Source organism: Rhinopithecus roxellana, chromosome 15 (genome assembly GCF_007565055.1).
Source record: "Rhinopithecus roxellana isolate Shanxi Qingling chromosome 15, ASM756505v1, whole genome shotgun sequence".
Taxonomy (NCBI): Eukaryota; Metazoa; Chordata; class Mammalia; order Primates; family Cercopithecidae; genus Rhinopithecus; species Rhinopithecus roxellana.
This window is the reverse complement of record NC_044563.1, coordinates 60,165,803-60,446,685: the sequence shown is the minus strand read 5'-3', so window position 1 is coordinate 60,446,685 and position 280,883 is coordinate 60,165,803. Positions and strand designations below refer to the sequence as shown.

General features: G+C 46.7%; 12 protein-coding genes, 1 long non-coding RNA gene and 2 pseudogenes across 41 annotated transcripts in view; 9 read left to right on the top strand and 6 right to left on the bottom strand.

The window, feature by feature from the left end:
* The window catches only part of NUP98 (nucleoporin 98), a 131,670-nt gene extending 130,355 nt beyond the window's left edge, over window positions 1-1,315 (top strand). For 3 of the 5 annotated variants that reach the window (XM_010366936.2, XM_030917492.1, XM_030917491.1), the window contains one exon: window positions 1-1,315. This exon is cut by the window's left edge and continues 42 nt beyond it. In XM_010366936.2, coding sequence (XP_010365238.1) covers window positions 1-176 — 176 coding nt within the window. In that variant the 3' untranslated portion in view covers window positions 177-1,315. The other 2 variants (XM_010366935.2, XM_010366934.2) reach the window with 1 other exon arrangement.
* A 10,814-nt stretch (window positions 1,316-12,129) lies between these two features.
* CHRNA10 (cholinergic receptor nicotinic alpha 10 subunit) lies at window positions 12,130-17,946 on the top strand. The gene is made up of 5 exons (XM_010366932.2): window positions 12,130-12,310; window positions 13,581-13,726; window positions 14,158-14,312; window positions 15,772-16,304; window positions 16,974-17,946. Exons 1-5 carry the CDS (start codon window positions 12,250-12,252, stop codon window positions 17,429-17,431), a joined length of 1,353 nt encoding a protein of 450 aa, XP_010365234.1. The 5' UTR covers window positions 12,130-12,249; the 3' UTR covers window positions 17,432-17,946.
* Window positions 17,947-18,062: 116 nt separating this feature from the next.
* Window positions 18,063-31,820, bottom strand: ART1 (ADP-ribosyltransferase 1). 2 transcript variants are annotated; one of them, XM_030917490.1, is made up of 5 exons: window positions 31,725-31,781; window positions 24,010-24,145; window positions 22,931-23,711; window positions 21,891-21,932; window positions 18,063-19,453 (listed from the first exon to the last, which is right to left on the bottom strand). In XM_030917490.1, the coding sequence occupies exons 2-5, from the start codon at window positions 24,070-24,072 to the stop codon at window positions 19,356-19,358; spliced, it is 984 nt and encodes a 327-aa protein (XP_030773350.1). In that variant the 5' UTR covers window positions 24,073-24,145; window positions 31,725-31,781; the 3' UTR covers window positions 18,063-19,355. The 2 variants fall into 2 exon arrangements, with proteins under 2 accessions (XP_030773350.1, XP_010365233.1); XM_010366931.2 differs by having other exon boundaries at window positions 19,129-19,453; window positions 24,010-24,124; window positions 31,725-31,820.
* Window positions 31,821-33,246: 1,426 nt separating this feature from the next.
* ART5 (ADP-ribosyltransferase 5) lies at window positions 33,247-37,974 on the top strand. 7 transcript variants are annotated; one of them, XM_030917487.1, is made up of 6 exons: window positions 33,247-33,312; window positions 34,040-34,279; window positions 34,518-34,669; window positions 36,113-36,842; window positions 37,447-37,479; window positions 37,687-37,974. In XM_030917487.1, exons 3-6 carry the CDS (start codon window positions 34,613-34,615, stop codon window positions 37,740-37,742), a joined length of 876 nt encoding a protein of 291 aa, XP_030773347.1. In that variant the 5' UTR covers window positions 33,247-33,312; window positions 34,040-34,279; window positions 34,518-34,612; the 3' UTR covers window positions 37,743-37,974. The 7 variants fall into 7 exon arrangements, with proteins under 7 accessions (XP_030773347.1, XP_030773345.1, XP_010365228.1 ...); XM_030917485.1 differs by lacking the exon at window positions 33,247-33,312 and adding an exon at window positions 33,677-33,802; XM_030917486.1 differs by lacking the exon at window positions 33,247-33,312 and adding an exon at window positions 33,841-33,870.
* Window positions 37,975-38,927: 953 nt separating this feature from the next.
* Window positions 38,928-89,279, bottom strand: LOC104665163 (short transient receptor potential channel 2-like). The gene is given in 25 exon segments (XM_030917484.1): window positions 38,928-39,319; window positions 40,546-40,675; window positions 41,438-41,516; window positions 41,613-41,741; window positions 42,300-42,417; window positions 42,420-42,484; window positions 46,978-47,070; window positions 48,933-49,095; window positions 49,187-49,226; window positions 49,228-49,388; window positions 53,956-54,130; window positions 55,610-55,774; window positions 56,714-56,926; window positions 59,713-60,453; window positions 61,424-61,469; window positions 62,380-62,485; window positions 63,050-63,165; window positions 66,493-66,565; window positions 67,363-67,535; window positions 67,779-67,861; window positions 76,861-77,039; window positions 78,742-78,897; window positions 80,005-80,146; window positions 84,178-84,343; window positions 89,074-89,279. Coding segments are annotated over 24 exon segments (3,783 nt in total). The 5' UTR covers window positions 84,223-84,343; window positions 89,074-89,279.
* A 327-nt stretch (window positions 89,280-89,606) lies between these two features.
* Window positions 89,607-157,220, top strand: RNF121 (ring finger protein 121). Its single transcript, XM_010366923.2, has 9 exons — window positions 89,607-89,751; window positions 119,473-119,510; window positions 123,293-123,434; window positions 142,341-142,495; window positions 146,854-146,961; window positions 150,557-150,677; window positions 154,403-154,536; window positions 155,137-155,238; window positions 155,788-157,220. Exons 1-9 carry the CDS (start codon window positions 89,689-89,691, stop codon window positions 155,906-155,908), a joined length of 984 nt encoding a protein of 327 aa, XP_010365225.1. The 5' UTR covers window positions 89,607-89,688; the 3' UTR covers window positions 155,909-157,220.
* Window positions 155,936-167,805, top strand: IL18BP (interleukin 18 binding protein). 4 transcript variants are annotated; one of them, XR_004053528.1, is made up of 8 exons: window positions 155,936-158,630; window positions 159,517-159,601; window positions 159,984-160,190; window positions 160,834-160,957; window positions 161,035-161,182; window positions 161,413-162,045; window positions 162,207-162,442; window positions 165,144-167,805. XR_004053528.1 is itself a non-coding variant. In XM_030917477.1 (6 exons), exons 2-6 carry the CDS (start codon window positions 159,574-159,576, stop codon window positions 161,536-161,538), a joined length of 633 nt encoding a protein of 210 aa, XP_030773337.1. In that variant the 5' UTR covers window positions 156,163-156,795; window positions 159,517-159,573; the 3' UTR covers window positions 161,539-162,182. The 4 variants fall into 4 exon arrangements, 2 of the variants coding, with proteins under 2 accessions (XP_030773337.1, XP_030773336.1); XR_004053527.1 differs by having other exon boundaries at window positions 161,413-162,442; window positions 165,144-167,799; XM_030917477.1 differs by lacking the exons at window positions 162,207-162,442; window positions 165,144-167,805 and having other exon boundaries at window positions 156,163-156,795; window positions 161,413-162,182.
* NUMA1 (nuclear mitotic apparatus protein 1) lies at window positions 162,505-244,256 on the bottom strand. Of its 6 annotated transcripts, XM_010366907.2 has the most exons (27): window positions 244,103-244,256; window positions 233,428-233,491; window positions 197,524-197,597; window positions 189,898-189,983; window positions 184,672-184,751; window positions 183,467-183,549; window positions 182,742-182,822; window positions 180,964-181,051; window positions 179,275-179,398; window positions 178,604-178,761; window positions 178,187-178,304; window positions 177,970-178,087; window positions 177,474-177,614; window positions 176,025-176,147; window positions 172,512-175,877; window positions 172,013-172,054; window positions 170,421-170,489; window positions 168,900-169,019; window positions 168,598-168,816; window positions 168,319-168,476; window positions 166,786-167,032; window positions 165,629-165,857; window positions 164,832-164,968; window positions 164,250-164,426; window positions 163,851-163,967; window positions 163,527-163,748; window positions 162,505-163,176 (listed from the first exon to the last, which is right to left on the bottom strand). In XM_010366907.2, exons 3-27 carry the CDS (start codon window positions 197,563-197,565, stop codon window positions 163,165-163,167), a joined length of 6,357 nt encoding a protein of 2,118 aa, XP_010365209.1. In that variant the 5' UTR covers window positions 197,566-197,597; window positions 233,428-233,491; window positions 244,103-244,256; the 3' UTR covers window positions 162,505-163,164. The 6 variants fall into 6 exon arrangements, with proteins under 6 accessions (XP_010365209.1, XP_030773333.1, XP_010365212.1 ...); XM_030917473.1 differs by lacking the exons at window positions 172,013-172,054; window positions 244,103-244,256 and adding an exon at window positions 226,548-226,645 and having other exon boundaries at window positions 233,428-233,641; XM_010366910.2 differs by lacking the exons at window positions 233,428-233,491; window positions 244,103-244,256 and adding an exon at window positions 203,768-204,082.
* On the top strand, window positions 175,867-180,433 carry LOC115893509. Its single transcript, XR_004053529.1, has 3 exons — window positions 175,867-175,966; window positions 177,349-178,790; window positions 180,050-180,433. It is a non-coding gene; the product is annotated as an uncharacterized LOC115893509 (long non-coding RNA).
* On the bottom strand, window positions 210,198-210,294 carry LOC115893713 (annotated as a pseudogene).
* LOC104665158 (leucine-rich repeat-containing protein 51) lies at window positions 244,224-260,341 on the top strand. Of its 3 annotated transcripts, none has more exons than XM_010366915.2 (6): window positions 244,224-244,680; window positions 252,730-252,813; window positions 253,763-253,900; window positions 258,311-258,516; window positions 259,447-259,595; window positions 259,879-260,341. In XM_010366915.2, exons 3-6 carry the CDS (start codon window positions 253,819-253,821, stop codon window positions 260,018-260,020), a joined length of 579 nt encoding a protein of 192 aa, XP_010365217.1. In that variant the 5' UTR covers window positions 244,224-244,680; window positions 252,730-252,813; window positions 253,763-253,818; the 3' UTR covers window positions 260,021-260,341. The 3 variants fall into 3 exon arrangements, with proteins under 3 accessions (XP_010365217.1, XP_010365218.1, XP_030773338.1); XM_030917478.1 differs by lacking the exon at window positions 244,224-244,680 and adding an exon at window positions 247,883-247,955; XM_010366916.2 differs by lacking the exon at window positions 253,763-253,900 and having other exon boundaries at window positions 244,553-244,680.
* LAMTOR1 (late endosomal/lysosomal adaptor, MAPK and MTOR activator 1) lies at window positions 258,502-267,627 on the bottom strand. Of its 2 annotated transcripts, none has more exons than XM_030917480.1 (5): window positions 267,419-267,617; window positions 263,360-263,505; window positions 263,030-263,107; window positions 262,539-262,665; window positions 258,502-259,172 (listed from the first exon to the last, which is right to left on the bottom strand). In XM_030917480.1, the coding sequence occupies exons 1-5, from the start codon at window positions 267,458-267,460 to the stop codon at window positions 259,167-259,169; spliced, it is 399 nt and encodes a 132-aa protein (XP_030773340.1). In that variant the 5' UTR covers window positions 267,461-267,617; the 3' UTR covers window positions 258,502-259,166. The 2 variants fall into 2 exon arrangements, with proteins under 2 accessions (XP_030773340.1, XP_010365220.1); XM_010366918.1 differs by lacking the exon at window positions 258,502-259,172 and adding an exon at window positions 261,541-262,164 and having other exon boundaries at window positions 267,419-267,627.
* Window positions 267,628-268,319: 692 nt separating this feature from the next.
* LOC115893797 lies at window positions 268,320-268,415 on the top strand (annotated as a pseudogene).
* A 1,634-nt stretch (window positions 268,416-270,049) lies between these two features.
* Window positions 270,050-273,255, top strand: LOC104665160 (transmembrane O-methyltransferase). Its single transcript, XM_030917475.1, has 3 exons — window positions 270,050-270,454; window positions 272,207-272,403; window positions 272,898-273,255. The coding sequence occupies exons 1-3, from the start codon at window positions 270,196-270,198 to the stop codon at window positions 273,216-273,218; spliced, it is 777 nt and encodes a 258-aa protein (XP_030773335.1). The 5' UTR covers window positions 270,050-270,195; the 3' UTR covers window positions 273,219-273,255.
* A 630-nt stretch (window positions 273,256-273,885) lies between these two features.
* On the bottom strand, window positions 273,886-277,076 carry ANAPC15 (anaphase promoting complex subunit 15). Of its 7 annotated transcripts, none has more exons than XM_010366899.2 (6): window positions 276,947-277,076; window positions 275,709-275,793; window positions 275,465-275,594; window positions 274,853-274,912; window positions 274,397-274,534; window positions 273,886-274,249 (listed from the first exon to the last, which is right to left on the bottom strand). In XM_010366899.2, the coding sequence occupies exons 3-6, from the start codon at window positions 275,582-275,584 to the stop codon at window positions 274,190-274,192; spliced, it is 378 nt and encodes a 125-aa protein (XP_010365201.1). In that variant the 5' UTR covers window positions 275,585-275,594; window positions 275,709-275,793; window positions 276,947-277,076; the 3' UTR covers window positions 273,886-274,189. The 7 variants fall into 7 exon arrangements, with proteins under 7 accessions (XP_010365201.1, XP_010365204.1, XP_010365203.1 ...); XM_010366902.1 differs by having other exon boundaries at window positions 273,886-274,237; XM_010366901.1 differs by having other exon boundaries at window positions 275,465-275,589.
* Between the last annotated feature and the right edge of the window lie 3,807 nt (window positions 277,077-280,883).

Below are 280,883 nucleotides of genomic sequence, written 5' to 3'. Positions count from 1 at the left end.
GTCTGCATCATGCTCCTGATAGAACCTCCGACTCAACACCAGACCCTCAGCGAGTCCCTTTGCGCCTCTTGGCTCCCCACATAGGCCGGCTCCCCATGCCTGAGGACTATGCCATGGACGAACTGCGCAGCCTTACCCAGTCCTACCTGCGAGAACTCGCTGTTGGGAGCCTGTGAGCCCCAGACTCTTTGCATCACACTCACATGCCCGTTCACACTCACCACACAGAGGTTCCCTGCCTTGTTTGGATTGGCACTGTTTGCGATTCTCTGGGTTGGCTATGGCATCTACCCTCCCTCCCTGCTGCCACAAGCAGCATTCTCCAGTTGTTCAGGGCTTTTCTTAATACTGAACATAGCATAAGGGCTTCTGGAACCCAGAAGAGGAGACAATTCTCCTTTTACCATCCTCAAGACCAGTGTTTTTCCTTTTAATAAATGGTCAATAAAGCTCCTTTGGCAGAATCCCCCAAAGAACCAGGGAATCCTTTTTCACCCCTAGCCATTCTGACCCTCTATGCCAACCAGCTACCCTACTCCTACCCTGGCCCTTTTATACTAGGACTCCTTAGGAGGAGTGAGACAGGTGATAATGGAGCCTTAACAGGTGAACTATCCGCAGAAGGAAGAGGGATCCGTCTCAAAAGTAATTGGTTAGTTAACACTGAATTTTGGAGGCAAAGGAGGGTTGGCCTGAGTTAGGAAACAGAATGGGATCTTTCTGACACAGGGCAGAAGTGAATGCCTGCCATGGAGAGATTGATCTTCAGAGCTTCTTTTGTTCCTGCCTTTAGTGTTCCATGAACACCATACCCTTGCTACTACTATGTGCAGGAGCCCTTGGTCATATGTGACATGTCTATGGGAAGCTCCCAGAATTTGGTTTGGTCCCTGGTTTTCAGTCATCTTACTGAGACTGTCTGGATTTGCCTGAAGAGTTTGGATAAAAAATGGCAGGTTGGGTAACCCTCCCTGTTCATCCCATGTTAGCTCTAAAGCATTTCCCACCCTCCACCATCCCTTCCAGAAGCAAACCATGACTGAGGCAGGCATGGAGTTGGGCGTTAGGGGCAGGCAGAGGGCCTTTGCTACACTGCTGACAGCTATAGGGAGCCCCAGGTCATGGCATGAGATAGCTGGTGTTAGGGCTGTCTCAGGCAATATGGCCACACCTGGGTCTTTATGCATGAAGATTATGTAAAGGTTTTTATTAAAAAATATATATATGTATAAATAAATGATCTAGATATTTTCCTCTTTTTCTGACATTCTTTCTTAAAAAATAAATAAATAAAATGTTTATAGCATTCCTGGTATTGGCTTTCTGTTTGTATTTTTGAGCCTTCTTGCCCTGAGGATCTTTATGGTGGCCTTGTTTGATTTAGCCTGTTTTTGAATTTGCCTTCTAAATGGAGACAGGCCATGGGTTAAAGAGAGAACAATTTGGTGCTAAACTGAGAGATAGATTAGCCCAAAGGCTAGATTTATAAGGGGAGATTTAGGGGAAAGGGAGTTGATTATTGATTAATACTGATTGCTATACATATATTTATACACATAGATTTCCAGGTCTCAAATTGCCCAATAGAATATACCATTCAAAGCCTCCTCGCTCTTCTACTGTAGTGGTTTTGTTTTTAAACCTTGAGTGACGCTTCACCTTTCTAAGTCAGATTCCCTTTTGTAAAGGGGATAATGATCCCTGATGTTACTTCACATAGGGCTGTTTTCAAGAGGAATCAATTGAGTAGCATGAGTACTATTCCAGATCTTATTTTGATTTGTCAAGCTGAAGATAAATGAGCAAATTCCCGTTAAGATTAGACCAAAGACTTCTGAGACTTTGAGGAATTCAGAGATGAGAAAGCAGAGTGGGTCAGCTCTGTGGCTGGAACTTCCATTTAACTTAAACACCTCAGAAGAAGGGTTACTCAGCTGGAATCCCCTCCACTACTGACTCAATATGTGATCCTGAGTGAGTCACAGAACTTAGTTGGACTTCCCGACCTGGTTTCCTTACCAGAGGAATGTTTCAAAAAGTGAGTATGCTGTAGAAATGGTCACCTCTTAGCAGTGTTAGGAATTGTGGGCCAGGAGTGTTCGCTGACACCTGTAATCCCAGCACTTTGGGAGACCAAGGTGGGAGGATTGCTTGAGGCCAGGAGTTCAAGACCATACCAGGTAATATGACAAGACTCTCTCTAAAATAGTTGGGCATGGTGGTGTGTGTGCATAGTCCCAGCTACTCAAGAGGCTATGGCAAGAGGATCGCATGAGCCCAGGAGTTGAAGGCTGCAGCGAGCCATGATTGTGCCAATGCACTCCAGCCTGGGCAACAGAGCAAGAAAAAAAGGTTCTAAATCAAAGGTTTATCATAGAAGCCATATTGCATAAAAGAGAATATCAACTTCCAGTTCAAGATAAGGGTGATGAACAATCTCCTTTTTTTCGTTGAGACGGAGTCTCGATCTGTCCTCCAGGCTGGAGTGCAGTGGCGCAATCTCGGCTCACTGCAAGCTCCACCTCCCGGGTTCACGCCATTCTCCTGCCTCAGCCTCCCGAGTAGCGAGTACCACAGGTGCCAGCCACCATGCCCGGCTAATTTTTTTTTTTTTTTAGTAGAGACGGGGTTTCACTATGTTAGCCAGGATGATCTCGGTCTCCTGACCTCGTGATCCGCCCACCTCGGCCTCCCAAAGTGCTGGGATTACAGACATGAGCCACTGCACCCGGCCTGAACAATCTTAATCTTCTACATCCCAAAATCCCGTTGAAACAGTAAAAACAAGTTCTAATTTCAAAAAAAAGTTCTCAAAAACATAAAACAGGAACCAGTTACCTCAACATTCGATAGATCTGTGGAGTCTACAACATTCAAATAACTTATTTTCTCAACAGAACCCTGAAATAATTCCAAAATCAAAGTTAACAGAGGTCTGGAGAATTAAATGTTGGAATAGTTGAGCAGAGTATCTGCTCTTTTTAGATGTTTCATCTTTAGCTCAGTTTTGTTAATTTGTAATTCCAGAAAATTGTTCCAGATTTTTTGTTATTCAAATAACCAGTCCTTAGACTTACTGATCAATTTTACTGGAGTTCTGTATGGTAATCTATTAATTTCTGCTTTAAATGTTCATTTCTTAGACTTTCCTAAGGATTTGTTTAAACCTTGTATTGGTTGGGCACGATGGCTCACGCCTGTAATCCCAGCACCTCGGGAGGGTGAGGAGGGAGAATCCCTTGAGCCCAGGAGTTTAAGACCAGCCTGGGCAACATAGGGAGACCTCGTCTCCTAAAAAATGAACAAAAATTCCCTGGGTGGTGTGCACCTTTAGTTCCAGCTACTCAGGAGGCTGAGGTGGGAGGATGGCTTGAGCTCTGCAGGCAGAGGTTGCAGTGAGCTGTGATTGCATCACTGCACTCCAACCTGGGCAGCAGAGCCACACCGTGTCTTTTTAACCTCTCTATGCCTAGTGTTTCATTATTGGAATGCTAAGCTAGTGGGAGTTACCTATATCCTACTACTCAAGATCATTGCCAAGGTCTGATTTTTCACACACAAAAAATTTGCAACCTCTGGCACAAATGGGTTTAAACAATGGTTTATTATAGTTGAGTTTTGTGAGGATTCTTTATAGATTCTGTATTTGAGTCCTTTGTTGAATATGATTTTGAAATATTTTCTCCCAATCTCTAGCTTGTCTTTTCATTCTGTTAATAGTGCCTTTGCAAGGCCGGGCGCGGTGGCTCAAGCCTGTAATCCCAGCACTTTGGGAGGCCGAGACGGGCGGATCACGAGGTCAGGAGATCGAGACCATCCTGGCTAACACGGTGAAACCCCGTCTCTACTAAAAAATACAAAAAAAAAAAAAAAAAAAAAAAAAACTAGCCGGGCGAGGTGGCGGGCGCCTGTAGTCCCAGCTACTCCGGAGGCTGAGGCAGGAGAATAGCGTGAACCCAGGAGGCGGAGCTTGCAGTGAGCTGAGATCCGGCCACTGCACTCCAGCCTGGGTGACAGAGCAAGACTCCGTCTCAAAAAAAAAAAAAAAAAAATAGTGCCTTTGCAGTCTGGGTCTCGCTCTGTCACCTAAGATGGGCTGTAATAGCACAATGATCATAGCTCACTGAAGCTTCAAACTCCTGGGCTCAAGGGATCCTCCTGCCTCAGCCTACCAAATAGCTACAGATGTACACCACCATGCCTGGCTCACTTTTTATGTTTTTGTAGAGACAGGGTGTCCCTATGTTCTGTGTTGCCCTGCCCAGGCTGGTCTCCAACTCCTAGGCTCAAGCAATTCTCCCTCCTTGGCCTCCCAAAGTACTGGAATTACAGATCTGAGCCACTGCGTCTGGCCTGTTTCCTAATCTCTTACTTTCTTTATTTTTGTCTCCTTAGGTTATGTTCTAGGTAATTTCTTCAGATCTATCTTGGAATTCATTGGTTATCTCTCTTCAGCTATGTCTAATCTGGTGTTTTAATTTTTATATTATTAATTTTATAGTAAGGTAGTATTAAATCATATTACACATACACTTTTTTTTTTTTTTTTTTTTTGAGACAAGGTCTCACTCTGTCACCCAGGCTACAGTGCAGTCTCACAATCACTATTTTGTTTTTAAAAGAGGCAGTGTAGTTTAGAAAGGAATGGTCTCCTTACCCCAGCTATATGTTCAAATGCCAGGTCCACTGTTCTATGCTATGGGATCTTAGGTAACTTATTCCTGTGTCTCAGTTACCTCATTTGTAAAATAGAAACAATAATATCTTCCTTGGCCAGGTGCGGTGGCTCAATGCCTGTAATCCCAGCACTTTGGGAGGCCGAGGCGAGCTTATCATGAGGTCAGGAGATCGAGATGATCCTGGCTAACACGGTGAAACCCCATCTCTACCAAAAATGCAAAAACAAAATTAGCCAGGCATGGTGGCGGGCACCTGTAGTCCCAGCTCCTCGGGAGGCTGAGGCAGGAGAATGGCGTGAACCCGGAAAGTGGAGCTTGCAGTGAGCCGAGATCGTGCCACTGCACTCCAGCCTGGGTGACAGAGCGAGACTCCGTCTCAAAATAATAATAATAATAATAATAATAATAATAATAATAATAATAGGCCGGGCGCGGTGGCTCAAGCCTGTAATCCCAGCACTTTGGGAGGCCGAGACGGGCGGATCACGAGGTCAGGAGATCGAGACCATCCTGGTCTACATGGTGAAACCCCGTCTCTACTAAAAAATACAAAAAACTAGCCGGGCGAGATGGCGGGCGCCTGTAGTCCCAGCTACTCGGGAGGCTGAGGCAGGAGAATGGTGTAAACCCGGGAGGCGGAGCTTGCAGTGAGCAAAGATCGCGCCACTGCACTCCAGCCTGGGCGACAGAGCGAGACTCCGTCTCAAAAAATAATAATAATATAATAATAATAATAATAATAATAATCCTTAAAGGGTGTCGTGAAAATCATGAATTAACTATTCAAATTATCATTATCTAACATTCCAGTGCCTGTGATCTCTTTCTTATTTCTGCAGTTGTTTTCTTTTTTCCGCCAACTCTAACTCATGATGGATTATGAACTTTTGTTAACAGGTTTATTGAGATATAACTCACATATCATACATTTACCCATTTAATGTATGCAATTATTTTTGCTATATTCTCAGAGTTGTGCAATAATCACAGTTGCTTTTAGAACATTTTCATCACTGTCCCAGAAAAACCCTGAAGGCTTTAGCCGTCATCCGTCAACCTTCCTAGCCCTAGATAACCACTAATCTACTTCCTGTTTCTATAGATTTGACAATTCTGGACATTTCATATAAAGGGAATCATACAATATGTGGTCTTGTGACTGACTTCTTTAACTTAGCATAATATTTCAAGGTTCTTTCATGTTGTAGCATGTGTCAGTACTGTGTTACTTTAAATGGCCATAAATTCCATTTTATTGATATATGACTTACGACTTTTTTTTCTTTTAGAAATGGGATATTTCCATGTTGCCCAGGATGGAGTACAGTGGCTATTTCTCAGGCATGATCATAGTGCACTATAGCCTGAAACTCTTGGGCTCAAGCAGTCCTCCTCTCTCAGCCTCCTGAGTAGCTGAGACTACAGGTATACACCACTGCACCTGGCTTAACATGTTTTTTTATACATTCATCAGTTGAATGACATTTTTATTGTTTCCATTTCGTGTCTACTATGAATAATGCTGGTATGAACATTCATATACAAGTTTTTGCATAGACACATGTTTTTATTTGTCTGGGGTATACACCTAGAAGTGAAACTGCTGGAACATATGGTAACTCTAAGCAAAACTTTTCCAAAGTGGTTGCACAATATTACATTCTCACCATCAATGTATGAGGATTCTGATTTCTCCAAATCTTCACCAACACTTATTATGTACTATTTTGATTACAGCCATCCTAGTGGATCTGAAGAAGTATCTAATTGTTTTAATTTGCATTTCTCTGATGCTATGGTCTGAATGTTTGTACCCCACACCGTGCCTCCAAATTCATATATTGAAACCAAATTACAAATGTGATGGTGTTAGGAGGTGGGACCTTTGGGAGATGATTAGTCATGAGGGTGGACTTCATGAATGAGATTTTTTCCTTATGAAAGAGACTCCAGAGAGCTGCCTTGCCCCTCCCACCACGAGAGGACACAGCAAGAAGGTGCCATCTATGAATCGGGAAACCAGCTCTCACTGGAAACTGAATCTGCTGGTGTCGATCTTGGACTTTTCAGCCTTCAAAAAAACAGTATTTTGGGCCGGGCGCGGTGGCTCAAGCCTGTAATCCCAGCACTTTGGGAGGCCGAGACGGGCGGATCACGAGGTCAGGAGATCGAGACCATCCTGGCTAATATGGTGAAACCCCGTCTCTACTAAAAATACAAAAAACTAGCCGGGCGAGGTGGCGGCGCCTGTAGTCCCAGCTACTCGGGAGGCTGAGGCAGGAGAATGGCGTGAACCCGGGAGGCGGAGCTTGCAGTGAGCTGAGATCCGGCCACTGCACTCCAGCCTGGGTGACAGAGCGAGACTCCGTCTCAATAAAAAAAAAAAAAAAAAAAAAAAAAAAAAAAAAAATAGTATTTTGTTATAGCCAACAGAATGGACTAAGACACCTGATGACGAATGATGTTAAACATCTCTTTTTGTACTCCTTGGCTACTTATATATCTTCTTTTGAGGAACACGTATTCAAATTATTTACCAATTTAAAACATTTGTAGCATTTTAAAAATGGAGATATAGGCTGGGTGTGGTGGCTCATGCTTGTAATCCCAGCACTTTTGGGAGGCCAAAGTGGGCAGATCACTTGAGGTCAGGAGTTCAAAACCAGCCTGGCCAACAAGGTAAATCCCTGTGTCTACTAAAAATACAAAAACTAGCCGGATGTGGTGGCACATGCCTGTAATCCCAGCTACACAGGAGGCTGAAGCAGGAGAATCACTTGAACCTGGGAGGCAGAGGTTGCAGTAAGCTGAGACCATGCCTTTGTACTCCAGCCTGGGAGACACAGTGGGGCTCTGTATCCAAAAAAAAAAAAGATATTTCACATAACATAAAGTTCACCGTTTTACAGTGTACTTACACTACCATGGTTTTTAGTATATTCATTATTGTGCAACCAACACCAGTAATTTCAAGAGATTTTTGGCCAGGTGTGGTGGCTCACACCTGTAATCCCAACACCTTCGGAGGCTGAGGCAGGTAGATTGCTTGAGGCAGGTAGATTGCTTGAGCCCAGGAGTTCGAGAGCTGCCTAAGTGAAACCCCATCCCTACAAAAAATAAAATAAAATAATAAAAGAAAATTAGCCGGGCATGGCGGTGTGTGCCTGTAGTACCAGCTACTCAGGAGGCTGAGGAGGAAGAGGATTGCTTGAGCTTGGGAGGCGGAAGTTACAGTGAGCTGAGATTGCACCACTGCACTCCAGCCTGGGTGACAGAGTGAGATCCTGTCTCGAAAAAAAAAAAAAAGACATTTTCATTCCCACCCAAACTCCATATCGGCAATTATTCCCAATTCCCCTCCACCCCCATTCCCTGGGAACCAATAACCTATGTGCTTTCTCTATGAATTTGCCTATTCTGGACATTTCATATAAGTGAAATCACAGTATGTGGACTTCTGTATGTGGCTTATTCACTTAGTATGTTTTCAAGATTCATCCATGTTGTATCATGTCAAAGTACTTTAATAGATTTTTTATGGCTAAAGAATACTCCATTGTAGCAGTAATCTACATTTTGTTTATCCATTAATCAGCTGATGCTATCTTCTTGCTGTGTATCTTTTCTCCATATTTTTAGTCGGATTATTTCGTATTGTTGAGGTTTGCTTTGTTTTTTTAGAGACAGGGTCTCACTATGTTGCCCAAGCTGGACTCAAACTCCTGGGCTCAAGCGATCCTCCTGCCTCACCCTCTTGAGTAGCTGGGACTAAAGGGGACACCACTGCATCTGGCTTATTGTTGAATTTTAAGGGTTCTTTAATATTTTGGATACAAGATGTTTTATTGCGTATGTGTTGTGTAAATATTTTATTACAATGTGTGGCTTGTCTTTTCATCATCTTAACAGTGTCTTTTGCAGAGCAGAAGTTTTAAATTTTAATAAAGTCCAACTTACCAATTTTTTCTTTCATGGATTGTGCTTTTACTGTTGTATCTAAAACGTCATTGCCAAAGCCAATGTCACGTAGATTTTCTCCTATATCATCTTCTAGAAATTTTGTAGTTTTGCATTTTATGTTTATATCTATGATTCATTTTGAGTCAATTTTCGTGAAAATGTAAAATCTATGTCTAGTTCCAATTTCTTTCTTTTTTTTTTTTTTTTTTTTTTTTGGCTTATGGATATCTAGTTGTCCAACACCATTTGTTGAAAAGACCATCCTTGGGCCGGGCGCGGTGGCTCAAGCCTGTAATCCCAGCACGTTGGGAGGCCGAGACGGGCGGATCACAAGGTCAGGAGATCGAGACCATCCTGGCGAACACAGTGAAACCCCGTCTCTACTAAAAATACAAAAAACTAGCCGGGCGAGGTGGCGGGCGCCTGTAGTCCCAGCTACTTGGGAGGCTGAGGCAGGAGAATGGCGGGAACCCGGGAGGCGGAGCTTGCAGTGAGCTGAGATCCGGCCACTGCACTCCAGCCTGGGCGACAGAGCAAGACTCCGCCTCAAAAAAAAAAAAAAAAAAAAAAAAAAAAAGACCATCCTTTCTCCATTGAATTGCCTTTGGTCCTTCGTCAAAGATCAGTTGAGATCTGTTTCCAAGCTCTCTATTCTGTTCCATTGATCCGTGTGTTAATTCTTTTGCCAATACCACACTGTCTTGATTACTGTAGCTTTGTAGTAATTTTGAAGTTGGGTAGTGTAGTGTCAGTTCTCCAATTTTCCTCCTCTTCAGTGTTACTATTCCAGGTCTTTTCATTTTCCTTGTAAACTTTAGAATTAGTTTGTTGATAACCACAAAATAATTTGCTGTGATTTTGATTAAGATTGCATTGAGGCCGGGTGCAGTGGCTCATGCCTGTAATCCCAGCACTTTGGGAGGCCAAGGTGGGCGGATCACCTGAGGTCGGGAGTTGGAGACCAGCCTGACCAACATGGAGAAACCCCGTCTCTACTAAAAATGCAAAAAAAATTAGCTAGGCATGGTAGCAGATGCCTATAATCCCAACTACTTCGGAAGCTGAGGCAGGAGAATCGCTTGAACCCATGAGGCGGAGGTTACTGTGAGCCAAGATCGTGCCGTTGCACTCCAGCCTGGGCAGTAAGAGCAAAAAAAAAAAAAAAAAAAAAAAAATTGCATTGAATGTATATATCTACTTGGAAAGAATTGGCATCTTACAATATTGAGTCTTCCTACCCTTGAACATTGCATCTCTCTACTCACATAGCTGTTTTTAAAAATTATCTTTCAGCCAGGCGCAGTGGCTCAGGCCTGTAATCCCAGCACTTTGGGAGGCTGAGGCGGTTGGATCAGGAGGTCAAGAGATAGAGACCATCCTGGCCAACATGGTGAAACCTCATCTCTACTAAAAATACAAAAATTAGTTGGGCGTGGTGGTGTGTGCCTCTAGTCTCAGCTACTCGGGAGGCTGAGGCAGGAGAATCACTTGAACCCGGGAGGCGGAGGTTGCAATGAGCCGAGATCGCACCACTGCACTCCAGCCTGGTGACACAGCGAGACTCCATATTTTTGGTAGAGACGGGGTTTCACCATGTTGCCCAGGCTGGTCTTGAACTCCTGACCTCAGGTGATCCACCCACCTCAGCCTCCCAAAGTGTTGGGATTATAGGAGTGAGCCACTGCGCCTGGCCAGCAATGTGTTTTTAATGTTGAATTATAATTGTTCGTTGCTGGTATATAAGAAAACAGTTGACAAAGATAGTTTTATTTCTTCCTTCCCAACCTTTTATTTCCTTGTCTTGTCTTATTGGACTAGCTAGGGCTTCAATATGATGTTGAATAGGAGTGGCGAGAGGGGGACATCTTTACCTTATTCTAATCTTAGGGAGAAAACTTGTAGTTTCTCACCATTAAGTATACCCTAGCTGTAGGGTTTTTTTGGTAGTTGTTCTTTAACAAGTTAAGGACAGTTCCCCTCTACTAGCTTGAGTAAATGAAGGTTGAATTTCTGAGGCTTCAGTGTGAAATGATGTGAAATGCTGTGTGACATCCAGAGGGGGATGTTGGAGTTAAGCGGAGTACCTAGGAGAGGGGACTGGGGTGGAGAAAGAGCAGGGAATCACTGGCATATCCATGATGCCCGAAGTCATGGCTATGGATGTGATTGCCAGGGAAGTACATGCTGCTGTTGGTCAGGCAACTGGTCACCTTGAACAAAAATAATCACAACTCTGTGCATGATAAATACCTGTGACTCTAAATGTGTGTTCCTGAGGATAGCCTGGCTACCTCACTAGGACCACAGTGTAAATATTGTTGATGGCCTGCTGTACCTTAGGCACCGTGCTAGATAGTGCCTTGCATTATCAGGTTATCTCATTTAATCCTTGCAGTTTTCAAGATGAGTACTATTAATCCTATTACCAGATTGAGAAAACAGAAACCCAGAGAGTTTCAATATCCTACCCAGGTGAGAGCGCTCATAAGACAGGGCCGAAAGTGACTCTGAAGCCTATGCTTGTCCCTGCTCTCCCACACTGCCCACAGTGTTTGGGCAAGAAAAAAACCTGAGGCTCAGATGGGAATGACTGCAGGGAGTCTGAGGAGAGGACCCACATCCATTGGGTCATCTGGAGTGGCCTGAGGCTCAGCCAGGAGGGAAGGGCTTGCCTGACCCAAAGTGCCTAGCCTGGAGTGTCTAGTCCCACACTGCAAGGAGAGCTGCAGGTCTAAGGGGAACCTCCACCTCCAGAATTCAGGCAATGGTGGCTAAGATGAGAGGACAGTTATCCATCCACTGACCCTGGCGCCTCACACTCTTAAGCCCTGGTCTTCCACATACCCTGACCCAGCATATCTGTACTCTCCAACCCCCGAGGATGGGCCTGCGCTGAGTCTGTGTGCTGCTTTACAGAGTTTGAATAATTCAAGCCCCAGAGGCCTGAGGTATCAGTTTCCGTTGCTCTGTTGTCAAGGGGACAGGTGTCTTAACACCTGTGTAATGCACAGGTATAATTAAGCTAATGAAAGGGCAAAGAGGGAAGGACTGCTGTCCTGTGCCTCAGATGACTCTGGGCTGATCAGGGGAGTCCCTGGTCCCTGTTCTGCTGAGAGAGCAGCAGGCCCATCTAGAGTCCAGGTGTGGGGAAAGGAAGAAGGAAGGAAGGAATGAGGGATGAAACAGAAGTAGGAGAAAGGGAGAGAGTGGAAAGAGGCGGGCAGGGGACGATCAGAGTCAGGGAGGCAGAGAGACCAAGAAAGTTACAGAAGGAAAGAGAAGGAAGCAGAAACAGAGTGAAAGGCAAAGTGGGTGGGGAGCATAGGAAAGGGCAGAGGCAGAGGCAGAGGCCAGAAGAGGCAAGGACCAGCAGATAAGAAGAAAGACCAAGTACTAAACTCCAGGGGCAGGCACAAATTGGAGGGTCAGAAGACTGGAGGGGCTGCAGGGCCCGCTGGAGGGTGGTTGGACCCGCCAGAGATCTCAGTCTTAAACTTCTGACTTCTAGGTACTGTCCATACCATCCTTGCCAGCTGGGCCTAATTTTGCCCTAGATCTGGCAAGGAGGCGACACCCAGAGACCTGCCCCACCTCTTGCAGTGCCAGGACCATGGGGCTCCGGAGCCACCACCTCAGCCTGGGCCTTCTGCTTCTGTTTCTACTCCCTGCAGGTATGAAGCTCAGTACACCAGCCCTGGCCTCTCCTGGTGGTGCCAAAATCCCTTTCCATGTAGTCTCTCTTGTGTTTCTCCTCAGTACCTGTTTTGAGAACAAGCTCTCTATTTGTGGAGTGTGGAGAAGAGGGTGCTGAAGTGGGTGAGAGGAGACTTGCCTGGCTAAGGTGGAAACAATGAGTGGGGAGCTTCCAGAGACAGGGTTGGGAAAATCAGAGGGGCCAGATGCTGAAGGGCCTGCCGGCCAGGCCAGATCTTTCTCCTGCAGACGATGGGGGCAGCACTGAAAGGTTTCTGCAACTTACTAACCTGGTCAGATGTACATGCTTAAAAGTATGGTCTATGGGCATGGGAGGAGTAGGAGGTAAGCCTCGGGGGAGGGGGTGACAGTGAAGGGAAGGGCCTGGCCTGGAGGGGAGAGGGCAGACTCAAGATGATGTTTAGCAAAATCTGGAGGATTTGAATGATCTGACAGGATCTGGAGATTAACTGGATTCCAAGAGGAGGAGGCAGGAGAGGGAGAAGGGAGGGATAATTCCCAAATTTCCAGCTGAGGTCACTATTGCAGTTGAGGGCATGCTATTTGCTGAGATAGGAAACATGGGATAGGAAGTAGGTTTCAAAGCATGGAGGGAGGAAGCGAGTTCAGTTGAAAGTACCTGTGGGAAACTCAGGAGTGGACTGTACTCTATTTGGGTCTGGAGCTCAGGAGAAAAATCTGGGATGAAGAAAAAGAAGGGAGCCAAGGACAGTATTCATGGGAACAATATTTAGGTCAGGGATTGAGGAAAATGTATGTCAGAAAAGTCTGGGGAAGAGTGTGTTTTCAGAAGGAAGGAATGTTCCATCAGAAGTTTTGAAGAAACCAGCTTGAGATGGAGAAGTGGAAACAGGTTTGAGAGAGACTGGAGGGGGCAGAGCAGTGGGGTTCAGAATCCCTAGGTGAAAGTCTGGACTCTTGTGGCTTATTTGGATCCCTCTAGCATTTGTGGAGAGGCAGGCAGACTCCAGGTCCTTGAAAAGGGAAGGGTGGAGGAGAAATTTGTCAGCCTGGTGCCAAAAGATAGTAACAATTCACTCCATAGCCTTTATCTCATGTGTCCCTGCAGGCAGGCCAGGGAGGAACTAGAGCCACAGCTAGAGCAAGAAAGGGCAGACACAGGAGGACACTCATAAGGACAGGGCCTCAGCCCTGGGAGTGGAGGGTATGAGCAAAGGCCCTGAGACTAGGGCCTGGGATGGACAACCCTCCTTACTGACCCTCCAGAGTGCCTGGGAGCTGAGGGCCGGCTGGCTCTAAAGCTGTTCCGTGACCTCTTCGCCAACTACACAAGTGCCCTGAGACCTGTGGCAGACACAGACCAGACTCTGAATGTGACCCTGGAAGTGACACTGTCCCAGATCATCGACATGGTGCGTTGTGGTAGTGGTACAGCTGTGGAGTCTTACCTGTCACAGTGTCAAGAAATGAAGGGGTGAGAGACTGGGATTTTTCTCCACGGAATTCCTTTTCTGTAAATGTTAATACTAACAAAGATAGCAGTTACCAGCTGTTGGATACTGACTGTTGGGTGCCTACCTTGTGCCCAACATTTTGCACTCCTGAACTTATTGAATCCCTGCTAAGCGGGGATTCTCACCTCATATAACTGCTGAGGAAATGGGCCCAGAAAAGAGAAGAGCCCACTAAGGTCACATGGCAAGGTCAGGTCTGAGTGGGAACTGGACAGTATGGACAAGTCAGGTTTGTGGGTGCTGACCAGAGCCCTGCAGGGGAGTGTGCACAGACGGGGCAGGATATGCATATACATGTCCACATCTCTGCCATCCCCTGCCCCCACTAGGATGAACGGAACCAGGTGCTGACCCTGTATCTGTGGATACGGCAGGAGTGGACAGATGCCTACCTACGATGGGACCCCAATGCCTATGGCGGCCTGGATGCCATCCGCATCCCCAGCAGTCTTGTGTGGCGGCCAGACATCGTACTCTATAACAAGTACTGCCTATCTGGGCTCTTCCCCTCTCCTACCCTTCTCTAGACTTGCCCTTAGCCATGGGTGTGCACTGATCCCCTCTCCCTACCACATAAGCCGGTTGCCATGCTGCCCTGGAAACTTTTCCCCAGGACCCTTCTAAGCTGCCAGGCATTCACAGCCCCTCCATGGCACCCCCACTTTAGGCTATCCCAGGCCAGCCCAGGCTGAATGTCTCCTGGGAACCTACTGTGTGGTCCAGGGCAGATGCCTGGATCACAAGGGCCTCTCTAGGGCACACTTTTAGCTCTAAGTCTCTCGGGGCTCCCCCAAGAGCCTGTCTAAGGTTCTTTTTCCTCCAGGACATAGCCCTCTGGAACACTGCTTTATGTCTCCTTGACCAGTTCTGTATCTCCCAGCCCACACATAGCTCTGCATATTTTCTCTGGGGCCCCTCTACAAGTTTTGCAGATGTCCCCCAAGGGAAGTCATTGTGTGTCCCGGAGTTGCCTCTGGGTTCTGCAGAGGCCTGTTTATACGTCCTCTGGCTACGTCTGTGTCCCTTCTGGGCCCTTCAGGCGCCACCCCTTCCAGGCAGCGGGTCTCTCTAGGTGCACTCCACCCTCTGTGTTGCTTTGTTCTGAAAACGAGAGTCAAATTAACGAAAGAAAAACAAGCAGAAGTTTATTTATTTATTTATTTATTTATTTATTTATTTATTTATATTTATTTGAGACGCAGTCTCCCAGGCTGGAGTGCAGTGGCGCCATCTCCGCTCACTATAAGCTCCGCATCCCGGGTTCACGCCATTCTCCTGCCTCAGCCTCCCAAGTAACTGGGACTATAGGCGCCCACCTCCACGCCTGGCTAATTTTTTTGTATTTTCAGTGGAGACGGGGTTTCACCGTGTTAGCCAGGTTGGTCTCAATCTCCTGACCTCGTGATCCACCCGCCTTGGCCTCCCAAAGTGCTGGGATTACAGGCGTGAGCCACTGCGCCCGGCCACAAGCAGAAGTTTATTAAACTGCTGTACCTATCACGGGAGAGGCCTTAGTTCAAAAGTATTTCTCTCTGAAGGCAGTGGCTTAGAGGCCTTGCTTAAATAGAAATTCAAGAAAGAGCCAGTAAGTTGTAAATAGTGGCAAGACAAAGGAGAGCAGTTCCAGCCTTTAAAAGGCAGGAAAACGTGGGAAGAGGGTAAAATCTGTTCCCAGATTCCTCTGGCACCTACTGGTGCCCTTTGGATAAGCAAGTGCTGTCTCCAGCAAGGAAGGGCTGGTGTCCTGCCATCAGGCCAGCAGATGTTGGGGCCAGGTGCTTCCCTGCGTCGTGAGTGTCTCGAACTTAATAAGCCTCAATATTCTGGGGAGAAGTTTTGATTTCTTTCAGACCCTGGGGGTCTGCCCTGGGCTCCCGGCCTCCGGGGCTGCTTCTCGGGCTGGACAGCCTGGGTGAGCCAAGCCCCGCCCCGCCTGCCCGCAGGGCGGACGCGCAGCAGCCAGGCTCGGCCAGCACCAACGTGGTCCTGCGCCACGATGGCGCCGTGCGCTGGGACGCACCGGCCATCACGCGCAGCTCGTGCCGCGTGGACGTGGCGGCCTTCCCGTTCGACGCCCAGCGCTGTGGCCTGACGTTCGGCTCCTGGACTCACGGCGGGCACCAACTGGATGTGCGGCCGCGCGGCGCTGCCGCCAGCCTGGCGGACTTCGTGGAGAACGTGGAGTGGCGCGTGCTGGGTATGCCGGCGCGGCGGCGCGTGCTCACCTACGGCTGCTGCTCAGAGCCCTACCCCGACGTCACCTTCACGCTGCTGCTGCACCGCCGCGCCGCCGCCTACGTGTGCAACCTGCTGCTGCCCTGCGTGCTCATCTCGCTGCTTGCGCCGCTCGCCTTCCACCTGCCCGCCGACTCGGGCGAGAAGGTGTCGTTGGGCATCACCGTGCTGCTGGCGCTCACCGTCTTCCAGCTGCTGCTGGCTGAGAGCATGCCGCCGGCCGAGAGCGTGCCGCTCATCGGTGAGCAGCGGAGGTGCGGGGGGGACCTGATGATGCGCCGGGCCCCCCCAGGGCGGGGCCGCCACAGGGCCTGGGTCGGCCGAACGGCCCGCTTCAGAGAGTGAGGCGGGGGAGTCCTGGGAACGTCCCCTAATTTTGAGACTGAGGGGAAAGGGTTAGCTCCTTCCAGGGAGAACACCCCTCACGACTGGGTCTTGATGGTGGAACATCAGTATCCCCAGATCCTAATAATAGGCAAAATCTGTCGACTGCTCGCTGTGTGCCAGACACTCCCCTAAGCACTTGACCTTTATTAACTCAGGTAAACATCACCACAAACCTAGGAAGTAGGTCCTCTGGTTATCCCGTTTGTACAAAAAGGATTCGTTATCTTGCCCCAGCTCATGCCCATCGTTATTTGAGAGTGGAACTGTCCTGGATTGTGTATGAGTGCAGCTTCCAGCAGTGAGGGGAGCAATTAGAGAGCAGTAGCTTCTGATGACCCACGTGTAGGAATGAAGGATGGGGAGAACTCGGCCCTTACCTCCTTCCTGCTTCCATCCATGGGGCTTGGAGGGTCTGGAGAGCCTCATGGTGGGCTTATTTCCATTTGTGTAGAGGTGACTGGGAAGCTCAGGATCCACAGGCTTTTTGTTTTGAGTCCCAATTGGCTTTCTCTCTCTCTTGCAGGGAAGTACTACATGGCCACTATGACCATGGTCACATTCTCAACAGCACTCACTATCCTTATCATGAACCTGCATTACTGTGGTCCCAGTGCCCGCCCAGTGCCAGCCTGGGCTAGGGCCCTCCTGCTGGGACACCTGGCACAGAGCCTGTGCGTGCAGGAAAGAGGGGAGCCCTGTGGGCAGTCCAGGCCACCTGAGTTATCCCCTAGCCCCCAGTCTCCCGAAGGAGAGGCTGGCCCCCCAGCGGGCCCTTGCCACGAGCCACGATGTCTGTGCCGCCAGGAAGCCCTACTGCACCATGTAGCCACCATTGCCAATACCTTCCGCAGCCACCGAGCTGCGCAGCGCTGCCATGAGGACTGGAAGCGCCTGGCCCGTGTGATGGACCGCTTCTTCCTGGGCATCTTCTTCTCCATGGCCCTGGTCATGAGCCTCCTGGTGCTGGTGCAGGCCCTGTGAGGGGTAGGACTAAGTCACAGGGATCTGCTGCAGCCACAGCTCCTCCAGAAAAGGACAGCCATGGCCAAGTAGTTGCTGGTCTTTAAGCCAGCCAGTCTCTCCCCACTGCTCCTAAGACCCTGGGACACTTGACTTCACAATCCACAAGGAAGCACTCATTGTCTACACACCCTAACTAACGGAAATCCAGAGCCTGCACTCCCCTAATTCCAAAAAAAAAGGAACTCTACAAAGGCCAAGATCACAGAGTACAGTCTTGGAGGGACAGAATTGTTTGTGCTGGGTACTAGAGCTTTCACTGGGGAGTGTGCAGGTTATTATGAGAAACTGAACTGAACTGCTGCGTTTCCTGTCTTCCTTCCTAGGTGGCTTCTTTGCAGGGCCTTGGCTCTTACCTTTCCCTTCCGAGGGGCTCAGGGAAAAGGATCGGGGATTCTCAGTTGAGTTTCCAGAGCAGGAGGCCCTACAGACATTTGGCCCCAAATCCCCGACTCAATAAAGTAAGCGTGTACCTAGCACCTCCTCGATGCCCTGTATTACCCTTGAGGTCTGTGGTAGTGGAAACTGGGGGTCCAGGTCTGTCTGTACTTCAGGTCTGTCTCATGGCCGCTGGTGCAAGTCCAAGTCCAAGTGCAAAGCCTGAGAACCTGAAGTTCTAATGTCCAATGGTAAGAGAAGGATGTCCCAGCTCCAGGAAAGAGCATGAATTTGCCTTTCTCCTACTTTTTTGTCTTCTCCATGCCCTCCCACATTGAGAGTGGAACTTGCCACTCAGTCCATCAACTCACACGCCAGTCTCCTGCTGAAAACCCTCACAGACACATCCAGAAATAATGCTTTCCCAGCTGTCCATGTATCGCTGGTGTCCATGGTGGTGGGTTATCAGAACTTATTAATGTCACTGTCACTAAAGTTGGTATATAACCCCCCACTGCTAAATATGACGCACTTAAAAAAAAAAAGAACTTAGGCAACCTAGGGAGACCCTGTCGCTACAAAAAACACAAAAATTAGTCAGGTGTGGTGGCACAGATCTGTAGTCCCAGCTACTTGGGAGGCTGAGGTGGGAGGATCTCTTGAGCCCAGGAGTTTGAGGCTACAGTGAGCCATGATGAGAGGAGCCTCAGGACTCATGGATTAGAGCAGAAGTTACATCTGTGCTGACAAAAGAATGGGATTTGACTGAGGTGCTGATGGAGGACTAGAGCTCTCTCTTCCATCTCTCCTTCTCTCTGTGTGCTGGAGTTAGGCACCGTCCACCCCATTCTCACACTCGGACACTGAGAGCTTGACAGTGTCCAAGGCAGGGGCAGTGCAGGGACCAGCCATTCACAGGTATTTGTTCCTTTCTGAGTTTCACACATTTCCTGGCACTACCTCTGTGCCTCTGACCCAGTCCCTTCCCTCAGGAAGCTCGCCGTCTGACATGGCAGACAGACATGGACATGTGGTATATGGAAGCATTCAGGGCTCTGTGGAAGCATAGAGGCAGGGTCACTACCCCAGTTGGGTGGGAGAGGTCACAGAAGGCTTCCTGGAGGAGTGAACAGGAGCTTTCCAGATGGACATGTGAGGCATCTGAGTAACACCAACAGGTATCACTGCGAAGTGCTTTCCTCTCCAGTCACCCCCCAAATCAGCTGAAGTCTTTCTATCTCCAAGTGAGTTGCTGCCTGTCTTGAAGTACCCCCCACATCGCCGGCCCAACTCTTTATTCAGAGTCTCACTCCTAGAGCCCTGGGTAAGGTTCAGTCCCCAAATTGTCTCCTGTTTCTCCACCAGCAGGTCTGGCAGCTACCAGAGAAGGTCCCAGAGTTCCCTGCAGATGGGGTTGCCAGGAATCTTGGTTACACTGAAAGCACACATTGCCAACATCCTCAGGATGGGCAGAGGCAGCAAGTGAGGCTGTCCCGTGTCTCATGCATCAAAGGAGGCCTGGACTGTCTGGAAAGGCCCTCACCACGAGGAACCAGAGCAGCAGCAGCAGAGACCAAACTGCAGAGAGGGGGCTCTCACCCATGGCTGCAGGGGAAACAGGCAGAGAGGTTTTGGGAGAGAGAGAGAAAAAGAGGTATTTAGGAGCACAGGAGCAAAGTGGGGACACACAGATACAAGGTGGAGAGATTGGCAGAGTGAGCTGGACAGACTGATATACAAAATTGCCGCAGGCAACAGAGATAAAGATCAAGTTTAGGGAGGAGCTGGTCCAATGGTAATGGGTTATCAGAACTTACTAACACTAGTGTCACTAAAGTTGATGTACAATGCCTCCACTGCTAAATTTGACTGCTTTAAAAAATTTTAGGCAGCCTGGGCAACATAGGGAGACCCCTTCTCTACAAAAAATACAAAAAGTAGCCAGGCGTGGTGGCATATATCTGTAGTCCAAGCTACTTGGGAGACTGAGGTGGGGGGATCACTTGAGCCCAAGAGTTTGAGGCTACAGTGAGCCGTAGTGGTGCCACTGCACTCCAACCTGGGTGACAGAGTGAAAAAAAATTTTTTTTAATAAAGAATTTAGGAAGGTAGACAGACGAGGAGACCAATTAGAGTCCCAGTATCTCTTCCAGAGGTCATTGTGTCTAACTTAACTGCTTTCTATTGCCACAAATAAGGTACTTCAGAGTGGGATGTAACATGGATTTAAGATCAGAGTGGGATCTACTGTGGCTGAACTTGGCTCCTTTGCCCAAACCCTGGTAGGAGAGGGGCAGGGTGGACTAGGAGGAGAAATCCTAAACTTTTCCAGTTACTGGAATTATATCATCAAAACTCAAAGATACCTGGGAGGCTGGAAACTTGGCTTCTGGTCCTGGCTCTGCCATGAACTCACTGTCACCTTGAGCAAATAATTTCTCTCTGGGTCTCACTTGACCATATAAAGTGGGTAATGCCTCCTGTTCTGCCTCCTTCCCATGGATTACTGTGCAGTAAAGATGAGATGGGATGGGATGGGATGGGATGAGATGGGATGGGATGGGATGGGATGGGATGGGATGGGATGGGATGGGATGGGATGATGTCTGGGGAGGGATGGAAACCATCCTGGTGTGGTGGTTCAAAGTTTGGCTCTAGAGCCAGGCTCTCTGGACTCCACTTCTTAGTAGCTGGGTGGCACAGGGCTGGTTGCTTCTCCTCTTAGCACCTTTGATGTTTTTGTTTTTGTTTTTGTTTTTGTTTTGTTTTGTTTTGGGACAGAGTTTCACTCTTGTTGCCCAGGCTGGAGTGCAGTGGCACAATCTTGGCTCACAGCAACCTCCGCCTCCTAGGTTCAAGAGATTCTCCTGCCTCAGCCTCCCAAGTAGCTGAGATTACAGGCATGCAGAACAGAGGTGATGACCGTACCATTGGGGTGTGGTGAGAATGAATGGCATGATTTTGTGCTGGAGTGGATCAGAGGAAGCTGGGGGGTCCTTCCTGCCCACTCACAGAGTTCTGAAGGACAGAGGAGTTCTAAAGGCTTGGGGAGGAGCTGCTGTTTCTTCCCTGGAAATGGCCCATTCCCACCTAGAGACATGGTGGCTTGGGTAGGCCTTGGCACACCAAGTGTCTGAGGGAAGAGAAGAGTCACAGCTGGAGATCATCTGGTCCAATTTGCTTATTATACACACTGAGAAACTGAGGCACAGAGAAAGAATGGGTTGGTCATAGAGAAAGAGCAGAGCCTGGACTAGAGCCCAGGCCTCCAGCACCCAAAGCTTGACCTCATGGCCTTCAAAGGTGGGTTTGAGGGAGCCCTGAGGGCAGTAACAGAGACAGTGGGTTCTGCACTGGGAGGCAGAGAAGGACCAAAGGAGGACTTTGTGGAGAGCAGCCCTTCTGTCCCTCACTTCACTGCAGCCTGAATCTCTCAGGGGCCTGATCAGTGGCCTTTTCCTGCAAAGCACAGGTAGACCCAGGCTGGAGAGCAGGTGTCTCTGCTCCCCCAACCATCTGCTCTCCCACACACTCATCTCCTGGCTAAGGCTGGCAACCCCCAAGGTGCCACTTCAGTGAGTGCACTTTTTTAATGATTATTATTAATGAGGTTGTTTCCTTATAAAAGATCCAGGTGGGCCGGGCACAGTGGCTCACGTCTGTAATCCCAGCACTTTGGGAGGCCAAGGTGGATGGATCCCCTGAGGTCAGGAGTTCGAGGCCAGCCTGGCCAACATGGTGGGCAGGGAGACAGCAGTTGGGTGCTGTGCCCCTAAGGTCCAGCTCAGGCTGTGGTCTCTACTAAAAATACAAAAAATTAGCCAGGCATGGTGGCATGCGCCTGTAATCCCAACTGTAATCAAGAGGCTGAGGCAGGAGAATGGCTTGAACCTGGGAAGTGGAGGCTGCAGTGAGCTGAGATCGTGCCATTGCACTCCAGCCTGGGCAACAAGAGTGAAAACTCCGTCTCAAAAAAAAAAAAAAAGATCCAGGTGATGGGGCCAGGGATGAACTGAGTCCCACAGGTGCCTGCAGCCCTTACCTGAATTATCCAGATGGCAAGGCCCAGACTTGCACTTCTTGTCTATAGAAAAGAAACAGTAAAGAATGAAAGGCTCAGGAGCTCTCAGGACAGAAAGGGACCTCAGAGCCCTGGTGGTCCATCCCTGACTTGTTCTGGGAGAAGTTGGTACATTTCCCCCTAATTCTGCTCTTTCATGGTGGAACATCCTTGACTAGGTTTGTCTCGACCCATGAGAAACAGGGCCAGAAGGGAGTGGGCCATCAAAGCCAGGGTCTACTCTGGGGCACTCCTGCTCCCTGGGCCTGTAACTTTGCCTTCCTGCCACGCTCACCTCTCCCTCTTCCATGCCTCGCCCCAGACTGGTCTGTGTTCTTTGCATGCCCTCCTCACCTTATGTCAACTCACGCACGCTCCTGTTGCTGTCCAAGATAGGAAGTGACGTCCTTAGCCCTTCAGAAATTAAGAACCTGGGCCCATCCCGGTGGTTCTTCTTCTGGCCTGTGCTGGGGACATGGACAGGAGGAGCATCCACCACTTCCCGACCACAGCATGAGTGTGACCTTAGGGGCACAGCACCCAGCTGCTGTCTCCCTGCCCCCACCACCCCACCCAGCACAGAATTCCTCTTCCAGCTCATAAATGCACTCTTCTCAGAAACTGAGGTTGGGGCTCCTACTCATTTCTGGCAACAGCTATCTAGGTGTCAATAATCTGGCTGGAAAATAATTCCCTTCCAGCCTCTGACCAGGAGAAAAGCCCGACCAGGCCTGCTTGCCTGCCCAAATGGCCAGAGACCCTTCCCTTGGCCAGGAAACCTTTCCAGCCACCCACCAGGCAAGTGGCCAACTATGGCTTAGATCCCTTCAAGGGCAGTAAGTGCACCCCTCCAAAGGTTATGTCTCCCCTTAGATGGAAGGGGTTGGGAGCTGGTGGATATGACTGGTTGTATTTATGTATCCCTAGGACACAGGAGATAGGGGCTTGGGTTTGCCAAAGTCCCTGGTGGATGTGGAAGGCCCACCTTCTGCACAGGTGCTGACTGGCGCTTGCCATCCTACCTTTGATGTACTCGCAGTTGTAGGTGCTGTGCTTGCCCAGGGCCTGGAGGTAGATGCGGGCAGGGCCCTGGGCTGGTCTGCTGGCATTGATCACTTGGAAGGTCTCGAAGGGGGGGATCAGCACCTCTTCCTCTCCAGGGAAGAAGGAGTAGCCCTTGATAGGGGCCCCGAGGCAGGTCCAGATGCCAAAGAAGGTGTCCTCACCAAACTGCTGGGCTGCAGCATTCTTCAGGGAGGCGGAAGCAAAGCCCCCCAGCCTCACAGTGGCCCCAGGCCCTGCTGGCCGGAAGTGCAGGCCATGCACACCTCGGAACACCTGGTGGCACCGGGGTGGACGCTGGCCCCTGCCCAGGAGCTGCAGGGCCTCGGTCAGCAGGAAATGGAGTGTCTTGAAGGAGAAGTGATAGAGGTAGTGGGCCCGGGAGCGACCTGCCTCACGCACGGCTGCATTGAACTCCTTGTGCAGGGGGCTGTTGGCTGTGTAGGCCAGGAGGGCCACCCCATGCTCATCGCGGAAGCCCAGGGGTGGCGGAGGTGGACGAGTAGGGCTGAGACTCCACTCCGGCCCCCAGGCCTGGCGCTCCTGCCATTGGCTGCTTGCCAGTGTCCAGCCGTCTGCATACACCTTGTTGGCCTGGAACTCCGTGTGGTTGAGATCTGGAAGAGCAGCTGTCATGGCAGCAGCACAGCCAGCGTACTGGTCATCAAAGGAAGCCAGGGCCATGTCCAGCGGCATCTCTTGAGAGAAGAGGTCTCGTCGTGTGATGGGGTGGCTCTGGGCCTGAGGGGGCAGGAGCAGCAGGGACTGAGAGGATAGGCCCCTGGGAGAATGAGTCCCCTGCCATCCAGCTCTCCCCTCCACTGAGAAAGGCAGGAAGGGCCCCAAACACATCTGGTGGGGAAGGGGATTGGGAACCTTTGGCTGTAATTTCCCTAAGACTAGCATCTGGGGCTGTCCCCTTGGGCTGAGTGATCCCCAAGGGAAGCATCAGGCACTCTTTCCTCTCTCCTTCCAGGGTTCAGAAGAAGCTGATGGCTCAGTTCCCTGCTGGAGTGGGAACAGTGGGGGATGCCCATACCTGAAGTGCTTCCATGAGGCCCACAGACACAAGAAGCAGAGACATCATAGCAGGCATCTGCATGCTGGTGACCCTGGGCCAGTTGCTGTCTCTCTTTGAGTCTCAGTTTCTTCATCTGGAAAATTGCAGTGTTAATCTGTATAGTTTAATAAACATGAATTGACACTTAGTCTGTGCCATTCCTAGTGCTTGGCACTGAGAGTCACAAGACAGACATGGAGGCTCAGAAGAGAGAGGACCTTCTCAGAAGAGAGAGGACCTTTCTTGCTGGAAGGAACATGCAGGAGTGACGTGAACAGGGTCTTGCAGGATGAACAAGAGACTAAAATGTCAGCAAGTGGAGACTAGGAGATAAAAGACTGGTGTTTGGGGTGGGAAAGGACTTTTGTGCAGCAGGAATGGAAAAAGCAAATGTATTGGAGGTGGGAACTGAGGATGTAAAGAGGGAAAGACATGTCATCTAGGCTGGCAGAGCTCGCAGGGTAGGAACGTTGGGAAGATGGGCCAGTCATGAAGGGACTTGACAGCCATGGTGAGAGAGCTGGGCTTCACCTCACAGGGGTTGTGGGGTTGGGACAGGGGCAGATCCAGGAGTGTTCGGCTGGTGGGGCCTTAGCAGGACTCCAGGGACAGACTTAGAGCAGGGCTTGGTCCACTGGTTGCCCCCACTCCCTGCAGTCCTCTTGTGGAATGAGCCTTCCATGCTTCCAGGTGGGGACAGATATAAACCCCGGGTGCTGGGGAAAGAGGGGATCAGAAAAGCAGGAGAGGACAGAGGATAATGGTTTCCCCAAAGCAAGCAGCATGAACCACAAGCCTTCCACACCCTCCCTGTTGGGGGACAGGTGGAGTGCCTGAAGTGGCTCCAAGAAGAGGGTGTCCAGGCATTGGGTCTGGATTGAAACTGGCAGTTTCCTTTTTTTTTCTTTTCTTTTCTTTTTTCTTTTTTTCTGAGACCAAGTCTCACTCTGTTGCCCAGGCTGGAGTGCAGTGGCGTGATGTTGGCTCACTGCAACCTCCACCTCCCGAGTCCAAGTGATTCTTTTGCCTCAGCCTCTGGAGTAGCTGGGACTACAAGTGCCTGCCTCCATGCCCAGCTAATTTTGGTATTCTTAGTAGAGACAGGGTTTCACCATGCTGGCCAGGATGGTCTCAAACTCCTGACCTCAGGTGATCCGCCCACCTTGGCCTCCCAAAGTGTTGGGATCACAGGCATGAGCCACCGCGCTGGCCCTATTGTCATTTTTTTAAGAACTAAAAGGAAACATGCTTACACATACACACTTTATTACCTTTTTTCCTCAGGAAAAAAATATCATGAACTTCCTTCCATGTCAGTACATACATATCTCCCTTGCTCACATAATGGCAGCTTGGTTTATCTCACGGTATAAACCATAATTAACCATTTCATACTTATGAACACTTAGGTTTTTTTCCTAATTTTAAAATATTATACATAATACTACAGTGAATATTTAGGTATATAAATCCTTGTCTACTTGTGTGCATGTTTTTATAGGAAAGATTTTGAGAAGTAAAATGAGATTTAAAGAATATGAGTATTTTTTATTTTGATAGAAACTGCCACCCCACCAACAATGGATGAGAGTGCCCTTTATTCCACATCTTTGCCAGTGCTGAATATGATTGATCTCTTTTTAATTTCCATTTAACTGGTAGGCAAAATGGTATCTACTTTTTTTGTTTGTTTGAGGCAGGGTCTTGCTCTGTTGTCCAGGCTGGAGTGCAGTGGCATGATCATAGCTCACTTCAGCCTTGACCTTCTGAGCTCAATCGATCCTCCTGCCTCAGCCTCCTGAGTAGCTGGGTCTACAGGCACACAACACGATGCCTGGCTTATTTTTATATTTTTTGTAGAGATGGGGTTTTGCCATGATGCCCAGGCTGATCTCGAATTTCTGGGCTCAAGCAATCCACCCACCTTGGCCTCCCAGCATGCTGGGATTACAGGCATGAGTCAAAGCTTCCAGCCTCTGTTTTCTTTCTGTACACAAATGGTAATATAGTCAATGGGCCTTTATCTTTTGGAATCTGATAAAAGCTGAAACTTCCCTTTAGAAAATGAATATATGCGCCTTCAAACAAATGTTACATAAATATCAGGGTGGTTATGCTTCTGCCCCCAATCTCATTTAGGTTAAGTGTCGCTGCTTTATCATCTCTGGCTCTGGGGAGACCTAAGTTTGGATAGTTCAGTGACTCTAAGACACTGGGATTCTATGTGTCTATAATCTTCAAATCTAAGATCCTGTAATTGCCAATACACAATTTAAACGTGAAGTATGAGCTTCTCTGGGCAATGGAGTTAGGAGTAGTTTTTACCAAATTCCACATGTCCAAAATGGAGCTCATTATCTTCTCCCCCTCAAAAGCTGCTTACTCATTTATTCAACAATTTTTTTTTTTTTTTTGGTCTAGCATCTGTAGCACGTCAGGTACTAAGGATAAAATTATGAACAACAGCCAAGCGTGGCGGCTCCAGCCTGTAATCCCAGCACTTTGGGAGACTGAGGCGGGAGGATTACTTGAGCCCAGGAGTTTGAAACCAGCCTGGGCAACATAGTGAGACACCATCGCTACTAAAAATAAAAAAATACGTCCGGGCATGGGAGGCCAAGGTAGGCGTATCACCTGGGGTCAGGAGTTCAAGACCAGCCTGGCCAACGTGGTGAAACCCCATCTCTACAAAAATACAAAAATTAACTGGGCATGATGGCAGGTGCCTGTAATCCCAGCTACTCAGGAGGCTGAGGCAGGAGAATAGCTTGAACCCAGGAGGCAAAGGTTGCAGTGAGCCAAGATCGCGCCATTGCACTCCAGCCTGGGCGACACAGTGAGACTCCGTCTCAAAAATTAAAATACATACATACATACATACATACATACATACATACGCCAGGCTACAGGTGTGGTGGTGCATATCTGTAGTCCCAACAACTTGGCAGGCTGAAGGTAGGAGGATTGCTTGAGTCCAGGAGGTTAAGGCTGCAGTGAGCTATGAAAACCCACTTCCCTGGGCCGGGCGCGGTGGCTCACCCCTCTAATTCCAGCACTTTGGGAGGCCAAGGCGGGTGGATCACCTGAGGTCAGGAGTTTGAAACCAGACTGGCCAACATAGTGAAACCTTGTCTCTACTAAAAATGCAAAAAATTAGCTGGGCATGGTGTTGTGCGGAAGCTGAGGCCGGAGAATCTCTTGAACTTGGGAGGCGGAGATTGCAGTGCGCGGAGATCGCACCATTGCTCTCCAGCCTGGGCGACAAGAGTGAAACTCTGTCTCAAAAAAAAAAAAAGACTTGAGTTCTTGTCTGTGGTCTCTTGAAGTTCACCAAGGAGGCTAGAGCTGCTGTTACTAGTTGCTCACTTTCCTGTGTGTAGAATCCAGTCATGGGCTCAGGTGGGGCTTTTTCTCACTCTATGCACCCCAAGAGAGGAACACATGCCCCAGGACTGGTGCCCTAAGGCCTTGACCATTGTGATTGGCTCATGGATGGACACATGACCCAAGAAGGCCAATCAGAGGCCTTCCTGCGAGTTGATCTAAGGATTCAGGGTAAAAGAGAGTGTACCTGACCCTGTGGTTTCCTCAGCCCATCTTCGGGAAGAAGCCCATCTTCCCGGACACCGTCTTCGAGTCCACATGCAGGTGCAGTGGATAGTTCTCACGCAGGCTGTCAGCCTCCCACTTCTAGGGCTCACATTTTTCTGTGTCACATTTTCTTCATCACCCTGGGAGCCTGTTTTTTTTTTTGCAAGCACAGGGCAGGCCAAAAGTATAGGGGATTTAATGTTCCCAAGGGCAGCCTTCAACCAATGAGGTCTGGAAGTCAGACTTCCTGTCCCATAGAGGGTCCCCGGTGGGACTAGTTGATCACAGTGGTAATAGGCTTTTAATTGGCTGCTTTTCTCTTCTCTATCTGACTTTGCCACTCCCTGACTTGTATTTCTTGGGATCACTTTATAAAGAAGCTCACTGCACCCATGTACTTGTCTATGGGTCTGCTTTTGGGGGAAGGAAATTGAGAGTCTTTTCTTTGGAAGATTCTTTTTTAGTCTGGACCCCCAGAATGAACACATGAGGAACAGGCCTGAGCCCGGCCCAGAGCGAGGAAGACCCCAGCTGAGCCAGACCAGCGGCCTGAGCAGAGCTGCCCAACCAAGTCCAGTTTAGATAAGCCACTTGCCGTCAACCCGAAGACCATGAGCCTGGGAGTAAATGTTTTTTTTTGTTGTTGTTTTGTTTTTTTTGAGACGGAGTCTCGCTCTGTCACCCAGGCTGGAGGGCAGTGGCCCGATCTCAGCTCACTGCAAGTTCCCCCTCCCGGGTTTACACCATTCTCCTGCCTCAGCCTCCCGAGTAGCTGGGACTACAGGCGCCCACCACCATGCCCAGCTAATTTTTTGTATTTTTAGTAGAGATGGGGTTTCACTGTGTTAGCCAGGATGGTCTCGATCTCCTGACCTCGTGATCTGCCCGTCTCGGCCTCCCAAAGTGCTGGGATTATAGGCTTGAGCCACCGCGCCCGGCCAGGAGTAAATGTTTGTTTGCCACTGAGATTTTGTGGCACACGGCAAAATGGTTATGCAACAAAAGCCCACTGGGCCAGCTGTATCTCTCATTGCGTCTCTGCAACTCGGTTTCTGTCTGCATCTGCTCTACAGTAAACAAGATAGATCAGAGGCTTGCGGGGAGGAGAGGCTTGAAGGCAGACTGAGGACATGGAATCAGAGGACCTAAGAGAATGGCAGTGAGGACAGACAGAGTTAGGAGATAGACTTTACAAGACTTGATGTTCTGTGAGAGAGGGAAAAATCAAGGATGACACCCAGGTTTCCATTCTTTAAACTAGAAACACAGAGGAGAAGTGGAGTAGACTTAAAAAAAAAAATGAACCCCCCTTTTATTGCCCATCTTCTTCCACCATTCTTACATGACTAGAGTGTCCTGCTCCAACACAGCCCTGTGAAACTTTACTTTTTTTTGTTTCAGCCTCATTGAAGTATAATTGGTATACAAAAAACTGCACATAATTAATATATACAATTTGGTGAGTTTGGAACTAAGTATACACTCATGTTACCATTACCACAATCAAGGGAATAAACATGTTCATCACCTCCAAGTTTCTGTGTATCCCTTTATTTTCATTTTATTTATTTTATATATATATATATATATTTATTTATTTATTTATTTATTTATTTATTTATTTTGAGACAGGGTCTCACTCTGTCGCCCAGGCTGGAGTGCAGTGGCACGATCTCATCTCACTTCAACCTCTGCCTCCTGAGAATCAAGCGATTCTCCCACCTCAGCTTGCCGAGTAGCTGGTACTACAGGTGCCCACAACCACGCCAGCTGATTTTTGTATTTAGTTGAGAAGGGATTTCGCCATGTTGACTAGGCCAGGCTGGTCTTGAACTCCTGACCTCAGGTGATCCATCCACCTAGGCCTTTCAAAGTGCTGGGATTACAAGTGTGAGCCACCGCACCCAGCCTTGTGTTTTTTGTTTGTTTGTTTGTTTGTTTTGCTTTGTTTTGTTTTGTTTTGTTTTGTTTTTTGAGACAGAATTTTGCTCTTGTTGCCCAGGCTGGAGTGCAATGGCATGATCTCAGCTCACTGCAAACTTTGCCTCCCGGGTTCAAGCAATTCTCCTGTCTCAGTCTCCCAAGTAGTTGGCGATTACAGGCACGCGCCATCACGCCTGGCTAATTTTACATTTTTAGTAGAAATGGGGTTTCTCCATGTTGGTCAGGCTGGTCTTGAACGCCCAACCTCAGGTGATCTACCCACCTCAGCCTCCCAAAGTGCTGGGATTACAGGCATGAGCCACCGCACCTGGCCTGTTTTTAGTTTTATTTACTTTTGTTTTGGTTTTGGTTTTCATGTAGCAAGAACATTTAATGTGAGATGTGCCCTCTTCACACATGTTTAAGTTCACAATGCCTTATTGTTACTGTAGGCACAATGTTATACCAGAGGAGACTTGAAAAGCTCATTTTGCTCATTATTGTAGTCCCATTACAAAGCAGATGCTCAATAAAAATGTATTGAATTAATGATCAGGTTTGGAGGGGAAATGGTGAGTTCACTTTGGGAAATGTGAACTCCCTGAAGCAGATGTCCAAGAGGTAGCAGAATGGACAATCAAGGAGACATGAGAGTCACAGGTGATTGAAATCAGGGAAGAGATGAGATCCCCAGAGCAAGGGAAAGAGTAAGGCTGAAAGGCAGAGGGCGAGCTGCTTGATGGTTGAAGCCAGAGGTCAGGTGGAGCCGCACTCCTCCTTGGCTTTCTAGAGTCTCTTTGCATCTGGTCCTTGGGTTCCATGAGATACCATGGTATCCTTGTGATAAAATCCTCTTTAGGCTTAATCTAGCTCAGGGTGGCTCCTGTTAATTTGCCATGGCAAGTCTCACATGATAAACCATCCCCATTATTCACCCAGTCATCCATGATGGTCCCCTGGGTGTCCATTCAGTCAATCATTCGTCAAACATTCAAATAGTTGCAAACTAACGCTGGGTGAGATAGGGGTCCATCCTAGATTCTCCTTCCCTTCAACATCCGCACTCCCTGCCCTGGCTCAGGCTTGCCTGTGCCTCCCTGCTGATCTCCCCTCCACAGTCAGCCCCACTAACGTGCCTGCCCAGGGAGAGCGATGTTTCTAAACTGCTCATGTTCCTTATGTGCTTAAAAGCCCTCTGTGCCAAAACTGACTGGAAGAAATATCTCAAAATATAGAGGAAAAATGCAGAGACAAAAATTATGAGGGAAGAGATAAGAACACATCTAGAAAAAAAAAGCAAACAGACAAACAAACAAAACATCCCTCCATACCCTCAAAACAGAGGCCACCATCCTTATCCTGGCCCTCTACGCCCTCTGCAGCTCGCACCTGCCACTCCTGCTTGGCTTCTGTAGTGCAGAACAAAGTCGCAGGTGGGACTCCATGGTTACCCTCCCTGTGGTTCTGCACACATTGTCCCCTCTCCTTGGGACACCCTTCTCCTGGCTACCCACTCTTCAAGGCTTAACCCGGGGAGTCACCTCCTCCAGGAAGCCCTCTGACTCCTCTGGGCTCCCATATCACCCAGTGCTGTCCTCTGTCACTGTCCTTATCACACTGTGCTGCCCTTATATGTGCCTGGCTCCTCTCCTGGCCAGTAAATTCCTTGAGGGAGCATGTATGCCAAGACCAGGCACTGGGTAGGCCTCAGCATGTTTGCTGAGAGTCTGAGGAACTTTCTCAGCTCAGCTAACAGCGTAGACCACTGCAAAGCAGGTGGGTGGCTGGCCTTGGTGACCAGTGTCAGGGGAGATGTAGTGGGAGCCGGAGGGACGGGGTGGGCATGGGCCCAAAGAGCTGGGGATGCTGAGTAATTCCTTTTCTAGCCCAAGGGAGTTGCCATTCTGTCCTCCCTCTCATCCCTCTTGGGGCCATTCTTTCATCAGTTCGTCATCCAGGCCCTTGCTGAACATACCCTCCTGGGAATGTGACCCCAAATCTCCTCACAGGAATCTCAAACTTCCCATGGCCTCCAACCTTCCTAGGTATCCCAAACTTCATCAAAGTTTCCTGGAAACTTGTTCTCATGACTCCCAAAATTCCACCATTCATCTCCCAAACTTCACCTCAAAACCACTTTTCCTGCCCAGCACCCAGGAAGAAAGTGGTGCACTCCTTACCTAGGCCTTGTCCTGGGTGGGGAAGCTGCTGCTGGTCTCCACCATGGCCACCAGGAGAGGGGAGGACAAGTTTCTTTTTGATATTGTCAATCCCCACCCCTTGCACCTCCCCCACACAGCTGCTCAGAAACACGACACTCCCCCATCTATTTCTGGATGTCTCCTCAGGGCTCAGGAACACCAGCCTCTGCTCAGTCTGACCTGCCCAGTGTTCGTCCTACAAAAAAGAGAATCCCTGAAGCCAGATAGGAGGTGGACTGAAGCACTAGGGATCCAGGTTGAGACAACTGCCTCCTCACTGGCTATGGTCCTGTACTCTGGTCAGTCAAGGAGGAGGAAGAGAGGAGGAAGCTTCAGCACCTCAGCTTCAGAGAGCATCTCCTTAGATTTTGTACCTTTCACGTGAACACTGAGACTTAGCTAAGGTGCCAGGAGAGATTCAAACTAAGGAGGCTGGATTCTGGGTCCCAGTTCCAGCTCTGACTCGCCAGGTGATCTTGGAAGACTTCTTTCTGCTACACTTAGGATCCCTGCCAATGACTGGATTTTTTTTGTTGTTTTTTTGTTTTTTATTTTTTGAGATGGAGTCTCGCTCTGTCGCCAGGCTGGAGTGCAGTGGTGCAATCTCGGCTCACTGCAACCTCTGCCTCCCAGGTTCAAGCAATTCTCCTGCCTCAGCCTCCTGAGTAGCTGGCACTACAGGCGCCCGCCACCATGCCAGGCTAATTTTTGTATTTTTAATAGAGATGGGGTTTCACCATGTTGGCCAGGATGGTCTCAAACTCTTGACCTCGGGATCTGCCCGCCTCAGCCTCCCAAAGTGCTGGGATTACAGGTGTGAGCCACCGTGCCTGGCCCCCAGTGACTAGATTTGAGTCCATCTCTTGGGGCCTTATTTTGGGTTCTAGGTCCTGGGATGGGAGAAGCAATCCCCCAAAGCCAGAGAGTGGAGAGCGACAAAGCAGTGATCCCAGTAGATCTGGTCTCAGGGGCTGTCCCAGCAGGCCAAGCTGTCCCCAGGTAGTATCTTCTCTTCAAGCAACTGCAAACGCTCAGCTTCCTCCAGAGAGCAGGGCAGGCAGGATATGTAGGCAACTTCTCTTTCTTTCTCTTTCTCTCTCTCTCTCTTTCTTGTTTTGCCTCTAGCCCAGGCAACTTCTTTCTCTTTCTTTCTCTCTATCTCTCTCTTTCTTTTTGGCATTTCGCCCAGGCTGGAGTGCAGTGGCTCCATCTCAGCTCACTGCCATCTCCACCTTCTGGTTTTAAGCGATTCTCCTGACTCAGCCTCCGGAGTAGCTGGGATTACAGGTACCCGCCACCCATGCCCGGCTAATTTTTGTATTTTTAGTAGAGACGGGGTTTCACCATGTTGGCCAGGCAGGTCTCGAACTCCTAACCTCGTGATCCTCCCGCCTCAGCCTCCCAAAGTGCTAGGATTACAGGAGTGAGTAACCGCGCCCTGCCTGGAGCTGTTTTTCTAACAAGCACTTAGAAGCACCTCCCTCCCCACCCTCCTCCACGACTGGACCCACAGTATGTCTTCCCGTTTGGTCTACAGAAAGGATTCTGGGAGACAGCAGGATTCTAGGTGGAGGAAACTTTTTATTTGACAGTCTGAGGGGATGAGGGGACAGGGATGGGGGAAATTAATGAGCCAGACCATGATGGAGTCCTTTGGGTAGCTCTAACCTTTCGTGCCTACCTCAGCTCCAGCAGGCAGCATTTCCAAATCCTAGCTTTCGGAACCCTCAGAAATCCTAGCTTTCAGCGACCCTCCGGCCGCTGGGGGAAGGAGGGGTGACATCCCCCCTCCTCCTGGCTCAGGCTGCTGGGGAGCTCTTCCCTGAGCTACGAATTCCTCCACTGGCCCCTTCCCCCATGGCCTCTGACGCGGCATCCAAAACTCAGAGTCAGGTTATTTATAGATAAGCCCAGAGGAGGTGGGGGAAAGGCCAGTGTCTACAAACATGGGTCACCTGAGTCTGAGCGGCCCCGAAAGCGGTCTGGGGGAGGGGCGAGCCTGGATCCTGTGGATTTGCGACCAAGGGCTCTGTCTCTGGCCCAACCCCACTGAAGGGGTATGGGGAGAGGGCCCAGAGCAGGGAGGGAGTGGGCGCTGCTCAGATGCTGGAGCACGTGGCCCAAGGTGTGGGCCAAATGCAAACTCTGCAATTGAGAGTGCTCCAGGGGCGACCTTTTGGCTGGCGGGACCTCCGCGGGGCCCCCTGGCCTGGTCGTCTGGGGGCCAGGGGCCGACCGGGTCAGGGCCCGCCTGAGGGAGAGGCCAAGTCTCACAAGCTTCTTCCCCCTCACAGCCAAAGAGGGTCCCGCAGAAAGACCCCGCAGTCCTGGAGGAGGGGAGTTGCCTCTCAGGCCCTGCCCTGCCGCGGCCGCTCCCGGCCCCGCATGCGGCGCTGGGAAAGGGGTGTCGGGTTACCAGCGCGGGGGCTCTAGCTAGCCTCGGGAACCTTGCTTTCAGCCGGACTCTGGGGACAGCGCAGCCCCCGCCCGAGCCCTCGGCTCTACCTCCCGCTCGCGGCCTCAGCAACCTTCAGGTGGGTCCTCCGCCCCCGGCCCTCTCCTCTCTGGCGGAGCCAAACTGCGGCCCCGCTTTTACTGTCTCAGAAAAGTCCCGGGACTGGGGACTCTGAGGAAGGGGCGTCGGGAGTCTGGAGTGGAGACTCGGAGCGGGGGCCGGACAATAAACTCCAGGCCCCGCCCACGCTCCCGGCCCCGCCCACGCCCCGCCAGGGCCCTAATCCTGGACTCCCGATCCCGTGCGCCTGGAGACAGGGTCCAGATCTCCCTCGAGCCCCCTCGAAACCAGGACTCCAGCGCCACTGGTCCCGCCCTCACCCGGACCCCTGGCCCTCACGTCTCCTCCAGGGATGGCACTGGCGTCATTGATGATGGCCCTCGGCTGCTTCGGCCTCCACACCTGGCAGGTAACTCCAGGAACCATCTCCTGTCCCCAAGGGGGACACTGGGGGGCAGACCCTGAGGAAGTGGACTGGGGGCTGACTCCTCACAGCCCTCTCCCAGGGACTCTTCCCTAGGATTCCACTCTTAACTCTCTTCCTCTCAGGAACCTCCATCTCTGCAGGGAGCCCCAGGTTCCCATTCTGTCTCCTAGAACCCCCACCTCCATTCCTCTCTGGATGCCTCCAACATTCTCCTCCCCACCTCTCATCTCCCAGCGCAGGCACAGTCCGGCAAAGCCTCCTTGGGTTACCTGCGTGCTGCAGTCCTGGCAGCCTCTCCCAACCAAGGCTTGGCCTCCCCACCACCCCTACGCCAAATGTGGGTACAGAGCAGGGGAGGACGCAGGCGTCTCAGAGCTGACAGTGATTTGGTGTGGTGGCTGAGCACCTACCTGCAAGGGCTTCCTGCTAGATGAGAGGGAAAGAGAGCCTGAGGAGAATGGGGCTGGGGGTCAGGTAGCTGGACACTTGCTGTGTGTAGTATTTACACATCACCTGCTTGCTAGATCTTACAGCCAGAAAAGTGCTTGGTAGTCATCTAGTCCCACCTCCCACCGACCGCAGGAACCTTTCTAATGACAGGATGACCCTTTTTAGGTTGTACAGAAGTAATGCTCTTTATGCTGTCTTCATAATAACTGTGAGGTTGGAAGTATCCTCAAGTCCAGAAAAGTTATGACACTTGCCCAAGATCTCACAGCTAACAGGTGGTAAAGTCAAGATTTCAGGCTGGGCGCAGTGGCTCACGCCTGTAATCCCAGCACTTTGGGAGGCTGAGGCTGGTGGATTACTTGAGGTCAGGAGTTCGAGACCAGCCTGACCTACATGGTGAAACCCCGTCTCTACCAAAAATACAAAAAATTAGCTGGGTGTGGTATTGCACACCTGTAATCCTAGCTACTCAGGAGGCTGAGACAGGAGAATTGCTTGAACCCAAGGCAGGGTTGCAGTGAGCCAAGATCGTGCCATTGTACTCCAGCCTAGGCAACAGAGTGAGACTTCGTCTCAAAAAAACAAAAACAAAAACAAATTAGCCAACCATGGTGGCATGCACAGGTAATCCCAGTTACTTGGGAGGCTGAGGTGGGAGAATCACTCCAACCTGGGAGGCGGAGCTTGCAGTGAGCCGAGATCTCACCACTGAACTCCAGCCTGGGCGACAGAGCAAGACTCTGTCTCAAAAAAAAAAAAAAAAAAAAAAAAAAAAGATTTCAGCCCATGTCTGTCTGACTCCAGTGCCTGTGCTATTTAAGCCTCTTATTGGGTCCTTGCCAAATTGCATATACCTGATATTTGGGGATAAAAATGAGATTCTGTGTTTCTGGATGGGTTTGCCCCCAGGACCCGTGTCCAGTGCTCTCAACTTATGCTCTTTTCGGTGTGGCACCTCTCTTCCTTCCTCCACAGGCCCAGGCTGTTCCCATCCTGCCCCTGGGCCTGGCTCCAGACACCTTTGACGATGCCTATGTGGGTTGTGCAGAGGAGATGGAGGAGAAGGCAGACCCCCTGCTAAAGGCGGAAATGGCCCACCATGCCCTGCTGCAGGAATCCTGGGAGGCAGCCCAGGAGGCCTGGGAGGACAGGCATCGAGGGCTCACCTTACCCCCCGGCTTCAAAGCCCAGAATGGAATAGCCATTATGGTCTACACCAACTCATCTAACACCTTGTACTGGGAGTTGAATCAGGCTGTGCGGACAGGCGGAGGCTCCCGGGAGCTCTACATGAGGCACTTTCCCTTCAAGGCCCTGCATTTCTACCTGATCCGGGCCCTGCAGCTGCTGCGAGGCAGTGGGGGCTGCAGCACGGGGCCTGGGGAGGTGGTGTTCCGAGGTGTGGGCAGCCTTCGCTTTGAACCCAAAAGGCTGTGGGACTCTGTCCGCTTAGGCCAGTTTGCCTCCAGCTCCCTGGAGAAGGCAGTGGCCCGCAGATTTGGTAATGCCACCCTCTTCTCTCTAATGACTTGCTTTGGGGCCCCTATCCAGGCCTTCTCTGTCTTTCCCAAGGAGCACGAGGTGCTGATTCCCCCCCATGAAGTCTTCTTGGTCACCAGATTCTCTCAGGATGGAGCCCAGAGCCTGGTGACTCTCTGGAGCTATAATCAGACCTGCAGCCACTTTAACTGCGCCTATCTGGGTGGTGAGCTGTGCATGGAGGAAGCAGGACTGGCAGTGTGGGTGAAATAAGCCAGAATGTCCCTACACAATAATCCCCAGGGCCTTCGGGAGACCTACTTGGTTAAAGGCGAATTGAGGGCTGGAAGTCAGCTGGAGTTAATGTCATCTGTGACTCGGGTTTTTTTGGGTCCTATAAGTGTTTTCCAGATTTGTGAACATTCTCAGATGATTCTATATGTCCTCAAAAGGGTCCATCTGCTACACAGTCTAATAGACCAAAATAACCTGGTTAAGGAGATCAGCAAGCAGCAGAAAGAGCCAGGGGGACTGCTTCAGGTCTCAGAGGGCCCTGGGCTTGATGAGGCTGATAGGGCATGTATGTGCCACTCCCAAGTGCTGAGGCAGGGACAGATGGAAGAGTGACTGGGTCTTGGGTGGGAAGAGGGATGGAAACGCAATCTGGAAAAACTTCCTGGAGGACAGAGGAGGAAGGGAAGTCAGAAGTTTCCCTTTAGGTGACGGGAAAGATAGATTGAGAGGGGAAATGGCCCTGCCAGGGCCTGATGGGCAGGCAGTTTGGGTGTGAGTCTGTCGACATGGAGGCCTCACTCTGCTGTCTGTTGCAGGGGAGAAGAGGCGGGGCTGTGTGTCTGCACCAGGTGAGTCGCTCTTCCATCCTCCCTCAGCTGCTTTGACTCCCACTCACCCTGCTGACCCCTTCCTTTTCTTCTCCCTCCAGCAGGGGTGCAGCCAGTCACAATCTGAGGGGGCCTCCTCTCTGCCCCCCTGGAAGACCCTGCTCTCGGCCCCTGGGGAGTTCCAGCTCTCAGGGGTTGGGCCCTGAAAGTCCAACATCTGCCACTTAGGAGCCCTGGGAACGCGTGACCTTCATATGAAGAAGAGGCGCCTCCAACAGCCTTGAGAAGCAAGAACGTGGTTCCAGACCCAGCCCTAGCAGCCTTCTCCCCAACCAGGATGTGGGGCTGGGGAGGCCATGGCAGGGCTGAGGGAACTCTGCTATGTGGTGGGGACTTCCCGGGACAAGCAAGGGAAGTACTGAGGCAGCCACTTGATTGAACGGTGTTGCAGTGTGGAGACATGGAATTTTATTGAGGTAGCCACTTGATTAAAAGGTATTGCAGTGTGGAGACATGGAATTTTATGATTGGTTTATTCCATGAGACTAGACCATCTGCCCCACTCTGGCCTTGCTAGGCTGAGGGACTGACTGAGGGACTAAAAAAATAACTTCCTGGGGCCAGGCATGGTGGCTCACACTTGTAATCCCAGCACTTTGGGAGGCCGAGGTGGGCGGATCAGGAGGTCAGGAGATTGAGACCAGTCTGGTTAATACGGTGAAACCGTGTCTCTACTAAAAGTACAAAAAAATTAGCTGGGTGAGGTGGCGGACACCTGTAGTCCCAGCTCCTCCAGAGGCTGAGGCAGGAGAATGGAGTGAACCCATGAGACGGAGCTTGCAGCAAGCCAAGATCACACCACTGCACTCCAGCCTGGGTGACAGAGTGAGACTCTGTCTCAAAAATAATAATAATAGTAACTTCTTGGTCACTCCTAGACACAGTCTCCTGTGCAGACTCGTGTCACACTCTAACTTGCAAATCCAGAAGGTAGAACAGCTAGAGGGTCCTCACGACAAACATGAAGGCAGGAAAGCAGGCAGGTGATTCCTCAGCCCCACTTGTGAGGTGAGGAGTGCAAAGACAAGGAAGGAAGCAACTGGTCAGAGGGTTCCCATTGAACCCCGACCTCCCATCTCCCCAGCCTCCTGCCTCCTGGTCCAGAACTCTGTCCATGAAAGATCTGAGGAAACTCAAAGTAGGATCCTAAGCCCAAGACACTTGGGACCACAGAGCAAGTCATTTCTCTCTGTCCTGCTCCCACAAGGGTCCATTTCAGGGGAAAGAAGGGCGAGGACCTCAAAACATCGGGAGACAGAGATTCTCACACAGCCCGGAGGACTCTCACATCCAGAACAGAAACTTTACTGAAGCAAGAAAAGCAGCGCAGGCTCCTCCCAAGGGGCCCCCCACTCTTACCCTCCTAGGCTATCACCCTCAGCAGCAGAAGAAGGGAGCCTTCCACTGTATCAGGACCTCCCCTCAGTCCCCGAATCCTCCCCCTGGGGCAGGTCCCCAGCCCCCTCTGCTTCCTGCTCCCTATGCACTAGCACATGAGCTGGGGAGCGGGGGCCAGACTCTCCAGAAGCCAGAGTCCTCACCCCTCCACTGTCCTGAAGCCCGGTTCCTGATGACTCCTGGGTCCCCACAATCCCAGGCCCTGTCAGCTCTAGGGTCTCAGGGATGGGAGGCCCCAGGTTCTGGAAGCTGTTGTGCACTCAGGTGATGCAGTGACTGAGGATGCTGGCACTGTCAGGAGGCCGGGGTGTGCCTCCCTCCACCAGAGTTCACTGCACACAGGCTACTTCGCTTTGCAGTCGAGATATCGTCTTGGTCAGCTCTGTGAGTCTGTTGCCCAGGTCTAGAGGAGGTGGAGTACCGGGGGGCCTTTCAGAGGATGAGCCTGCCCTGTACTCCTTTTACCCTTTACAGAATCCCAGGGGTTGCCCTATCCGGAGTTCCTGAGGGAGAACTGGAAGAAGTGAGGAACGGGTGTGTGGGTTAGGGGTCAGGTGGATGGGTGAAACTGGGACAGGTGAATCCAATCGGGTGGGGAGGGAGGCGCTGAGGAGCTGGAAAGAAGGGAAGTCTGGGGGTCAGAGAAGGATGACAAGCCATGGGGACAGCTGTTACTGGGTAGACATTCATGCGTCCACCCGCCTGCCCTCTCCCCAGTCTATGGCCAGCCAACTCACCCCATCCTTCAGGGCCCAGTTCAGATCCCTCCCCGCTTTGTCCATTCTGCTACTCTATCCTTCTGCCTTCTTTTTTTTTTTTTTTTTTTTTTTGAGACGGAGTCTTGCTCTGTCACCCAGGCTGGAGTGCTGTGGCCGGATCTCAGCTCACTGCAAGCTCCGCCTCCTGGGTTCAGGCCATTCTCCTGCCTCAGCCTCCTGAGTAGCTGGGACTACAGGCGCTGCCACCTCGCCCGGCTAGTTTTTTTGTAGTTTTTAGTAGAGACGGGGTTTCACCATGTTAGCCAGAATGGTCTTGATCTCCTGACCTCGTGATCCGCCCGTCTCGGCCTCCCAAAGTGCTAGGATTACAGGGGTGAGCCACTGCGCCCGGCCCCTTCTGCCTTCTTATGAGCCTCTGAAAATGACGGGCTCCTTCTCCCTTCAGGCACCGATAGCAATTTGCGTCTCTCTTAGCTGCACTTAATGCCCAGTGTGATGGTTTCTCTTCCTCACCAGACTGAAAGCTTCCCATGTGTCCCTGCCCCGTCCCTCCCTCCAAGACAGGGCCTGGAACGAAAGAGGCCATAGTGATGAATGTTGGTGGAATGAGTCAGTAAGTGAGTGAATGAAAGAGGTGAATGAGTGACTGGGTAAGGGAGTAAATGGGAGAATAACTGAATGCACCTGAAGGCAGGAATGAGCAGTTACATGAAATGAGTGGGATAAATGCCCGGATGGGTCAGAGGGTGATGGAGTGCAAGGGGCCATGCTGTGCAGGTTGCCCTTCCAAGGGCAGGGCAGGATGGGGCCACATATTATGCAGGAATGAGGATGTGACTCTGGGTATGGGTCCTTTATCCCAGCTGAGCAAGGAAGAGGAATGGGGAGGGCTTGGAGGTGGGCAACGAACCTTTCTGCTGGGTCTCCTCGAATTCACGCCGGGTGGTCTCTATGTAGCGCTGTACCAGGGCCTTGATGATGCGAAGGCAGTAGGATCCATGCTGTTCCTTCCCAGGCACAGCCCCTGCCCCAGGATTGGCCTGGAATGGGAAGACAAGAGGGTGGGGGAGATTCTCTACCTCCAACCTTCCTCTGATCACTGCCCATGCCCCCGCACCCCCAGGCAAAAAAGGCCCAAGCAAAGTCTGTGTAGACTTTTCTGTCCCTGACCCACCTAGCCCCTGGCCTCCACCCCACAGTGTGGACCTGAAAGGTAGGACAGGGGCCAGAAGCTAGGGAAGGGCTGACGGTGAGAGGACCAGGAAGGGGTGGGTGAGGGCTGGGAGGCTGATGGTGAGGAGGGGAGAGCACCCTACAGACCTGGCAGTACCTGAATTAGGAAGGCACCTTCATGCCAGGCCAGACTGGGCTGGGGAGCTCCTTGGATAGCTGGTCTCTTGGCCTCCTCTCTCAGGCCACTGTCAGCCATCTAACTGCCCTGTTTGTGGGACATTTATTTGACTTCTTAAAATGTTTTTTTAAAAAATGTTCAACTATGTCTCGGACCAGTTTAAGACAAAAAGGTCTGTCTGGAGCTTAGTGAGTATTTCTAGCTTGGGAAGAGGGTGGCAAGGACTTCTGTTTAGGCTGCATGACACAGGGTTGGAAATTCAGGAAATGGCTAGAGCCAGGAAGAGGGAAAGGGAAGCCACGTGAGAGAGTAGAAATTGAGACAGGCTTTCTGGGGAACATAGCCTAGAAAGATAGATAAGCCCGGAGTATGCAGACAAATGGATGGTATAGACAATACAGGTGAAGGCCTGACACCAGAGTGACCAGCAACAAGCTAAGGAGGTACTCACAAAAGTAGGGATGAGGGGATAGTCTGGCTTCTTGGTTTTGCAGCAGGAACAGCAACAGCAAATGAACTGGCAAATTATCCTGAGAGATTTCAATGGTGGGAAGAAGTCAGTTAGAGGACAGGGAAATGGGGGCAGGGGCTGGGGATCTGGGGAGTGGGAGCTCTGAGGTCATCACCTGAGAAGGTAGAAGACAGCCTTCGGGGAGGGCAGGCTGTTGAAGGGCACAGGCAGTGTCAGGCCCTCTCGGAAGCAGGACAGATAGATCTTGGAGCGAGCAAACTTCCACTCCACGTCAGCATCATCCCGGGAGCCAGGCAGCAGGGGGTGGTGCAAGGACCACGTTAGCATATGGCCCTCCTGCCCACTCAGACTTTCTTTTCCCCACTCCTCACATCTTTGGTTCTCCAGTGTGCCTATAATCCTAGCCAGCCTCTTTCTTCTTCCCATACTTATCTCTGACCTCCCCTGTCCCCTGCATTTCTCCTGCCTGTCCCCCATTTCCTCTCTCCCCACCATTATCTTTCATCTTTCTGACATCCAGTTCCTGCCCAGCCTATTCTCCAGCCTGCAGACCCTAACACATCCGTTTCCTTCCCTCTCCCTCTCATGTTCCCATTTTCTTCTCTACAACACACTCCTCTGCCCAACCCTAAAGGGGAATCAGCACTAGACTTGGTGTCTGGAGATACTAATAGCATCACTAAGACCCTCATTTTACAGAGGAAAACTTGTCCAAAGCCACAAGCAAGACAACAGTAGAGGCAGAGCACAACGCCACATGTCTTGCCTCTTTGCACCCTATTCCTCTCCATTCCTTTTTCCCTTCTGCTCCCTGGCCTAAACTGGCCTCCGTTTACACACCTCAGTCTTCTGGAAGGAGTTGATGATCATAGCAATGAGCATGTTGAGCAGCACAATGACCATGACGATGGTAAAGATGCCATAGAGGGCCCGGCCCACAAACTCAGGCACCAGAAACTGTCTACCACGCTGTGCTCTTCCATGCCGAACATGGTCCAGAACAGAAACTGGAACGTCTCATTGAAACTGGCATGCCAGGCCAAGTAAGGAACAAAAAATGAGGGGTGAGAGAAGAGCCTGAGCTCACCCACACATACTCCTTCCCACCCCCAGGATGCAGCCAAGAGTGCCCACTTCCATGCAGCCCTTTGGACCACCTTGGCCAGTACAGACACTTGCTGTTTCTGAGCTCCAAATCTTTCTTTCAGTCAACCAGTATTTACTGAGCACACGGTAGTGTCACAGGTGCTGAGGATACATCAGTGGACAAGACAAGCACGTTCCTGTCTTCATGGCCTTATGTTCTGGGGTGCAGGGGGTAAGATGGATATTACTTATACCAACAATTTAAATTTGTGGCTGGGTGTGGTGGCTCACGCCTATAATCCTAGCACTTTGGGAGGCCGAGGTGGAAGGAGAGCATGAGCCCAGGAGTTCAAGGCTGCAGTGAGTTGTGACTGTGCCACTGCACTCTGGCCTGGGTGGCACAGTGTGACCCTGTCTCAAAAAACAACAGCAAAAAACTTTTGACTTATGTAGCAGTCACTCATGAATGAATAGCCCAGGAGGGCTTGGCCTTCCCTTGCCACTCTGAAGTGATGTCACCAGGAGCCACAAAGCAGGCTGGTATGAGTAGTTCCTGTCCCTGGCACTAAGAGTCACAGTAAGCTCAGTTCCTTTAAGCTAACAGCCTGAAGCCAGGCTATGGACAAGAATTCTTTGTAAGAGCATAGGTCTGAATACAGCTTCCATATACACTGGAACCATGAGAGAGCCTTGACCAAGTGTGGGTCCTTTAGCATCATCAATAAAACTATCAGGCAGTTGCACTCACAAAGAATTTATGATTGGGCAGCTGCTTAGGAGGCCACCTAGAGCTCCCTGGCCTCCTGGAGAAAGCCCAAGCTTCTCACCAAGACCTCCCTGAGCTTCTGATGTGGGCCCAGCTACCCTCTGTCACTTCCTTTCACAAAGTTCTCTCCATGTGCCAACCATGGGAGGCATCTTGCTATTCTCCAAACATACCTCCCTGCTTTGGCCCATGTCCCCTCTCTGCTCAGAATGCCCTATGTCTTCTCTGAAGTCCGTAACCTTTCTAGATGAAGTCCAGATTCTCTCTTCCTGCCTTCCCTGGTCATCTAAGACAGGGGAAGGTGCTTCCTCTGCTGGGCACCCTCAGTATACACTCTCCTTTCTCACAGCATTTGTTGTCGCAAATCGAGCTCATTTGTGCACATGGCTATCTTCTCTATGACAAAGGGTCTGGTTCATTTCTCCTGCCTGTGCTTCCAGTACCAGGAAACAGAACCTACTAAAAGAAAGTGTCAGTAAATAGGTATGAACTCAGCGACAGCAAAAAACCTACCACAACTGAATTGACTAAGAAAGTGAATGAATTTTAAAAGTGAGTGAGACTGGGTGTTGTGGCTCACAATGACATCGTGAAATGCTGTCATCTCAGCATTTTGGGAGGTTGAGGCCAGAGGATCGCTTAAGGCCAGGAGTTCGAGAACAGCCTGGGCAACATGGCAAGACCCTATCTCAACAAAAAGATAAAAAATTAGCTGAGTGTGGTGGTGCATGCCTATAGTCCTAGCTAATAGGAAGGCTGAGGTGGGAGGATGGCTTGAGGCTAGGAAGTCGAGGCTTCAATGAGCCATGATCATACCATTGCACTCTAGCCTGGGTGACAGAGCAAGACCTTGTCTCTAAAAAAAAGAAAAAAAAAATTTTTAAAGTGAATGAGTGGGCAGGGCACGGTGGCTCACGCCTATAATCCCAGCACTCTGGGAGGCCGAGGAGGGTGGATGACCTGAGGTCAGGAGTTCAGGACCAGCCCGGCCAACATGGTGAAACACTGTCTCTACTAAAAATACAAAAATTAGCCAGGTGTGGTGGTGTGCCTGTAATCCCAGCTACTCAGGAGGCTGAGGTGGGAGAATTGCTTGAACCTGGAAGGCAGAGACTACAATGAACAGAGATCACGCCGCTGCACTCTAGCCTAGGCAACAGAGCAAGACCCCATCTCAAATAAATAAATAAATAAATAAATAAATAAATAAATAAAGGGAGTGAATGAACAATAAATGAATACACAAATATATCAATTAATTATTAGCCATATTTAGGAAGAATTGAACACCCAAAAGAATAATGACTGTAATGGATTATCATATTGAGTCCATACTGATATTCAAAAAAAGAGGAAAGGCTGGACACAGTGGCTCACGCCTGTAATCCCAGCACTTTGGGAGGCCAAGGAAGGGAGATCACCTGAGGTCAGTAGTTCAAGACCATCCTGGCTAACATGGTGAAACACCGTCTCCACTAAAAATACAAAAATTAGCCGGGCATGGCAGCACAGGCCTGTAATCCCAGCTACTCAAGAGGTTGAGGCAGGAGAATTGCTTGAACCTAGCAGGAGGTGGAGGTTGCAGTGAACCAAGATCACAACACTGCATTCCAGCCAGGGTGACAGAGTGAGACTCTGACTCAAAAAAAAAAAAAAAGAAAAAGAAAGTAGGTGAAAGCACTTCTTTACAGAAGAATGCCAGTGAATAAATGTAGAAGAAATGACAGAGGCAGAAAATCACGATCTTGAAACCACTGTTATAATAGCCAGTTCAGGTAAAAATCATCTATGGATGCTAAATCCACTGGGTGAAAGCTTTTGAGGGAGCAGTGTTGTCACACCATCTCAACATAGCTTCCTGTTACTAAAAGGGCTTCCCTGGTACCATTACAATGAAGACTTTGCTAGAGCAATGGGCCTCACCAATGGGCCACACTGACATCATGCACCTTCTGCTGTGATGCAGTGGAAAGTACACACAATCAGCTAGGTCATGTTCTTGCCAAAACTGCTTAAACTTGAATCTAATTATGATCAATAATTTTTTTTTTTTGAGACGGAGTCTCACTCTGTGGCCCAGGCTGGAGTGCAGTGGCACAATCTCTGCTCACTGCAAGCTCCGCCTCCCGGGTTCACGCCATTCTCCTGCCTCAACCTCCTGAGTAGCTGGGACTACAGGTGCCCGCCACCACGCCCGGCTAATTTTTTTGTATTTTTAGTAGAGACAGGGTTTCACCGTGTTAGCCAGGGTGGCCTTGATCTCCTGACCTCATGATCCGCCCACCTCGGCCTCCCAAAGTGCTGGGATTACAGGCGTGAGCCACTGTGCCCGGCCATAATCAATAATTAATAGATAAATCCAATTTGGTCTACACTTTTCATGCAAGACAAAGAGAAGGTTGGGATGTGTTCGAGATTAAAGGAGGCTAAAAGGATATCACAACAAAATGTAACGTGTGATCCTAGATTGGATATCAGATTTTTAAAACTAGAGAGACTTTTTTCCAGGCAACTGGGGAAATATCAATAATGACTGTATAGTAAATAATATTAGGGCATGAAGCCGGGCGCGGTGGCTCACGCCTATAATCCTAGCACTTTGGGAGGCCGAGGCGTGTGGATCATGAAGTCAGGAGTTCAAGACTAGCCTGGCCAACATGGTGAAACTCCGTCTCTACTAAAAATACAAAAGTTAGCCAGGCATGGTGTTGTGTGCCTGTAATCCCAGCTACTCAAGAGGGTGAGGCAGGAGAATCACTTGAACCTGGGAGGCAGAGTTTGCAATGAGCTGAGATTGAGCCACTGCACTCCAGCTGGGCAACAGAGTGAGACTCTGTCTCAAAAAATATATATATTTATAGATTTAATATATATATATATAAATATATACATATATAATGGTATGGATGTTAAATTTTTTTAGTGTGATAATGCTTTTGTGGTTATGTTCTTAAAACACATCCTGAACTGTTTAGGGATGAAGTGTCATTGTATTTACAATTTCCTTTCAAGTGTTTCAGGAAAAAAAAAGAATAAAGGGAGCAACAGATCAAGCAAGTGTGGTAAAACATTAACAATTAGTGGCCGGGCGCGGTGGCTCAAGCCTGTAATCCCAGCACTTTGGGAGGCCGAGACGGGCGGATCATGAGGTCAGGAGATCGAGACCATTCTGGCTAACACGGTGAAACCCCGTCTCTACTAAAAAATACAAAAAACTAGCCGGGCGAGGTGGCGGGCGCCTGTAGCCCCAGCTATTCGGGAGGCTGAGGCAGGAGAATGGCGTAAACCCGGGAGGTGGAGCTTGCAGTGAGCTGAGATCTGGCCACTGCATTCCAGCCTGGGCGACAGAGCGAGACTCCGTCTCAAAAAAAAAAAAAAAAAAAAAATTAACAATTAGTGAAGCTGGGTGAAAGGTTTAGGGGTATCCACTGTAGTTTTCACAGGATTGACATTTTTCAAAATAAAAAGTTTGAGGAGAAAATGAGTAAAGTAATGAATGTATAAATGAACAAAAGAATGAGTGACAGAATGAAAGAGGGAGTGAGCAAACAAGAGAATTAGTTGAGTGAATAAATGAGGGAGGGAGGGAAAAAGGAGAGATCACTAGGGCTCCAAGCTGCAAGGTCCCAGGCTCTCCACCTCCCATCCTGCCTCTGCCCCTGCATACTTGCCCAGCTGCTCCATCTCCTGGTAGGGCATGTAGATGTTGTTGAGGCCACAGAGGAAGGCGGTCAGGATGATCATGAGGATGAACATAAACCTGGCAGGGGGTGGGACACAGGAGGGTCAGAGCAGGTCTCTGCCTTGAGAGAAGTCAGGCTCCGGGAAGAGGGATGAAGTCCTCCCTGGCTCTTTGCTCAACAAGTATTCAATTTGGTTATTTATTTATTTATTGAGACAGAGTCTTGCTCTGTCGGCCAGGCTGGAGTGCAGTGGCACGATTTCGGCTCACTGCAACCTCCGACTCCCGGGCTCAAGCAATTCTCCTGCCTTAGCCTCCTGAATATCTGGGATTACAGGTGTGTGCCACCATGCCCGGCTAATTTTTTTATATTTTTAGTAGAGACAAGGTCTCACCATGTTGGCCAGGCTGGTCTTGAACTCCTAACCTTAGGTAATCTGTCTGCCTTGGCTTCTCAAAGTGCTGGGATTACAGGCGTGAGGCACTGCGTCCAGCAGGTTATTTATTTATTTATTTATTTTTGAGACGGAGTCTCACTCTGTCACCCAGGCTGTAGTGCAGTGGTGCCATCTTGGCTCACTGCAACCTCTCAATCTCGGGTTCAAGTGATTCTCCTGCCTCAGCCTCCCAAGTAGCTGGTACTACACGCATGTGCCACTACACCCAGCTAATTTTTGTACTTTTAGTAGAGACTGGGTTTCACCATGTTGGCCGGGCTTGTTTTGAACTCCTGACCTCAAGTGATACACCCACCTCAGCCTCCCAAAGTGCTAGGATTACAGGTGTGAGCCATTGTGCCTGGCCAAATTTGGTTATTATTAACAATAGAGGCTGGGCGTAGTGGCTCACTTTGAGAGGCTGAGGTGGGCGGATCATGAGGTTAGGAGATCGAGACCATCCTAGCTAACATGGTGAAACCCCATTTCTACTAAAAATACAAAAAATTAGCCAGGCATGGTGGCTGGGGCCTGTAGTCCCAGCTACTCGGGAGGTTGAGGCAGGAGAATGGCGTGAACCTGGGAGGCGGAGCGTGCAGTGAGCTGAGATTGCGCCACTGCACTCCAGCCTGGGTGACAGAGTAAGACTCCATCTCAGGAAAAAAAAAAAAAAGAAAAAAAGAATAAAGGGTACTAAGTCCAAGTAGTCAAAGCTGAGGATGGAGCAGTCTCTCAGGGAGGGAATGAGATGCTGAGATTCTAAAGGAATGACACAGGGACAGCTGGGAGTCAGAATCCCACTGAACAGGAGTTATCATCAGAAGAGTCAGAGCCACGTGTGAGAATGAGTTGGCCTGCCACGGGGAGGCCAGAAGAATCCTGGGTGGGGTGGGAGGTTCTACCCCAAGCTAAGCTGAGCTAAAGTTGTTAATATTAATAGATGCAGCTAAGGTTTTTCCCACCAAGGACACTCACTGTAGTCCTACTTCAGGCTGGGGATTCCCAGGGAGGCAGGCATTAACTATAGGCTCTGATTAGGTGAGAGGCCAGGTTTTGCTGGACATGATTAGGTGATAAGGACCAAGAAGGCCAGATAAGGTCAGGGGTTCAAAGAGCAGCTGCCGAGTGGAAAGGACCCAAAGGGATACCTAAGTCCAGTGCCATTGCTTTTTCCTTAATGATGTGAAAACTGAGGCCCACAGAGGGGTCATGGAGACTGACAGAACTGGGACTGGAACTCCCAACCAAGGGCTCTTTCTGCTATCTATGGTTCGTAATCTTTTCTGGGGTCATGGGCCTCTTTGAGAATTAGATGTAAGTTGTAGACCCTCTCTGCAGAAAAATATACATTTACCCTTTGCCTGTAGTTTCAGGGGTCTTTGGTGCACATGCCTCTGGAGGAACGCAGGTCAAGGATTTCTGTGTTACCCAAGAGCTGGGGAGGTTTGGAAGGAAGTCAAGTGGAGTCTACAGAGCAGAGCTCAGAGCAGGGCCGGTACGCACCAGATCATGTCATCGATCATCTTGCCGATGGAAATCTGCAGAGTGCCCAGCGACTCATGGGCCGGCAGAATGTAGGCTAGGTGGGTAAAGCTGAGCATGCTGGTGACAGCGAAGAGCACCTCAGCCAAGAACTGAGGATCCTCAGTGTGCCACTTGCTTCGTTCTGTGCCGGGTGGAATGGGGGCTGTGGCTGGAAGCCAAGAGCCAAGAAAGAAGAACTGGGGGATTCAGGGCTGAGTTGAAGGGACACTCACCAGCCGTGGTGAAATGGTAGCAGGCAGTTGCTTGGGAGGCAGTCCTGGCAGTGCATGTGGGCAAGCCCAGGCAGGAGGAGGCGCAGTGTGAAGGCTGCCAGGTACAGGGACAGGATGACCATATCCAGGAAGTTTCACCAGTCCAGGAGGTAACTGCGCAGGCCCTCAATCCACACTTCCTTGCACTCAAACCTCAGGAAGCCTGAAGCGGGGTGGCAGGGAGCCAGGACAGGATCGGACCAAACGTCTCCTTCTATGTCAGAGCTAGATTACGAGGCGGGGGAGCCTATGAATGGCCGTGGGGTACTAAAACATTATGGGGTGGTCAATGACATGTAAACATGTAATCTACTCAGGAACAAGTGATCTTATGTGAACATAAAAAAGACTCCTTGCTGATGCAGACACTGCTGGCGTGACTGCACCAATGATCTCAGTCAGTAGACACTCAGAAAGTATCACCTGGGACAGGCTGTTTATTAGGAGGGAATGACTGAAATTTGTTTCTCCGTGCCCTCCACCAAGTAAATACTGGACAAATAATTGAAGAATATTGATTTGAGGCTGGGTGCGGTGGCTCACGCCTGTAATCCCAGCACTTTGGAAGGCCGAGGCAGGAGGATTGCTTGAGGCCAGGAGTTCGAGACCAGCCTGGGCAACATGGTGAAACCCCATCTCTATTAAACTATTTTTATTTTTATTTCTATTTTTTATTTTTTTATTTTTTTATTTTTATTTTTTGAGACGGAGTCTCGCTCTGTCGCCCAGGCTGGAGTGCAGTGGCCGGATCTCAGCTCACTGCAAGCTCCGCCTCCTGGGTTTACGCCATTCTCCTGCCTCAGCCTCCCGAGGAGCTGGGACTACAGGCGCCCGCCACCTCGCCCGGCTAGTTTTTTGTATTTTTTAGTAGAGACGGGGTTTCACCATGTTAGCCAGAATGGTCTCGATCTCCTGACCTCGTGATCCGCCCGTCTCGGCCTCCCAAAGTGCTGGGATTACAGGCTTGAGCCACCGCGCCCGGCCTAAACTATTTTTAAAAAGTTAAAAAAAAAAAAAAAAAAAAAAAAACAGAGTATCAACTTGAAGAGGCTCCAAATTCTCAGGTTGCTCAGGGTACCTGCGTTCCAGTGAGGCCCAGTACCAGACCTGGGGCTGGGGGTCTTGGGAGCTGGACCCCATTAGCTAGGCAGCCCTGCCCACGTGGCACCCTTCTCATTCCCTGGATACAATCACGTGCTTTTCCACTCACTGTTTGTTCCCTCTGCCTAGAATGTCCTTCCACATCCTCTGGAAGCCCAACCCACCTTCGTGGCCTAGGTCACATGTTATCTCCTCCAAGTAGCCTTCCCTAAGCAGGTGGAGTGAATTTCTCAGGGTTTTGTGTTCTCACAGCTCATATCTCTGTGATCCCATCACTACGGGGCACTGCAGGATATCTCTCCCCAGGTCTGTCTCTACCCTGCCTCCCCCTGAACTTGGAGCCCCTCAAGGGCAGGGACTATGTCCACTCATCTCTGTCCCTGGTGCCCAGAACAAATTAAACAAATACGTCAAAAAAAAAAAATATATATATATATATGTATATATATATATATTTTGAGACAGAGTCTTGCTCTCTGTCCCCCAGGCTGGAGTGCAGTGGCATGATCTTGGCTCATTGCAACCTCCACCTCCTGGGTTCAAGCAGTTCTCCTGCCTCAGCCTCCCGAGTAGCTGGGATTGCAGGCACAAGCCACCACACCTGACTAATTTTTGTATTTTTTTTTTTTTTTTTTTGAGACGGAGTCCCGCTCTGTCGCCCGGGCTGGAGTGCAGTGGCCGGATCTCAGCTCACTGCAAGCTCCGCCTCCCGGGTTTATGCCATTCTCCTGCCTCAGCCTCCTGAGTAGCTGGGACCACAGGCGCCCGCCACCTCGCCCGGCTAGTTTTTTGTACTTTGTAGTAGAGACGGGGTTTCACCGTGTTAGCCAGGATGGTCTCGATCTCCTGACCTCGCAATCCGCCTGTCTCAGCCTCCCAAAGTGCTGGGATTACAGGCTTGAGCCACTGCGCCTGGCCAAATTTTTGTATTTTTTAGTAAAGACAGGGTTTCACCATGTTGGCCAGGTTGGTCTCGAACTCCTGACCTCAGGAGATACACCCGCCTCGGCCTCCCCACGTCTTGGGATTACAGGCGTGAGCCACTGCACCCGACCTAAACAAACATTTAGTAAGCTCCTACCATGTGCCAGTGGGAACCTCTGGTGAATAAGACAGTCCCTGCCCTCCCAGGGCTTACAGTCAGTGAGGAACACAGTGGGTAACCCAAGTGGGTCTCATACAGTGTGGTAAATGCTAAGACTAAGGAGCAGGGGGACAGAGGGACTGTTATAGGTGTTTAGGAATGGACCCTCACCCTGATTTAGGGGCCAGGGAAACCTTCTCCAAAAGTGGCATTTAAGCTGAGACCTGAAGGAGGAGTGGGAGCCAGCCAGGTGAAGGGGCAGTGCAGGAAGGGGCGAGTGCTCTAGAAAACGTGAATGAGCAAAGGCCTAGACAAATGTGAATATCATGTGATTGGGAACTGAAATCAGTTCTGCAGAGCAGGAATGCCCTGTGAGGGTGGGGTGCACGCTCAGTGAATATGTGTTGGATGGATGGGGCCATGTCGAACTTGTCTCTTAGGGTTTCACTCATGATAGGGCATCAAGAAACATTTATTACTTGAATAAATGGGTTTGTTTCATACGTTTCTAAGACTTTTCTTCTCCCATGGGTAGGAATTCTATTGGTTTCCTCTCCACTCAGCACAGGTCAATCCATGTTTAGTAAATAGGATGAGAAACTTTCCCTCTTGGGCTGCTCTTATTTTCTTTCCCTAAAGTTTCTGCACCAGATTTCCTTTCTGGCATCACTGATTGGCCTGGTACAGGGTGGAGCAGTGGACTTGGTATACTGGTGGCTCTGGAGTTCACTAACCAAGCCAGAGCTAAATGAGAGGAGGACAGCCAAGGAAGGCGCCACCAATTTGGCCTGCTGAGCTGACAGGCCAGAGGCTGGCTGAAGCTCTGGGGATTCTGGTAAACTGCATTTGCTAAATTGTTTGTGAATACTCAGTTCTGCTATAGAAGAAAAGAAAACCAATGGAATGGATGAAACTTATGTGTTAAGTATAGGCTAGTTACTTTGGTGACATGTTGAACAAATAAAGTTAGTAGAGTATGTGTGTGTGAACATACATAGAAAGAGATGGACAGACTCTAAATATTCATGATACACTGAATATGCTTGAAGCATATGAGGCCCTCAGTATTCATGAGATCTTAAATCAGCTACCCACTAGCACCAGCCGTTCTCTTTCCACATGTCCTCTGCCCAAATAATGCATATAAAAGTAATAGCAGCTCATCAGGATAATTGGCAAGCTACAGCTGTGGCCAAACATACCTGTCACTGTGTTTCTCCCATAGATCAAGTCTTGGGCCAAGGTATCTTCTTTTATTACTTTTTTTTTTTTTTTTTTTTTTTGTTGAGACGGAGTCTAGATCTGTCGCCCAGGCTGGAGTGCAGTGGCGCGATCTCCGCTCACTGCAAGCTCTGCCTCCCGGGTTTACACCATTCTCCTGCCTCAGCCTCCCGAGTAGCTGGGACTACAGGCGCCCGCCATCTCGCCCAGCTAGTTTTTTGTATTTTTTAGTAGAGACAGGGTTTCACCGTGTAGACCAGGATGGTCTCGATCTCCTGACCTCGTGATCCGCCCGTCTCGGCCTCCCAAAGTGCTGGGATTACAGGCTTGAGCCACCGCGCCCGGCCTACTATTTTATTTTATTTTATTTTATTTTATTTTAGTTTGGAGACAGAGTCTCGCTCTGTCACCCAGGTTGGAGTGCAGTGGCGCAATCTCGGCTCACTGCAATCTCCGCCTCCCGGGTTCAAGCAGTTTTCCTGCCTCAACCTCCTGAGTAGCTGGGATTACAGATGCACGCTGCCATGCCTGGCTAATTTTTTGTATTTTAGTACAGACGGGGTTTCACCATGTTCCCTGGGCTGGTCTCGAACTCCTGAGGTCAGGCAATCTGATCGCCTCGGCCTCCCAAACTGCTAGGATTACAGGCGTGAGCCACTGCACCTGGCCAATCTTCTTTTATTTTTAAGGGATAGAGTCTCTCTACGTTGCCCAGGCTGGTCTTGAATTTCTGGCCTCAAGCAATCCTCCCACCTCAACCTCTTGAGTAGCTGAGATTACAGGCATGAGCCACCATGCCTGGCTCCAGGTACCTTCTGTCCATTGCACCATCCCCCTAACCCCAGCCACTCAAACCTCAACTCTGATCCTCATTACAACACCATCATAATTACACCACTTACCGATTTAACTTGCTGTATGATTTGAATCCTTTCACTTGGTCTGTGAGACTTTCTGCTCCATGACCTCCAGGAGAGCCTGTCTTGCAGTACCTGGGGGCTGCCATGACACCAATGTATGTTCCCACCTCGCACTGTGGACCAGGGTCTTATTTGTGAGAGGACAGAAACCTCCAGGGTAGGTAGTGACTGATGCCAGGGAAGGGGAAGAAGGGGTCCTTGCTCAGGGAGTCTACCACAGGGCTAGGTCCCCGAGTAGGCGTGAGGGAAAGGGCCCTGTACTGTGTTACAGCCCAGAGGGGTCTGGTTATATGTTCAGGGGTCATCTACAAAGCAGGATCCCCCTGTTGGGGTGCTTATTGTGAAGGACAGGAAGGGGGGCCCCTAAGGGACACTGCCACAAATAAAGGGTCCTACACGTATACCTGTGACCCAAATCATGTGTAGTGAAGTCTCCCAGACACTCTGGCTGCGGCCACAGAAGGTGCTCAGCTGTGTCTCCACGACCAGGGACTCTCCCAGCAGGAAGATGAGGAACCACAGACAGGAGGCGGAGTGCAGCAGGAACTTCAGTACTGGGATCTTTAGCAGGCGGCCCAGCTTCCAAGGGAAGGAGGGGGAGTAGGGTTCTCAGTCCTGGGTGTCTCTCGCTCCTGCAAGCCCTTCTAGACTGCTCCACCCACGTGACTCCCCTTTCTCAGATTCAGTCACGCACTATTCAGACATACATTGAGAATGTGTTACATATCAGGCCGTAGACTCATATCTGTCATCTCCTTTCCAACCATATGAGGTAGACATTAATATTCCCATTTTTTTTTTTTTTTTTTTTCCAAGAACTGAAGATCACAGAGGTAAAGTAACTTTCCCTGGGAGGCCCCACAGGCTCTTCAAACTCAACCATGTTAAAAAATAAATTCATGGGCCGGGTGCGGTGGCTTATGCCTGTAATCCCAGCACTTGGGGAGGCCGAGGTGGGTGGATCACGAGGTCAGGAGTTCAAGACCAGCCTGACCAACATAGTGAAACCCCCATCTCTACCAAAAATACAAAAAATTAGCTGGGCGTGGTGGTAGGCACCTGTAATCTCAGCTACTCAGGAGGCTGAGGCAGGAGAATTGCTTGAACCCGGGAGGCAGAGGTTGCAGTGAGAGGAGATCCTGCCACTGCACTCCAGCCTGGGTGACAATGCAAGACTCCATCTCAAAAATAAATAAATAAATAAATAAAAAATAAACAAATAAAGAAATTCATCATCTTCTATCCTATCTTGCTCTTCCATCTTCTTCTATGTCCCCACTTCATAAAATGACCCGGTCACCCAGGCCGGGAATATGAGACATCTCTATGTGCTTGTCCTCTCACACCAGTCTCTCTAACTCCTGCCCTGAACCCCCAGCCCACCTTTCACACCCCTAGTAGAAGGCACTTTCTGAAACACAAGACTGATGGGGGACTCGCTTCATTAATCCTACAATGGCTCCTATCCTCTGTGGCTTATAAGGCTCTGTGAGATCTGGCCCCTGCGTGCTTCTCCACCACTCTTGATCTAACTCCTTTCAGTTTCTCTAACACTTTGGGTTCTCCCTCTCCCAGGCCTTCACACATACTGCTCCTGCTTCCTGGAACATCCCTCTCCCTATTCCTCACCTGCTCAGCAGGAACAGGGCTCTTCTTCATAACCCCAGTGCCAGGCACCATGCTTGGCTCACAGTTGGGTCTCAAGGACATATTGGTTGGATGAAGGGCTCCCATGGAATTTGTAGTCGGGGTAGGCCTCTCTTTAGGAGAGTATAGGGCTGTTAATAGGATTAAGGTTTTGGAGGCAGAGAGACTTCGGTTTAAATCCTGACTCCACTATTTCCTGTGTACTTTTGACAAAAAGAGCATTGCCCTTCCCTGTGCCTCAGGTTGCTTCCCTATACCACTGAAGCAGAATGTCTGCCTTCCTCGGGGCTGCACTTCCAGCTACTTAATGGAAACATTCACACAAAGTTATATTCACCAGGTGTCTAGCCCAGGGCCTCATAAAACAAGTGCTCAATAAGTGACAGTTATCATTAATCTTATTCTTAGTACCCGGGACTTTGGTGCCAGCCAGCAGCCAAGGCAAAGGAAGGGCATGGTGAGGAAGATGAGGAAGGAAACAAAGAGCTTCCAGATGGTGGTGTTTCCACGCCAGCCAGCCAGGTTCCCACACCAGATGGAGGACAGGACTTGCTGGCAGATGGGGTGTGCTACAAACTAAGCAGAGATGGGGCATAAGCAGACGGGGAGGCCACCAGGCAAGGAGGAGGATGGGGGAGCCAGTTGGGTACACAGCCCTTCCTTCCTTGCCACAGAGTTCGAACAATCCTTCATTTCTCCCCACATCAGCCAACTTGCTAGTCATGTGACCATGGGCAGACCCATCCCTCTCTAGGCCTTGGTTTATGGAGGGAAAACTAAACTCAAAGATTTTCCTGAACTCTCTGGACCCTACATTCTTGAGTCTAAGTTAGACAGTGGTGGGTAAAACTGGGGACCCAAGACCCAGAATCCCCAGGGTCCCTGGCCTTCTTAGAGATATGGGACATTAGCCTAGATGGTCTTGAGGAAGGCAGAAGAGGGAAACCAGGGTTTGCTGTATTGGGAGACAGGGCCAGGGGAGCCATTATGAAGGAAGGTTTTTGGTTAAGTTTCTGGTGGATGTTGAGGGTGGATGACAGTGAGGAGCAATGGGTTGGGGGAGGCTAAACAAGGAGCCTATCTTTAGCTTAGAGGGGAGGATGTCTGAGGAGACAGGAAATAATGGAATCTTTTGGGGGATATTTAAGGCCTGAGAGACCTAGTCTTATCTTGCTTTATAGAGTGATGTACTGGAATTGAACAGAAAGACTGGATTCAAGTAACTCAGCAGGTCAGAGATAAAGCTGTCTAAGACCAGATGTCCTGGTCTGAAGGTGAGGTCTTGGTGGGTAATGGGTCTTTCAAGGGCTGGGGAGAGGTTACAGGCTTAGATTGAAGGTAAGAAGGGAGGGGACCCACAGGGCCAAGGGTCTAGACAGAAGGGCGCTCAGGACCAAGGCCTGGGAGGGTCTTGAGGGCAGGAAAAGGAGTTGCTTAGGGCTGGGTCAGGGAGACCTATAGGTGGCAGGGCAAGAGAAAAGGACAGGGAGGGGATATAGCTATGGCCCAGCTGACCCGCTTCTGGTTGTAGTTGACGGCCAGTTGCAGCCTCGCCAGGTTGGGGATGCTCCCCTCAAAGGCTAGGCCCAGGCCCTCAGCCTCGGGCTCAGTCTCGCTGTCCTCGGCCAGGTCGTTGAACACTGCAGTGACCTCGCTCTGGTTCTGGCACATGCCCAGCAGCTCAAAGCCATAGTCCTGGCTCAGTGACTCCAGGGGAATGTACTCAGGCTTAGGGAAGCAGGTCCGTGTGTGCCTACCACCCTGTGGACCCAACCCCATTAAATCAGCCCACTCCTCCCTACCCCCCACGCCCACCAATAGTGGGCCTGGGCCACCTCTGTCCTGCCCTTGCACCATCATTTCCTACGTCTGGTGTCACTAGGGCATTGATTTCTTTCTTCTTTGCCACCTCACCCATCCTTCTTGCTCTAATGAGGTACCTCCTGGGTCACTTTGCTTATCTAGTGCTATTGCTACCTCATCACTAAGTCACTTCAACCCAAACCCCTCCGTCATTTTTTCTGTCTCTTTTCCTTCCTCTTCTAATCTGTTTCTTGTCCCATTTTTACACCTACTCCTTACACCCTTCATATGCTCATTTAATTTATTGGAACACTTACCTTATAAGAGAACTTGCGTTGGCAATTTTAGGAGATGCAGAAATGAATAAGGCAGTTCTTATTTATTATTATTATTATTATTATTATTATTATTATTATTTTTGAGACAGAGTTTCACTCTTGTCACCCAGGCTGGAGTGCAATGGCACGATCTTGAGTGCAATGGCATGATCTCGGCTCACTGCAATCTCTGCCTCCCGGGTTCAAGTGATTCTCCTGCCTCAGCCTCCCGAGTAGTTGAGACTACAGGCATGCGCCACCACGCTAGCTGATTTTTTTTTTTTTTCCTTTGAGACAGAGTCTCGGTCTATTGCCCAGGCTGGAGTGCAGTGGTGCGATCTCGGCTCACTGCAAGCTCTGTGCCTCCTGAGTTCATGCCATTCTCCTGCCTCAGCCTCCCGAGTAGCTGGGACTACAGGCGCCACCACCACGCCCAGCTAATTTTTTGTATTTTTAGTAGAGATGGGGTTTCACCGTGTTAGCCAGGATAGTCTCCATCTTCTGACCTCGTGATCCACCCCCCTCGGCCTCCCAAAGTGCTGGGATTACAGGCGTGAGCCACCATGCCCGGCCTACTCAGCTGATTTTTTTGTGTTATTAGTAGAGATGGGGTTTCACCATGTTGGCCAGGCTAGTCTCGAACTCCTGACCTCAGGTGATCCACCTGCCTTGGCCTCCCAAAGTGCTGAGATTATAGGCATGAGCCACCACGCCTGGCCAGTTATTATTTTTAAAAAATAGGTGGGCGTGGTGGCTCACACCTGAAATCCCAACACTTTGGGAGGCTGAGGCGGGCAGATCACCTGAGGTCAGGAGTTCAAGACCAGCCTGGCCAACATGGTGAAACCTCATCTTTACTAATAACACAAAAATTAGCTGGGCGTGGTGGCGGGCACATAATCCCAGCTACTCGGGAGGCTGAGACAGGAGAATCGTTTGAACCCCGGAGGTAGAGGTTGCAGTGAGCTGAGATCGCGCCACTACACTCCAGCCTGGGCGACAAGAGTGAAACTATCTCCAAAAAAATAAAAAAAATAAAAAAAAAAAAATAGAGATGAGATCTTGCTGTTGCCCAGGCTGGTCTCGAACTCCTGTCCTCCTCATCCTCCTGTCTCAGCCTCCCAAAGTGCTGGGGTTAGAGGCGTGAGTCACTGTGCCTGGCCTAAGGCGGTCCTTGGCTCCAATTTATCCATTATATCCTGGGGTTTACTTGAGGCCCTCACCCTAGAGAGCATCCAGGGATGGCTTTCAGGAGGTGAGGTCTGAGTCCCGCACTGTCCTCAGGTGGTATCACATTTGGGCAAGGTACTTCCCCTTCCCAGGCCTCAGTTTCTCTGCTATAAAGTGGGGATGATACTTCCTGCTATGCCTGTCTCTTAGGCTGCTATGAGAATGGAGGGAAAGTCCTTTGGAAAGGACTGCCCTTTCCTGCTAGCTGTGCAGTGGGGGCTTTTCATTCTCCTATCCTTCCACCACCCTGGGTCACAACCTCCTTAGCCCTGTATTTTAACATTCTTGTTGGTTTCCCCACCTAATGGTCATCTTGGGGATGGGGCTAGTCTAGCTTGACACACAGGAGCCATCAGGGGATGAGGGATGGACATACTGGACTGGCGGCATTCCAGGACCCTTACTAGTCCCTGCCTCCAGGCTCCTCTTTATGCATTCTCAGTCCTTCCTGCAGTGTCTCCCCCTCACTCATCACCATGTATATTTTCACTACCTGAGAGCCTTTGCGTGGACTGCAGCCCTATCTCAAATACCCTCCCTGCTCCTCTTCACTTGTATGTAACCACCCACTTGCGTAGCTCAGCTTAATGTTACTTCTTCCAAGGAGTCCTCCCTGAACACGACAGCTGTGGCTTTCCTGACCTGTTTTCTGGGCTTTGGAAGCCCTGTTAGCACCATTCACAGCAGCACTGAATGAAGACAAGCGTACTGGGAGCACCTTGTCCCCTGTCTCTGACTTTTCCCTGCTGTGATCATATGCTTGAGATCCGCAACACACCATGCTCCGGGTGGGAACACCTAGCAGGTATTCAAACGTGATGTATTCTACTGAACGTCATCTCCAAGTCTGTCCAGCTGTTTTTCTAGTTGTTTCTGTTCTCTCTCCTCCCTCAGACAGACCCAGGGCTCCCCTGGAGTGGGGCTGTGCCTCCCCCATAAGACTAGGCCCCTCTGGAGTGGCTGTTCTCTGCCATTAGAATGAAATTCTCTTGGGGAAATTCTTGACTCCCCATCAAACTAGAGGTTTCCTGAGAACAGAGGCCAGGCCTCGTCCTCTTTTTGTGACTTCCAAGCTTCCCAGAACACCCACCACAGGCCCAACCATGCTCCGGTGGAAGAACAGACATGGGGCACCAGGGGAAGAGGGAAGTATGAGAAACCAACCTTAAATTCAGGCTCCTTGTGTGCAAGGCGCCTGAGCTCACGGCTAAGCCGGAAGGCAGCCAGCATGGCATCCTCACTGGCCAGTGAGAGGTGGGCCTTGCTGGCAATGCCACGGTAGGTGTTGATGCGGGACAGAGAGAATTTAAGCAGGTCATAGCGGCGGGGGTTGCTGCACTCGAGGCAGGCACAGGAGACCAGGTGGGGCCAGGCAATGGTGTGGCCCTGGTCCATAAGCAGCTGTGCTATCTCGTACAGGTCCTTCTGGCAGGCCAGGGTGAGGGGAGTCACACCAGGTGCAAAGCGGGAGCCATCAATTAATGAGTCAAAGAAAGCCAGTGAGAAAGACCTGGTGTCTACTTTGTGACCCTTCTCCTGTTCCAGGTGGGCCAGCAGGCGATACACCACTGCTGGCTGGTTTGTGTCCACTGCCACTAGCAGGGCCTCATGGATCTGGCGGAAATCAAATTTGACACCGGCCAACAGCACATCGGTGATGGCCTCATGGCCCAGGTGGATGTCCAGGTTGAGTGCTTCCTTCCAGGAGCGCTCCTCGGCCTCTTCCACATTGTGCAGGGGCCTACTTGGCCCACTGCTTGTGGCCTTAACCTCTGACTCCAGCAGCTGCTGCACAAGGCCCAGCTGGCCCTCCTGGATGGCAGCCAGGAGTGGAGGTGGGAACCTGAGCTTCCTGTTCATGATCTCAGTCCAGTTAGGCTGTTGGTGGATGAAGGAGTGGAGAGGCTAGGACCCTGAGTTTCAACCCCCTTTGTGATGGGGCCTCTTCCACCCTTCCATGTTCTAGCACTTAACCCTCTATATCCAGCCACCATTATATTCTTCCTTGTCCCAAACACACACTGGCAAATATTGTCTTATTCATCATTTTATTGTGTAGATTCTCAGGTTAGGAAAATCAAGACTGTACAGTGGGGGCTTTCTTTTCTTCCCCCACTGGGGAGAGAATGGGGGCCCCTTCCTCAGCTGAGTTTGACTGGGGGCCCCTTCCTCAGCTTGACTTCCACCCTCACAGGAGCCCCCCAACAGCAGGGCTACCTATGGGTACCTTGAGCAAGGGTAGATTAAAGCAGGGGTGGGCTGCCCTGGCAGCCCTCTCAAAGTCCCAGAGCCTCTCCCAAGGGCAGGCCCGGACATGTCCACACAGGAGGGTTTTGTGTGAGTTTTGAACTGGGTTTTTGTCAAGCCCCTCAGTTCTGACCAGGGCCCCAGCAGAATCCCAATATCCTCTTTCTTCACCAATCCTCTCGCTTTGCCCTCCCCTGCTTTGGGGGACCTTTCTCCCCCTTGGCACTGCCTTGTCCCTCTCTTCTACTAGGCCTGGCCCCATCCACACTGCTCTTCTCTTCTGGGTCCAAGCTCAGGGTTCCAGGGCCTCTTCTCCCACCTACATAGTGACGTCTGCCACCTGCTTGGCAGCTAGGATGCCCCTGCAGTGCCTCTGGGCCAATCTTTTGTTTTATTCATGGGTGGAAATGGGAGCAGAATGGGAGAAGGTAGGGGAGCAGGCTTCTTACCGTGATGGGGTCTGTGGTTGTGCCCACCTATGCAGGCACCTGTGCTGGCAGGGACCGAAGGACTGAACTCCTGCTCAGTCTTTTCCCTGACTGTGCCTAGCATCCTCTTTCCTATCTATTCAAAACCCCGCCCTGGGCCCTCTCTTTGCAGGACCAGCTGCTCCCCCTCTGCTCTATACCCTGGGGACCAGGGGAACCGGTGTTAGTACCACAGAGTGAAATCTTCTGGGAAAGGGGAGAGAAGACATATTTGCTCAAAGGAGGTGGGAACAGAATTTGGAATATCACAGCTTGAGGGAACCTTTGACATCCTCTGGTCCAACCACCTCCTTGTGTAGATGAGGAATGGGATCTGCCCAAGGTTCCACAGCCAAGCCTAGAACTACTCCTTACTCATTAACCAATCTGGTCCCTATCACAGTTCTGTGAGCGGGAGGTTGGGAGATTTTTTTCTCTCAGTTAATTCTGGATGCTAAAATAAATAACTTGCTTAGTGTCACATAGCATCACCATTACCTGATTATACCCAGGACAGGAGCCCACAAAGGAGACTGAGAGCTCAGTTCATGGGATGCTGGATGTCAGCCTCATGCTCAAAACCCATACGCACATTCCCAGCACACCACAGGATTTTATCTGTCAGGCAGCATTTGCTCTTCACTGGGCCTCGGTTTTCCTTTCAGGAAAATGGGCATGAGAATGTGCACCACTCACAGAGGGAAAGACATTTTGGATGGTGTCCCAAGGCCCAAAAGTGCCAAGGAGACTTCCAAGGGGGAAAAGGACAGAGCTGGCCTTAGGAGAATCAGATGCCATGGTCACAGAAGCCTTGACAACTGGGAATGGGGATCAGGCTAGGCATAGAGGTGCCCTCAGGCAGAGTCCTGAGGGAATGAGTGGAGAGGAGGAGAGAGGGAGCTTCGGCCTCATCAGTCTTTCTCAGCTCTCAAGCGATTCAGTCCCCATCTCAGTCACAGAGGGTGAGGCAAAACCACAGGACCTCATGGCTCATGCTTGAGGGAAGTCCCCACATATACTGGCATGCTCTTCTATTTCTCTTGCTGAGAACTGCAACTGGCAGATAGGGCACTGAACCCAGGAGACAGGGGGTGAACTTTCTGGGGAGGACACCCACAGTACAGACTGGGACGAAGATGATGAGGAGGGAGAAGCCGGGTGAGGTGGGGAGGTCTCTCCACAAGTGGCAGCATGCTGGGGAAGAATCTCAATCCTGAAGGAGCCTATTTAGGGAGAGAAGGAGGTAAACAAAATGGCCTGCTCCCAGGCAGGATGTCACCCTAAGAAGTCTGGATAAGCTATGAAGACAAATAACATTGATACACAGCAGAGAGTGAGAAGTGCTAAGTCCAAGGGAATCAGAGAATCCTGCAGAAGCTTAGTTGGGAAAGATGATCTGGGCAGATAAGAGAACACTTGGCAAAGAAGAACCATTTGAACAGAGACTGAAACAGCAACCAGCATTTGGACATATAGGAAAAAGTTACAAAGGAAATTCTATGCCCTCTCTGATTGTGTTTTACATTGTTTGGTTTCATGCTTCTCCAGAGGGCAGGGCCCATGTCCCTTCCTCAGCTTAGCCGGCACAGTGTGAACAGGTGCTCAGTACACACTTGTCTTGAATTACACTTGACTAAAAATACAGTTCTACACCTGAGAGCTGCAGAGATGACAGAAGCCAGCACTCCAAATTCAAATGTTTCTTGGCAGTACTCTCAGATCTCCTATTCCTCCCTCAAGGAATGCCCAGTTGTCATACAACAACTCCCTGTGCACAAGCATCTTACCTGCACAAATTGGGCACAGTCCACTATCCTGGTCACCACTCCTTTGGGCCTGTTTTTTTTGCCTTGCTCTTGCTGTCTCCCTCCTGTTTGGCCGAGAATTAGAGTTGGATAAAGGCCTGTGAGAAAGAACAGTTAAAGACCAGCTATTAGTAAGAGGCCATAAGGGCTGAAGGAGCCTGGAGTCAGAGCAAAAATAATGCAGAAGAGTTAATGTAGACCTAGAAAGTCTGGGTTGGGGTCCTGGTTTTCCCACCTGATGTACCAGACGTGAGGGAAGACATTTAACCTTTGAACATCTGAGAACAGAGATTCCATTATTGCCCTTGGGTTATTATTTTTTAATTGAAATATAGTACACATACCATAAAACTCACTCTTTAAAAATATAAATTCAAGGCCAGGTGTGGTGGCTCATGCCTGTAATCCCAGCACTCTGGGAGGCGAAGGCAGGCGGATCACCTGAGGTCAGGAGTTTGAGACCAGCCTGGCCAACATTTGCCTGTCTCTACTAAAAATACAAAAATTAGGCCGGACGCAGTGGCTTACGCCTGTAATCCCACCATTTTGGGAGGCCGAGGTGGGGGGATCACCTGAGGTTGGGAGTTTGAGACCAGCCTGACCAACACGGAGAAACCCTGTCTCTACTAAAAATACAAAAATTAGCTGGGCGTGGTGGTGGGCGCCTGTAATCCCAGCTACTCAAGAGGCTGAGGCAGGAGAATTGCTTGAACCCGGGAGGCAGAGGATGAGGTGAGCTGAGATTGCCCCATTGCACTCCAGTCTGGGCAACAAGAGCAAAATTCCATCTCAAACAAACAAACAAACAAACAAAAAACAAAAATTAGCTGGGTGTGGTGACGTGCACCTGTAGACCCAGCTTGGGAGGCTGCGGCAGGAGAACAGCTTGAACCTGGGAGGCTGAGGTTGCAGTGAGCCGAGATCATGCCATTGCACTCCAGACTGGGTGAGAAAGCACAACTCCGTCAATTTTCAGTTGTTTATATATATATATACATTCAGTTCAAAACCCTGTATTGACAGAGTTCTGTAACCACAACCATGTAATTCCAGAACATTTTCACTACCCCCAAAAGAAACCCAGAACCCAGGCTGGGCGCAGTGGCTCATGCCTGTAATCCCAGAATTTTGGGAGGCCGAGGCAGATGGATCACCTGAGGTCAGGAGTTCAAGATCACCCTGGCCAACATGGCAAAACCCCATCTCTACTGAAAACACAAAAATTACCTGGGTGTGGTGGTGTACACCTATAGTCCCTGCTTCTTGGGTGGCTGAGGCAGGAGAATGGCTTGAACTAGGAGGTGGAGGTTGCAGTGAGCCAAGATTGTGCCACTGCACTCCAGCCTGGGTTACAGAACAACACTTTGTCTCAAAAAAAAAAAAAAAAAAAAAAAAAAAAAAAGGAAAGAAAAGAAAGCCTGAACCAGACTCTGGCAACTGCTAATCTACTTTAGTGGTTTAGAATTGCCTATTCTGGACATGAAATCATATACTATATGGTTTTTTGTGACTGACTTCTTACACTTAGTATGGTTTCAAGGTTCATCCATGTTAGAGCAGGTATCAGTACTATATTCCTTTTTTATGGCAGAGTAATATTCCACAGCATAGATATACCACATTTTATTTATCAGCTGATAGACACTTGGGTTGTTTCAATTTCTGGGCTATTATTTTATTTTTTTTTTTTTGAGACGGAGTCTCGCTCTGTCGCCCAGACTGGAGTGCAGTGGCCGGATCTCAGCTCACTGCAAGCTCTGCCTCCCGGGTTTACGCCATTCTCCTGCCTCAGCCTCCCGAGTAGCTGGGACTACAGGCGCCCACCACCTCACCCGGCTAATTTTTTGTATTTTTTAGTAGAGACGGGGTTTCACCGGGTTAGCCCGAATGGTCTCGATCTCCTGACCTCATGATCCGCCTGTCTCGGCTTCTCAAAATGCTGGGATTACAGGCTTGAGCCACCGCGTTCTGGGCTATTATTAATAATGTTGCTCTGAACATTTGCCTGTAAGTTTCTGTGTGAACACCTGTTATCAATTCTTTGGAAGTATACACCTAGGAGCTGAACTGCTAGGTCATATGGTAACTCCATATAAACATTTTGAAAAACTGCCAAACTGTTTTCCAATCAGCTGCACTAATTTACATTCCCACTGGCAATATGTATGAGAGTTTCAATTTCTCCATATCTTTGCCAACACTTGTTATTGTCCATCTTTTTTATTACATCCATCCTAGCAGGTATGAAATAATCATTGTGGGGTTTTGATTGGCATTTCTCTGATGGCTAATGATGTTGAGCATCTTCTATGTGCTTAATAGCCATTTATATATCTTCTTTGGAGAAAATTCTATTCAGATTCTTTGTCAAACATTCTAAAAATTAGGGTATCTTTCTATTGCTGACTTGTAAAGGATCTTTATATATTTTAGATAAAAGAGCCTTACTGGGCTGGGCGCGGTGGCTCAAGCCTGTAATCCCAGCACTTTGGGAGGCCGAGACGGGAGGATCACAGGTCAGGAGATCGAGACCATCCTGGCTAACCCGGAGAAACCCTGTCTCTACTAAAAAAAAAAAAAATACAAAAAACTAGCCGGGCGAGGTGGCGGTCGCTTGTAGTCCCAGCTACTGGGGAGGCTGAGGCAGGAGAATGGCGTAAACCCGGGAGGCGGAGCTTGCAGTGAGCTGAGATCTGGCCACTGTACTCCAGCCTGGGCAACAGAGCGAGACTCCGTCTCAAAAAAAAAAAACAAAAAAAAAAAAACAGCCTTACTGAACATGTGATATGCAAATACTTTCCTCCATATTCTATGGGTTGTCTTTTAGTTTCTTGACAGTGTCCTTTGAAGATTCAGATTTTTTTTTTTTTTTTTGAGACAGAGTTTCACTCTTGTTGCCCAGGCTGGAGTGCAATGGCGTGATCTCAGCTCACTGCAACCTCCGCCTCCTGGGTTCAAGCGATTCTCCTGCCTCAGCCTCCCGAGTAGCTGGGACTACAGGAACGTACCGCCAAACTCGACTAATTTTTGTATTTTTAGTAGAAACAGGGTTTCGCCGTGTTGGCCAGGCTGGTCTTGAACTCCTGACCTCAGGTGATCCACCCACTTTGGCCTCCCAAAGTATTGGGATTACAGGCGTGAGCCACCGCGCCCAGTCAAAGATTTAGATTTTGATGAAGCTCATGAAATACAGCATACTCATCTTCAGATTCTGGTTCACTACAGGACTGCCTCTTTGCCTAGTTCCAAACCTGACAACATGTGGACAAGGATATCTTTTCTTCAATGCCCTTAGGTCTAGACCCACAGGTTAAACCCAGACACAAGGATACTCTCTGTCCTTAATGAAACAAGACTTGGGGGGAAGGATAGCTGCAAAAGGGCAATAAGGTTTGGGGAGGTGATCTACTTGATGATCTACTTACCTTTGGTGCTGCACTTTCCTTCTTTTCATTCTGCCCACATCATTCTCAGAGTTTTGCTCCTCTGCTCCGGGCTCTGTATTAGAAATGCTCATTAAACAAAACAGTCTTAACTCTTAAACAATACAGTCTTCACATATGATGTTACTTCTTCTAAGAATATTCTTTCTATCCTCTTTGCCTGGAGGCAAAGAGTGTGCCTTTCTCACTCTTCCAAGTCTTAGATGAAATGCTAATTCCTATGTGGCACTTTCCCTGGATTCTCTAATCTGAATCCAGTCATCCATTTATGCTTTTCCTTGACAGTACTCATCACAGTTTGAAGATTTAAATTTATTTGTGTGACACTGACATGTGTTTCTCCACTAGAGAAGGAGCATTGCTATTTTATTTACTGTGGTATCCCTGATGCCTAGCACAGAGCCTGGCACAAACGATGCTTAATAAATATCTGTCAAATGAGTGACAATAAAAACTATCAACCTCCATTCGTCTGGTTATCCTGAATTTATGAAACACTTTGTATAGCATTTAATATATTTTAAAGTGCTTTCATAGCTCCAGGGCCCAGCCTATAGTAGGTGCCCAAAAATTATAAGTTCCCTTCTAGTCTCTTTCTCTTAAAATAATAAACTACATCTTTCCTTCTGTGGTAGACAGCTGAGGCCCAAAGAGATAAGGATTGCTGATTCCTAGGCCAGTGCTCTTTCAATTAGTATACACTATTTGATTTGTCTTCTGGTAACAAGACACCAACAATTATCTTTTCTATCACATGAAGTCCCACTAGTGAGCCATCCCTGTAGAGCAATGGTAGATTCAGGGAGGAAAGACATTGCTAGGGACAGGAAGGAACAGGTCATGTGGACTCACCTGCCCTGTCTGGAGGACTGGAACCTGGTTCTGCATGGTTGTTCTTTGGGCTTGCCACACTGACTGGAGGCACCCTGCGGGCAGCAGAAAGCACCATGTGGGCTGAACGCCCCAGAGTCCCTGGCTGCATCTGTGTTAGGATATTCCTGAGCTCTGAAATTTCCTTGGTATCCCTGCAGGGAAAGAGAGAGTACTTGGTTCCACTTGAAATATAGGTCTTATTCTGCTCACTCATGTCAATGGCATTTAAGCAAGAAAGCTAGTTTAATACACAGATACGGTTAGGCCTAGAGTATGTGATTAATTTGGTGAACCCAGGCTGGTCTTGTGTGCTTGTCAGTGACTTGATAGCATTTCTTTTCCAGGAGAAAGATCTGAGAGGTGGCTGGGAGACTTCTACTCCGTCAGGTACATACGTATGGGGATGTGGGAAGAACGTCCTCCGGATGGAAGGATTAGCTAGCCAGGGGCTAGGACCAGACTCCTGAGCATCAGAACCCTGAGGAAAAAAAATTGAGAGATATGAAATACCAAGATTCACCACCAGGGGACACTGCTACCTAGTGCCAGGGCCCACTCAAACTGTCAAACTACTCAAATGACTGAACTTTTTGGGGACATTTCATTATTTCCTTCTAAATATTATCAAATAATATTGTTTCATTTTTAGTATGATTTATTTTGTGAACAATTTTGTTAACTTGCAACTAAAAACCTACCAATTTTAGCCACAATTTCTAGCCATCTATAAAGAGATGTGTGTGTATGTATGCATATAGATATCATGTCTCTAGCATTAGCCACCATACCTATCACCAGCATTTTATAACCTCCTTGCTCCAGAAATGTCTATGTGCAATAATCTCCCAAATAATTTCTGCATAGAGATTTTATTTATACTGTAGTATGCTGGTTTCTTAATTCTTTGTCAAAATTCAATTTATCTGTGATTATACCCCTACTTTTTAAAAAAGAGGTGGGATCTCAGCCTGGGTACAGCGATTCGTGGCTGTAATCTCAGCACTTTAGGAGGCCAAGGTGGGAGGACTGCTAGAGCCCAGGAGTTTCAGACCAGCCTGAGCAACATAGTGAGACCCTGTCTATAAAAAAATAAAAAAATTAGCCAGGCATGGTGGTACATGTACTGTGGTCCTAGCTACTTGGGAGGCTGAGGTGCTGAGGTGGGAGGACTGCTTGGGCTTCAGAAGCCAAGGCTGCAGTGAGCTGTGACTGCACCACTGCACTCCAGCAAGGTGACAAGAGTGAGACCCTGTCTCAAATAAAAAGAAGAAAAAAAAATTGGGTCTTGCTCTACCCAGGCTGGGATGCAGTGGCAGGATCACGGCTCACTGTAGCCTTGAACTCTGGGGCTTAAGCAATCCTCTCACCTCAGCCTCTCGAGCAGCTGGGACCACAGGCTCATGCCACCATGCCCAGCTAATTAAAAAATTTTTTTTGTAGAGACAAGGTCTCATTATGTTGCACAGGCTGGTCTCAAACTCTTGGGCTCAAGCGATCGTCCCTCCTCGGCCTCCCAAACCACTGAGATTACAGGCATGTGCCATTGCACCTGGTCCCTAATTATTTTTTCTTTCTTGAGACACAGTCACACTCTGCCATCTAGGATGGCGTGCAGTGGCATGATCTCAGCTCACTACAACCTCCGCCTCTCAGGTTCAAGCGATTCTTGTGCCTCAGCCTCCTGAGTAGCTAGGATTACAGGCGTGTACCACCACAGCCAGCTAATTTTTGTATTTTTAGTAGAAACAGGGTTTTGCCATGCTGGCCATGATGATCTTGAACTCCTGGCCTCAAGTCATCTGCCTGCCTCAGCCTCCAAAAGTGCTGGGATTACAGGCGTGAGCCACTGCTCCCGGCCTCCTAATTCCTTTTTCCTTTTTTATTTATTGAAATTTCCTTTTTCCCTTACTTTAAAAAATTTTTGTCTTTAATTTTCAACTCTGATTCTTCTATCACAGGTTATTTTAAAGGTAAATGTCTTTCTTGTAAAGCATGACTTTGGCTTCATTCTACAAGCTTGAGTAGTATTTTCATTCTCATTAACTCTTTAATATTTTCTAATTACCATTACAATCCTTTCTTGGACCTAGCAACAATCCTGAAATTTTTTCTTTAATTTTCCAGGTTTTTCATTTTTTCTTTACCTTGTCTCATGAATGTTATAGTGAATGCTACTAGAAAGGGTAACTAGATAGGTGTGTAGAGATAGTTTATTTTAACCTTAACTCTAAGTGAGATTATCAGGAAATTAATTATTACAAAATGATTAGTTATTAGCTTCTGAGCAAAGATTAGTTGGAATCAAGTGGCCCAGGTTCAAATCCACTCCAAGACTTATTTGGCAGTGTGACCTGGGTCACGCCACTAAATTTCTCTGTGCTTTTCTTACGAGAAAACTGGTGATCATAATAACCCCATTTCACAGAGTTAAAAGCCCTATGTTTTGCTTTCACTATAACATACCAATTAAAATGATTCATTAGAAAAAAAGTCTATGACGTTTTAGGCATCCTAAATTATAGAACTGAGTGCCATCAATCTGTAATCCCAGCTTACATGTACCATCTGTCTCTTGCTGAAATGTTTCAGGTCATTCCTTCGCTACAGTTTCACGAAGTACCTGCATGTATGTTTCACCCTGCTGCTGATGTTCAATACCCTTCTGACAAGGCTCTGCAGTTGTTGACTCCCTTTGACCTCCATCCTACCATGGTCCTAGAAGTGCAGGGTATTGTAGATGGCCAAAATGGAAAAGAACCCTGAGTAACTTTTGTTTATCCTAAAACTGGGGTGAACATAGGTACTGGTTTGCCTGGAACAGTACTACTTTGTATCTGTTGTCTCCGTATAAAAATAATAATAATAATTATTATGTTTTGAGACAGGGCCTCACTCTGTCACTCAGGCTGGAATGTAGTGGTATGATTATGGCTCACTGCAACCTCGATCACCTGGGCTCAAGTGATCCTCCTACCTCAGCCTCCTAAGTATCTAGGACGACAGGCACGGGCCACCATGCCTGGCTAATTTTTATTTATTTTTTTCTTCAGACAGGGTCTAGCTCTGTTGCCTAGGCTGGAGTGCAATGGCACAATCCCAGCTCACTGAAGCCTTGAACTCCCAGGCTCAAGTGATCCTACCACCTCAGCCTCCTGAGTAGCTGGGACTACAGGCGTACACCACTATGCCTAATTTGTTATTTTTTGTAGAGATGGGGTTTTGCTATGTTGCACAGTCTGGTCTCAAACTCCGGGGCTCAAGCGATCCATTCGCCTTGGCCTCCCAAAGTGCTGGGATTACAGGCATGAGTCACTGCACCTAAGTTTTAAATTTTTTGTAGAGGCTGGGTGTGGTGGTACACGCCAGTAATCCCAGCACAGTGGGAGGCTGAGACAAGAGGACTGCTTGAGCCCAGGAGTTTGAGACCAGCCTTGGCAACATAGTGAGACCTTGGTCTCTGTAACAAATAGAGGTGGGAGGTTGCAGTGAGCCGAGATCATGCCACTGTGCTCCAGCCCGGGCAATAGAGTGAGACTTTGCCTTTTTTTTTTTTTTTTTTTTCTGAGACGGAGTCTCGCTCTGTGCCGGGCCCGGGCTGGAGTGCAGTGGCGCAATCTCGGCTCACTGCAAGCTCCACCTCCTGGGTTCACGCCATTCTCCTGCCTCAGCCTCCCGTGTAGCTGGGACTACAGGCGCCCACCACCGCACCCGGCTAATTTTTTGTATTTTTAGTAGAGACGGGGTTTCACCATGTTAGCCAGGATGGTCTCGGCCTCCCAAAGTGCTGGGATTACAGGCTTGAGCCACCGCGCCCGCCCCAACTTTGTCTTTAAAAAAAAAAAAAAATTATTTAGGCCTGGTAGTATGCACTTGTAGTTCCAGCTACTGGGAGGTTGAGGCGGGAGGATCGTTTGAACCCAGGAGGTGGAGGTCGTAGTGAGTGATCACGCCACTGCACTCCAGCCTGGATGACAGAGCAAGCCCCTGCCTCATAAATAAATAAATAAATAATAAATAATAAATTTTTTGGCCGGGCGTGGTAGCTCACACCTGTAATCCCAGCACTTTGGGAGGCCAAAGTGGGCAGATCACAAGGTCAGGAGATGGAGACCATCTTGGCTAATACGGTGAAACCCCGTCTCTACTAAAAGTACAAAAAATTATCTGGGCGTGGTGGCGTGCACCTGTAGTCCCAGCTGCTGGGGAGGGTGAGGCAGGAGAATGGCATGAACCTGGGAGAAGGAGCTTGCAGTGAGCCAAGATCGATCGCACCACTGCACTCCAGCCTGGGTGAAAGAGTGAGACTCTGTCTCAAAAAAATAAATAAATAAATAAATAAATGAATAAATACATAAATATTTTGTGGAGACAGCATCTCGCTATGTTGCCCAGGCTGGTCCTGAATTTCTGGGCTCAAATGATCCTCCCACTTTGGTCTCCGCCAAGTGCTAGAATTAAAGGCATGAGCCACTGTGCCTGGACTTAGTGTAATTATTAATAGCATTCTCCTTTGCCCTTAAAGTGTCCTGGTTTGGATGATAAGTTTTATGGTAACTCTATCTACAACTCCCCTTTAAAAGGTCACTTACATAATGAACATTTAAACTAAAAGGCTACTTTGCTCTGGGCAATGTTCTAGGTGCCAGGAATGCATTACAGAACGAGACAGACAGGTTCCTAATCTCATGGAGCTTTATTTTATTGGCTAGACAGGATCACAGAGATCGAGCTCCACTCATGTCAGCTCTTAGCACTGCAGCAGTGGAACCTGGTAGGGCACACCGAACTGCCACCGTCGGTCCTTTTACATTTTTTAGCCCTTTCCACAGTGGAAGAGTAGTCTCAGAACAAACTTGACTTTGTCTTATCTCTCTGGATCTCTCCTAAAACTGCACGACAAAAGGATCTACTCTTGTTCTTTCTGCTCTAACTTCATTTTCTCTTCCCTGTGCTGCCTCTTCTTTTTCTCAGGAACCTCAAAAGGATTGACTCTTGTGAAGTTCGCTCATGTGAACTGGGATTCTTTTGGTTGTGAAAGGTTTGAAACTTCTAAGAAAGTTTCTTGTGTGCACAAGAGGCAAAGTGTGTAGTGTAGGCAGAGTGTAGGGACAGGAGACCTAGTCCTTATGCTGTTCTGACTCACTGCAGGACTCTGAACATATAAAAGTTTTCCTATCTGGGGTGGAAAATGAGATGGTGGGGGCTGGATGATCTCTAAAATTCCATGACTCTAGCTTTGTATGATAAAACACTCATTTTTTTATGAATGAAATATGATGGAGGGTACTGGCTTAGAAAGATAAATAAGTGTAACAACAAAGCAAGAGGAGTCAGAATAGGCTTAAGAAAAAAACTAGAAGCCTGGTTGAGCAAATCGAAGTAAATTGATATAATCTCAGGGCTAGAAATCCATATATCTTATCTAAGGAGTACAGGCGTACTTCATTTTATTGTGCTTCATAGATACTGTGTGCTTAAAAAAAAAGGAAGATTTGTGACAACGCTGCAAGTCTATCAGCACCGTTTTGCCAACAGTATGTGCTCACTTCCTGTTGCTGCGTCACATTTTGGTAATTCTCACATTTCGGTAATTCTCACATTTCAAACCTTCTCATTATTACTACATCTGTTACAGTGATCTGTGATCAGTGATCTTTAATGTTACTATTGTAACTGTTTTGGGGTGCCACGAATTGTGCTCACATAAGATGGTAAACTTTTTTTTGGTTTTGAGACAGGGAATCGCTCTGTCACCCAGGGAGGAATGCAGCTGCACTAATCATAGCTCACTGCAGCCTCAAACTCCTGGTCTCAGGTGATCTTCCTGCCTCAGTCCCAAGTAGCTGGGACTACAGATGTGTGCCACCATGCCTGTTCCTTTTTTTTTTTTTTTTTAAAGATGAGGAAATCTGAGGCTCTGAGGCTCAGGAATTAGGTGACTTACATGATTTTAGTCATGTAAATAGTAAGTTGTCTACCTTGTCCTTATATTATCCTTTTTTTTTTTTTTTTTGAGACGGAGTCTCGCTCTGTCGCCCAAGCTGGAGTGCAGCAGCACAATCTCGGCTCACTGCAACCTCCGCCTCCCGGGTTCAAGCAATTCTCCTGCCTCAGCCTCCCAAGTAGCCGGGACAACAGGTGCACGCCGCCACACTCGGCTAATTTTTTGTATTTTAGTAGAGACGGGATTTCACCGTATTGCCCAGACTGGTCTTGAACTCCAGAGCTCAGGCAATCCACCTGCCTCGGCTTCCCAAAGTGCAAGGATTATAGGCATGAGCCACTGGGCCCGGCCAATTTTTGTATTTTATGTAGAGACGGGGTTTTGCCATGTTGCCCAGGCTGGTCTTGAACTCCTGAGCTCAAGGGCTCTGTCTTACACAGTGCTAGGATACAGGCGTGAGCCACCACATCCAGCTGAAAAAATTCTTGAAGAAAATTAAAAGTGCTACTCTAGTGAAAACATGTATGATAAGAAAGCAAAACAGCCTTATTGCTGACATGGATAAAGTTTTAACAGTATGGATAGATCAAATCAGCCATGATACACACTTATCCAAAGCCTGGATACACACTTATCCAGAGCAAGGCCCTAACCCTCTTCAATTCTATGAAGGCTGAAAGAGGTGAAGAAGCTGCAGAAGAGAAGTCTGAAGCTAGCACAGATTGGTTCATGAAGTTTAAGGAAGAAAATCCATCTCCTTAACATTAAAGTGCAAGACGAAGCAGCAAGTGCTGATGGAGAAGCTATAGCAAGTTACCCAGAAGATCTAGCTAAGATCATGGATGAAGGTGGCTACACTAAACAACAGATTTTCAATGTAGATGAAACTGCCTTCTATTGAAAGAAGATGCCGGGCAGGCGTGGTGGCTCATGCCTGTAATTCCAGCACTTTGGAAGGCTGAGGCGGGTGGATTACAAGGTCAGGAGTTCGAGACCAGTCTGGCCAATATGGTGAAACTGCATCTCTACTACTAATACAAAAATTAGCCGGGTGTGGTAGTGTGTGCCTATAGTCCCAGCTACTCGTGAGGCTGAGGCAGGAGAATTGCTTGAACCTGGGAGGTGGAGGTTGTGGTGAGCCGAGACTGTGCCACTGCACTCCAGCCTGTGCCACAGAGCAAGACTCAGTCTCAAAAGAAAAAAAAAAAAAAAAAGATGTCACCGAGGACTTTCATAGCCAGAGAAGAGAAGTCAATGCCTGGCTTCAAAGGACAAGCTAACTCTCTCTTTAGGGCTAATGCAGCTGGTGACTTTAAGTTGAAGCCAATGCTCATTTACCATTCTAAAAATCCTAGGGCCCTTAAGAATTATGCTGAATCTACTCTGCCTGTGCTCTATAAATGGAAAAACAAAGCCTGGATGACAGCACATCGGTTTACAGCATGGTTTCCTGAATATTTTAAAACCACAGTTGAAACCTAGTACTCAGAACAAAAGATTCCTTTTCAAAACATTTCTGCTCACTGGTACTGCATCTAAGCCAAGAGCTCTGATGGAGATGAACAAGGAGCTTAATGTTGTTTTCATGCCTACTAACATAATATCCATTTTGCAGCCCACAGATCAAGGAGTAATTCAACTTTCAAGCATTGCTATTTAAGAAATATATTCTGTAAGGCTATAGCTGTCATATAGATAGTGATTCCTCTGATGGATCTAGGAAAGCAAATGAAAACCTCCTGGAAATAATTGGATGCCATTAAGAATACTGGTTATTCATGGGAGGAGGTCAAAATATCAACATTAACATGAGTTTGGAAGAAGTTGATTCCAGCCCTCTTGTGGGCTTTCAAGACTTCAAGGGAGGAAGTAACTGCAAATGTGACACAAAATAGTATGAGACGCAGGCCGGGCACGGTGGCTCACGCGTGTAATCCCAGAACTTTGGGTGGCTGAGGCAGGTAGATCACTTGAGGCCAGGAGTTTGAGACTAGCCTGGTCAACATGGTGAAACCCATCTCTACTAAAATACAAAAAATTAGCCAGGCGTGGTGCTGTGTGTCTGTAATCCCAGCTACTCTGGAGGCTGAGGTGGGAGAATTGCTTGAATCCGGGAGGCAGAGGTTGCAGTGAGCCAAGATCATGCCATTGCACTCCAGCCCTGGGTGACAGAGCGAGACTTTGTCTCAGAAAAAAAAAAAAAAAAGAAATAGTAAGAGAACTAGAAATAGAAATGGAACATGAGGATGCGACAGAATTACTGCAATCTCAAGATAAAACCTGAACAGATGAGGAGTTGCTTCTTACAGATGAGCAAAGTGGTTTCTTGAGATGAAATCTACTCCTGATGAAGATGCTGTGAACATTATTGAAATGATAAAAAAAGATTTAGACTATGACATAAACTTAGTTGATAAAGCAGTGGCTGGATTCAGGAGAATTGATTCAAATTTTGAAAGAAGTTGTACTGTGGTTAAAATGCTATCAAACAGCATCACATGCTACAGAGAACTCTTTCATGAAAGGAAGAGTAGATCGATGTGGCAAACTTAACAGTCTTATTTTACAAAATTGCCATGGCCAGCCCAACCTTCAGCAATAACCACCCTGATCTGTCAGCAGCTATCAACACTGAGGCAAGATTCTCCACTAGCAAAAAGACTATGACTTGCTGGCCGGGCGCGGTGGCTCACGCGTATAATCCCAGCACTTTGGGAGGCCGAGGCAGGTGGATCACGAGGTCAGGAGATCGAAACCATCCTGGCTAACACGGTGAAACCCTGTCTCTATTAAAAATGCAAAAAATTAGCTGGGTGTGGTGGCAGGCACCTGTAGTCCCAGCCATTCGGGAGGCTGAGGCAGGAGAATAACGTGAACCCAGGAGGCGGAGCTTGCAGTGAGCCAAGATCGCGCCACTGCACTCCAGCCTGGGCAACAGTGCGAGACTTGCTGAAGGTTCAGATAATTGTTGGCTTATATACACTGAAAAACCAACAAATGTGTGTGACTTGCTTTATTGTCATGATCTGGAACCAAATCTGGAACATCTCCAAGGTATGCCTATATTGTGTTGTACAGGGAGAAAAGCAGGGGAACAAATGAAACTGCAGAACACACATGTAAAGATATAACTTTGTTTAAGGGAATAATGACAGAGAAACTACATGGGAACTTTGGGACTTACAGTGCTCAGAGGAAAAGTCTGATAAAAGCTACAGTCACCCAGTAACTTAGAAATAAAGTACGAAGTTAAGTTTGGATCCAAGAATAATGTATTTATGGCTAAAGAGCAAATGGTCCAAAAGTTTTGTGTATACTGTATCCAAGGCTCACTCATTTGCTTATTCCTCGTGTGAGAGAGAGGAGTTCACTCTTACCTGTAAGAAAGGGTATCAAGCCCTCTGATACTTGTATTTGTGTGTGTGTGTGTGTATGTGTGTGTGTGTCTATGCCTCAAACAAGCACCAGCTTCTTAACCAGAAACCTGCAAAGGAAGGGCAAACATTAAATCCTCACCCCACCATCATATATACCTTGTTCAGCACAGAGCTCACAAGGGCTGAGGGACCCACCGCAGAGTCATCTAAGGAGTCCAGAGAAGAACGCACCCGTAGAAAGGCCAGGCCAAAGGACTGATGACGCGTGAAGGGTTGGGAGCAGGTCAGGCGAAGTCGATCCCATAACTCTCCTGAGGCTGGAGCCAGGAAATCAACTCAAGGGAAAAAGAGAAAGAAAATAAGGGGGGAATGAAAATGCATAAATGGGAGAGAAAGAGGACGAAAAGGTCAATACTAAGGAAAGGAGCTATAGAGAGTAACCTCCAACAAAAGGAAGAAGGAGGTCATCAGTAAATGTCCCCTTAGGCTTGGGTGCTCAGGGTATGGTAATGCCAAGCAGGCCAGTCAGGGCATTCTCATATCCAGTCCCTTGCCTTCTCGTCATCATTCCTCTGTCACAGTTCCACACCATTCTCAGCATGAATTCTATTCCTTCTCCAGGGACCTCATCAATATCTCATTTTAAGAAGTTACCTGCCGGCCGGGCGCGGTGGCTCAAGCCTGTAATCCCAGCACTTTGGGAGGCCGAGGCGGGCGGATCACGAGGTCAGGAGATCGAGACTATCCTGGCTAACACGGTGAAACCCCGTCTCTACTAAAAAAATACAAAAAACTAGCCGGGCGAGGTGGCGGGCGCCTGTAGTCCCAGCTACTCGGGAGGCTGAGGCAGGAGAATGGCGTAAACCCGGGAGGCGGAGTTTGCAGTGAGCTGAGATCTGGCCACTGCACTCCAGCCTGGGTGACAGAGTGAGACTCCTTCTCAAAAAAAAAAAAAAAAAAAAAAAAAAAAAAAAAAAAAAAAGAAGTTACCTGCAGAGTAAGGGCCCAGTGGATTACCTGAGACATATATCAACCCTTCCTGGATCATAAGACTTCAACCTCCCTCACACCACCACGTGCTCTACATGCTCACAGTATCATATTCCGATATCACAAACCCTCCACATCTTTAGTTCCTAACACTGTCTAGTCAGTACCTCACTTCCTCCAAATCATATGCCCCTCCAACGTCACTCTTCCTTTACAACATTACAAATACTTCCAACTTAAAAACAGACAAATCCTTATGAGACTGTACATTCCTAGAGGCTAGGAATCAGATCTTATGTTTTTTCTGTAGTGCCTAGTGAACAGAGATTTGTATAAACAGAATTCAGTAAACATTATGTACTATATAACTATAACCACTATGTAGCCTTCCATCACTTACATAAACATCTATCCTACATCCACACTTATACCCACAAAAACTTATTATTGTTATTATTTTTTGAGACAGAGTTTCATTCTTGTCGCCCAGGCTGGAGTGCAATGGCACAATCTCGGCTCACTGCAACCTTTGCCTCCCAGGTTCAAGCAATTCTTCTGCCTCAGCGTCCTCAATAGCTGGGATTACAGGCGCTTACCACCATGCCCGGCTAATTTTTGTACTTTTAGTAGAGATGGGATTTCACCATGTTGGCCAGGCTGGTCTCGAACTCCTGACCTCAGATGATCCACCTGCCCCGATCTCCCAAAGTGCTGGGATTACAGGCGTGAGCCACCGCATCCGGCCACAGAAATAATCAACAAGTGTGTGTGTTCTATATATTGGGCCCTACCGAACCACAAGTTATGTATAAATATAAATAGTTCATAAATCTCCATCTCTCCAGCTAGCATGCATCCTCAGCACACAGATCTCACACACAAGCACACCATTCCTTAACCACCCTTTGCCCCCAACAGATATAACTAAGCCCCTGCACAGGCTCCCTCTCACAGTCTACACCTAATAGCACTCACAGCCCTCTTTAGTACTGCAACTCTGTTTCTCATAAAGAACATCCCCATCTTTTCTGCTTTTGCCCTCTTTACCATCTTTAAACATGCGGACCCCGGAGTGGTTCTTCCCCTGCTTTGAATCAGTTAGAGACATTAGCATGGTTGCAGGGAGCAGGGTGACGAAAGCTCTGTCCACGGGCCAGGAAGAACGGCCCACATCAATTTGCAGGAATGCACAGCCACAGTTACCTGGCGACAAAAGGTTGAGAGAAGGTTAAGAGGGATGAGACAACTGAAGACAAAGGAATAGGGTGGAAGGAGGACACTCCTCTACTTCACAGCTAGTTGAAAGCCAGAAAGGTTTATCGATATGCGGAGTCCCACAGGGAGCCAGTAACTGGAGTGGAATGAGACTCCAGTCCACTAAACACCAATGTCACACATTCACCATGTTCCTTCCAGCCAGAACCCTTCCCCTGATTAAAGAGACTTGTTGCTTCTCTGTCCTCTGGCCCTGGTGGAGAGCGCTAAATTCTGTCTCTTTTAATTCCTTGCTAGGGAGCCTGACATCTCTCTGTCCTGACGAAACAGACCAGTGGACTTGACAGTTCTAGATTCCAGAGAATTCTAAGGTCAATCTTCTCAATCCATAAACTCCTATTCAGCCTTCTTGGATGATCCTTGCACAGTTAATCTCTCCAGCATCCTCCTGACACTGATATTTACAGGTGTATGCAGGTTCTATTTGTTGGGATTTATTTTTATTTTTTGTGAGACAGGGTCTCATTGTTGCCCAGGCTGGTGTGCAGTGGCATTATCACAGCTCACTGCAGCCTCAACCTCCTGGGCTCAGGTGATCCTCCCACCTCAGCTTCTCATGTAACTGGGACTACAGGTGTGCACGATCACACCTGGCTAATTTTTGAACTTTTGGTAGAGACGGGATTTTGCCATGTTGCCCAGGCTGATCTCAAACTCCTGGGTTCAAGGGATCCTCCTGCCTTGGCCTCCCAAAGTGTTGCGATTACAGGCATGAGCCATTGTGCCTGGCTGGGATTTATAATTACCTCAGTGTCCTAAGGTTTTACCCAAACCACTAAGATCAAAGCATGGTAGTTATGTTGCATAATTTGAGGAGCACCATTCACATTGTATTCTACGTGAATAGAGCCCTTGGAGTTCTCCACACAGATCTGCTCCAAGGGCAAGGGCCACACTTCCCTTTGACACCCAGGTAAAACTTATTCCATAAAGACTGCTCAGCCAGAATGAACTGAGACACACTAGTGGAGTAGTTAGAGGGGACTATCATTCCTGTGTTCTTCCTCAGAGGTTCCTAGGCCACAGAGAACTCACCCACATCAATGTAGCCAATGGGCACTGCCCTCTCCAGCTGTAATTCTACTTTCAGTTGCCCACTCTTGTCCTGAGGGCAGCTGAGCCAAGGTCTCCTTGGATTATCTGGGTTTAGCAAGTTCTGTACAGGATACCTGGGATCCTAAGTAAGAGAGGAGGAGAAAATCAGGAATCTCACTGAGCCCAAGGGAAAAAGGATGCCCACAAATGAGGGGTCCCTAAAACTCCAAACCGTCCCAGTCATCCTAACATGATAGAAAAGACACTAGATGGGAGGCCATAGGAATTCTGTTATCATGTGCCAAGTGGTTTACAGATATCATTTTTCTCTATCTCATTTACCAGATGACCTCCTTTAATCTTCATAACAATTCTTAGGTGGTTACTATTATTACTTCCAAGTTAACAGATCAGTACTGAAGCTGAGAGGTTCAGAAACTTACTGAAGGCCATAGGCTCAATAACCAAGCAAAGCAGAATTCCCAGGTTTCTGAAAGCAGAGCTCTTTTTTTTTTTTGAGACAAGAGTCTCACTCTGTCACCCAGGCTGGAGTGCAGTGACACAATCTCGGCTCAATGCAACCTCCGCCTCCCGAATTTAAGCAATTCTCTGCCTCAGCCTCCTGAGTAGCCGGGATTACAGGTGCTCACCACCATGACTGGCTAATTTTTTTGTATTTTTAGTAGAGATGGGGTTTCACCATTTTGGCCAGGCTGTTCTTGAACTCCTGGGCTCAAGCAATCTGCTCACCTCAGCCTCCCAAAGTGCTGGGATTATAGGCGTGAGCCACCATGCCCTGCCAAAAGCAGAGCTTTTATTTTTTTATTTTATTTTTTTTGTGACACAGTCTCACTCTGTTGCCCAGGCTGGAGTGCAGCGGCGTGATCTCAGCTCACTGCAAGCTCCACCTCCCAGGTTCATGCCATTCTCCTGCCTCAGTGTCCCCAGTAGCTGGGACTACAGGTGCCCACCACCACACCTGGCTAATTTTTTTGGTACTTTTAGTAGAGATGGGGTTTCACATGTTAGCCAGGATGGTCTCAATCTCCTGACCTTGTGATCTGCCCGCCTCAGCCTCCCAAAGTGCTGGGATTACGGGCGTGAGACACTGCGCCTGGCCCAAAAGCAGAGCTCTTAACCACCATGATATGCTATTTCATTTATAAGACTTTTTTTTTTTTTTGAGCTGGAGTCTCGCTCTTGTTTCCTAGGCTGGAGTGCAATGGCGTGATCTCCACTCACTGCAACCTCCGCCTCCCGGGTTCAAGCAATTCTCCTGCTTCAGCCTCCCGAGTAGCTACGATTACAGGCATGTACCACCACCCCTGGCTAATTTTGTATTTTTAGTAGAGATGGGGTTTCTCCATGTTGGTCAGGCTGGTCTCGAACTCCCGACTTCAGGTGATCTGCCCACCTCGGCCTCCCAAAGTGCTGGGATTACAGGCGTGAGCCACTGAGCCCAGCCAAGATGTTTTCAAGGACATTTATTTATCTTTATAGTTATTCTGTGGGATAAGAAAGTCAAAGATTTTTATTCTAAGTTTATAACTGATGCTTAAAGTGATTAATCAAAATCAATAATAATGATACTGAGATATAAATTGAGTTCTAACCTAAAGTCAGATATTTTTTGGTTGACAGATCTTGAGTAAACTACTTTCTCTCTGGGTCTAAATTTCTTTCCTTCTGTAATCCCAGCTACTTGGGGGCCAAGGCAGGAGAATCGCTTGAGCCTGGGAGGCGGAAGTTGCAGTCAGCCGAGACTGGGCCACTGTACTCCAGCCTGGGCGACAGAGTGAGACCCTATCTCAAATAAACAAACAAACAAATAAACAAACAAATTTCTTCTTCTTCTTCTTTTTTTTCAGAGACAGGGGCTTGCCCTGGATGGAGTGCAGTGATACAATCATGGCTCACTGCAGCCTCAAATCCCTGCGAGGATCACTTGAGTGATCCCCCTTCCTCTGCCTCCTGAGTGAGTAGCTGGGACTACAGGTGTATGCCACTGCACCTAGTTAATTTGTATTTTTAATTGAGACAGGGTCTTGCTCATTGCCCAGGGTACAGTGCAGTAGCACAATCGCAGCTCACTGTAGCCTTAACTTCCCAGGCTCAGGAACCTCCCACCTCAGTCTCCTGAGGAGGTGGGACTACAGGTGCATGCCACCACACCCGACTAACTTTTGTATTTTTTGTAGAGATGGGGCTTCACCATGTTTCCCAGGCTGGTCTTGAACTCCCGGGCTCAAGCAATCTGCTCGCCTCAGCCTCCCAAAGTGCTGGGATTATAGCTGTGAGCCACCGCACCTGGCTATTTAAAATTTTTTTGTAGAGATGGGATCTTGTTACATTGCTCAGGTTGGTCTCCAACCCCGGCCTCAAGGTATCCTTCCACCTCAACCTCCCAAAGTGTTGGGATTACAGGTATGAGCCCTGTAATCTAAATGTCTTCATCCATAAGTGAAAGAGAAAGACCAGACTCATGGTTTTCAACCTTTTTTGTTTTAGCAATAAAACCCTTTTAACTGAAATCTTACACTGGTGTGTGTGTGTGTGCGCACGCGCACATGTGCATTTTTTTTGATAAATAAAAGGAGAGCTCTGGTTAGAGCACAGGTAGGGAGGACTAGAGACATACTTGTCCCCCTCTCCCTTTCAACTTCCAGAAGTGGGTCTCTCTACAGAGTATAGCTGAAAACACGAAGTTTGAAACTAGCTAATGTTCTCTAGCATTTTATAAGGCTAAAAGTCTATGAAGCAGTCGGGCGTGGTGGCTCACACCTGTAATCTCAACACTCTGGGAGGCCAAGGCAGGAAGATCATGAGGTCAGGAGTTTGAGACCAGCCTGGCCAATGTAGTGAAACCCTATCTCTACTAAAAATACAAAAATTAGCTGGGCATGGTGGCATGTGCCTATAGTCCCAGCTACTCAGGAGACTGAGGCAGGAGAATCACTTGAACTCAGGAGGCGGAGGTTGTGGAGAGCCAAGATCACACCACTGCACTCCAGCCTGGGCAACAGAGCGAGATTCCGTCTAAAAAAAATAAAAAGTCTATGAAGCAAATTGTTTAGCCTGACCATGCAGGTAAGGAGGATAAGTGTAATACTATTTTTCTTACAATAGGGGTTAATATATTAGTTCCTAAAGATCCTCTAAGGGTCTTTTCTTTTTCTTTTTTTTGATACAAGGTCTTGCTCTGTCACCCAGGCAGGAGTGCAGTGGCACGATCATGGCTCACTGTTAGCCTCAACCTCCTGGGCTCAAGTAATTCTCCCACCATGGCTTCCTGAGTAGCCGGGTCCACAGGCACATGCTCTCACACAGGGCTAATTTTTAATTTTTTGTGGAAATGGGATCTCCCTGTGTTGTTCAGGCTGGTCTGGAAGTCTTGGGCTCAAGAGATCCTCCTGCCTTAGGCTCCCAAAGTGCTGGAATTACAGGCATGAGTCCCATGCCTGGTCTAAGGATCTCCCTGAAATGTGTGGGGATGTTTTTGACTGTCACAACGACTAAGACACCTGGGGGCCAGGGATGCTAAATATCTCATCATGCAAATGATATTGCTACAAAATACAGACTTATGGCCCCAAATGCCAATGGCACCCCTTGAGAAAGACCAGGATAACAGAAGAGGAAGAGGGGGAGTAGGAGTAAATAGAGCAGTGACAGGAGAGGAAAGGGTGGGAAGTCCCTAAGAATCACCACATCAGATCAGGCCTGGTCTCATGGCCTAGAATCTAGCTCTAATTGTGATATTGTAGAAATTTCAGGAAGGAGGCTGAGATCACACTTGATGGTGGTGGTGATATCCTCACAAGTCTGGGATTACCTCAAGTGCCCTGCCCTGTTCTCAATGATAGAATGATCAAACTCCCCTTCTGAGGATCCTGGTGCAGTTTCTGGTCTTACAGCTTTGCCAGTGCCCTTCAAACTGGGTGGAATCCTGAGGGTGCTGTTTTGTGTACTTTCACCTTCTGAGAACACTTCCTTTGCGCTTCCTGCACTTCTGTGGGAACAACCTGAGGGCAACAGCTGTTTCTTCTCTTAGACTCTGAACTCACAATGTCTCTTCTGTTAGATTGGGAGTTTCCTGAAAGTGGAGCCAAGACTCCTGTTTTTTCATTCCTTTCAGTTATCAAGAAAACAAATCATGCCTGCTGATTAATATACCTGAGAAGAAAATGATACCACATGGCTGATCTTCACAGGAGCCATGGTGGCTGAGCAGCTGTTTCAAGTACAAGGCAAAAATGCTTCCTCCCAAGATTTCTTCTGTCACTACTTTGGCACTGACTATGTGCTAGCTTCCAGAAAAGCAAGAATCCTCATATCACTCCTGAAAAAGAGAACAGAAGAAAAACAAACTAGCCGTGCCTATGATAACAGGAGTTATTTGTAGCAGTCAGTTCATTTCTCTCTTTTTTTTTTCTGGGACAGAGTCTCGCTCTGTCACCCAGGCTGGAGTGCAGTCGTGTGATCTTGGCTCACTGCAAGCTTTGCCTCCCAGGTTTATGCCATTCTCCTGCCTCAGCCTCTCAAGTAGCCAGGATTACAGGCACATGCCACCAAGCCCGGCTAATTTTTTATATTTTAAGTAGAGATGGAGTTTCACTGTGTTAGCCAGGACGGTCTCGATTTCCTGACCTTGTGATCCACCAGCCTCAGCCTCCCAGTGTTGGGATTACAGGTGTGAGCCACTGCACCCGGCCGAGTTAGTCCATGACCAACATGGGCCTGGTGGGAGTGGTGGCAGGGAGTAGGTTTGGATCAGCTGATGAGGCTCCAAAAAACACAAAATAACTTGAATGCAACCAGAAGGCAACACAGCAGCAAGTGCAAAATAATATATTAAGATGTTAGGCCGGGCGCGGTGGCTCAAGCCTGTAATCCCAGCACTTTGGGAGGCTGAGACGGGTGGATCACGAGGTCAGGAGATCGAGACCATCCTGGCTAATACGGTGAAACCCCGTCTCTACTAAAAATGCAAAAAACTAGCCGGGCGAGGTGGCGGGCGCCTGTAGTCCCAGCTACTTGGGAGGCTGAGGCAGGAGAATGGCGTGAACCCGGGAGGTGGAGCTTGCAGTGAGCTGAGATCTGGCCACTGCACTCCAGCCTGGGTGACAGAGTGAGACTCTGTCTCAAAAAAAAAAAAAAAAAAAAAAAAAAGATGTTAATGTTGGATTTGTATATACGTGAGCTCTCAAGGGCATGAATTGTGCCTTAAATTGTACACCTTTATATCACTAGAGCCTAGTACATGGTAAGGATAGGCAACAAATGTTCAACAAAATATATGACACAACTTTTTTCTTCTTCTCCTAAAATGAATCTTCCTACATTTAGCTTTTCATGAAGTTATTCCTCTACTAGACATCTTCAATGACGTGCTGATTTATGCAAAACGCTTGGTAAGCTGGGTGTGGTGGCATGTGCTTGTAGTCCTAACTACTCAGGAGACTGAGGCAGGAAGATCACTCGGGCCCAGGAGTTGGAGGCTGCAGTGAGCCATGATGGTGCCACTGTATTCCAGCCTGGGTGACAGAGTGAGACCCTAACTCTAAAAAAAAAAGTTCACATGGGTATTTCTACTTCGTGTTTTGCTAAACATTTTAGGTAAAATTTTAAATATATGCAAAAACACACATATTAGTATAATGAACTCATGCATCCATCACCTTGCTTCAACAATTCCTTGCTGAGAGTAGTTTTAAAGTTGTCTGAATGTCTTTAGGTGGAATATCTTCAAATATTTATCCCTGTCTATTTTATTCATGTTTGTTACCCATCTGGCTCCTGAAAATACGAGTCCATGACTCTTGATATACTCCTGGCCATAGTGGTCTTTTTGCTTACCCTCCCCACCAAAAGTTTTTTTCCCTTTTCTCCAAGATTTTGCTGCTGCCATTGCCTATGCTTGGAATGTTCTTTCTCTTTCCCATTTACCAAATCTAACGCATCTTTGGTGCTCAAATGTCACCTCTCCTCTGCTGAAACAGCTTAAGGTGACAGCTCCATCCTGTCAATCCTCACTTAGCCTTTAACAGAGTGCCTCATATTATAATTATATGGGTATGTCTTCTTTGTCCCTTGACAAATTGTAAGCTCCTGGGGGACAGGTTTCATGTCTGATTCATTTCTGTGTACCCAATGTAAAAGGGAGAATATAGTTCCTGATTTGCAAATGTCTGTTGAATGAATGACCATAAAAATTGTGCTCCAAAGGGCTCACAGTCACAAAGCATTCAAAGTGGGGTAGACTGTAGCAATAGCAGTAACAAACTCTTAGTGAATGCCATCTAAACATCAAGCACTCCTCACAGGCCACAGCCAATATGGGGCTAAGGCTTCAAAGACAGAAGAATGAAGAATGAGTCCTGAGTCTCCTCTCTAGGGCTCAGATTAATTAAAGCTCACTATTCCCATTACGGGAACTCACTGGGCACACAAATATCTTTCCTTCTTTCTGCTAGATTTTGGAGATATAAAAATAATAAAAATAAGTAAGACATAGCCTCTGTTTTGAAGAAACTCACAGTATATTTTTGTGATTTGATGCGAAAAATTCCACCATCTCTTATCATCAATGAACACTCAGGCTAGGCATGGTGGCTCACGCCTGCAATCCCAGCACATTGGGAAGCTGAGGACAGTGGATATCTTAAGCCCAGGAGTTCAAGATCAGCCTGGACAACATGGCGAAATCCCTCTACAAAAAAAAAAAAAAAAAAAAAAAATTTGCCAGATGTGGTGGCGTGTGCCTGGAGCCCAAGCTACTCAGGAGGCCGAGGCAGGAGGATTGCTTGAGCTTGGGAGGCAGAGGTTGCAGTGAGCTGAGATCGCACCATCACACTCCAGCCTAGGAGACAGTGAAACCCTATCTCAAAAATAAATAAATACATAAATAAATAAACACTCTTGGTTTGGCAATTCCGACAATCAAACTGCTTGTAGTTCTCACAAGATTAAGTTCTTTGAGAACTCCTTCCCTTACAAAAACTGTTGCTGCCATTTCTTGGTAATTACTTGTTTACCCTGTGTGCCTCCTCACTAAGTAGTAAGCTCTTTGAGGATATGGATTTTTGTCATGTTCATGATCTCCTACACTTCAGAGCAGCATCATGATTCTGTCAGAAGCAATAAAGTAATAAATGATGTTCAGGAAATTGGTTGACAATGAGAAGAAAAATAAAAGTAGATCCCTACCTCACAACATATTTAAAAAATTATACCTAGGCTGGGCATGGTGGCTCATACCTGTAATACCAGCATTTTGGGAGGTCGAGGTGGGTGGATCACTTGACGTCAGGAGTTTGACACCAGCCTGGCCAACACGGTGAAACCCGATTTCTACTCAAAATACAAAAATTAGCTGGGTGTGGTGACACATGCCTGTAATCCCAGCTACTAGGGAGGCTGAAGCAGGAGAATTGCTTGAACCTGGGAGGCAAAGGTTGCAGTGAGCCAAGATCACCCCTCTGCACTCCAGCGTGGGTAACAAAGTGAGATTCTGTCTCAAAAAATGAAATAAAATAAAACAAAATAAAATAAAGACAAATAATTATACCTAAAAGGCTGGGTACAGTGGCTCACACCTGTAATCTCATCACTTTGGGAGGCAGAGGCTCAGGAGGATTGCTTGAACCCAGGAGTTCAAGACCAGCAACATAGTGGGACCTGATCTCTACAAAATATTTTAAAATATCAGCCAGGTGTGGTGGCACATGCCTATAGTCCCAGGTACTCAGAAGGCTGAGGTGGGAGAATTGCTTGAGCCTGGGAGATGGAGACTACAGTGAGCAGTTATCATGCCACTGCAGTCCACCTGGGTGACAAAGCCAGACCCTGTATCACTCAGGTTGGGCACAGTGGTTCACACCTGTAATCCCAGCACTTTGGGAGGCCGAGGCAGGTGGATCACTTGAGGTCAGGAGTTCGAGACCATGGCCAATATGGCGAAACCCCGTCTCTACTAAAAATACAAAAATTATCCGGGCGTGGTGGCGCGTCCATAGTCCCAGTTACTCAGGAGACTGAGACACAAGAATCGTCTGAACCCAGGAGGCGGGGGCTGCAGGGAGCCCAGATTGAACCACTGCATTCCAGCCTTGGTAACAGAGCAAGACACCGTCTCAAAGAAAAAAAAAATGCACTTGGATTAAAAAACAAAATGAAACACAATACAATACTGTATAGTCACAGCTACATATAATTTTTAAAAATGGATTGGGAGAACACAAGCTAATTCTAATCCATAATAGTTGCTTCTGGAGAAGATGAGAGGGTAATGGGCTTGAGAGTAGAAAAAACAGGTAAGTTTAACTTTTATTGTATTACCTAGCTTTTAAGAAATGAGTAAGCAAATAAATCATAAGGCCAATAGTCAATTTAGGGTGATGGGTGTACAGTGTTTATAACATTCTCCGTATTAAGTTTCACAAAATAAAAATAATTACTTTTATTTTAAGTACATGAGATGCCTGTAGATGATGTAAATAATTCCCTCTAATTTTCTGTTAGTCCCAGTATAAAGCTGACTTTTCTAGACGTTCTGTGGACTCACAGGCCATCCTAGTTCCGTTCACCAGACAGATCCAGGCGGACGCCCAGAGGCGTGTGAACTGGGGCTACAGGTTTGCAAGGTATCGAGTTCACATGCTGCTGAAAAATCAGTTACGAAGGCATACGTAGGGGTGGGGCAGTATGGTGTACCAAAAGGAGGGTATGGCAGGAGCGGGGGCCGCAGGAACTGGGTTAGAAAAGTGTGCAGAGATGTATGAATTGGCATGACAGCCTAACTAAGACGCGGAATGTGGGGGCCGTGGAGGTCCCGCAAGGCTCTTCAGCTCTCAGTTTCTGGAGCTCAAGCCGTACCTCTGCTTTCACTGTTCATCGGGAACAGGCTGCTCTGTTCATTTCCTTTATGGCCACCCCTCCTCCCTCTCGGTCACTCCCCTCCCCATCAACAAATCCCAAAGCCCCTCACCCGGGACCGTGGACCTCGCGGAGCCACCGTTGCCTCAGATCGTGGACCACCAACCTATTCTCCCGCCAATTCGGCCCTCTAACCTTCGCCTTCTGACCCCGAGAGCTACTCTTCCGCCTTCCGTAGCACAGGAATGCGTTCTGGGCCTCAAGAAGCTGCTGTTTTTGAAAATGACTCCTACCGAGGCAAGACGGCAGGTGCTGCAGCCAGGAAAATACGTTTGCGTGTGTTTTAATGTTTATTTTCACTCACTACAACTCTTTCTCGTGGAGGGAGCGGAATTTAAACTTCCGTGTCAGCCTCAGTGCAGTTTGGGAAACGTAGTTCCTAGTACCCACGTCTCGCTCCTTGGTGGCCAGACTGAGGGAGCGTCGCGAAAGTTGCCCGTTTAGGAACTCTCCTATTTCGCTCTCCACAGGGAAGAATTGGTTAAATAGTTCCACTGAAAATAATGCGATTCAAGTTTCTCATTTTCCAAGAACGCTCCCTTGCTGAAGCTTGCAAGGGCACGGGACTCCTCTCTCCTTGATCCTGAAACGTGCAGCAGGTAGATAACCTCCTGATCCCTGACAGTCTCCGCCTGTTTTTGATGCCCCGCCCCCTCTACTGGAGTCCGAGCCGCCGATTGGCTAGGAGCACTTGAACGGCGGAAGCAGCTGGCTCGCGCGGGGACTGCGGTGAGGGGGCGAGCCGTGAAGATGGCGGCAGTGGTGGAGGTGGAGGTTGGAGGTGGTGCTGCTGGGGAACGGGAGCTGGATGAGGTAAGCGGAGTTGAGAGACGAGGAGAGACTCAGCCTGAGACTGAGGGGAGTGGCAGTGAGGTATCGGGAGGTGGGGGTCTTAGGAGAGACGGGAAAGATCCTGAGAGGGAAGGAGCTGACTAGGGGGCGGGTGCGTGGAGAGGGAAGTCAGAGGCACTACTGACTTGTGGACTCCGAGGCGGCCTTGGGAGTAGAAGACTTGCATTAGCTTCAAGGTTGGAGATGGAGGACAGAGAGAGAGGTCGGAGGGGTAGGGGTGTTAAGATTTTGTGATTACTAGCTGGGAGTCTTAGGGTAGGACCGAAGGGCTAAGAGGTAGTTTGAGTTAGAGGGGCGTGAATTTCTTCAGGGGCTTCCTCTGTGGGAGAGGACTCTGTCTAAGCCCAGGATGGGGGTTGGGGACACAGACCTGGAAAGAGTGCTAATCCACTAGTAGTATAGCTTTGAGTTATCTTAAAGTTGGAAATGTTTTGTTTATCCTTACATTCTAAGATTTTGTATCTAATGTACGCTCAGTAAAGTTTTCGTCAACGAATGAAGGAACAAGTGGATGAATAAATGATTGTATGCCGGAATTCATGCATTTATTCACTTAATACACATTATGACTTTTGCTCTGGATCCTGGGCCAGGTGCTAGGGAGACAAGGGGCCCCTCCGTTGAAGAGCCCACAATCTAGTGGTGGGAGACAGACAATAGTCATTGCATTAAAGATATAATGGTGGCACTGAGAAGTGTGTAACAGTTCAGCTTGGGATAGGGAAGGCTTCCCGGAGTTGCTGAGTTTTAAACGATAAATAAGTGTCTCTCTCTCTCCCTCTAGACTTATGAGTTCCTTGAAGGTGAGCTCCTTGAGATTGTATGTTCCCTTTACCTATCTAATAGGCATTTAAAGACTGGGATATTAAATTACCAGTGGCCCTTGAAGGAATCACTAGGAGAAAGGAGATGTTGAGTGTGAAAGGAGTGAAGGGACAGGGCAGAGAAGCAGAGAGAGAGGTGAAAAAGGAAAATAAAAGGTTCTGAAGCCAGAGGCATTGAGATCTAGTGGTGTTTGTGATCCTGCACATGCCAGCATATGGACAGAGACATCACAGGAGTAGGAGGAAGGGGATTGGTTGTCAGAGATAAAACCAGGGAGATCTCTGAGGGGTCAGAATCTTAGAGGCCCCTTGCTGTGTGTTGGGTGTGGGAAGAGTGGGGAGGATTGGGGATGACTGAAGATGAGATTCAGAGAAAGGAAGAAGTGGACTTGGGAAGCACTAAGACTTGCCTGGTAGTGGGATGAGTTGGAGGAGTTGGGTTACCTGATTGAGATCATTAAGATGGGAGGAAGGGACTGAGAAATTGGCAGGTGATCACAGCAGGGGAATTTTTAAAGAAGTGTTGTAGTCTTCTACCTCCCAATCACTAGAGACTATAGGTGTTTGGATACTGGTTGGTTGGTTAGGTGAAGTGGGTGTGGAAATGACCTCTAAGACCCCTTCTGGCTTTTACATTTCTGTGATTACGGTTGGCTGTGGTTCAATGAGATATATTTGAAGACACTTTGGAAAGAGTAGATACTGCATTGAAGTTCTTGTTTATGGTTTGTTAGTCATGGGCTCTCCCTTGAGACAATTATGTATATCTCAAAGCTTTAGTTATGTATGTCAGGGTTCATTGAGATAAAGAGCAGAAGTTTTGGCAGAGGAGAAAACATTTTCTTTCCTTCCTTCCCTCCCTCCATTCCTTCCTCCTTCCTTCCTCCTTCCCTCCTTCCTTCCTTCCTTTTTTTTTTTTTGAGATGGAGTTTTGCTCTTGTTGCCCAGGCTGGAGTGCAGTGGTGCAATCTTGGCTCACCACAACCTCTGCCTTCTGGGTTCAAACAATTCTCCTGCCTCAGCCTCCTGAGTAGCTGGAATTACAGGCATGCACCACCATGCCCGGCTAATTTTTTGTATTTTTATTAGAGACAGGGTTTTTCCATGTTGGTCAGGCTGGCCTTGAACTCCCGACCTCAGGTGATCCGCCCTCCTCGGCCTCCCAGATGTGCTGGGATTACAGGTGTGAGCCACTGTGCCCGCTAAGCAAATAACATTTTCATTAAGACATTTTTTATTTTTGTCTCTTAGCTTTTCTTTATTGTTTTAAGGACTTAAGAGCTTCTAGTAGTATAATAGACTTTACAGAGTGTCATGCATAGAAGTTAACTTTATATGAACCACTAGCATTCATCCCAGAAACCTTGTTACTTATTTCATTTCCTGAGAAAAAGTATAATCTGTTGTCCGGAAATTACATGTGGACTGGTTCTATCTTTTTTGTTGTTGTGTGTTTGAGAAAGTAAGCTCTGAGAAGCAGGAACTGTCATCCCTTCAAGCTCCAAAAATAACAGAGGTCTGGTCTGGCAGACCTTAGTTTGTATTCAAGTTTCTACTAATGTCTCCCCAGCTGTTTCTTTGCAGCCTTAGCTTGTGAAAGAGAAGGTGAAATCCGTCTTTAATATGTAATTATGGGGTCTACCATGTGTCTTGCACTGAGAATTCAAAGATGAGTAAGACAGGAGCTTTACCAATTTACAGTTGAGTGAAGAGACATGCAAATAGCGTATTGTAATATTAGATAATTGCTGTAATGGAGGCATGTAACAAATGCAGTGGGGCACAAGAGATCAAGCGCTTGAGTCGGCTGGGGGAGTCTTTATGATAGAGATGGGTTTGAGCTGAAAAAGGTTGGGTTTACAAAAGAGCAGTGGTTTACATGTGGCGTTAATGTTGCCCCCTCTGTAGCACTTTCTGTTTGATTGATAGACTCTAATGTGGAGCTGAGATTATAATTGGGTAATGGGTAGCCTGGCTAAGATGGAGCTGTTGTACTTTTCTATTTCTTGGGAAAGAATGTACACGCTGTGTACATTCAGGATGTTATACCTGTGTTTTCCAATTTTAGATGCCATTAGCATGATACATGGTCTGGAATAGCATTCATTCATATTCCTTTTCTCTTTTTTTGTCTGGTTTCATTAATACTTTCTCTAGAAATTGAGACGTAATTTAGGCTTTCCTAATGGTTTCTTCCTTTGGAGAGAGAAATAGAAAAGAAGGTTTAGGAAAAGAGCTACCAGTAGAAAAGGCTACTGTTTCTTCAGCTCTTACCATACACGAGCCTCTGTTTAAAACCTGCATCATCTCATTTATTACTAACAGTAGGCCTGTGAATTAGATGGAGTTAACCCCGTTTTATAAATGAGACTGAGGCTAGAGAGCTAAGGAACTTTCCTAGGATTCCACAGTTTGTGAGTAGGGAAGTACAGCTTATGATCCAGGCCTTCCTATGCTATACGGAGCTTAGCCCATTCTGTGCTGAGCACCTGGGTTCCATTTGTGCTCTAGGGGGTGGGTACTTTAAAATTGTATAGTCTTAATCATCTCATGTGTAAAAATGGATACCATATATTTGATAAGTGGCTGTGATTCAAAAGAGCATTTTGAATTTCACATTTGTGAGGAAAGTTTTATTAGTATTCCCTATTTATGATTGAGGAAGCTGAGGTTCAGAGGATTTGAGATATGCCAAAGGTCTTGAGACTACCAAGTGGTGTCACAAAGATTTAAACCCACGTTTCCAGATTCCAGAGTGTTTGTTTCCCTTCATTCTAAAGACCCAAACTCTTTTCTTTGTATAAAAGTTCCATTTTCAAAGCATAAAGCAGCATTTCATCCCTGAGGGGATCAAAATGAGGGTTAACCAAAAGAATATTGGTTTTTCTATACAGATCCTTTAACTCACTGATAACTGGATTCTGCTGAACCCCTGTTCAGGAGGAATGATTAGCCTATTGGTAGTTAGGGATAAGAGAGATGGGCCTAGCCAGCTCAGGTCAGGTGTTAAACTGGTCATAATGACTGCTTAAGCTCAGTTCTGTCTCTCAGCCTGGCAAAGTACAGCATGCTTGAGATGCTAGTAGGATAAGATGTGGGTACCTCTTAGGTGGCCCAAAGGCCAATCTACTCCTGGAGCTAGTGATTTCCTCCTCAAAGGGGAGGCTAACCAACCTCTGAGAGGAAATAGATGCACCCTTTGGGCACAGAAAGCTAACTTGGGAATTAAGGTAGAAAAGCACTTCAATACCCAATAGGGCCAGCCAGGGCATTGCCTGGCGGCTGGTGACTGTGAATCTGGATGTGTCCACTCCCAAGTCCTATTTATCTGCCAAAATGATGTGAAATCATGCAGATTCAGTGAGGAGTTTCCAGCTCAAGCCAGAGTTCAAAGCAGGTATCCCAGCCTGCAGCTAACTTGAGGTATTAATATTATTGCCTCAGGTGAATAATTTACCTCTCTTTGGCCCTGTTTTACTCTTGTTGAAAGAGGAGATTGGACTAGATTGGTGGTTTTTAAACCTTTATTTAGTCATGAATCCTTTTATTCAAACAAAATCTCACTCTGAAGCCTTGTGGTCCTTGAATGGATTCAACAGAACCCCTAAGGTGCTTGAAGCCACCCTTTGAAAACCAAGGATTTTTCTGTTATAGTCCACTGATTGGGTCAGCCCACTTTTTAAATTAAAAAAAAATTTTTTTTTTATTTTTTTGAGATGGAGTCTCGCTCTGTCGCCAAGGCTGGAGTGCGGTGGTGCAATCTCGGCTCACTGCAAGCTCCGCCTCCTGGGTTCACGCCATTCTCCTGCCTCAGCCTTCCTAGCAGCTGGGACTACAGGTGCTCGCTACCACGCCCAGCTAATTTTTTGTATTTTCAGTAGAGACGGGGGGGGGGGGGGTTTCACCGTGTTAGCCAGGATGGTCTTGAACTCCTGACCTCGTGATTCGCCCGTCTCGGCCTCCCAAAGTGCTGAAATTACAGGTGTGAGCCCCCACGCCCAGCCTGGGTGACCCCGCTTTGTGTTCCCTCAGCCCACTTGTACTTTGCCTAGGGCAGCCCCACCAAGCATTATAAAATTGTCTGCCTTCCCCACTAGACTGTAAGCTTCGTGAGAGAGCAGAGTCCAAGTGTATCTTGCTCACCATTGTATTCTCTTCACTCAGCATGTTTCTGGCATACAGTAGGCACCCAATAAGTATTTGATAATCATTATTTTTGATTAGTAGTATGATAGCTACCATTTAGTGGATGTTTGTGATATGCTAGCTCTTCTGCCTAATGGTATATGCTTTTTTATTAAATGTTTATGACATCCCTATGAGAATTGAATTATTAGATGAAATCGTCTCCAGCTCTTTCTGGCTCTAGCACTCTATGTACTGTTTCTAATTACTGCCAGGCTTTGTTGGTGCTGTCCAGTCTGCCTAGAATACCTTTCTTTTCCCTTATTGCTTTTTGAAATTCCACCTGCCCCTTAAAGTTCTAGCTCCCTTGGCTTCTTGGACTATTCTGATCTACACTGATACCTTTTCGCCTTGCCTTTTATGGTTTTCTCTGTTTAAGTTTGTTCCCTCATTTCTCAACTTAGTCCTCAAACTTCTGAAACATTTGTGTGCCCGGCACTTTGGTGTGCCTGATAATACCAAGATGCATAAAGTGTGATAATTGCCCTCAGAGAGTTCACAGACTGGTATGAGTAGAGAAAGAGTGATAAGTACATGCAAAATATGTCACAGATACTGTGATAGTGAGGGGGGTGCGGTGGGTACATCAAGGAGGAAGTGGCAGTGAGTGTTACGTCTCCTTTTCCCAGATAGGTTGGTAAACCCCCAGCGGGCAGACTGTGGAAGTTCCCATCCCTTGCTTCTTCAAGCAGTAATCACTGGGTTTTTGTTTGTCCTTTCCCCTGTGGTTCTCTCCTTATAGACATTTAGTAAATGTACCTTGTTGCCAGGGATTTTCTTCTCTAGAGGTTTTTGGTCCGAGCCGGTATCTTACTGAGGGATCAAGGCATATGTGACTGAAGTTTAGTCTGGATATCTGACTACCTCTGGATTTTTTTAGGCATGTAAAGTGAGTGGTGGCAAGTGTAGTGGGGAAAAAGCCATAAAGTAGTAAACAGTGGACTCATATTCTAGACTAGGAATAGCAGATTTATTTTATCTCAGAGACAGCCACCTGATCATAGATACTTAGAAGCCTGTATTGAGAAGGGCTCTGAAGCCAGGGCTTAGCAGAAAAGAGCGCTGAGGGTGAAATAATACAGATTACTTATTCTGTGCCTAGTCCTGTGCCAAGTGTTTTAAATGCATTCTTTTTTTTTTTTTTTTAGACAGTCTCACTCTGTCACTCAGGCTGGAGTGCAGTAGAGTGATCTTTGCTCACTGCAACCTCGGCTTCCCAGGCTCAAGTGATTCTCCCACCTCAGCCTGCCAAGTAGCTGGGACCACAGGTGTGCACTACCATGCCTGGCTAACTTTTTGTAGAGACAGAGTTTCACCATGTTGCTCAGACTGGTCTCGAACTCCTGTACTCAAGCAATCTGCCTGCCTCGGCCTCCCAAAGTGTTGGGATTACAGGCATGAGCCACTGCGCCCAGCCCTTAGATTCATGATCTAATTTAATACCATAACCTTATAAGATATGTACTCTTATTACTATCTCATTCTATAGATGTGGAAGCTGAGGCATAGAGAATTTAAGTAACTTGCCCAATGTTATACAGCCAGGTAAGTGACAGAACTGGGGTTCAAATCCAAGACTACTTCAGTGCTTGTGCTGTTAACCACAACGGGCAATATGAGTACTCTATACTGCCCATCCTGTTCTACGCTAGACATTTCCATTTTGTACATTTGGGTCTTCCTTTCCGGAGGTGATTTAACTGGAGTCATGGTATTTGTCTTTCCCACCAGACTGTGTTCTCCTCGAAAGGAAGGCCTTTTCATTCCTTTATCCTTTGTGCCTGGCATAGAGTATGACTCAATAAATGTATAAATATGTGAACTCAGGAAAGATTCCAGTCTCTCTGTACCTCAGTTTTTTGTCTGTGAAATGATGGGTTTGGACTAGGTGACCTTTGAGATCTTTTGCAGCTTTGAAAGACTTGGATCCCAGAGTTTTATTTTGGCCATGTTTCTTATGACTCTCATCAGGTACTCAGTAAATACTAGTGAATGATTGAATGAGTGAGTGAATGAAGATATAATTCTTCTCCTTTTTTTTTTTTTTTTTGAGACGGAGTCTCTCTGTTGTCCAGGCTGGAGTGCGGTGGTGCGACCTTGGCTCACTGCAACCTCTGCCTCCTGGGTTCAAGTGATTCTCCTTTCTCAGCCTCCTGAGTAGCTGGGACTACAGGTGCGTGCCACCACGCCTGGCTATTTTTTTGTATTTTTAGTACAGGCAGGGTTTCACCATGTTAGCTAGGACGGTCTCCATCTCCTGACCTCGTGATCCGCCCGCCTTGGCCTCCCAAAGTGCTGGGATTATAGGTGTGAGATTATAGGCATAAGCCACCACGCCTGGCCTATAATTATTCTTAATAATCTGTGCTCATAATTAACATTGGGATGACAAAATTAAAAATGGTGATGGGGAAGGAGTAGACAAAAAGGCTTACATATAGCCTCTTATTCCATCACCTTTGACTTTGGAATTCAGTCAAAACCTCATGCTGTGGCAGATACCCTGGCAGATTCCCATTTGAATTCCCATTCCAATACCTGCCACCGCCAGCTCACCCTTGCTTTTTTTTAGGTCACTTTTTTTTTTTTTTTTTTGAGACGGAGTCTCACTCTGTCGCCCAGGCTGGAGTGCAGTGGCCGGATGAGTCTCGCTCTGTCGCCCAGGCTGGAGTGCAGTGGCTGGATCTCAGCTCACTGCAAGCTCCGCCTCCCGGGTTTACGCCATTCTCCTGCCTCAGCCTCCCGAGCAGCTGGGACTACAGGCGCCTGCCACCTCGCCCGGCTAGATTTTTGTATTTTTTAGTAGAGACGGGGTTTCACCGTGTTAGCCAGGATGGTCTCGATCTCCTGACCTCGTGATCCGCCCGTCTCGGCCTCCCAGAGTGCTGGGATTACAGGCTTGAGCCACAGCGCGTGGCCTTTTTTTTTTTTTTTTTTTTTTTAAAAGAGACGGAGTCTTGCTCTGTCGCCCAGGCTGGAATGCAGTCGTGCGATCTTGGCTCACTGCAAGCTCCGCCGCCTGGGTTCACACCATTCTCTTGCCTCAGCCTCCCGAGTAGCTGGGACTACAGGCGCCCGCCACCACGCCCGGCTAATTTTTTTTTGTAGTTTTAGTAGAAACGGAGTTTCACTGTGTTAGCCGGGATGGTCTCGATCTCCTGACCTTGTGATCCACTGCCTCGGCCTCCCAAAGTGCTGGGATTACAGGCGTGAGCCACTGGGCCCGGCCTGTTTCAGGTCACTTTTTTATTATGGCTTAATAACACATCTACTTCCAGAAGGAATTTAATATGTCAATCGATCAGTAAGGGGTTAGGAGAGAGGGGAAGGAAAGATGAAGATGAAGAGGAATGTTTTAATTCTTTGGGTGCAAGGACTATTTTTCTCATCTTTGTGCGTTCCTCAGTGCCTTGCTCAGAGCTTGGCACATAGTCCATATCAATATATTTATTGAGTAAATAAGAATGCTTGTAGGTGTGGATTCTGTCAAGGATAAAGGGAATGTTGACTAAATCGCAAAGTGTGACTGGCATGCGTACTATTTGACCGTATCAGTATTTGTTTTTAAACTGCCTATGAAATATTTTCATTGGATTCATTTAAATTAATGCCAAATTGGTCCTTACCAGTGAGTCATCGGCACTGCTTTCTGCTCCCATAGCTCCCTGTACAGATTTCTGTCAGCACTTACCATATCGTATTGTCTCTTCCATTAGGCAGGGAACTCCTTGAGGGGACTGCACCTTATCATTTTTTTCATCTCTGTATTTTCAGCACCTAATCTTTCACAGTGGCTAGCATGGAGTAGTTATTCAAATATTTATTGAACTTGAATTTTTATTTTTTATTTTTTTGAGACAGAGTCTCGCCCTGTTTGCCCAGGCTGGAGTGCGATCTTGGCTCGCTGCAACCTCTGCCTCCTGGGTTCAAGTGATTCCTGCCTCAGCTTCTAGAGTAGCTGGGATTACAGACACTGCCACCACGCCCAGCTAATTTTTGTGCTTGAAAATGAATCTTAAATCTAGTCCATCCACCCATGTTGAACATCCCCAGAAAATGGACACCAGTGTGTATGTGAACCCGTATAATGATAGTGAGCTAATCATTCCATGGTCAGACTATTGCTTCTTTGAATACCTCTGTCGGAGTGTCCCTCAGATTGGATTAGATTCTTATTTCTGTATTGCTTCAACTTTTTAGTCCTCATCATACCTTTTCCCAGATTCTGCTTCTTTGCATCTCTGACTTGCCATGGCACAAACACTGCCAGAGAATGCCTCTGGGGGATGTAGGCCCAGTACTCCTGGCTTTATTTGGTCTGAAATCTTACTCCGTGGAAGGCAACCCAATATAATACATCTTGTGTCATTTCTCATCTCTATGTTATTTGTGTTTTCCCTTGAAGTCATTTGTTACCTTTATTCCTCAGAGAAAAATTTGTAGGTAAACATAAACTCATTAGTTCCCTCTAAAGTGCAACTTTCCCAAGAGGATGCTGGATCATGGCCATGGGGTTTTTGGCCCCAGGCAGCTAAGGAGAGACTGGGGAAAGGGGAGGCAGAGAGCACAACCCCTGCCAAGGTTTCTATTCATTTTGTCCTCCGTTTTCACAGGGTGTTATCAGTAACTCAATGCATTCTGTTACTTAGAAGCCTCATGTGACATTTTACTCCCTGTTGCCCATAGGATTGAGCCTAACTACCTCTGAGCTTGTCATTTAGTGCCCTGCAGAAAGTCTTTTCTCCTATTTTAATGATAACAGGAATAGCTAACTTTTTTAGTGCATACTATGTGCCAGGCAGTAAAGTAAGCATTTTACAAGTGTAATCTCGTAATTCTTTTTTTTCTTTTGAGACAGAGTTTTGCTCTTGTTGCCCAGGCTGGAGTGCAGTGGTGGATCTCTGCTCACCACAGCCTCCGCCTCCTGGGTTCAAGCGATTCTTCTGCTTCAGCCTCCTGAGTAGCTGGGATTACAGACATGCGTCCCCATGCCCAGCTGATTTTGTGTTTTTAGTAGAGACGGAGTTTCTCCATGTTGGTCAGACTGGTCTGGAACTCCCGACCTCAGGTGATCCGCCCGCTTCGGCCTCCCAAAGTGCTGGGATTACAGGCGTGAGCTACTGCTCCCGACCTTAATTCTTTTAAAAAACCTTTTATTTGAATTTATTTTATCCTGAATTTATTCTCTTACCATACGTTTTTGTTTGATCCATTTCTTCTGGGATCTTTTTCTTCTGTGCAACCACCTCTTCTGGTTAAGGAACGATTTTCTCCTTTTTGGTAGGATCATCTCAGTGTGGCAGGGGAGCTCATGTATAGATTAATTTGGTCTTGAGCTCTGTAAATATGGCAGTGCATCTTGGGTGCTTCATGTACCTGGATATGTTCGATGACCAGATATTCTGTTAATACCTCTTAACTCTTTATTTTAACCTTTGAGATGGAGTCTCAGCTCTGTCGCCCAGGCTGGAGTGCAATGGTGCGATCTCGGCTCACTGCAACCTTTGCCTCCCAAGTTCAAACGATTCTCCCACCTCAGCCTCCCCAGTAGCTGGGATTACAGGCACCCGCCACCATGCCTGGCTAATTTTTGTATTTTTGTAGGATGGAGTTTCACCATGTTGGCCAGGCTGATCTTGAACTCCTGACCTCAGGCGATCTGCCCACCTTGGCCTCCCAAAGTGCTGGGGTTACAGGTGTGAGCCACTGTACCTAGCTCATCTAAGCTGTTAAGTTCAGCATTACTCTGCATTTTTAAGTGTGTGCAGCAAAAATTCACTCTTTTTGGGCCATGAACCCTGTGCCCAGCCTCACTGTTTGACTTAGGCACACTTACTGATGCCACATTTGTAACAATGGAATGGCTTACATTGCTTCTATAAAGTGACATCTTTCAGATACTTTGTGGCTTTTTGGATTTGCATCGCCCCCCCCCCCCCACCTCCCTCCACCCCCATGGCCTGGGCAGTTTCTTGCGTCTCCTTATATGAAGATTTTCATGTCTTGATTTGCATGATTTTGTGGGATGTTCTGGGTCGAATTAATAGGCAACCATTTTCACAGATCATCTTAGGCTGCTTACTGGAAGAGGAAGAGCTAATTCTGTTTCAATACTGTTATGATCTTAATTTTCCAGATGAGAAAAACTGAGACACAGTAAAGTAATTTATTCAGGGTCACATAGCTTATAAGTGGAGGTGGTATTTGAACCTGGTGATACAACCTCATGTCTTCATGTTATAGTGTACACTATTGCTGGTATACACTATGACATGGATTCACTATTTTCAAAAGTCACTATGTATTTATTGTGCACTTAATTATGCCAGGTACTCTTTTTAGTCTTGGGAATTAATAAATGGATAAAGAGACTATCTCTGCTCTAAAGAGGTTATGGTCTAGTTGGGAGAGGAACCCATCAAGTGATAATGACAGTATAGTATGATGAGTGGAGTTATAAATTATGTACAAGATGCCACAGGTGTGCAGAAGAAGGAGTGCTTAAGTCTATTTGGGAGCATTAAAGAAGACTTCCGATAGGGTATGGCATTTAGGCTGATTCTTAAAAGTTTACCGTGTGGATAGGAGGCCACTTTAGGCCAAGATAAAAGCACATGTGGCCGGGCGCGGTGGCTCAAGCCTGTAATCCCAGCACTTTGGGAGGCCGAGACGGGTGGATCACGAGGTCAGGAGATCGAGACCATCCTGGTCTACACGGTGAAACCCCTGGTCTACACGGTGAAACTCCGTCTCTACTAAAAAATACAAAAAACTAGCCGGGCGAGATGGTGGGCGCCTGTAGTCCCAGCTACTCGGGAGGCTGAGGCAGGAGAACGGTGTAAACCCAGGAGGCGGAGCTTGCAGTGAGCGGAGATCGCGCCACTGCGCTCCAGCCTGGACGACAGAGCTAGACTCCGTCTCAAAAAAAAAAAAAAAAAAAAAAAAGCACATGTATAAAGGAATAAAGGCATGAAATCTCTAATCCTTAAGTATATGATTCCTCACTAATGACATATTTACTGATAACTGCATGCTTTGTGCAAGTCACTATGTTAGGGATTTGGGTTGAGAGAAAACCATGTTTCTTGTATTTAGGGAATTTACAGTCTAGTTAGAAAAATACTTGTAGTCCAGTTGGAAAGATAGTGGCCATAATTTTAAAATAAGAAGTACTAAATTTTTTTTTCCAGTAGAAAAAAACAAAGTATTGTAGGGGAAGTAAGTCCCTCTCATTGGTATGGCTAGGGAAGACTTCGTGGAGTTCGGCCTTCCTGGATGATTTGAATTTCATTAGAGCATTAGGAATGAACGCTCAAGGTAAATGTTGAGAAATGAGAATGTATTTGTGATTAGCAAGTAAGAGAAGAGTAAGAGCTAAATTAGAAAAGGTAGGTTGGGGGCCAACATGAGGTTGATTTTTGAATGCCAGACTGAGGAGTTTGGATACATTTATTCATTCCTTCAGTCACCAATTAATGAGTGCTGATATATGCTAGATACTGTGCTGGGGACACAAAGATGAAAACTTTCTCAGGAGATTAATAGTCTCATGAGGTATACCAGACATGGGAACAGATGGTTGTAGTATAGTGTCAGCATGTGTTAAATACTGTGATGACACAAAAGAGTGAGTGATTAACTCTGGTTCAGGAATCCTTAAAGACTTAATGGAGAAGATGTTTGAGTTTGTTCTTGAGGATTAAGTTTGAGTTCAATAGATAGTCAAAATCAGTGAGGTAAGGAAGAGTGAGTGGTCCAGCAAAATGAAAAGATATGCAAAGCTTGGAGACGTTAAACAGCGTGGAATATTCTGGGAACTGTATGAAGTTCTGTATAACTGGAATTTAGGTTAAACATAAGGGGATAGCAGTGAGTGACTCTGCTAAAAAGCCTGGGCTGTAGAGAGCCACTGAAGAGTGTTGAGCAGAGGAGTAACATGTTAGATCTATGTCTCAGAATGACCAAGTCTAGTTGAAGTTTGGAAGTTACTTTTGGAGGGATCAGGTTGGAAAAAGGAGAATAAATCAGTTAGGAGATATTGCAGTAGTTGAGGAGCGAGATGATGGGGGGACCTGAGCTTGAGCAAAGACAATAGGGTGGAGAAAAGTAAGCAGCTATAAAAGTGTTAAATAGCAGTGCTTTCACTTATTTGTGTTTTGCCCTTTATTTATCTCCCTAATTCATTCACTCACGTATTCAGTAAACATTTATTAAGTTTGTGGTCTGTATTAATTATTCATTATTTCCTTCTTCAAATACTTGTGACTTCAGTGTCAAACATTTTTCTAGGTCACAGTAATTCAACAGTGAACAAGACAACCGAGGTCCTTGCTCATATTAGGTTTAGTTTCTAACGTGGTAAAGCAGGTAACAAATAAACAGGATAACTCTAGATGGTGACAAGTGCTTTGAGAAAAGTAACGTAATGTGATAAAGATGACTGGAAGAGAAGGGCTACTTTAAATAGGGTGGTTATGGAAAGCCTCGGAGGAAATGCTATTTGAGCCAAGACCTGAATGGTGAAGACCTAGCAATTTCCAGATTTGAAAGCACATATGTTTCAGGTGGAGGGAGAAGCAAGTACAAATTAATGGGAATGAGCAAGGTGTGTCCTGGGACCAAAAAGAATGCCAGTGCGACAGATCATAGTTAGCAAAGGAAAAATGATGTTGTATGAGGGCAGGGAGTCTGGCAAGGTCAGATTTATAAGGCCTTGTAGCTGCTGCGGTACATGTTGAATTTTATTGAGAGTATAATGAGAAGACTTTGATTGGGTTTCAAAATGGGAGTGATGTGAGCTGATTTACATTTTTATTTTTTATTTTTATTTTATTTTTTATTTTTTATTTTTTTGAGACGGAGTCTCGCTCTGTCGCCCAGGCTGGAGTGCAGTGGCCGGATCTCAGCTCACTGCAAGCTCCGCCTCCCGGGTTCACGCCATTCTCCAGCCTCAGCCTCCCGAGTAGCTGGGACTACAGGCGCCCGCCACCTCGCCCGGCTAGTTTTTTTTTTTTTTTTTGTATTTTTAGTAGAGACGGGGTTTCACCGTGTTAGCCAGGATGGTCTCGATCTCCTGACCTCGTGATCCACCCGTCTCGGCCTCCCAAAGTGCTGGGATTACAGGCTTGAGCCACTGCGCCCGGCCTACATTTTTAAAAAGATCTTTCTGGCTGCTTTGAGAAGAATGGATTGTAGGAGGTGACTCAATGAGAGGGTTAGGAGGTTATTGTAATAGTCCAGTTGGGAGATGATAGTGTTTCGGAGTTGAGGGTGTGTGTTAGTCCTTTTGGGCTGCCATAGTAAAATACTTTAGACTGGCTAATTTATAAACAGCAGAAATTTGGCCGGGCACAGTTGCTCACGCCTGTAATCCCAGCACTTTGGGAGGCTGAGGCGGGTGGATTACTTGAGACCAGAAGTTTGAGACTAGCCCGGCCAACATGTTGAAACTCTGTTTCTGTTAAAAATACAAAAAAAATTAGCCGGGCATGGTGGCAGGCACTGGTAATCCCTGCTACTCAGGAGGCTGAGGCAGGAGAATCACTTGAACCTGGGAGGCGGAGGTTGCAGTGAGCCAAGATCGCACCACTGCACTCCAGCAAGACTCTGTCTGGAAAAAAAAAAAAACCCACTATATATATATGTGTGTGTGTGTATGTACACATACACAGAAAAATATATCACAGTTCTGGAGGCTGGGAAGTCTAAAGTCAAAGTTCTAGCAGATTTGATGTCTGGCAAGGGCTCTGTGCTTCAAAGGGGGCTCCTTGTTGCTATGTCCTCACGTGGCAGAAGGGACACACAGCCTCTCTAAAGCCACTTTTGTAAGGGCACTAATCCCATTCATGAGGTCTCCACCTTCATGACCTGATCACCTCCTAAAGGTTCCCTCCACCTCTGAATACTATTGCATTGGAGATTAGATTTCAACATACGAATTTTGGGGAACACAAACATTCAAACCATAGCAGGGATAGCAGAGACGATGGAGAAAAGTGGATAAATTTAGAATATGTTTTGTAATAGAGCCTACAGGACCTGCTGGTGGATTGGATATGTGATGTAAGGGAAAGAAAATAATCAAGCTTGACTTTTATATTTTTTGGAATTTTTTGCTTTGACTTGAATAAATGGCATCACCATGGTACCATTTAATGTTAATTAGGTACCATTTAATGTTAATTAGGACATTTGGAAGTTGTTCTGGATCTCTGATCTTCAGAGATCTGGCTTTTTATCTTAGCTCTGCCATGCAGCTGTTATCTGTGACATGTCAATAGGTAATGCTGTCAGCTTTAAAAAAATAATAAAGTCATTTGTTCTGCCAGCCTCATGTGTGTGTTGGGAGTATCCTGTTCACTTGTTTATTGATTGGTCACACTGCGAATTTACCAAGATACTGCATTAGATGTGAAAGATAACAAAGACACAGGCCTTGCTCTCAGGCTGTCATGGTGTAGTACAAAAGTTAGTAAACAGATGTAATAATTGCTATAATACGAAGAAGCAGAGATTTCAGGGAGCACCAGAAATGGCAGGCAAGGGATCAGAAAAGGTATCCCTAGAAGTGATACCATAGCTGAGTGTGAAAGTGACTAGAAATTAACCAGCTAAGAGAGAATAGGAGAGCCCTCTAGGCAGGAGGAGCAGCATGTGCAAGGTGGGAGGTGAGAAAGGGAATGGCACCTTCAGGGAACTGTATGCGGTTTAGTATTACTGGAACCTCAGAGTAGAAGGTGGGGAGTAATGATAAAGTAGGGAGACTGGAAAGGGAGGCAGATGTGATGACACATAAGGCCTTATATGCTGTGCTGAGGAGTTTGGATTTTTTATCTGTAGCTGATGATTAGCTATAGAAGAGCTTTAAGAACTTAGGTTGGCCAGGCGCAGTAGCTCATGTCTGTAATCCCAGCACTTTGGGAGGCTGAGGTGGGGGGATCACTTGAGGTCAGGAGTTCCAGACCAGCTTGGGCAACATGATGAAACCCCGTCTCTATTAAAAATACAAAAAATTAACCAGACGTAGTGCTGTGCACCTGTAATCCCAGCCACCTGGGAAACTGAGGCAGGAGAATGACTTGAAGCTGGGAGGTGGAGGTTGCAGTGAGCCGAGATTGTGCCACTGCACTCCTGCCTGGGCAAAAGAGCGAGACTCCGTCTCAAAAAAAAAGGAACTTAGGTGAATGACATGGGTCAGATGTGCATTATAGAAAGATCATTCTTGGGGCAGAAATGGAGGAGGGATTAAGGGACAGGAAAAATTTGCCTTAATCCCGGCAAGTAGGGCTTCCAGATTTATCTCATTCTAAAATGCACATAATTTCTGATGTATTATGTATACTGCAGAAGAGCATGTGTTAAGTCCCAAAGGAGCTGCGAGCAGAGGAAGGTAAAACTGGAAAGACAGCTAGGGGTCAGGTCATGGCCTTGTGTGGTCCTGAGAGCTCACTCTCAGTGCTCCTGTGACGGGCATTGTGTAGTCTACTAAGGAGTTCTTACTTTCACAGACAGCATTAGGACACCAGAAGATTTGAACTTGGGTGACACAGTGACTCATGAAGTACATGAGGTTGAAGGACCTGAATTAAGTTTGTAGACTGAGTAATAGGAAGGAAAAGATAGTAGATATATTTCTTATCCCACTGAACTAGGCCTTCTGGTACTACCAGCTGTGAACTTTGGTTTTCCCTTCTCCCTAAAGCTTCCTTCAGTCCTAGCTGTATGCTATGTTAAGTTTGGAAAGTATTTACTGCTGGCTATTAAAGATCAAGTAGGATTATGTTAGTATTTCTCTTATAAGGAAGAGTCACTTTTTTTTTTCTTTTTTTTTGACAGAGTCTTGTTCTGTCACCCAGGCTGGAGTTCAGTGGTGTGATCATGGCTCACTGCAGTCTGAACCTCCTGGGCTCAAGTGATCCTCCTGCCTCAGCCTCCTGAGTAGCTGGGACTACAGGTGTGTGCCACTACACCTGGCTAATTTTTAAATTTTTTGTAGAGATGGAGTCTTGCTATGGTACCCAGGCAGATCTCCCAACTCCTGGCCTCAAGTGATCCTCCTGCCTCGGCCTCCCAAAGTGTTGAGATTACAGGCATGAGCCACCATGCCTGGCCAAGATTCACTTTTTTAAATTTATTTATTTATTTATTTATTTTTTTTTATTTTTTTTTTTTTTTGAGACGGAGTCTGGCTCTGTCTCCCAGGCTGGAGTGCAGTGGCCGGATCTCAGCTCACTGCAAGCTCCGCCTCCCGGGTTTACGCCATTCTCCTGCCTCAGCCTCCGAGTAGCTGGGACCACAGGCGCCCGCCACCTCGCCCGGCTAGTTTTTTTTTTGTATTTTTAGTAGAGACGGGGTTTCACCGTGTTAGCCAGGATGGTCTCGATCTCCTGACCTCGTGATCCGCCCGTCTCAGCCTCCCAAAGTGCTGGGATTACAGGCTTGAGCCACCGCGCCCGGCTTAAATTTATTTTTAAGATATTTAATTTTTTTCACATGGCCACTGTGTCAAAAAGGAGTCACTTTTAAACTTAGCAGTCATTGGCTGTTTCAGATGGCTTTCCCAGTTCCTCTGGATTCTTCTGCAATATCATCCCTACTGTTTGTTCAAGAGAGAATTAAGAGAGAGTTACTCAGTGTCTGAGTATTTTCCAAGCATTTGCTTTGTGTCTAGTGCTAGGTGTGAAGTGTGAAGGGGATGCTGAACAAGTAAGCCATTTATCCTTGTTTCCAAAGCAGTTAATATTATTTAACATCTGTCTGTCATTTATTGAACACATACCGTATACCAGATTATGAGCTAGTTCTCTGAAATACAAAGAATGGACTCAAAAGATCCTTGAACGATTTCAGATCCACTAGGATGGCTAAATGGGAAAAACTGTTTGCAAATCATATATTAATAAGGTATTTGTCTATAGAACATATAAAGAGCTTTTACAACTCATCAATAAAAAAAAAAAAAAAACTAGTAAAAAATGGGCAAAAGGCCGGGTCCAGTGACTTAAACCTGTAATTCCAGCACTTTGGGGGGCTGTGGAGGGTGGATCGCTTGAACCTGGGAGTTCAAGACCAGCTTGGGCAACACAGGGAGACCCCGTCTCCCCTGAAAATAAAAAATAGCCAGACACGGTGGCGCGTTTCTGTAGTCCCTGCTACTTGGGAGGCTGAGGTGGGAGTATCACTTGAGCCCAGGGGGTCGAGGCTACAGTGAGCTATGTTTGTGCCACTGCACTCCAGCCTGGGAGTAAGACTCTGTCTTTAAAAAAAGAAAAAAAAGAAAGAAAGAAAAATTGACACAGAAACTTATACGCAAGAGTTGATAGGAACGTTACTTGTAATAGCCCCAAAGTAGAAACAACCTAAATGTCCATCAACTGATGAAAGGATAAATAAAATGTGTCTGGCTATACAATGGAATATTATTTAGTAAGAAAAGGAGTGAACTCCTGATAAGTGCTATAACATGGGTGATGGGTGATCCTTGAAAACTTTTTTTTTTTTTTTTTTTGAGACGGAGTCTTCCTCTCTTGCCCAGGTTGGAGTGCAGTGGCGCGATCTCGGCTCACTGCAAGTTCTGCCTCCCAGGTTCACGCCATTCTCCTGCCTCAGCCTCCCGAGTAGCTGGGACTACAGACGCCCGTCACCATGCCCAGCTAATTATTTGTATTTTTAGTAGAGTCGGGGTTTCACCGTGTTAGCCAGGATGGTCTCAATATCCTGACCTCATGATCCGCCTGCCTTGGCCTCCCAAAGTGCTGGGATTACAGGCGTGAGCCACTGCGCCTGGCCGAAAACATTTTGATAAGTGAAGGAAGACAGTCACAAAAGATCACATACTCAATAAATGAATTTATTTATTTTTGAGATAAGGTCTTGCTGTGTTGTCCAGGCTGGTCTGTAACTCCTGACTCACACGATTTTCCCCCTCACCCTCCACAGAGTAGCTGGGTTTACAGGCATATGCTATCACACTCAGCTGCTGAATGAATTCATTTGTATGAAAGGTCCAAAAAAGGCAAATATATAGCAGTATAAAAGAAATTAATGGTTACCAGGGTTTGGGGGTGGGAATGAGGAGTTAGTAAATGAGCATGAGGTTTTTTTTTTGTTGTTCTGTGTTTTTTTGTTTGTTTGTTTTGTGATGGAAATCATTTAAAATAAGATGGTTGCATCTTATTTTATTTTATTTATTATCATCATGTTTTTGGAGAGAGTCTCCCTCTGTTACCCAGGCTAGAGTGCAGTGGTGCCGTCTCAGCTCACTGCAGCCTCTGCCTCCCGGGTACAAGTGGTTCTCCTGCTTCAGCCTCCGGAGTAGCTGGGATTACAGGTACTCGCCACCACATCTGGCTCTTTTTTTTTTTTTTTTTTTTTTGAGACAGTCTCGCTCTGTCACCTAGGCTGGAGTGCAATTGTGTGATCTTGGCTTGCTGCAACCTCCGCTTCCCGGGTTCAAGCAACTCTCCTGCCTCAGCCTCCCTAATAGTAGGGATTATAGGCATGCGCCACCACACCTGGCTAACTTTTGCATTTTTAGTAGAGACAGGGTTTCACCATGTTGCCCAGGGTGGTCTCAACCTCCTGACCTCAGGTGACCTGCCTGCCTGGCCTCCCAAAGTGTTAGGATTACAGATGTGAGCCACTGTGCCTGGCTGGTTGCATCTTATTTTAAATATACTAACAATAATTGAATTTCTCACTTAAAATGGATGATATGGCTAAGCATGGTGGCTCACACCTGTAATCCAATCACTTTGGGAGTCTGGCGCTGGAGGATCACTTGAACCCAGAAGTTTTAGACCAGTCTGGGCAAACATATTGAGACCCCATCTCTACAGAAAATGGAAAAATTACCCAGGCATGGTGGCATGTGCCTATAGTCCTAGCTACTCAGGAGGCTGAGGCACGAGGATCCCTTGAGCCCAGGAGGTTGAGACTGCAGTGAGCTATGATCAAGCCACTGTGCTACAACCTGAGTGACAAAGTAAAAGTAAGACCTGTCTCAAAAAAAAAAAAAAAAAAAAAAAAAAAGGCAGTGAAAGAGTGAAAGTGAGGGGAGAATTCTAGAGAGAAAAGACAGCAGTAGCCAAAGAAAGCACTGAGGGATGAAAGAGATAGATGGTTCAGTGTGGCTGGAATATAAGCCATTTGGTGGAGAGTGGTGAAATAAGATAGCTGGGTGGGCCATATTATGAAGTCCCTTTTGTGTGCTACTAAGGAATTTGAACTTTAACCCCAAGGCAATAGAAAGTCATTAAAGTTTGTCAAAGTAGTAGGATGATGCAGTCAGGTGTGTGTCTAATAAAGATCACTGTGTCTGCTCCTGTGTCATGAATCTGTGCTGGCAAGGTTAGAGTTGAGGAGATCATTTTGGAGGCCACTGCAATTGTTAGAGAAAGAGCAAGGGATAAAATCTGAACTAAGGCACTATGGCAATGAAAAACTCAAGGTAGATTTTATAGATATTTAGATATGATCAGCACATGAACCGTCCAGGCTGTAAAGGCCTTAGGAGTTTATAGGATAGCTCTGTTCTGAAGGATTCTGGAGGAAGTGACACCTGGATTAGATCTTTAAAGATGGGTAAAATGTTTGGGTATATGGAAAACTGCAGTGCATATAGGAAAGAGAGAGAGAGGAGGACCAGGTAAGGAAGAAGCCAGACTGAAAAATAGGAATTTGATGGGATAGCAATTGAAGAACCAAAGAAGCAAACTTAGGTGCTCCCAAATTTGAAAAGTTTAATTTAAAAAGCTTTTTGGCCAGGTGCGGTGGCTCATGCCTGTAATGCCAGCACTTTGAGAGGCTGAAGCGGTTGGATCACTTGAGGTCAGAAGTTTGAGACCAGCCTTGTCAACATGGTGAAACCCCATCTTTACTAAAAATACAAAAATTAGCCTGGTGTGGTGGTGTGCACTTGTAGCCCCAGCTACTTGGGAGGCTGAGGCACGAGAACCGCTTGAACCTGGAAGGTGGAGGTTGCAGTAACCCGAGATTGTGCCACTGCACTCCAGCCTGGGCAACAGAGTGAAACTGTCTCAAAAAACAAAAACAAAAACTTACCAACTCAACTGGCCTGGAGGATGTGCTTTCTGATGATGGTAGGAGGGGAGGGGGTGAAGGGCAGGCAGCAGCTGCAGCAGCCACATCTGCTGTTACAGCCAACATCTACTTTCACTTCACTGCCCAAAGTGTGCCACCCTTGTCAGGCTAAGCATATCCAGTGTCTGCATGATCTCCAGCTGATTTATGACTTTGGTGGCCTGAAAGATGAGGTTTCTACTTCAACTTATTAGCCTTGAATTCTTGGCAAAGCTAAGGAGTTGGGGAAGAATGTGAATGAGAGGAGAATGGGGAGCTACAAATGTGGTAGCCTGTGAACCTTTGGACTTCACTTGTTATCTTAATCACACAGAAGACCACAGTATCTGAACCCCACCAGATAGAGACAGTCAGCCTGGTTGTGCTGAACCTACCAGGTTCATGAGCTAGCTAATCTTTTTCTCTGGCGCTTACACAGCATTTTGTGTATATGTCAAAGGTTATCCTTATCATACTATATTTTGTTTAATAGTCTGTCTCTCCCTACTTCTTGGACTGTGAATACATCAAGGGCAAAGGTTGGGCTTATTCCTCTCTAATGTTTTGTGAAAGAATGAAGTCTCAGCTGGGCATGGTGGTTCACGCCTGTAATCCTAGCACTTTGGGAGGCTGGGGTGAGCGGGTCACTTGAGCCCAGGAGTTCAAGAGCAGCCTAGACAACATGTGGAAACCCCTTATCTGCAAAAAATTTAAGAATTAGCTGGGTGTCGTGGTGCATGCCTATAGTCCCAGCTACTCAGGAAACTGAGGCGGGAGGATTGCTTGGGCCTGGAAAGTCGACACTGCAGTGATCTATGATTGCAGTACCGCACTCCAGCCTGGGCGACAGAGTGAGACCCTGTCTCAAAAAAACAAAAACAGGCCAGGTATGGTGGCTAATGCTTGTAATCCCAACACTTTGGGAGGCCCAGGCAGGCAGATCGCTTGAGGTCAGGAGTTCAAGACCAGCCTGGCCAAAATGGTGAAAACCCCATCTCTACTAAAACTACAAAAATTAGCTGAGTTTGGTGGTGTGTGTCTATAATCCCAGCTACTTGGGAGGCTAAGGCAGGAGAATCGCTTGAACCCAGGAGGCCAAGATCGTGCCACTGTACTCCAGCCTGAGCGACAGAGTAAGACTTCATCTTAAAACACACATACACAGCCGGGCGTGGTGGCTCACACCTGTAATCCCAGCACTTTGGGAAGCCAAGGTGGGTGGATCACGAGGTCAGGAGTTCAAGACCAGCCTGGCCAAAATGGTGAAAACCCCATCTCTACTAAAACTACAAAAATTAGCTGAGTTTGGTGGTGCGTGTCTATAATCCCAGCTACTTGGGAGGCTAAGGCAGGAGAATCGCTTGAACCCAGGAGGCCAAGATCGTGCCACTGTACTCCAGCCTGAGCGACAGAGTAAGACTTCATCTTAAAACACACATACACAGCCGGGCGCGGTGGCTCACACCTGTAATCCCAGCACTTTGGGAGGCCAAGGTGGGTGGATCACGAGGTCAGGAGTTCAAGACCAGCCTGGCCAAGATGGTGAAACCCCATCTCTACTGAAAAAAAATACAAAATATTATCCGGGCGTGGTGGCATGTGCCTGTAATCCCAACTATTCTGAAGGCTGAGGCAGAGAATTGCTTAAACCTGGGAGGCAGAGGTTGCAGTGAGCCAAGATTGCATCAGTGCACTCCATCCTGGGTGACAGAGCAAAACTCCATCTCAAAAACAAAACACAGCAACACACACACACACACACACAACACAGACAAAAAAACCCAAAAACCATAAAAAAAGAATTCTCTTTTGTTTAGTTGATCAGTGCTGAGTTGTGTGAAATGCTAGGTTGCTCAGCCAAAGAGGTAGAGGATTGGGTTTCAGAGTTTAGGGCCCTTTATAGTTAGCAGATGCTTGAAGCCAGGTGGGAGGTCATCCTCTGAGTGATGGACATTTTTGGTGTATGCATATGGTAGTCGCTTGGTAGATTTTTATTGATATAGCTGGGCATGGTGGCTCACGCCTGTAATCCCAGCACTTTGGGAGGCCGAGGTTGGTGGATCACTTATGTCAGGAGTTTGAGACTGGCCTGGCCAATAGGTTGAAACCCTGTCTCTACTAAAAATACAAAAATTAGCCAGGCGTGATGGCTTGTACCTGTAATCCCAGCTACTGGGGAGGCTGAGGCAGGAGAATCGCTTGAACCTGGGAGGCGGAGGTTGCAGTGAGCAGTGCTTGTGCCATTGCACAAGAGCAAAACTCGGTCTCAAAAAAAAAAAAAAATGCAATAATGAAAGTCATCTAAGCCAACTCTCTCATTTTATAAATGAGGAAACTGAGGTGTAGAGAGAGGTACCCTATCCATTGACATACAGCAAGTAAAGACCTGTGCCAGATTAGGATGTACATTGTTTTTTTCTTCACTGAGAAGGGTAGTTTGTTGCCCTGAACCAATTTTTTAGGGTGAAAAGTGGGAGTGAGATACAACCCAGGCCCCTGCAGACAGTAGTCCTCTGTAGTCCCAGCTACATCAGAGGCTGGGGTGAGAGAATTGCTTGAGCCCAGGGATCTGAGGCTCTAATGTACAATGATCATGCCTGTGAAAAGCCACTTTACTCCAGGCTGGGCACCATAGTAAGACCCTGTCTTTTTAAAAAAGACAAAAAAAAAAAAAAAAAAAAATAGATAAAGGCTATGAATAGACTTTTCTCCAAAGAAGATACACAAATGGCCAAAGAGCACATGAAGAGAAGTTCAACATCATTTAGCTATCAGGGAAATGGAAAATCAAAACCACATTGAGATACCATTTTGTACTCACTGGATGCTTTAATCAGAAAGAGATTATAAGTACTGGGAAGGATATGGAGAAATTGGAACCCTCACACACTGCTGGTGGGACTATAAAATGGTACAGCTGCTGTGAGAAAACAGTTTGCTAGTTGCTCAAAAGGTTAAGCAGAGACTTACCATATGATCCAGCAATTCTACTTCTAGGTATACACTCAAGAGAAATGCAAACATATATTTCCACAGAAATTTAAAGATGGATGTTCATAATAGCATTATTTATAATAGCAAAAAAGTAGAAATGATGCCAACATTCATCAGCTGATGAATGGATAAATAATGTGATGTTTATACAATGGAATATTCTTTGGCAATACAAAGGAATGAACTACAGTGCATGCTACAAAGTGGATGAACCTTGAAAGAATTATGCAAAGTGAAAAGAAGCCAGTCACAAAACACCATATATTTATGATCCCATTTATATGAATTGTCTGGAATAGGCAAATCTATAGATAGAGACATAAAGTAAATTAGTGGTTGCCTTGGGCTACAGGGAGAAGGGAGAGTGACTGCTAACTGGCTCATGATTTTATTTTGAGGTGACAAAAATGTTCTCAACTTAGATAGTGGTGATAGTGGCACAACTTTGTGAATATACTAAAATTCTCTGAATAGTATACTTAATTTTAAAAAATTTTAAATTGACAATTTATATATTTGTGTAAGTTTGTGGAATACAGAGTGATGTTATAATTTATAAATACATGGCCAGGCTCGGTGGCTCACGCCTGTAATCCTAGCACTTTGGGAGACTGAGGCGGGCAGATCACTTGAGGTCAGAAGTTTAACACCACCCTGGCCAACATGGTGAAACCCTGTCTCTACTAAAAATACAAAAATTAGCTGGGTGTGGTGGCATATACCTGTAATCCCAGCTACTCAGGAGGCTGAGGCGAGAGAATCACTTGAGCCTGGAAGGCAGAGGTTGCAGTGAGCTGAGATCGCGCCGCTGCACTCTAGCTGGGGCAATAGAGCGAGACTCTGTCTCAAAAAAAAAAAAAAAACATAAAATAAAAAATTATAAATACAATGTGGAATAATTAAATCAAGCTAGTAACATATTGATCACCTCAAATACTTAACATTTTTTGTGGTGACTACATTTAAAAATTCACTCTCAGCAATTTTGAAATGTATAATATTCTGTTATGAACAGTATTACCCATGCTGTACAATAGAACTCAAAGAAAAAAAATTCCTCTTGTCTGAGATTTTGTACAGAATAGTACATTTTATTTATTTTTTTAGAGATAGGGTCTTGCGCTGTCACCCAGACTGTAGTGCATTGCTGTGATCAGGGCTCACTGTAACCTCAAACTCCTGGGCTTAAGCAATCCTCCTGCCTTAGCCTCCCAAGTAGCTGGGACTACAGGCGCATGCCACCACGCCTAGCTAATTTATTTATTTATTTTTCGTGGAGATGGGTTCTGGCTGTGTTGCCCGGGCTGGTCTCAAATTCCTGGCCTCAAGAGATCCTCTGCCTCAGACTCCCAAAGTGCGCTGGGATTACAGGCATGAGCCACCATGCCCAACCTCAGAGCAGCATACTTTAAGTGGGTGAATTTTATGGTATGTGAGTTAGATCTCTGTAAAGTTGTTAAATAAAGAGTCAGGTGTACAGATGCATATGGCTGTAGATGCAATTTTTGAATGTGAGTGCTGGGATGTAGTAGCAGTGCTTCTCAAACTTTAATGTACATATGAATTACTTCAGTATTTTATTAAAATTCAGATTCTGACTCAGGAGGTCTGGGGTGGAGTCTGTGATTTTCTATTTCTTAACAAGCTCTCAGGGTACTCTTGGTGCTAGGCTGTAGACCACACGTAGCAAGGCAGTAGATGGTTCTTCAATAAATGGGGTCTGTCTAAAGAGCCTTCTAGAGACCAGAAGGATTTGGCCAGAGTTTTGCAGTAAGGCAGAATGTGGTTTGGTTAAAGAAAGGGCCTTAAGGAACAAAATGAGCAGCCTGCCTACAGATGCAGAGATCATAGAGTTTATGATATTTTGGGGGGACAGGAGACCTGTTTGTGGGCATACATTAGTGAATCACTGAGTCTTTTGCACCTAAAAAAAATGTAGCAGTCAACTTCTCATCATTTTCCATCTTTGCAAAATTTTCTCTTGCTCTCTGCCTAGCATTTATTTTTGGTTTAACATCTTTCAAATCTGGGCATGACTGGGGGCCTTGTGCGATCCTAGTTGGGAGCGATTGGCTAGCATTAAGAAGCTGTAGGTCTTAGGAGTTGGATAAGGGCTCATGAATCAGTAAGTACCCTTACCTTGAGAGCCTTACCTAATTAGCCACCTGAACTTTGGACAAGGTGCCTTCAGACTGGGTTAGTGCTTGGCCCCAAATGAATAAACTCCTTAATGAGGGAGCAAATAAAGATGTCTTTCCAGATGGTACAGGTTAATTATAGCCATAGTTTATACCTTCCCTTATTTTTTTTACTGGAGCCAGAAGACTGGTTTGGATGTAACTTAAATAACCTTTTTTGGTCAGGAGGCAAATATTAAAGCCAGATCATGTCTTACTCTTAACATTTGTAGTACTCCATGAAGTGCTAATGATCCTCTAAGCCTCAAGTCTAGTCTCAGCCTTAGTGCTTGCCCTTCTGAGCTGCTTTCCCTGAGGCTCTGACAGCATTGCTGTCCTCTGCTTCACCAACATTCAATTATCTCTATCCTCTTCTAGTAGTTTTAAAATATGTCCACTTTCCCAGGAGGAAAGGCAGTGAAATCACTTGATCACCTTGATTATACTTTATTCACAGCTCTATAATGAAGTCAGAAGTCTTATTTCTCTATTTTCTAGATGGAGAAACTAAGCCATAGACAGTAGCATGCTTGGTCCATTATGTCAAAGAGAGGCACCTTCATGCCTGGCCTAGTATTCCAGATTTTCCTAGTTTCCCCCTCATTGGATTTGCTTCCTTGAACAGGTAGTTGCTTTGTTTTGTTACCTAGTTTTTAAGATGATTTCCCTGGTGTCAGATGAATACTCCTTTCCCAGATGCTTGTTAGTTATTTTTCAAGTGTTTGCTTACTCTATACAGTTTAAGCATCTGCAGGTGAGGTGCTGGTTTGTCAGCATACTTGCTTCCCTTAATAAAGAGAATTTTCTTCAATTCCACAAGTACTCGTTGAGTGCTTAATATATGCTCAGCTCTGTGCTATTCTCCTTGAAAGACATAAATCAGTATAAAGTGTGTCTTGGCTCTGAGGGAACTAATAGGTTCATGGGATGGAAGCAAATAAACATATACAGGGCCAGGACGAGGGTGAGGGAAACAAGGTGCTGGGGTATAAACTTTAGAGAGCCATTCACTCTTAAGGTCATGCAAGTGCAGGATGGGTACCTGAGAGTGCGTGCTTCCTTAAATTTTGAGCCCCAGATCACTTGCTTGCCCTATCCTGGTGCTAGAGACAAGCAGTTAGACCATTTAGAAAGGATGTCTAAGATAACATGAGACTGAATGACTAACATAGAACAGTACTTCTCAAATTTAATGTACATATTGATCATCTGGAGTTCTTATTAAAAGGCAGATTGTGACTCAGTGGGTCTGGAGTGGTACCTGAGATGTTATGTTTCTATCAAGCACCCAGATGATGCTGGTACTGCCAGTCCATGACCCACACTTTGAGTAAAAAAGAGAAATATCCATGCTGGAGAAAGGCGGAGGACCAAATTCCCTAGGCTAGGGAATCAGGAAAGTTGCAGTTGGAGCTGAGTTCTTAAAGGATAGCTAGGATGTGGATAACAAACAACAACAACAACGATGAAAAATAGGGAAGGGCATTGTAAGCAGTGGGAAGGGTATGCAAAGGCCCAGAGACAGAAATGGTTCCCACATGTCTTGGGACAGTGAATAGGCAGGCTTGGTAAGATGCAGGTCCAAGTTGGAGAAGAAGAAGAAAAGAGTTTTGACATGTAGCTTGAAACCTGTGCATGGATTGTTATTTAGAAGTGTGATTCATAATTGCCTGCTCAGGTACCTCCTATGTGTCCTCTCATAGTATCTGACCTCTATTCTTCTGGGAGATGAAGACCTGAGTCAGGGCACCTGAATAAATTCTGTGAGGCAGTGTGGGTAGGAAAAGGAAGGAGGGATGTTGACTTCATTACCCAGATTGGTTAGGCAAAGTCCTGGTAAATTTATTTTTTGACTTAGCTGGGAGATGTAGAAGCTGGAAAGCCTGCCTTCAATAGTGATGGACATTTCCAGTACACATACATAAAGGATGCCTGGTAAATATGTGCTTATTTGACTCAGTAGTAGAATGGAGTTCTACCTGTGTTATTATTTCAAATGTTCAACTTACGGTACTTTCCTGAAGTTATCAGAACAGTGGGTAAGAGGACCTTGAACGTCTTAAGTACTAAAGGAATGGTTGTTGATTGATTTGAGTATTTCTAAGGCCTTGTCTCTCTTCTGTAGATCAGATCAAAGAACATTTTCAGCTCAATTCAGTATAAGAAGGCATTGAGTGACTTATGTACTGAGTACTTGGGTATGCTTGTGTATGACTGCAAGGAGGTAGAAGACTTGAGCCCTAAACTCAAAGAATATAGTATTACTCTAGAGCAGTGGTTTTCTTTTTTCTTTTTTTTGTTTTTAGATGGAGTCTTGCTCTGTCACCCAGGCTGGAGTGCAGTGGTGCGATCTCGGCTCACTGCAAGCTCCGCCTCCCGGGTTCACGCCATTCTCCTGCCTCAGCCTCCAGAGTAGCTGGGACTACAGGCGCCCGCCACTTCGCCCGGCTAGTTTTTTTTTGTACTTTTTAGTAGAGACGGGGTTTCACCGTGTTAGCCAGGATGGTCTCGATCTCCTGACCTTGTGATCCGCCCGTCTCGGCCTCCCAAAGTGCTGGGATTACAGGCTTGAGCCACCGCGCCCGGCGAGCAGTGGTTTTCAACTAGGGGGATGCTATGGCGATGTACAGGACACTTTCCTCAACAGAGAATGAACCACCCCAAAATATCAGTAGTGCCACAGTTGAAAAACAAGCTCTGAAAAGATAAGACTACCAAATAGAACCAGAACTTTGAGGTTGGATGACTAGTGTTATTGTTAGTTAATAGCAGCAGGGCAAGAACTAAGTTCAGTTTGCCCGGGTCCAATGTAGCCTAATGGCTACCATAGGGCCATTTAGAGTCATATGGTGTTATATTTAACTCTGTCTCCCACTAATCCTGATTGATACTTTTTGCTCTAGCCACACTCAATTGCTTGTGTACTATGCAATTTTATTCCTTCCTGTCTATGTTAGTCCTTTTGCCTAGAACATATTTCTCTTATTTCTTCTGGATAATCCACATCTCCTCCATAAAGCCTTCCCTAGTCTAAAACACCCCAGTTTGGGTTAAAAGGTTAAAAGGCAAGGTACCTCTTTATTCTATAGCTAGTCTTTATTATGTAATAGATAAATTTTCTGTTTATGTCTGTCTTTCTCACTAGGCTGTGAGCATCTTTGGAGTTAAGGATTCTTGTCCTCTTCTGCCCTTATTGCCTAGCACAGACGTGCAACACATTCAGTCATAGACATGAGCCAAACTAGGTGGTTAAAGAGGGGAGAGATCAGTGTGAAATAGAATGGTTGGTAAGGCTTCATAGAGATACTAAGACTTGAAGCTTCTCTAATTCCTTGAAGATACTGATAAATGTGTGAGCACCTTATATTGGCAGGCACAGTTTTAAGACAGTAACGGATTTTTCTGGTGGTGTCTTTCTACAGGTTGATATGTCAGACCTCTCTCCAGAGGAGCAATGGAGGTAAGTGTGGCGGTTCGGGCCTTGCAGTCTAGGAAGTTCAGGTTAACCCAGCTAATTGAGTGATACGTCTACCCATTTTGCTTTCCTGTCAGTAGGAGGCAGTGGCTCATGACCAGTAGGACTGGACTTTTGGGATCTCTCTAAGTACCTGGGTTGCTCTCTTAGTCTTGATTGTGTAAGTAGATGATTGGACCAAATCATCTATCTGAGTTTTTTTTTTTTTTTTTTTTTTTTTTTTTTGAGACGGAGTCTCGCTCTGTCGCCCAGGCTGGAGTGCAGTGGCCGGATCTCAGCTCACTGCAAGCTCCGTCTCCCGGGTTTACGCCATTCTCCTGCCTCAGCCTCCCGAGTAGCTGGGACTAAAGGCGCCCGCTACGTCGCCCAGCTAGTTTTTTGTATTTTTTTAGTAGAGACGGGGTTTCACCAGGTTAGCCAGGATGGCCTCGATCTCCTGACCTTGTGATCCGCCCGTCTCGGCCTCCCAAAGTGCTGGGATTACAGGCTTGAGCCACCGCGCCCGGCCCTATCTGAGTTTCAATACCATTTCTACAATTTACTAGCTGTGTGATTTTTGAGCAAGTTACTTTACTTCTCACAACCTTACTTTGCCCCATTTGTAAAATAAAGATCATAACAATATCTATACCTCATAGAGTTGTGAGGATTAATATATGTGAAATTCTTAGAAGAGTGCCTGGCATGTGGTAAGCTTCCAGTAAGTGTTAACTGCTTCGAAGATGATTATCATTAACATCATCATCATTATCCATGATATAGGATGGGGAGCTCTGGTTAAGAAAATGGGAGATGTATCTTCTGTTCTCAACTCTGCAACTAACTTGTTTTGTAAATAGAATGAGTCAACATATATCTTGTAATGATTTCTCATCAGTAAAAGGGTTTCAGAGTGCCTGCCCCGTGAACTTCACAAGGTGACTAACCAGTGAGGTGATATCAACCGTAGAATGTAATAGAAAAAACCTATTGATTTTATTTAGATTTAACATAGAATGGCAAAAATATCTGTTCACATGACAAACCCAGTGTGATTTTAGGTGATTTTAAGCTCAGTATGCACCAGTTGTGTACCTCAGCTACCAAAATATTCTGAATAATTTAGATGTTTGTAGAAATATGCTATCTGCTGTAAGAGAGGTGACAGTGCCACTGTGGTCTGCTCTGCTGAGGTCAAAAATATTTTGTTCTAAGCATGGCGTATTATTAAAAAGATCTTTAACTGGATCATGTGTAGAAGACAACCCGGATTAATAGTCTTCATATCATGTGATATGAATAGTGATTAAAAGATCTAGAACTGTTAGCCTCAAAGGGCACAGGAAAATAGTGGTAGGATCAGGATAGTTTTGTTTTGTTTGAATAACATCATGATAAATCTTTGAAGCGGTAGCATTGGGAAAGAAGAGCCCCTATGTCCTTTGTTGTTATGGAGTATGGGATTAGGTCTAATGGACTGAAGCTATAAGAAGATAGATTTTTTTTGTCTCATTGTCAGAAATGTCTTTAATAGTCAAGGTATATTGAGAGGCAATGAACTTTCTGTCCCTAAAGCATTGGGATTTTATTCATTTATAAGCAAATATTAGTACCTTCCCAGGTGTGATAGCTCCCACCTGTAGTCCCAGCACTTTGGGAGGCCAAGGTAGAAGGATCCCTTGAACCCAGCAGTTCGAGGCTGCAGTTTATCCAGCCTGGATGACAGAGCGAGACTCTCTCTCTAAAAGAAAGAATATGTATATATGTACCTACAATGTGCCAGATACTGCTGATTCTAAAACAGATTACCTTAAAAGGCATGTGTTCTCAGCCAGTGGAAGTATTCAAGCAAAGATTGCAAAAATGATTTTTGCATTGGGTGGGAACTTGAACTGGATGACTTCTCTGGTCTTTTCTAGATCATTCTTTGACTTCATTTTGTCCATATCCTTTCACATATATGTTGTCTGAGAACAAGAAACTTATCTCTTGCTATCTTTATAACTCCTCATAGCCCTTAGGTGTTTTTAAGTGTGCTCTACCCTCTTAGCCTATTCTCACAACAACTCTTGAGGCATGCAGAAAAAATATGGACTCGTTTTGACAGATGAAGAAATTGTGATGTACAGATGTGAGGTTAATTGGCCAGGGCCATATAGGTGGGCGTGAATCTAAGTTTCGAACTCCCAATCCTATTATCTTTCTGTCAGATTCTCCCACCCAGGGTAAAGTTTTATGTCAGATGAACCCTTAGATGCTGAGGCTTACCGACTGGCCTTTCTTTTCCCCACTCTGCCCACCAAGTTTTCCCCCCTTACATTTTGTTAAGAAAAACTTTAAATACGTAGAAAAGTTGAAAGAATTGTACAGTGAACACCTTTATACTTAACTACCTGGGTTCTACACTTAACTTTTTGTTATATTTGCTTTGTTGTTTATCTATAATTCATCCTTCCAGGTTATTTTTGCTGTTAATGTTTCACTGCCCATGGAACTTCCTTGAAGATACCATTTATGTTGTCATTTTCCTCCGTCCTAAATATCCTGGTGTAATGGGAATTGTATAAAAGCTTATGACTCAAGTTACATTTGTATTTGATTTTATTATTTATTTAAATTTTCCCTTTTCCACACTTTCTGATGTATTTGATTTTCTCTCTAATTCTTCTCTTCTATTTCTTTTTTTTTTTTTTGAGACGGAGTCTCATTCTGTCGCCTAGGGTGGAGTGCAGTGTTGCAGTCTCGGCTGACTGCAACCTCCACCTCCCAGGTTCAAGCGATTCTCTTGCCTCAGCCTCCTAAGTAGCTGGGATCACAGGCATGCACCACCACACCCAGCTAATTTTTGTATTTTTGGTGGACACGGGGTTTTGCCATGTTGGCCAGGCTCATCGTGAACTCCTGACCTCAAGTGATCCTCCGGCCTCAGCCTCTCAAAGTGCTGGGATTACAGGTGTGAGCCACTGCACCCAGCCTCTAATTCCTTCCTCATCCCTCTCCTTTGGATGACTGTGACCCAGAGTGGTAGTAGTGACTGTTCTTAGAGCAAGTTTTTAGCCAGTGTTGGCCGAGGGAATCACTGGCTGCCAGTCTTTAAGAACAGAGAATGCCAGCTTTAGATTAATAAAATGTTTCCAGCTGTACTCTCTAATTACTAAACTTCCTTGAGCCTTTGAGGAGGCTGTTTACCTGTGGATACTGAGGGTAAAGTCACTGTTGGATTAATATAAAGGTGAAGCAGTCCAGAGTTTTTAGGCTTTAACTAGTCTTAAGGATTTCTGACCCTGGCAGAGAGGATAGAATGAATAAAGGTAAGACTTTAATCCTGGAATCAGCATACCTTTGCAGTGTTACTCCTTTACTGCTATCATAAATATTGGTGACTGAGAGTATGAGACTTTATGGCTATAACCTCTTTGGGTTACTTACTCATTCCAGCGTCAGGTTGAAATAGGCTTGAAATGGGCAATGATGCGGGTTTCTCCTGGGACCTCCTTCATGTTACAGGAAAGGTGTCAGTAGTTTCTGCCATGGGGGCAGGCAGCAGACCACTTAGCTCTAATTCCAATATCTAGGCTTGGTTGCTGGGGTCTGTAGAGCCTGTATTTTATCTCCACATGCCTGTCTGTTAGGGTGTGTGTCCTAGCCCCTAATTTGTGTGGTACCCTGCAGCTATGAATCAGGGAATGTGTTCCGAGCTTTGTACTAGTGGGATGTCCCTGGAAAGCACTGTCCCTTTATCACTACAGCATCCCTGACTTGATTCACCCCATGTGTTTGGCTTTCAGGGTCGAGCATGCACGCATGCATGCCAAACACCGTGGCCATGAAGCTATGCATGCTGAAATGGTCCTCATCCTCATCGCTACCTTGGTGGTGGCCCAGCTGCTCCTGGTGCAGTGGAAACAGAGGCACCCACGCTCCTACAATGTAAGCCACTTTGCTTCTTACTTCTTTGTCAGTCATCAAGAGACCCTTTCTAAGTATTCTAGGGCCCAGCCTAACCCAGGCCACATGGAGGTAGAGAAAGACAATAACAATGAACTTTATGTATGAATGATGAATAGTGTATTTGGGAGTGTGTGTGTCTAAGGGTCAGGTGATTCAGAGGGTGAAAAGGATAGAACATAAGACTACATTCATAGGCAGAAAAGATAGGTCTTCCCTTCGAAACATTGTGGGACAGATTCATGAAGGAAATAATCATCAGAAACTATTCAATTGGTGAGAGCAAAGATCACTTGACTGGGAAAACTAAGCCTCTCATGAATCTTGCAGGATCTAGATTACACTAATCTAACTTTTTTTTAAAAAGGGCCGGGTGTGATGGCTCACATTTGTAATCCTAGTACTTTAGGAGACTGAGGTTGAGCAGATGGCTTCAGCTCAGGAGTTCAAGACTAGCCTGGGCAACATGGCAAAACCCTGTATCTACAAAATATACAGAAATTAGCTGAGCGTGGTGGCCTGCGCCTGTAGTCTCAGCTACTGGGGAAGCTGAGAGGTGGGAAGATTCCTTGAGCCTGGGAGGTCAAGGCTGCAGTGAGTTGTGATCGTGCCATTGCACTTCAGCCTGGGAGACAGAGCAAGACCCTGTCTCAAAAAAAAAAAAAAAAAAAAAAAAAAAAGAAAAAGAAAAAACAGTAATAGATGAAATGGGGGTGGGGGGAATGACATACAGAAAACAAATAGCAAAATGACAGAAGTTAATTCTTCCTTATCAGTAATCACTTTAAATATAAATGGATTAAATTCTTCCATTAGAAGACAGAGATTGGCGGATTGGTTTTAAAAATCTCCTCATTTATCGATATGCTGTCTACAGTAAATTCACTTTAGGTGGAAAGACACAAGCCAGGAGTGGTTGGCACACACCTGTAATCCCACCTATTGGGGAGGCTGAGGTGGGAGAATTGCTTGAGCCAGGGGGTGCAGTAAACTCAAATGAGTGAAAGCCCCCTTGGCATTTCTGGGCTTATATGTAGAAATATTTTAAATTATATAATTTTGGCTAATCTGCAAATATTTTTACAACCTATTCTGAAGAAAGTGAGTATGCATATATGTACTGCAGTAATTTTCAATAAGAACTTTTTCCTTAAGTGTGGAATCCTTTCTTTAAACATTATCTTAAGGAAAAACTCAATCTGGAAAACAGTTGAGGCTGCTCTGCTTGATATGAGGTTTGGGTAACCCTAACACCCCTGCTTCCCCCTCTGAAATCTCTAGGACTCATCATAGCACTGTTAGAAAACCACTGATGTGTTATTCACTAGTTAATTCTTTTTTTTTTTTTTTTTTGAGACAGAGTCTCGCTCTGTCGCCCAGGCTGGAGTGCAGTGGCGCGATCTCGGCTCACTGCAAGCTCCGCCTCCCGGGTTTATGCCATTCTCCTGCCTCAGCCTCCCGAGTAGCTGGGACTACAGGCGCCCGCCACCTCGCCCGGCTAGTTTTTTGTATTTTTTTTAGTAGAGACGGGGTTTCACAGTGTTAGCCAGGATGGTCTCGATCTCCTGACCTCGTGATCCGCCCGTCTCGGCCTCCCAAAGTGCTGGGATTACAGGCTTGAGCCACCGCGCCTGGCCACTAGTTAATTCTTAACAGGAAACGTGTCTGTGACTTAATGAGGCCTGTTGTACTGGGAATGTGCAGTTTTCTCATTACTGCCACATCCTGTAAACATAATGCTAAATTTTATTGGTGAGAGGATATGCTAACATGATAGCACATCTTACACTGAGAAACTTAAACTCATATCTTTAGAAAATAAGAAAAGAAATCTACCTAGGAGTGGAATTGCTGAGTCATGTGATAACTCTGTGTTTAATGTTTTGAGGAACTGCCGAACTGTTTTCCACAGAAGCTGCACAATTTTCCATTCTAACCTAAAGTGGATTGGGTTTTTCATTCCTCCACATTCTCATCAAGACTTCTTTCACTCCATTTTTTTAAAAAAATTTTATTTATTATAGCTACTTTAGTGGATGTGGATGTCATTGTGGTGTTGATTTGTATTTCCCTAATGACTAATGATGTTGGGCATCTTTTCGTGTGCTTATTGGTCATTTGTATATTTTCCTTAGAGAAATGTTCGTTTAAGTCTTTGCCCAATTTTTGGTTGAAATTTTTGTCTTTTTGTTGGGTTGTTAGAGTATTTTATATAATCTGGATAATAGACCATGATCAGATATATGATTTTCAAATATTTCCTCACATTTTATCGGTTGTCTTGTCTTGTCACTTTACTGGTGGTGTCCTTTGACGCATAAACGGTTTTAAATTTTGATGAAGTCCAGTATATCTATTTTTTCTTTTATTGCTTGTGCTTTTAGTGTCATATCTAAGAATCCATTACCAAATCCAAGGTCATAGAGATTTACCCCTATGTTTTCTTTGAAGAGTTTTATAGTCTTGGCCAGGTGCGGTGGCTCACGCCTGTAATTCCAGCACTTTGGGATGCCGAGGTGGGCGGATCACAAGGTCAGGAGTTTGAGACCAGCCTGGCCAACATGGTGAAACCCCGTCTCTAATAAAAATACAAAAATAGCTGGGCGTGGTGGCACATGCCTGTAATCCCAGCTACTCGGAAGGCTGAGGCTTGAACCAGGGAGTCGGAGGTTGCAGTGAGCCAAGATCACACTACTGCACTCCAGCCTGATGACAGAGCAAGACTCCTTCACCTCCCCGACTGCAAAAAAAAAAAAAAAAAAAAAAGAGTTTTATAGTCTTAGCTCTTACGTTTGGATTTTTGGTCCATTTTGAGTTTTTGTAAATGGTGTGAGATAAGGATCTAGGTTCGTTCTTTTGCATGTGGATAGCCAGTTGTCCCAGCATCATTTATTGAAGGACTTCTTTTTCCATTGGATGGTCATGGCAGTCTTGTCAAAAATCAACTGATCAAAGATACGTTGGTTTATTTTTGTACTCTCAGTTTTATTCCGTTGATCTATATGTCTGTTCTTTTGCAGGTACCACATTGTTATGATTACTGTAGCATTGTAGTAAGTTCTGAAATTGGAAAGTATGTTCCTCAACTTTGTTCTTCTTTTTCAAGATTATTTCAGCTATTCTGAGTCCCTTGCAATTCCTTATTAATTTTAATATCAACGTTTCCATTTTACAAACAAAAGCAGTTGGAATTTTGATAAGGATTGGATTGATTTCTCTAGATTGTTTGGGGAAATGTTTCCATCTTAACAATATTAATCTTCCAGTACATGAACACAGGGTATCTTTTCATTTATTTGGGTCTTTAATCTCTTTCATCAATGTTTTGTAATTTTCAGTGTACAAGTCTTGCACCTCCTTTGTTAAACTTATTCCTAAGTATTTTATTCTTTTTGATGCCATTGTTAATGGAATTTTTAAAAATTTCCTTTTCGAATTATTCATTGCTAATATATAGAACTTCAACAGATCGTTTTCTGTTAATCTTCCAACTTTGCTGAATTTATTAGCTCTAATAGTTTTTAAAGTATTTTTAAAGGATTTTTTATATGTAAAATTGGTCATCTGAAAGTAGAGATAGTTTCACTTCTTCCTTTCCAGTTGGGTACCTTTTTTTTCCCTGAGACAAGGTCTTATTCTGATTGCCCATCCTGGAATGCAGTGGTGCAGTTTGGCGATTTTGGCTCACTGCAGCCTCGACTTCCTCAGGCTCAGGTGATCCTCCCACCTCAGCTTTCCAAGTAACTGGGGCTACAGGTGCGTGCCATACCACCAGTCTAATTTTTTGTATTTTTGGTGGAGAGAGGGTTTTGCCAGGTTGCCCAGGCGGGTCTCACTCTCCTGAACTCAAGCAATCCATCTACCTTGGCCTCCCAAAGTGTTGGGATTACAGGCGTGAGCCACCATGCCTGGTCTTCCTATTACAAGCTGTGTTTTAGTAGGAGTTAGCAACCTCCTGTCAGGAACGTTGTGGAGGGGATGTTTGTGATTTTTTATGGAATGGTTGACTGGACGTCTTGAAGTCCTCCCAGTTAGCTCTGAAATCTGTATCAAATTGAATTACCCATAAGAGGTGAAGGCCTGTCTTCTTGTTAGAGGATGAAGCAGACCTGCCTAGAGACAGGATGAGGTTTTCATTCTGCAAAAGTTATGTATATTTGTTATCAAAAATTTGAACAATATAACAGTATGTGACATAGAAATCAAAAGTGTCCAGAGGGAACCACTGTTAATCAATTTGTTATAGATAGGAAAAATCTGCAAGTATATGTTTATAAATTTTTAGATGTTTTTGACATCCATTAGGTTCTGCAGCATTTTCCACGTAATACTATCTCAAATATCTATCCGTATTGGTGTGTATATCATCCTCTTAAACTAATGACTGCATAGTAATTTTGTTTTTTTTTTTTTTGAGACAGGGTCTCTGTTGCCCAGGCTGGAGTACAGTGGTGTGATCTTGGCTCACTGCAACGTCTGCCTCCTGGGTTCAAATGATTAAATTTTTTGTAGAGTTAGGTCCCGCTATATTGCCCAGGCAGGTCTTGAATTCCTGGCCTCAAGTGATCCTATTGCCTTAGCTTCCCAAAGTGTGGGGATTATAGCATGAGCCACCACAGTTGGCCTTGTGTTTTTTAAATAGCATGTTTTTACTGATGTATAAATTTCTACTTTATATTATTTAAATATAATATTTGTGTTTTTTAAATAACATGTTTATACTGATGTATAATTTTCTACTTTTAAATATTATATATTGACTTCCTACTTTGGAAGGTAATAATTATATGTTTTTTGTTGTTGTTGTTTGTTTGTTTGTTTTTTTGGAGACAAAGTCTCGCTGTGTCACTCAGGCTGGAGTGCAATGGCATGGTCTCGGCTCCCTGCAATCTCTGCCTTCTGGGTTCAAGCGATTCTTCTGCCTCAGCCTCCTGAGTAGCTGGGACTACAGGCTCGTGCCACCACACCCAGCTACTTTTTGCTTTTTTTTTTTTTTTTTTTTTTTTTTTTTGAGACGGAGTCTCGCTCTGTCACCCAGGCTGGAGTGCAGTGGCCAGATCTCAGCTCACTGCAAGCTCCGCCTCCCGGGTTCCCGCCATTCTCCTGCCTCAGCCTCCCGAGTAGCTGGGACTATAGGCGCCCGCCACCTCGCCCGGCTAGTTTTTTGTATTTTTTAGTAGAGACGGGGTTTCACTGTGTTAGCCAGGATGGTCTCGATCTCCTGACCTCGTGATTCGCCCGTCTCGGCCTCCCAAAGTGCTGGGATTACAGGCTTGAGCCACCGTGCCCGGCCTACTTTTTGCATTTTTAGTAGAGACAGGGTTTCACCATGTTGGGCAGGATGGTCTCCATCTCCTGACCTTGTGATCTGCCCACCTCGGCCTCCCAAAGTGCTGGGATTACAGGCATGAGCCACCGCGCCTGGCGGTAATAATTATCTTATACTGCTATACCTATACCCCTCACATACTACAAACATTTCCTCCTCCCAATTTTTAAATAAATATTCATTGTTTACATTATTAAGTACTATACGTAAGTATTATTCATAAGCTGTGTTATTCACAGCTTGAGCCATGTGGTATATTTGGTACATTTTCTTTCCTTTGCTCAGGTTTCTTTTGGAATGTTTCTTACTGATTTGTAAGAGCTCTTTGTATGTCAGGAATAAGCCTTTTGACATATTTGCTATGGATATCTTTCCCCAGTCATTTGATTTTATTTGTAGAATTGGTAGAGAAATTTTTATAGACTAGATTTATGAATGATCTGTTTTTTTTTTTTTTTCTTTAAGACGAAGTCCTTTTCTGTCACCCAGGCTGGAGTGCAGTGGCGTGCTCTCCACTCACTGCAGTCTCCGCCTCTCGGGTTCGAGCGATTCTCCTGCCTCAGCCTCCCAAGTAGCTGGGATTACAGGCTCCTGTCACCATGCCCAGCTAACTCTTTGTATTTTAGTAGAGAAGGGGTTTCACCATGTTGGCCAGGCTGATCTCGAACTCTGGACTTCAAGTGATCCACCCAAGTGATCCACTTGCCTCGGCCTTGCAAAGTGCTGGGATTACAGGTGTGAGCCACCACCCCTGGCCCAATTTATGAACAATCTTGTTGGCTAAGTACTCTATCTTTTGCTATTCTGTTTGGATGGCCCATCTTGCTATTCCTGATTTTCTATCTTGGTTCTTACAAAGTTCTTCTGCCTGCCTGGGCATATTTTAGGTAATAGCCATAGCCACCAATTTTACAATTCTTGTGGACCTCTCATTCTCAAATCTGCAGTAGGTTAAAGGTCAGTTCTAGGGAGGAGAAGCAGAGCATAAGTATAGTTGGGACATTACCACTTATGTAATTACGTAGACATAATTAATAACACTAGCTAGTATTTATTGTGTACTGTCTATTTATTTGTTCAGTCAGTGGATATTCGTTGATCCTTTCTATTCCCATGCTGGGGCTGTGCTCAGTTAAATTGTTTCCTTTGTGGAGAAACCACTTTGAAAAAAAGTTTCAAACTGTTTTTAAATTAAACTCCGTATGATCTGGGAGTTTAATTCCTAGATATATGGCAGGAGAAGATTTTGGTACACCCTCCTAGGATTTTTCTTTCTTCTTTCTTCTTTTTTTGAGTCAGACTCTTGTTCTGTTGCCCAGGCTGGAGTGCAGTGGCATGATCTCAGCTCACTGCAACCTCTACCTACTGGGTTCAAGCAATTCTCCTCCCTCAGCCTCCCGAGTAGCTGGGATTACAGGCGCCCGCCACTATGCCCAGCTACTTTTTGTATTTTTTAGTAGAAACAGGGTTTCACCATGTTGGTCAGGCTGGTCTCGAACTCCTGACCTCAGGTGATCCACCTGCCTCAGCCTCCCAAAGTGCTGGGATTACAGATGTGAGCCACTGTGCCCGGCCCCTCTTACGATTTTTCATAGCAACACTATTTACAGTAGCAAAAATTTGAAAATGACAATACGTAAAGGTGAATGGGTAAGTTAGTTGTGATATATTCACATAATGAAATATAAAATAATACATATGACATACTTATAAAAACAAAATATAAATAACTATAGCTACAAATAATGGTAAGGATGAAGCTTAGTGGTATAATATTGAGTACAAAAGATAAGCCCTAGAAGACCACTTATAAGTTGACACTTTTTATAGAAAGGTAAAAATAATGGAAACTTCAGTGGTATGTTTTCTTTTTTTTGGCTAAGTTTGTGTTATGCATCAACAGTGTGTTTTAAAATTATGTATCTGTGTGATAAAACCATATTTTACTTTATTTTGAGACGGGGTCTTTCTCTGTCACCCAGTCTGGAGTGTGGCGGCATGATCACAGCTCACTGCAGCCTCAACCTTCTGGGCTCTGTTGATCCTCCCACCTTAGCCTCCCAAGTAATTGGGACCACAGGTGTGCACCACCCATACCTGGCTAATTAAAACAATTTTTTTTCTGGAGGTGGGGGTCTTCCTGTGTTGACAAGACTGGTCTCCAACTCCTGGGCTCAAGCAATCCTCCCACCTTGACCTCTCAAAGTATTGGGATTACTGGCATGAGCCACCGTGCCAAGACAAAACCGTATTTTAAAAAGCAAGGGAATACAATCAAGATTCCAGATAATGATAACCTTGTATAGAAGAGAGATTGCAGGATAGGATAGAGAAGAGCACATAGCTAGATATAAGTAATTTTAGATGTTTCACATCTTAGGTTCATTTGTGGGTTCAGTATTTATCATGTTATTAAATAATTAATGTAAAAAGTGAAGAAATTATGTCATGTGGTACAGGATGGATGAACCTTGAAGACATACTAAGTGAAATAAGCCAGTCACAAAGAGACCGATATGATTCCACTTATATGAGATATCTAAAGGTAGTCAATTCCTAGAAACAAAGTAGAATGATGGCTAGGGGTTGGGGGGAATTAGGGGCTATAGAGTTTCCATTTTGCAAGACAAAAAAGTTCTGGAGATCTGTTACAGAATAGTAACAGACAGTAATACATACCATTATTGAACTGTATACTCAAAGATGGATAAAATGGAAAATTTTTTGGTTTTTGAAACCACAAAAGTAGTTTTGGTTGACACAGTGGCTTATACCTCTAATCCCAGCGCTTTGGGAGACTAAGGTAGAAGGATCACTTGATCCCAGGAGTTCCAGACCAGCCTGGGCAATGCAGGGAGACCCCGTTTCTTCTAAAAATTAAAAAATTAGCTGAGTGTGGTGGTGTGCACCTGTAATGCCAGCTACTTGGGAGGCTGAGGCGGGAAGATTGCTTGAGCCCAGGAGTTTAAGGCTTTAGTAAACTATGATCACATCACTGTACTCCAGTGTGGGTGACAGAGTGAGACTCTGTCATTTAAAAAAAGACAAAATAATAATAACTTTAAAAAATTAAAAGTGGTCCATGCATGGTCTAATGATGAGAATGTTTATTAACCAAAGAATTTGAATAATTTATTTTTTTCTCTACCTAAAGTTCAAAAATAAAGCAAGCAAGAAAGCAACTACCAAGACAGGGACTTACCTTACCTTAAGATACACTATAAGAATAGACAAACAGACCAGTGGGACAAAATGCAGATCTCAGAGATAGATGGGAATTTAATGTACAATAAAGATGTAACCACCAATCAGTAAGAAGGTATTCATTGTTAAGTAGATTAGTTGAGAAAACTGGCTCACCACAAGGAGAAAAATTAAAACTGGATTTGTACATAATACTGAATACAAAGGGGACTCAACATAAAGACCTAATTATGAAAGGTAAAGTTATGAAACTAATTTTTAAAATGTAAGCAGACTGGGTGGGGTAACTCATGCCTTTAATCCCAGCACTTTGGGAGGCTGAGGTGGGCAGATCACTTGAGCCCAGAGGTTCAAGACCAGCTTGGGCAACATGGCCAAACCCTATCTCTACAAAAAATACAAAACGTAGCCAGGTGTGGTGGTGCATGCCTGTAGTCCCAGCTACTCAGGAGGCTGAGGTGGAAGGATCACTTGAGCCCAAGAGTTTGAGGTTGCAGTGAACTGAGATCATGGCAGTTCACTACAGTGTGGGTAGCAGATGAAACCCTGTCTCAAAATAAATAAATAAATAAACAAATGGAGTTTTTAAAAAATAAAAATATAAACAAGTAAGAAAGATTTGATAAATTTGATTTTATAAATTAAGGATTTCTGTTCTGTTAAAGATATGATAGGCAGAGTTAACTGATAACTGAATGGAGAAGAGATGAATAATGATTAAAACTGACAGTAGATTAAAACAGACAGAGAAACTCCTACAAATCAACAAAAGACAGCAGCTCCAACAGAAAAACAGGCCAGGGATGTGAACATATTTACAGGAGAGGAAACCCAAAAGGCCATCAAGCATGAAAAGAGATGTCAGAGTCATTAGTAATTAGAGAAATGCACATAAAAATATGAGATACCGCTTTTCATCTATTTTTAGGTTGGCAAAAACTAGAAAGCTGAATAGTGCCAAGTGTTGGCAAGGATCAGAGGCTATAGGAGCTTTTTTGTACTTTTTTGTGGGTATGAAGACTGGTGCAGGCATTGTGGATAGCAGCATGGCATTGCTGAGTCAGAGTGAATATACACATACCCTGTGACACATCCTAAGGGGACATGGAAGAGGGTGTTCCCTGAAGTGTTACTTATGGCTGAACATTGGGGAGTTGGAGGCAATGTGGATATCTATCTCTGAGGGAGTAAATAGGTAAAATGTGACAGATGCGTATCGTGAAATTGTTTTACAGTTAAAAGCAATACATTAAGTACCTGTAGGAACTTGGGAGGACCTTAAAATCATAGTACTGAGAGGAAAAAGTAAGAAACAGAAAGATGTATAACACAATGCCAGTTAATAAAAATATAAGCAGAGAAAGCAATAAACAGTTTGTATGAACAGGTACAAATAAAAATACACATGTGAAGCACATTAGAATGTCTATGGGGTGAGGAATAGTAATGAAAGAATCAGGAAGACTCCCCAGAGAATGTTGTGTAAAGGAGAGGCACTGGGATTGTTGTTGAGTAGTAGAAACATGAACTGTTTGAAATTAGCCATTAGAGCTTTCAAAAAAAATGCCTCTTATGGCATGCCAAGAAATGATGGAATTAATTGATAAGGCTCTGTTTCTTTCAAACTGAATGAAACTTTTTGTTCTTCACTAGTGCGGGTTGGTGGTGCAGCCTGTTAGTGGGCCTCCATGACCACTGAATGGAAAAGCACTAGCTCTGTTCTCCTAGACCAAGGTTTCTCAACAGAGGAACTATTGGCATTTTGGGCCAGATAACTCTTTGTTTTCTCGGGGGCTGTCCTGTATATTATGGAATGTTTAATAGCATCCCTACCCTCTATTCACTAGATGCTGCTGACACCCTTGTCCACTTGTAACAACCAGATGTCTGCAGACATTGCCACATGTCCCCTGGGAAACAAATCACCCCTGATGAGAAACACTGTCATAGGCTCTAGAACCTAGAGCGATATGGATATTGCCAGCTATGAGACTGATGATGAGCAGGTATGCCAGCCCACTGAGAAGTATTAAGTTCTGTCCATAACTTAGAAGCTGAAGTCCAACCTTCACATTAAGAGAAATGTAGGCTGGGCGGCTGGGTGCGGTGGCTCATGCCTATAATTCCAGCACTTTGGGAGGCCGAGTGGGCAGATCACGTGAGGTCGGGAGTTGGAGACCAGCCTGACCAACATGGAGAAACCTTGTCTCTACTAAAAATACAATATTAGCCGGGTGTGGTGGTGCATGCCTGTAATCCCAGCTACTCAGGAGGCTGAGGCAGGAGAATCACTTGAACCCAGAAGGCGGAAGTTGCGGTGAGCCGAGACTGTGCCTTTGCGTGCCAGCCTGGGCAACAAGAGCGAAACTCTGTCTCAAAAAAAAAAAAAAAATGTAGGCTGGGCATAGTGGCTCATGCCTGTAATTCCATTCCAGCATTTTGGAAGACTGGAGTGGAAGGATAGGTTGATCCCAGGAGTTTGACACCAGCCTGGGCAACGTAGTAAGACCTAATCTTTAAAAAAAAAAATTAGCTGGGTGTGGTAGCCTAGGCCTGTAGTTCTAGCTACTTCGGAGGCTGATATGGGAGGATCACTTGAGCTTGGGAGGTTGAGGCTGCAGTGGGCTGTGACTGTGCCTCTGCACTCCGTCCTGGGCAACAGAGTGAGACCCTGTGTCAAAAACAAAAAGCAGTCTGGGCGCAGTGGCTTGAGCCTGTAATCCTAACACTTTGGGAGGCCGAGGTGGGCAGATCACCTCAGGTCAGGAGTTTGAGACCAGCCTGGCCAACATGGTAAAACCCTGTCTCTACTAATAATACAAAAATTAGCCAGGCGTGGTGGCAGGTGCCTGTAATCCCAGCTACTGGGGAGGCTGAGGCAGGAGAATTGCCTAAACCCGGGTAGCAGAGGTTGCAGTGAGCCAAGATCATGCCACTGCACTCCAGCCTGGGTGGCAAGAGTGAAACTCCGTCTCAGAAAACAAAAAGCAAACCAAAAAAACCCCCAAAAAACAAACCCCTACTTACAAAGAAGAGGCCAAATAAATAAGGTTAAAAGAACAAATGTAAAATTTAAAACAAAAACTTTGTAAAAATACAAAAAAAAAAAAAAAAGCCCTGTTGTTTGGAGTAAGAGATCATACTGTATCTAAATTTTAGATACTGTTCTTTTCAATTCTAGCAATACTAATACTTTAGATTGCTTATAGTTCAGATTTGTTGATGATTTAAAAAACACTCCACCTACTCTGTTATAGCACTTATACTGAATTGTGGTTGGTTCTTTCTCCTCAGCAGACTTGAATTCTTCTCATTTACTCTCTCTTGGAACCTCATAACAGCTCTGCAAGGTAGTCAGGGTAGGTATTTATCTCCAGTTTTCAGATTAGTAAACCAAGGTACAGAATCCTGAAGTGATTACTGGGAACACAGGACCATTAAATTGGAAAGTTGGACCTAAAACCAAAATCTGATTCTTGGTTAAGTGCTCTTTCTGTAGGTTCCTCTTAAAGGCTTCAGGAAATTTTTGTCAATTTCTGCCATAGAAGTTTTTAACCCTCTTGAGTTTCCTTATTTAACGCCTGTTGCATAAGTCCTTTCCTTGGATCTCAGGTACTTTCTCAACCTCCTCTTAAGTCTCTTCATCATCTTGCCTACCTAGCCTCTCCAGATTTCCCCACAAACTCAGTGAATGATGATTGGTACGCAACTTAACGAGACAGAAGATCTGGATTGGAAACCTAGCCCAAACCAGACTTTTGGCTTCTGCATAGCTCAGTTTTCATCATCTAGTCAGAGTCTAACTTTACTCTTTAGCTCCCTCAGGGATGTTAGGGGAAGAGATAAGTTTATGCCTGGAAAACTTATCTCTAGCTTACAACATGAGGAGATGATCTCTAGCTTACAACATGAGGCGATGCAGAGGTGGTAAGATGAGAATCCTGAAAGTCAAAAGTGCCAAGCATCTGCGGACTGGAAAGGCACCTGATGCACAGGGAAAGATATGATCTGTTTTCATGAATTCTGATTTCTCTGAGATGAAAGGGATCTGCAGGTTTTCTTCTTAGAAATAATTGTCAGGTAGTGTTGATTCCATCTCTACCAATACACCGTCTACTCATGGTTCCAGATCTCAGTTAAGAGGCAATCCATTTAAATGTGGAATAGCTCTTACTGTTAGCATCTGACATCACCATCTCAACTATTTTAGCCTTGTGGAGGAATAAGCAGGATATTGCTATTCTTGTCCCTCAGTAAATCAATGAGTTAGTTTCAGGCTAGTCTTCAGCTTTGTATTTACACATTCAGGGAAAGAAGGATGAATAACTTTTGTGTTACTCCTTCCACCTGGCCAGACCCATAGCCCTTTTTTTGAGACGGAGTCTCGCTGTGTCGCCCGGGCTGGAGTGCAGTGGTCGGATCTCAGCTCACTGCAAGCTCCGCCTCCCGGATTCACGCCATTCTCCTGCCTCAGCCTCCCCAGTAGCTGGGACTACAGGCGCCCGCCACCTCGCCCAGCTAGTTTTTTTTTTTGTATTTTTTAGTAGAGACGGGGTTTCACCGTGTTAGCCAGGATGGTCTCGATCTCCTGACCTCGTGATCCGCCCGCCTCGGCCTCCCAAAGTGCTGGGATTACAGGCTTGAGCCACCGCACCCGGCCCCAAGCCTCCTTTAGAATCATTCAGAACTCTGCCTCTTCCAGGATGTTTTCCTCACAGCTCCTGCCTCATCTTTCCTCTGAATTCCCATGTCAGTACTTGATGCTTTGTACTGGCCACCTAATTCATGTGTTTATATCCCATCAGCCAAGTCCTGGAGGGCCAAGGCTTTCATGCTTTCTATAGCATCAGGCACAAGTGTTTGAGCAAATTAGTGAACCAAATGTGTCTCCGTAAGTGTTGCCATGAGATGGCACCAGAGGCCCTGCAATTGTTCTGTATAACTTTTAGCTGTTTATTGCCATTTATATGCCTTCCTTAATGAAGTTTAAACTTATTTACCAAGCAAAATGCCAATAAATACTAAAGTAGAAACTGAAAATTTGTTTTTTGTTTTTTTTTTTTTTTTATTTTTTTTTTTATTTTTTTTTTGAGACGGAGTCTCGCTCTGTCGCCGGGGCTGGAGTGCAGTGGCCGGATCTCAGCTCACTGCAAGCTCCGCCTCCCGGGTTTACGCCATTCTCCTGCCTCAGCCTCCCGAGTAGCTGGGACTACAGGCGCCCGCCACCTCGCCCGGCTAGTTTTTTGTATTTTTTTTTAGTAGAGACGGGGTTTCACCGTGTTAGCCAGGATGGTCTCGATCTCCTGACCTCGTGATCCGCCCGTCTCGGCCTCCCAATTGTTTTTTTTTTTTTTAAGAGGCAGGGTTGCGCCATGTTGCCCAGGCTGGTCTCAAACTCCTGGGCTCAAGCGATCCGTCTGCCTCAGCCCCACAAAGTGCTGGAATTATAGGAGTGAGCCACCATGCCCAGCCTACAGTAGAAATTTTAAACCAAATAAAGAAACCAGGTAACTTCCCCTTTTATCGCATGGTAGAATGTTCTGTTCACTCAGCTCCTCTGCCTTGCTCTTCCCCAGGAACTGGGCCCTTCCACCAGCAGCTGCTTTCTAGGCCCCAAGCATAAGCTGTCTTTCACTCTCTAATGGAGACAGCCTGGGGACCTGAAAATGGCCTCAAATCCTTGGTTTGTGTTTTCTGATAATTTATTTTTCCTAGAAAGGACAATTAAACATTAATAAGAAATTGCTTATAACCTCATCACTTTTCATATGTCAGTTATTTTGGTTTCCTCATTCTGGTCTTTGCTCCTTTGTATGTGTGACTTTATACATTTTTATTTATTTATTTATTTTTAATTATTTATTTATTTATTTATTATTTATTTATTTATTTATTTTTTTGAGGCGGAGTCTTGCTCTGTCGCCCAGGCTGGAGTGCAGTGGCCGGATCTCAGCTCACTGCAAGCTCCGCCTCCCGGGTTCCCGCCATTCTCCTGCCTCAGCCTCCCAAGTAGCTGGGACTACAGGCGCCCGCCTCGTCACCCGGCTAGTTTTTTGTATTTTTAGTAGAGACGGGGTTTCACTGTGTTCGCCAGGATGGTCTCGATCTCCTGACCTTGTGATCCGCCTGTCTCGGCCTCCCAGACTTTATACATTTTTAATCATGCAAAGCCGTAATAAGAGCTCTCATTTACTGAGCGCTTATTATGAATTATGCACCACACTTGTTTTATATATATTACTTCCATTTAAATATAAGAACTATTATATCAAATGCTTATATTTACTACACTACTCATAATGAGTGCTGACATTATTAGGCACTGTTCTAAGTGTTTCCATGCCTTAACTCATTTAATCCATACAACCTTATGAGAATAGATACCATTAACCCCATTTTACCATAGTTTAGAGAACCAAAGCTTATCAGAGTTAAGTGATCTGCCTACGTTAACACAGTAATTAGCTGTATTGGGATTCATATTTAGATAGCTTTAATTCTAAAATTTCTGATCATTTCAGTGTATCATTTCATTTTGTTCATTCTTTAATCATTTCTATTTGGACTTCTAGAAATGGTCTGAAGGCTAACAGAATCATTAAAATTAGAGTTTGATTTAGATCTTTTTCTTGCAGCTAACCTGGTAGCTCCTAGAGGACTAGAGGTCATGTTTATTTCTGTACTCCTTTTCCCATTAAATGCAAAATTAATACTTAATGAGTTGAATGAGTAAGTGGGTGAACACTGTCTCTACTCTCCTAGGAAGTCTGGGATACAGAACTAGTTGATAGAAACTTAGCCTGTTAGAACTTGAAGGGGTTTGAAAAATCAAGCCAATCCCTTCCTCCAAGGAAGGAGGAAGGACCTCCTTAGGGTGACCCAGTGAGTTGGAGGCAGAATGGTACTAGAACCCTGGTCTGCTGGGCTTCTACTCCACCATCTGGTTTTAGAAAGCCTAATCCTATCTCTAAATTCCTTTCTCTCTCCCCTTTTTTCCCTTTCTCTCTCGCCTCTTGTTCTCTGTCTCTTCTCTCTCACACACAGTCTCTCTCTCTCTTTCTCTTGATGTGACTTGATGTAGCTTTACATACTTGATGTATATCTCTAGATGTAGTTTTTTCATCCTAAAATTTCAAGCCCGAAAACTACAAAACAAAACAAGATTTTTCTTTCCTGATGCCCAGACTTAATCCTAATTGTGTCTTTGTCTAACTCAGAATAGAATCCAGGATCTCTGCTTCTCTCCTCACCCAAAATGTGCAGAGCTGCAGCTCATGTAGAGAAACTTACCTTGATTCACATTCCTCCTCAGAACATGCTATTGGTGATTGGTGGGGAGTGGGAAAGAGCATCTTAGAGCAGGCTGGTTGTTTCAATGCAACAGCCAAGTTTTTGAAAAACTGGCAGGAGAACAGGAATTTCTGTTTTTTTCTCAGAGAGAGCAAATGTGACCAGACTATGTGATTTAATTCTTCTCTGGGCCTACTGTTTTGTAAACAGCCCCATGAGCCTGTTAAAGCAAATAGCGTGAAGACCAAAAACCCTCCACCCCTTCTTGCCATATGCCACCCTTTTAGTTTCATAAGTTGGGTTGCCTTTTCCCCTAGTTGTGATGTCTTTTCCTGGTGCTCCTAGTGTCTCCTAGAAAATGGCACCTGGGGCATTATTTGGGTAGCCGTTTGTTAGTACATCCTGGTGCTTCCACACTTTTTATGTAAGGTCAGACTGTTTTAGAATGCTTCATTCAGAGAGTCAGTTGTGGGTTCCTGTGCAGTGAATTGTTATTGAGGCTTCATGGCTCATGGACCAGCAGCCAGTACCCTCAGGTACACAGAATGGGAACCTCTAAAGCAAAGTGGTTCTGCTTACCATTTTCTCTGTTCTGTTCTGTTTCTTTTTTCCTGTAAAATGACGCTTGTGTGTGTGTGTGTGTGTGTGTGTGTGTGTGTGTGTGTTTTGTTTTTTGTTTTAAGATGGAGTCTCACACTCCGTCACCTGGGCTGGAGCGTGATGGCGCGATCTCAGCTCGCTGCAACCTCCACCTCCCCAGTTTCAAGTGATTCTCCTGCCTCAGCCTCCCAAGTAGCTGAAATTACAGGTGCCTGCCACCAGGCCTGGCTAATTTTTATATTTTTAGTAGAGACGGGGTTTCACCATGTTGGCCAGGCTGGTCTTAAACTGCTGACCTAAGGTGATCCACCTGCCTTGGCCTCCCAAAGTGCTGGGATTACAGGTGTGAGCCACCATGCCTGACCATCTGAGGCTTTTTCTTGTCACAGAGAAGTCTATAAGAGAATGGTAGCTACAGACAAACACTAAAATGAAGCTCTAAGCTGCACTACCTATTATGGCAGCCATCAGTCCCATGTGGCTGCTGACCACTTGAAATGTAGCTAGTCTGTTGTAAATGTAAAATACATATTTGATTTCAAAGCCTTAGTACCAAAAAAAGTAAGCCATTTCGTAAATAATTTTAATCTTGAATACATATTGAGATATTTTGTATATATTGGGGTAAATAGAATATATTATTGAAATGAAAACTTGTTTCTTCTTACCTTTTAAAAAATGTAACTAGAAGATTTTAAACTATGTTCGTGACTTGCATGATATTTTGTTTGGATAGCACTGGTCTAGAAATCCCTAATCTTTTTTTTTTTTTGAGACAGAGTCTTGCTCTGTCACCTTGGCTGCAGTGCAGTGGCGCGATCTCGGCTCACTGCAAGCCCCGCCTCCCGGGTTCACACCATTCTCCTGCCTCAGCCTCCCGAGTGAGTAGCTGGGACTACAGGCGCCTGCCACCATGCCCAGCTAATTTTTTTTTTTTTTTGTATTTTTATTAGAGACGAGGTTTCACCGTGTTAGCCAGGATGGTCTCAATGTCCTGACCTCGTGATCCACCCACCTCAGCCTCCCAAAGTGCTGGGATTACAAGTGTGAGCCACCACGCCCGGCCAAGTAAATACTTTCTTAGTTTACTATAGAACGCCAGGAAACTAGCCACTCTTTTCCTCTCTGTATCTCTCTTTTTTGTTGTTGTTTTTTAAAAAATATTCTTTCATTTTGTTGATGGCATCAGGAAGAAAACCTCCATTACGTATTATGTGCTATCTTTTTTTATACCTGCTACTCACTGGAGAAGGGTGACATCTAGTGACAGAAGGGTGGTTGGGAAGGGAGTTAGGAGGCATTGGAGAGAAGACTGGTGATGACTTCAAACTTCTGTCTTGGAGTTAGAATTATTTTGTGCCTTTAAAAAACTTCAGCTAACAATTCTGAGGGAAGGCTCTGAAGGAGGGAGAGTAAAACAGGCACTCTTTAAAATAGAAATGTACCTCTCTCTGAGGGAGTCCTACTCTCGTTTTACTTTCCTTTTATTTATTGGAATTTATTGAGGACATATCATGTGCCAGCAGTTTTCTAGTGTAGAGGAAATGGGAATACGGCCTAGTCACTGCCCACAAGGAGCTTACATACAGGTAGAGAATGAATTCAAGCCCAGCCTCATACTCTAGATAAGCACTATAATGATGTTAGAAAAGAAAGTGCATTTGGAGCACTGGAAAGCACTTTCTGCCTGGAAAGGAGACTGAAGGCCTTGTGTGTCTTGGATGTGATATTGTCAGGCAGAAAGGCAGGTGGGAAGGACAACCTGATGGGGACAACCTGACTTAAAGGCCTGGGGAGTGGTAGATGGCCCTTGAAATAGTAGGTTGGGGCCATATTATGGGGGATTTGACAGCCTGGCTAAGAATGTCGGATCCTCTCTACTAAAAATACAAAAATTAGCCAGGCATGGTGGCATGTGCCTGTAATCCCAGCTACTCGGGAGGCTGAGGCAGGAGAATCGCTTAAACCTGGGAGGCAGAGGCTACAAGTGAGCCGAGATCAAGCCATTACACTCCAACCTGGGCAACCTGAGCAAGACTCCATCTCAAAATAAATAAAAGGAATGTTGGATCCTGTCCTTTATGCAGGGGGACTGTTCAAGCAGAGAAATGACATGGTCAAGATTTCGTGTTCGGGGTACCGTTCTTTCACTCCTCAAAAGGATAGACACTGAATGCAGAGAGATTAACAAAGAGCTCATTGCAGTCAGCCAGCCAAGTGGTAGCAGGAGCTCAAAGGGAAAGGAAAGAATATATCCGAGAGATAGTTGAGTGAGGGATGAAAGGGAGGAGGAGTCAAATATGGTCCTAAGTTTCTGACTTGTATCACTAGTGGAGTTACCTTTGTCCAAAGTTGGAAGTACAGGAGGGGATCAAGCTAAAATAGAAAACAAGCTGCATTTGGGACTGTGGACAGAGCTGCAGAGGGAGCTGGCTAGAGCTGAAGTGCTTGTGTTTGTGTTTCAGATGGTGACCCTCTTTCAGATGTGGGTTGTTCCCCTCTATTTCACAGTGAAGCTGCACTGGTGGAGGTTCCTAGTGATCTGGATCTTGTTCTCTGCTGTCACAGCCTTTGTCACCTTCCGAGCCACCCGAAAACCTCTAGTACAGACAACTCCAAGGTGAGAGTTTAAATAGTGGGAAGAGCCCTGGTTTTCCGAAGCTAATGGGTTGGAATGCATGGGAGGAGCATAGGTTTAGACTGAAAAAATTCCTGGTTTTGTCTGCCAAAATTACTTGGCATGGGGCCCCTCTAAAACGAGCTGATTGGGAGACCCCCTCCCCTATTCATCGATTAAAAACCCCAGATATTTCTGTATAGCTTACTTTATGGTTTCAAGGTCTTTTTATATTAAAGGCAAACAAAAATAAGCAAATCATGGTGATCATTGTGGTCTCATTTTAAATGTTTTCTTCTGTGAACCCTTCTCTGATCTCTGAATTAGATTTTCCAGTATGTTCTCTCATATTGCACAGTACTGTTCCTTCATATAACTTACCACAATTTATAACTAAATACTGTTTTGGGTATCTATCTCCCTCACTAAACTCTTACCTCTGCGATCAGGAACCACATCCATTTTGTTTGTCACTGTATATTCAAGCCCTGCCATGGGGCCTGGCACAAAGTAGCTTACTCTGCGAATTTTTGTTGAATGAATGAATCTTAGCAAATTTATAATTTTCCAATAAATAATACTTCCTTCTTGAGTCACAAAGCAGCCATTGCCTGTATAATTCTTTTTATTTTATTCAAATTCGTTTCTCATTTGATCCTCCCAACCAGCTTGTGAGGTAATTTAATATCTGTACTCAACAGAAAAAGAGATTTTCTCATTCATTCAAATAAGCACCTACTATGTGCCAGGCCCTGTGCTGAGCGCTGGGGATACAGAGCTGGATAAGACATGGTCTCTGTCTCAAGGAGTACTCTGTTTAATGGAGGAGATGGACGAGAAAGCTCCTGTTGCAGTGCAGTTGGTAAGTGCTATGACAGATGTTTGTGTAGGTCCAAGAGAGCTTGACTGGCCAGCCTCAAAGTTGTGACCACCTGATCCAAAGTCTTTCAATTGTAGACTGCTCTTCTTTCTATTCTTATGTTCTACTTTCCTGCAAGCCTTTCTCTGGCCTTCTGGAGTTTCATTGTATAAGGTGAAATAGGTGATCCAGAAGTTTCTCTCTGGCTTTGGTAACTTACTTTAAGGGCCATTGTGGAAGATACAGGATGTGGAGCCGGATGAATGTGGATTGGGACCTCTAGCCCTGCCACTTGTTCAACTGTATGACCTTACCTTTCTGAGCCTTGAATTCTTCATCCCTAAAAATGGGACAGTAATTGCTACCTCACATAGGGAGATAAGGTGATATGAAGAAAAAGTGTAATAGAACAATGTAAGAGTCACCACGAACACTACAAACAGTGCCAACTTTTGGCTAAAATGATTGAAAATATGTCTCTAATATGGAGGATTTTTATAATAGTAACTACTAGCCTTTTTTTTTTTTTTTTTTTTTTGAGACAGAGTCTCGCTCTATCGCCCAGGCTAGAGTGCAGTGGTGCAATCTCAGCTCACTGCAAGCTCTGCCTCCTGGGTTCACACCATTCTCCTCCCGAGTTGCTGGGACTATCAGCCTCCCGAGTTGCTGGGACTACAGGCGCCCACCACCATGCCTGGCTAATTTTTTGTAGTTTTTTAGTAGAGACGGGTTTTCATCATGTTAGCCAGGATGTCTTGATCTCCTGACCTCATGATCTGCCTGCCTCGACCTCCCAAAGTGCTGGGATTACAGTTGTGAGCCACCGTGCCCAGCCAGTAACTCCTTGCTATTTATTTATTTATTTATTTAGAGACAGTCTCACTCTGTCGCCCAGGCTGGAATGCAGTTCACTGCAACCCCTGTCTCCCGGGCTCAGGCAATTCTCCTGGCTCAACCTCCCAAGTAGCTGGGATTACAGGTGTGTGCCACCACACCCAGCTAATTTTTTTTTTTTTTTTTGAGACGGAGTCTCGCTCTGTCGCCCAGGCTGGAGTGCAGTGGCCGGATCTCAGCTCACTGCAAGCTCCGCCTCCCGGGTTTACGCCATTCTCCTGCCTCAGCCTCCCAAGTAGCTGGGGCTACAGGCGCCCGCCAACTCGCCCGGCTAGTTTTTTGTATTTTTTAGTAGAGACGGGGTTTCGCCGTGTTAGCTAGGTTGGTCTCGATCTCCTGACCTCGCGATCCACCCGTCTCGGCCTCCCAAAGTGCTGGGATTACAGGCTTGAGCCACTGCGCCTGGCTTTTTTTTTTTTTTTTTTTTTGTATTTTTGGTAGAGACCACGTTGGCCAGGCTGGTCTTAAACTCCTGACCTCAAGTGATCTGCCTGCCTGGGGCTCCCAAAGTGCTGGGATTACAGGTGTGAGCCACCATGCCCGGCCCTGTAACTAACATTTGATAGTGCTTTACAATTTCAAAGCACTTTTTAAAAACAGAGATGAGGTCGCACTCTTTCTCGCCCAGGCTAGAGTGCAGTGCCATGATCACAACTCACTGCAGCCTCATTCTCCTCGGCTCAACCAGTTTTCCCGTCTCAGTCTCTGGAGTAGCTGGGACTACAGGCATGCTCCACCTTGCCTGGCTATTTTTTTATTTTTATTTTTAGTAGAGACAAGGTCTCACTGAGTTTCCTAGGCTGGTCTCGAACTCCTGAACTCAAACAATCCTTCCACCTCAGCCTCCCAAAGTGTTGGGATTCCAGGTGTGAGCCATTATGCCTGCCCTCAAAGCACTTTCATAAACATCCTTATTTGTACTATACATGCAGCATTTCATGAACATGTATTATATACCAGGAAATGGGCTCCGTACACCTCTCTTGTCTCAAAGAGGTGATTTGACTTATCTGAGGTTACCCAGCTACTAAAACATCACTTAATCCATATTGAGTTTTTTGACCTAAAATTTCATGTCCCTTTCACTATGTCTCTCTCCTTTATGATCAGTGCAAACCCTGGAGAATGGAACTGTGTGTATTCTTTAAGACAGCACTAGAAGGAAGATGTTTGGGTCCTTTCTTTAGCCTGAGAAACCATCACTGCTTGCCTGGCCACAGCAAGGAGGCACGGGCAGGGAAGGACCTTGACTTTCCTCCCTAGGGCTCAGCAGGGTTGGTAGTAACCTAGTCAGCTCTCAGGAACCACACAGACTTGTGCTGCTTATTCAGGCAGATTGCTAACTTGTTCATTAGCTCCCATCAGAGATAGAGTAGTGGCTCCTGATGATGGGAACCCACTCTTGTAGCCTTTAAAAGGCTCTGGTTTGGCCAAGCAGCAGCAGTTTATGCTTGTAATCCCAGCACTTTGGGAGGCTGAAGTGGGAGGATCCCTTGAGCCTAGGAGTTGGAGGCCAGCCTGGGCAACATTGCAAGACCCTGTCTCTAGCCAAAAAAAAAAAAAAGGCCCTGGTTCATTCAGGAAACCGTCTTTCTTGCTGAGTCTAGTAACTGGGATCCATCAATTAGATTGTACACTGTTCTTCATTGGCTCCTGGGGCACACTGCTGCTCCTTCAGGAACATGGACAACCCCATTCTACTTCACCACCACCACACACTTGCATCCAACTCAAAAGGTACTTCTTAAGTGCCTCTCTCCTTTCCCTTCTCCCTCAGAAGAAAATTCATTTCAGAAGCAAATTCATTATACATCATTTCATTTTTGGCTTGTGGATAGGAACAAAGCTGTATTCAGACTAACCAGGCCCAGGTACAAAAAACCTGTAGCTCATTCTACCTCGGATTTGTCTCTTGATTTCTGTTTCTGAACAACTAGCCTTCCTGCCTGTTAATCTTCTGAGCATAGTTGTGTTTAATACTTTTTACTTCCTCATTTGAGGTGACATAGCTGTCTAAGGTCAGCTCTGCTCTTTCTGTGAGGCAGAAACTGCCTTTTTAGGAATCTTTTCCTTGGTCTGAGACCGTGAAAATACAAAGCACAGCCGGGCGTGGTGGCTTACGTCTGTAATCCCAGCACTTTGGGAGGCTGAGGCAGGCGAATCATGAGGTCAGGAATTCGAGACCAGCCTGGCCAATGTGGTGAAACCCCATCTCTACTAAAAAAATATAAAAATTAGCCAGGTGTGGTGGTGGGCACCTGTAGTCCCAGCTATTCAGGAGGCTGAGGCAGAAGAATCGCTTGAACTCGGGAGGCAGAGGTTGCAGTGAGCCAAGGTCGCGCCACTGCACTCCAGCTTGGGTGACAGAGCAAGACTCCATCTCCAAAAAAAAAAAAGAAAACACAAAGCACTACTTCTCGAGTATATGGAGGCATTTCTGCAGTTAAGGGAGTGAGCAGCTTTGAATAGTAACTGAAGTTGCTCAGTAAGTCCTGAGCAAAGACTGTGGTGTCCCCACTGATGTGAGAATAAAGGATTCTGGTGATCCAGTGACCACTGAGGCCAGAATCTCTGTGTAAGCTGCACTAACTTTCTCTTCTTTCCCCAGGTTGGTTTATAAGTGGTTCCTGCTTATCTATAAAATCAGCTATGCCACTGGCATCGTTGGCTACATGGCTGTCATGTTTACCCTCTTTGGTCTTAACTTATTATTCAAGTGAGTACCCTTTGTTTTTGTTTTTGCTGGAGTTTGGGGACGAGTGGCTCTTGAGATGTACCTCTTGCTGCAAGTCGTGGTTATTAACAGGAGGGACATAATATCCAGGATAGGAGTCTTGGGTGCTGTGGAGGAATGGGAGAAGACAGGCTTTCCGTGATTTGTGCTGGCAGAAAGCAAGGAATGTCTGAATATATACAGTGTCAAAGTCCTAAATCATTTTATATTTTCCAAGGCTTTATATTTTAGTGGAAAAGTCTAGTAACCAAAGTAAGCATAATAGTTATTATAATCTGCTGTCCATAATTCTGTCACTTTAACAGAGCTGTTTTTCTCATCGGTGTGTACTGTTCATTTGCAACATCCACTCTGCATGAATGGCCTTATGTTCAACTAGGCCAGGGGTTGGCAAACTGTGCCCTCTGTGCCAAATAGCCCACAACCTGTTATTATGAAATGAAGTTTTACTGGAACATAGTCATGCTCATTCATTTATTTATTGCCTGTGGCTGTTTTTCCACTAAAACAGCAGAGTTGAATAGTCGTGATAAAGATCATATGGGCTACAAAACCTAAAATATTTACCATCTCGCCCTTTATAGGAAAAGTTTGCTGACTCTTGGGCTAGACCATCAACCTACATGACCATGGTTGGCTACAGCTAGCAACAGATTTGACTTAGAAGGATACAAAACAAAAAGATAGAGCAGAGCAGTGTCTGCAGTCTTCACAGTAGACTCAGAGCTTTGGTGTGAGGGAATGAGATGACACAGACCGGTGTGGAAGTCACCCTGGCCTAGGAGCCCCATTCCCCCAGGAACACATCCAGTTTCAAGAATGTCCCAGTCCAGATGCATTGTACTAATCACAGGTCATAATTAGTGTTTCCTGTAATATAGCTGACATTCGACAAGATTTCTCAGGAAACAGCTGTAGAAAGTTAAGCCATGGATGTTAAGTCCTGCTTCATTGTTGGGCACTTAGGTTGTTTCAATTTAGTACCGTCATAGATAACGCTGCTCTGTTGCTTCCTAAGGGTGCATTCCTAGGAATGGAATTTTGGCTATTGCCTCAGTTGTCATAAGCCTTCCAGAAGATTTCTATTAGCTTACAGGTCTTCCTACCCCGAATTGAATCAGGTGCCAAGAAATCCTGAGCTCAAAGACTGGAGCATACAGTGAGGCAGATGAGGGTGGAAATATGATTTCTTGGATGAGATACTGGTGGCTGTGGACAGTGGATCACGAGGAGCCCTAAGCCTAGGACAGTGCACTGAAGCTAGAGATTTAGGATTCAAATTTAAGACAATGAATGGAATGATCACTGGCCTCTTCCCTGAGCCTAGGCAGGAGTAGGAGTCTCTGAAAGGAGTTTATTTTAGGACAAGTAAAAATAAATCCTGGCCAGGTGTGGTGGCTCTCACTTGTAATCCCAGCTATTTGGGAGGCTGAGGCAGGAGGACTGCTTGAGGCCAGGAGTTCAAGACCAAGCTGGACAACATATTGAGACCCTCAACTCTAAAAAAAAAAAAGAAAGAAAGAAAATTAGCTTGGTGTAGTGGCGTGCACCTGTATCCCCAGCTACTCAGGAGGCTGAGGTGGGAGGATTGCTTGAGCCCAGAAGTTCAAGGCTGCAGTGAGCTATGATTGTGCCACTGCACTCCAGCCTAGGTGACAAAGGGAGACCCCCATCTCAAAAAAAATATAAATAAAATAAATCCTGTTTTATATAGTGAGAGCACACTCATGAAATTCTTTCTTTCGGGGGTAGTACAGGCTGAAAGAATAAACAGGCTCCTGAAGGGTTTAGATGAATTCATCACTGTAGAGTCAAACACATCTTGTCGAAGAAAACAGCTATCTCCTGGAAACTTTCTAACCTGTATGGTTAAAAAAAAAAAATCAAGATTCTGTATTATGGGTTTTTTTTTTTCTTTTTTTTTTGAGATGGAGTCATGCTTTATCACCCAGGCTAGAGTGCAGTGGCTCACTGCAACCTCCACCTCCCGAGTAGCGGGTTCAAATGATTCTGCCTCAGCCTCCTGAATAGCTGGGACTACAGGCATGTGCCACCACACCCGGCTAATTTTTGTATTTTTAGTAAGGATGGGGTTTCACCATGTTGGCCAGGCTGGTTTTGAACTGACTTCAGGTGATCCACCTGCCTTGGCCTCCCACAAGTGTTGGGATTACAGGCGTGAGCCACCACGCCTGGCCTCTGCATTATGTTTTAAATATAATTCTTCTGTAATTACAGTTTCTTTTTACTTGCCTAAACTCTACAATGAGGAAAACAGAATTGAGAATCTTGATCATTTTTGTGCTACTGATCAAATTAATTGGCGTAAGATCAATGATTTCTAGTGAGTTAAATATTCAGGGTTCATAAGCAAATGCAACTTTGTATGTAAATATAATTTGTAACTAAGCCAATACATACGGTTCTTTGTACAAATATTTTAACAAAGATAATTTTCTATAACAAAGATTTATAGATTCAAGGTTGCAAATTATTGGTCCTTGGAATTATTAAACCTTCTAATGTTATAGGCAAGATCTTTATCCTTCTTGTTAAATAGATTTGGACCAAAATTTAACTTTGATGACATGATACAGATTATTTATATATGTAGTTTATAATTTTATAGTAACTACTGTATATTAATAAATATTTACTAATTTTATCTTGTTTTTTTTTTTCTAAACCTGTGTTTGACAAGCTGTTTCTGTAAAGGTCCAAATAGTAAATATTTCAGGTCTTATGGGACAATAGGACTATAGGCCAAGGCAGGTGGATCACCTGAGGTCAGTTCAAAAGCAGCCTGGCCAACATGGTGAAACCTCATCCTTACTAAAAGTACAAAAATTAACCGGGTGTGGTGGCACACGCCTATAGTCCCAGCTATTCAGGAGGCTGAGGCAGGGTTCATTTGAACCCGCTACTCGGGAAGTGGAGGTTGCAGTGAGCCACTGCACTCTAGCCTGGTACAAGAGGGAAAGCTCCTACCCTGTCCCACCCTGTTTGCCTGGGGAGGGGGCCAGGTCTCAGGTAGTGAGCATGCTTTGTGCTCAGTTGTCATAAGTCGAGACAATCTCAGAAGGAGGGGATAATTTTCACTCTCTGCTCCAGTGACACCCAGATTCTGGCATGCCCTTTTCTCCTTATGGATAGCTCAGCTGCTTCAACTTGGGTGGCTAGCTGGAGGAGAGACAGCCCAGCAAGGCAGCTCACTTAATGTCCGGCACTTACCAACAGTGGAGTCCCCAACATGTAGGTCCCAAGGAGCCCAGGTCCTGGGCAGCTGCAAGTCATTGCCACCAGTTAGGGGAGGCAAGGACTAAGAGCAGAGTGAGGAAAAGGGGTAGGAGGGGCTACTGTAGCTTGGTCTTTGCAGCCTACAGTGCTAGCCTCCTCAAGAGGTGTTCATGGGCCATGTAAAAATAGGCAGCAGACTGGATTTGGTCATAGTTTGCCCACACTTGCTCTAGCCTTTGGGCCTTCTCGCTTTGGGCCCTGCTTTGTGTGTCCCAGAGTAGTAATCCAAAGAAGATATGTCTCAGGGTGGGTCTTTCTAGCTCTAATACTTCCCTTGCAGGATCAAACCAGAAGATGCCATGGACTTTGGCATCTCCCTTCTCTTCTATGGCCTCTACTATGGAGTTCTTGAACGGGACTTTGCAGAAATGTGTGCAGACTACATGGCATCTACCATAGGGGTGAGTTCATCCGGGTTCTTAAATACTTAATAGACTCTTGACACCTCCAAATTGTTCAAGTTGACGTCACTTGTTTAATGGACAAGAAAGGCACTAAGAGGTGAGATAAGCCAAATAAAATTCTTCAAGATGTGCGTATGCATGGACATTCCTTCCTTAAAGTTTGGAAAGCAGTACAGCCATAAAAAAGGATAAAACCATGTCCGTTGCAGCAACATGCTAGCTGGAGGCCTTTAGTGTAAACCAGTTAATGTAGGAACAGAAAACTAAATACTGCATGTTCTTTCGTATAAGTGGGAACTAAACGTTGGTTATTCATGGACATAAAGATGGCAGCAATAGACACTGGGGGCTACTAGAGGAGGAGGGAGTGGGGACAGTGGTTGAAAAACTGTCTGTTGGGTACTGTGCTCACTACATGGGCAACAGGATCATTCGTACCCCAGACCTCAGTATCACGCAGTATACCCATGAAACAAACCTGCACATGTACCCTCTGAATCTAAAATAAAAGTTGAAATTATTTAAAAAAAAAATTAGCCAAATCTCAGATGTAACTATAATTTTTCCCTTTAGGGCCATTATAGGAAGGAGCCACTTTATCCAGCAGGAAGTTAACATTCATTCAGTAAATACTTTGTAATGCCTGCTGTGTGTCTAGACACATAGCTATGTGCCCGAATTACAAAAGTGTACAAAAATAAATACTGTTTTTGCCCAGATAAACTGGGTAGGAGAGATGGCTATTATAGTAACAAACACAGATAAAAATAAAATTACAACTTTAATAAGCGTTATGTAGGAAAGGTTCATGATGCTGTGAACACATGTAGTAATGTCATTTGACCTAGTCTCGGGGCTCAAAGATGGCTTCCTTGAAAAAGTGACTATGGAGCTGACTTGAACAATGAGTAGGAGTTAAGTGGATGAAGTGAGAATCAGGCAGAGGAAAAGAGCATTCGTAAGAGTCCTATCATGGGAGATAGTGTGGGTGTTTTTGAGGAACTAAAACCAGTGCGGTTGTATGGCCAAGAAGTGTCTGGAGAAGTAGTGACTAGACTAGAAAAAAGCCTGTAGGCCAAATTAAAGATTGTGATTTTTATACTAAAAATCCTGGGAGGGGCCGGGCACAGTGGCTCCCTTTGGAGGCCGAGGCGGGCAGATCGCTTGAGCCCAGGAGTTCAAGACCAGCCCGAGCAAAATAGTGAGACCCCATCTCTACAAAAAAAATGAGAAAAAAAAAATTAGCTGGGTGTGGTGGCACATGCCTGTAGTCCCAGTTACTTGGGAGACCAAGGTGGGAGGTCACTTGAGCCTAGAAGTTTCAAGGCTGCCGTGAGCTTGTTTATGCCATCAAACTACAGCCTGGGCAACAGAGCAAGATGTTGTCTCTAAATAAGTAAAAATTCACAAAGTGTACAATAATCATGCAAAGGCACAACAATAAATGATGGGGCACAAAAGTGCCTAGTCCATATTTGGTTATTGTTTTTGAACTGCACAGTGGTAGGAGTTGCTCCTCACAATTTTTACTTTGTGAACTTTTATTCCTTGACTTAACCCTCAACAACTACAACAACAGCCACTGTCACTCACTGCTTTACCAAAAATTGGGGAAGTTTTCATACTTGCTTTATTAATCTTTAACTGTATGTGTAAAGCTACACATTTCATTTCAACTTTTAATATTAAAAGTGTTTTGAGTCTTTATTTAAGGGACAATTTGGTGTCTCTTAAATAGAGGTTTGGTGATATCTTTGTGACAGAAATATGACACAGGAAATGAACTCATCAATTAGCCAGTGGTATAATTGGTTTTGTTATATATCATTTCACTTAAAGTCACAGTTTCCAAGAAACTATCAATGAAGTTAAGAGAGGACATACTGTATTTGAGAAGTATTTTGGAGGTAAGTTAACAGGACTTAGATATAGTTTGGTTCTGAAGACTGAAGGGAAAAATATGAAAGAAATGTAGCCCTCTAAGCTGAGATTTCTGATTTGGCAACTACTTGGATGGTAGTACCTTTCACTGAGATAGGAAATGCTGCAAGAGGAGCAGATGGACATCACGAAGAGATGCTGAAATATGGGTAAATTAACAACCAATCTGAGAAATGCAAGTAAATATTTCTAATTTTTTTTTTTCAGAATGGAAATATATCTTTGTTGTTTTGCTGTTTATAAAAGAAATATGTTCTCTTTGTAATTATTTAAGCAACACAGAAGTGCTCTCTGTCTCAGTGTCATCCCCCAAGACCCCACCCCAAGAAGGAGTATTTCCATCACCTTGGGTAACTTTAATCTAGTACTGTTTAAGGCCAGGGACTTTTTCTCTCGGTATCATGGGAATATTCTAATTTTTTTCTCTACTGGATCAAATTGAAAACAGTACATTGGATCACTTAAAAAGTTTATTAGGTTCCTTTTTGAACAACTGTCTTGTGTTTTACCTTCATGTCCCTCTTACCTATTTGTGTAGACATTGGATCTTCCTTTAACCAGTTTACTCCCCAGAAGAGATTTCTAGACCATGTCGCCATTTTGACCATTTTGAAGTATACAGTTCAGTGCCTTAATTACATTTGCAGAATTCTGCAACATTGTCACTGTCTAATTCCAAAATTTTTCATCATCTCAAACAAACTCTGCCCATTAAGCAGTAACTCCTCATTACCCCTCCCCGCAGCCCCTGGTTTACCTCTAATATAGTTTCCATCTCTGTGAACATGCCTATTGTAGATATTTCTTATAAATGGAATCATACAAGATTTGTGCCTTTGTCTCTGGCTTCTTTCACTTAGCGTGGTGTTTTCAGAGTTCATCCATGTATAGAATGTATCATTCCTTTTTATGGCTGAATAGTATTCCATTGTGTGTGACACTGCATTCGGTTTATTCATTTATCTGTCGATAGGCACTTGGGTTGTTTCCACTTTTTGGCTACTGTTAGTAGTGCTTGAGCACTGGTGTTTAAGTGTGTTTAGTCCCTAGTTTCATATCTTTTGGGTTTTTACCGAGAATGGAATTGCTCGGTCATTTGGTAATTCTATGTTTAACTTTTTGAGGACATGCCAAACTCTTTACTTTCTTAGTTATGATAATGCTTAAGTGAATATCTGTATTCATGAAACTTTTTTGACACTTCCTCTTAATTCTTTAAATTCCTTGAAGTGAGATTAATGGGTCAAAAGATGCAACAGTTTGAGACACCATGCTAAATGCTATCCGAAAGGCTTGAACCCCTTTTGCTGCTGTCATAGATGTCTGAGAATGCCCTTGTCACCAAACCAATATGGTACTTAATATTTCACTGTTTTAAATGTTGGAGAATATTGCTGTCCATTTCTGATGGAACCATAGTCTAGCGACAGAATGGCTTGCCTGACAAAGCTCCTGATCACCAGCCCCGAGTCCTTCTCCCTCCTCTTTCCCTTATCCTTTGGTGCTGATCTAGCCCAGTCTACAGGTCCTGTTACATCTAACTTCCCAACTGTCTCTAGTCCGGTCACTTCTCCCCATCTGCCCAACGAAGATGATGTCATTTTGACTTGTAAAAGATGACCTTTTCTAAACAGTTAAAAAAAAAAAAAATGTCCTCTAACTGTGGGCCTCCACCTGCCACTGTGCCTCCTCTCTAGAAGTCCTGAGGCTTCTGTGGAGCTTCCTACTTTGGCTGCTTCTCACAGCTTTTCCTATCTTTCCTTCCTGCTATTCTCCTTCAGTTCTACAGCGAGTCGGGCATGCCTACCAAACATCTTTCAGACAGCGTGTGTGCTGTGTGTGGGCAGCAGATCTTTGTGGACGTCAGTGAAGAGGGGATCATTGAGAACACGTATAGGCTGTCCTGCAATCATGTGTATCCTGCCTGGAGCTCCTGGGGCACATCTCTCCTGCAACCTGCACACTCTAGTGAGGGAGAGAAAGGGGGTGGTCATGACCCTAGGTGTGCTGTCCAGACCCTTGAGTGTAGGAGAGCCACGAGAGGGCTGCCTTCCCCGCGCTTTCCCACAGATCAGAGCCACTCTTAGGTAAACAGCGGTTACAACCTGGCTGGGTCTGAGAGGAACCTGAGGCTGCAGCTAGTGAGGCTATGCTAGCTTACCTGAGATCTGACCAGTCACAGGGGAAGAGGACCCTCTAATGGGATCCCTCAGTTTAGCATCAAATCCCCTATTCTGAATAACACTTCTAATATTTATCATGTATTTACCCAGCTCCCATTCTGTGCCTATGTTGAGAGAGCCATGTGTTGTCTCCATTTTGCTCCGTAACAATCTTGTGAGACAGGGATCATTATCCTTACTTTACATGTGAGGAAACAGGTTCAGACAGAGGGACTTGCCCAACATTACAGAGCTGATAAAGCGTGAAGGCAGGATTTGAATCTTTTAAAGACTGGCCTGGGGCTGGAGTGCCGCCCTGGCTCTCACCATTTCCCTTGACCAGCGGTGCTCAGCTTCCACGAGTTCTGCATCCGCGGCTGGTGCATCGTGGGAAAGAAGCAGACGTGTCCCTACTGCAAAGAGAAGGTAGACCTCAAGAGGATGTTCAGCAATCCGTATCCTTTATTGGGGTCCTTGTTGGGAGTGGGCTGTGGGAAGAAAGTACTGGCCAGTGTGACCTGCATTTGGGTCCTCCTGGGGCCCTCACTTCTGCCTTCAACCTATTCTCAGCCTCCTTGCAGCTATTGTCACGGACAGATAGATTTGTGTCAGCCTTAGGCTGTATTTTCTTACACTGGCAGTTCCTTCTTAGAGAATGTGTTATAGGAGGCCATCCCTGCATGTTAGTCGTGGGGAACTAGGATTTCTCTCTCTACCTCTCTCAGGGCTGCCCTGCCTCCCATACCAGTCCCCTCTGTTTGCCTCCTGCGTTCTCTGTGTTCAGCTCTACTCCAACGGACAGGCTGTGAGGAGGAAGAGGAGGGCAAGGGCAAAGTTGGGAGTAGGCTGAGTAGGAAGTAAGACTGGGCCCTTCCAGAAAGCCTCCATTCCTCTAGGCTGTGGAGCAGCTGGAAAGTGGGGCAGACCCAGGGAGCCCCACCACCCGTGCTAGATCACTCCTGGCAGCTCTTGCACAGAGCCTCTTTTCTTTAATACACTGACAGCTGGGAGAGGCCTCACGTCATGTATGGGCAACTGCTGGACTGGCTTCGATACTTGGTAGCCTGGCAGCCTGTCATCATTGGCCTAGTCCAAGGCATCAACTACATTCTAGGCCTGGAATAGTGACGAAGAGCATCAGTGGAGAACCCACCCCACACGCCGTGGAGCTCAGGGCACTCTCCTGCCTGCCCACAAAGACCTCCTGGGTGGGAAAGACTCAAAGGGGCGCTTGGGCCACTCAGGACCCCTCCGGTTGTGTCGGACTGGGGAGGGATATGATGGAGACCCAGCCAGTGGGGCTGTCAGCAGTGGGGGGCTTTTTAAAAGAAAACTATTTTGATGAATATATTTTAAAAACCTTTTTTTTTTTTATTGTGGAGCATAGGAATTTCCCCCCTCCAGGCTTCACCCTCCCTGCCTAAGCAGGGTGGGGGCAGAGCCTTGACATTTTTGGTTTAAAGGAGCCTTCTCATCTCTGGCCAAGAACACTGCTGGGCTCCCAGGTAGCTGAAGACCTCAGCCCACCCACTCCCTTCTCCTTCCCTGTGTGGGGCTCAAGCCTGGTGCACTTAGTATAGAAGAGCTCATGTACTCAGGCTGGTGCCATGGGTGAGCACTGAGGTCCCAAGTGTCCTCCCTCCCCCACTGTCTGGGACAACAGGACAAGTGTTGTGTCTGACTCTGTCTCCCCCTGTCCAGGAGCTATAGGCCGGTTGAGGCAAGTGGAACCTTATCAGTGACTTGTCCAACAAGGGAAGCCTTGGGGCCTCAGAATTCATTGAAGATTTGTTTTGGGACAACTGGAAGAATCAGCACCATGGATACTTGCCCGTGGGCAGGGCTGTGGTCAGCCAAGAATAGAGGTCATATAGTTGGGCCATGGGGCAATTGTTGGCAGCCATGACTGATGGCCCCTTGTGCAAGCTCATTCTTCAGTGGATCCTTCAGTGGAGTGGTGACACATGCCAGCGGTCACTCTGCCACATCACTTCTTTCTTGAAAGCCTAAGAGTGCGTATGCATGTGTGTGTGTCTGTGTGTGTGTGCACGTGAGGCAGAAGAATATGACAGATGTCAACTTCTCCCTGTGTCAAATGATATGCCCTTGAAGCTGGCAGGGGATTCCCAGTCCAGGGAATATCCCTACATGATTTTTGTCGTTCATGGGTCGTCCCTGGGCCTGCCAACAAGAGTGGTGGGTGGGTAGAGGGATAAGGCCCAAGTGAGTACAGGTTCTGAGAGGGGGCTTCTAGGAAGGCCCCAGCCCTAGTACTAGGCGACTTGAATAAAGTGGGAGGTCAAACATGAGCCTTTGGCATTGGGTTTCTAGGGAATATGACCCAGTAGGGCCTGCTCCTTCAAGGGCAGCAAGAACCAAGCAGGATGTTGTCACTCCCGTCTGAATAAAGCTCCATGAGCTGGGTTGGAAAGCTGAACATTTATCTTGCTTTCTTCTTCCCACCTCTTTCCCTGGAGTCTCCAGGGGTGTCTTGCCTTTGCTAACCCCCATCTGAGACCTGAGGGTCTGGGGATGGTTGGGCCTGCCTTTCTGCTGTTCCTGGCTGTTCCCCTGCTGACATCCCTAGGAGTGGTGGAATGCCAGGCTCCTGTGCTGTGGCCTAAGCGGGCCTGGGGCATCACTGGGCCCGCTTTCAGACTGAAGTTGCTCTATGTTCTCACTGCCTGAGGCCAGTGTCCTGCCACCACCTGCCTGCCTTAGGGCCATACTCAACTTCAGCTTCTCTTCCCCAGCGATGGCTTCCCATGGTACCCTGCTGTTTATGCCACCTGTGGGGCTGTTCCCCTCCTCAGAGAGGGGAATGGGGCTGGTCAAAGGACCCAGGGATTACCTTTTCACTTTTTTCCCCCACCCGCATGTCAGGCTCAGGTGAGAAGCTGAGACCAGGCTGTCCAAAGCTCTTTTCATGTGTAACAGTCCTGAGTCCCTTGACCTCCCCTTGGCCTAACTCTGGCCTTGGTTCCACTAAGGCAGAGTCCTCTTGTCTCTTCCTGCCATCCCCCACTGGACTGTGTCTCTCAGAAACCCCAGGCAGCCTTGCCTCCTGACCTAATTCCTGGAGATATTGGTGTTCCTGGGAGGAATTTCCCCTGCATCTTATGTGCTAGAAGCCCCTGGGGCAAGAGGTAGGGGGAGGAATTGAGAGGAGGAAAAACGCGAACTCAATACCTAGAGAAGAAGGATGTGACTTGTAGTCTCCTATGTCTAAATTAGGAATATGAATCTGGTTTTTCTACAAGAAACTTGAGATCACAGCTGACTGTGTTTCTGATGCATCCACCAAACCCAGTTCCATCTGTGGGCCTCCCTGGCTCTGTCACCCTCCTGATCACAGGAGTCACAAACCTCAGACGTGCAGCTCCTGTCCATACTTAATATATGCATGCACATTGGATCAGCCAGCCCTGGTCTTTCTGCTTCCATGGATAACTGCATGACCCTGAGAGCGCAGACCTCCTTAGATTTAGTATCCTAGGTTCCTCACATGCCTCACCCTGAAACCTGGCCCTCCCGCAGCCCCAGCACCATTTGTCCCATCAGTGACCAGATTCATATTCTGGTGTAGCCTCTGTTGCCGGAGCCAGTGCTGAACCAGTCTGCTTCTTCCTCGGGAAGTGCCCGCCCTTCCCTCCTGTTAGGGTTGGCTCTCGAGCTTGTGTGCCAGTTCCTGGGTTGGCCGTGAGAGTTCTACAGACAAGGGGGAAGTGCTCTTGGTGTATTTCCTGTGGTGGGTTCACATGCAGCTAGACACAGCTAACTTGAGTCTTGGAGCTCCTAGAGGGGAGCTTCTGGAAAGGAAGGCTCTTCAGGACCTCTTGGAAGCCAGGTAGGAGTCTGGAACTACTAGTGAACCTAGACTTGTAGCTCTGGCCAGAGGGGCTAGGATGAGAGACGGAGGGTGTGATGGTGGGTGCTGGGAGATGCAGCCGACCTTGGGGCTGGTGGCTGGGGGAGTGGGGAGCCTGGGAAAGGCCAGGATGTGGATGGGCTGGTATGGCATTGAGCCTGAAATGGTCCAACTTGGGGTCCCCAGTGCCTAGGAAAGTTGTCCCCTTGAATATTAGTGTGAAGGTGAAGGAGGAAGCAGATACCTGTTCATATGGAAACAAAGACCTGGCTGTGAAAGGGGGAGGTGAACACCAAAGTCCTGACACTTGGAGGGGACAGAATTGATCTGTGAGAGACTCTTATCTAGTTCACACCTAGGTGACCCTGGGGGTGGCGTGGGGGTAGAGATCCCATTCTGGTATCATTTGGAGAGTAGGGGTCCCAAGAGCTGAAGGTTTCTGGCCACTGAACTTTGGCTAAAGCAGAGGTGTAACAGCTGCTCAGGATTCCCTGGTTAAAAAGTGAAAGTGAAATAGAGGATGGGGGCAGTGCTTTCCCAGAAGGATTGCTCGGCATCCTGCCCTTCCCAGAAGCAGCTCTGGTGCTGGAGAGAGCACTGCCTCCCTGTGTGACTGGGTGAGTCCATATTCTCTCTTTGGGTCTCAATTTTGCTTTCCCTAATGAAGGGGTAAGATTGGACTAGGTAAGCATCTTATAACCATTTGTGGTCATGAGAGCTGGGGTGGGGAAAGATTGTCACTTGATGACCCCCCAGCTCTGTTTCTGAGTGCTGAAAGAGCTCCAGGCTATGCTACGGGAGGAAAAGCCAGCTACTGAGAAAAAACGGGAGTGGTTTACCATTCTCCTCCCTCACCTTTCACCAGAGAAGAGGACATTGTCACAGATAAAGAGCCAGCTCACCAGCTCCTGACACATGCATCATGACCATGAGACACAACTGGACACCAGGTAGGCCTTGGGGCTACGCATGGGCAGGAGGGGTAGGGTGAGGTCTATGAACAGAATGGAGCAATGGGCTAACCAGGAGCCTTCACCCCAAGGCAAACGCCACCTAATAAACCTGGTGCTGCTGCTTTAAGAACCTGGGCGGATGCTGTGGCTCTGGCTCCATTCTAAAGCTCCTCTGTACTCTATTCAATAAGGGGCTAAAGGGGTGGGTGCTGAGGTGCCCCTCTTCCCACTCGGATTCCCTGGCTGGAGCCCAGACATGTCTGGGCTGGAGTTATATCCTTACCCGGGCAGCCCACTCTGTCTCCAGTCCAGATATGAGCCAGGATGCTGAGCGCTCCCAGGCAGCCCAGCCGCTGACCTGTGACTATCCTTTCCTCAGACCTCAGCTTCTTGTGGGTCCTGCTCCTGTGTGCTCACATCATCACTTTTCTGGTCAGAGCCACACCTGTCTCGCAGACCACCACAGCTGCCACTGCCTCATCTAGAAGCACAAAGGACCCTTGCCCCTCCCAGCCCCCAGTGTTCCCAGCAGCTAAGCAGTGTCCAGCATTGGAAGTGACCTGGCCAGAGGTGGAAGTGCCACTGAGTAAGAAGCACAGTGGTCAAGGGTGGGCTATGGGCACAGAGGTTCCCAGGGTCGGGTTGACTCCTGAGCGCCAGCCCCCTTCTGCCATGCACCACCAGCTGGGCCAGCTGGACTGAGCATGCACCATTCTCCCTCCCCAACCCACTATCATGGGTGTAGGCTTGGCACAGCTCCCAAGATGCTCCCTATGAAGTGGGATAGAGAACTCAAGACATAAGTAATGGTCACAGACCTCCCAGAGCCTTGCTTGCAGTGGACTCCAAGGCCAGCCCCGCCACCCAGAGCCTTCTGGCCTCTGGCCATCTCAGAGGAGCAGCAGCCATCCAGCACTGCCTCTGTCACCTGGGTTCCCAAGTCACCGAGGCTGGGCACTAGAAAAGGTCATCCTGAGGAGACAGGTTCAGTAGAGGAGTCATCACGTGAACCAAGGACCCTTCCTCACATTCCCCATGTTTAGGGCTAGGGCCTTCAGAGACAACTGCACTTCCCCTTTAACGGACATTCCCACCTGGGTGGTGTGCAGAGCAGTTCTCTAGGTTCCAGATTCATGGGGACTGAGGGGAGCTGGCAGGGAGGGCACAGCAGAGCAGGGCAGGGGAAGGGCCTGCTCTTCGGAAGGGCTAACTGCTGCCTGTGTCCCTAGATGGAACGCTCACCTTATCCTGTATGGCCTGTAGCCGCTTCCCCGACTTCAGCATGCTCTACTGGCTGGGCAATGGTTCCTTCATTGAGCACCTCCCAGGCCAGCTGTGGGAGGGGAGCACCAGGTGAGGGTCGCAGCAGCCAGGTGGGTGGGAAAGCCTTCTGCGGCCCTCTCATGACCTTTCCTTTCCCTTTGTTCCAGCCGGGAACATGGGAGCACAGGTACGCAGCTGTGCAAGGCCTTGGTGCTGGAGCAGCTGACCCCTGCACTGCACAGCACCAACTTCTCCTGTGTGCTCATGGACCCCGAACAGGTTGTCCAGCGTCACGTCATCCTGGCCCAGCTCTGGGTGAGGAGCCCAAGGAGAGGCCTCCAGCAACAGGAGGAGCTCTTCTCCATATGTGGGGAGGAAAGGGTGGGCTCTGCCAGAGCAGCCTCTAAACTAATGCCCAGCATTCCTCAAGGTCAGCCAGACAAAAAGGAACTTGGGTCTTGGGCAGGGGAGGCGTGGCCTGGGGCAAAGTGATGAGATATCCCTTGTATCCTTGGCCTGATCCTTGTCTGCCTTCACTTCCCTAGGCTGGGCTGAGGACAACCTTGCCCCCCACCCAAGAAGCCCTGCCCTCCAGCCACAGCACAGGGCCACAGCAGCCCACAGCAGCAGGGTTAAGACTCAGCACAGGGCCAGCAGCAGCACGACCTTGACCAGAGCCTGGGTCCTACCCGTCTACCTGAAGTGAACAGTCCCTGACTGCCTGCAGGCTGTGTGGGCGAGCAACGCACTCCCTCCTCCTCTGCTTTGGGTCCCTTCTCTCACCAAATTCAAACTCCATTCCCACCTACCTAGAAAATCGCAGCCTCCTTATAATAATGCCTCCTCCTCCTGCTGCCATTTTCTCTCTACCTACCCATTAGCTTTCCTAACGTCCTACTCCTCACACTGCTCTACTGCTCAGAAACCACCAAGACTGTTGATGCCTTAGCCTTGCACTCCAGGGCCCTACCTACATTTCCCACATTGACTTTCCGGACGCCTCCAACTATTCTTGCTTTCCCCAGACAGCTCCCACTCCCGTGTCTCTGCTCCTTTAGTCCTGTCTTCCTCACCATCCCGGCAGGGGAACTCTGAAGCCTGGTTGAAACGCCACCTCTTCAATGAAGTCACCCTTGTTCAGCTCTGGCCACATTCTGCAGATTTCATGTCTTCTTGCTGTATGTTGTTTTTTTGTTGTTTTCCTTCCCTCTAATGGGCTGATCCCAGGGAAGGGATGGGGGCAGTGGCTGCTTCGGCTCCACACTGTATCTGTGTCATCCCCACATGGGTCCTCATAAAGGATTATTCAATAGAGGCATCCTGACTTCTTTTCATTTAGGCTTCAGTTCCACTCCCAGGAACTTTGCCTGTCCCAGGAGGGAGTATGGGAGAGAGGGACTGCCACACAGAAGCTAAAGACAAAACCCGCTTCAGGGGAACACAGGCTCTTGAAAAAGAAGAGAGAATAGCCCATAATGCTCCCCAGGAGCAGAGGCCAGTAATGGAGACTGGGAAGACCCTGGAAAGATGCGCCCCCAGGAAAAGGGATGAGAGAAAGGAGGTGGTCTGGACAAGGTAGGCTCCAAAGAGCCTAGATTTCCCCTTCTTTTCCCACATAGATCAAGGCAACTCAGTACTCACGGGAGAAAAATAGACTTTATTTACAAGTAATAACATTTAGAAAAGATCTATCCCCGGCCCTTAAAACCTTCCCATCACTCCAAATCCCACCCCAGTGCAAGTCTGGGGAAGGCAGGGTGTGAGCTGCCGCTGAAGGCTGTCCCCCCAACCCCACTCCTGAGACACAGGCCCATCGTCCTGGGAAAGAGCATCCTCTGGCAGGTGCTCCCACCAGGTCAGACCCAGTCCTGAACTTCAAGAGTGAGGGCCCCCGCTAGGCCCAGCCTCCAGGAGAGCAGGAACCAGGGCCTACTCCTCTTATGGTCCCTTCTAGATCCAGAGGCTAAGAGGAAGACTGGCCAGGCCCAAGGACCCAGCCATCAAAACCAGCCTCAAATCTGGTTGTGATGGAGAAGTGACTTTGCTTTAGAAAAAAGGAGGCAAGGTAGGGAGAGCGCCCACACTGTCCATGCTCCAGGCCTCCTGGGCCAGCTCTGAGAAGTTGCCAGTGAAGGTCTGGGGACCAGGTCAGGGTGCGGGCAGGCATCACTGTCTCTAGGGGTTTGGCTACTGTTGGCCTGGGAGCTGAGAGAAGGCACTGAGAGGGACAGTAGAAGGAGGACCAGGTGAGGTCGGCATCAGGGACACAGGTGGGGCCACTCACTGGTACTGGCCCTTTAATGCTTTGCCTGGAAGAGACAGTCACAAGGCCAGATGAGAACTTGGGATGCCAGCCTGCACCCACGGGTTCGGAAGACCTCTTCCTGCTCCCACGCCCCCATCTGGATCCCCTCCCTTGTGAGCCCCGGGGTTATGAGGTACTGGCTGTGCCTGAGCAGCTCTGGGTGCTCTCCATAAGAATGGGGCCATCTGTCTTCTCTCCTTGGTAACGAGTAGCTACCAGGACAGCGACACCTCTTACCCCGCACCCTCCAGCAGCCTGGCGTGGTCCTGTCTTGGATGCTACTCCGTGGGGCGGTCTAGGGGGTGCCCATGCTCCCATCGGGTTTCCCTCTCCCATCCTGCCAGTGGCCTCTACCTTGCCCTTGGCTCGAGGGGTGGCAGTGGTGGCAGCAATGGCAGCAGCAGTGGCGGCGCTGGCTGTAGTGGTGGCGATGCGTGGAGAACGGCGGGTTCCACTGCGAGTGTTGGGGGAAGCCTTGGACAGGGCCTTCTTTGAGGCTCCCCGCCGCAGAAGGCTGTTCCCTAGCTTCTTGGGTGTGTTGAGGATGCTGAAGGCCATTGACTGGCGCCGGTCAGCCTGCAAGGAAGGGCTGTCAGACTGGGAGACCCAATGCTGCCTTCCCAGGCCAGCCTGCTGTGTCACACTCTGCCAGCAAGGTCCTGCCAGCCCCAGCCTCACCTGTTTAGCTGAAGCTGGAGCCGCTTTCTTCTGGGCCTCAGTCGTGCTCCGTTTGCGCCCTTCATGTCGGTCTCGGGGAGTCATGGGGCGTGGGAAACAGCTGGTGGCCTTCTTAGACTATGGGGAAGAGGACAGTTAGGCAGACAGTAGCAAGAGGAGTCACATCTGAAGCCAGGTGTCTTGTCCTCTTAGAGCTGAGTGGACCTTGTAAGTCAACTTGTGCAACCTGCTCCCCTCCCCAACTCTGGGCCAGAGTCTTCCCTTCCCAACAGTTCCCATCCATGGGTCAGGCCCTTGGAGAGAGGGAAGGAAAAGGGGGAGAGAGGGAAGGCTCCCTTTAGTCCTTGGTGAGCTGGGCCTGACCTGGGCACAATGCTGGAGCAACACCCAGAAGCCTACCTCAGGAGTTCCAGGGCCCTGGTGGGGCTCTAAGGAGATCCGTTTGCGCTGCTGCCGGGTGGTGATGCCAGTGGCCTCGGCTATCTGGATTGGCTGCATGCTGGCTCGGCGCAGGGTCTCCTGGGGATCTCCAGTTTTCATCTCCTCATCTGTGATGGTGCCCAGGCTCAGGGAAGGCTGCATGGGTGAAAGAGGCGGTCAGTGGACCGTAGCTGTGTGGAGATGGAGCAGGACCTGGGGCTGTCCCAGAACTCTGCACTTGCCCGCCATTTAGGGTAGGCGGACCCTTCCTACCTCTCATGAGGCCTCCCTTCCTGTTCTGCTTTCTACCTACACCCTGGGCAAATGGCCACAAGCAGTGCAGTCCCAACCAGATTCCTCTCTGAGCTCCTGCTCATCCCCAGGGACTTCACTCCTAAGCACCTTCCCTGCTGTCTGTTCTGCCTGGAAGCATGAGAAAGTCACCCTCCCCATCCTTGGCCAGTCAGCGATCCAGGGCTCTAGTGCTCAGGCTAGATCAGCAGGTGGGATTCTAAGGGAGGACAGGGATGGGAGGCCCTGCACAGTGACCCCAGGGCTCACCCTGGACTCCAGGGGATAGCAGGTCTTCAGGTGTGGGGGGCACACTCGATTGCGCTGCTGCAGCTCTGCAATGCGGTTCCAGTCATCCAGCTGCTCAGGCTCATCCTGGCAAGTGCCCATGTAGAAGCTGTTCCTTCCTGTGGATGGCAGGGAGGTGGGAACAAATGAGCCTGGAGTCAGCAGGTGGCCTGCTGGCCCTGGCATCTTGCCAGCCTTTGCTGCCACCTACCCCATAAACTTGAAGCCCAGCACACCAATCTGATTCAGTGCCACAGATGCAGGAGTATGGCACACAGACTATTTCTATCCTAGGGGCTTGCTCACCGTCTTCTCCTTGGAGAGGGCAGAAGAGGTCACACGCAGAGGCTGCTACTACATCTTATTCACCCGCCAAGGCTTGGTGCCCAACACCCAGAGGAACGAATTAAGGACCAGGAATTGATTCCCAGGGGCTCTCTGGTGCCCAAAGGACAAGAGCTTCCAAGAAGAGTCTGGCCCGCCTGGCCTTTCCAGCAGCCCATCACCACCTAAGGGCATGGAGGACTCCCCACAGCTAAGTGTCAATTGTGCTGGGAATCCCAGGCCCTTAACTCTGGCTAAGAGTGCCCCCAACACAGCCAGCCCCTAGATAGGCAGTTAAGGAAGGCCCTGAGGCTGCAGGAAGAAGGGGCAGGTGGAGGTGGACGGTAGCAAGGAGGCCAGCCTTGGATTTTTAAAAAGCTTTCCTCTTTTCCCTGTGCCACGATCCACCTTCCATTCTAATTTTGGGGTATAGTAAGTCCCTGTAGTCCCCTCACCTGGAGGGGCCCCACTGGACACCCTGGCCTGGGAGCGACGAGCAGAACTGCGAGTGGTGGGGCGGTAGCCAGGCAAGCTGAGCAGGGCTGAGTTGCCATAATCGGGAGAACTCAGGCGAGCTAGAGACTGAGTAGAGGATGTGGCTCGCAGGCTAGCCTGGGAAGCCGGAGCAGACCGCGTGCTATAGAAGGATGAGTTGGCGCTGTCTGGCTCTTCCACATCTAGCTTCTGGAAGAGAGAGTGAATCTGTTGCAATGGGGTGGGCCCTGGCACTGTACAGAAGCCTCCCATTCCCTCCCGAAGCCCTCAGATCCCACGGCACATCCATGCATTCCCAACAGCTTTGCAAAGGCCCTTAACGTGTGTGTCTGCAAGAAATGGGCCTTGTTGACAGAAGCCCTCACAAGGTGGTGCTGATGTTGTCAAGACTTTTCTATGCATTTTTTTCATGGAGTCTATTCATAATGCTTTGAGGGAGGGAATGCAGAGTGTTTATCGGCCCATTTTAGAGGTGAAGTGCAAAGAAATGAAGTGACTAGCCCCAAATCACACTGCTAGGAAGTATCAGAGCTGGGGCTGGGCCCCATGTCTCCTGACTATTCAGGCTCATCCCACAGCCTCTGCTGTCCCTCAGTCCAAGCTTCCAGGGCCCTTACCATTTTCTAGAACTTCCCCAACTTCTTGGTAGCAGGGGACACCCTGCACACACAGGTCCTCCCTGCTGTACCAGGGGCCCCTGTCCCCTCCTCCCAAACCTGCCCTTCAAGATGTGGAAACAAAGGCAAGGGCCCACAGCCTGGCAGGCAGTCCACTGGGCAGCAACAATGCCTCTCAGCTGCATGGGGCATGCTGGGAGGCACTGGATGGGCTGCAGCTTCACCATGTTCTCTCCCTTCACCCTGCACAGGCTCAGTGCTACACATGGAGAGAACACTAGCCTTAGTCAGGAGGCAGGGATCTAATCCCAGCCCTGCCCTTTTCTTCAGAAGTGCCCCCAACCAAGTCACTGCCCTTTTTAAGACCTCAGCTTTCCCACTCACTGTAACACGGACTGGCTGCTCATCCCTGCGTGCTCCTGACTGAGTGCCCAATGCAAAGACGCCCTTGAGAGGAAGTCGGAATTGCTGCCCTGCAGCCCCTGTCCCGGCAGCCTGACCTTGGTCATGGTGATGTTGATGATCTGTGTGGTGCGCCGACGAGCAGAGCGGGTCTTACGACCTGAGTCCAGGAAGACATCTCCTAGGGAGTCCAGGCTGCTCTCCAGGGGGGCCTGACTCCGAGCAGGGATGGGAGTGAAGTAGAGACTCTCCAGGGATTCTACCTTGGGGGGCAGGCGCTGGGAGATAGGTGAGGCTGGTTCTCCAGGGACGCTGGTGCCGTCTGGCTGGGTACGAGGCAGCTTGCTATGGAAAGGAAACCTGCTGAGGTACAGTCCTTTGGACTAGAAGGCATTTTGTCCAGCCCTTTTCCAAAGTGACCATTTCCCATACTTACTACAAGCCGATGAGGTCAAGCAGCCCATCTCTCTGATTTTTCAGAGTACCAAGGAAAGCCCTTGACCTGGGCCTTCCTTTCAGTCCACTCCCCTGGCTTCTCCTAATACCTCCTCATAGTGGCAATGCCCAGACCCAGGTGTCCCATCCTCACCAGATGCCCATGGCTGCTCCACAGCAAACACATCCCAATCTAAGCCCACTTCTCTGTTCTTCCTCCGTCTCCCATTTCAGTGAATACAAGCACCCGCCACTCAGGCCCCCAAACCATGAACATGGGCATAATCCTATGTTGTCCTGCTTGGGAAGCCCAATCACTAAGCTTCCTGAACAGCTCTCCTAACCACACCCTCTCCATGCTCATGTCCTTTCTCTGGTTTGTCTTATCTCCTCTCACCTAGACTCATCATGGCACTGACAGAGGCAGATGAGTGGTGACAAGCAAGGACTCAGGCCAGGCTGCACAGGGTCAAACCCCAGCTCTACCACTGGGGGACCCTGGGCAAGTGACTGCCCCTCTATGCCCCAGATTCATCTGTTAAAGGAGACAGAATAAACCTACCTCAGAGGGTTGTTGGGGGATAAATCAGGTATAATTGTTATGAGTGCTTTATGTCTAGCATAAAATAAGTACAGTGTAAGTGTTTAATAAAAACAATATATATTTCCAGTCTTAACTTCTATACTGGCTATTAGAATAATCTTTTTAAGATGGAAATTAACCATGTACTTGTCAGTTTCAAATTCTTCCAAGGTTCCTTTTTTTCCTCCCTTAAACCTTTCAATTACAGCCACCAAGGTTTCCTCAATGCCTTTAGGATCAAGTCTTAATAGCCGGTCTCCAACGGGGAATCCAGACGGCCCTCTAGGATCTTGGGCCTTCCTGGCCTTGCAACTCAGCCTAGTCAGGCTCTTTCACAGCCTGTTCACACTGCTGTTCTCTGTCAACCTGGCACACACACCTATGGATGCTTTCAAGACTCAGCAGGAGCGATAGCTTCCATGAAGCCTTTCTTGACCACTTGCTTTTTATTCCAACTGTGCCCTAAATAGACATCTGGTATAATACCTGTTTTTCTTTATTCTTCTCTAAGAATAAATTTAGATCACATCTTATTTCTCTCACCAGGATACAGCCTGATAAACAGCAGGTACTCCATAAACAACAGATAGAGGGAGGAAGGGTGCCTTCTGACCTGGTGATACTGAGTGGGGTCCCCTCCTCGCAGCTCAGATCCAGGCTGTCCATACTCAAGTCCAGCGGGGGCTTAGCCTGGGGCTCACGGCTCTTTAAAGCATCAGTTGCCACCTGGAATTTGCCCAGGTCTCGAAGCTGCTGGTCTGCGTGGGCAACCTGAGAAGGAGAGGGCCAGGGGGAGAGTGAAGAAAAACCTAAGGCAGCAGTAGCCTAGGAGGAGAGGGCACAGGGGTCCAGTGGAATAAGGGTGAGGTGAGTCTGCCAGTCAAATTCTTACCTGTGCCTCCAGGCTGCGCACCTGGGCAGTAAGGTGGCGACACGTCTGTTCAGCCTCCTTGGTCTTCAGCCCAGCCTGCTGTAGCTCATGGCCCAGCCGTTCGGCTTCAGCTCGCAGCTCTTTGTTTTCCTTTTGCAGGTGCTCCAGGCTCTGCAGCTGCTCCTGCAGCTCTTGGTTCTGCTGCTTCTTGGCATCATAATGAGTTTTGGCTTTCTCCATCTGTGGGTAGAGAGGATGGGTGGGTGGGGCTAGAGGCTGGAGGGCAGGAAGAAGGTGGCATGGGCTGAGGCTGGGCTCCTTACCTGCAGCTTATAGTGCTCAGCTGCCTGCTCCTTCTGGCTCAACTGGGCTTGCAGTTCATTCAGCCGGGCCTGGAGGCGCTGGGCCTCCTGCTGGCTCTCACCTTCCTGAGCCTGGACAGCCTGAGAAGAAAGTCCACTCAGGAAAGCTTGTCTGGCCCCTCTACCCAAGTCCACTCATCTGCATCAGCCACTGGGGCTCCACAGGTGCTTCAGACTCCTGCACTTAGGAAGAGGAAGAAAACCACACCACCCCAGATACACTCCGCCCGACTACAGCCTACTGAACCTGAAGTCCCACACGCCCTTCAGTCCAAATCCGTAGTGGCCTTTCCCTGACCAGCTCCTGCCCTATCTTTGCCTTCTTTGAGATCAGACACAAACTGTCTCACCCTCTTTGCATGCACACACAATCTCCCCTAAGGAGGAAGGGAACCGATCCTCGAGGAACACCCAGGTGCGGAGCCTGGAGTGAGGCACTTGGCATGTGAGCTCTCTGAGGACAGGGGAACTTGTTTCTCCTCAAAGCCACTCTGAGAAGTCACTTCACTCCTTTTCAGAGGAGGAAACTGAGTTCAGAGATTTAAACAAATTGACCATAGCAACAATGACTAAATGGCAGAGTAAGATTTGGTCCACCTAACTCCAAAAGCCCATGGGGGCTTATTTATGATGCCCACACTGCCTCCTGTCCAGACCATAACTCCTTAAGAGCAGGGCCTGATTCTCTGTCCATCTGTAAGGCCAGCAAGCACTTTGCTGTAGATACTGTATAGAAGCATCCCACCTTTGCCTCTCCTAACACAGGACAGGCTCCACAAGGAGCAGAATAAACATTTGTTATTGCAATCAAGACATGCTGTGGCACCATGGTATGAAGGTGAGCAGGCGAAATGAAGCTCTGAGCTCCCACCAACTCCTAGGACCCACCAGGGGTTTATTGAGTCCCAATACCACTGATGCCCAATTCCTTTGCCCCTGGCTAAAGGCTGTGAAGCCTAGAACTGCAGAAAGCAAGTATTAAACCAAAGAAGGTGACACAGTTGGAAGCATTAAGAATGTTATTAAACTGCACTGTAATATTCAACACTGGTGACACTCGTTCTTTCCCTGCCCAGACTATCTGGACTTACATGGTTCAACAGAACTTTATGCAACGGTGGAAAGTTCTGTATCTGCGCTGTCCAATACAGCAGCCATAAACCACATGTAGCTACTGAGCAGGGACACAATGTAGCTAGTGTGATTGAAGAACTGGATTTACTTTAATAAATTTCAATAACCACACATGACTAGTAGCTGCTGTAGTGGACAGTGACAGTTGAGAGATGGGAACCACCCTGGTTGTCTCTTGAGAGCTCCCAGAAGACACATGCAGGGGCTTCTAAGCCACAGGCTTCCTAGGAGGGCTGCCTGGAACACAGGGTGCCCCTCCTCTGTCTTGACACCCCCACAGCCTGAGAGCTTAGAGAACAGCTTTCCTCCCCTGTCCAGAGGCCAGACCCGTTCCCCCAGCTGCCCCACCTTCAGCTTCTGCTGCTGCACTTTGCTGGCTTGGTCAGAATCAGCCAGTTTCTTCCTCAGTTCTTCCACCTGGGGAGGGAAGAGGAGGACAGAAGACTCAGGAGGACTTCCCCTGGATGTTCATCCCAGATGTCCACCCATCATGGGGTGGCCCAGACCAGGATCCCCAGTGTTCCTAGAATAAACTCAGGCCCTTTCTCTGGCCTCCCATTAGGGAACAGCCTCTTGCCCAGGCTGCTTGGCAGGGCCTGAATGAAGCAATCTAACACATAGATGTTGCCAGGGCCACCTGTCCATACTTGCCTCTACCCTGAGCCTGCAGAGACAGAGGCCTGCCCAACCCCTGTCACCCCCAGAATCAGAATTGGAGAGCTGACTCCTCACCACCACCCTGCTGCTGCCACCACTCTGCAGCCGCAACCTTCCCAGGACCTAGTCTGTAATTCTAGCCGACATACTCAATGAATTGCCATGCCTCCCTCCCAGAAACTGCCAAAGGCCAAGCCCACAGATGCTCAGACCTCTTCCCAACATCCACAGGCTGTTAGGGCTGGTGCTAGCAGCATGGCTGCTGTGGTTAGCACTGGGGGAACAGATTGCTGGAAGACAAGAGCAGGTGCAGCACATGTACTCCAAAGCCCACCCAACTCCCACAAAGAGGAGCACAGGGAGTAGGGAAAAGAAAGAACATAACAGCCCCATGCACCCCTGGCTGCTTCAAGTATTCTGGGAGTTCAAGCATGACCAGGCAGCACAGGGGAGAGGCAAGGGCTCCATTGCTAACTGTTTGCTATTCACTTTGATTCTCCCCCATTATCACAGGCTCCTTAGAGGAAGAGGAGGGCCCAATTTTTCGGCAGTCCTGGGGTGGCTGGGTAGGACAGTGATGGGGAAAGCGTGCTCTAACACTAGCTCTATAGCCTCGATGTTCAGGCAACACAGAGATTCCCGTGAGAAAGAGGCAGCCAGACCATGTGACCCCCCACTCTCCTGCCCCCATCTGGTATAGACCCCTCCTGCTACTTAACTCTCAGCCTTCCTGCTACAGACATCTCTATGCTGTGCTCGGGGTTAGAGCCCCAGAAAGTGATGGGCAAGTGTCCTGAGCCCACAAGTCTCCCTAACCTGTGGGGGCTGCCTCGCATATCACCTTCAAGGCTTCCATAAAGCTGTACTCTGGTAAAAAGGGACACAATGTTAAACGAGGCCCCCAGGTAATTCTGCTGTTCCTCTTAGTTGGGTATCCTTAACTAGACACAGTACTTGGGAAGTTTTAGAATCCCAAAGATTGTGTCTGTCGTTGGTTCAGGTGTGGGAAAGATGAAGCCAGTGCTACCCCTTGTCCCTGAGAGGCAGATGAGAGAAGGTGCAGAAGGGTGGAGAGGCCGACCTGGGACGGGTGGGATGAAGCCCGAGAGAGCCCAGCACACCGCATTCCTGGGGAGCCTGGGCCTGGATTCCATGGCTTGACCCTGCCCCCTTCACAAACAGTTCACAACAGGAGCTGGCGGAGGCAAGCTGCAGCCGGGCTCATGCACCGAGACTGGTCACCGTTTAAGCAGCCAGCATTTAGCGAGGACCCCAGGCATTACCTGTTTAGTTTGCTCTCTCTGAAATACCTCTAGCTGCTCCACCTGTACATGGGGGAGGGGCAATGGAGACAGAGTGAGATGAGGCCAAAGAGGCACCAGCCCTGCTGCCAGGCTGACCTCACTGAGGCTTTGATACTTTCCGCTAAGGCGCTAGATTGACAGTAAGTTTAAAAATGCCAGTTAAACTGATTCTAGTAGTCCCCAGTGGCTCCTGAGGCATCCAGTGCAGGTGCACCTCTGAATGGGCTGGTGGTCATCACAGCTTGACTCTCTAGTGACAAGAGCCTTCAGGAGAGGGGAGGCCACTGACATTTTCTTTAGGATGACAGGGGCAACAGACTTGAACTCCATCAGGCACCTCTCCTTTTCTGCCACCCAGTGAATGAGGAAAAGCAAGACACTCCAGTGTAGGAGCCAGAGTCCCTGGAACACAGAGGATCGATGTCCCCACGCTTTCAGCTCCTGATCTTTGGGAGGGTGGTTGGGCTGAGTACCTTACCTGGTCAGTGAGTTTCTGCTTCTCTTCCTGGAACCGCTGCCTCTCCTCCAGGACCTTGACCTTGGCACCCTCATACTTGGCAGTCATCACCTCCAGCTCCCGGGCAGTGCTCTGTGCTTCCCGCTGCACCTCAGCCAGACGAGTCTCAGCATCAGCACGTACAGCTGCCAACTCTTGGACATACTTCTCCCGGGCCTGGTCCAATTCCACTTCCAGAAACTGCCGGCCAAGGTTAGCCCGCTCACCCAGCCCCCGGTTCTCCTCTGCCAGCAGGCCATGCGCCTTCTTCAGCATGCTCAGCTGCTCTGCATAGCTGGCCTTCTCTGCCCGCAGCTGCTGAGCTGTTCGCTCCTGCTCTGCCACCTTCTGCCGCAGAGGAATCAGCTCCCCAAGCTCCCGCTGGGCCCTCAGCAGCTCTGCCCGCAGCCCCCCAGCTGCCTGCTTGCTCTGCTCCAGCTCCTCACGGTGGCGTTTCTCGGCAGCGGCCTGCTCAGCCTGCAGCTGCTGGCAGAGGTGCTTAGCTGGCAGCAGCTCACTCACCAGGGCCTGTGTGCTGGTGTGCTCGAGCTGCAGGGTGGAGAGGGCCTGCTCTTTCTGAAAGAACTTCTCCTGCCATGCCTTCAATTCTTGGCCCAGCTCCTCCGCACGCTCAGCCTGTGAGGTCAGCTCCTGCCGCAGATTCTCTGAAGCCACCCGCTGTTTCTCGGCCTCCTCCCGGAGGCTCTGCACCTCCTCCCGCAAAGCAGAGCTGCGTTCTGCAGCTCTGGCACTGATGCTGGCTGTCTCTGCCTGGAGCAGGCGCAGCCTCTCTTCCAGCTTCTGGCTCTTCTCTGACTCAGCCATCACCAGCCGCTTCAACTCCTTGCTCTCCCCCTCCTTCTCCAGGACCTGGCGATTCAGGATGGACACCTCCTCCTCCAAGCTGCTGATGAGGCTGTTTTTCCTCTCAGCCTCTTGCCGGCCCCGGGCCACCTGGGCCTTCCACTCATCTTCAGCCTTGCTGTGGTCTTGTACCTTGGTGCGAAGGGCAGCCAACTCCCTTTGGGCCGAGGCTAAGGCACTCTGACTATGCCCAAGCTCCTGGGCCTTCTCCTCTAACTGGTCCTGCAGAGTCTCCAGAGCACTGTCCCGCTCAGCCCGGGAGGCCCGTTCAGCCTCGAGGCTGCGTTCCAGACTGTCTGCCTGCTCCTGCTGCTGCTGGCATTGCTGCTCCAGCTTGCTCACCTCTGCCCGCAGCGCCTCCAGCTTGGGGCCTGTTGGCTCTGTCCTGCCAGCAGCCTCAGATTGGGCTCCTGAGCCAGATGCGTGCTCCTTTTCTTTCTTAGCCAGCTGTTCCTTCAGTTGCTTCATGGTTTGCCTAAGTTCCTCCAGCTCTTTTATCTGGGCTGCCTCCAGGCCACGAAGCTTGACCAACTCCTGGTCCTTGCCTTCCTTTTCCGTCAAGGCATGAGCCAGTGCCTCTTGCAGGGTAGCAAACTCCACACGCTGCTCATTGAGGGCATTCTGCAGCCGCATCTCAAGCTCTGCTTTGGCTGCCTTCTCCAGGGCAAGATCAGCTTGGGCCCGGCCCCGCTCCTGGGTCAGCCGTGCCACCTCTCTTTCCTGCTGCCCACGCTCCTCCTGCTGCTGCCCCTGGCTCTCCATCAGTGCAGCCCGCAGCCGCTCCAGCTCATTGCCCATCTGCTCTGCCTCCCGTTCCATAGCCTGCAGCGCTGCCTGTGTACTGCAGAACTGGCGTCCCTGTTGCTCTTCCAGCCACTCGGGCTCTCTGTCCCCTGCCCTCGCAGGCTCCTTGACTAACTCCTGGGAGGCTGTTTCCTGCTGCTCACCTGCCTTGCGCACCAAAGTCTCCAAGCGGGCCACCTCTTTGCTAGTGGCAGCCATCTTTTCCTGCAGAGCGGAGAGGTCGTCTGCAAGCTTCTGGGCCCTGACTTCCTTCTCTTGGACCTGCTGGAGTGCTCTGGCCAGGTTGGCGTGGAGCTCAACTAGCTCATTCTGCTGCCGGCTTATCTGGAGCTCGCTGTGGGATTCTATGCCTGCCACCTTCTCCTTTGCCTCCTGCAGCTCCTGGCGGGCCTTCTCACATTCTTCCTTCAAAGTCATCAGCTGTTCCTGGAACATGGCGCCATACTGCGCCTCCTCTTGCTGGCTGTCCTCATACCGTTCACGCCAGGCAGCTACTTCTTTGACGAGCTGCTCACACTCACTCTCAGCTGTGCGCTGGGCAGCTATGGCCTCTGCCAGCTCCTGCCGCAGGGCTTCAGTCTCGGCCTGATGGGCCTCTCCAAGCTGCTGTAATCGAGCCTCCAGCCCCTTGCGCCCAGCCTTCTCTTCTTCCAGCTCCTTTTGTTCCTGCTTATGCTGCTCTACCAGGCTTCGGGTCTCTGCCTTCAGCTCAGAGATACAACGCTGCTGCTCTTCCAGGGCATCTGCAGCCCTGCGCTTCTCCTCTTCAAGGCTGCCCTTGGTGACTTTCAAGGACTCTTTGAGGGCCTGGAGCTGCTCCTGGAGCTGGTCCTTCTCCTGGGCCACCCTCTCTTTCTCAGTTGCTTTTTGCTGCTCAGACTGCAGCTGGAACTCTAGCTCTGCTACCTGGGCCTGGGCCTCATGCTGTTCCCGGCGGGCTGTCTCAACACGGGCGCGGAGTTCCTCCACCTCCTGGCTCAGCTCTGCCTTCTCCCGCTGGGCCTGTGTCACTGAGGTCTGAGCACTGTCCCGGGTTTCATTAGCCACCTGAAGTTGCTGCTGCAGAATCTCCAGCTTTGCAGCCTTCTCCTTCTCCAGTGCCTCCAGCTGCTGGAGAGCCGCATCCCGCTCTCTGAAGGAGGCCTCTCGCTCCTCTGCAGCAGTGGCCAGTTGCTGGGCGTGGTCCCGCCTAGTTACCTCCTGCTTCTCTGCTACCTCCTTCAACTGCTGCTCCTTCTGCTTCAGGCTACTGCTCAGCTGCTCCACCTGGTGGCGGAGGCCCTGGGAGGCCTGTTCTTGCTGTTGGAGGGTCTGTGCTAGCTGGGCCTGCTCCTCTTTGGCCTGCTGCTTCAGGTCAGCCAGTTCTTGATCCTGTTGCTGGATGGTGGCATTGAGTGTGGTGAGCTCAGAGGTCAGAGAGGCCACCTGGGCAGTCAACCGGGCCCCATGAGCCTGGGAGGCCTGTTCCAACTCTTCCTTGGCCTGGCTGAGGTTGGAGATGGAGCTCTGCAGGTTGGCGATCAGGCTAGATAGCTGCTGCTTTTCTTCTTCAAAGTGGTCCCGCTCAGCAAGCAGCTTGGCTTCCTGCTGGCCCTGCTCAGTCTCCAGCATCTCCACCCTGGCTTGGAGCTGTGTGTTGTTTGCAGCAAGAGTGGCTGCCTCTTGTTTCAGGGTTTCCAGCTGGTGGTATAAAGAGATAAACTGGGATCAGCATGACTCCTCAGTCACCAAGCCTCCTCTGGAAATGGAAGAACACCAGGAACCCAAAGGTACTGAATGTGAGTCCACACCAACTCCCAGCACACAGGTCATCCTGTGCATTCCTACCTGCAAGACATCACCCAGCACCTCGCCCTTCTCCTGGGGTGGGTTCTCCCGCAGCAGGGCCAAGTGTTCTTCCAACTGTGAAAGTTTTCCCTGAAGGATTTCGTTCTTCTCTTCAAGGCATTTCTGGGAGTAAATGAGACCCATGTGAACAGAGAGGTGGAACAGGCACCAGATTACCACACAAGCCCTCATAAACATCAACAAACATGGGGCCCATCATCTTGTTACCAAGATATCCCTTTGCCATGACCTAGAAAAAAGCAGAAACCATGGAACTGGGAGCATGAGGGACCTGACTCTCTAGACCTAGTTCTAAGGCAGAATCAAATCATAATGTGACCTTCTTACTACTTCCCCAAGGCTGCTGAGTTTACTTCAAATTTCCTTACTGTATACCCTTCCTCAGATAAGTCTTGAGTCCTAGATTATCCAAATCACCACCAGCTGCCCACCATCCTCTGGGCAGCACTGGCAGCAGCTGCAACATCCCCCAGTCCCAAACCCACTTCTTCACCACTGTTCACTAAGCACCTATAAGAGGCTGTGCTGGATGCATGCCTATTTTTTTTTTTTTGAGACGCAGTCTTGCTCTGTCACCTACACTGGAGTGCAGTGGTGAGATCTTGGCTTACTGCAACCTTCGCCTCCCAGGTTCAAGAGCTTCTTCTGTCTCAGCTTCCCGAGTAGCTGGGACTACAGGCATGCATCACCACACCCAGCTAATTTTTCTTTTTGTATTTTTAGTAGAGACAGGGTTTCACCATGCTGGCCAGGCTGGTCTCGAACTCCTGACATCAGGTGATCCACCCGCCTTGGCCTCCCAAAGTACTGGGATTACAGGTGTGAGCCACTGTGCCCAGCCTGGGTGCATTCCTGAATTTCTAATTCACCTACAAATGTGAGAGGCAGCTATTACTATTTCTCTTACAGAGCAAGAACCTGAAGCAGATGCTAAGTGCCTTGATCAAGGGCTACATGGTTATTACTAAGTGGCCAAGTTGGGTTCTTATCAATAGCAACCGTAACAACTGGTTCACTGAGAGCTTACTTTACACTACGTGATGTGTGAAGTGCTTTACATACATTTTCTCATAATAGGTGATGAGGCTGCTACTCGTTATTACTCCCATATTAGGGAAAGAATGCTTAGAAAAACAGACTGATTAACTTGTCCAAGATCCACATCTTATAAACAGCAGAGATAGGATTGAAAGGTATACTGTAAAGTGAGGGCACTGACTGGGGAAAAAAATAAAAATAAATTAAAAAAAAAAGAAAGGTGTACTAGACTGAAGCCCACAATCTTTCAACCTTTCAATTACAGGACACTATCAAACCTTGAAGAGAAAGCAGCTTAATACCCAAAGGCCCAGAAGAGCACAGTGGTAAACTGGACTCAGCTTTGCATGTGTGGTCAAGACTGTGGCTGTGACCCCAGCAGAGGGTTACCTTATCCTGCAGGGCTGTGCTGAGCTCCTTCTCCAGCTGGGCCTGCTTCTCCAGCCACTCCTGAGTGGCCCTGCTGTGCTCCTCTGTCAGCTCATTGAGGGCATCCTGTAGCTGCTGCAGGTGACTGGCAAACTCCCGCAGCTGAGATGGGCGAGTGAGAATCCCCATTACCCAGGGTCAATGCTGACCCTACCACTGCTGTCTGCTCCCTGAACCCCAGGGGCTGGATGCCTCCAATTATCTTGCCAACCCTCCACAAACCAATCACAGCCATCACACCTCTAATTCAGGACCACAAATCAAACTTTAGGGTCACAACTCAGTACCTGGGAAGCAGCCAATTATGGGACAAGGAAAGGGACAAAATATGCAGGTCTCTGGAGAGACTGGAGCGTAAGACAGGTGCTGGGACATTCTTCTCAACCCTCTCTTGGGGAGCCTTCCAGACCGCCTCAGCCCTGAGGGGCCTCCATGCACACACCACCTTAACACCCACCTTAAAGGAAAGGTCTCCATTCTCCTCCAAAAGCTGGATGATCTTGCGATCCATCTGGCTCTTCTCTGTCTTCAGGTCCTGGCACTGCTTCAGGGTTTCATGCAGCCGCATGGTAAGGCTGCGAGGGAGGGAAGCAGCGAGAAGAGGGTATGGATGGGCCCCTGGCTGGGTGCACGCAGGGGCTGAAGCCTGGGAAGGAATGCAGGGAGAGCTGTACCTCTCATTCTTGTCACGTAGCTCCTCAAGCTCCCTGGGCTCCAGTGGGCTGGCTGCCTGCTTCTCATTCAGCAGGGCTAGGCGGTCAATGCGCTGCTGCATCATGGCTATCTGTGCATCTGACCAGAGTGGAGGGAGGAGGAAAGGAGAATCAGCACAGACCTATGTGCAGGAGGGGAAGGGAGGAGGTGGCATAGGGAAGAGGAGGCATACGGAGGAGGAGGAATATGGTATCCAATCTAAGGGAAAGAGAAGATGGGGACAAAGACAGAACCCAACTTCCAGGAGGTCAGCCTGACCACAGGCCCAGGGCTGAGCTCTAAGCTCCAGGGGCCAGCAGAGGGGACAACATGGGAGGCCAAGGGGACATCCTTCTGGCAAGTCTATTCACACATCTGCCAGCATGCCAGCCACCTACCCTTCTCGGTGAGGAGCTTGCGGTTCTCAGCCAGCTCCAGCTCCAGCTCATCCCTATTACTTCTCTCATCGGCAAGCTGCTTCTTCAGCCGTCTCATCTGGAACTGTGGGGTCTGCAGGATATCGCCCATGGGAGAAGCTGGAGAACCTGAGAGAAAGCTGAGGAGGGAGAAGGCCCAGTTGCATTGGTAAGAGTCTAAGATCTGAAGCAATCAGCAACAGGCAGCAGAAAGGGAGTGGGGTCTGTGGAAGTGTCCACTAGCACCTGGGAGGCCTGTGCACCTGGGTTCTATTTGCAGTGCTACCTCAAGCCTCATGACATGATCTTGAGAAAATTTTTCTTCTCACTGCCTTAATTTCTTTGTCAGAAAAAAAAAAGTGATGTATTATCCTTGGCTCTGCAGAGATGTGCTAAGAGAAGGGACTTCATTGTAGTCTCCGAGGAAGAAGGGTATTCCATAAACAGGGAACAGCTTTTGAGGGAGACCTTCTGCGCATGACAAATCCCAACCAACTCCCCCCATTAATACTGGGGAGGTGAGGAGATCCCAGATCTACAGGATTCTCCAAGCACTCCCAGAAGCTGGTCAACAGCTTAACTCTAGAAGGTAGGAATGTGAGGAATAGATGGATGCTGAAGCCCTATCCCAGGAGGAAAGGCCCAGAACATACTTGTTCCCACTGGAAGAGGAGGCAACCTTCTGTAGCTCTAGGAAGCGAATCTCCCTCTTGGCCTGGTGGCTAGGTGGGGAGAGCTCTTCAGGGAATGTGCTAGAACAGGTAGAAGGGACAGGAGCTGGGGGTAAGAAATAGACAAAATAAATCAACAAAGATTAGTAAGAAGGTGAAAAGATTTGCATCTTTATGCAATCTGAGAACTTGGCCTTAGTGGGACTGAATCCGTGGATACTTATTATGTAAACTATCAAGGAAGGCACTGGGCAGAACCTGGTGTCTGGGTTATCCACAGTTCCGTGTCTCTAACCAAAATAAAGTGCAGGGCTTCCATTTCTACAAAGCATCACTACTCAGAGCACAGTGGAGTGAGGGTGTTCTCTGGCTCAGAAACTGCACCAAGTGCTCAGCTTTTTCCTCAAGTCCATACTGCAGAGACGGCTTGGGGAGCCCTGAGCAGGATCTCCTTGCAGCCCCCAACAACCTTTCCTATCAGAGCCACTGGCTGCCGTTTGGAATTCTTCCCCCCAAAGTCTTGTACCTCCAAAATGCCCTCCTCCTCAAAACCCTTCTCTTTCCTTGGTTTCTGTGACCACTTTTGTAGGACTTTCCTACCTCTAATCACCCATTCTTAGTCTCCTCATCTGCTCCTCCCTCCTCTACCCACCCTCTAAGCTCCCAGAGATCTGATGGGGCCTCCTGGCTCTGCCCATAGTGCCCACGGCTTCAGTGGCCATCCAATGCTGACTTGCAAACCTATCTTCTGGTACAGAGCCAGCTCCTGAATTCTGGACTCACATTTCCAACATCTCCACCTGAAGGTCTCATGAGGAACCTGAATACAAGGAACATCAAACTCAATGGCTAGAACTCGCCTGGACCTCCTTCTTACATTCCTATCATCCACCAGCTGACCTCTTCATCAGAAGGCCAGCAGAACGATCACTCTTTCTACTGTAGCACCAGCCGAGACCGTTGATATATTCCGTACTTAGATTCCTTATCATATTTCCTGGTTTATGTATCTGTCTTTCCACCTAGAACATGTGCTACATGATGGGAAAAACATTTTTTAAAAGACTGTGGGCTGGGTGCAGTGGCTCATGCCTGTAATCTTAACACTTTGGGAGGCTGAGGCAGGTAGATCACCTGATGTCAGGAGTTTGAGACCAGCCTAAGCAACATGGTTTAACGCCATCTCTACAAAAAATACAAAAATTAGCCAGGTGTAGTGGCGTGCACCTGTAATTCCAGCTACTCAGGAGGCTGAAGCAGGAGAATTGCTTGAACTTGGGAAGCGGAGGTTGCAGTGAGCTGAGATCACACCACTGCACTCCAGCCTGGGTGACAGAGAGAGACTCCATCTCAAAAAAAAAAAAGACTGTGCATTATCAGCTTCTAAGCCTAGAGTAATGATTGTTTGAAAAATAAAAAACAAAAGTAGGTATGATCACTTGTAAATATCCTACATCACTGCTGCCAGGCAGCAAGGAGGAACTCCATAGGAACTGAGATGATACATGACACAGAAATCGACCTACTCCATTACACACACTTTTCCTGACCACCAACTCTGCCTTGTGTTGGGGACAGAAACAAACCCCCACCACACTTCTTGACAACTCAGGATCCTAGTATTCCCCATTTCAGAGATGAGGGGATTCTCAGGAGTATGTACCTACTCACCTTTCTGTAGGAAGTTCTCTAGGTCCTCATTAAGGTTTAGCCCATCCTCATGGTCCAGCACAAATTTAAGAATGACAGCCAACTCAGCCTGGGCCACAGAGAGAAAAAGAGCATCACTGAGGTGTTAGGCCTCTGAAGGGAAGGCTACCAGGAGCTCCACACTGGCAGTGCCAGTCCCTGGCTCCCTCGTGCTCTAGAAGCCTGCTGGATCCCATTCTCCCTCTCAGAGCTGAGGTCCTATGACCCAGCCAACAACATTCAACTAGAGATATGTTCACCCCACTTGCTCCCTTCCCTCCCACCTCCCCTCAAGATGTACCCAAGTCAGAGTTCCTGACTGACTTCACTCCTGACCACAAGCAAAGTGACTGTTAAGGAAAGTAACACAATCAGAAAGTTGCTTTTATTGTTATTGTTGTTAAGGAACAAGGTCTTGCTATGTCACCCAGGCTGGAATACAGCAGCACAATCATAGCTCACTATAACCTCCAACTCCTGGAGTCAACTCCTCCTCCTCAGCTTTCCAAGTAGGTAGAACTACAGACACACACTGCCACACCCAGTTCATTTTTTTTTTTTTTTGAGACGGAGTCTCACTCTGTCACCCAGGTTGGAGTGCAGTGGCCGGATCTCAGCTCACTGCAAGCTCCGCCTCCCGGGTTTATGCCATTCTCCTGCCTCAGCCTCCCGAGTAGCCGGGACTACAGGCGCCCGCCAGCTTGCCCAGCTAGTTTTCCGTATTTTTTAGTAGAGACGGGGTTTCACCGTGTTAGCCACCAGGATGGTCTCGATCTCCTGACCTCGTGATCCGCCCGCCTTGGCCTCCCAAAGTGCTGGGATTACAGGCTTGAGCCACCATGCCTGGCCAGTTCATTTTTTTAAAAAAATATTTTTTGTTGAGACAGGGTCTCGCTATGTTACCCAGGCTGATCTTGAGCTCCTGGCCTCAAGCAATCCTCCTGTCTCAGCCTCCCAAAGTGCTGGGATTATAGGTGTGAGCCACCACACCCAGCCAGGAAGCTTTTATTTTATTTTATTTTTATTTTTATTTTTTTGTTGAGACGGAGTCTCGCTCTGTCGCCCAGGCTGGAGTGCAGTGGCCGGATCTCAGCTCACTGCAAGCTCCGCCTCCCGGGTTTACGCCATTCTCCTGCCTCAGCCTCCCGAGTAGCTGGGACTACAGGCGCCCGCCACCTCGCCCGGCTAGTTTTTTGTATTTTTAGTAGAGACGGGGTTTCACCGTGTTAGCCAGGATGGTCTCGATCTCCTGACCTCGTGATCCGCCCATCTCGGCCTCCCAAAGTGCTGGGATTACAGGCTTGAGCCACCGCGCCCGGCCGAAGCTTTTATATATAACTATGTTGGCCTCTTCCAGATGACCCTACCAGAGGAAAGGATGAAATAAATGAAGTGCAAGTTCTGTGGAAACACACACACACACACACACACACACACACACACACACACAGAAACACATATAGGAACAGAGAATAATTTCTATGTATTATCCTAAAACACATTACAGTTAAATATATGCACATAAAAAAGGACTTGAAAGTACATCCTTTAAAATGTTAGCAACCTCTGGGAATGAGTTTATCGGCAACTGTTATTTCCTTCTGCATGCTTTTCAACATTTCCCAGATTTTCTATGATGAATGGCAATAACTGTTATAACTGTATTTTTAAAAAGACCAGTATCTGCTGTTCAAAAACAAGTCAGGTGAGGTGAAGCATGGGCTAGGCCCGCTAGGTGGCATGGAGGCACAAGGGCTTACCTGAATTTTATATTCAAACTGTTCCCAGTCCCTGGGACTTTTGGAGCTCATGGTAGAGTGGTATAAGAGCAGCATGGTCATCTAGAAGCCAAACAGGAGGCAGTCACTGAGTGGGGCTGTCTCTTGTCTTAGTGGCCTCATTCTGGGCAGTCCTGGGGACTCTGAGCTATTCTGGCGATTCTTCTAAAAGTCCTAGAATCCAGCAACCCCAGGCCACCATCCTTAACAGCTCCAGGAAACATTTTGGTTTTTTTTTCAATTGAGGACACAGCGTACACTATACAAAAAACGGAGTACCAAGATTCCTGCATGGCTCAATTCCTGGACTCATGGAACCCTGGGTGTGAAGCTTTAGGTACCCTCTATAGGTCAGCACCCAGAAAGAACAGAGGGAATGAAGCAGACTGAGCTATAATAAAAATATGGTGATAGTCGAGTGAGACCTGATTTCTGCCAGGTCTCCACCAAGGCCCACAGTAATGGTCTAGTAAACTATTGTTTATTTCATAATCTCTGTCATAAGATCATGGGCTCCTAGAATCCTTGGGCTAAATCAGCCTCTGACTCAGACAGGTGGCTTGCCTGGTTCTACCTCCAACGTACTAGAGCCCCAGAAATAAAGCACCCATCATCTCCCCTTGGGTTAAGAGAAGGCCCTGCAGGGTCCCTCAGGTACCATCACTCCAACCCTGCTCCGTCTCCCCAGTCGGGTATTCCATAAGTACCTTGGCCAGTTCCAGCTCTGATCCCTCTAGCACCTTCTGTGCAGACACCAGGCATTCTGGAGAAGAGGGATGTTTTTGATTTTCTGCAATGACAACAATGTAGAAAACAGGGTGAACTTCCTGGGAACCATACCTGAGATCCCAGAACACTTAAATCTGGGGAGCAGAATGGCTATCTCTGGTGGAGCTATGAGATGTAGGGCTCCTTACTCCTATGCCCTCTTTCCCCTGCCTTACAATTTTCCATCTGAAGTCAGTTCTATCCTGGGTCAATCCAAGGGCTACAGGGATAATGGAAGAAGCAAGCAGCCTGGGAATTCACAGCAACTCTGGGTCATGACATTGCACTCTCCCACCCACTCACCAACTCTCTCTCAGCACCACAGAGGAAGAGCCCAGAGATGCCAGGTCACTTAGAATCCTGTTCCAACTGAGATCACAGAGGAAACCTGCAGCTGGGTCAGAGGAGGACAACTGGGGATACCTGACTCTTATGCTGCCCAAGGGTCTGGGCTCAATTATTAACACCTTGCTTTATCTAAATATAGCCTCACTTTTCTTGTAATTCTCTAGGGGTGGAGATGGCAGCTAGCTCCCCATGTCAAAGACGAGGACTGTGTGGTCTAAGGCTGGACAAGGGGAGGGGAACTGAAAAGCACTGTACTAGAAGCTTTGCATATGTTATTTAATCCACCCATCCACTTGAAGAACAGTTATCATCTCCATATTATACATAGGGAACCTATGTCCAGAAAGGTCACACAAGCAGTCAGGGAGGTCAAGATCAACCTTAATCTGCCTCTGCCCCTACACCTATCGCCTAAGCAACGAATTCAAAGTTATCTGGGAAAAATAGTTTTTCTTGCAAGGGAAAGACTCTTGCTTCTATCTCCTTGAAGCTGGGGGAAACAGAAACTTAAGGTGCTCAAAGAGTTCAAGGTGATAGGTCCCAAAAAGTAACCTTCTGGCTACACCTAGATCTCTGAGAAGGGCTCTGGGACCGAAGGGACACTCTTCTTACACCAACTGATGGAGGCATTACAAGACCCAGGGGATCTGAACCAGCTGTTTTAATCTTTGTGTTAAAGAGTGGGGAGTCTTGAAATTTTTCTCCTCTAGACACTCATGAACTAGTTCCTCTGGACTCTCCAATCCCACGAGCTGAGGAAGCAGCTTCTTCATAGCTGGATAAGAAAGGTGCTTACTCTGCAGAAAACTGCAAACAAAGTCCAGTCTCTCTGGCACCGGCTGCTGCAAGATTTGCTGTCCCTCTTCAGTGCCATGGCTAGAAAAAGAGCAAGTATTAGGACCAGAGTATTCAGCAATCTTTGCTTCTTTGCTGCTGCATTTCATACTACCTCCCCATTCCTTCCAGTCTTGATCTCTGCTGGATCTGGAAGAGATTCAGATCAGATCGGGAGACAGGTGACAGATACCAGGACACCATTCATCCAGAAGGAACTGTCTGGTGGGTGGGAAGTGGAGACTTGAGGCATGGGGTTCTTCTGGAAAAGATGGCATTCTATCATTCTCTTTGCAAATATAAAAAAGCTCTGTGGAAAGGGGCTGAGAGGAGATGGAGACAGCCCAGATGAATGGGAAGCTGGATTACACCATCTGGAATGTCTCAACTCTAAGCTGTCAGGAAGCCTGGAGAACACACCTAGGGTAAGAGTGAGAGAAGACCATGGGGAAGGAAAAACACATCCAAGAACTGAAAGAACAGGAGGAAACAAAGCTCTGAAGTGACAGGGTGAAGTTCCCCCACTAGGCTGAAGGCTGAGATGGCAAAAAGCCTCCCAGAGGAGGATCCCAGGGACTAGTTTTTTGCTTGTTTGTTTGTTTGTTTGTTTTTGAGACGGAGTCTCGCTCTGCTGCCCAGGCTGGAGTACAGTGGCCGGATCTCAGCTCACTGCAAGCTCCACCTCCCGGGTTTACGCCATTCTCCTGCCTCAGCCTCCCGAGTAGCTGGGACTACAGGCGCCCACCACCTCACCCGGCTAGTTTTTTGTATTTTTTAGTAGAGACGGGGTTTCACCGTGTTTGCCAGGATGGTCTCGATCTCCTGACCTCGTGATCCGCCCGTCTCGGCCTCCCAAAGTGCTGGGATTACAGGCTTGAGCCACCGCGCCCGGCCTTGTTTGTTTCTTTGAGACAGAATCTCGCTCTGTCGCCCAGGCTGGAATGCAGTGGCACGATCTTGGCTCACTGTAACCTCTGTCTCCTGAGTTTAAGCAATCCTCCTGCCTCAGCCTCCCAAGTAGCTGGGATTACAGGCATGGACCACCACACCTGGCTAATTTTTGTATTTTTAGTAGAGATGGGGTTTCTCCATGTTGGCCAGGCTGGTCTCAAACTCCTGACCTCCACCCACCTCAGCCTCTCAAAGTGCTGGGATTACAGGCTGGAGCCACCGTGCCCAGCCAGGACTAGTATTCTCAATTAGTAGTTCTTGTCTGTACTTGCTTTACTGGAAGAGCAGGCAGTGTGAAGAGAGTATGAGGAGAGGGAGACAGCAGGGGGAGCTCTCACACAGCCCAGGAGGCTGAGGCAGAATTGCTTCAACCCAAGAGACAGAGATTACAGTGGGCAGAGACGGTGCCACCACTGCACTCCAGCCTGGGTGACAGAGGGAGAGTCTGTCTCAAAAAAAAAAAAAAAAAAAAAAAAAAAAAAAAAAAAAAAAAAAAAAAAAGAATACTAGTCCCTGGGATCCTCCTCTGGGAGGCTTTTGCCAACTCAGCCTTCAGCCTAGTGGGGGAACTTTGCTGGATCCCCTAGCTAACTGTGGTTCCATTTTCAGAAGCAGCAAGTGAAATACCACTTCAGTTAGAAAGCTGAATTCTCTAGGCTACAGTGGGAGATCCTGATTAGTGGGCCACTTGTTTCTCAGAATCTAAACCCCTAGTTCTCAGCCAACTTTCTGGAGGGCAGGGCAGGTCCAGAAACTTCCAATGCCAGAGACATCATGAAAGCACAAGCGTCATCCAAGCCAAGACTATGACTGTACCTCCCCCCATACCCCATGTGATTACAAAGGCTTCTTCCAAGTGAATCCCCCACTAGAGGCATTCTGTCTGGATAGTTGGTCTGAGATCAGAGACTCCTACAAAGTCTTAAGGAGATGCTAATCTCTTACAGACTCCCAAATGAGCCATTTCCCCTACCCACCCACAATCTGGAATGTTGTGACTCCTTGGCTCAGTGTGGAGCAATATTTACCTCAGAGTATTCCATTAACTAAAAATAAAAAGAGGTTCTCAGGTGAAATGTTTGAGAAATCCTGGGTTAAATTAAACTGAACATTTTTATAAAAGATACAACATGCATTATTTCCTAAACCTATTTGATCACAAAACCCTTCCCCCTACCCCACACAAAGCCTGGTGTAAGTAAAGCTGCATGGAGCATGCTTTGGACAACAGTAGTCCTAGAGAAATCCAGCCCATCCTTTAAAACAGTGCTGAAGTCTCATCTCTGTCAGGAAGCCATCCACAACTCCTGCCAGTCATGCCTCCACTATCCTCCAGCACTCATGAATGCAACTGCACCATTTACAACTGCCCACTCCAACTGCACTAGCTGAAAGCCAGGAATAAAGGAGGTGCTCAATACATATGGGCTGACTGACAACTGAGGGATGCTTTTTACTGAGAAATAAATGTCAGCAAGATAAACGTCAGAACTGTAAGTTTTCTGGCAAAATGCCTCCACTATACTTTGTTGTTCAAGCCTCACAGCTATCAAAGAGATGGGACAGCCTTTTTTGCTTTAGCTATTCATGCACAGAAGAACAGAAAGGGAAACTTGTCAGAGGGGTTGATCCCAGTTAATTTTCCCATAGAGAAGGCCAAGTGGCCAAGCAATTAAACCCTCCTCAACTCCCACAGCTTCTTTTTTTTTTTTTAAATAATTATTTTTTAAAGAATTGTTTTTCTCAGGGCGCCCCTTGTCCAGTGTGCAGACAGGAGTCACCCAACTCCCACAGCTTCTATCTACCCTCCAACCTTGCCATCCTCTGCTGCCTTCTGCTGAGAACTAGGCTGCTGATTTAGGTTGGCACTAGTAGCAGTACCAGAAATGTAAGAGCCAGAACATATTAACCAAGAACCTCCATTTCCCAAAAGGAAGCTGGTCTGCAATGTGCTGGATCTGAGATGGAGATTAGCGTTAACCTGGGATTTTAATATCGCCTACCTCCAACTCCCCCTTCTACTGCAGCCTAGGTTCAGGCAACACCCTAGAAGACAACTTGAAAACGAGTATTTTGAATTTTTGATGCTTCCTATGAAAATTTCCTACCAGGTTATAAACCTACAGTGGCTAACCCAAGGACAACACACATCCTTACTCTTGGGTACATCTACTGCTCTTGTTACCAGGCCAAGGAAATTTCTCTCTTCGAAAGCAAAAGTTCCTTGATCTATTCTGAGGTCATAAAAGCATGCTGCCCCATATTTTGTGTTATAATACAAGGCATATTATATCTGGCTGCTTCACTTTTAGTGAGGTTAAAATTAAACACAGAGTTAGGTATTGCCAGCCTAATGGTTTTACCAGCCATTAATGTTAGGTGCCTGGATCTATCACTTCCTTAGGGTTTGCAAAATAATGATTTTCAATAGAAGTTCCAAAATGCTGACTTACAGGTGGTACACAACCCCAACTATGAAGTGTCTTTGCCAAAAAAAAAAAAAGTGAATCAAGCTTAGATCTAATTATCAGTATATAGGCAACAAGGGGAACAATGGAACAAGTTAAGCCGCACCATAATAATGCAGTTAACAGAATCCAGGATTTAAGAATTTCTATAAGATTAAAAAAAAAATGAGGTGGTGTCGAGTGGGGAGAAAAAAAAGCAAGAAACAAAACTGGTGAGAGGAAATGATCCCCTGATGAAAGATCTTAAACACCAGGCTGAAGATTTTAGATTTCTACCTATTAAAAATGAATACTCACTGAGGTTTGATGAAGAGTCACTGAAGTATCACAAAGAAAACAAGATTTGAGAAAGATTATTGAGAACTCATGTATAGGAATGAACTGCAATAAGGGCAGATTAGATAAGAACTAGGCTAGAAGAACTAGAATGAGGCAGAGGGAGGGACATTGGTTGTGAGCAGAGAGGATGATGACCAATTAGAGATCAGTGCCAAGGAGAGAGAGAAGTCAAGATGATGTTGAAATGTCCTGCCTGGGTAACTGGAAGAGAAAATGGTAGTGTCTGGACCAAAATAAGAACAGTGACTTCTTTTAGAGGTACTAAGGCAGGTCCTGGTTAGAGCATATGGAATTTAAAAAAATCCTATAAGACAACCCACAACCAACACACATTTCAAATAAAGAACCACTTTAGCAGACCCATCTGTCCTGGGCTACTCAGCCCCACTAGACCTTGCTGATGGAGAATATCAACTCATCTCTTCACTCAACAAACATTAAAACCTAACCAATGTAGTGTCCTAAGTTAGGTAGGGAAGACCCCAAGATGAATCAGACACAGTTCTGGCCTTTGATAAGCTTAACTCTAACTTCTTTCCCTATCAATGAGCTGTTACCTATGAATGCGTAAAGTGCTTGCTTCACAGAGATGTGAGTCCCTAATACCAGTTCCTAACTGCCACGCATGGCACATAAACACCTTCAACACTTCAGTCTATTCTTGGCCTGGGGTAAACAATCTAATGTGCTTTCTTAAAAAAAAAAAAAAAAAAGACAACGACTGATCTATGCTTGGTCCCAAAAAGGTAGGATACTGGGAGGAAGCCCCACTCTATTCATTTCCCAGATAACTGTGATGTTCAAAGGAAATGTGCTAAAGACAGGCCAAACTACAATCCTTGCTGCATGGTAACAACAAGCTTTTTAAATGCTCATGGACCTCAGAAAACAAGTTAATTGAGGCAGTACAAATCCCAGAAGTATATTTATTTTATAATGGCTTAGAAAGAGGCATATCTGTACTGTGCTAACAAGTTACAGATGAGATTTCTAGGTGTTTCTTCTTTCCTTCAGATGTGAGAGCTTTCTCTTTCTTCCCTCAGAAGGTTGCAAAGAGGGCTTGTGGCATAGTGTAGGGATGAGTCAAGAAAAGAGGGTTGCAGAAGGCTTCTGGTGAGACAAGAGAATGCGGAGCCCAAGAGTGAGCACTTGTAAGAATGTGAAGGCATGGAGCCTTGGAGGCTCTCCTGTGCAAGAGTGCAGAAGCCTCAGGATGGGACAAGCGTGAAACCTCTCCCATGGAGTGGCACAGCGACTGGAAGATGAAGTCAATGTATTCTTGCCTTTAGGCCCCACCCTGGCTTATGATGTCCCAATCCTGCCCCTGATTTCTGGTCATAGCCATCACCAAGTAAAGAGAACAAATACAGCCCCCACCCCAGCAATCAGCTTTGCCTTAGAGGCTAGAGAGAGGTATGGTGCGTACTCACAGTCTGTCAATGATCTTGATGAAGATGCTGCAGTCCTGGAGCTGCAGCACAGCCTCCACAGGGTCGGCCACATGCAGACTGTTCACCTGTGAATCCAGGGGAACAGCCTAGTGAGACGTTACAAATGCCAGAAGCAATGTGGTTTGCTCCTTTTCCCAGAGGCTCAATATGAGTGCTTACAGTTTGTAGGCTATAGGAATAAAAAGAACTGATGATTCTCAGGTTTTTAATTTCAGGAAGGAGTGCTGCTGCACTCACTCATCCAGTTACAGCCACCTGAAATGCAACCATCAGACAGTCCTTCCTTTGGCTTCAACTAAATAAAAGCTTAAACTCTCCTAAGATGTTCCAGCACTGGGAGTATACTTTTAGGCATAAAATGGTTTTGGAAGGATACACCAATAAATTGGTACTAACATTGCTTCTAAACAGAGGAATTTGACAGCAGGGAGTCTGAGGCGGGAAAAGAAAGGCTCTTACATTATAACTCTCTGTAGCTCTTAAGTGTACTATAGCCCTTTGTATTTCTTGAATGTTTACATTATAAGTTTCTGTATCTCTTGGATTTTTATATTATAGCCCTTTGTAGCTCTTGAGTTTTCAAATATCTATTCAAAACATAAATATTACATATATGCTATACACTCCCACAAAGATATAAAATCTTATTAATGCATTTTTATTCTTTCCACACATAAAACTTTGGCTGAGGGGAGAAGGGAAAAACAATAGGGGAACAAGATGATTTTTTAAAAAGGGGGTGGAGGGATCCAGGCGTGGTGGCTCACACCTGCAATCCTAGCACTTTGGGAGGCTGAGGCGGGAAGATCACATGAGCTCAGGAGTTCAAGACGGGCCTGGGCAACATGGTTAAACCCTGTGCTACAAAAAATACAAAAAATTAGCCAGGTGTGGTGGCACACACCTGCAGTCCCAGCTACTTAGAAGGCTGAGGTGGGAGGATCACCTTAGCCTAGGGAGGTCGAGGCTGCAGTGAGCTGAGATTGCATCACTGTACTCTAGCCTGGGTGACAGAGCAAGACCCTATCTCCAAAGGAAAAAAAAAAGAAAGAAAAGGAAAGGAAAAAAAACGGGGTGGGAATGAAAGAAGAATACGAGCTGGGCTGGGAATCTCAAAGAAAAACTTCTTATTCTGATTTAGTTGCCTGTTTCCATTCTTTGGCTTCAGATAGGCATACATCTAAATCAGTTTTTACCACTAGAAAATTCACCAGGGGTCACATGCATCAGGTACACAGGTTATTCAATAAGTATACACGGTCGACTTCTACAGGAAAACCTCATGAATTCCATAGGCAGTAAAGTTCAGAAGTAGTCTGGGCTGAAGTTTACTTTTTTATTACTACAAGAAGAAACGGTTTGCTAAGTTAATTATTCACATATTCAACACTAAGAGGGAAGAGAGACTGAGCCTGCTTTAAGAAACAAGGTATTTTAAAGAACTTCAGCATAGTGGTTATGTGCAGACAACTAGATTCTATTGCTTACAAATGTATTCTCTATATTTGGGCTGGGAGCCAGTACATACACATTTTGGGCCCAGCTCCTCCAGAAACTTGCCAGCAATCTTTGTTATAAACTTTATTTCTCTGTGCACTAGTTTTCTCTCATGCCAAATGGATGGAACCCCTACCTTATCTACTTCAAAGGACCAGTGTGAGCTCAAATGGATTATGGATGCAAGAACACATTTAAAAAAATACAAAGTAGGACAGGCGCAGTGGCTCACACCTATAATCCCAGCACTTTGGGAGGCTGAGGTAGGGGGACTGCTTGAGGCTGGGAGTTTAGGACCACCTTGGGCAACATAACAGTACCTTGTCTCTACCAAATAAATAAATAAGCAAGCAAGTAAGCAAGCTGGACATGGTGCCTGTAAGTGCTAGCTACATAAGAGGCTGAGGTGGGTGGATCATTTGAGCCCAGGAGCTGGAGAAGTTACAATGAGCTATGATAGTGTCCCTGCACTGTGGCTTGGGAAACAGAGTGAGACATCTCAAAAAAAAAAAAAAAAAAAAAAAAAAAAGAAAAAAGAAAGAGTAATAAATATAAGGCACTATTATGGCTAATAAAATGAAAATAATGAAGTAGATATAACATTTGTATTTCTTAACAGTTAAGTTAGCTGCATGCACTATAGAATTAAGAGGATTTTTAAAAATCAATGATTCCTCTACAGACATGATAGTATTTATTTCAGTTAAATACTTTCACATTTAGAAACAACTTTAAGGCCAGGTGCAGTGGCCCATGCTTGTAATCCCAGCACTTGAGGAGGCTGAGGCAGAAGGACTGCTTGAGGCCAGGAGTTCAAGACCAGCCTGGGCAACATAAGGAGACCCTGTCTCTACAAAATAATAATTAAAAAAAAATTATTAGCTGGGTGAGGTGGCTTGCGCCTGTATGCTCCTGTAGTTCCTGCTACTTGGGAGGCTGATGTGGGAAGATCGCTGGAGCCCAGGAGGTCAAGGCTACAGTGAGCTATGATCACACCACTGCACTCTAGCCTGGGCAACTAGAGTGACTAAGACCCCTCAAAAAAAAAAAAAAAAAAAAAATTAAATAAATAAATAAAACTTTTAGGCCAGGTGTGGTGGCTCATGCCTGTAATCCCAGTGCTTTGGGACGATGAGGAGGGAGGATCGATTGAGGCCAGGATTTTGAGATCAGCCTAGGCCACACAGCAAGACCCTATCCCCAAAAAATTAAAACAAAACAAAACAAAAAACAAAAAAAAAAAACAGCCAGCATGGTGGTGCATGTCTGTGATGTCTGTGGTCCTAGCTGCTCAGGAGGCTAAGGTGGGAGGCAGAGGATTGCTTGAGAGCAGGAGTTCCAGGCTGCCATGAATGCAACTGCATTCCAGCCCGGGTCACAGAGCAAGACCCTATCTCAAAAAGAGGAATCTTTTAGATGAATCCAAATTACAACAGATTGAAAGTTTTTTAATGTGAAATAAAATGTGACTTATTGACATCTTAAAGAGTTTGCTAATATATTTATAATATATTTATACTGTCTTTTGAAAAAAGCTCAATCTAATTGGTCAGGACAGGTCATTGTAAATTTTCTAAGAAGATTCTGAAAACTTCAGGCCAAGATTCCATTTTACCTGCAGAAAATAGAGAGACTGCCAAGGCTAAACCATCTCCTATCAATACCTGCAATCAAGGTAAAACATTCAAGGGCTATGGATGCTTGTTCACTAACAAGACTAAAAAATCATACCAATTAGCTGATGTAAAGTCTCCTAAGGAATCTGGATTCATCACATATACCAATTAGGTAATAATCCAGCCACAGTTCCTTTCATGGATATAAAAAGACTTTTCTTCCTGTGAATTATTTTGCTCTCAAGTGAGAAATCATTTAAAAGTTAAGGAAGTAGAGAAGTTCCTTCATCTCTAGTCAGGACATAAAATATGAGAGTGAGGACCAGGCTCACCATGTAACTCAAGAGTTGCCCTTTAGGATTGCAGGGTTGCTTAAGGTTGTCAAATCTTAAAATATCCTGTAACAGTTTATTCATTATTAACTGCTGTTTACAGAATAGTTTCAAGCTATAATTTAAGTATTAATAATATAAACCACTAATTTATTTTTATGTTATAAATTACTGAAAATTCAGAAGACAAAAAACAGAACTCCCAATAATTCTAGTATTTTAATACAAGTACTTTTTCCATTTTGATGTATTTATTTCGTTTTTTCCTAGGTAATTTTATTTATTATTATTTTTTTTTTGAGATGGAGTCTCGCTCTGTCGCCCAGGTTGGAGTGCAGTGGCCGGATCTCAACTCACTGCAAGCTCCGCCTCCCGGGTTTATGCTATTCTCCTGCCTCAGCCTCCCGAGTAGCTGGGACTACAAGCACCCGCCACCTCGCCCAGCTAGTTTTTTGTATTTTTTAAGTAGAGATGGGGTTTCACTGTGTTAGCCAAGATGGTCTCGATCTCCTGACCTCGTGATCCACCCATCTCGGCCTCCCAAAGTGCTGGGATTACAGGCTTGAGCCACTGCGTCCGGCCGGTAATTTTTTTAAAACTGTAGTTGGAATTATCATGTGTGTGTATGTGTATGTTCTATGCCACTCTTCTCACTAACATAACAGATGCATTATTTCATGCTACTATAGTTTCATAAAATTTGCTTTAGCTCCACAACTTTTGTTTAAATTGAAAAAATTCTCTATAACTATATTTATATATATTTTTAAGAGACAGGCTCTTGCTATGTTATAGGTTGGAGTGCAGCAGCTATTTACAGATGCAATCATGGCTAACTGCAACCTCAAACTCCTGGGCTCAAGCAATTCTCCCATCTCAGCTTCCCAAGTAGCTGGGACTATAGGTGTGCACTACTGAACCGAGCATATATAACTATACTTTAACAATTTCATGCATGTTCTTTGTCTTTTTTTTTAGACAGGCTCTCACTCTATTGTCTAGGTTGGAGTGTAGTGGCACGATCACAGCTCACTGCAGCTTCAACCTCCACAGCCTCAGGTGATCCTCCCACCTCAGCCTCCTGAGTAGCTGGAAGCACAGGAGCACACCACCATGCCCAGCTAATTTTTGTATTTTTTGAAGAGACAGGGTTTCGCCATGTTGCCCAGGGTGGTTGCAAACTTCTGAGCTCAAGTGATCCTCCACCTCAGCCTCCCAAAGTGCTGGGATTACAGGTGTGAGCTGGCCTCATGCATATTTACTGTGACTTTTGAGAAAAGGATATAAGTAGCTGCTATAAATAAAACTAGTCTTAGGCCAGGTGCAGTGGTTCATGCCTCACACTTTGGGAGGTCAAGGTGGGTGGATCGCTTGAGCTCAGGAAATCAAGACCAGCCTGGGAAAAAATGGCAAAACCCAGTCTTTACTAAAAATACAAAAAATTAGCCAGGCATGGTGGTGCATGACTGTGGTCCCAGCTACTAGAGAGGCTGAGGTGGGAGGGCTGCTTGAGCCCAGGAGGTCAAGGCTGCAGTTAGCTGTGATCACACCACTGCATTCAAGCCTGGGTGACAGAGCGACACTGTCTCTAAATAAATAAATAAATAAATAAAATTAGTCTTGTGTTTATTCTCTGTAACAGTAGTAGTCACTGTAAAAACAAGCCTAGAACCTAAATAAATAAACCAATCAACATAAAATAATGTGGCTAAAGGAGCCCCCAACATTCAGTTACTCGCATTGAACTAGAGATGTTGCTCAGGTTCCCCTAAAACCCAACCAGCCTTTTTGGGGGGAAATGCAAGGAGAGTAGGAGAAGGAAGAGACAATGTTCCTAATAGAGAATAAAACACTGGCATGCAATATAATTATAAAATATATAAATATAAAAATACCCATTTTAAGCTACACAAAAGAAAATTACATCCATTTCAGAAACTGAAGACTAAGAATGAATATTTTGTTCATTAAATATATATTTCCTCACTCAAGATTTGATCATGACTAAAACAACCTGTCTTATTAACTCAACCCTAACTGGAAATTAAAAATTCATTCCCTTTTAAATATTCTCTAATTTAAAAAAAAGTTGGCAGCCAGGTGCAGTGGCTTACGTCTGCCATCCCAACACTTTGGGAGACCAGGGTGGGAAGTTTGCTTGAGGTCAGAAGTTTGAGACCAGCCTGGGCAACTTAGCAAGACCCCATCTCTACAAAAAGTTTTTAAAAATTAGCATGGCATGTACCCCTGTGGTCCTAGCTACTTGGGAGGCTGAGGTGGAAGGACTGCTTGAGCCCCAAAGTTTGAGGTTACAATGAACTATGATTACATCACTGTACTCCATCTAGGCAACAGAATGAGACTCTATGTCTGTTTTTTAAAAAAAGAAAAATGGTTGGCTCTCCAATTGGCCCTGATTAATCAGTACTCAGGGTGAATACTAAATATCCTGTATCAACAAGCATGCCCAGGAAATATTTTAAATATGAAGAACTATGATTTATTGAGATATTATGCTAAATGACTGCATGTGTGTGGGTACTTGTGCACACTAAATGTATCTCATTATCCTTGTCATAACCCCATGAGGTATTTTATTTTTTTCACGGTGCCAAGAAAAAGTAGAACTCTATGAGGTATTTTAATTTAAAATCATCCTCATTAAAAAAAAAAGATACTGGCCAGGCACAGTGGCTCACACCTGTAATCCCAGCACTCTGGGAGGCCAAGGAGGGCAGACCACGAAGTCAGGAGATCAAGACCATCCTAGCCAACATGGTGAAACCCGTCTCTACTAAAAATACAAAAAAATTAGCTGGGCGTGATGGTGTGCGCCTGTAGTCCCAGCGAGTCGGGAGGCTGAGGCAGGAGAACTGCTTAAACCCAGGAGGCAGAGGTTGCAGTGAGCCGAGATTGCGCCACTGCACCCCAGCCTGGCGACAGAGCAAGACTCCATCTCAGAAAAAAAAAAAAACAAAAGATACTGAGAGGCCAACTTGCCCTGGGTCAGAGGGACCAGTGCTGTGATTCCATGCTGGGCATCTGACTCTGAGGCCCATATTTATCAACACACCCCATGGTCTCCTCTGTTTCTTTAGCTTTATTTATTTTTTATTTTTATATATTTTTGAAACATGGTCTCACTCTGTCATCCAGGCTGGAGTGCAGTGGTGCAATCATGGCTCAGTGGAGCCTCAACCTTCATGGCTCAAGGGATCCTCTCACCTTAGCCTCCCAAGTAGCTGAGACTACAGGTGCACGACACCATGCCCAGCTGATTTTTTAATTTTCTATAGAGATAGGGTTTTGCCATGTTGCCCAGGCTGGTCTTGAACTCTAGGGCTCAAGCGATCCTCCTGCCTCGGCCTCCCAAAGTGCTGGGATTACAGGTGTGAGCCACCACATCCAGCCTCTCTAGCTTTAAATATCCAATGCACTCTATTACTTTTTCATTTGCCATTGTCTGTGGCAGAAAATATATGAATGATCTAGCAAAAGAATTTTGATGGAGTAATCAGCAAGGCAACACTTGCTGATGGACAATGGCAACAGACAGAAAGGGGGTGAGAGAGTGACGAGAACCTTGTCCTAAGATTAAAGACCTCTGAAGACCAAAGTCCCTGCATATATTGGTCACTAAGGTCAGCATTTACCCTTTTTTTTTTTTTTTTTTTTTTAAATTTTTCAGACAGAGTCTCACTCTGTTGCTAGGCTGGAGTGCAATGGTGTGATCTTGGCTCACTGCAACCTCCACCTCACGGGTTCAAGTGATTCTCCTGCCTTAGCCTCCCGAGTAGCTGGGAATACAGGTGCCCGCCACTACACCCAGTTAATTTTTGTATTTTTAGTAGAGACGGGGGCTTTCACCAGGTTGGCCAGGCTGGTCTCAAACTCCTGACCTCAGGTGATCCACCTGCCTTGGACTCCCAAAGTGCTGGGATTACAGGCGTAAGCCACCATGCCCAGCCCACATTTAACCTTTTATTCAGAAAAATACACACAGAGCAGATGAAAATGCATTTCCATGCGGTCTAAAGGAAAACTATTTCGTCTAGAAATGAGAAGACTTTACATAGCCCTGGCTCCTACAAAACTCCTCTCCTAACCCTCTCAAGCTTCCTGGAGAAGTATAGCCAACAAAAGAGAGGAAGACTACTTACCCAAGAGAGGAGTGCGGCCCCCCGGGTGGCGTGGAGTGTCATCTTGGTGATACCAGACAGTCACTCCAATGCGCCTGGAACCCAAGAGAGGAAGAAAAGCAGTTAATCATATCATATATCCATGATCAAGAAATAAAGGCGAAATGGTTCCATTTGCCAACTCTCAACACTGAAATCACTCTTCACTGAATCCACCAAGACACCATGGAAATTTTTAGAAAGCTGAGTATACATGAAAATTACTATAGAGCTTATATCAGAGACGACAGGAAAGAATTGTGCATTTAACTCAATGTCTACCCCACGTAATTTTTCAGTTTCACAGAAAATACAACATTCAAAGTTGGTCTTCAACCCTACTCTTTGGGACATGATGCCCTTAAATACAGAACAAACACGGTTTTCAGGCAGACCTGGGTCTGGATGCTGATTTAATGTGACCAGGGTCACAGGACCTTAGACAAGCAACATAACCTCTTTTAGTCTTTTTCTTTATCTGCAAAATGGGATCCACATACACCTCTCTGGGTTATTGTGATGCTTAAAGATAAAGCAAATAGTACGGTACCTGGCACATGGTAGGTTGTCAATAAATAATTACTGTTCTTAAGCAGAAATGTTGATTTCCAGCTCTTTCTACAGGTACCCAAATTCTACCTAACAATACCCAAGTCCTTGGGGAAACTGTTCTAGTTTCTGGATTTTTGTATCTTCCACAGAAATGTTTCACAAACATGGTTCAAATAGGGGATTGAGTATATCCAAACGTAGGTCTCTGGATGAGGTCAACTCCAATTCTGGAGGAGATCCCATGGGATATTAAATGAAAATTAGGTACCTGTCCTGGTGTTCTCATCACCAATTGCCTTTCCCATTGAGATTCTGCCACCTGCCTGCCAACCTACCCAAGAGACCACAGGCCAGATAACTAAATATTCACCAACACCTCCTAGCAGCCCTTACAATTTTCACTAATCTCCAGGGGCACAATGAGCCCTGTCCCACATCTCCTGCCACATGTGCTCAGTCTGTAACTACTCTAGAAGGAGGAACAAGAGTGGTAAGAGCCACATCGCCTATAAGTCTCCCCATATAGGCCGGGCGCGGTGGCTCAAGCCTGTAATCCCAGCACGTTGGGAGGCCGAGACGGGTGGATCACTAGGTCAGGAGATCGAGACCATCCTGGCTAACACGGTGAAACCCCGTCTCTACTAAAAAATACAAAAAAAAAAACTAGCCGGGCGAGGTGGCGGGCGCCTGTAGTCCCAGCTACTCGGGAGGCTGAGGCAGGAGAATGGCGTAAACCCAGGAGGCAGAGCTTGCAGTGAGCTGAGATTCGGCCACTGCACTCCAGCCTGGGCGGCAGAGCGAGACTCCGTCTCAAAAAAAAAAAAAAAAAAAAAAAAAAAAGTCTCCCCATATATTAGCATCTCCAGAGTGTGGGCTCTGCAGAACCAGTTTACTGTATGCAAGTTGGGGATCAAGAAAGACACCATTCTTGCCCACAAGGTGCTCACTGTCTAGTAAGGGAAAGAGATACAAAAATCTGAAAATTCATTCCCCATTATCTCTTGGTCCTTCCTATCCAAGTATACTCTGTTTATCAGCCAACCGAAAGGTATTTTCTTAGTTCCTAAATATGATCATCCTCGCCAGGAGCGGTGGCTCACACCTGTAATCCCAGCACTTTGAGAGGCCAAGGCAGGTGGATCACGAGGTCAGCAGATCGAGACAATCCTGGCTAAAACGGTGAAACCCCATCTCTACTAAAAATACAAAAAAATTAGTCAGGTGTGGTGGCGGGTGACTGTAGTCCCAGCTACTCGGGAGGCTGAGGCAGGAGAATGGCATGAACCCGGGAGGCGGAGCTTGCAGTGAACTGAGATTGCGCCACTGCACTCCAGCCTGGGTGACAGAGCGAGACTCCATCTCAAAACAACAACAACAACAATATATATATATATATGTGTGTGTGTGTGTGTGTGTGTGTGTGTGTGTGTGTGTGTGTGATCATCCTGTGCTAGAAGCTACATGGGAAATGGGAGACAATGACATGGTCCTTGCCTTTGAGGGGCTTAAAGCAGGGGAGGGAGTAAAATTAAACATACATGAAGCACTAATAGAAGAAAATAATTAAATGCTAAAATATAACTAAATGCTAATTACAATTAAGTGCTTCCTGACCCTGCAAAATCCAACATGATTCCACATGTCATGCCAGCATCAGTCTTGGAAATGAGCCAATTCACCTGGGCTTTGGCAAGGGCAAATGAAATGGTTAAGAGAGCTCTCAGGAGGGCAAAGAAGCTAAGAGGCTTATGTTCCTCGGTCTTGGATGATTATCATCAAGTATGCCCTATCCATGGGCAAGATTGTATAGCCCTTGAGGACAGGCATGGATGGATGCAGATAGCATGGTTGACAAGACTAAAGCTCAAGGGACCACACTTGGCTCTGTGGTGGGGCGGCAACAGCCAGACACTCAACTGGGGCTTCTTTAAAAAAAGGCCTCTGAGCTATTAAATCACAAGGAATGAGGCTGAGATCACCTCTCCCCCATCCTCACTGCTGCTTATAGACTTGCAGTCTTTTTGATGAGGCCCAACACTTCAGTCAGAAATTTTATTTGCAACTGTAGGCAGATCTTGCCCCCTTTGAAAGATTCACAGCTGTGCTACTAAAAATGTCCTGAGGTTTAACCAACCTCTTCATCTCAGAGGCAAAACATACAACCCTGAGGTCCTCCCAGGAGAGCCTGTCTAAAACTAGTTCCACTGCTCAAGAAAATGAGTGTCAAGGCTAAATATTCTTTTCTGTGTTCCCCAGGCACAGAAATACGAGGAACCCAATATTCACCACTAGGAACTCCTGAAGGACCTTGTCTGCTCTTCAGGTCTAAGCCTGTAAAGAGGTACTTTCTTAGAGATAGAACATCAGGGTGAGAGGCTTTAGGAGAGCCCCAGCCATTCCCTTTTCTCTGGGTAAGGTATGACTGAAGCCAGGAGCACAGCTAAGTCTTCTACATTGGGACTATAGCTTTAAGCAGACTTTGGCTGGGAACCCAAGGGCTCCCAGTCAGAGTACCATCCTCCCCACCCTCCCTCTGAAATCTGAGGCAGGCCCCACCCAGTACACTGGGTGATGCTGATGGAAAAACAGATCCTTGCGATGGTAGCCTGGAACCATTTCACAGAAGGATCTGCTGAGATCCACCCCAGCTGGATCAGGCACCCCCGCAACCGTTACTCAATAAACAAAGAAACAAAAGGCCAGGCCCTCTGAGGGCACCTTTGGAGTTCCCATCTACCTGATTCTCTGAGAAAGAAATTCCCCCAGAATCTAAAACAGAGGCCTCAATGAGCTGGTAAGGCACCCTCCCTTTTCCCTGTTCTCAAGAAGTAACCAAGGACACAGAAGCAGTTATGTAACAAACTTAAGGCCCTGCATCTTTTTTACATTTCCCAAACTGAGACAATGCAGCTCCCCGGCATCAGGACCAATTCCCACATTTATAGTAACTCCTCTGTTTCCAGAAAATAAGTATCAAGATAAGAAGAGTGACACTAAAGAGACATGCAGCCACTTTGCTTGTACCCTCTCTGGACCTTAAAGAGTTAAAGTCTAGCCATTATTTCCTACCAGGGCTGAAGCTAATATAAACCACCTGCTCAGATGCAAGAAGTGGGACCAGAGGGTCAAATTGCTGAGCTCTGGAGTCTATTCTGAAAAAGCTTCAGTTTTAAGTACAGAACAAGTGATAGGCCAAAGGCCAGAGGGTCTGAGCTGCAGCAGTACTGCTCTCCTTACCCCACCCCTGGCCTGGGTGCCAGCTCCTCTGAGACTGCCTCTTAGCCACTTATTGCCCATCAAGGGAACACCAGCCCTACCTCAAGATAACACCAAAGTGACCTTTGGTCCCAGAGAGTTGTTAAACCACACGTATCTCTCAGCTCATGGGCCCTTGCTTCTGCTGAACCCTCATTCTCTTAGTGCTAACTCCCACTCCCAGAATTTCAGGGCCCAAAGCCCACACAAGCTCCCACCTCAAAGAGTCTTTCCCAGAATCCCACCCCCTTCTCCACCTGATAGTTCCAAAGGACTACAGCCTCACAGCTCACAAAGGAAATGGCTGCCCCATCTGTGCGCCAGTGCTCACTTGCAAAATTTACTACCACTTACCCTGAGACCCTGCCTGCCTGTAGCCTAAGAATTCCATGCTCTGTACCCCTTTCTTAGAAAGATACTCCCCATCTGAGAGACACTCACATCCAAAGAGTGAAAATCCTGATCTTGCGGCTCCTCCTCCTCCTCCAACTCTGGGATGGATAGGTCAGGAGGCACATGCAAGCAAACACCCAGACCTCACCTGGCAGGTTACCCCAGAGGGGCCAAGCCACCTTGCCCTAGGCTAACAAGCTATAAAAACAGCATAGGAAATACGTCGCTAGTACATCCCCTGCCTCTGAGAAGATAAAAGGCAAAAGGACCAGTGGCTCCAAGAGACGTCATACAGAGAAAAACAATCTTTTTCAATTCCTGGGGAGTACTGGGTAGACCGTCTGGTCCAAGTCCAAAGAGTTTCCTGAGGTCAGGGGCAAACCAGTTTGGTCCTTTTAAAGGGACTAGCTGGGGCTCAGGCCTCCTCCTCTTAACACAGACCACCCCATCTTTGTAGCCTAGAGTTTGGCACAGAACCCCAAGGCCCTGGAGAGGAACAACAGAGGGATTGCAGGGGAAACCAAGATTCTCTGGTTTCTTCAAAAGTGGCTTACTGATGTCTGCCCCTTCTCCTCACGCTCTGGAGGGTCCAGATCAGGATGACGGCAAAAGAGCTGCAATCAGGAACCAGACCCGCAACCAGGCCCGCAGCCATGTATTGTACGGAGGCGCGTACATACACACTTACACACATACACTCACCTGGGCCCCCACCACTATATTCACACACCCTGGTCCCTACTAGCTGACAAAATGAACCCTTTTTTTACTGCCCACCACCGTGCACACACCCAGGGCCTCACACACCCAGGGCCTCACGCAGAAATGGTGAAGCCCTCTCATGAGCTACCCCTACAGCTCAACGTGCAGGCGCACACGCTTTCCTTCTCTGAACAAAAACATGCTGACATCTACGCAAGGGGGGAAAGAAAGCAACCCTTTGCTCTGAAAGGCGCCAACTCCCGGATGTTGGCAAGCTCTACTCCACAGCGCCTGTTTCTGAGTATGTTTACTTGCTCTCCCTCTTCTCTCCCTCCCCTTTAAGGATGGCGCAGGAAAGGGAGGTGAGGGGGGAGAATCCACCCCACTCCCTCTTCCATGTTTGAACAAAAACCCAGAGAAAGAGTGAGAGAGAAAAAGTCTCGGTGCAGGGGGGCCTTACCAGACTCCTAAAGCCAAACGTATCTACAGGTTTTAATCCGCCATTAGCATTTAAATCTTGAAAGGAGAGGAGGAAGGGGGGGGCCAGTGGAAAGTAACCCCACACACAAAAGAAAAGTTGTTGGTTTTCTTCTCAGTCTGCCTGGCAGGAGCGATCTTCCTGGCTGACAGCCAGAAGTGCGTCACAGCCAGGAGTCTGCTTTCTTTAAAGGCACAGCAAGCTTCCCTGATCTGGGAGCGACAGCAAGCAGGGGACTCTCAGTGGGGGTGGGGCCCAGAGGGAGGGGGTGCACTGGAGAGGAGGGGCTGCAAAGGGGAAGGCTGGAGGCTTGGTCCACGAACAAGAAAAGCAGGACGAATGGGGGTGGCGGATTGCGGGTGAAGGCACAAGCAGGCAGGCAAAATTACAGAACTCCAACAGCAGCAAGAGCCAAGGCAAACTGGCATAAACACACAAAACACATCTCACAGTGGCCTGCCTGACAAACCTGGGATCAACCGGACACTCCCCCTTCGCTCTGTTTTCCACCCAGAGTTTAAGGCAGCAGTAATAATCTGTCCATCTCTCTGGACAGCAATGGAAGGGTAGCACAAGGGCTGTCCTGATAATTAGATCAGCCCCTGCCTGGCGGACCGCAGGGCAGGGAGGAAGACCCGGGAACAGAGGCTTTGAAGAACAAGCAACATGCAGGCCCTTTGATCAGGGGCAGCTTCCTACCGGCCCCAGGGCAGGCTGTGTCTTTAAGCACAACCATGCCGCTCACACACAAAGCACCCTGCCACCTTCCATGGGCACCGCCTGCCCTGCTCTGGGACACGGCCACCCCCTAAGTCCATTCCCCGAGGGAATCTCTCCAGCCCATACCTTCTGCGTGGCAAGGCCAGGGTGCCGCGCTGTGCCCGCTCCTCCCCCTCCGCCACCCAAACAAGAAGCCCAGGCAGATTCTGGCCCTGGAGTACAGGCCTGCGCTGTCCTGTGCTGCGTGCTATTGTCGGCTGTGGAATGGCCGCCAAAATCCCAGCTGTGCTGCCAGAACCTAATCCCCTGTTCCGCTGAGCATTTGTGGGGAGGGGCTGAGGGGCCAAGGCACGAGACCGAGTACGCTAGGCACTGGCTGCAGCCCTTAACAGACGAAGGCACCGGGACTTGTAGGCTCTGCTTCTCCTACATGGCTGAAAACAAAAGATGTCTGACAAAACCACAGCACAGCATTTCCCCCCACTACATAGTGACTGTCACCAAGGTTGAAAGGGAAGCCCACCAGATGGTCAACAGACACCGCCTAATCTTATGCCACAAACATTTATTGAGCACCTACTATGTGTAAGGCACTCCTACAGGAAACTGTAGGAAGTATACAAAGATTAAATAATTAAGCCCCAGCATCTGCACTGAGGTAGGTTGTCATTCCACAGGAGATATGAAATGTGACTTGAAGATTAATTTCAAACTGGTGTGCTACTTTCCATAAAAGCTGTAAAGAAAAATTCTAACCAGTTTAGTGACTTGAAGATTAATTTCAAACTGGTGTGCTACTTTCCATAAAAGCTGTAAAGAAAAATTCTAACCAGTTTAGAGTAGGGAAGGGTTACAAAAATGAAGTGCCATTTTAATTTGGACCTTGAAACACACAGGTAGCATTTCCCCAGATGGAAACAGAGAGGTGTGGGGAGGAAGCAAAAGCAGAGACGAGGCATGGAAGCAGTAGGAGAAAAGGCTTGAAGAGTGAGGTAAGGTCAGAGAGCTAGGAGGATCTTGAACCTCAAACCAAGGAATCAAAGATTTATAAGTTTATTTGTTTGTTATTAACACAGAGCTGTGGTATGACACAAACGGTGCCCCAAGTTTATTCTGATATATACCTGAATGAGACTAGCAGCAATGAGGTGAGTCAGGAGGCTGCACAGTCAGGAGACAGGTAATGAGGACACACAAGAGGGTAAGGTATGAAAGAATGGAAAGGGGGCTTGGCACGACGGCTCACACCTGTAATCCCAGCACTTTGGGTGGATCACTGGAGCCCAAGAGTTTGAGACCAGCGCGGGCAACATAGGGAGATCCCATCTCTACAAAAAAATTCATGAATAAAAAATTAGCCAGGTATGGTGGCCCGCACCTATAGTTCCAGCTACTCGGGAGGCTGAGGTGGGAGGATCACTTGAACCCAGGTGGAAGCTACAGTGAGAGACATTGTGGAGACAGGGTAAAGAACGGACAGGAGGCAGAGAGAGGAACTGTACAGGGGAGAAAAGTATGAGGGATGATATGAAGAATTAAACTGAGGAGATGACATGATGTCAGAAGAAGAGAGAAAACAGAGTATAATAAGTAGTAGCTGGTGGGTCACAGTGGCTCATGGCTGTAATGCCAGCACTTTGAGAGGCCAGCCTGGGCAACATGGCGAAACCCTGTTTCTACCAAAAAATACAAAAAAAAAGAAAAAAAAAAACACACAAAAACACAAAAACAAAAAATTAGCCAAGTGGAGTTCTTTTTTTTTTTTTTTTAAGAGGCAGGGTCTCACTCTGTTATCCAGGCTGGAGTGCAGTGGCAAGATCATAGCTCACTGTAACCTCAAACTTCTGGGATCAAGTGATCCACCTGCCTCAGTGTCCCAAGTAGTGGGAGTACAGGTGTGTGCTACCATGCCTGGCTAATTTTTTTTTTTTTTCTGTAGAGACAGGGTCTCTCTATGTTGCCTAGGCACCGCATTATTATAAATTCTTCTCTAAAAATTCTATGCTTCTCCCAAAGCCCTGGGATTACAGGCATGAACCACCACACCTGGCCCAGAGTTGTCTTTGTTTTTTTCTACTAGGAGGTATACTATAGAGGTCACAATCATTGGCTACAGTTTATAACATATAGGCTAAAATGTTTTACACATAAGACAACCAGTAAAACGTCATGATTTACAAACAAATTAGTGTCTTTTTTAGTGTCAAAGTCCCAGCTACTCAGGAGGCTAAGGTGGGAGAATTGCTTGAATGCGGAATGAGCAGAGATCATGCCACTGCACTCCAGCCTGGGTGCCAGAGTAAGACTCTGTCTCAATAAATACATAAATAAATGGACAGATAGACAGAAAGACATATAGTAGCTAATGCTTACTGAGTGCATACTATGTACCTGACACTATTCTACTGACCTAACATGTACGAACTCATTAATCTTAACAACTCCCTTATGAAGTAGGTACCATTATCATCCAACCTTATAGAGGAGGAAATTGAGCTACGAGACTAAATAATTTGCCAAGATCACACAGCAAGTAAACGGTAGAAGTCTCTACCACATGCTGCTAACTATTTGATGTTGGCAAGAAACTTCTGAGCTTTAGTACCCCATTTGTAAAATAAGAATAAAGACACCCGTTATAAAAAAAGTGATGAAAATTAATGAAAATTAATTCAATAATACCTATAAGGTGTCCAACACACTGGCTAGCATGTAAGGCATGGATGGGTGCTTCCTGCAGACTAATTCCTGTTTGTTTGGCATTTTGGTCGCTTGTCACCAAGGTGTCCAAACAGAAGTTGGCTCACCAATTGTTTGGGAAGCCAGAGAGCGTATTCTGCCTGGAGCAGGAGGCTGGATCCTCTGTCTGTCTGCCTTCTTCCCATCAGTCTGCCTCTCTAGGTTTTACTTTAGGGTCCAGCTCAAATATTTAATATATTTGATTTAATATTCCTAACTCCTCAAATATTTAACAGTTAACAGGGGTTACCTTGCGGGAGGAGTTAGATTGTAGGGAACATTCACTTGGGGACTTTCTATGCTGTATGTTTTGTTTTTTTTTTTTTTTTTTTTGAGATGGAGTCTTGCCCTGTCACCCAGGCTGGAGTACAATGGCATGATCTTGGCTCAATGCAACCTCCGTCTCCTGGGTTCAAACAATTCTCCTGCCACAGCCTACCAAGTAGCTGGGATTATAGGCACCTGCCCCCATGCCCAGCTGATTTTTGTATTTTCAGTAGAGACAGGGTTTGACCATGTTGGCCAGGCTGGTCTCGAACTCCTGACCTTGTGATCTACCCACCTCAGGCTCCCAAAGTGCTGGATTACAGGTGTGAGCCACCATGCCCGGCCTTGCATTTATTTTTAATAATCTTATATTACACTGGTGATAAGAAAAATGTAACTACCTCCTACTCTTGGCACTTATGTGTATATGCATGAAAGTCTTGTCTTCACATCTAGAATGGAAATTCCTCAAGGGCATAACCAGTTCTACCGCTCTCTCTCTGTGATCCCCCATAACACCTAGCACACTAGCACTCCTTAAATCTGCTTCTCCAAACTACATCTGGATGTCAGGTTTACAAATTCAACTTTCTGGCCACCAGAGAATGACTGTGGTGGGTGGTTGGGATGAGGTGGGGGTGGGGGTCAGACCAAGGATCATTGCTGTAGGCTCCCCATCACCCTGCTGCTTCTTCCAGGCCCTGTAGGCTATTCCCACTGTATGATTTGTAGTCTGTAGTTAGCAATCACTATTAGCAGGAAGAGAAGTTCTTATTCAAAGGAGCACCATGAAAGAAAAGCAAAGCAGATATCAAAACTTTTATAGAAAAGCAAAGTGGCAAACATAATTGTTTGGGGTTTTTTTGTTTTTTGTTTTCTTGAGACAGAGTCTCTGTCACCCTGGCTTGAGTGCAAGTGGCACAATCATGGCTCACTGCAGCCTCAGCCTCCTGGGCTCAAACAATCCTCCCACCTCGGCCTCTGGAGTAGTGGGACTACAGGTGCGTGCCACCACGGCTGACTAATTTTTGTATTTTTTTTGTAGAGACAAAGTTTCATCATATTGCCCAGGCTGGTCTCAAACTCCTGGGCTCAAGTGATCTGCCTGCTTCAGCCTCCCAAAGTGCTAGGATTACAGGCATGAGCCATCACAGGCCTGGCCAAACTTAATTTAAAGACTGGCATTATCAATGCTCCAGAAAATGTATAAGGCGAAAATAGGAGGGAGGCCTGCTAAAACTGCCCTGGCCACATATGGCAATGGGTCAGCCCTGAAGCTTCCTAGCCCAGATAGAACTGACACTGTCTCAAAAAGTCTCCCCAGCCTGGCCCCTTGCTCTAAACTTAAGGCAACAGCTTCCAGCTGTGCAGCTTCTGAGAGGCTGAACCTTCCCCTGGAACCCCTCTGCAAAGCTGCCAAGTTTCTGGGCCAGCTCTTCAGGGCAGCCCAAGAAGCCTGGCCAGTTTCTCCAGCGTTTCCCTCCTCTTCCGCCCGCCTGTGGCAGCAGCAGAATTTCGACAGCTCCTCTCACAGCCTAGACAGGCAGCAGGCAGCCACATGGCTCCTGCCTGATTCTTACTGTCCCCAAAAGAGTGGGAAAGGAGTGGTAAAACCTTTCTAGAAAAAGAGAAGGGCCGGGCATGGTGGCTTACGCCTGTAATCCCAGCACTTTGGGAGGCCGAGGCAGGCGGATCACCTAAGGTCGGGAATTCGAGACCAGCCTGACCAACATGGAGAAACCCCATCTCTACTAAAATTACAAAATTAGCTGGGTGTGGTGGTGCATACCTGTAATTCCAGCTACTCAGGAGGCTGAGGCAGGAGAATCGCTTGAACCCGGGAGGCAGAGGTTGTGGTGAGCCAAGATGGTGCCATTGCACTCTACCCTGGCCAACAAGGGTGAAACTCCGTCTCAAAAAAAGAAAGAAAAAGAGAAGAAAAGAAAGGCGTGGGGGTGGGGGAGGGAGAGGGAGAGGGAAAGAGAGAGAGAGAGAGAGAAAGGAACGAAGGAAGGAAAAGAGAAGGGAAGGAAGGAAGGAAAGAAATCACTTTAAATTTGGTAGGGCGGGCTGGGCACAGTGGCTCACGCCTTAATCCCAGAACTTTGGGAGGTTGAGGTGGGCAGATCGCTTGAGCTCAAGAGTTCAAGACCAGACTTTGCAACGTGGCAAAATCCCATGTCTACTAAAAATACAAAAATTAGCTGAGTATGGTGGCAGGAGCCTGTAATCTCAGCTACTTGGGAGGCTGAGGCAAGAATCACTTGAATCCGGGAGGAGGAGGTTGCAGTGAACTGAGACTGTGCCACTTCACTTCAGTCTGGGTGACAGAGTGGGACTCTGTCACAAAAAAAGAAAAAATAAATAATTTAAAATTAAAATAAATAAATAAATTTCAGTAGAGTTCAGATAGAGGTTGGAGGAGGGTGGTGACTGGTTAGGAGCACAAAGGTTATTTCAAAGGGTCAGGTGATGCTCCTGCCTCAGTCTCCTGAGTAGCTGGGACTACAGGCATATGCCATCGCACCAGGATTTATATTATCATTTTTGAAAGTTTAAACAAAAAAAGACTGGAGCTGGGTGTAGTGGCTCATGCCTGTAATCCCAGAACTTTGGGAGGCCAAGGTGGGAGGATAATTTGAGCTCAGGAGTTCAAATTCCTCAGGAATTCAAGACCAGCCTGGGTAACATAGCGAGATCCCCGTCTCTACAAAAAATAAAAGAATTAGCCGGACATGGTGGTGTGTGCCTGTAGTCCTAGCTACTCAGGAGGCTGAGGTGGGAGGATTGCTTGAGTCCAGGAGTTTGAGGTTATAGTGAGCTATGATCATGCCACTGCACTCTAGCCTGGGCAATAGAGCAAGACATGTCTCAAAAAACAAAAACAAATAAATACTAGGAGAGTTCAAGTCCCCAATCATCCCCATGGGATGATTGTAACATAAATAATTAGCCTGGCACTCAAGGCCCTCCATGATCTGCAACTTCTAGAGTTCTAGCTTCTAGAGTCGTTATTCCCTTACCCAAACCCTCCACTCTGCCAGGCAGGTCTATAAAGTTACAGATTTGTCAGCCGGGCGCGGTGGCTCACGCTTGTAATCCCAGCACTTTGGGAGGCTGAGGCGGGTGGATCACTTGAGGTCAGGAGATGGAGATCATCCTGGCTAACACGGTGAAAACCTGTCTCTACTAAAAATAGGTGTGATGGCAGACACCTGTAGTCCCAGTTACTCAGGAGGCTGAGGCAGGAGAATGGCGTGAACCCGGGAGGCAGAGGTTGCAGTGAGCCGAGATTGAACCACTGCACTCCAGCCTGGGTGGCAGAGCGAGACTCCGTCTCAAAAAAAAAAAAAAAAAAAAATTACAGATTGTCCTGAGGATTAGACAAGATGACCACAGGGGACAGGCTCTGGATTAGCTACGAATAACAACAGTAACAGCAACGATAAAGATAGACTTTATGATGCCAGGACATAAGTGACAGAGAAAAGACTAGAAGGCATTGTATTGGGCAGTTTTATTTTACTTTATTTTTTAAATAAAATTAAAAAAACATATGGAACTCTTCACAAATTTGCATGTCATCCTTGCACAGGGGCCATGCTAATCTCTGTATGGTTCCTATTTTATTTTGTTCCAATTTTAGTACACATGCTGCCGAAGGGAGCACTGGATAGTTTTAAAGATGAGGAAATCTGAGGCTCTGAGGCTCAGGAATTAGGTGACTTACATGATTTTAGTCATGTAAATAGTAAGCTGTCTACCTTGTCCCTATATTATCCTTTTTTTTTTTTTTTTGAGATGGAGTCTCGCTCTGTCAGCCAGGTTGGGGTGCAGTGGTGCGATCTCAGCTCACTGCAACCTCTGCCTCCCAGATTCACGTGATTTTTGTACCTCAGCCTCCCAAGTAGTTGGGATAATAGGCATGAACCACTGTACCCAGTTAGCCTATATTATTCTCTACAGCTGTTAAACAGACAATCATTGAGTGAATGAATAAAAGCTAGCACATTCTCAGCGAATCGAAGAAGTAGTGCGCTTTTCCTCATGAAAATCAACTTTTTTTTATTTTTTGAGACAGAGTTTTGCTCTTGTCCCCACGCTAGAGTGCAATGGCACGATCTCAGCTCACTGCAACCTCCACCTCCCGGGTTCAAGCAATTCTTCTGCCTCAGCCTCCCAAGTAGCTGGGATTACAGGCACCCGCCAATACGCTGGGCTAATTTTTTGTATTTTTAGTAGAGATGGGGTTTCACCATGCTGGGCTTGAACTCCTAACCTCAGGTGATCCACCTGCCTGGGCCTCCCAAAGTGCTGGAATTACAGGAGGAAGGCACCGCACCAGGCCGAAAATCAACTTCTTAATCAAAACAATCAAACACCTCCAATTTCAAAACTAATCACTAAAGAGTTTTTTTATGAGAATCCGAGAGCTTTACAAACCTTAAAGGACTAAAACTCCTCTGAAAACAGCAAACACCAAGAAAAGTCTTCTCCTAGAAGGGATGTGGCAATATCTCAAGGGTGAGGGGGGAGGCTGTAAGGAAACGCTGGTGCTAAAGGGAAGGACTGCTGTTTCAGGAGCCTGACCTTGAGCTTATTTACCATGGGCTCATTCTCCCTCTCCAGAGGATAGTGGCTGATTAATGAGGCAGTGTTGGTAAGCCTGAGGCTTCTTGGGGAGAAAAGCAGAGGGCAAATCAAAACCCAGAGAGGATTCATTATAACATCCAACAGGCCCACTCAGTTCTCTCTCAAGAAGGCCTTTCTACAAAACAGCTAAGAACCTCTCCACCCTGTTTCACTGTCACAGAGGAGTAAAACGGCTCTGTCCCTACAGGCAACATAAGAACATATCTAGCACGTCTGCTCACACACACAGAATTAATTATAAGAAATGCGAAAGAAGGCCGGGCGCGGTGGCTCAAGCCTGTAATCCCAGCACTTTGGGAGGCCGAGACGGGCGGATCACGAGGTCAGAAGATCGAGACCATCCTGGCTAACACGGTGAAACCCCGTCTCTACTAAAAATACAAAAAACTAGCCGGGCGAGGTGGCGGGCACCTGTAGTCCCAGCTACTCGGGAGGCTGAGGCAGGAGAATGGCGTAAACCCGGGAGGCGGAGCTTGCAGTGAGCTGAGATCCGGCCACTGCACTCCAGCCTGGGCGACAGAGCGAGATTCCGTCTCAAAAAAAAAAAAAAAAAAAAAAAAAAGAAATGCGAAAGAACCTGAAATGGAGGGGGAATACTCTTACTGCAGACAGCCTCCATGATGGTAGAAAACATACCAGATCTGGTGCTGAAAACCCCTGGAGGGGGGATGGGTCACTCACTAGCGATGTGGCTTAATGCAAGTCACAGAGACAAATTACTGAGACCCAAGCTAGGGTCAGATCAGCTCTAAAGTACCTTTTCGGGGCCAGGCACAGTTGCTCATGCTTGTAATCCCAGCACTTTTGGAGGCCAAGATGGGAAGATCACTTGAGCCAAGGAATTTGAGACCAGTGTGGGCAACATAGTGAGACCCTCTCTCAAAAATATATATGTATATATATTTGTGTGTGTGTGTAAATATGTGTGTGTGTGTATATATATATTTGCCTATCCATCTATCTATAGATACACAGATAAGTAAATATATATCAAAAAATGAAAATTGGCTGGGCATGGTGGTGTGTGTCTGTAGTACTGGCAACTTGGGAGGTTAAGTTGGGAGGATCACTTGAGCCCAGGAGTTTGAGGTTACAGTGAGCTATGACCATGCCACTGCACTCTAGCCTGGGCAACAGAGTGAGACCCTGTCTCTAAAATAAATAAATAAATAAAGTACCTTTCCACTTCCAAAAATTCCCATGATTCTTTCCACAGGATACCATTCTCAACAACAAATCTTGTAGTAGAACTCGTCTCCTCAGAATCTGGTCAAAACATCACTAGTTAGGGTGTTCTTTCCAAAAAATAGCAAATCTCCTAGAAACAGGCACATTGTGTGTTACCCTATTAGGACCCATTCCCAAAGCGAGGCACATACAGGTGCTTCATTAATACTCTGTTGAAAGGAGGAGGTCCTTGGAAACTGGTAGTACCAACTTAGCATGGCATACAATGAAAGGTGACTGGAGCCACACTTGAGGAACTACAAGGCAGCTTTTCATAAATAAAAGCCACAAAATCCAATTTATAACTACATCTGTCTAAAGAGCCTAAAGAAAAGTAGCTTTCTATACCTAGGTCTTCACCCCTTCTCCTCCCCACAGCTCTACTTTATCATCCCTGTCCTACACAGTACTGAGACCCCTGTCTTTTTGTCCAGGTCCACTTTTCCTTTTTCCACACTAGAATGCCTTTAATCACTGATAGAAATGAACAAACACGAATATGAGTTCTAAACAGGAAGATAGATTGCCTCAAGAACCAAACTTGTCAATATGTTACTAATAAGTGAAATAAGTGGGAATGGTGCCTAACATGGACAGATAAAATAAAACCCTAAAATACATATTGTGCTACAGATTTGAACAAACTTCAGGATTTTTAGGGAAGGTTGTGTCTCACATCTCAATTAATTTTCCCAAAAGAACCCTAAGAGGCAAGGTTTATTCCAATTTTATAAATTAGGAACCTAAGGCTCAGTAAGAAGAAAATACCGGCCGGGCGCGGTGGCTCAAGCCTGTAATCCCAGTACTTTGGGAGGTCGAGACGGGTGGATCACGAGGTCAGGAGATCGAGACCATCCTGGTTAACACAGTGAAACCCCGTCTCTACTAAAAAAATACAAAAAAACTAGCTGGGCATGGTGGCGGGCGCCTGTAGTCCCAGCTACCCGGGAGGCTGAGGCAGGAGAATGGCGTAAACCCGGGAGGCGGAGCTTGCAGTGAGCTGAGATCCGGCCACTGCACTCCAGCCTGGGCCACAGAGCGAGACTCCATCTCAACAAAAAAAAAAAAAAAAAAAGAAAATACCTGCCTCAAGGTCGACTGGTAAGGCTGCAGATTAAGAACTCAAAGAGACGTCTTCTAAATCCAGTGCTCTCTCCAGCACATCTCCGCTACATCCTCTATCTTTCTCATCAGTATAGGTCTTTATGTATACAAAGCATTTCTGCATTCATTGTTTATACTGCTTCTGCCACGGCTCATGAAAAGGGCAATGCAGGTATCTAAATGGCACCAGATCTATATCCACCTTTTTTTTTTTTTTTTTGAGACAGCGTCTTGCTCCGTCACCCAGGCTGGAGTGCAGTGGCACAATCATAGCTCGCTGCAACCTCAAACTTCTGGGCTCAAGTGATCCTCCCGCCTCAGCCTTACAAGTAGCTGCTGCTACAACAGGCATGCGCCACCACGCCTGGCTATTTTTAATTTTTAGTAGCAATGAAGTCTCACTATGTTGCCTAAGCTGGTCTCGAACACCTGGGCTCAAGGGATCCACCTGCACTGACCTCCCAAAGTGGTGGAATTAAAAGGTGTGAGCCACCGTGCTGGCCTATCCACACTTTTAAAGGTGCTAGTAAATAACCTGATCACCATGACAGAAAATAAATCCTATGTATCTGGAATCACTGAGAAGTACAAAATTTCACACAAGCAATTTTCCTACTAACTGAAATTTATCCCTTTTAAGGCAAAGTTCTTTCTTTATATCAAAACATATTCTCCAAAATACGTAAGATATATTACTCTTTACTTAGAATTAATGAAATTTAATCAGGAATATTCGACTATAAACATGATACATCCTTCATACTGTGCTAGGAATTCAAAGATTTTTTTTTTTTGAGACAGGGTCTCACTCTGTTGCCCAGGCTGGTGTAGAGTGGTGCAATCTCAGCTCACTGCAACCTCTGCCTCTCAGGCTCAAGTGATCCTCCCGACCTCAGCCTCCCAAGTAGCTGGGGCTACAGGCATGCGGGACCATGCCCAGCTACTTTTGTACTTTTTGTAGAGATGGGGTTTTGCCATGTTGCCCAAGCTGGTCTCAATCTCTAGAGCTCAAGCAATCAGCTCACCTTGGCCTCCCAAAGTGCTGGGATTACAGGTGTGAGCCACTGTGCCTGGCCCAAGGGCAAATCTTTAAACTTGAGTTTACAATCTTATAGAGGAAGAGACACATCTGTAACCCATAATATGAGGCCAAAGAACATGGGCTTGGTGTGTGCTGAAAGGAAGGTAAGATAACACAAGCAGGGCTAGTGGGGGCCAACAACCCAGGGTGACTTACTGAAGAGACATGGAAGACGCTGAAGAGTCCTGGGCAGGAGAATGGTATACTACTTGTGCTTTTTGAAAAGATGACTCTAGTGCAACAGTGAGGCCAGAGGCAGAAAATGGACTTAGGTGGCAGCTGTAGAGGCAGACAGAAAACTGCACTGCCAGGGCAGGGGCAGTAGGAACTAAAACAGGTGGATCTGAAAGGCATTACAGAGGTAGAGACAATGCTCTTAGAATATAGGGGTGTGGGAAAGGTGGGGAGCTAAAGAGAACACTAAGATTCTTGCTTTCATGGAAAGACTTTAGAATGGGAAAATAAGAGAAGGTACTGGTTTAAAGGAGCTGTGAGGGACTAACTCAGGATGGGATGGAATGATGGGGAATGCTTTACATAGGAAGTGACATTTAAGCTAGATACTTAAAATATGAGCAGGATAAGTAGAGTTTCACCAAAAAGTAAAAAAGGAGTATTCTAGGCAGAGAAAACAGCACGTGCAAAGACAGAGCATATTACAGTTGAGCAATGGCATGCAGTTTTAGGGAGATGCATCAGATGATAAGAAGGGTAATAAGTAAGGCCAGGTGCAGTGGCTCACGCCTGTAATCCCAGCACTTTGGTAGGCCAAGGCAGGTGGATCATGATGTCAGGAGATTGAGACCATCCTGGCCAACATGGTGAAACCCTGTCTCTACTAAAAATACAAAAATTAGCTGGGTGTGGTTGCGCGCCTGTAATCCCAGCTACTCAGGAGGCTGAGGCAGGAGAATCATTTGAACCTAGGAGGTGGAGACTGCAGTGAGCCGAGATCATGCCACTGCACTCCAGCCTGGTGACACAGCAAGACTCTGTCCCAAAAAAAAAGAACGGTAAGTAATACTAAATTGTGAGGCACTTGCCTCATGCTAAGAAATTGTAGGTGATGAGAAGACAATCAAGGTTTCTAAAGGAAGAACGTAAAGGGGAACAGCATGATCAAGGCTATGTTTCAGAAGGAAAACTGTATGAAGTACAGACTGGAAAGGGAAGACACAAGAGGAAAGCAATAGAGCATAATGGCTAAGATTATGAGGTCTGACTTAAAGACAACCTAATACAAATTCTGGGTTTATAGCTTAATAGCTCTGCAACCTTGGGCAAGTTATTTACTCTCTCTTTGCCCTCATTTTCCCCAGCTGTAAAATAGGAATAATAATAGTACTTTATCAGGCACATGCCACCACGCCTGGATATTTTTCTTTTATTTTTGTAGAGACAGGATCTTGCTATGTTGTCCAACCTGATCTCGAACTCCTGAACTAAAGTGAAGCTCCCACCTTGGCCTCCCAGAGCACTGGGATAACAGGTATGAGCCACTGTGCCCAGCCCATAGTTTCTAATTACACCTTTTTGTATTTTATTAATTTATCTTTTTCTCACTGCCTTAAGTTCCATGAAATCACAAACTGTGTGCTCACCACTGAATTCTTAGAAATCAGTACAATGGCTGCCACAGCATGAGTGTCTTGATAAGTACTTCTCGAATAAATGAAAGATTCCAAACCATATATTTTAAATTAACTCTATTTAAAATGTAACCTTTATATAGAACCCCAGGACACATAGAAGACAACAGTTTGAGGTAAGGGATATTTGGAGACTTGTTCCCTCTGCTTCTCCCTGGTTCTTGAGTCAGTTCTATAGTTCCGTAAAGCTTTACAGAATGCAGTGCAAAAACCATTGTTTGTTACAAACAAGTAATGTATGTCTGAAGTAAGGCAATGACAATAAAGATGCAACAGTAGCTTTGAAAACTGTTTATGATAGGCCCTGACAACCAATTACAGTAGGCCCTCTGTATCCATGGGTTCCCCATCTGTGGATTTAACCAACCTGAGATCAAAAGCATTTTGGAGAAGAAAAAAGCATCTGTACTGAAGATGTATAAACTTTTTTTTCTTGTCATTATTTTAAACAATACAATGTAACAACTATTTACATATTATTTACATTGCATTATATAAGTAACCCAAAGATGATTTAAACTATACAAAGTATGTGTGTAGGTTACATGTAAATATTATACCGTTTTATGTAAGAGACCTGAGCATCCAAGGATTTTGGCATCTGTGGGAAGTCCTGGAACCAATACTCCACAGATACTGAGGGACAACTGTATAAATGAAGAATGAGAAAAGGAAAATTCTTGAAGCACCTCTAAATTTCATAGCTTGAGTGAACAAATAAATGAACACATGTGTGCCAAAAAGCAAGATAAGAATGTAAGAGTGGCTGGGCACGGTGGCTCACATTTGAAATCCCAGCACTTTGGGAGGTCGAGGCAGGTTGAGGCCAGGAGTTCGAGACCAGTCTGGCCAACATGGTGAAACCCCATCTCCACTAAAAATACAAAAAAATTAGCCGGGCATGGTGGCAGGCACCTGCAATCCCAGCTACTTGAGAGGCCGAGGCAGGAGAATCGCTCAAACCCAGGAGGCAGAGGTTGCAGTTAACCGAGATCACACGATTGCAATCCAGCCTGGGAAACAAGAGCAAAACTCCATCTCAACAACAACAACAACAAAAAGTAAAAGTAACAATAACAATCTCCATTCATCTGAGCATAGTATCACCCCTATCAAGCAAATACTATTAATACCCTCGACTTATAGAATAAATCTTTCACAATGTTAAGCAACCTGTCATGATCTTTATTAAAAAAGATCATGAGGCTAATAAGTAGCAGAATTAAGATTCAAACCCAAGTCTGTCCCACTCCAAGTCCAAAATCTAAACAGTCTTGCTATATTGGCAAGCAGTTTGAGGGTTAGGTCTTAGATGTGAGATATCTACTGGATGAACAGTTAGAAATAATCAGTAACTAATGAAAAATATAATTTGGGGTTACAGATATGGATTTGGGCTCCATTTGGAACAGTGAATAAATTCAGAAGAGTGTCTATCAGAGGATCATGCTTGCTTATAAGGCCTGTAAATGGACGATGTACTCATTTGCGATTGAAGTTTGTTGATTTACCAAGGTCTCTGCCTTGCACAGATCTAGTGGGCATCAGCATTAAGAGAGGAAGTAAAAAAAAACTTTAGGAGAAATTCTAGATCTCTGGGGATTCCTGTTAGGCCCTTTATATTATTTTTATTTTGGGAGAATTTAACAGAAAGCCAGTGACACCAACGTCAACAAAAAAAATGAGACAGCAAAGGTGATAAAGAGAATAGATTTGGGGATCATCATTTTCTCTCCTGCTTGAGATTCCACTGCTCTCAACAAAAATGACTATTATTTGTGTATGGCTCTTTACAACTAACAAAGTGTTTCCCATTTACAAGGTATTTCCTGTTTACCAATAATGTCACATGAACCTCACAACAGCTCTTTAAGGTGAGGGCATTATTATTTTCACTTTACCAAAGAGGAATGAAGTCCAGAAAAGTTAAGTTTACCTTGCCTAAGGTCATACAGTTAAAAAGTAACCAGGCCACAATGTAACCATGGTCTTCTGGCTCCTAATCTGGGGCTCTTTCCAGAAGACTCACCTGAGATAACATGAGCCACTCACTTATGAACCAAGAGTCATCATCCCTATGTATACTTTCACTGCATTTAAAAATAAAACAAGGCCGGGCGCGGTGGCTCAAGCCTGTAATCCCAGCACTTTGGGAGGCCGAGACGGGCGGATCATGAGGTCAGGAGATCGAGACCATCCTGGCTAACACGGTGAAACCTCGTCTCTACTAAAAAATACAAAAAACTAGCCGGGCGACGAGGCGGGCGCCTGTAGTCCCAGCTACTCAGGAGGCTGAGACAGGAGAATGGCGTGAACCCGGGAGGCGGAGCTTGCAGTGAGCTGAGAGCCGGCCACTGCACTCCAGCCTGGGCGGCAGAGCAAGACTCCGTCTCAAAATAAATAAATAAATAAATAAATAAATAAATAAATAAATAAAAAAACAGTAGGGGGATAGTGACTGGGAAGGGGCGAATAATATGCTGGTAGTGTTCTGTTTCTTGATGTAGGTGCTAGTAACACAGGTGTGTTCACCTTGTGGAAAGTCCTTGAGCTGTAAACTTTATGTACTTTTCTGTATATATGTCATACTGTAATTATTACATGCCAGGCAAGCCAGGTGCAGAGGCTTGCACTTGTAATCCCAACGACTCAGGAGGCTGAGATGGGAGGATCACTTGAGCCAGGAGTTCAAGACCAGCTTGGGTGACAAAGCGAGACCCCATCTCTCAAAAAAAAAAAAAAAAAAAAAGGAAAGAAAAAAATTGGTTGGGCACCATGGCTTACGCCTGTAATCTTAGCACTTTGAGAGGCCAAGGCAGACAGATCACCTGAGGCCAGGAGTTCAAGACCAGCCTGGTCAACACGGTAAAACCTCGTCATTACTAAAAATACACACACACACACACACACACACACACACACACACACACACACACAATTAGCCAGGTGTGGCGGTGCACGCCTGTAATCCCAGCAACTCAGGAGGCTGAGGCACAAGAATCGCTTGAACCTGGAAGGTGGAGGCTACAGTGAACTGAGATCATACCACTTCACTCCAGCCTGGGTGACACAGCGAGACTCTGTCTCAAGAAAAATAACAACAAATAAAAAAAAATTAGTCAGGTATGGTGGCATGCCTGAAGTCTCAGCTACTCAGGAGGCTAACACAGGAGGATCACTTGAGCTCAGGAGTTTGAGGCTTCAGTGAGCTACGACTGTGCCACTGTACCCCAGCCTGGGTGACACAACAAGATCCCATCTCTTTTTTTTTTTTTTTCTTTTGAGATGGAGTTTTACTCTTGTTGCCCAGGCTGGAGTGCAGTGGCGCAATCTTGGCTCACTGCAACCTCCGCCTTCCAGTTTCAAGTGATTCTCCTGCCTCAGCCTGCCGAGTAGCTGGGATTCCAGGTGTCCACCACCACACCCAGCTAATTTTTGCATTTTTAGTAGCTAATTTAGTAGCTAATTTTTGCATTTCACCATGTTGGCCAGGCTGGTCTTGAACTCCTGACCTCGTGATCCGCCTGCCTCGGCCCCCCCAAGTACTGGGATTACTGGCATGAGCCATCGCCCCCAGGCAAGATCCCATCTCTTTAAAAAAAAAAAAAAAAAAGGCAAGGAAAACAAAATCAAAACTCAGGAACACTAAGTTGGATGTGTCACATCTGTTACTCAATTTCTCAAACAGTAGCTACATATAGGACATCCATCAGTTATAAAAAGATGTACAAAATTCCTGCACACTCAAACAATAGTCCCAGTCCAGAATGTCTTAGTGATGTGAATGAATCTGACAGGATTGGAAGTAACAGAAGCCCAGGAAAGGGCGAAGATTTTTGTTATGAAAACAAAAATGGCATTGAAAATGGAACTATCCTACATCATCAATGATGAGATATCATCAATGATGAGATATCTCAATTTCAGAGATAACAAAAATGTGAAAAAAAAATGGCCAGTGACAATTGAAAGATACTACTAATTGTAAAATACATCCCAATTTCAGTGTCAAAATATTTAAAAAGCAAAAAAAAAAACAAAAAAAGAAAGCATTTTAAAACAAAGGAAATATAATATTCTAATCTCAAAAGGTAGCTCAATTGTGGGATAACAGATTTGTGAAGCACATCTCCTTGTACAAGCTCTTTAGTTTTAGAGATAAGGACACTAAAGCCTTCAAGTTATTAAATAACCTTACTAAATTAAAGCTCACACATCAGAAAGTTGGTAACTACAACTAGAAAGCTGGTTCCTTGAATGCTTGTTCTCTTGCCACTACCCAGATGCCTCCTTTAAATCCAAAAGAAGATTTACATATTAATTCCATATTAAAACTCTATTTTGACTTTTATATTTCTTTACTTCATTAACTCACTAAAAAATAATAAAAGTTAACCTTTAAAAATCATTTAATTGATTTTTGGGCGTGGTAGCTCATTATCTATAATCCCACCACTTTGGGAGGCTGAGGCAGGTGGACCACTTGAGATCAGGAGTTCCAGACCAGCCTGGCCAACATGGTGAAACCCCATCTCTACTAAAAATACAAAAATCAGTCGGGCACAGTAGCAGGTGCCTGTATTCCCAGCTACTTGGGAGGCTGAGGCATGAGAATTGCTTGAACCCGGGAGGTGGAGGTTGCAGTGAGCCAAGATCGCAACACTGCACTCCAGCCTGGGGAACAGAGCGAGACTCAGTTTCAAAAAAAAAAAAAAAAATTGAGCTGGGCGCGGTGGCTCACGCCTGTAATGCCCGCACTTTGGGAGGCTGAGACAGGTGGATCGCCTGAGGTCAGCAGTTCGAGACCAGCCTGGCCAACACAGTGAAATCCCGTCTCTATTAAAAATACAAAAATAAAAAAATAAAAAAAAGCTGGGCGTGGTGGCAGGTGCCTGTAATCCCAGCTACTAGGGAGGCTGAGGCAGAAGAATCGCTTGAACCTGGGAGGCGGAGGTTGCAGTGAGCCAAGATTGCGCCACTGCATTCCAGCCTGGGCAACAAGAGCAAAATTCTGTCTCAAAAAAATTAATTAATTAATTAATTAAGATGAAACAATGTTTAGGAAACTTCATTTCTTGCTTACACAAGTTTGCTCTCCTTGTTCTTCAAAACCAGTGAAGCAATAAAAAGTTAGATAAAAGACAAAATTGGTAATCTCCCAGCCCCTTTCCATTCCTCTCCAAGGCCTCCTACAAGATGAGAAATGGTAACATATTTTTGTGCCCCCAAAAAACATAAATACAAATATATTGGAAAGGGTTTTGTTGCTCTCTGTTTTTAGAAAACTAGGTTTAAACTTTACACATTGCTCTGCTACTTATCTAATAATTTATCAACATCTCCCCCCAAGCGTCAATAACTAAAATTCTAACTCATACTTTTAAAAAGCTACATAGAAGTCCATATAAGGAATATCCATAATGTGTTCACATATTTTTCTATTGAGGGAATGGCTATTTTCATTGTTACCATTTCAAACAATGCTGTAATGAGTATCCTTGATATATTTCAAGTGAAAGAAAAAAACTATTTCTACACACATACTTTCCTTGTTTTTTTTTTTTTTTTGAGGCGGAGTCTCGCTCTGTCGCCCAGACTGGAGTGCAGTGGCGCAATCTCGGCTCACTGCAACCGCCTCCCGGGTTCACGCCATTCTCCTGCCTCAGCCTCCCAAGTAGCTGGGACTACAGGCACCCGCCACCTCTCCCGGCTAGTTTTTTTTTGTATTTTTAGTAGAGACGGGTTTTCACCATGTTAGCCAGGATGGTCTCGATCTCCTGACCTCGTGATCCGCCCGTCTCGGCCTCCCAAAGTGCTGGGATTACAGGCTTGAGCCACCGCGCCCGGCCTTACTTTCCTTGTTGTCCCATGTTTTGATTACTCCCGGTCTTATCATCATCCCTACCTCCCTTGCTCAGAGAATCATCCTCAGGGTCCAGTGTGATGACAGAGAGCGAAGTAATTTGGAGAATGTCAAGATAAGACATGTGATAGTGACTGTTGGTAAATTGAAAATGGCCTGTCGGCCAGGCGCGGTGGCTCAAGCCTGTAATCCCAGCACTTTGGGAGGCCGAGATGGGCGGATCATGAGGTCAGGAGATTGAGACCATCCTGGCTAACACGGTGAAACCCCGTCTCTACTAAAAAAAATACAAAAAACGAGCTGGGTGAGGTGGCGGGTGCCTGTAGTCCCAGCTACTCGGGAGGCTGAGGCAGGAGAATGGCGTAAACCCGGGAGGCAGAGCTTGCAGTGAGCTGAGATCCGGCCACTGCACTCCAGCCTGGGCCACAGAGCGAGACTCTGTCTCAAAAAAAAAAAAAAAAAGAAAAGAAAATGGCCTGTCTTGGCTGCCTCTCCCAGTCACTTGCACATGCTATCCCTCTCCTCTCCTTACATGTGCTCCCTGTTCTGGTCCCAGCAGCTGCTTCCAACTCAACTGATGTGAAAAGAGTTGCCTACTTTGTCATATTCCTAACCCAGGCAAGTGCAGACAGGCCCAGGAGCTCTCCAAACAATTGGGAAGGAGAAAAAATACATTATCACTGTGAAATAATATAATCTAGAGGTATCTAGAGTAAAATGTAAAACTCTCTCTTCGTTAAGCCTCAGTCCACATTTGCCAGTGGCACTCCCCAGCTCACAAGTGACCACTGTTAGAAGTCTGTTGTACAATCTTTCCGATTTTTCCTAAGCATGTACACATACAGGTATATATTCACATACAGGTATGTATGTTTGGTCCACATACCTGTAATCATACCATATGTTCTGCAACTTGCCCTTTTCATGTAAAAATTTCTTTGACATGTTTCCATACCAGCACATAATAGATTCCTCACATTTTTAAATAATTTTCTTTTGAGACACAGTCTCACTCTGTCACCCAGGCTGGAGTGCAGTGGTGCCATCATGGCTCACTGCAACCTCGACCACCTGGGCTCAGGTGATCCTCCCACCTCAGCCTTCCGGTAGCTGGGACTACAGGTGTGCACCACCATACCCAGCTAATTTTTTTGTAGAGATGAGGTTTCACTATGTTGCCCAAACTGTTCTCAAACTCCTAGGCTCAAACAATCCAACCACCTTGCCCTCCCAAAGTGCTGGGATTACAGGTGTGAGCCATCGTGGCTGGCAATACCTTACACTTTTAAAAGCTTAAAAAGATCCTATGGTAAGAATGTGCCACAACCTTTTTTTCCCATTTTGCTACATCTGGACATTTAAGTTGTTCACAGTGTTTTGCCATGTCAAAGAATGCTGCATTGATAACACTGGCAGCACATCTCTAATTTTACACACAAGCTAATATTTCTCTAGAATATATACCAACAATTAGAATTGATAGGTTGAAAAGCTCGTGTATTTTAAATGTTAAAAGACATTCCCAAATTACCATCTAAAATTGTGTACTATTTTATAGTCTCACCAACAGAGGATAAAAATTCCCATCTACACCCTTCTACCAACATATTTCATCAATATATAAGATAGAACATATTATTGTTTTAATTTATATCTTATTTCCAGAAAAGTTAAACATCTCCTCACATGTGCAACTGTTCATTCTTATTTCTTATGAAAGGTATTACCATTTTGATTTTAAACATGAGGGTTCAGAGATGCTAGAATAACACAACCAGTAAGTAGCAGACATCAGAGCTTTTTTTTTTTTTTAACAATTTCCCATCAAAACTAGGCCTCTTTTTGTCAAGTGTACTTCCCCCTACCAGCAGCCAGCAAACTATAGCCTGTAAGTTAGTAGCCCATATTTTGTAAATCAGGTTTTACTAAAACATAGCCACGCCCATTCATTTAAGTATTGTGTACGGCTGCTTTTGTTCTCCAATGGCAGAGGTGAGTAGTTACAACCATATGGTCTGCAAAGCCTAAAATATTTACTACTGGGGTCTAAACAGAAACAATAACTGGGCCGGGCACAGCGACTCACACCCGTAATCCCAGTACCTTGGGAGGCTGAAGTGGGTGGACTGCTTGAGCCGAGGAGTTTGAGACCAGCCTGGGCAACATGGCAAGATTCCATCTCTACAAAAATCACAAAAATAGCCAGCTGAGGTGGCACACACCTATAGTCCCAGATACTCGGGAGGCTGAGGTGGGAGGACTGCTTGAGCCTGGGAGGCCAAGGCTGTGGTGAACCGTCATTGCACCACCACATTCCAGCCTGGGAGACAAAGTGAGTGAGACTTCACATCAAAAAAACAAAACACACACACACACACACAAAACAAGAAAACTAAAGAAAAATTCAAGTCTGGGCACAGTGGCTCAGGCCTGCAATCCCAGTACTTTGGGAGGCCGAGCAAGTCCCCATCTCTACAAAAAATAAAAAAAATTAGGCTAGGCACGGTAGCCCACACCTGTAATCCCAGCATTTTGGGAGGCCGAGGTGGGCGGATCACGAGGTTAGGAGAATCGAGACTATCCTGGCCAACATGGTGAAACCCCATCTGTACTAAAATTACAAAAATTAGCTGGCCGTGGTGGCATGTACCTGTAAACCCAGCTATTCAGGAGGCTGAGGCAGGAGAATCACTGGAACCAGGGAGTTGGAGCCTGCAGTGAGCCGAGATCATGCCACTGCACTCCAGCCTGGCAACACAGCAAGACTCTGTCTAAAAAAATTAAAAAATTAAAAATTAGCCAGGCACAGGGGTGTGTGTCTGTAGTTCCAGCTACTTGGGAGGCTGAGGCAGGAGGACCCCTTGAACCAAGGAGTTCCAGGTTGCAGTGAGCTATGATCGCACCACTGCACTCCAGAATCTGGGTGATAGAGCAAGACCCTGTCCCAAAACAAAAAAAGAAAAGCTTCTCAGTGGGGATTAGTGATGGTCTAATTGGCCACAGCCAGAGCATGGCTATGTTACAGTGTGTGGCTCATTTTCTAATAAATTTATATGCAGTATAGGTCTGGTATATAATCCCAAAGGAAAGAGCCCAAAACACTCAAATGAAGTGTTTGGTGTTGCAACACCAAAAGATTTCCTATGCACTACTCTTCACCTTCCTTGTTTCTTTCTTTCTTTCTTTTTTTTGGAGACAGAGCCTCATTCTGTTGCCCAGGCTGGAGTGCAGTGGTATAATCACAGCTTACCACAGCCTCAACCTCCCAGGCTCAAGTGATCCTCCTTCCTCAGACTCCTGAGTAGCCGGGACCACAGGTGGGAGCCACCACATCTGGCAAATTTTTGTATTTTTTGTAGAGACAGGGCCTTGCCATGTTGCCTAGGCTCATCTCGAACTCCTGGCCTCAAGCAGTCCTTCTGCCTCTGCCTCCCAAAGTGCTGGGATTATAGGCATGAGCCACCATGCCTGGCCCCTTATTTAATTTTGTCTAATGGGAAACAAACAAATCTGGTTCCTACTGTCCTTCAGTGATTTTGACAACGTAGTTCCTACCTACACACTACAATAATATAAAACCAAAGCAAGCTCCACTATGTCTACTGCTAAACACCCCCAACAAACACACATACACACCATACCACCCCACACCCCACCCCCACCCCACACCGTACCACACAACCCAACACAGGTGTCTCCTTCCCTTTTGCTAGCAGATTCGCTAGGAAGCAGCTGAACATTTCCAGCATGTCAAACCAACTGCTAAGAGCTAGGGCCCCTGACCACTGTGGGAAAGGAAGGCCAATTCTCCCCTCTAGATTGTACCCTTCTGAAGATCCTGGCCATGAAAGAAGTTATTTCTACAGAGAATTTTAAGCCATTCAATTCCTGTACGGCAGGCAGGGAAGGTGTCATCCTCCCCATTTCATCAGTGGAGGAACTCAGTGTAACTTGTTTCATTTCCTCTTACTTCAAAAGGTCACTTTAAGTAACAGGGTCATTTAGGTAATATCAGTGATCTTTTCAATTTCTCCTCACATTCTCTCCCAAATTTTGGTTTTACAAAATAATGGTTAAAAAAAAAAAGCTATCATACTCTCCAGGAAATTTAACTTAATATAGAATTTTGAATGAGAAATTAATAATCAAAGAACAGTGCATTTTAGGCCAGGTGCGGTGGCTCACGCCTGTAATCCTAGCACTTTAGAAGGCCAAGGCGGGTGGATCACCTGAGGTCAGGAGTTCGAGACCAGCCTGGCCAACATGGTGAAACCCTGTCTCTACTTAAAATACAGAAAATTAGCTGGGTGTGGTGGTACGCACCTGTAATCCCAGCTACTTGGGAGGCCGAGGCAGGAGAATCGCTTGAACCCGGGAGGCAGAGGTTGCAGTGAGCTGAGATCGCGCCATTGCACTCCAGACTGAGGAACAAGAGCGAGACTTCGTCTCAAAAAACAAACAAACAAAAAACAGTGCATTTTCTTACACAAATAAACAGATATTAAGTGGTTCTCTGGATAGGAACTTGGCAATACATATCAACCTTAATGCCTGTAATCCTAGCACTTTGGGAGGCTGAGGCGGGTGGATCACCTAAGGTAAGGAGTTCAAGACCAGCCTGACCAACATGGAGAAAACCGTCTTAAAAAAATACAAAATTAGCCAGGCGTGACAGCGCATGCATGTAATCCCAACCACTCGGGAGGCTGAGGCAGGAGAATCGCTTGAACCTGGAAGGTGGAGGTTGCAGTGAGCTGAGATCGCGCCATTGCACTCCAGCCTGGGCAACAAGAGCGAAACTCCATCTCAAAAAAACAAAAAACAAAAAACAAAACCTTGATATTTGGGCTAGGTGTGGTGGTGGCACATGCCCAAAATCCCAGCACTTTGGGAGACTGAGGTGGAAGGACTGCTTGAGCCCAGGAGTTCAAGACCAGCCTAGGCAACATAGTGAGACCTCATCTCTACAAAAAAATTAAAAATTAGCCAGCTATGGTGGTGCACACCTGTGGTCCCAGTTACTCGGGAGGCTGATGTGAGAGGATCACTTGAACCCCAGAAGGTTGAGACTGCAGCGAGCTGTGATCACACCACTGCACTCCAGCCTGGGTGACAGAGTGAGACCCTGTCTCAAAACAAAGAAACAAAGAAACAAAAATGTTCATATTTGGCTGGGTATGGTGGCTCACATCTGCACCAGGAGGATCTCTTGAGGCCGGGAGTTCGAGACCAGCAATCTTCTCGCCTCAGCCTCCCAAAGTGCTGGTGCTAGGATGACAGGCGTGAGCCACTGCACCCAGCCTAAACTAGTAAATTTTGTTACATACATTTTACCAAAACTCAAAAAAAAAAAAAAAAAAAGCTGGCTGGGTACAGTGGTTGAAGCTTATCACCCCAGCACTTTGGAAGGCCAAGTTAGGAGGACTGCTTGAGCCCAGGAGTTCAAGACCAGCCTGGGCAACACAGTGAGACCATGTTTCTACAAAAAAATTAAAAATTAGCCAGGTGTGGTGGTGCACACCTGTAGTCCCAGCTACTCGGAGGCTAAGGTGGGAGGATCACTTGAGTCTGAGCTTGGGAGGCTGAAACTGCAATAAGCTGTGATCATACTACTGCACTGTAGCCTGGGTAATAGAGTGAGATGTTGTGGTCAAAAAAAAAGAAGCTCATGTTCTTTTATCAAACAATTCCAATCACAGAAATAAAAGTTTAGGAAACAATCTGAAATACAAAGATACATGGACATTAACAGAATTATTTATCATTCTGAAAAACTGAAGAAAAACTAAATATCTAACAATAAATTATGGCATGAATATACATATGATGAAATCTTAAGCAGTCACTTAAAATGTTTTAAATAAGTTTGGCTGGGTACAGTGGCTCACGCCTATAATCCCAGCACTTTGGAAGGCTGAGGTGGGAGGATTGCTTAAGCCCAGGAGTTCAAGACCAGTTTGGGCAACACAGTGGACTCCACTTCTACAAAAAATAAAAAAATAAAAAATTAGCTGGGCATGATGGCATGCGTCTGTAGTCCCAGCTACTTGGGAAGCTAAAGCAGGAAGATCACTTGAGCCCAGGAGCTCAAGGCTGCAGTGAGCTAGGACTGCAGCTGTACCACTGCACTCCAGCCTGAGTGACAAAGCAAGGCCCTGTCCCTGAAAAAAAAAAAAAGTTTTAAATAATTTTAATGACACGGGGAAATACTCAGGAAATGCTGAATTTTAAAAGCAGGATATAGGCTGGGTGCAGTGGCACATGCCTGTAATCCCAGCCCTTTGGGAGGCCAAGCCAGGTGAATCGCTTGGGCTCAGGAGTTCAAGACCAGCCTGGGGAACATGGTGAAACCCTATCTCTACAAAAAATACAAAAATTAGCCAGGCACAGTGGCATGCATCTGTAGTCCCAGATATTTGGGAGGCTAAGGTAGGAGGATCACTTGAGCCCAGGAGGTTGAGGCTGCAGCGAGCTGTGATTGTACCACTGCACTCAAGCCTGGGTGAGAGAGTGAGACCCTGTCTCAAAAAAAAAAGAAAAAAAAAAAAAAAGGTAGGATAAAACTATTATGGTATGGCCCCATTTTAAAAACTATATATACAAATATTTATAGACAGATAGATATATCATATACATATCTATCCCTCTCCCCACATACTTGTGAATTTGTATATGTGTATGTATACTTGTAAGGAAGTATACCAAATAATGTTCATTTCTGAGTTGTGGAATTATGGGTGCCTTTTACTTTCTCCCTTAACACATTATTTTTCATGTTTTCTAAATAGTACCATCATATACAATTAGGAAAAAATTAGTTTCATATTGTTTAATCTAGTAATCTATTTGTAGATATGTATCATAAAAAAAACCAAAAACATAGACAAAAACTTATGCATAATAATGTTCATGTAAAGATACACAAAAAACTATTAATATATAATGGTTACTTCTGCAGGGCAGAACTAGGGCAAAGACTTTTTGGGGACTTATTTGTTACATCTATTACAAAAATGATTTGAAAAAAATTCAATTATTATTTTAAAAAACCTGAAAGCATATAAAATTCCTATATGATAGACTATTATGCAGCCATTACAAATATTTATGAAGAGTATATATAAATTTATATAATGAAAAAATGGTAAATGGGGAAAAAAGCAGAATATAAAATTTTAGGTAATATATGATCTGGAAATTGCAAAACCAGAAATATGCAAGCACAAAATACTAAAAGAAAATATGCTAAAATAAGAACAGTAGTTTTCTCCAGATAGTGGGATTATGGGTGATTTTAGTTTTCTTCCTTATACTTCTCTGTGTTTTTCACATGTCCTAGAATGAGTATATACTATTTTCCAATCAGGCTCAAAAAATGTTTTTGGTTTCTGCCCTGTAATGAAAAGCCCGCTCCTTGTGAGAAATTTTATCCACAAAGAATTATCAGTAGTAAGCAATCCACTAGCAATAAGACTGTTCATAATGTATATGCCTAAGAAAATCATCTTTGGTGGGTAGTGAGCTCAGTTTAAAGGGACACAGCTCTGACCACTTCCTGCCTTCTTGCTTTTGGAGTTGTTTTAGTAAATATAACTGAGGAATCAAGATCCCAAACATGACATGCCTGACAAACTTTATACTGTATTGTAAGAACCAGGACCACCACCTTCTCTCAACCTAACCTCTAAGACTTTACACTGAAGAACAGACAAGATTTAAATAACATAGATTGGGTCATGTTAGTCTGTAAATCAAAAACACTTAATAGCTAATTCCATGAAGAATAAAATCCAAATCTCTTAGCCTGACACTTAAGGTTCTCTAAGATCCAACCCTCAAAATTTCCTTCCCAGCCTCATCTTCAGTTCATTCCCTAAAATATCCTCTATCTCAGGCACATTTTCCCCATATATGCCAGGCATTTTCCAAGCTCTGTGCCTTTGCCCATGGTGTGACCTCCATCAAATGCCCTGTCTCCTAAACCTACTGAACTCCTATTATTCCTTTACAACCTGGCTAAAATGCCTTCTCCCTTCAGAAACTCTCCTTATCGCTCCCACAATCAGGAACAATTGTTCTTTCCTCTACATGCTCCCATATTGCTTGTTCCTCTGCAAAGTTAATTACAATCCTCCCTGGGTGGATGCTAGCTGTAATACTTGTTTCATTTTACTAAACTCCTGGAAGGCAGAAACCATTTTAAAATCATTTCTACTCCAGCACACTGCTTGCACACAGTAGGTACTAAATATGCTGCCTGAGTAAATGACAGCCAATTGGCCCTAATCTGAATTCTTTCAGTGGTACAGCCATGGATGGCAAATTGTCAAAGAAGCTAGTCCCTCTAATTGCAAGTTATATATGTAGCATGAGTGACCAGCAGAAAATGTCAAGGGCTTGCCACTTTATGAGGACTGGCAACATGACTACGTTTACACAATCCTAATTAAAACTAAAGGGCACTGAGGGAAAAGAAGAGAAACAGGGAGATTAAGAGGTGTGGATTCTACAGGTCACCTCCTCTCCTTAGTGAGCTTGCTAGGCACTAGGCTGGAAGATCTGGGCTACAAAGTAGCCTATTTTATCTTTGAGGTCACCTATAGGATCTAAGTATTGAAAAGCAACTGATTATGCCACTTTGTCCTCCAGCAACTGGCCCTGCTCTTGGGCATTAACTTCTAATCCTGGTACACAAGGCTTTTTCTCTAAATGAATCCCACTGTACCAATCATGAGGAGAATCCCTTTAAAGAAAGGCTTGAAATTAGTAACAGCAGGAAACAAAGTCTCTCAATTCTCTGAATCACAATATCTACACTGTCCATTTTGATGAAATTCACCCCCACCTCCTTCAAACAATAAGTCCTACCAAGGAATGACTTCTCTTGGGACTAACATGTCCTGTGATTGTTTTTCAGGAGCAGGCTTCCAGTGCCTGCTTCTCATTAAATAGCTACTTAATATTTGATCATCCAGCTGTGACTCTAAGTACAGAGTAAAGTAACTATAATTTAGGAAGTAAAAAGGAAATTCCACTCCTACCCCAAGTCCAGGAGTCAAACAGCTTAGAATAGACATTTCCCTACCTCAGACCTCCTTAGGCTTATCCAATTTTCAGATCTAGAACTTTTAGCATCTCTTAACTTTTCCAATATAAAAATGAAGAAAACAATGTTTAAAGTAAGAAAGAGAACTGCAAATGATTATACAGTAACTTAGTGACAGAATCTTTTGAACAGGCTGTTAATACCTCATTTTACTGATCAGTTTTCAAGACCACCATTTCCAGGAACAGACTACAGGGCACTATAATATAATCAGCTTAATTTGCATATATTCAAGGTAACAGCCCCTATGCTTGACCCCTTCACCATCTTCCTGCCTACCTTTTTTCAAACCCACAACTGCTAACAACAAAAAACAAATCAGTGTAGTGATTTAATACATCATTTCTCCCTAAAACAGACTGGAGCTACCAAACCATCTGCTTCAGCCTCATCACCTGGGACTCATCTTGATTGATTTGGGTGTGCTGGTGGGCAGTGGCTGCCACAGCCTGAAGAACTCTTCTAACTCTTTCTGTGGGTCTTCTGGAGATGGGACTGCAATGGCTCCTCAGCTGCAGTTTCCTATAGAGCAACATGTTTCAACTCTTTTCAGCCCTCAACACACTTGTGATTTGGGAGGAGTACCAGGAGAAAGACCAGTTTTTGGCAGGGCACGGTGGCTCACGCCTGTAATCCTAGCACTTTGGGAGGCCAAGTCGGGTGGATCACTTGAGGTCAGGAGTTCAAGACCAGCCTGGCCAACATGGTGAAACCCTGTCTCTACTAAAAATACAAAAAATTAGCTGGGCATGGTGGCACATGCCTGTAATCACAGCTACTAGGGAGGCTGAAGCAGGAGAACCACTTGAACCCGAGAGGTAGAGGTTGCAGTGAGCCGAGATCCCGCCATTGCACTCCAGCCTGGGTGACAAGAGACCCTGTCTACAAAAAAAAAAAAAAGAAAGGCCAGTTTTCTCCACTATCTAGTCACCCCAATGTATAAGCAAGCATATGCACAGTTACTATAAAGGAAAGTGACTTGTTTTCAAGCAGACATTTCTAATCTTATTAAATCAAATGAAAACTGCAATCAAAATACTCTCCTTAGGAAGTTATTTACTTATTCTAACAAAACACTTCTTTGGGAGCTGCTTTTAAAGTCTACTCCATGTGAGACAAACAGAAAAATTTGGTGTTACTGTTTTATAGTCACACCTCATTCTTCACCAAAAAAGGTATGGCCTTGCATGATTATTTGGCTCATGGCATCTTCTGGCTGTTTCTAAAAACGGAATCCACCACGCTAAGAGTAAAGATTTGCTACCTCTGAGCATACTCAAAGATTGGCTCAGAGGTAATCTGAGGCAATGACACCATCACCAAAGGAAATCTAAAGGCTGAGAACACAATTACTTTGAAGGGGTCAAACTTATAAACATTGTAATTACCCCATAATTACAATCAAGGGGGCAAGACATATACAATATCTGTCACATTTGTTCAGCTATTACATTACTTTATAATTACACATTATATAATGATAAATTTTGGCCCTGGAAGAAATCTTCAAGATCATATAATCCAAACTGTCCCTTTACACATATGAAAAAAGTTCAGTCCATTGACGTTAGGCAATTTGTCCCTGGTCACACATCTGGTTAGCGACAGTCAGGACGAGAAACCCAGACACCCGAACTCCCAGCATAATGCACCCACACATACTTATGCATACAGCTCCTCCTCCCCTGCTTCTCACTTCCTTCATTCCCCGATCAAAAGGGACATAAATAACTTGGGACACTAAAGCACACCAAGAATGGTTCTGAAACCCAGTAGTGGAGAAATAATGGCTTAAAGACCAGGACTTCTCTGCAGTGGCCTCAATGGCCAATGTTTAGTGTCTGGCTCACAAGAGTTCGAGGCAATCTACTTCAGAGCAAGGTCCAATGAAAACCTCTGAACACCACCCTACCACAGTTAGAAAAATATCTTTATTAAACCTCTCTGCTCTCCTCCTACAGTAACCTGTTTGCTTCAAATAATTGAAAGACAGTCATTCTGAAGAACCTGAGTCAGGGAAAAAGTAAATAGTAGAGCTCCTGCTCAGGACAAATCTGACCTATGAAAAAGTAGAGGGCAGGAACCATTTTGACTTACCTCCTGGTGGAAGCCTCCACGCACTAGAACAGGGTGATCCCTGGCAGTCTGGCTTAGTTTCCACCTAGGGAAGGGGCAAAGGGACAGGAATGATTACTCATTCCCCTAACCTACCCACTCTTGGTCAGCTCAGCCTCACGTTATCCTGGGCAACCCCAGCATTCTGTGGATCGGACAGCAAGCAGAAGGGAAGCCATGCAGGCCAGGTCAATGGGGTGAGTCAGTGGCAGAGCAGGAAGAGTCACTGGGGCAGAAATTCTGGCCTTCCGTGGCAAGACTGCCAAGCCACACCCACACTTGGTCAGCACTGTGAAGGCCCTGCCCTGTTAGGATTTCAGTCTCTAAGCCAGAAAGCTGCTTCCTCAGGAGGCCCCACACCACTCTCATTTTCAAGTGTCCCTCCTCCTGCTCAAAAATCTTCCACAAAAAAAAAAAAAAAAAAAAAAAAAAAAAATCTTCCACAGTTTTCTTCTCCCTAAAGCATCATATCTAAATTCTTTGGCTTAACTTTCCAAATCCTCCATTATATGGCCTCAAGTCATTTATTCAACCTTATTTCCCACTATTCTACAGAATACACTCTGAATTGATCAAGCCAATCTTCCCACTTCTCTCTGCGTGAGCCAAGCCTTTTCTTATTTCCCTGCCTTCAATTATCCAGGAGTGGTAAATTCAAACGTCGTCAGGGGTCAGGCAAGTAACAGAAACAAATGATCCAGGCAAGGCGCAGTGGCTGACAGCGGTAATCCCAGCACTTTGGGAGGCTAAGGTGGGCGGCTCACTTAAGCTCAGGAGTTCGGGACCAGCCTGGGCAACATAGAAAAACTCTGTCTCTACAAAAATACAAAAAATTAGCCAGGTGTGGTGGATTGTGCCTGGCTTCTACCTACTTGGGAGGTTGCAGTGAGCCGAGACCACACCACTGGACTCCAGCCTGGGCAAAGGAGCGAAACCCTGTATCCAAACAAAACAAAACAAAACAAAACAAAACGATCCAGCGGGGCACATGGCAGATCTAGGAAACGATGCACTCCCGTAAAGGCATTCAAATATTTTAATTCAAATATTTATGTAGTATCTCATTGTGAGCATCACAGTAACCTTTTTTTTTGAGACGGAGTCTCGCTCTGTCGCCCAGGCTGCAGTGCAGTGGCCGGATCTCAGCTCACTGCAAGCTCCGCCTCCCAGGTTTACGCCATTCTCCTGCCTCAGCCTCCCGAGTAGCTGGGACTACAGGCGCCCACCACCTCACCCGGCTAGTTTTTTTGTATTTTTTAGTAGAGACGGGGTTTCACCGTGTTAGCCAGGATGGTCTCGATATCCTGACCTTGTGATCTGCCCGTCTCAGCCTCCCAAAGTGCTGGGATTACAGGCTTGAGCCACCGCGCCTGGCCACAGTAACCTTTTAAATAGTTACTAATACTCTATCTTGCAAATGAGGAAACTTCCCCAAGGTTAGGTAACTGGCAAGATGCTGGGCACAGTCTCTAGACCTGTCTGATGCCAAAGCAAGAGGCTGCTAGCAGTACAAACACCATGGAAGATACAGAACCCTCAAAGTCACTTTTCATGATACACAACCTTAATAGTAGGATGGGAAGCCCAAATCACAGCTTATCTAACCATATCCCAACTGCCTCCAATTCTGTCCATCTTCCAAACCCCATCTTTCTCCCAAAATATTTCATTCCTAGTTATTCCAAGTCCTACTGAATTCCTTCTTCTGTAAATTCCTACAGGGTTTATAGATTAGATAGCACAAATAAGTGCTAAATTATATACTGTCTTACAAAATCAGATACTGCTTCTATGTATTTTAGTGTCAGCCTCATCAATCAAACTATTAATCTATATAGTTCTACCACCAAAAACGCCTAACCTGAATCTAATCCAGAAGAAACAATCAGACAAATGCTATGAAAGACAAAAAGGCATTCAGATTAAAAAAGAACTGTTCAAAGTTAAAGCAGACTAAAGACATGACAGTCATGACAAGTGCATAAATACATGCGTGATCCTTCAGTGAATCCTGAATTTTAAAAAACTCAATAAAAGACATCATTGGGAAAATACAAGAAATCTGAATAAGTACTATACATTGGATGCACTGAATCAATGTTAAGTTTCCTGAGTGTTAAGAGTACTGTAGTTATACAGGAAGATACTTTTTTCTTATGAAATACTTGCTGAAATAAGGATTAAATAATATGATATTTATATCTAACAGTCAAAAAGATTCAGAAAAGGATAAATAGAGAGCAAATTTGGCAAAATGTTAACAGGGAAGCTAAATGAAAAGTATATAAGTATTTGTTATATTATTTTACAAAATATCTATAGGTTTGAAAATTTTCAAAATAAAAAAATTTAGTAAGGAGCGAAATCCTGTACTATATACTTTTTTATATACTCAGATCTGTGACAGATATAATAGGCACTCATTACATTAGGTATCTGCTCACTACCTAAGAAAACTGGGCATTTGGAGGTCAGCAATCAGACAGAGTCCACTTTGCTGCAGCTCATGAGGGGTATAGTAGGAAATTCTTAGGGAATAAGAGGTTTCTCCAAAACTCACATTGTCGGCCGGGCGCGGTGGCTTTGGCTCAAGCCTGTAATCCCAGCACTTTGGGAGGCTGAGATGGGCGGATCACGAGGTCTGGAGATCGAGACTATCCTGGCTAACACGGTGAAACCCCATCTCTACTAAAAAAAAAAAAAATACAAAAAACTAGCCGGGCAAGGTGGCGGGCGGCCTGTAGTCCCAGTTTCTCGGGAGCCTGAGGCAGGAGAATGGCGTGAACCCGGGAGGCAGAGCTTGCAGTGAGCTGAGATCCGGCCACTCCACTGCAGCCTGGGCAACAGAGCGAGACTCCGTCTCAAACAAAAACAAAAACAAAAACAAAAACAAAAACTCACATTGTCTCACCACAGGAAATCTAGAAAAGCAGGCAATTACCTCTCTCCTCATTGAGGCCATCACAGAAGTACAGGCCATCACAGGGCTGAATGCAGTTGCTGCCCACACGTTGGTACCCAGTGGTAAGGTGGATACAATGTGACCTCAGAGGACCAAGTGTTGAGGTCACATTGCATCCACCTTGCCACCAGGTACCAAAAATTTGACAACATGCAAAACAAGTGTCTCTGGCCAGTCACAGGAAGGCACTCAAGTATCAAATAAACATGCCTGAAATACATGCAGTCTTTCCTTCTCACCAGATAAACCAGTTCTCAGCTGCAATAAAGCAGAAGAAATCTGCAAGGCTGAATCACTGGCATTTCCTGTGCAGACTTCAAAGAAACTGGCCCTTCAATAGGACAGAAAGAGCAGGCGACACAGCTGCCAAAAGAGGCCTCAACCCAGGATCATGCTATGCAATAATGCCTTCTCTCCCTTCTACAGCCATCAGATACATCATTTTTACTTTTGCCAAATGGCCCCTTATTAGGGCGACTGATTATCTAATGGTCAACCTTTTACCTTGGTTCTCTCCTCCCCTCAATGAGACCCAAGATACTGGCCTTTCCAGACAGCTTCTCCCCCAATTTTCCAGAGGAATAGTCAAAACCATTCCCCTAAAACCTCTGTTAACTGGAGTAAAATGTATAGTGCTGTGACATGGAATTTGTTTATCGAACCTATCAGGTTTAGCCTTTTTACCAAAGACTTAGAATGAAAACCTAGAAGGCCTGCTTGTCAAGCTTTGGAATTAAACTGTGAATCATAGACAATATAATGTTTTTAGATTTAACCAGGCAAGAAGATCTCAATAGGTCTGATGTTACCAAAAAATAAGAAATAATGTAACAGAATTAAGTATAAAGTCCTGTATTTAGAATAAGAAAACCAAACCAACAATCATAGAATAGTAGAGACTGGTACAGAAGTTCAAACTGCTATAAAAAGGCTGCCTTTGGCCAGACGCAGTGGCTTACACCTGTAATCCCAGCACTTTGGGAGGCTGAGGCGGGTGGATCACCTGAGGTCAGGAGTTCAAGACCAGACTGGCCAACATGGAGAACCACCATCTCTACTAAAAATACAAAAAAAAAAAAAAAAAAAAAAAAATAGCTGGGCTTGGTGGCACATGCCTGTAATCACAGCTACTCAGGAGGATGAGGCAGAAGAATCACTTGAACCTCGGAGGCAGAGGTTGTGGTGAGCCGAGATTGCGCCATTGCACTCCAGCCTGGGCACCAGGAGTGAAACTCCGTCTCAAAACACAAAAAAATCCCCAGAAATTAACCAGGCAGTAGTGGTGTATGCCTGTAATCCCAGCTACTCAGGAGGCTGAGGCAGGAGAATCACTTGAACCCGGGAGGCAGAAGTTGCAGTGAGCAGAGATTGCACCACTGTACTCTAGTCTGGGCAATAGAGCGAGGGTCCATCTCAAAAAAAATAAAAAGAAGTAGTTTCTGTAAAGTACTTAGAACAGTGCCTAGTTCACAGCATATACTGGAAAACAAAGTCACCTATTGCTATTACTAACTGTTGATAGAACAGACCAGGCTGGGTGTGGTGGTTCATGCTTGTAATCCCAGCACTTTGACAGAATTGCTTGAGCTCAAGAATTTGAGACCAGCCTGGGCAACATACCAAGACCTCGTCTCTACTAAAAATAAAGAGTTGCCAGGCACAGTGGCGAATACCTGTAGTTTCAGCTACTCAGGAGGCTGAGGTGGGAGGATAGCTTGAGTCCAGGAGATTGAGGCTGCAGTGAGCTATGATGACGCCACTGCACTCCAGCCAGTGACAGAGCAAGACCCTATCTCAAAATAACAAGCAGGCTGGGTGCGGTGGCTCACGCTGGTAATCCCAGCACTTTGGGAGGCCGAGGTGGGTGGATCACCTGAGGTCAGGAGTTCGAGACCAGCGTGGGCAACATGGTCAAACCCTGTCTCAACTAAAAATACAAAAATTAGCCAGTTGTGGTGGCACATGCCTTTAATCCCAGCTACTCGGGAGGCTGAGGCAGGAGAATCGCTTAAGCCCGGGAGGCAGAGGTTGTAATGAGCCAAGACTGCACCACTGCACTCCAGCCTGGGTGACAAGAGTGAGACTCCATCTCAAAATAAATAAATAAACAAATAAATAAATAAAATAAAAATAATAAACAATACAAAAAACAGACCAGATAACCTGAACACCTTCCTATTAAATATGCCTGGAAGTGCTCAGAAAAATATAATAAACATCCTTTTAGACTGTGCCAGCTATTAAGGTATTGTCTCTCAGCTCCAAATCTACCATTATGCTCCGCTTTGTGTAGCTGGGGCCTGGACTCCACTAAACCCCATTTCCCATTTGCCAGCTGACTCCCTGTCAACAGGGGGTGATAAAGGGAAAACAGAAGACAAGAGAAGACTACAAGAGACTTCCTCCTTCCTGTAGCCTGATGTTTCTTGACAACAGAAGTTGGTTCTTCCCAGTTGCTTTCTAACCTCCCCAAACCAGCCTCCTGTCACTCAAAGGCACCAGCATCAGCTAAGTAAGGCTCAATAGAAGCCAGCTCCTCCAGGTTCCTCCTATGAGGGCCTGAGAAACCAGCAGCACCAGGCAACACCCTCTCTCCAGAGAATCTGGGTGCAGCTCCTCCAGATCCCTCTAGACTTCTAGGTTCTGGTAACCCCAACCTTCCTCCCTGTTTTTCAGTCCTGGATGAGAAAACTTCTTTATGCAGTTATTATATCGAAGTTACTTTAATATTCTCTTTTTGCTTTTTCAGCCCTCCACCAAGGCTTTAAAGCAATCTCCTTTATGGATTTCACTCTATTGTGTGGTTTCTGTTTTGCTGATTGGATCTGAACTGACATATAGATAAACTGAGCTCTCAAGAAAGTAAGAAAAATCCCCAGCAACCAAAAACAAAGAATTAGTGAGGAGGATTGAGTGAGCTGATGACATAGCTGTCCTAGCAGTGTATGGAATTTATAACACCCTCATAGGTTCAGAAGACAGATCTTGAGTCCACAAAAGGCACTGAGATCCCTGTGCAGAGGCGAGTCTCTTAAATTTATACTAAGATAATAAACTAGAAAACAAAAATCTGTCCAGAGAGAAATAAAAAAGCTTGCCTTGCTCACTTAGTGAGATAGGAGGGAAAAACCTTCTAGGAATTCAAAACAGGCTGGGTGAAGTAGTTCATGCCAGTAATCCTAGCACATTGGGAGGCTGAGGTGGGTTGATTGCTCGAGCCCAGGAGTTCGAGACCAGCCTGGGCAACATGGCAAAACCCTGTCTCTACAAAAAATATAAAAATTTGCTGGGTATGGTGGTGTGCACCTGTAGTCCCAGCTACTTGGTAGGCTGAGGTGGGCAGATTGCTTGAGCCCAGGAGGCAGAGGTTGCAGTGAACCAAGATCCTGCAACTGCACTCCAGCCTGAGCAACAAAGCCAGATAGATCCTATCTCAAAAAATAAAATAAAATAAAATTCTAGAAAGCAGAAATTAATCTGTAGTGAAAAACAAACAATCAATCAGTGGTTCCTGGTATCAGAGTGAAAGGAAAAATGGACTGTAAAGAAGTATGAGAGACAGGCGCAGTGGCTCACGCCTGTAATCCCAGCACTTTGGGAGGCCAAGGAGGGCGGATTACCTGAGGTTGGGAGTTCAAGACCAGCATGACCAACGTGGTGAAACTCCGTATCTACTAAAAATACAGAATTAGGTGGGCATGGTGGCACATGCCTGTAATCCCAGCTACTCAGGAGACTGAGGCAGGAGAATCGTTTGAACCTGGGAAGCAGAGGTTGCACGGAGCTGAGATTGCACCACTGCACTCCAGCCTGGGGAACAAGAGCAAAACTCCACCTTTTTTTAAAAAAAAAAAAAAAAAAAAGCATGAGAAATCTTTTGGGGGTGAGAGAAATCCTCTGTATCTCAATTATGGCTGCTGTTTACAGGTGTAGACATCTGCCAAAACTCAACTTTCTTTAAAATGATTTCACACACAAAATTGAAAACATGAGACAAAAACAAGATCACGAAAAACAAGCAGATTTGAAAATGAATCAAAGAGCACTTCCAATAAATGAAAAAGTTAGCTAATAAAAATAAGAATTCAAAAAACAAATCAAACCTAGCTGAAGAGTAAACTAGTAAACTAGAAGATAGATATAAGGAAATTATCCACAAGTTAACACAGAAAAATAGAAATGGAAATTATGAAAGAAGGAATAAGATGTGGATGACAGAATGAGGAAGTTCAACATAAGTTAAGCATGAGATCTGAGAGAGGTAAAGAGATAATGATTGGGAATTTTTACACAATTAGTGAAAATACATGAAATTTCAGATTAAGGAATTACTATATGCCCCCAGTATATAGTGATTTAAGAAAATGGCCGGGCGCGGTGGCTCAAGCCTGTAATCCCAGCACTTTGGGAGACCGAGACGGGCAGATCACGAGGTCAGGAGATCGAGACCATCCTGGCTAACACGGTGAAACTCCGTCTCCACTAAAAAATACAAAAAACTAGCCGGGTGAAGTGGCAGGCGCCTGTAGTCCCAGCTACTCGGGAGGGTGACGCAGTGAGCTGCTACCCGGGAGGTGGAGCTTGCAGTGAGCTGCAATCCGGCCACTGCACTCCAGCCTGGGCGATAGAGCGAGACTTCGTCTCAAAAAAAAAAAAAAGAAAAGAAAAGAAAAGAAACTTAAATTCACGCCATGTAATGGAAGTACAGAACACAAATGACAGCAAAGAGGATCTTAAAAACAACGAGAAAGAAAGACAGGTTACCTACAATTAAATAAGTTAATCTGTAAGCATAGTTCTCAGGAGTAACAACAAAAAGCCAGAATTTCAATGAAAAAACAGTTTCGGGTTTTTTTGTTTTTTGTTTTGAGACGGATTCTCGCTCTGTCGCCCAGGCTGGAGTGCAGTGGCGTGATCTCAGCTCACTGCAAGCTCCGCCTCCCAGGTTCACGTCATTCTCCTGCCTCAGCCTCCCAAGTAGCTGGGACTACAGGCGATCACCACCACACCTGGCTAATTTTTTTGTATTTTTAGTAGAGACGGGGTTTCACCATGTTAGCCAGGATGGTCTCGATCTCCTGACCTTGTGATCCGCCCCCCTGGCCTCCCAAAATGCTGGGATTACCGGCGTGAGCCACCGCGCCCGGCTGAAAAAACACTTTCAAAGTGCTAAGAGGCAATAATTGGAAGCCTAGTACCCAGCTAAACTACCAATCAAGACTGAAAGTGAGCTGGGCAGGAGAATGGCGTGAACCCAGGAGGCGGAGCTTGCAGTGAGCTGAGATTTGGCCACTGCACTCCAGCCTGGGCGACAGAGCGAGACTCCGTCTCAACAAAAGACTGAAAGTGAAATAAAGATTTTTTTAAAATGAAGACAGTATTTACCACTAACAAATTCTCACTGAAGCAAACATCTGGGGGATGTATATATCTATGCAATAAAAAAGGAAGGAATAAAATGCAGGGAAGAACGGTGAAACAGCCAACAGCAGACATACATGGGTAAAACAAAATAATCACTAAAAATACAAAACAATATACATATTTTAATTGAGTTGGGGGTCTCACTCTGTTGCCCAGGCTAGCTAAGAACTCCTAGGCTCAAGCAATCCTCCTGCCTCAGCCTCCAGAGTAGTTGGGATGACAGGGCAAGCTACCATGCCCAGCTACAAAATAATAATTATTAATTAAAATTGTTCAACATAGAGATGGATTGACTTTGGGAATGATCTCATTCTAGAAAGTACTCACTTTGAGTCTGGACAACACCTTTTGGTATGTTTAGTGTACACTGGGTAAGAGGCTGAATTAAATGACCACACCATATATTAGGTTAATGCAAAAGTAACTGCGGTTTTTGCCATTACTTTCAACAGCAACAACTGCAATTACTTTTGCACCAACCTAATATCTTCTGATCATAGTTTTATCAATTAAACACAGCTGTCCAAACAGCCACTGATCAGCTCTGTTCAGCCACCCAAGCAGCGCTATGCCCTCATCCTAACAGTTCTAGAATTCAGTTTTGTTTCAAGGCATTCTTCCCACTTCCATGTTCCACATGTAAAAAAGAATTCTATGTTTCTTAATTCGCTTTCAGGTAAGATCTTTAAGCTTTTGGAATGTACAGCTTTTCGCTTTGAACTAAAAGCTCAGACATTACAATTAGTCATCCCTTGCTTGAACTTAGGCTAAGAAAATAGTACTTTTGAAGCTTTCACAAAGAAGTATGTGGTTCTTCCTCTAAAGAAGAAAATATCACACAGAAAGTGGGAGAGAAGAAACACACACCCATCTGTGCTGACAGAAAGCACCTTACATGATCCTCATGTTCGCCCCAGATTCCCATCTATTCACAGCAGTAAAGACAGGCCCAACTCCCTCACCATTAAAGCTTTAAAGACCAGACAACCCAGAAGTTTGGAAACACAGAACCAGGCAACAGATACTAGAGAGAGGGAACTATGTATTAAAGCAAGAAACTATCATCACGTTTTCAAGAAGGAGTGCCATTCCAGAGAAGACAGCTTAATACTGAGGTTCAAATGCCACTAAATGAAAACGGGAAAGCGAAGTTCCTGTGCCCTTTCAGCCCAAGAAATTATCCCAAAGCATACATTTATTCCCATTACATGTCGCAAATCCTGCCTGGCCATTAGGATGCAGTGACGAAAAAGTCTCTCATTATCTAGAAGGGCAGACAAACTCGCATAGACTCTTAAAATACCAGATGACAGGCCGGGCGTGGTGGCGGGCGCCTGTAATCCCAGCTACTTGGGAGGCTAAGGCAGGGAATTGCTTGAACCCGGGAGGCACAGCTCGCAGTGAGCCGAGATCGTGCCACGGCACTCCAGCCTGGGCGACAGGGTGAGACTCCGTCTCAAAAAACAAACAAAACAAAACAAAACAAAACAAAACAAAACTAACAGATGACAAGCGCTAACTCAGAGGTAAGCAAAAGAGAGTACCCATAGGCGGCAGCATTAACCCAGTGGGCTCCCGCCCACCCACAATCTTCACACAGTCACCCCATTTATAGTCATAAATTTGTACTCTCCGAGGTGCGTGTATGAAACATGTTATCTGTGAGAGTCTGTGGATGAAAAAACAAACAAAAACAAACCAAAAAATTATTAAAAAAAAAAAAAAAAAGACATACCTGTTTTGACCAGGACAACCACCCCAGGAAGTAGGTAAGGCAGGTAAGGTCACCGTTTACATATATGAAAAGTGAGGCTCAAAATACACTGACCAGTCTAAGACAACGCACGCCCCCACACAGCACCTTCCCCGTCCCCATTTATGCCCAACCCGCAAAACCCCAAGTAGAGCCAACCTCGCACTGCCTACGTAAACCAGGCCAAGCTAAACATTACAAACCTCAGGCTCCCCATCTTTAAAGTATAACAGGTGGTTAGGAGATTAAAAAGATAAACATTTCGCAGGTCATTGTGGACGGTGTAGCTCAGAAAATGCTGACTACTGCACTACCATAATTACTGCCATTGTTACCGATAAAAGACGAAGACTTTCCACGACCCGACCCTTCGCTTACAAGCCTTTCAGGAACTTGCCCTACCCCCGACCCCCGTCACCTTCAGACTTAATTCCACAGACACGCCCCCAAACAGACCCTCCCCTTTAAGGCACCCCCCCGGCTCCTCCCCCTCAGGCGCCTCTCCTCACAAACCTTACCCCGCTAGATTCTGCCCTTTCGGACTCGGTTAAGGAGGAGGCCTTATGCTCGCACCGGCCTCTCTAGCACCCCTTTTAGGCCTGGCACCCTTGCGGGTGCCCAGGCCGCACGCCAAACGCGTGCCCACGCCGGTTACCTGGCTGCGCGCTCGCGCTCTGCCTCGCTACTCACCCGAATCGTACCTAGTCGTGGGCTAGCGCCAGCGTTGTGAACGCACAATTAGTTTAAACTATGGCCCCGCCCCCTCGCGCGGCCCTCTGATTGGCCTCTGTCGGCCGTTGACTTACGCGGGGCACGCTTAAGGACCCGGGAAAAGGAAGTTTGAGGGCCACTGGGAAAGAGAAGGGGTATCACCGCTTCCGGACCCCGGCCTAGACTTGAAGGCAAAGAGAACCACAAATCCCAGCGTCACCCGCGGCCTTAGAGCCCCGCCCATGACAAACTACAGGTCCCGGTAAGCACCGCGTCAGTTTTTATGGCGCCTGCCGGGTCGTGGTGACGAAAGCAGTTGCCATGGAGTTGCCCTGAGTAACCGTGAGGCAGTGGCACGCCAAGACTGGCGAGGAAGCGACTGCGGGTGAGTCGGGCGGGAAAACAGGAAACCTGGTCTAGGGGACAAGAGATCTATGGAGAAGGGAGGGGCACTCACAGAATGACTAAGAACCTCCCTGCTCGGATATCTGAGATTTCCCCACCCGACCCTCATCACCTTTCACAGTGAACAAGACACAACACTCACATGGGACAAAACTGGGCAAGGGGAACAGAGGGAGGGAAAGGCGTTGAGATATATATCCATACAGATTTGGGGATGCTTAAGAACCTCCCCCAGGGCCAGGAGCGGTGGCTCATGCTTGTAATCAACACTTTGGGAGACAAAGGCAGGCGGATGGCTTAAGGCCAGGAGTTCGAGACCAGCCTGAGAAACATGGCGAACCCTGTCTCTACCAAAAATACAAAAAAATTAGCCGGGCTTGGTGGCGCGCTCCAGTGGCCCCACCTACTAGGGGGCTGAGGTGGGAGGATCGCTTGAGCCCAGAGATTGAAGCTGCAGTGAGTTGCAGTGATCACGCAACTACACTCCAGCGTGGGCTACAGAGCGATATCCCCATCTCAAAACAAAACGAAACAAAACAAACAAAACAACGAACCCCGCCCCCAACGCAAACATAAGGCTCCCAAAATCGGATGCTTCAAGTTCCAGGCATAACGTGGGAGATCAGAAACGCCCTCAGAAATGGGGTTTTCCTCTGAGGAACTGAGACCTCCTTCCAAGACATGTGGTTGGCGTTAGATAGAGTAAATCGCAGTCCCTACCCTAATTCTGGAGATGTAGGAAACTTCCTGGGGTGTGGAGTGCCTCTTTCCTTCCTCTTCCAAGGAGTAAAACCCCTTCTCAACCTGTCCCCAGATTCCCTTTTCTCCCCACACCTTCTCCATGGTCCGCTATTCAAAGCTCTACAGTTAGAGCTTCCTTCTTTTTAGTCCTCACGACAGATCTATTACGTTTAGTAACCTACCCAATGCTTTCACAGTCTGTCTTTTGATACTCTTAACAGCTCTGTGAATCAAAGATATTTATCGTCATTTCACAGATTGGAAAACTGAAACCTAGAGAAAAGGGACTTGCCCAAGGCCACACACCAAATTAGTGACAGAGCTAGAACTAGACTCCAGTTCTCCAACTTCCAGCTAAGTCTCTTTAGCTTCAGCCTACTGCCTCTATAGCTGAAGGACTTGTCCCAAGGAACAAGTTAAACTGCCCCAGGGAAAAGGAACCTGTATGGCCTACTTTGGATTATTTACACTTCCGCTGGAATGAATTTCAGATCCTCCCCTGAAAGTTTTTTTTTTTTTTTTTTTTTTTTTTTTTTTTTTGAGACGGAGTCTCGCTCTGTCGCCCAGGCTGGAGTGCAGTGGCCGGATCTCAGCTCACTGCAAGCTCCGCCTCCTGGGTTCACACCATTCTCCTGCCTCAGCCTCCCACGTAGCTGGGACTACAGGCGCCCGCCACATCGCCCGGCTAGTTTTTTGTATTTTTTAGTAGAGACGGGGTTTCACCGTGTTAGCCAGAATGGACTCGATCTCCTGACCTCGTAATCCGCCCGTCTCGGCCTCCCAAAGTGCTGGGATTACAGGCTGGAGCCACCGCGCCCGGCCCCTCCCCTGAAAGTTTTAATGGGGAAAAGGAACTAGAGAGACTAAGACAATGAGACTTGAACATTTTTAACTAAACAGGAAACAGAAGGGCTAACACAGCACCCATGTCTGAAGTGACCACCATGATTAGCTGGTTTCTAGCTGGTGGCTAGCTAGCCCTGATTGGTCCACTTACTACCTTAAAGTTCTCCCAGGTTTGGGCCTACGCCTCTTGCTACTGCACTCTATATTCTCTTCTTGGGTACCCCTCCACACCCACAACTTCATTTTCCACCTGTATGCAAATGTACACAAGTGTGTATCTCTAGCCCAGCCCTCATCTCTAAGCTCCAGATCTATATAGCCAATTGCCTCCTCAACATCTCCTTTAGGATACCTCAAAGGCAACCCAAACTCTACATTTCCGAAATTGAAACCAATCTCTGTGTATCCCAACCCTTTCCTCCAAGTCTGGATCTCTTCCAGTGCTCCTACCTTTATCCACAATATACACAAGCCCAAAACCCAAGAGTTAATACCTCTTCCATTTACTTAATACCTCTTCCATTTCCCATCTATCATTAAGTCTTATCAGCTTTACTTCCTGAATATCTTTTATATAGGTCCTGCCATATTTGCATACTGCAACCAGAGTAATCCTTCAAAATGCAAAGCTGATAATTGTTCACTCTCCACCCCACCCCCAATTTTCTTTTTTGTTTTTTCAAGGCAGAGTTTCACTCTTGTTGCCCAGGCTGGAGTGCAATGGCGCAATCTTGGCTCACAGCAACCTCCACCTCCCGGTTTCAAGCGATTCTCTTGTCTCAGCCTCCCAAGTAGCTGGGATTACAGGCATGCGCCACCACATCCTGCTAACTTTGTGTTTTTAGTAGAGATGGGGTTTCTTCATGTTGGTCAGGCTGGTCTCGAACTCCCAACCTCAGGTCATCTGCCCACCTTGGCCTCCCAAAGTGCTGAGATTACAGGCGTGAGCCACCACGCCCAGCCAACCCCCATTTAATATTAATACTTTGTGGTTTCCTATTGCTCCCATCTCTCCATCTCTCTAACCATATGGTTAGAATATGTATCTAACCATACATATTCCTCCTCCTCTCCCCTTCAGTTATATAACCTTTAAGGTCTTCAAAATTTCCAAGTACCCTTCCACCATAGAACCTTTGCATATAGCAGTCACATCTGCCTGGAATGCTCATTCCACAGCACCCCCTACCCCATAAGTTAATTTGTACTTATCCTTTGGATTTCTCTCAGTCACTTCTTCAGGAATGTCTTCCTGTAGACTGTTCAGACCAGGTCAGATCCCTCAATTAGAGCAACCTCATGTTCCTCTCCTTTGTAGTGTTATTTAGTTGCAATTTTTAATGTGTTTGTTAAGCACCTACTACTTGCCAGCACTATGAGATACAACTGTAAGAAAAATATGGTTTCTGCCCTGGTGGTGTTTATGGACATACAGATAGTAAGCAGATAATTATAGTGTTATGAGTGCTACCATGGCAATCATAGCACTATAATTACAGATTTTAGGATAAAGGTAGACTTCTCAGAAAAGTTGAAACCTGATCTGAGCCCTGAAGTAAGAATTAGCAAAGCAAAAGGAGGAAAGAAAAACTATATTCCAAGCAGACAGAGCTGGAAGGAGACACTGTTCCACTTAAGAGGCCCAGCGGCAGCTCTGAGGAACTTACGGTGAGTAGTTACATTTGGCTGGACTGCAGAATTGTAGTTGAGATGGTAGTAGAGGCGGGTAAACAGAAGCCAGGTTGAATCTTGGGCCTCCTTTTGGCACCTGGGAATATAACCTCCCAGAATATATTAGATTATGTGGCAGATTTTTCTTTCTTTTTTCTTTTGACAGAGTCTTGCTCTGTTGCCCAGACTGGAGTGCAGTGGCACAGTCATAGCTCACTGCAGCCTCGAACTCCTGGGCTTGAGCCATACTCCTACCTCAGCCTCCCAAGTAGCTGGGACTACAGGTGTGAGCTGCCATGCCTGGCTAAATACGTGGCAGATTTTTCATAGCTGTCTTTGATTTTTTTTCTACCATCAGTCCATCATCAGAAACTCTCAGGCCAGGCTGTTGAATCTCCTATCAGATTTATGTGATTATTCCTCAAAGCTTCCTGTGTTATGTTGCAACTTGCCTGAGAGAGGTCAGGAATAGGCTAGCAACAATCAAATTACAAACTTTAGTAATTTCCCAAAACTGAAAAGTTTTCTGTCAACTTGGGATTGGTTAAATAAAGTTAAATTAAGTGAATAACATTAAAGTATGATACATAATATAAAATACTTTGCAACTATTAAAAAGGCTAATAATCTACAATAATTCGAAAATTTAAAAATAGGTTTATAAAAGAATATTGTTTATTTAAAAATATACATAATCTAGGCCGGGCACAGTGGCTCACACCTGTAATCCCAGCACTTCGGGAGGCCAAGGTAAGTAAATAGCTTGAGCCCAGGAGTTTGAGACCAGCCTAAGCAACATGGCAAAACCGTGTCTCTACAAAAAAAATACAAAAATTAGCAGGGTGTGGTGACGTGTGCCTGTAGTCCCAGCTACTCGGGAGGCTGAGGTGGTGGGATTGCCTCAGCCCAGGAGGCAGAGGTTGCAGTGAGCTGAAGTGGCACCACTGCACTCCAGCCTGCGCAACAGAGTGAGACCTTGTCTCAAAAAAAAAAAAAAGAAAGAAAGAAAGAAAAAAGAAAACCACGCACGTGCGTGTGTGTATATATAAAACCTTATTAGCTATACATTCTAGGAGGTTATATTCCCAAACTGTTAATGGAGATTCAAACTTTGAGTTCCTATTTGATGTTCTTCTCCATGTCATTTCACTTTATTCATCTATCATCTATCATATTAGCTTTTACAATTAAAAAACAAAACAGTTAAAGATACTGTCAATTTGGAAATGAGAAATTCCAGTTCCGAAACAAGGCAGGTATTCCCCTAACCCTGTCATTCATCAAGTCAGTCAGTCTGGACAGATGAAGGTGCTGGCATCTGATTATCTCCTGGTCATAAGCCAGAATAGCAGATGGGAAAGACTGACTCCAAAAACACAGCCACAGGATTAAGCATGGCAGCATCAAGGCTTTGTCAGTTCTCTCCAGCAGTCAAGCTCTCTATGTGATACCTTGGAGACTCCATTAATTCCTTCATTTCTTCTTTCATTTTTCCATTGTCCATCCATTTTCATTTGTCCATCAAACCTTTAGTGAATATGCATTTTTTTTTTTTTTTTTTGCCAGGCTCAATGTGGGGTAATGATGAGAAGGGAGAAAGAAGTCTGAGTCTTGTCCCTGTCCTCAAGCTTATAGGGAGTAAACAAAGTTGGTTATAATGAAATTAACATAGAATACAACTGCTTCCATTTATTGAGCACCTGATGCCAGATGTACAATGGTTCTAAAAGTAGGGTTTGTCTCCATTTCACAGATGAGTAAACAGGCTGAAATAAAATTTTGTTCAATAAAATTTTGTTCAAAGTACAGTGGGGGCATGCAGAAGTTAGCTATTGCTGTGTAACAAACCATCCCAAAACACAGTGGCTTAAGATAATAAACATTTATTATTGCTTCTAAGTCTTAGAGTCAGCTGGATGGTTCTTCTGGTTTGGCTGGGCTTACTCATGTGTTGGCAGTCATCCGTGGGTTGGGTGACTCTCCTGATCTTGACTGGGGGTAGGCTGACTGTGGGTTAGTCTAGGATGGCTTCAGCTGGAATCACTGGCTCCTTCGCATGTCTCTCACCTACACATCTCATAACCCTTCAGCAGATCAGCCATGTTCTCATGGCACTGGCAGAGAGCAAGAAGGCCTCCTTTAAAGCTTCTGTTTGTTTCATGTTTATCGACATCCCATTGGCTAAAACAAGTCATATGTCTGGGCCCAGCATCAGAGTGAGATGGGACTATAATGTTATAGGCAAAAAGGGATGGATACAGGGGAGACCATGAATAGGGATCACCAAAACAATCAGCCTAACACAGGACACATTAACCAATTTTATCTGGAAAAGAAAGGCTTTATAGAAGAGGGTACACTAGAACTGAGTGTTGAAACATACTTAGAGTACTCACTAAGTGGGCAGCTGTTACTTGGAACTGGATGCAAGCTGGTTTGCCACAATCAGTAGAAACTCAGCAGGTCTTTCTGTGCTCATGACAGAGTTCTATTATTTGTATCTTGGCTTCATTTCTTCTGGTCAGGCACAGAGCAGCAAGCACTCAACAAATGTTTGCTGAATTGAACTGAATATCTTACTGTGAACAAGGTGTGGACTGAAACAGCTGAACCTGGGTGCCAATTGTTAGAACAGCTTAGCATCAACTCTTCTGAAACAGAAATCCTCAGAATTGGCAGTTTCTCATTCATTCATCCCAGAAACATTTTCTGAGTGCCTGTTGTAAACCTGGTTCTATGTTGGATAATGAATAAGACGCGATACTAACTCACAGCCTGGGCTACAGCTTAAATGCAGAAGGCTAAAAATTTAACCAGCTTCTTGGGGATCCATTTGTAATACTAATTCAGAAAATGCAACAGGAGCTGGTGCTACACGAAATCAGAAGTCTTTAGGAACTGCACTGGGGTTCTCTGATAGTCAAGAAAACTAACAGTAAAAATCTGCCCTTAAGTATTTTAAGTTAAAATCCATGTTCAGTGGTGCATAACTCTGGGGTGCCAACCCAGTATTTACTTTGAGAAAAGTATCCAATCTTGTTCAAAGGTATAAAATCTGTTGTAGGTGCTGAAGTGGGATGGGCTTCTGTATAAGCTAGGTTCCTCTAGTTCTATAGTACACAGCAGGTTCCTCTATTTTTACAAAAGAATAATGTGTTCTTTGTTGTCTGCCTGTAGATTTAATATCTAAAAGATTCAAGTCTCCCTAATTGAGAATCCATGCCCATGGGACCAGTTCATAACAGAAGCTGTGAAGTGACTCAAGCTGGCACTTCCCCAAAGCTCAGTTGGGACTGCTATTTTTTCAGAACAAGACATTAATTTTCCTCTAAACCTACTGAACTCTATCCATGTATATGTTAAATTGCCAAAAAAAGAATTTACTTGAACTGTATTAAGCTTCAGCTGAATTATAAGATATCAGGTCCTTGGTTTTTAACAGAAATTCTTTCTTTTTTCTCTTTTCTTCTTCTTTTTTTTTTTTTTTTTTTTCTGAGACAGGGTCTTGCTCTGTCACCTAGGCTGGAGTGCAGTGGCACAATTGTAGCTCACTGCAACCTCCAACTCCTAGGCTCAAGCAATCCAACTGCCTCAGCCTCCCGAGTAAGAAATTCCATTTTAAGGTTGTTTGCCAATTTCATTGTCTCTGCAAACTAATTTATCCTTTGAATCCAATGATGAGAACTGCAATCCCAAGGTTTCTCTTTTTGCTTTGGCTGCCAGGAATTTCAGAGCTAAATGTAGGCTTAGATTCTTAAAGTGCCTGGCACATCTCTCTCTTCCTGTAATCTAGTTTCTGATCTTTCTCTTCCATTTTTAACTTTTTTTTTTTTTTTTTTTTTTTGAGGCGGAGTCTCGCTCTGTCACCCAGACTGGAGTGCAGTGGCCAGATCTCAGCTCACTGCAAGCTCCGCCTCCTGGGTTTACGCCATTCTCCTGCCTCAGCCTCCCGAGTAGCTGGGACTACAGGCACCCGCCACCTTGCCCGGCTAGTTTTTGTATTTTTAGTAGAGACGGGGGTTTCACCGTGTTAGCCAGGATGGTCTCGATCTCCTGACCTCGTGATCCGCCCGTCTCGGCCTCCCAAAGTGCTGGGAATACAGGCTTGAGCCACCGCGCCCGGCCCATTTTTAACTTTCTAATCTGCACTGTCCAGTATAGTAGCCACTAGTCATGTACATTTGACAGGTAGGCTGGTCCAAAATGGGATGTGCTGTAAGTGTAAAATATCTCAGAAGGTTTTAATATTGATTACATATTGAATGATTTTTTGATATACTGGGTAAAATAAAGTTATTAAAATTAATTTTACCATTTCATTTTACTTATTTTGGCTACTAGAAAATTTTAAATTATATATGTGGCTTGCATTTGTGATATTATATTTCTAGTGGACAGCAGTATTCTGCAAATCATCTGTTTTATGACTGTATTATTGTAAACCTGAAATCCTTTTGGAAAGCAGATGAAGTAATACAAATAATAATACAAAGGTAGCAGCAGTGGATGGAATGAGAAAGGGGAGGTTGACTGGGACAAGTTCTTGTCCTTATCTTGTCAATTTGTCTTTTGCTTGTGTGATTCACACACAAACCCCTTGTTAAAGTATGTTGTCAGCTCTTTATCCCAGGTGAGTAGTATTCTCATGGTTCTCTCTTGTCTCCAGAAAAACCTCAGCTTTACTTTAGCTAACAAATTGGAAACCATCTGATAAGACAATTCATACCACATTGCAAGTGACTGATAACAACATTGTGTTCATCCCTCTCAGGGAGTATTTCCATTTTAACCGGAAACAATCCCTGAACCCACAGGAATGAATCCCTAATGGTGGAGTTTCAGGCATCAGTGACAGGTGAGAGGTAGACTCTGGTTTTGTGTGTGTGTATGTTTTTATGTGTATGGCTACATTCAGGATAGGGCTGAAAGTAGGGTCTTTGGATGGAAAGGTAATGGAGCTGACACCAAAGCCAAGCGGAGAAGGTGGCAAATCCCCAGCTGGGCCAGACTGACAGGGGCAGTCAGACACCAATCAGATGTAGTGCAGGCCCTCAGGGATTTGTTAAGCAATAGAATAGCCCAGTTGATGTCACCAGAAGGTGGGTATCAAGACAGTCTCCATGGTAGCTACTGTAGAGTAACAGAAAGGGTCTCAGAGTCAGGAGATTATGACTGCAGTCTACAACTGACTCATTGGCTTAACTCCAGGCAAGTCCTTTTACCCCTTGGGTTTCAGTTTCTTTTTTTTTTTTTTTTTTTTTTTTTGAGACGGAGTCTTGCTCTGTCTCCCGGGCTGAGTGCAGTGGCCGGATCTCAGCTCACTGCAAGCTCCGCCTCCCGGGTTTACGCCATTCTCCTGCCTCAGCCTCCCGAGTAGCTGGGACTACAGGCGCCCGCCACCTCGCCCGGCTAGTTTTTTGTATTTTTTAGTAGAGACGGGGTTTCACCGGGTTAGCCAGGATGGTCTTGATCTCCTGACCTCGTGATCCGCCCGTCTCGGCCTCCCAAAGTGCTGGGATTACAGGCTTGAGCCACCGCGCCCGGCCGGGTTTCAGTTTCTTCATCTGGCATTTTCCAGACAAAGAAATGGGTGTTACAACTCTCAAATGAGTTCTAAGAGATGTGAAGGTGCTCTGAGAAGTAGAAAGTGCTCTATACATGCAAGGAATAGTGATTCATATCTTAAAATGGAAATACAGCCAGGCAGGCCTAGAGTAGTAGAGGATAGAAAGCAGGGATGGAAGACTAGGGGGAAACCTGAAGGCCGGTGTACTTGAAACACCTGTCTTTCTCTGTCCTCCCAGGCTGAACCCGGACTCCCAGGGCACCTGCTTTCACCTGATGAATGATGGCCTGAACTATGAACAAACGGGACTATATGAACACTTCGGTACAGGAGCCCCCTCTTGACTACTCTTTCAGAAGCATCCACGTCATTCAAGGTCAGCCCCCAGAGCACAGCACTCCACTCACTAAGGCAGCAGGCCCAGTGTGGTCCCTAGGGAGAAACCATACTCTTCTACTTAAAAGCCTAAAGAGAGTCTTCCTATATGCTTGCAGATGTGTTGCTACTGTCTTTTGGAGGGTAGGGGAGAGTGAGAGGTTTTTTTTTTTTTTTTTGTCTTTTTGTTTGTTTTGTTTTTGCCCCTGACACAGCCCCAGGAGATCCTAAGAACATGTGCCCCTGTTTGTTTTTTTTAAGGAGCAAATCTGAAAGGAAACAGGGGGCTATCACAGTAGTTGATCATCTTTAAAAGAAGCCAGGCTACAGCAGGAAAGTCAAGTGGAAGAAAACTGGGAAGCCAGTCTACCAGCCAATAGTTTTATTCTCCTCTTTTTACCTGAAGAGAGGAGGAAAACACAGGCTCCTATGGAGTCCCAGCAAGTAGGCAAAACCCTTCTCCTCTGTCTGCAGACACAAGCCTATTCTGACTGGCCAAACATGAGGGGTCTTATCAACAAACTGGCATATTTCCAGTTTAAATACTTACTGACAAATTTCTTACACTCATTCCAGCCATATCCAAGTTTATTCCATCATCATCTACACTTACTGCAGATTCCAACACTGCCCACACTCGCTACCATTTTGCCATTCAATGTCTTTGTAAACGGGTAGCTAGTCCCTTCAGGAGGGAACATAGGGAGGCTCTCAGCCATGTCATATTCCCAATGAGTTATCCGATCTTCCTAGGGAAGTTCCGCCATCCCTGGCTTTTGTTATCGCTCTTTCATTAAAGCATCAGTCCATCTGTCCTCACAGAATGTATGTTAACATCCACTGTCTTAGAACTATTATTTGACTTTAGTCTTCTCTCAGGCAATTGGTAGCCACCACCTTTAAGCTCGGGAAGCTGGCAAATAGCACCAGTCTTAGCTTGGGTTTAGGGTCTACTTGCGTTATCATCAGCCACAGTGGTAACTCATATTTGTTCTCTCACGAGCACACAGCCACCTACTGTGATCTTTATTGTGCACTGCATCACTTCTGATGTAGTCCATGTTTCACAAGCGGTTTTAGCTGCAATAGTAACTATCTCTAAGATGGGTGAAATGACAGAGGTGGGAGGGAAGTATACCTTCTACCTATCATGGGAATTTCTAACTCTGATGGAGGAGGTGTAGCTCTGCCCTCTATGGAGTCCCCAGAATTGGGAGAGAGACAAGCAGTACCAAGGGTAACTCTACATCACAAAACGTAATTGGTACAGATGCCCCATCCTTCTTTCGACCATTCAGTATTTACTGAGCACTTACTATTAAGCATTTATATGTGTGTGTGTGTGTGTGTGTGTGTGTGTGTCATATGTATATGCCAGGTATTGTGCTCCTTGCTAGATGTGTGAGAGACATCAAAGGCCCAAAAGGTCAGAGTCCCTTCAGATTCCCCCGAGCTTCTGAAAAACTTATTTACAGCTGGGGTTAAGGGATACAATAGAGTCTGGGGGTACTTGGCACACTATTTGCTGAATGAATATATATTACAGAATATAAAATGGCAGTGCCTTTGGAAGGCATCTAATCTGTGCTCCCACCAACCCAGATCCTCTAACTTTTCACAAACCTAGAGTGTTAAGGAAGTCTCCCACCATATATACACCTACCAACCCCTTCCAGTTTGTGGTTGAGGGATGACACAGGGAAGTTCTATCAAACTAACTTGTATTCTGACAGATGGAAACAGCTACATGGCAGCCTTTCAGGGAAAGGAAAACAGGAACATAATTTCCCAGATCTTCCTGGAGCTAAATGTTCCCCAGTTCTCAAAGCACTGATATTTGTGGTCCAGCTTCCAGACCTGCTTTGGCCTACTCTGAACAAGAAACTTTATAGATTCTTAGGCAGTATAGGGTGTTGGTGGAATCTGAGAGGAGCAGCAACCTGTGGCAGCCTGGATATACCACTCCATCCCTGATAAGAGCAGCTCCAGCCAGCATCAAGTTTTAGGCAACTCCTAAAGTCCCACCAGTGATTCCCTCTGAGCTTGGCCTCCAGCCCATGCTTGGTGGCATTCCCCAAGCTGCTACCTTATCACATGGGGCACTAGTTCATGTGGGGTTATTTTGACCTTAATTTTGATTCATCTGTGTCATTCTGTTTCAGGGTTTTCAGGAGGTGTGGGGAGGGAGGCAGGATTAGGAATTCATGAGCTGGGGTACGCCGTTCTAGTACCCTCCTGCAACCTCAGGCCCCAACTGTGGGTCCTGCTCACTCTAGGACTAAGGCAGAGAGCCATCTGGTGGATGCTGCCTGACCTGCAGCTGAGGAGGAGGCGAGGTGGGGGTGGAAGGGCAAAGGGTGTCCTTCCAGTAGAGAGCAGAAAAGAGAGTGAAGAAAGCTGGCTAGCTTCGGCAAATACTAAATACTTCCTTCCCCAGAGGTGAACTAGGGAACCAAAGGCTTAGCAGCAATGGGAAAAATACAGTTACCTCAGCCAGACCTGGCATCTGGTTCTGACTCTATGACTTTGAACTTGGGCAAGGCCCATCCTCTTTCTGGACCTCATTTTGAAAAAGTGGGAATGAGGGTTTGGGGTGTTCCATACACCTGAGTTTTAACATAATCCTATTCCCTATTCTCTCTCCTCCTCAGCCAAACTTTCTGAGGATGTTGTTTATGCTAACTGCTGATATCCATTCACTTTTTTTTTGGTAGAGACGGGGTTTCGTGATGTTGCCCAGGCTGGTCTCAAACGCCTAGGCTCAAGCAAACCTCCTCCCTTGGCCTCCCAAAGTGCTGGGATTACAGGCATGAACCCAGCCTCCATTCACTCTTGAACTCACTCACTTCAATCTGGCTTCTGCCCCCAGACCCTTGCCATTCCACTGAAGCAGCCAAGGTTACCAGGGACTTCTAAGTTGCCAAAATTACTTTTTAGTCTTTACCTCCCTGGAACTTACTACTATAAACTATTTACTCCCTGAACATCTTTAAACTGTCCTCTCCTGATTTTCTCTGATTATTTAACTTCTCTAATGGATTCTTCTTCCTCTGACCTTCCTCCCTACCCTCACTCTCCAAGAGGAATCTCATCTCTTTCCCTAACTTGTATGCCTTCTTTGCTAACGATTCTCAAGTCTGTGTCTCCTGAGCTTCCGACCTTCATTTCCAACTACCTACTTGGCTTCTCCACCTTTTTGTACAGGAACCTCGAACACACCAAAGCTAAGCCTGAACTCTTCACCTTTCCAATGCTGTTTCTTCTTCCTGTAATTCCTTACTAGTTAATACAACTGGCCACCACCCTTTAATATTCTTCTACCTTTACATCCAGTCAACCAAATTATGTTGATTGTAGGTCCGTCCCTCTCATGTCTTGCTTGGATGACTCAAACAGCCAAATTGGTCATTCGGTCCAACTCACTCCCTAAAATCCATATTCCACACTGACACTTCAGAGTGATCTTTCTGAAATAAAAGATTTGAATCATTTGCTTTTAACAGTCTGGTGCCTTCCCATTACCTACAGGGTAAAGCCCAAGATCCTCAGCCTGGCATTCGAGACTTTTGACTAGATTCCTGCCTCTTCTTTTCCTCTTTGTCCCCCTTGTGCAGTGCGTGCGAGCACTTGTGCAGGCACACAAACCTGCCCCAGACTCCCCGGCTGTCCTGTACCTCTATACCTTTCTTCATGCTGTTCCCTGCCTTTTTACCCTTCTTTGCCTGAAAAACATCTCCTAATCCACTGAGATTCAGCTCAGGCTTCACCTGCCCTGGGAAACTTCCCTGAGCTCCCATACTGGGTCAATAGCCTCTCTTCTGTGCTGCTACGAAACGACTATTATATAGCACTTATCACATCATATTGCCAGTTTGCTCCCATCTTGCCCGTATAAACTCCTCGAAGGCACAAATGTCTGCTCTCTGCCCTATTATTCATACAAAGTCTGCAACAGACTGACTCTCATTTTGTTTATCACTGTATATCCAGTACCTGGCATACTGCAGGTACTCAACATTAATGGAAAAAGAGGGAGGATATCAGAGTGTATTCCACTGAAGTGAATTCTAGAGGCTTTACTAGTGGTTAATTCAGGATTTTGTGTTATCATCTACTCGGCTCAAGCCCAACAATTCTCGTTCTTAGTTTTCCTCAACCTGACACTGGTTTAGTATACAAAAGACCCAGTGGTACAGTGGACATGAGAAGTCCATGTAACCTGAAAAGCCAAGAGTTTGAGATGGAAGTCTCTGGCCCTTAATTTAAACTTACTGATTGCTGGAAGCTATGGGACAGGGTTGCACTAGACTCAGCTACAGCTTGGATGGCTAATCTTTCCAGCTCTGTCCCTTCTCACCCCCTCAAGCCAGAAAAGCAAAGATGATACCCAAGTCTCACTTTGTCCCCACAGACCTGGTAAATGAGGAGCCAAGGACAGGACTACGACCACTGAAGCGTTCAAAGTCAGGGAAATCACTGACCCAGTCCCTGTGGCTGAATAACAATGTTCTCAATGATCTGAGAGACTTCAACCAGGTGGCTTCACAGCTGTTGGAGCACCCAGAGAACCTGGCCTGGATCGACTTGTCGTTTAATGACCTGACTTCCATTGACCCTGTGAGTTCCTAACACTAGGAATCCAGTCGGGGGAGCCTGAAGCCACTTTGTTCAGCCCCCAACCTCTCCACTCCTACGTGTTATCAAGGAAGTAGTGAGGCAGCGTGGTGCAGTCCAAAGCACAAGGCTAGGGGGCCAGACAGATGTAGGTTCAAATCCTGGGTTTGCCTCTTACTGACGTTGAGCAAGCTACCTAACCTCTCAAAACTGCAGCCTCCTTGTCTGAAAAATGAGGATAATATGCCAGTATCATAAAGGTTTTGTGAGGATTGAATGAAAGTACATGAAAACCAACAAACAACTAGTACATCAGAGGCTGAGGTAAAATTGTAACTGTCACTGGGCACCCACTGTGTCCTGTGCTGGGTTCTCCTGTGGAAGAGGTAGTCAATAAAAGTACAGCACTTACTTTCTGTGAACTCAGATTCAAGTTTTAAGAAATAAAGTTTGGCCTTTTCTGGTCCAAGATCCCTAAGAGGGAAAAGGAGCTGGAGCATGATTTGGAAACTATTCCCCTGGTGTGGTGATCTCAATTTAATCAGTATTTTAAAAGCTTCTTATGTGCCTAGCATGATTCTCTGTCTTCCCGTTGCTTGCTGTGATAGAATCGTAGATCACCAAAGCTGGCAAGGTCTTCAGTGAAGGGGCAACTAAGGCTGAGAGAGAGGCAGGAGAGGCAAGTCACTGGCAGTGCTGGTACCCAGGCCCATACTCCTGACCCTCAGATCACAGCTCCTTTTCAGTGTGATGCCCTGTATGTCTTAAAAGGTAAATAAAAGTAGGTTAGAGTCATACAGTATGGCTGTGGAGGGTTGGAGTGGAGGGCAGGTTGTTCCCCACATTCTTTCTTCTCTGCCCACGAATCAGCCCTGAGCAGAGATTAAGGGTCCTGTCCTGTCTAGCCTGGCTTTTGGTTTCCTTCCCCAACAGGTCCTAACAACTTTCTTCAACCTGAGTGTCCTCTATCTTCATGGCAACAGCATCCAGCACCTGGGGGAGGTGAATAAGCTGGCTGTCCTTCCTCGGCTCCGGAGCCTGACACTCCATGGGAACCCCATGGAGGAAGAGAAAGGGTATAGGTAAGTGCCCTGCCCCTTGGAGGTAGGGTCTAGCTGGGCTCCCCTAAGGGAAAGGAGGAGGAGAAACAAGAAATCTAAGACCATTCTTCTGCCATGCTTAGACCTGGGAAGTGGGTAGCCGACCTCTAAGCATTCTTTGCTCTCAGTCAGGATAAACTTAATCTTCCCCAAACTAAGCTCAAGTCCCTCCATTCCTTGCAGTCTGGGAAGACAACAGCAACTGGTGGAGGGGGAAAGGGATTTTGGTGGGGGGTCTGGCCCCCAGCCTGAGTCTTCCCCACAGGCAATATGTGCTGTGCACCCTGCCCCATATCACCACGTTCGACTTCAGTGGGGTCACCAAAGCAGACCGCACCACAGCTGAAGTCTGGAAACGCATGAACATCAAGCCCAAGAAGGCCCGGATCAAGCAGAATACACTTTGAGGCTCCCACGACCCTAGTAGTCCTAAAGGCCTGAGAATAGACAGCATGGTTTGACAATAAATGATTTGAGCTGTTGAGCAGATGAGAAGTCACTTACACCTTGTAGAGATGTTCTCTAACTCAGGCAACTGCAAGTAGCTCTAGCCTTCTTTTCTTTTTTTTTTTTTTTTTAGAGACAGAGTCTCACACTGTTGCACAGGCTGGAGTGCAGTGGCACGATCTTGGCTCACAGGAACCTCTGCCTCCCAGGTTCAAGAGATTCTCCTGCCTCAGCCTCTCTAGTAGCTGTGATTATTGGTGCACACCACCATGACCGGCTAATTTTTTTTATTTTTTCATTTTTTATTTTTTGAGACAGTTTCACTCTTGTCGCCCAGGCTGGAGTGCAGTGGTGTGATCTCAGCTCGCTGCAACCTCCGCCTCCCGGGTTCAAGCAATTCTCCTGCCTCAGCCTCCTGAGTAGCTGGGATTACAGGTGCCTGCTACCACACCCAGCTAATTTTTTATATTTTAATAGAGACAAGATTTCACCATGTTGGCCAGGCTTGTCTCGAACTCCTGACCTCAGGTGATCCACCCACTTCAGCCTCTCAAAGTGCTGGGATTACAAGTGTAAGCCACCACCCCTGGCCTTTTTTTGTATTTTTAGTAGAGATGGGGTTTTGCCATATTGGCCAGGCTGGTCTCAAACTCCTGACTTCAGGTGATCCGCCCACCTCAGCTTCCCAAAGTGCTACGATTACAGATATAAGCCACTATACCTGGCCAGCTCTAGTCTTATTTTGCTGAAAAAGGGAGGCAATTGAGGGAAAGGCCTGCTGGTCTGGGACTGGAGACCTGGGTTTACCACATAGCCTTGGGAAATTTATCTAACTTTCTGGGCCCCTTTGTACTTTTCAGCTTAGAGATTTGGGGGTTAAAATAGATCAGTAATTTTCAAACTCTTCAGAGTACCAGGGTCTGTAGAGATGCCTCACAGGCCTCCATGACAGGCCAAGAAGATGGGCTATGATCTCTGAAACCAGCCTCCACTTCAATCAGATCAGAGTAATTCCATTCTATGTTTTATATGCTGGGATTCTGCTTAGGATTTCATTTGATAAAAAGAATCTTCTGCTTAAAAACATTTGCTTGCTGACTCCCTATTAGATATTCCCAGAAGAGTCTAGTCTGCTTTCACTCTCCACCCCCCGACCCGCAGTGTCTCCCTTCACCCCCAGGGGCTGTTGGTAATTCCACTGAGTCTGAGGCAGGGCCCCCAAGAATCAAAGCTGCCTCAGATTCAGGTCTGTTCAGCTTTGACAGTGTTCCCATCATCACTGGACAAGGGACAAGAACAGTCTCATCCAATCTGAGGTTAGCCCAAGCCAGGTCTCAGCTAAGAGCTGACACCCTAAACCCTTATCTCTTGGATTCATCTTCAGTGCCTCTGGAAGATGTCCCCTTCCCCCCATCTTACTCTCATAGACCTGAGTAGTCAAAAGTAGAATGGATAGGACAGAGGGGCCAGAACCAGCACATGGATGAATATACTTCCTTTATCGAGGGTGACAAACCAAAACAAAAAAAAGACTAAACATGTAAAAACCCAGGGTTCTAGAAATACAAACTGAATTCATTCAAATTCAAGCTCATCCAGACCCTGATCACAAACCCTTGTGAGGTGCCTGTGAGCACCAAGTCAGGGAGAGGGGGCAGGAGTGACTTTGAGGCCAAGAGAGAGGGTGGGAAGGGGATCTCCCTAGGTCCCCTGGTGATCACCCCCCACCCAAACTGGTATCTCCACATTCTCAATGACTATGACGACATACCAGGCTCTGTCCTTTTGGCCCCCACCCCATCCCTGGCCAGAGCTTCAAAGGCCAGTCCCAAAAGGTTCTACCCTCACTTGCTCAGGCTTCTAGCCTTCCTCTTTTCCTCCTTCTTCACATTTTTCTCTGTGATTAGTAGCAGGTTAGGGTACTGTATAAGCCGCAGTGAGGCTGGGGGCCAAGGGGGTGGGGTAGAGATGGGATGAAGAGAGGAGAAGAGCTGTCCAAGGACCCCTCTCTTCATGGGATCCCAAACTGTACAACCAGCTCCTCTTTTGCGTCCACACGGATCTGAGAAAGTGCACTGTAGGCATATGCAGCTATCCTGGAGACCTAAGACAGAGAGGGGCCGGGGAGGAGAGGAACAGAGACAGGTGAGGAGGCCAATCAGGAAAAAGAGGGAGGGGAGATAAGATGGTGATGAAGGAGAAGGACAGAATGATGGGGAACAGGAAGGCAGAGAGAAAGACAGGGATGGGAGAGACAGAAGGAAAAGAACAAAGGGGAGTGAAACAATAAAGGTTGCGGGAAGGAGATAGGAAAGACATAAGTTAAGAGAATGAGGTGAGAGGGAACTGGGGCCCACAAGGCTACCAGGCTCCCTAACTCCATCTTCCCTACCTCCTCTGAGGCAGAGTGGATGAACCCTCTGCCATACCCTGGGCAGTGTGGGAAGGGTGGGCAGGGGCAGGCAAGGGGTGTCTCACCTGCTGCAAATCAGAGAATGGGATGGGCTCACTGGCCAGCACTTGGTGAGGCTGGCTGGTAAGAGACGGCAGCGGTGGCAGCTTCTTCCAATGGGTCAGGCTGCTGCTCAGCACAGCCAAGCGGGTGCTGACCAAGAGAGAGGGGGTGGGGGTAGGCAGTTAAGCCACAGTCTGCCCTGCCCAGCCCAAGTAAGCCTCATCCCCTCAGGCCAGAGAAGCAGGGTGCCGAGGCGGGTATCTGGGAGGGAAGGTCTCAGCTCATCACAGACTCACTCTAGGCCCACCTCCCTTGGCCTCAACGCCCTCGAGAGTGTCACAGGGTAAACAGGGCTGACATGAATATTTACTGAAGCACCCAAGTGATCTGTGGTCAGTCTCCAGGGCTGCACCAAATGAGAAGCTTGGACTAGGGGCCAGGCTCCGAAGCTGGAACAGTGATGGAGGGTAGGAGCCCAAGTAGCCGGAGGGACCCACACTGGCCAGTTGCTCACCTGTACTGCCTGGCACGGTCCATGTACTCATGCTGCTCCATGCCCTGTGAGTCTGCAGCAGATACATCAATGATGTTGCTTTGGGGAGAAGAGACAGAGATGACATGACAGGTGCTTTTGAGAAGGACAAACAGGACTCAGTGCCAGGTACCAACTCCAGGGCTATCTGACACCAGTTTCCCTCCTGCCTACTGGAGCAGGGCTGGACATGGAGGCACCTCTCTCCAGTGACCTTGTCCCATCCCTCATGTCCTGAGCCTCGCTCCTTCTATCCTAGCCTTTAATATGGATAGAGGAGCTCTGACCCAGGCCTGGTCCTCTGACATTTACCTGGCTGTCTTGGCAAGGATGGAAGAGAGTAGGGCCTGCTCATCAGTGCGAGCGGAAGGCAGGCTGTGGTAGTTGGGCTCGGCTCCATTGAGAGCTTTGGTAGGGGGGCTGCTAGGGTCCAGCAGCAGCTTCCGCTCCTCTCGGTCCTAGAAGTGGGAGAGAAGTCAGCCCCAGGACCCTTAGATCCTGCCTTTCATGGGTGCTACCCTCAGCCCAGCTCTGACCTTAAACACCAAAAATATTTCTATAAGGAATATCCAAAGCGCCCAGCTTTATGGAATGCCAGATAAGACTCAGTTCCTGCCTATCCTTGGGAGCTCAGCTGAGTTGGTGTTCTAGGATAAACGAGAGGGGAGCCAGGCAGTCCTAGAGGCCCTGAAAAAATGGACAGAGGCACAAAGCAGATAGTCAGCAACAGCCCTGGAGCTTGAAAAACATTCTAGGACCTGGCAGAGAAAGGATACTAGAGGCTGGAAGACAGAGGAGCTGAGACATAGCAAAGCAATGGGAGCTAAAGGGGAAACCAGTGCAAGTCAGGAGCCCAAGAACAGCCCTCCTCATCCCCCAGGACCAGGCCCTCCCCAGCAAAGCTGTTTCCTTCCAAGATGGAAGCCCTGGCAAGTCCAGACAAGGCCCTAGGCCCCAAGGGAAAGCAAGCCCAACCTCTCCATGGCCATTTCTCAAACTATGTCAGGGCAGGAATCCCAGCCCAGCCCTGGGTCACACAGTACAAGTGTGTTCCCTTCTTGAAGGCAGGTCCCTAGGAAGGTGTTCACCCTCCTGTGCTCTGGTGCTCTTTTTCTATGTGACTCCCAGAATCAAACTGAGTGTACGAGGTGTATCCTGATCTGAGCAGTAGAGCTGTACCCGTGTGTGGTGATTCACACTGGGAATCCCAACACTTTGGGAGCCCAAAGCAGGAGGACTGCTTGAGTCCACGAGTTTGAGAACAGCCTGGGCAACAAAGCAAGACCTTGTCTCTACAAAAAAAAAAATTAGCTGGACTTGGTAGTGTGAGCCCTGCAGTCCCAGCTACTTGGGAGGCTGAAGTGCGAGGACTGTATGAACCCAGGGTTTGAGGCTGCAGTGAGCTAGGATTGTGCCACTGAACTCCAGCCTGGGCAAGAAAGCAAGACCCCATCTCAAAACAAACAACAATGGAGCTATTCCCGCCCTTGCTAAACCATCTGAGTAGCCCATGTAAATTTTCAGCAGCCCTGTTACTGCTGGCCTATGCTGATAATCACAACCCCTGAACTAACGTAAGACCAAACCAAGCTTCCTCACTGGTTTGGTCTTACTACTTGTCCTGTTTCAGTCCCCTGTTCTATCTACTGTAATATTTCTGGATTTGACCCTGCCTTGAGTCCATCAGCTGCAAATCCTTGATTGTTGTATCAGTGGTAAATTGGAAAAACAGACCTGCTGGGTATCTATCCAACCCATAAAGAGCAAAAGTGCCCTGGACAAAGCCAAGGATGGGCCCAGGGGGACATCCTGGCTAATGCTGACTCACCAACCTTCAGTGCCAGACCCCTCAATGCTCCCCTCCAGGCCTGTCTCAGTTCCTCAGTCTTTCCTGCTGCAGGCTCCAGCTCCCCTGCCCACAACTCCACAACTCTCCTTGTAGAGGGCTACTTCCTCCTGCCCTGCTTAGGGAGGCCCAGCCTTTTCACCTTACTCTTCTTTCTCAAGCCTAGGTTGCCCAAGTGTCCTCAGGCAATTTGATCCAGTTCCCAGCAGCAAGAGACAAAAGCTGTGGGCTTTGCCCCATCACCTCTATAAACTCCCAGACACCCTTCCTCCCTAAAACACAGGCTCAGTATTAAAGAGCTAAAAAGACAAAATGTTTGCCAAAGATAAAACTATGTATTTCTAAGGAAAGCTGGCTCCATAATGAGGCCAAAGTTAGCTTCCTATGTGTCTGTTCTTCTCCCAGCTCCACTTCAGACAGATCTTCCTGCAGGACAGAGTAGTCTCTTCCCTCTCAGGGGTTCTTCAAGAAGAAGGTTGGCTGATCACTTCTCAGCCTTCAGCTAAGATCAAGGGAGGAACAAGGTTGTTTTCTTGAAACCTAGACTTAAAGAAGAGGCCATGCTACCCCCTTCAGAGTAGACAAATATCACCCCACTCCCGAAGTGCGAGTGGAGCATGGGTTAGGTTTGTCACATCAAGGTTTGTCTCTGCGTCAGTGTAACCCAAGAAGCAGGGTTTCACTGTCTACCTTAGCACAGACATAGCAGCCTGCCCATGACTGGCCACCTGGTCTAGGGGCATAGATGAGACCGCCTGGCCCCATGGATAAAGTACATGGCTTGGCATCAGAACACCTAGGCATTAGCACTTCTCAGCTTGGCCAAATCACTTAGCTTCTCTGAACTTCTTCCTCACCTTTAAATAGACATAACCCACACGAACATGACAGATGTCTGGCAAGAGTCAAATTAGATAACTATCAAGGCCCTTTGTAAACTGTAATGTGTTGTACATTTTTTATTGTGATAAACAGACAGAGATGAGAGTGGGAGAGGAGCCTGCCCAAGAACTGAAAGAGGGACTGTGGGAGGTGGATGGTTATGGCTCTTGCTACATAAGGCCTCAAATCACCCAGCAGTGATTAAACACCTTCTCTGGGTGTTAGGATCAGAAAGGAGAGCCCACCACGGAGAAGGTAGAGATTCAAGAGAGCAGCAGGCCCAGCTCTCCCTTCCAAGTAGAAGCTGGTATCCTTTCTCATAAGGCATTAATCCTTCTTGACTCATTCCCTGCAAGAGTCCACATTATGCTTTAAGGGACAATTTCCCACTAGGCCACAGCTCTCCCCGTAGGCAGGGTTATTGTCTCTTTCTCAAAAAGGTGGAGGTGAAGTGAGAGGTATTAGGCATGACACATGCCTAACACAGAGCAAAGGAAATATGTGTTCATTGGGTGTATGGAGAATTGAGAACCAGAAGCCACCCTTGCTTCCCATACAAATGACATTTTCCTAGGCTTAAGCCCTTAATCCAAAATACATTCACTGAAGAAATAACTACTTCCCAAGTACCAGTGATATAGTCTATTTTTGTGACCATCTCCCCTATTAGACTGTGAGCTGCTTGAAACCTTTCTACTTTCTCAGGTCTACTATATGTTCAAATGTAGAATCCAGGGTTAGAGACGATCAAAAAAGGAAAGTGGACAGCAACTTGAGACTTCATCCTTGAATGTCAGGCCAGGCGGGGCAGGGATTAGAATATGGAGAGAAGTGAGAATGCACTAAGAGGAAGAGGGAGAATTTAAAACTGTAGAGGTCTCCCCAGCCTAAGCCTTTCGACAGAGGGATCAGATCTACAGCCAAATTCTCAGAACAGGCATGTCTCCAGCTAAAGGAACCCTCAGGCCCCAGGCAGACTGCACTGAGGCAAGCCAAAGTCAGAACCAAATGAACTTCCAACTCCATTTCTCGTTTCCCACAATCTAGTCAAAGCTAAACCCTCTTTGTTGCTTCCCAATTTCCCACATGTCCCGATGTCCTCACTGTATCCATTAAATACTTCATTGGCCAACTCAAAGGCCACCAACTTCCAGAATCGTCTTCTGGCCCTAGACTAGCAGCGACCTTCCTTCTGCAACCCCAGGGAATAAGACGATACACGAATTCCTGATTCATCTCAGGACAGCCTAACCCAGGGCCTCAGCTTACCCACTCCTACAATGGATTCGCAAAGCCCACTAATACAGAGAAGACACAGGAAGCTGGGAAGGGAGTGTTTCCCGGGGACCTAGACTGAGGATCCTTGAATCTGGAAAGTTTTGAAGGTAGGAGCAAACGGAAGTGGTGGGAGCGAGCCGGACAGGCGGCTGCCTGCACACCCCGAGGCGGGGACCGTGTAGAAAGCTGGGGCTTTAACAGGGGTAGGAGTCCGGCTTGGCGTCTCCTGTGTAATCTGTCCCCTCCAGGCCTCCTTATTCAGTGAGCCCTGCAGTCCGGTTGCCCGTTCTCCGCAGATTTCTTTCTGGGCCCCATGCCCCAGGGTCTTAGCCCTCATTCCCGAGCCCCGCCTGCCGCGGCCGCACCTGGTCCGAGTCCTCGTTCTCGCTGCTGTAGCAGCACCCCATGGCCGGGGTCAGGCCGGGCGCTCAGGCCGCGCAGAGGAGGGACGGCGTCCGTCAGGAGCCCTTCCGGTCACATGACCCGCAACTGCCTCCCGCGGCAACCACCCGCCCCCATCCCCACCCCCCATATCCCTTCTCCCGGAGCCGCTGGGCCGTCTCATCAATACCCCTGCTTCCGGTCCCGCCCGCTAGCGCGTGATCGTTGTCAACCAATGGGAAGGCGTAACCGGACACGCAGGCAAGTGAAGCGAGGAAAGGGAGGGGCGGATCACATGACTTCATATTTCCAGTCTCTAAACTGGCAGTAGTGGCCGTCGTGAATTGTGTTGTGCGTTCTCGTGGCCACTAGGCCACTTTTCTGGGCCATTGAGCGAACTCGTACCAAATGCCCTTGTATGCCCTCGTGATACACGCTTCTAAATGCCATGCGAGGGGCGAGTGGGATCCAGGCCTGACGCTCCTAGATCGTACAGCCTGGGTGCACACACAGAGGATCCAGATGACCTGTACCCAGTCGGGGAACAGAGGGTGTATCGCCCAGCTGGGCTGGGGGTGAATACACAGAGGGTGTATTCTGCACCTAGGCTGGGAATCTGCGACTTACAAGAAGAAGGGACCTTATACTACCTTCACATGCCGACGCGGAGCGGAGATAGATGCTGGTGGAGGAGATAGAAGTCACCTCACTGACCTCTCTGCCTTCAGGCTTTTATCTTTAATTCTGCCTTTTTTTTTACAGCACCCATAGTAAATCTAACGCACAAAGCTGACCATCAGTTCTCTTTTCCTAAACGCCCCCCCTCCCCCATGTCTTCCCTTGGGCCCTGAACACAGGTCCAAGTCCGTCCAAAATTGTATAGTGATCCATTTGTTGTTCATGCGCGTGATTGGGTGTTCACCCGCATGTGTGAAATGCGCCCACCCTCAAATCTTGTTTTGGCACATTACCCATCTGACATATCAAAGTCATGCAGAGCCTGACACCTCTCTCCCACTGCATGTTCTGAGGTGAGGGGTGAGGGGGTGGAGGGGTGAGCAATGTGTTTCACTGGACGTAGAGAAATGATGTTTCCTGATTGATCTACTGGACTTTGCACATGCAGCCTGGTCTGCCTACTGTCTTCGAGACTCAGTACAATGTCCTCCTGATTATCTTCTCTGACCCCATTCTCTGGACATGTCCAGCTCCCTATGCTTAATCCTCATCCAGTGTTAATTCATGCATTTATTAACAAATACTTGCTGAGCGTCTACTATGTGCCACACACTGTTATATCTGGATATGCATCAGTTCACAAAACAGCCAAAGTCCCTGTAGTCGTGGAACATCCAATAGTGATCACACTATATTCTATGTTCCTGGGTCAGTCTCACCTACCAAACTTGGGAGTTCCTGGAGCACAATGACAGGTTCTGACTCTTACCTGTGGCCCAAGGCATGGCCTTGCTTACAGAAAACTTGCATATCAATGAGTACATTACAGTCACCCCATCACCTTGGCTCACCCCATGCCCCATCTTCTGATCCAAGGGATCGGAGAAGTCGCCAGATCTCGTACCTCTTATAACCCCTCAAATCAAGACCCTGAGGTTCTGTAAATCTTTTGAGGTTCCTGAAGGGTAGGAGGCAGCTTAAGCTCATCTCTGAGGCTGGTAACTTGAACTGCAGGTCTCAGGTGACAGCAGCCACCTCAGCATGAATAATTGAAAGCCAGTCCAGCCTCCTGCCTCAGAGTTATCCCCCACAGCAGGCCCTGGACTCCCTCAACTTGTCCTGTGCTCTGGTCTTGCCTAAGCAGGAGCCTCCAGCCCAGGTAAGCAGGGCCCTGGATTGTGGGTTCCCAAGCACACCAGTTCAAGCCCACCACATCACTCACCTATTCACACCCATCCATACACTCTTTCATTTTTACTCCCCGCCACCACCAGGGGCCTTGCAAGAAGGCCTGCAAGGAGGTCAGATCTGGATGAGGAAGAGAATGGCCCAGGACATGGGAGGAGAGGCCCATTCCCCATAGGCCTCTGGAGAGAAGAGCTGAGTAGAGGGAAAATGTGTGCTGTGTGTTATGTGTATGTACACATTTGTGAAGGGAATTCTGAGACAGCACAGGAGAAGAGGGGAATACAGCGGAGAGGAGATAGGGCTGGAGAATTATTACAGAATCAGAGACTCCTCCTAACCGCAGGGAAGAGCAGGCAGAGGGAGAGTCCTGGGGTGGGAAAGAGGACATCTCACCCTAACACCCTATGGAGTATTTTCATTGCCTTTTACTGAGGCAGGGCACAGTGATGGTGAAGGTGTTTTTGACTGCAAACCTATGCTCTTTTGCTACACAGCAGTGGTCAGAGGAGTCCAGGCAGGCAGAGGGTAGGGGTGGGGGAAGATACCCCAGAGGGGAACTAGTGAAAGGGGTCCTGAAGAAGGGGTGACGTCACGGATAAAGACAAGTCAGGAAAACGATGTGAAGATGGAACCAGGGGTTGGGACTGGGAAGAGGTGATTTGGGGCTGGGTGCTGAAAGTAGACAGTATGGAGTCCTTGAAAGTACACAGGCTTGGAATCATACTAACCTGGATTCAAATCCCAGTTCTGCTGTGTGACTCTGGACAAAAGACTTAGCCTTTCTGAGCCATGGTTTGTAAAACATAAGGATAATTGCTACTGGCAAAGGCTACACAAATAGGCAAATTGTGGGTGTGGGTTTCCCTCCCTCCACCCCAGGACCCAGGTAGGGACCATGTCCCCTGCCATTGCACTGGCCTTCCTGCCACTGGTGGTAACATTGCTGGTGCGGTACCGGCACTACTTCCGATTGCTGGTGGGCACGGTCTTGCTGCGAAGCCTTCGAGACTGCCTGTCAGGGCTGCGGATCGAGGAGCGGGCCTTCAGCTACGTGCTCACCCATGCCCTGCCTGGTGACCCCGGTCACATCCTCACCACCCTGGACCACTGGAGCAGCCACTACGAGTACTTGAGCCATATGGGGCCTGTCAAAGGTCAGTGTTCCCTAGCCTTCTGCTCCAAGAAGTACCCCCAAGGCAGTGAAGGAATATTTGGGATCTGTTGCTGCTTTACTGGGTGAATAGGGCAGGTTCTTGATCCTCTTTTAGGGCCTCTTTTTTTTTCTCATCTGGAAATGAGGAGCTTGGACTAAGTCATTTATTCAGCAAACATTTATTGTCACCTCTTTTGTATTAGGAATGTGCTAGGTGCCAGGGAGGGGGTAGAGGCCACAGAGATGAACGAGCCATAAATGCTGGCCTCAAAGGAAGCATAATACACAGTGGAATAACCATCTCAGCAGATAACCCATAGCTTTGCAATTATCTGTCTCCACATTTTTCTTCTCCACCATGGAGGCTTCCACATACCATTTAAGGTAGCTGTCTGCTTGGATTTATCTCAATCCCAGCATAGGTGCTTTTAGTGTCTTATTTAAGAAATTCGGCTGTGTGGTGGTTCGCGCCTGTAATCCCAGCACTTTGAGAGGCCGAGGTGGGCAGATTGCCTGAGCTCAGGAGTTTGAGACTGGCTTGGGCAACATGGCAAAAACCCATCTCTACAAAAAATGCAAAAATTACCTGGGCATGGTGGCACACACCTGTGGTCCCAGCTACTTTGGAGGCTGAGGTGGGAGGACTGCTTGAGCCCAGGAGGCTGAGGCTGCAGTGAGCCATGATTGTGCCACTGCACTCTCCAGCATGGGTGACAGACCAAGACCCTGTCTCAAAAAAAAAAAAAAAAAAAGAAAAAGAAAAAGAAAAAGAAAAAGAAAAAAGAAAAGAAATTCAGAAATTCACTGGCTGGGCATGGTGGCTCGTGCCTGTAATCCCAGCACTTTGGGAGACCGAGGCAGGAGGATCACTTGAGCCCAGGAGTTCGAGACTAGCCTGGGCAACAAAGCGAGACCCCTGTTTGTACAAAAAATTTAAAAATTAGCCGGGTGTGGTGGTGAGTAACTGTGGTCCCAGCTACTAGGCAGGCTGAGGTGGGAGGATTGCCTGAACCTGGGTGGTCAAGGCTGCAGTGAGCCATGATCACGCTACTGCACTCCAGCCTGGGCAACACAGCAAGACCTGGTCTCATAAATAAATAAATAAATAAATAGAAGTTCGTCCAATTCCAAGATCAGAAATATATTCAATGAGCAATAAAAGGGGAATGAAACTACAAATTCTAACAGAGACCGTTCATAAATCTCAAAGATAGGGTGGTTGTTTCTGCCTGGGACCTAATGGAGAAAGAGCAACATTTGAACTGAATCTGGAAGTTTTGAGTTGGCCAGGCAGATGGAGATGGGGGTGGCCCGGGCAAAGCCAGCCACATATACACATGTGGCATGTAGGAATGAGACAGCATGATGGATTCTGGGTACAGTTGTTTGGGATGGCTGTGATACAGACCACAGGTGTGAAGTGCTGAGAGATGAACCTGGGAAGTAGAATAGGCTCAGGTCCAAGGTCCTGAATGCCAGGCTGAGGATCCCAAGTTCAATCTCAAAGGCCTTCAGCTCACAGGAGCCAAGGAGTAATAAGGTCAGATTGGTTGGAAAGATTCCAGGGCTGGTGTGAAGACTACACTGTAGGAGACGGGGACCAGGAGGGCAGTTGGGGCTATGGTACAAGAGACAGATGAGACCCCAGCTGGTTGGGAGCTGCAGTGAGGCAGGTGAGCATTTGAGATATCTTTCTATCAGGGGCCCTGCATTCGTCTCCCATGTCTTCTGCAACAGCCATCTCCCCACATAGGTCAGATCCTGATGCGGCTGGTGGAGGAGAAGGCCCCTGCCTGTGTGCTGGAATTGGGAACGTACTGTGGATACTCTACCCTGCTTATTGCCCAAGCCCTGCCCCCTGGGGGTCGCCTTCTTACTGTGGAGCGGGACCCACGCACAGCAACAGTGGCTGAAAAACTCATCCGCCTGGCCGGCTTTGATGAGCACACGGTCAGTCTCCCATCTCCCCACCCCAGATTTCTGTCACCCCAGGCCTTGCCCTAGCCAGACATCCCTTGTGAGGGACTCCCATCTAAGGAGAAGGAAGCACCTCCACTCTGGGGACTGTGATGCTGGATGGTGTGTGAGCTCCTGCCCTCCTGTCCCAAGTCATCTGCACATTATTTTCTGCCGGATGACAAAAGAAACACCTAAGAGAAAGGCCTGTGGAACCCAGCAAATTTGGGTCCAGCTCTTACTCTGCCTCTTGTTAACTATGTGACCTTTAGCAAAGCATGCATTCTCTGAACCTCATCTTCTTCACAGGCAGAATGGAAATCACAATACTGATCCTGACTTCGTAGGTTCTGAGGTCAGAGGAAATGTGAGAACACTCATGGGGAGCTAAGCCAGGACCTGGCATGAAGTAAGCCAGATCCTGGTGGGGTCTTCACTGGGAGAACAATTCCCCCCACCCTCACGTCCAGCTTCCCCTATCCTCACAGGTGGAGCTCATCGTGGGCAGCTCAGAGGAGGTGATCCCGTGCCTACGCACCCAGTATCAGCTGAGTCGGGCAGACCTGGTGCTCCTGATACACCGGCCACGATGTTACCTGAGGGACCTGCAGCTGCTGGAAGCCCATGACCTACTGCCAGCAGGTGCCACTGTGCTGGCTGACCACGTGCTCTTCCCTGGTGCACCCCGCTTCTTGCAGTATGCTAAGAGCTGTGGCCGCTACCGTTGCCGCCTCCACCACACTGGCCTTCCAGACTTCCCTGCTATCAAGGATGGCATAGCTCAGCTCACCTATGCTGGACCAGGCTGAGGTCCAGGCCCAGGGGTACTTACTGATGCCCACACCCACCCCCACCCCCACGCAAGCAGGGACCTCAGAATCTGCTCCCTTTCCTGTTTGGGGCCTTGACACATGCTGGGCTCAGGGCTAGGGAGTCTCTCTTCCCATCTCTGACCCCTTTCAGCCTCTACACTGACCTCAAGTGTCAAGTTCTATCAGGCTGCTTGGTTTCACTAGGCCCCCTCTTTCCAGGGAGAACCATGGACTGACAGCATTCTTTCTGAGCTCCCGACCCATCTCTGTCACTGATTTGCTCAGTGACTCCAAGGGAATCCCCGCCTTGCTCTGAGATTTAATCTTCTCTCTTAACATGAAGGAAGCTGGATGGGAGAGCTCCAGGGACCTCCCAGTTCTCGGCCTCAGAAAGCCTCCCATCCTCAGCCCATGCCATTCTGGGTGGGATCAGAGGAAGTGGCAGACAGTGAGTTAGAGGCCCTGCAGGAATAGCTGGATGCAAGTTGGGCCAGAGAAAATGGCACAGAACCCTGGACCCAGGGCCAGGCATGCCCTGGCCTTCCCTAACCCTGGCCCACTTAGCCAATTAGGTGTGGCTGATGTCCCTTGAGTGCCCTCTCCCTAAAGCCCAAAAGAAGACGCTGGACTCCTCTGGGCCCCACCGACAAATAGGGAATAGACATGGGGGGGAAATCATTCCTTTGTCTTTATTAAAGAAACTTAGAAAGAGACCAGACCTGGCAATCAAGGGGTGAGGTACTGGCCAGGAAGGTGGAGTGGGGCTCAGGCCCTGGGGATTTCAAGTGCAGACCGATGGCCTGGGAGGGGCCAAGGAGACCAGATCCTGGCAGCAGCTGAGGAGGTGCCCAAGGGCACTTTCAGGCACTGGGGCCATCAGCTGGTTCTGTGGGCAGGGGATGGGGATTGGGATGCAGGGTAGTTTGGGCTGGCCTGGAATCTCTCTGAGGCCACCCTGCCTTGTCTACCTAGATCATCCACTGGTCCTGATCCTGTTCGTTGCCTTCCATGTCCACCTGGAGAGGAGGCTGGGTGTGGGTGGGGAGAGGCCTCAGCCAGCCTCAGCCCCAGATCCTGCCCCTGGCTGGATCCAGGGTTTCTGTACCCTTTGGCCATCAACTGGGTCAGGAGCAGGGGCCCAGGAAGAGAGGCCCTCCCCCATACCCCTTGCCTACCTCATTGACCTCTCCGTCATCAGGCGACTCATTGTAATCATTCATCTCGTCCATGTCCTGCATGTCCTCATCATCCTCTGAGTCCTCTTCACTATCCTCATCGTCTTCATCATCCTCTTCTTCCTCGTCATCATAGTGCTGGCGGGCAGGACAGAGCCTGTAAGCCCTACAGGCCTGCGTGGACCAGTTCAAGAACTGACCCACTTGAACCTCTCTCTAGGGCCAATGAATGACCCCCCACCCCAACCCTCCCTCCTTGAGTCTAGCAGGCTGGTGCATGTTCTGCAGGACCTTAATGCTAAGCCCAATGCCCACCCCTTCTATCTCCCGTTTTTGCCCTTCACCCAGATCTGAGAACCACAACTGCTCTGGGTCAGAGGCAGGACATTCAGAATTAGAGCAGAGCCTCAGTCCACTGTGGCCCCCACACAGGCCCCACCTGCTAGAGCCACTCACCTCTGAGGCTGGCTTGCCAATAGGAACCAGGTTGTTGTCTTTCTCTGCGATGCTTTGGAGCTGTGGGCAAAGGCACAGAGGAACAAGGCCAGAGCCCAAGTAGGGCAGGTCAGGGGCATGGGACTGGCCCATTCTGCCCAGAAGACGAGCCACACGTGTGGGGGAGAAGCTTCCTCCCAGTTCTCAGGGAGATTCAATCCCTTTCTTGTCATCTGCCATTTATGAACTTGATCTAAATACTTAAAACTCTCTGAGCCTTGGTTTTTTCATATAATTATGGTGAGGATGAAGTGAGAGACTTACCAGCCTAGAAAGCGTCATCTGCTAGATCCTCAATAGTCAATATTATTTCCTGTGCTTTAGGGAAAAGAGCTTGGGCTGAGTGTCAGCAGCCTGGGCTCTAATCTGGCCCAGAAGTCACATGGTACCCCTGTAAATTAGGGTATGACAAGATGAGAACCTTGGCTCCCTGGCTCCCAGCCTGATTATTCCCAGCTGAGGGCAAATATTTCCGGAGTAAGGCTGGGTCATGGCCCACTGAAGGGGGTCTCTGTCTGTGCTGGGGTCTCTGTCTTTGCTGGGGTCTGTGTGCTGTGCTAGCTGCTCACTCACCCAGGCCTGATGCTGCTGTTCCTGCTGCTGCAGCTCTGTCTCTTCCACACAGGGTCGATCCAGATTAAACCACAGTGTCTCAGTCACACGAGGGAAGAGTGAGGGGAACAAAGTGGACATGGCTCCTAGACTGAGGGAAAGGGTCAATTGCTTAGTTTTCATTTTTAATTTGGTTGTAATCTGATTTAGGGATAGGGTGGAAGACAGCAGGAAAGCAGCCCCTCCCCCTAGGAATCAGACAGACCTGGCTATGAGTCCTGGCTCCAACACTTACTAGCTGTTTGACCTTGGCTGAGTCACTTAACCTCTCTGGGCCTCAGTGTCTTCATCTGTAAAATGGGGATAATAACAATTATACCACCGTCAAAGTTATTCTGATAATTAAGTAAATAATGGACAAATAAAGCTGTTTGCAGGGTGTTCAAGGAGGGAAGGGAATGGGAGTCAAGTGTAGGAATAGGAATCCAGAATGCAGACTGGCATTATGAAATTATATAAAATTAGAGGTAGCAGGGTTCTACTGAAATTATCCCTACCTCCTCCACACACTAAAACCTGCTTTTTGCACTTTTATGATGGCCCATACCACACCCACCCAGTGTCAGAAATTTAGGACACTAACGACCGCTCATGAATCACAGCCAAATGTTGGGGTGGGGGGATTGTAGCATATGCAAGCAGGGCTTAGTAAGACATTCTAGGAGGCATGAATAAGTGGATAAATAAGTAGATGTAAGATTGAATGGATGAATAACATTATAAGGGTACAATCAGCTTTGAGCGGCTGAGGGAGCCAACCAGGAGGGCCAGATAACCTTTATTAAACTGAGGACAGGCAAACTGAGGCCCAGCGACAGGCAGAGACTGGCTTTAGGTCATACAGTGAGTCGGGGCTTAGAACTCCTCCGTGAAAGGGATGAGCAGGAGAAAAGAATTGATGCCTGGTCCTGCTTCTGTCCTAATTTATCTGACCGACCCAGGGCCAGCCGCTGCCCTTCCCTGTATCTCAGATTTCCAACCCGCGTAATTAGGCACTAGGGAAAACACCCTCATGTCCAAGAAGTTCTGACAGGCCAGAGATCTCGGCTCGGAAAGCCCAACCCACTGTCGCAAAGCCACCGCCCATTCTTTACTCATTACGGTAATGACCACGCAGTTGACCAACAGAAAGAAAGTAGGGCGGGACTCAAGACAGAAATTTGGCCTTATAGGGTTGCTAAACGCGAAAAAAGCGGGGCCTGGGTAGGGCCAATTAACTGAAAGAAATGCTGGGTGACAGGAAGTGACACCAATGAATGACGGACCTTGTGTGACGGGGTGGGGCTTAGTCTCGAGGAAGCGGCCAATGAACTGGAGCTCTTTAAGGGTTAAGGACTCTCAATATGGAGCTCCTGGGGAGGCGGGTCAAAGGAAATGGATTTCTGTGGGAGAAGAAGGAATTAAGGGGCAAGGAGACGGCGGCAGCCTTGTCTCTGTACTTACCGCGCCGGGAGGCTGCAGCCGGCGGCGACCCGGAAGCGCTTCACTCAGCCTGAGCGGAAGAACCCACCAGAATCCGGGACTCACCAAACGCATGCGTCCTTCGTCTCCTTTTGTTCCCTGCTCCCGCCCGCTAAACCGGATGTGACGTTGGATACCTTAGTCACATTGTTAGGGAAGAAAGTGTGCAGTGCCTGCTTGTCTGACCCGCCTCGAGTCTCAGCCAGTCGGTCTCTCCATCCTGGCCCCACTACTACGGCTACATTTAACCTCTGCTCCTTTGTTCCCAGGCACCATTTGCTTGTTAACCCCTTCTGAAGAATAGTTGACAGCAGCCTCTTAGTGCGAGGGCCGTTTGTCCTACTGCATCCCAGAAAACTAATCTGTTACTACTCCAGAATTGCTGGTTAATGTTATGTCCCTCCTGTCTGTGCTCTCTTGGCTTCAGTTTCCCCTTTGAGCACATTCATTCTTTTTTATTTTTGCTCTGAACAAAAATATTTGAGTTCCTATATTACTATATTCAAGGCCTTGCTAGAAACTGGGGATACATCTATGAAAATGATCGCTTCCCTGGAAGACCTCACAGTCCAGGGAAGCCAAACCCTGCAGACATGCAGTAGACTCAGTGATCTCTCTTAAGGTTGTCTGTTGAATTTTCACATTGGAGATTATGTACAGACTTGAATGACTAGTCAGCCTCAGGCACAGCATTCTGTTGCTTGGGGAATCTGCTGCCCTCCTCAGACCTGGGCCAAGTCCCCTTAAGAGGTCAACCTTGTAACCTCTCCCATTCTTTTGCTGATGCCTCAGTTCCAGTAACCTCTGACTCAGCTTCCCCTTTAGAGATACTCATGCTTTCTGGCAACAGAGGTCCTTCAAACCCAATTCCTATTAAGCTCCATCACTTACCAGCCTCTTCCAGGGACAGCAGTCATTCACATTTCCAGTACTGTCCTGGCCAGATGTGTGAGTTTTGGCAAGTCCGTTTGCTCTCTGAACTCAGCTTCTTTGTCAACCAGCATCATAATCTCTGCCCAGCCTTCCTTCTATCCTGGGCTGATGTGAAGATTGGATAAGAATTGTTCAAGAGGTCATGTACTGTGCATATTGAATGTGATTATATTGCCAAATAGCACCGTTTGTTATAGTTTTTCATTAAAGAGTACACTTTGCCTCTTGGAAATGACTACCTTTTTCATTCGTTCAACAAATACCTATTGAGTGCCTTAGTATATGTCCGTCACTATTCTTAGTAGTGGGTATACAGTAGTAAACAAAACAGACCAAAAAAGTCCCTCTTTTCATAGAGCCTTCATTCTGAGAGAGGTAAACAGTGAAGAAGATAGATAAATAAAATATGTAGTTTTAAGATTGCAGTAAATACTGAGGAGAAAAATCTGAGAAGTGGGAATAAAATATTTGCAGGAGAGGTGTTTTATTTTTGATTGGGGGGCCAAAGTCACTGGGAAGGTGACTTTTGAGTAAAGGTCTGAAGGAACAGAGAGCCTTCTGATATTTGTGGAAGAGCACTTCAGTGAGAGAGAATGGAAGTGCAGAGGGCCTAGAATGGTTTGGGCATAGTGTCCTCTAGGGCGAGTAATAGGTAGGACATGAGGAGTTAGGGAGTCAGTGGAGGGTTGTGAGCACAGGGTCCACACAATCTGATTTACATTTTAACTGAGTTACTCTGGCTGTTGTATAAAGAATAGACTGGGCGTAGGGGAAACAATGGCAAAAGCAGGGAGACCAGTTGGGAGCCTATTATGATAATCTAGAGGTAGTGGATGAGAAGTGGTTGAATTCTAAATTTAAATGGTAGAGACTACAAGGTTTGCTAACAGATGTAGAATGCCAGAATAAGAAAGGAGCCACGATTTTTGGGCTGAACAACTAGAAGATTGGCGTTGCCACTGTTTCGAGATGGGAAAGACTGGGGAGGTGATGAGGGAGGGATTTCTTTTTTTTTTTTTGACGGGGAGCTCAGGTTTGAGTGTGTTGAGTCTGAGATGACCATTAGAGTAGAGATGTTGAGGTGGCAGGGAGGCATATAAATCTGCAGGTCAGGGCAGAGATCTGGGCTGGATTTGGGAGTCATTGGCACATAGATGGTGTTTAAAGTCATGAGACTGGATGAGATCACCAAGGGAGTGAGTGTAAATGGAAAATAGTGTCCTCCAATATTCCGAATTTGAGGAAACTAGGAAAAGCAACAAACCAGATGGAGAAGGAAGACCAAAAAGATAAGTAGAAAGCTGGATGAGTTGATGGTATCTTGGAAGCCATGCAAAGAAAGGGTATTAGGAGGAGAAAATGGTCTACTACAGCCTCATTCTGTACAAAATTGTGCTTCTGTTTATTTCCCCAGCAGACCATGAGCTCCTTGAGGGCGGGGACTGAATGGTTACTATGTCCCCAGGGCCCAGCATGACCTTCTCCTGGATTTCTCATCTTCCTCCTGTGACCTGTGTCTCCATCAGTTTCTCCTCCGGCATCTTTTTCTTACAGGATTCCTACGTCAGGTACCGTTTGCCCTGTCCTTCCCGATAACTCCACCTGCTGGAAATTACCTAGTAACAGAGTTTATTTTGAAGGTCATCAGCCAGGCTCAGTAAGTCATGATGACTGGTTAGCTGGTGACATTTACTGAGTACCAACTGAATGCCAGACACCTTTCTAGGCCCTGGGGACAGAGGAGAAGCAGAAATAATTCCTGCCCTAGAGAAAAATAGAGTATAGTGAGTACTAAGACAATTATAGACAATTATAGAGGAGGGTAATAATTGTTAAAATCAATGTATGTAGAGAATACATGAGAACACAGAGGAGGGGAGATGAATGGGTTCTGGACAAACTAAATTTAGGCTTTTGTTCCAGAAAAGAAAACATTTGAGTGGGCCTTGAGGGATGAGTAGGAGTTAAGCCCACTGGTAGATAAGTGGGAAGAGGTTGCACAAAGAGGCATCTTTCATTCAAGGGCATGTTTGGAGAACATTGAGAATCTGGACAGAACTAGATGTGTGGGGTGGAAAGAGATGAGAAAGAATGATAGGGGACCCAGATAGGGAAGGTCTTTGGTGGCCCTATATGGAATGGATGGGATGGGATCCGGGCATCTTGGATCTCACCTTTGTCTTATTGCTGACTTGCTGGGGACCCCAGGTAAATGTCTCCCCATTCACAAGCTTCCATGTTCTCTAACGTAATAGCCTAACCACGTCGCCAGCTCTGATGTGAGTCCCTGGAAGGAATTCCCCTAGCTTAACCCTTCCCATTCTTAGATTTTTACATTTGCCTTATTTGTGATTTATACAAACCAGGGCCTAGGAATGGAAAGCAGGGGCAGGATGGAGATTTCTCAACAGAAATCAATAAATCCAGAGCCCAGAGGCTGAAGATGGAAACCATGACTCTATGCAGATAATTCTCTAGGATCCAGGAAGGGCCAGATTTGAGTGGTGTGAATTCAGTGCTAGTAAGAGCTGCTTACTCATTCCTTTCATAAGCCTTGAGGAGCATGGCTGACCCTGGTAGGGGACAGAGGAGAATGTCACAGTCACAGTCACTACCTTTCATACATATGGAGGGATGGTTGGTTTCCAGAGGGTTTTCCCACTCATAGTCTCCACTTATCCTTAGCCCAGCCCTGGGAATTCTGCCTTCATTTAGCAGATGAGGAACCTGAGGCTCAGGAAAGTAAAGCAGCTTGTCTGAGGTGAAGCTACAACTCAAGAATGTCAAAATCTTGCATTGTTCCACAAATCTTCCTTATGGGCTGGTATGTGCTTGCCGATGGGGACTCACAGAGGAATCCGATTTGAGTCCTAGTCCTCTTCAACTACCCGGTATGGTGTGGGTACCAGACTAACGCAAGTCATTTGGCCCTTTAGGCCAGATCTCTGTGTGATTCATGTGTATTTCCCCGGCACCTTGCACAGTG

Bases quoted from the DNA above. Each gene is read 5' to 3' on its own strand.
- CHRNA10 (XM_010366932.2), top strand. From the start codon at position 12,250: ATGGGGCTCCGGAGCCACCACCTCAGCCTGGGCCTTCTGCTTCTGTTT. The intron at 14,313-15,771 runs GTACTGCCTATC...GCCTGCCCGCAG, and splicing joins GACATCGTACTCTATAACAA to GGCGGACGCGCAGCAGCCAG. The intron at 16,305-16,973 runs GTGAGCAGCGGA...TCTCTCTTGCAG, and splicing joins CGAGAGCGTGCCGCTCATCG to GGAAGTACTACATGGCCACT.
- ART1 (XM_010366931.2), bottom strand. From the start codon at position 24,072: ATGCAGATGCCTGCTATGATGTCTCTGCTTCTTGTGTCTGTGGGCCTC. The intron at 23,712-24,009 runs GTATGGGCATCC...CTGCCCCCTCAG, and splicing joins GCCTCATGGAAGCACTTCAG to GCCCAGAGCCACCCCATCAC. The intron at 21,933-22,930 runs GTAGGATGGCAA...TCTTTTCTATAG, and splicing joins CAACTGCGAGTACATCAAAG to ACAAGAAGTGCAAGTCTGGG.
- ART5 (XM_030917487.1), top strand. From the start codon at position 34,613: ATGGCACTGGCGTCATTGATGATGGCCCTCGGCTGCTTCGGCCTCCAC. The intron at 34,670-36,112 runs GTAACTCCAGGA...CTTCCTCCACAG, and splicing joins TCGGCCTCCACACCTGGCAG to GCCCAGGCTGTTCCCATCCT. The intron at 36,843-37,446 runs GTGAGCTGTGCA...TGTCTGTTGCAG, and splicing joins TAACTGCGCCTATCTGGGTG to GGGAGAAGAGGCGGGGCTGT.
- RNF121 (XM_010366923.2), top strand. From the start codon at position 89,689: ATGGCGGCAGTGGTGGAGGTGGAGGTTGGAGGTGGTGCTGCTGGGGAA. The intron at 146,962-150,556 runs GTGAGTACCCTT...CTTCCCTTGCAG, and splicing joins GGTCTTAACTTATTATTCAA to GATCAAACCAGAAGATGCCA. The intron at 155,239-155,787 runs GTATCCTTTATT...ATACACTGACAG, and splicing joins AAGAGGATGTTCAGCAATCC to CTGGGAGAGGCCTCACGTCA.
- IL18BP (XM_030917477.1), top strand. From the start codon at position 159,574: ATGACCATGAGACACAACTGGACACCAG. The intron at 159,602-159,983 runs GTAGGCCTTGGG...TCCTTTCCTCAG, and splicing joins GAGACACAACTGGACACCAG to ACCTCAGCTTCTTGTGGGTC. The intron at 160,958-161,034 runs GTGAGGGTCGCA...CCTTTGTTCCAG, and splicing joins CTGTGGGAGGGGAGCACCAG to CCGGGAACATGGGAGCACAG.
- NUMA1 (XM_010366907.2), bottom strand. From the start codon at position 197,565: ATGACACTCCACGCCACCCGGGGGGCCGCACTCCTCTCTTGG. The intron at 183,550-184,671 runs GTAAGCACCTTT...TTGTCATTGCAG, and splicing joins TGTTTGCAGTTTTCTGCAGA to AAAATCAAAAACATCCCTCT. The intron at 178,088-178,186 runs GTACAGCTCTCC...CCTCCCTCGCAG, and splicing joins CTACGTGACAAGAATGAGAG to CCTTACCATGCGGCTGCATG.
- LOC104665158 (XM_010366915.2), top strand. From the start codon at position 253,819: ATGAACAAACGGGACTATATGAACACTTCGGTACAGGAGCCCCCTCTT. The intron at 253,901-258,310 runs GTCAGCCCCCAG...TTGTCCCCACAG, and splicing joins AAGCATCCACGTCATTCAAG to ACCTGGTAAATGAGGAGCCA. The intron at 259,596-259,878 runs GTAAGTGCCCTG...TCTTCCCCACAG, and splicing joins GAGGAAGAGAAAGGGTATAG to GCAATATGTGCTGTGCACCC.
- LAMTOR1 (XM_010366918.1), bottom strand. From the start codon at position 267,460: ATGGGGTGCTGCTACAGCAGCGAGAACGAGGACTCGGACCAG. The intron at 263,108-263,359 runs GTAAATGTCAGA...TTCTCCCCAAAG, and splicing joins ATCCTTGCCAAGACAGCCAG to CAACATCATTGATGTATCTG. The intron at 262,666-263,029 runs GTGAGCAACTGG...TCTCTTGGTCAG, and splicing joins GACCGTGCCAGGCAGTACAG to CACCCGCTTGGCTGTGCTGA.
- LOC104665160 (XM_030917475.1), top strand. From the start codon at position 270,196: ATGTCCCCTGCCATTGCACTGGCCTTCCTGCCACTGGTGGTAACATTG. The intron at 270,455-272,206 runs GTCAGTGTTCCC...CTCCCCACATAG, and splicing joins CCATATGGGGCCTGTCAAAG to GTCAGATCCTGATGCGGCTG. The intron at 272,404-272,897 runs GTCAGTCTCCCA...CTATCCTCACAG, and splicing joins CCGGCTTTGATGAGCACACG to GTGGAGCTCATCGTGGGCAG.
- ANAPC15 (XM_010366899.2), bottom strand. From the start codon at position 275,584: ATGTCCACTTTGTTCCCCTCACTCTTCCCTCGTGTGACTGAGACACTG. The intron at 274,913-275,464 runs GTGAGTGAGCAG...CTTTGCCCACAG, and splicing joins AACAGCAGCATCAGGCCTGG to CTCCAAAGCATCGCAGAGAA. The intron at 274,250-274,396 runs GTAGGCAAGGGG...ACCCACACCCAG, and splicing joins ATGACGGAGAGGTCAATGAG to CCTCCTCTCCAGGTGGACAT.